The 275,908-nt window shown below is 44.2% G+C and overlaps 27 protein-coding genes and 1 long non-coding RNA gene across 51 annotated transcripts in view; 10 read left to right on the top strand and 18 right to left on the bottom strand.

Annotated features, from left to right (window-relative positions):
* Window positions 1-10,235, bottom strand: part of pld2 (phospholipase D2) — a 15,567-nt gene extending 5,332 nt beyond the window's left edge. For both annotated transcript variants that reach the window (XR_012926190.1, XM_076020466.1), the window contains exons 1-21: window positions 9,917-10,235; window positions 7,573-7,738; window positions 7,335-7,462; window positions 6,673-6,815; window positions 6,442-6,535; window positions 6,062-6,127; window positions 5,899-5,957; window positions 5,566-5,811; window positions 5,333-5,476; window positions 5,152-5,235; window positions 4,993-5,071; window positions 4,771-4,881; window positions 4,484-4,693; window positions 4,251-4,407; window positions 3,239-3,357; window positions 2,868-2,981; window positions 1,727-1,831; window positions 935-1,023; window positions 552-665; window positions 315-361; window positions 12-146 (exon numbers count right to left, since the gene is read on the bottom strand). Coding sequence is in view for 1 of the 2 variants with exons in the window: in XM_076020466.1 (XP_075876581.1) it covers window positions 12-146; window positions 315-361; window positions 552-665; window positions 935-1,023; window positions 1,727-1,831; window positions 2,868-2,981; window positions 3,239-3,357; window positions 4,251-4,407; window positions 4,484-4,693; window positions 4,771-4,881; window positions 4,993-5,071; window positions 5,152-5,235; window positions 5,333-5,476; window positions 5,566-5,811; window positions 5,899-5,957; window positions 6,062-6,127; window positions 6,442-6,535; window positions 6,673-6,815; window positions 7,335-7,462; window positions 7,573-7,705 (2,377 nt within the window). In the remaining variant the exon portion in view is untranslated. The remainder of the gene's footprint in view (window positions 1-11; window positions 147-314; window positions 362-551; window positions 666-934; window positions 1,024-1,726; window positions 1,832-2,867; window positions 2,982-3,238; window positions 3,358-4,250; window positions 4,408-4,483; window positions 4,694-4,770; window positions 4,882-4,992; window positions 5,072-5,151; window positions 5,236-5,332; window positions 5,477-5,565; window positions 5,812-5,898; window positions 5,958-6,061; window positions 6,128-6,441; window positions 6,536-6,672; window positions 6,816-7,334; window positions 7,463-7,572; window positions 7,739-9,916) is intronic.
* A 4,259-nt stretch (window positions 10,236-14,494) lies between these two features.
* On the bottom strand, window positions 14,495-21,670 carry chrne (cholinergic receptor, nicotinic, epsilon). The gene is made up of 12 exons (XM_076020464.1): window positions 21,514-21,670; window positions 18,371-18,504; window positions 18,180-18,224; window positions 17,964-18,073; window positions 17,730-17,885; window positions 17,498-17,598; window positions 17,227-17,427; window positions 16,791-16,905; window positions 16,164-16,278; window positions 15,853-16,060; window positions 15,476-15,609; window positions 14,495-15,391 (listed from the first exon to the last, which is right to left on the bottom strand). The coding sequence occupies exons 1-12, from the start codon at window positions 21,578-21,580 to the stop codon at window positions 15,224-15,226; spliced, it is 1,554 nt and encodes a 517-aa protein (XP_075876579.1). The 5' UTR covers window positions 21,581-21,670; the 3' UTR covers window positions 14,495-15,223.
* A 2,650-nt stretch (window positions 21,671-24,320) lies between these two features.
* On the top strand, window positions 24,321-30,886 carry gltpd2b (glycolipid transfer protein domain containing 2b). Its single transcript, XM_076020462.1, has 4 exons — window positions 24,321-24,914; window positions 27,490-27,548; window positions 27,738-27,916; window positions 28,722-30,886. Exons 1-4 carry the CDS (start codon window positions 24,845-24,847, stop codon window positions 29,323-29,325), a joined length of 912 nt encoding a protein of 303 aa, XP_075876577.1. The 5' UTR covers window positions 24,321-24,844; the 3' UTR covers window positions 29,326-30,886.
* Window positions 30,887-31,172: 286 nt separating this feature from the next.
* Window positions 31,173-41,802, bottom strand: atp1b2b (ATPase Na+/K+ transporting subunit beta 2b). The gene is made up of 7 exons (XM_076020463.1): window positions 41,435-41,802; window positions 37,168-37,296; window positions 36,967-37,074; window positions 36,529-36,734; window positions 35,603-35,662; window positions 35,046-35,141; window positions 31,173-34,948 (listed from the first exon to the last, which is right to left on the bottom strand). The coding sequence occupies exons 1-7, from the start codon at window positions 41,523-41,525 to the stop codon at window positions 34,781-34,783; spliced, it is 858 nt and encodes a 285-aa protein (XP_075876578.1). The 5' UTR covers window positions 41,526-41,802; the 3' UTR covers window positions 31,173-34,780.
* A 3,053-nt stretch (window positions 41,803-44,855) lies between these two features.
* On the bottom strand, window positions 44,856-56,039 carry nyap1 (neuronal tyrosine phosphorylated phosphoinositide-3-kinase adaptor 1). 2 transcript variants are annotated; one of them, XM_076020454.1, is made up of 6 exons: window positions 55,623-56,039; window positions 49,442-49,806; window positions 47,463-49,352; window positions 47,131-47,367; window positions 45,924-46,060; window positions 44,856-45,315 (listed from the first exon to the last, which is right to left on the bottom strand). In XM_076020454.1, exons 1-6 carry the CDS (start codon window positions 55,808-55,810, stop codon window positions 44,893-44,895), a joined length of 3,240 nt encoding a protein of 1,079 aa, XP_075876569.1. In that variant the 5' UTR covers window positions 55,811-56,039; the 3' UTR covers window positions 44,856-44,892. The 2 variants fall into 2 exon arrangements, with proteins under 2 accessions (XP_075876569.1, XP_075876570.1); XM_076020455.1 differs by having other exon boundaries at window positions 45,924-46,030; window positions 55,623-56,026.
* Window positions 56,040-73,147: 17,108 nt separating this feature from the next.
* On the top strand, window positions 73,148-78,904 carry mogat3b (monoacylglycerol O-acyltransferase 3b). 3 transcript variants are annotated; one of them, XM_076020461.1, is made up of 10 exons: window positions 73,484-73,502; window positions 73,656-73,689; window positions 74,079-74,169; window positions 74,324-74,431; window positions 74,650-74,720; window positions 75,033-75,237; window positions 75,336-75,510; window positions 75,616-75,800; window positions 75,909-76,018; window positions 78,839-78,904. In XM_076020461.1, the coding sequence occupies exons 3-10, from the start codon at window positions 74,088-74,090 to the stop codon at window positions 78,887-78,889; spliced, it is 987 nt and encodes a 328-aa protein (XP_075876576.1). In that variant the 5' UTR covers window positions 73,484-73,502; window positions 73,656-73,689; window positions 74,079-74,087; the 3' UTR covers window positions 78,890-78,904. The 3 variants fall into 3 exon arrangements, with proteins under 3 accessions (XP_075876575.1, XP_075876576.1, XP_075876574.1); XM_076020459.1 differs by lacking the exon at window positions 73,484-73,502 and having other exon boundaries at window positions 73,525-73,689; XM_076020460.1 differs by lacking the exon at window positions 78,839-78,904 and having other exon boundaries at window positions 73,148-73,689; window positions 75,909-76,671.
* srrt (serrate RNA effector molecule homolog (Arabidopsis)) lies at window positions 76,885-84,216 on the bottom strand. 2 transcript variants are annotated; one of them, XM_076020457.1, is made up of 20 exons: window positions 84,083-84,216; window positions 83,340-83,458; window positions 83,091-83,222; window positions 82,862-83,008; window positions 82,589-82,777; window positions 80,966-81,135; window positions 80,685-80,869; window positions 80,503-80,610; window positions 80,263-80,422; window positions 80,018-80,169; window positions 79,878-79,939; window positions 79,676-79,754; window positions 79,179-79,370; window positions 78,927-79,097; window positions 78,635-78,788; window positions 78,239-78,432; window positions 77,769-77,925; window positions 77,536-77,628; window positions 77,320-77,449; window positions 76,885-77,128 (listed from the first exon to the last, which is right to left on the bottom strand). In XM_076020457.1, exons 1-20 carry the CDS (start codon window positions 84,191-84,193, stop codon window positions 77,053-77,055), a joined length of 2,781 nt encoding a protein of 926 aa, XP_075876572.1. In that variant the 5' UTR covers window positions 84,194-84,216; the 3' UTR covers window positions 76,885-77,052. The 2 variants fall into 2 exon arrangements, with proteins under 2 accessions (XP_075876572.1, XP_075876573.1); XM_076020458.1 differs by having other exon boundaries at window positions 80,018-80,166.
* A 1,444-nt stretch (window positions 84,217-85,660) lies between these two features.
* On the bottom strand, window positions 85,661-92,265 carry rnf167 (ring finger protein 167). 2 transcript variants are annotated; one of them, XM_076020452.1, is made up of 10 exons: window positions 92,116-92,265; window positions 90,510-90,640; window positions 90,325-90,402; window positions 90,105-90,242; window positions 89,931-90,018; window positions 89,729-89,819; window positions 89,499-89,604; window positions 88,130-88,223; window positions 87,592-87,672; window positions 85,661-87,477 (listed from the first exon to the last, which is right to left on the bottom strand). In XM_076020452.1, exons 2-10 carry the CDS (start codon window positions 90,612-90,614, stop codon window positions 87,044-87,046), a joined length of 1,215 nt encoding a protein of 404 aa, XP_075876567.1. In that variant the 5' UTR covers window positions 90,615-90,640; window positions 92,116-92,265; the 3' UTR covers window positions 85,661-87,043. The 2 variants fall into 2 exon arrangements, with proteins under 2 accessions (XP_075876567.1, XP_075876568.1); XM_076020453.1 differs by lacking the exon at window positions 92,116-92,265 and adding an exon at window positions 91,440-91,964.
* A 5,685-nt stretch (window positions 92,266-97,950) lies between these two features.
* On the top strand, window positions 97,951-99,127 carry LOC142884198 (olfactory receptor 52K1-like). The gene has a single exon (XM_076019717.1). The coding sequence runs from the start codon at window positions 98,048-98,050 to the stop codon at window positions 99,086-99,088; it is 1,041 nt and encodes a 346-aa protein (XP_075875832.1). The 5' UTR covers window positions 97,951-98,047; the 3' UTR covers window positions 99,089-99,127.
* Window positions 99,128-100,696: 1,569 nt separating this feature from the next.
* On the bottom strand, window positions 100,697-131,198 carry LOC142884650 (connector enhancer of kinase suppressor of ras 2-like). Of its 3 annotated transcripts, none has more exons than XM_076020450.1 (22): window positions 130,621-131,198; window positions 126,120-126,283; window positions 123,066-123,268; window positions 120,764-120,869; window positions 119,753-119,794; window positions 119,543-119,662; window positions 117,453-117,512; window positions 117,302-117,370; window positions 113,533-113,679; window positions 111,816-111,934; window positions 110,944-111,158; window positions 110,758-110,847; window positions 109,710-109,894; window positions 109,542-109,590; window positions 108,818-108,996; window positions 108,656-108,729; window positions 107,391-107,462; window positions 107,012-107,079; window positions 104,641-104,741; window positions 104,072-104,558; window positions 101,927-102,126; window positions 100,697-101,824 (listed from the first exon to the last, which is right to left on the bottom strand). In XM_076020450.1, the coding sequence occupies exons 1-22, from the start codon at window positions 130,682-130,684 to the stop codon at window positions 101,777-101,779; spliced, it is 2,862 nt and encodes a 953-aa protein (XP_075876565.1). In that variant the 5' UTR covers window positions 130,685-131,198; the 3' UTR covers window positions 100,697-101,776. The 3 variants fall into 3 exon arrangements, with proteins under 3 accessions (XP_075876565.1, XP_075876564.1, XP_075876566.1); XM_076020449.1 differs by having other exon boundaries at window positions 111,816-111,949; window positions 130,621-131,197; XM_076020451.1 differs by having other exon boundaries at window positions 111,816-111,949; window positions 120,764-120,851; window positions 130,621-131,197.
* On the top strand, window positions 108,899-109,980 carry LOC142884651 (uncharacterized). The gene is made up of 2 exons (XR_012926189.1): window positions 108,899-109,024; window positions 109,696-109,980. It is a non-coding gene; the product is annotated as an uncharacterized LOC142884651 (long non-coding RNA).
* A 4,358-nt stretch (window positions 131,199-135,556) lies between the features above and the next one.
* nlrc3l1 (NLR family, CARD domain containing 3-like 1) lies at window positions 135,557-139,330 on the top strand. 2 transcript variants are annotated; one of them, XM_076020445.1, is made up of 6 exons: window positions 135,557-136,047; window positions 136,261-136,374; window positions 136,506-136,583; window positions 136,675-136,786; window positions 136,890-137,124; window positions 137,231-139,330. In XM_076020445.1, exons 1-6 carry the CDS (start codon window positions 135,902-135,904, stop codon window positions 138,814-138,816), a joined length of 2,271 nt encoding a protein of 756 aa, XP_075876560.1. In that variant the 5' UTR covers window positions 135,557-135,901; the 3' UTR covers window positions 138,817-139,330. The 2 variants fall into 2 exon arrangements, with proteins under 2 accessions (XP_075876560.1, XP_075876559.1); XM_076020444.1 differs by having other exon boundaries at window positions 135,558-136,047; window positions 136,672-136,786.
* Window positions 139,331-142,122: 2,792 nt separating this feature from the next.
* On the bottom strand, window positions 142,123-147,808 carry rnf121 (ring finger protein 121). The gene is made up of 9 exons (XM_076020447.1): window positions 147,655-147,808; window positions 146,935-146,972; window positions 146,461-146,602; window positions 146,008-146,162; window positions 145,791-145,898; window positions 145,232-145,352; window positions 145,016-145,149; window positions 144,289-144,390; window positions 142,123-142,508 (listed from the first exon to the last, which is right to left on the bottom strand). Exons 1-9 carry the CDS (start codon window positions 147,730-147,732, stop codon window positions 142,388-142,390), a joined length of 999 nt encoding a protein of 332 aa, XP_075876562.1. The 5' UTR covers window positions 147,733-147,808; the 3' UTR covers window positions 142,123-142,387.
* An 817-nt stretch (window positions 147,809-148,625) lies between these two features.
* On the top strand, window positions 148,626-154,048 carry LOC142884648 (ribonucleoside-diphosphate reductase large subunit). The gene is made up of 19 exons (XM_076020446.1): window positions 148,626-148,797; window positions 149,555-149,643; window positions 149,742-149,919; window positions 150,095-150,195; window positions 150,291-150,350; window positions 150,434-150,473; window positions 150,577-150,739; window positions 150,828-150,969; window positions 151,077-151,160; window positions 151,252-151,413; window positions 151,553-151,632; window positions 151,750-151,951; window positions 152,041-152,190; window positions 152,283-152,504; window positions 152,586-152,662; window positions 152,743-152,878; window positions 152,958-153,053; window positions 153,239-153,427; window positions 153,535-154,048. Exons 1-19 carry the CDS (start codon window positions 148,779-148,781, stop codon window positions 153,724-153,726), a joined length of 2,382 nt encoding a protein of 793 aa, XP_075876561.1. The 5' UTR covers window positions 148,626-148,778; the 3' UTR covers window positions 153,727-154,048.
* Window positions 154,049-154,553: 505 nt separating this feature from the next.
* LOC142884646 (short transient receptor potential channel 2-like) lies at window positions 154,554-161,506 on the bottom strand. Its single transcript, XM_076020443.1, has 13 exons — window positions 161,034-161,506; window positions 160,094-160,786; window positions 159,813-160,004; window positions 159,541-159,705; window positions 159,267-159,441; window positions 158,980-159,177; window positions 158,721-158,883; window positions 158,533-158,625; window positions 157,290-157,482; window positions 157,043-157,170; window positions 156,890-156,962; window positions 156,686-156,803; window positions 154,554-156,048 (listed from the first exon to the last, which is right to left on the bottom strand). Exons 1-13 carry the CDS (start codon window positions 161,052-161,054, stop codon window positions 155,195-155,197), a joined length of 3,066 nt encoding a protein of 1,021 aa, XP_075876558.1. The 5' UTR covers window positions 161,055-161,506; the 3' UTR covers window positions 154,554-155,194.
* A 1,222-nt stretch (window positions 161,507-162,728) lies between these two features.
* Window positions 162,729-180,492, bottom strand: rb1 (retinoblastoma 1). Of its 2 annotated transcripts, none has more exons than XM_076020438.1 (27): window positions 180,200-180,492; window positions 179,377-179,497; window positions 178,828-178,931; window positions 178,062-178,196; window positions 177,929-177,967; window positions 177,726-177,775; window positions 177,425-177,535; window positions 176,773-176,918; window positions 176,555-176,632; window positions 175,866-175,975; window positions 175,681-175,758; window positions 175,307-175,394; window positions 175,101-175,217; window positions 174,949-175,005; window positions 174,739-174,770; window positions 174,501-174,577; window positions 174,165-174,382; window positions 166,458-166,573; window positions 165,337-165,545; window positions 165,101-165,246; window positions 164,902-165,006; window positions 164,693-164,806; window positions 164,436-164,584; window positions 164,290-164,320; window positions 163,921-164,063; window positions 163,777-163,823; window positions 162,729-163,647 (listed from the first exon to the last, which is right to left on the bottom strand). In XM_076020438.1, exons 2-27 carry the CDS (start codon window positions 179,389-179,391, stop codon window positions 163,592-163,594), a joined length of 2,571 nt encoding a protein of 856 aa, XP_075876553.1. In that variant the 5' UTR covers window positions 179,392-179,497; window positions 180,200-180,492; the 3' UTR covers window positions 162,729-163,591. The 2 variants fall into 2 exon arrangements, with proteins under 2 accessions (XP_075876553.1, XP_075876552.1); XM_076020437.1 differs by lacking the exon at window positions 180,200-180,492 and adding an exon at window positions 179,911-180,193.
* On the top strand, window positions 167,289-174,074 carry LOC142884645 (lysophosphatidic acid receptor 6). Of its 2 annotated transcripts, none has more exons than XM_076020442.1 (2): window positions 167,289-167,854; window positions 172,200-174,074. In XM_076020442.1, the coding sequence occupies exon 2, from the start codon at window positions 172,246-172,248 to the stop codon at window positions 173,227-173,229; it is 984 nt and encodes a 327-aa protein (XP_075876557.1). In that variant the 5' UTR covers window positions 167,289-167,854; window positions 172,200-172,245; the 3' UTR covers window positions 173,230-174,074. The 2 variants fall into 2 exon arrangements, with proteins under 2 accessions (XP_075876557.1, XP_075876555.1); XM_076020440.1 differs by lacking the exon at window positions 167,289-167,854 and adding an exon at window positions 171,068-171,288.
* Window positions 167,849-169,573, top strand: lpar6b (lysophosphatidic acid receptor 6b). Its single transcript, XM_076020439.1, has one exon. The coding sequence runs from the start codon at window positions 167,932-167,934 to the stop codon at window positions 169,027-169,029; it is 1,098 nt and encodes a 365-aa protein (XP_075876554.1). The 5' UTR covers window positions 167,849-167,931; the 3' UTR covers window positions 169,030-169,573.
* A 1,215-nt stretch (window positions 180,493-181,707) lies between the features above and the next one.
* Window positions 181,708-191,459, bottom strand: slc6a7 (solute carrier family 6 member 7). Its single transcript, XM_076020427.1, has 14 exons — window positions 191,160-191,459; window positions 189,839-190,064; window positions 189,252-189,383; window positions 187,469-187,676; window positions 185,969-186,107; window positions 185,728-185,862; window positions 185,512-185,615; window positions 185,303-185,427; window positions 184,450-184,562; window positions 184,225-184,362; window positions 184,039-184,138; window positions 183,708-183,826; window positions 182,518-182,691; window positions 181,708-182,414 (listed from the first exon to the last, which is right to left on the bottom strand). The coding sequence occupies exons 1-14, from the start codon at window positions 191,223-191,225 to the stop codon at window positions 182,244-182,246; spliced, it is 1,950 nt and encodes a 649-aa protein (XP_075876542.1). The 5' UTR covers window positions 191,226-191,459; the 3' UTR covers window positions 181,708-182,243.
* Window positions 191,460-191,529: 70 nt separating this feature from the next.
* LOC142884638 (SLAIN motif-containing protein-like) lies at window positions 191,530-195,857 on the top strand. Its single transcript, XM_076020431.1, has 7 exons — window positions 191,530-193,396; window positions 193,465-193,601; window positions 193,713-193,826; window positions 194,046-194,144; window positions 194,225-194,494; window positions 194,705-194,836; window positions 195,007-195,857. Exons 1-7 carry the CDS (start codon window positions 193,032-193,034, stop codon window positions 195,219-195,221), a joined length of 1,332 nt encoding a protein of 443 aa, XP_075876546.1. The 5' UTR covers window positions 191,530-193,031; the 3' UTR covers window positions 195,222-195,857.
* Window positions 195,858-196,070: 213 nt separating this feature from the next.
* taf1 (TAF1 RNA polymerase II, TATA box binding protein (TBP)-associated factor) lies at window positions 196,071-209,142 on the bottom strand. 8 transcript variants are annotated; one of them, XM_076020420.1, is made up of 42 exons: window positions 208,805-209,142; window positions 208,349-208,463; window positions 207,955-208,078; window positions 207,720-207,836; window positions 207,406-207,528; window positions 207,038-207,279; window positions 206,658-206,873; window positions 206,315-206,557; window positions 205,987-206,236; window positions 205,710-205,817; window positions 205,451-205,618; window positions 205,142-205,269; window positions 204,849-204,956; window positions 204,510-204,683; window positions 204,256-204,429; window positions 204,020-204,124; window positions 203,729-203,929; window positions 203,500-203,641; window positions 203,221-203,277; window positions 202,915-203,045; window positions 202,750-202,830; window positions 202,495-202,644; window positions 202,280-202,399; window positions 202,009-202,184; window positions 201,681-201,913; window positions 201,257-201,464; window positions 200,948-201,119; window positions 200,591-200,802; window positions 200,411-200,519; window positions 200,225-200,323; window positions 199,940-200,117; window positions 199,786-199,853; window positions 199,540-199,662; window positions 199,356-199,448; window positions 199,170-199,254; window positions 198,978-199,045; window positions 198,660-198,776; window positions 198,274-198,381; window positions 198,008-198,103; window positions 197,568-197,787; window positions 197,303-197,474; window positions 196,071-196,685 (listed from the first exon to the last, which is right to left on the bottom strand). In XM_076020420.1, exons 2-42 carry the CDS (start codon window positions 208,460-208,462, stop codon window positions 196,463-196,465), a joined length of 6,036 nt encoding a protein of 2,011 aa, XP_075876535.1. In that variant the 5' UTR covers window position 208,463; window positions 208,805-209,142; the 3' UTR covers window positions 196,071-196,462. The 8 variants fall into 8 exon arrangements, with proteins under 8 accessions (XP_075876535.1, XP_075876534.1, XP_075876533.1 ...); XM_076020419.1 differs by lacking the exon at window positions 208,805-209,142 and adding an exon at window positions 208,652-208,734 and having other exon boundaries at window positions 200,954-201,119; XM_076020418.1 differs by lacking the exon at window positions 208,805-209,142 and adding an exon at window positions 208,652-208,733.
* Window positions 209,143-209,668: 526 nt separating this feature from the next.
* Window positions 209,669-213,673, bottom strand: fam76b (family with sequence similarity 76 member B). 2 transcript variants are annotated; one of them, XM_076020435.1, is made up of 10 exons: window positions 213,139-213,673; window positions 212,462-212,526; window positions 212,322-212,376; window positions 212,074-212,229; window positions 211,817-212,001; window positions 211,625-211,675; window positions 211,450-211,527; window positions 211,235-211,367; window positions 211,035-211,136; window positions 209,669-210,733 (listed from the first exon to the last, which is right to left on the bottom strand). In XM_076020435.1, the coding sequence occupies exons 1-10, from the start codon at window positions 213,223-213,225 to the stop codon at window positions 210,644-210,646; spliced, it is 1,002 nt and encodes a 333-aa protein (XP_075876550.1). In that variant the 5' UTR covers window positions 213,226-213,673; the 3' UTR covers window positions 209,669-210,643. The 2 variants fall into 2 exon arrangements, with proteins under 2 accessions (XP_075876550.1, XP_075876549.1); XM_076020434.1 differs by having other exon boundaries at window positions 211,235-211,370; window positions 213,139-213,670.
* A 1,197-nt stretch (window positions 213,674-214,870) lies between these two features.
* mtmr2 (myotubularin related protein 2) lies at window positions 214,871-221,075 on the bottom strand. 3 transcript variants are annotated; one of them, XM_076020429.1, is made up of 16 exons: window positions 220,843-221,075; window positions 219,953-220,055; window positions 219,805-219,828; window positions 219,628-219,691; window positions 219,445-219,539; window positions 219,244-219,348; window positions 218,722-218,826; window positions 218,548-218,631; window positions 218,311-218,460; window positions 218,040-218,228; window positions 217,762-217,947; window positions 217,120-217,326; window positions 216,938-217,030; window positions 216,738-216,851; window positions 216,450-216,626; window positions 214,871-216,361 (listed from the first exon to the last, which is right to left on the bottom strand). In XM_076020429.1, the coding sequence occupies exons 1-16, from the start codon at window positions 220,920-220,922 to the stop codon at window positions 216,197-216,199; spliced, it is 1,941 nt and encodes a 646-aa protein (XP_075876544.1). In that variant the 5' UTR covers window positions 220,923-221,075; the 3' UTR covers window positions 214,871-216,196. The 3 variants fall into 3 exon arrangements, with proteins under 3 accessions (XP_075876544.1, XP_075876543.1, XP_075876545.1); XM_076020428.1 differs by having other exon boundaries at window positions 219,628-219,694; window positions 220,843-221,074; XM_076020430.1 differs by lacking the exon at window positions 218,548-218,631 and having other exon boundaries at window positions 219,628-219,694.
* Window positions 221,076-221,550: 475 nt separating this feature from the next.
* On the bottom strand, window positions 221,551-223,776 carry cwc15 (CWC15 spliceosome associated protein). Its single transcript, XM_076020436.1, has 7 exons — window positions 223,672-223,776; window positions 223,009-223,145; window positions 222,692-222,804; window positions 222,456-222,550; window positions 222,258-222,371; window positions 222,006-222,139; window positions 221,551-221,905 (listed from the first exon to the last, which is right to left on the bottom strand). The coding sequence occupies exons 2-7, from the start codon at window positions 223,137-223,139 to the stop codon at window positions 221,776-221,778; spliced, it is 717 nt and encodes a 238-aa protein (XP_075876551.1). The 5' UTR covers window positions 223,140-223,145; window positions 223,672-223,776; the 3' UTR covers window positions 221,551-221,775.
* Window positions 223,777-224,353: 577 nt separating this feature from the next.
* Window positions 224,354-228,387, bottom strand: LOC142884639 (uncharacterized). The gene is made up of 2 exons (XM_076020432.1): window positions 228,092-228,387; window positions 224,354-226,964 (listed from the first exon to the last, which is right to left on the bottom strand). Exon 2 carries the CDS (start codon window positions 226,959-226,961, stop codon window positions 225,666-225,668), a length of 1,296 nt encoding a protein of 431 aa, XP_075876547.1. The 5' UTR covers window positions 226,962-226,964; window positions 228,092-228,387; the 3' UTR covers window positions 224,354-225,665.
* Window positions 228,388-230,013: 1,626 nt separating this feature from the next.
* On the bottom strand, window positions 230,014-235,134 carry plp1b (proteolipid protein 1b). 2 transcript variants are annotated; one of them, XM_076020417.1, is made up of 7 exons: window positions 234,978-235,134; window positions 232,788-232,974; window positions 232,549-232,705; window positions 232,078-232,255; window positions 231,776-231,849; window positions 231,494-231,559; window positions 230,014-230,938 (listed from the first exon to the last, which is right to left on the bottom strand). In XM_076020417.1, the coding sequence occupies exons 1-7, from the start codon at window positions 234,979-234,981 to the stop codon at window positions 230,867-230,869; spliced, it is 738 nt and encodes a 245-aa protein (XP_075876532.1). In that variant the 5' UTR covers window positions 234,982-235,134; the 3' UTR covers window positions 230,014-230,866. The 2 variants fall into 2 exon arrangements, with proteins under 2 accessions (XP_075876532.1, XP_075876531.1); XM_076020416.1 differs by lacking the exon at window positions 234,978-235,134 and adding an exon at window positions 233,368-233,631.
* A 2,929-nt stretch (window positions 235,135-238,063) lies between these two features.
* On the bottom strand, window positions 238,064-252,382 carry nlgn3b (neuroligin 3b). Of its 2 annotated transcripts, XM_076020413.1 has the most exons (7): window positions 252,166-252,382; window positions 248,072-248,743; window positions 246,252-246,311; window positions 245,251-245,400; window positions 244,306-244,491; window positions 241,449-242,238; window positions 238,064-240,585 (listed from the first exon to the last, which is right to left on the bottom strand). In XM_076020413.1, exons 2-7 carry the CDS (start codon window positions 248,550-248,552, stop codon window positions 239,790-239,792), a joined length of 2,463 nt encoding a protein of 820 aa, XP_075876528.1. In that variant the 5' UTR covers window positions 248,553-248,743; window positions 252,166-252,382; the 3' UTR covers window positions 238,064-239,789. The 2 variants fall into 2 exon arrangements, with proteins under 2 accessions (XP_075876528.1, XP_075876530.1); XM_076020415.1 differs by lacking the exon at window positions 246,252-246,311.
* A 3,851-nt stretch (window positions 252,383-256,233) lies between these two features.
* Window positions 256,234-264,609, top strand: cchcr1 (coiled-coil alpha-helical rod protein 1). The gene is made up of 19 exons (XM_076020412.1): window positions 256,234-256,601; window positions 256,802-257,075; window positions 257,162-257,332; window positions 257,427-257,520; window positions 258,237-258,434; window positions 258,595-258,758; window positions 258,863-258,977; window positions 259,172-259,282; window positions 259,765-259,908; window positions 260,012-260,122; window positions 260,428-260,534; window positions 260,627-260,739; window positions 260,831-260,903; window positions 261,922-262,040; window positions 262,139-262,327; window positions 263,619-263,720; window positions 263,888-264,015; window positions 264,109-264,250; window positions 264,356-264,609. The coding sequence occupies exons 1-19, from the start codon at window positions 256,532-256,534 to the stop codon at window positions 264,484-264,486; spliced, it is 2,556 nt and encodes an 851-aa protein (XP_075876527.1). The 5' UTR covers window positions 256,234-256,531; the 3' UTR covers window positions 264,487-264,609.
* The last annotated feature ends 11,299 nt before the right edge of the window (window positions 264,610-275,908 follow it).

Here is a 275,908-nt window from a genome sequence, read left to right as displayed (position 1 = left end):
TGAAGACTCACCGATGATGTAGCGGCGGTCGTCAGCGATCAAGGTCTTGCTGTGAACGTAGATGAGCTCTGTGACCAGCGACTGGGAGAGCCGGGAGTGTGTCCTCAGGCCGCAGAACGAGATGTACTCGCTCCACTTGTCCTCCACTGGGGAACAAGCCAAAAGTCACCATATTGACTAGAGGTTATTACATAATTCAACAATACAGGATATTCCACGAGAGAGTCATACTGAATGTATAGTGAATATGTAAGAACTGGTGTGTGTCATCAGGAAGTCAAGTGTTGGGAACAAATGCTGCCGTGCAAACTCACCTTCCTTCAGTCTGGACAAAATGGAGTGCTCCCCTCTGCACATGGTCCTGGAAATTAACAACATATTGAGATATCAGCATCAACATTGATTTGAGAAGGAACAGACACCAGATACTGGGGGTCTTTCTGTTTCCTGCATCTCAATTTTTGATTTGCATTTGGTGTAGTCACTTTAGAGAAGAACACAGTAATTCATTCACATAAAGTTTCTCTGATTTCCCATTTGATGGATCTCACCTGTACGTGAAGTGCAGAATAGCCTGGATGGCGTTTCCACCTCCTGCACTGATATCTCCTTCAAATCCAGGGAGCAGTGGAATCACCACAAACACCCTGTATTTCTTCTGCTCTCTGCAATGAGACACTGTGTCAGCAACTTCACACTCCCCAGTTTAAACATTTACAGAGTCAAACATTCCTTTCACACGCGCTTCTCTTTGATTTCACTTGATTCACCACGAGGCAAACAGCTTCAATGCTTTTTTTTGGTAAACAGGATCTGTTTGAAGCAAAGATTTTTTTTGTTTTTACGAGAGGCTGCTTTGTCACGCCAAGGCTCAGGAGCGTGTGTAAACAAGATTAATGAAAAAAATAAAGGGGCGCGCTCGCTCAAACCAGACCTGTGTGCACGCAGGATCCGGGACACTATTGCATCTCCGATCCCATTATAGACAGTTTTCCCGTCGGCGCAGCTGATGAAGAACTGGTTCTGAGGGCAGATGAGAGGAAGCAGATGGCGGCTCAGCATGCGGCGTTGGCGAGGTGCAGGTACACAGGTAGGCCGGCCAGGAAGGGAGGGAGCTAAAAGTGCATCTACTTTGGTATGTCTTCATGGTACCGCACAAGCTGGCAGTGAAAATAGCTTTGAAAAACGCATATATAATATAGCAACAAAGTTCCTTTGTCTATATCAAACCGTGTGAAACTAAAAAAAGTGCAAGACAAATAGAGGAGGTAGGTGGTAAACTTTACCTAAAACAAAAGCATATTCTTACAGCTGAATGAGCGGCAGCGTCCATGTCAAGGATAGAACGTGAACTCTAACAACTGTGACGGCGGCGCAGATCAACAACATGGTTGTTTTAATAGCTGCGCACAAACAGTCAAACTGCGTCAGTGTGCAAACAGATTTTGATGATTTATGTGTAAAATGCATATTGATGAGCTGCACAGGAACAGAAGAAGAGGTCATGAGAGAAAATCAGAATTCATTCAATGTGAGAAACTGGATTACTGAGGTGCTAAAATATAAAAATGTATCTTTTATGTAAATAATCAGCAGAGAATGAGTCATGAGATATACATAGTTTGAGTGGCCACGTCTTTTTCATGTATGTGTATGTATATATATATATATATATATAAATATATATATATATATATATAAATATATATATATATTCTTAGTTTACCTCAATGTAGATATAGTGTTCACTGTTCTCAATAGTGTGGACGTAAGCGTTGAGGATCGAGTTCTCACAGGTGCCAGTCGACCAACGATCAGCAGAGCGCAGCACCTAAACACATACACCGTGAACACCATGGTGAATATAACACTTTGCATCAAGCCATTTTGTAAAGCAGCAAAAAAACCTGCAGATGACGAGCCGGAAAAGAGGGACGGCACCGCCTTTTAAAGAAATACTGTAATTTTCATTGTGAGTCCATGTGGCAGAAAGCTGAAACTCTGCACCTTTTTAAAGGCTGGACAGCTCAAACAGAGCATGTGGCAACTGAAGTCCTGAAACCTAAATACAGGATCAACAGGGCCTGCTAGAAAAACTAAGGCAATAGGAGGGTAAACAGATCAAGCGCCCTCTAGGGAAAAAAATTAACAAAAGGACAATTGCTTGTTTCATTTTAACCTGCTGCGTCATTTAATGATGGTGTTGAATGAGAATGGACGGCATTTTCCCATCAAGCCTGTTGCAAACGAGATACTCTCACTCTGTTTCTGGCAGCCTGTTTGTTTTCTCTGGCTTGAGTTAAACAGGACAAACATGCTGGAAGTGATTTTGTCTCCGTGGGCTTTATTCTTGTTGCGCCATCTGCCATTAGCAGAATTGGGGGGGGGGACGTGGTGAAGAAAAGAGCTCAGATTATTCTGAAGAACAGTGCCTCTTTACTCCATGTCTTCAGAAATGACCTTAGGTCTCTGCTAAATTTCTGGATTTTGGATTTCATGAAAGGGCTGAGTGTTGATCAGCAGCATGATCTCTTCCAACATTTCTGCAGATCCCTAAAAACAATTGTGCAATTGTCTTTGCAGCCCAGGTTGATTTTTTTGCTGGCTGTTCCTGGTGCAACGTAATTTCTGCTTTTCTCTTCAGTGCTGCTTGCAGCGCCAGTTTCACAACTGGTCACTGTTCTCCAGGCAGCGCTGCCGCCCACAGAACAACAGGAAGAAAAGTCCGGATTATGCAGAGCCAGAACTTATAGTGGGCACAGAACAGACTTTTCTTGAGCAAATGCGAAACATATAAGCACTCAACGCTCCAAAAACCCCTCCATCTGCCTGTACTGTGAGTTGAAGTGTGTTCTGCGCAGAAATACCTGCACTTTGGCCTTGGCCGAGCCAGGCACAGTGAATGAGAGCTGATCCGCAGAGCACTGAGACTTGGGCAGGAGGTAAGGATAGAACTCATCCTTGTATTTGTTCTTGAAGATCTGGCAGAGAAGTGGACGAAAGGCAGGTTATCGACGTGGACACTGGTTCCTGGAGAAACAACGTCTGAACATTGCGTTCGTTGCACATCTCACAATATATGAGTCACACAGTTGAAAGTTGAGGCCTAAAATAACAGCATTATATAATGAACAGGAAACAACAGTCTGAAAAGGTGCTACTGTAGCGCAGATCTTATGTCACTGTTGTTTAGCACACGACCCCCCCAGTAGTTACAATATCCACATGGCTAGCAGACCTTGGTGAAGTTCCAGCGCTGGATGAAGTGGCGGGCAACATCCCTGGCAGCTTTGCCGTGAACGCTCGCAGACAGATCACGCCACGGCATGCGGGGTACTTGAGTACGGTCAATGTTGTCTGGGAAAGGAAAAAAAAAAAAAGATGCAAAAAGTCAGACGTGCAGATCCTCACTGCTGAGACGATGACATGAAAACCCTTTGTTTAAAATGTTGCTTGGGAAAAGTATTGGTCTCATAATAAACTGTAAGGCCCCATTTCAGCCATATGTGACTCTAGCATGTATCCAGGCATTAGAAAAATCCATCCGGTACTTCTGTTGCTTGTTCCACTTTTCAGGAAGTGTGTGCTAAAACATGCAATTCAGAAAATCAGTACCCTGGACACTGAAACCTCAGCTTAGGAGAAAACATCCCAGCCAGATGTTCATTCCACCCTTTGAGACTGCTATATCTCTAAGTGTCTGGGTCCAGTCCCCTTCCGTCCAACAAGCCCAAAACCAACAGAGTATCAGTTCAGCAGGAAGCTGAAAGTCAGCATTTGGGGAAGGCTGCAAATAATGTTCTCAAGATGCTGCTTTCTGGCGATTTGTTCTTGTTTTTGGAACACTGCACACTGCCTGGCTTAGGAAAAAAGATCTGAAATTGGGCATAATGTGGGACTTTCAAATCTTCTCGTTGATAGAAAAATAAATTTAATTGCTAAATTATAATTAACACCACAGGTGGCAATACATGCAGTCACTGTCCACTGTGTGGCTTATTGTAATTAAGAATTATACTTAAAAGGCATTGGAATAAATTAGATTAGTCATTAGTTCTATTATTAGCTAATTTTTGAAAACTACCAACACCCCATCATGGTGACATAAGCATTCAAAACAGATGATGAAAAGCAACCATGTGTATTTCCAATGATAGTTTATAGTTTGACGGATGTGTAAAACTGTATTAAATGCATGAGCCCGATGCGTTAATGCATCCCTGTGTGTGGTGCTGACGATGAAGACGTGCCTTCGAAGGGTTTGTCCAGCTGCACCCAGTCTTTCCTGATGAAGTTGCTGTAGTCTTTGCCGAGCCACAGCTTGGTGTTATCCGCCAGGTCGTTCGGGTTCTGCTCTGACTGGACATCTGCGCTGGTAGGTATCAGACCATCGGCCACACCGTTGCTCTGCGTTGCAAAGGAATCTGTCGGCTCATGCAGGCAGCACTACGTGACGTGTGATCTGATTTTGGGTTTTTCATACCCCCGTGTCGCCATTCGGCTGCAGGTTTGTCACATCGTTGGCCTTCTCTGCTGAACCCAGATCGGTGAGCCGGTACTGACTGTCGTCCCACCTGCCGAAGGCCAAGTCGATCCCGCCGACAAAGGCCACTGTCTGGTCGATGGCCACCATCTTCTCATGGTGGGCCCACAGCAGGACCACAGACGAGACGTGGTCAGGGTGCCGCATCACCTGGCAGATGAGCGGTTCAAGAGTTCAAACAAGGAGTTCAAATAGCGAGCGTACCGTCTACACTGAGTCTCGCCAACCTTGATGTTGGGGTGCATATTCATAAGGGTCCTCTTGCTGTGCTCGCTGTTGATGCCGAGGGCCAGCTCCACCTCCTTGTAGAGCAGCACACACACCTTGACTCCTTGTTCCTGCAGGGGAAGGTTCAGAGAGGCACAGTTCCATCTGATCGGCACAAACTTTGTGTGGTTGTTATCTGCTTAATTCTTAAAAAATAAGGACGAGGCAGCGAGAATCACTACCGCTTTGCGTTTCAGTATCTCATCAAGGCGCCAGTAGTTGTCAGTGGCCGGCCTCTTTAGGAAGACTTCGGGACTGAGCCTGCAGAGGAAGATGAGTTCACGCACTCTGCGGACTTCACTCTCTGAAAAATCCAGCGCAGCAACTCAAAGGCCACTTACCACCAATCGGTGATGAAGATTTCCTCCTTGGCTTGTTCCAGAGCGTCAGCCAGGTCTGCAAAGCAGCCGCTTCCGTTCACGTACCTTCCAATCACAAAAGCAGGGCAAGGTGAATTCAGACTGTTGCAAGAAAGGCGGCGAATGTCAGGTGTTTTTTTGTTTTGTTTTTTCCAAAACAAACCATTTGGTGAGCGTGTTTTCTCGCGGCGGAGCGAAGCCCTCGAAGCGCTGCACTTTGAGGAAATCACAGGTGTCTGCCAGATGGTTGATTTCATGACTCCACCAGTGGGCCTGTCTGTAGCTGCTGCACTTAATGATCAGACTCCTGCACAAAAAAAACACTGATCACTGTACACCCCCAGGCATAAATACACAACCCACAGGAGGCTGTGGGGCCAAACACAGCTGACCTACCGGGTGAAGTTCTCGATGCACACTCCATACTTGGTGTCAGTGAAGGCGCGGCCCACCTTCACTTTGAACTCCGGATCGAACAGCAGCACAAAGTTGATCCTGCCGTTGTCTCGGTTCATGTACATCAGGAAGGAGTCTTTTACCACCAGCCAGCGCCGCGACCAACGGAAGCACAGCTGGTGGTGGCCGATGCAGTTCAGGCCTTGGATCCGGTGGCCACCCGACCTCTTGAAAATGGGCCCTTCCCTGATGCACGTGGACACATATTGAAGAATCTGGTAAGGGCGTCACTCATGCTCCTGTTCTCAAAACCTTTTGGAAATGACTGCTTACAGTCCCTTGGGTCCAAGGTCAGTGACAAAGGACAGAGCTCCGACAGAAAGGAACTCCAGCTGAAGTGAAGACAAGCAGGGAAAGAAAATGAACGCTCTGCTCCAAGTTAGAGCCTAAGTTTTCATTAAAGTGAATACCATGCTGTGCATAGTAAAGTCATTACCATGCTGTGGTCATTCCGGCAGAAGACGTTGTCCAGCAGACCATTCAGGTACTCCTCCAGATATTTCTGCAATTTCAGGACCAGGCAAACACTGATTTTTGTTGTTGTTGTTGTTGTTGTTGTTTTTTACAATGCAATGTCCTACTGTAAGGACCAACTGTTCTTATGCAGCCATTGTGTTTTCAATGTTTCAATATGCACAACTACTTTGTTCATAACCAATGATAACATTAGTATCTGCCAGGAGTAGTATCAACAAATCACTGTGCAGTTTGCTGATGAACAAATACATTGATTAATGTCAATAATGACTAAACAAATAGCTAAAATAAGGTTAAAAAACATTTATTACATGCGTGTCTGATCTGTTTGTTTATTACCATTTTGCTGGAGGTTCTCCTTGTTCGTTCGGTCCCATGCAGGCTGGGCATTTCCTCTGACATGGCTCTCAGCTGCTGTCTGTCTTTTGCAAACCTTTTGGGCGAAAATTTGAATATTCAAAAAAATAAATAAATAAAAAAAAACAGGCTCCTGCCAATGAATACTTGGATTTGATTTTACGGCTCTCAGATGGGATGGATTTATTTGCACACAGAGACTGGCGCACGGACCTTGCCAGTGGAAGCAACTGAAGCATCATCCTGTGCTTGTAAAGATCTCGATGGAGCTCCTGGAAGTGTTTGTACTTCCTCTTGACGGTCCAGTGGAAGTGGCCGTGAGTCAGCCGCACCGTGTACAAGGTGCCGACGTGGACCTTCAGGACAGTGTTGAAACCATGCACAACTGTGTCAGCCATGCTAAAAATCTTGGATTAAATGCATGAGAAAAAATCATGACAAACATTCCATAAATATGTTACACTGAGAGCGAACAGACTGTGACTGTGCCAAAGTTATGATGCTGCCGACTTATTTCTGAGGAACCAGGGACTAATCCAGACGTCTCTGAAACACCCACTTCCGAAAAGCCTCTGAACAATACGCTGGCCCGTTTACACTGGAAACATGCCATGAAACCCTAACCCCTTATCTTGGACTTTCCCATCAGTCTCTGTATGGCAGTAAACTAACATAATGCAACCTGACTGAGCAACACAGAGTCCTAAGATGTGAGTCCTAAGTTTCATGTTTTACTGCCTTTTTGATCCAACATAACCAGGACTAGGATGTATGAGGTCGTCAGCTACTTTAACAAAACTTTTCTTTGAATTGATTTTCTTAAATAATCGGCACAATCAAACTGCAGTATGTGTGTAAATATGTAAGAAATGTACCTTTGAGCGAGTGGTGTATTTCTCTGTGTTGTCCACTCTGCAAGTGATGGGCGTACCGGGCATTAAGTAAGGGATACCTTGCTCTTTGAGCTCAGGAAGATGATGCACCACAAGAAAAGGACGACCATCTGTCAGTAGGAGGATATTTTAATATCACGTTTAGAGTTCACCTGATGGGATAGCTGATAAAATAAACTCAGCATACACATATATTCACAACAGGGACTGTTTCTCTTACCGCTGCTGGACATGAGGCCGTCTAACTCGTCTGGACTCAAATTGTGCAGGTCATTTGAAAAGCGCCTTCGGCTGACGGTTTGAGCAGCTGAGCTCTGAATCGCTGGCTCGATCACGTCTTCTGGACTGGCCATCCTGACGCTGATCAACAGCAAACTGGCCTGATGCTGAGGACAGAAATCAAGACTCTGTGCACGCTTTCTTACCACTGAGCAGAAGCAAACTGCACATGACAAAAAAAAAAGATTGACCAAAAACGGAAGTCTTTTGCATAATGTTAAGATTTGGAGCCACGTGCAAACAAAGGTCGCAACGTGAGCTTTGTGTGTTGCAGCGACAGTTGCATCAGTTTTAGAGGCGACAAAAGCTGAGGCCTTGGGAAATGAATGGCATCTGCCGCAGAAAAAAATAACTGAGGAAGCCGAAGAGTACATTAAAAGTAATGAGCAGACAGGCCAGTTTTTGAGGTGTTCAGAATTCTTAAGGAGGGCATCACATTATGAGCACAGAGGAAGAAGCTTTAACCATTAGGCACATTTTCGTATCACATTGAACAACCACAGAATGAGAAATGCTAGGCGCAGGTGAAATCCCCCAAAAAATCTGACAACAAGGCAGTCTTGTGGCGTCATGTTGTTGACTAGAATGTTGCGACACTGCCACAGATTAGGTGGCGCCCGTTGAAAGAAAAGGGTGTGTTTGAACCCTTCTGAATAGTGTGTGAGGCTGAATGGCTGTATTTCTCCCCGGAACAAAGGCGAAGGAGAGGGACATGGAGGCAGAGAGTTAGAGCAAGCAAGAGGAAAAACCAGCATGAGGACGAGTCCAGAAACCACATCGAAACCGCATTAAAGGAGAAAAGTTTCAGGCACAAGACAGAAGTTGGTCAGTGCAGTACCTGTATCTGTATGAGTCAAAGGGCATCATTTTCATGTTCGATGAGCGAAAAGTCAAAGACTTCAGAGGTAAAAAAAAAAAGATTTTTTTTTTTTGCTTCATTCATTTAGCATGTTTACATTTTACAGGAACAGCCTGGTTTTTGTTTCAACACCTTTTGATCCTTAAGAAGACACAGGCAACACAAGGAACAGCAGATGGAGACATTTACAAACGCAATTAGATCTAAAATATAGGAATCAGAACTTGTGTTTTTCCTACCAACACTCGTGTTGTAGCACCAGTATAATTAAGGTGTGTTGTAATCACACATTACTATATCTATACGGGCTGAAAAGGGCAACAGCTCAGGCACCCAAAATGTCTCACCTTGTGATTATATGGAGGTGCACTTGGTCTACATCTCTGACATTGTTCAGCTACACTGATGATGCAACTGTCAATATGCATCACTCAAACAGCCATATTTGAATTCTACTGATAGATGTCGTCTTAACACACCTCAGAGATGATTTGTGATCATGTTGTTGATGATCTGTTTTCAACAAGTAAATATTTTTCCAGCCAAACCATTAATGAAGCACATTTGAAATACCTTACAGCATATTAATAAACATTGGGTCATTTTGCTGAAATTATTATATTCACGTTTAAAAACAAAAAAAACAAAAACAAAACAATTACATAATGGTCCTCAAACAATATCCACGCCAGCAGACTGCACAGCAGGAATTTATCTTAAATTCCGGTTGGACTAAAGCAACATTGCTGAGTCAAGTCCTGCCGGGTGTTGGTGGCCCCCGTCGCATTTCCCTTTAACTTGACAACTGCTGCCCAAAATAGAGATGGTTCCTTGGTGAGTCAACGCTGCACTCAATTAAAGTCACAATCACGAGCTTGCAGGTTAAACTTTTTTTTTTTTTCTTTTAGGTCGACAAAGGAACATTGATGGTTGAGTTGAGGAGTTGCTGTAGCACCAACAACTTGTCGTCTTATTCCGATTACAAGATGCTCCACCTTCCCATAATCGCCTCCCCGTTACTAAAGCCGCTTTTTCTTCGGTTTTGTGTTTTAAAATCGTCCGGACATGAAACTCTGGCAGCGGAGGCTGGAAATACTGAAGGCTACAACGGCGCCTCGTCTCCACCCTTCATTCCGCTGTTGACGTCTTCGGCTTCGCGACAACCAACCAAACTACACCCGAATCTCCAAACTACGCCACAGAAGCGACGCGACGCGGTCGATGACACTTTTGACTTTGTTCCATCCAGGTATCTCCCCTCCCCCTCCCCCCCCCTCCCCCCATCGGCCGTGGAAATCCACAGCTGGACCATCTGCAAAGCTACGAAAGAAGGTCTTGCTCGCTCTCACGCACGCAGCTGAGGGGGGCAGAAAACAACCCGGTTGAGGGGGAAAAAAGAGTGAACCTCTGGCAGGAGGAGACTTACCCTTCAGTCACACAAACACAATCCGCACACACGACCGTGATCCACAAACAGGACGATAAAATCGCACACAAAGTTATGGGCGGCTCTCTGTGTTGGATCGTATCTCGGCGTCTGTAGTGTTTCTCCCCGAGGACAGTTGATTGGCGCTCTGCCGCAAGTGATGCACTCTGTAGTCCCTCCCATCGCGTGTCCAGCGGGACACCATGGAGGAGAAAAGACGAGGAAATGTAGTGAGGCTCAACAACCCGTCACGTGACGCGTTCCGAATAATGACACTTTCACCGAGGACTACAATTCTCTGTGTTTGTCATGCTAGCTTGTGCTTTTTCTCCCATGTTTATGCAGCTGTTTGGAAAGGGGGACTGGAGCCCCGAAGGATTAGGATCACCCCCCACCCCCCCCCCGTCGAAGCGTCCGAAGTGTCCTAGTTGGATGAGAAACAGAGAGTAAGTGGAGGACATGTCCCGACTGGGTCCCTTTGGGCAAAATGTACGCAGGAATGTTTGGCAAATCGCTGGGTTGCCACGTCTAACAGTCAGTCACTCAAAACCAGTCCAGAACGAGCACGCATGTGAATTAAAGAGCAAATCCCAAAATATGTGCATTACAAAAGTACGTTACCGTTCAATTCTATCTGCGTTTCTGTCATTATATGTGCTATGGTATCTGAAAAATTGTAAAATACATGTTAAATGTGCACTGGAAGTACATGGTATACACAGTTAACAAAATGCACCATGTGTTTTATGCAGTTAATGTGCAAAACCTTATTTAAATTTTAACTCTCTCAAAGGGGGTCCATTTATATACTTACAGTAAATCCCGTGTAAATAATAAGCTATCATCTACTGTTTGAATAATTGTGTGAATTGTGAATTAGTTGTCTTTTGACTTCATAAAAGCCCGTTATCGGATCAGGGCCCGGCTGGTGCTGCTGAGCTGGGACCATGGTTGTATTGGCTGGGAGTGTGCGTTGATCTCACACAGCCCTGCCCGCGTTGGTACTTCCTGACACTGGTATTTGTGTGGCATAAATTTAATACGATTTTGTCTATGAACAAATAATCTCGTTCAAAGATATTGTAGGAAAAGTGTGGTCTTTTCAAAGCCAAACCCAAGGACATAACTTTTAGAGCCGCACTTAAAAAAATAAATAAATAAATAAATATATATATATATGCGGGAAAACAGCTGACCTGGCAACCAGCAGGAAAAACGAGCAGACGGCGTGAAGCCGAAGGTTATTTTTACGAAACTTCCGCCAAATACTTTCATAATAAAATGAGTTTTGTTTCTTTTACGGAAGTGTGAGAAGACGGGGCGGGGATTGGTTCGTTTTTAGGTCAACATTAATAACAGAAGAGTGTAATTGATGATGCAGTCATTGGTGCAAACAAAGTTCCTCACTCGTTTGCCGTGTAATGACTAATGACAATGAAATCTGAAAAGAGATTTATATTTTAATCTCCCTGCACTGATTATGCATATCATCACTTTTATCATGACCTTTTCAGCAGTTTTAAGCCTGCATTTAAAGCCTGCAGCCAGATAAGTTTACTTGCAAACAATTTTATCTTCTGCTAAACATTTTGCACTGTGTTCCAAGATGGGAGAATATGAATAAAACAAGAGTAAAACTCACCAGAAGGTAAGCTGTAATGTGCTAAGTGTGGTGGCACGAATCTATAAAAACAGTGAAATGGTGGTCTGTAGCAGCGATGGACAACATGTCATTGTTTTCCTGGGACCCTGTTAATCACCTATTTGTGGCTTTTTGTCTTTTCATCTTAAAGGACTCGCATGTCTTCCCGGCCACCGGCATCAGTGATGCTCTTTGACATCAGCACCAGAGACGTGTGTGACACTAAGAAAGAAAAAATGTATGTGAAGTGGAGGAAAACTTTGTCTAAGGTGCATTTTGAACTTCATTGTAAACCGAGATGGATTATTTGAGTCCAGTGATCTTTTTCACTGTCTCCTGTCAAGGCTATGGAGGAGCGTGTCTGAGGAGAAGTGTGTGAATGTTATGTCTTTAACGGCTTTACATATAAGTGTTGTGATATCCGGCAATCACTCCCTCTGTGTTCAGTGTGCTGTGTGCATGGCTCAGCTCCAAATCTTGAGGAGACAACTCACAACATTTGTCATGGCCCATCACGACTCTTACAGCAGGCACAACGATACTCAGTGTGTTTTTTCTGTCTGTGTTGTCCCCATTTTCCATAAACAAATCGTGCCGGACCAGACCTTGAGTGAACTTTGTGGCTTTACCTTCCCACACTGCTATGATTGGTGGGCACATATTTAAGCTCTGGTGAATGATGTGGCTGCTCAAGTGGCCTGACCCTAAACAGTCCACATATTGCAGTGTCTAGTGTTTCCAAGGCACCGCTATCTTTTGAGTCCCAAAGACAGCACTCCCTACCATGCATTTGTTTTCCAGTAACTACCTAAAGACTTGAATATGCACCAAAACACACACACAACACTTCTACATAAACCTACCTGCTTATAGTTCTACATTATACTGACTTTTCCTTTGATATAAACACTTTAATAGCACCATCCGGCTTTAGCCACCTTCATGGTGTGCCAGATGTTGAGGCTGTAGTCATCGTAGACTGCCAGCATCAGATGGCTGGAGCATGAGAACGCCACTGAGGTCACTGCAAAGTCAAAGTTGTAGCAGTAGCAGTCCAGTTGCTGGACCGCCCGCAGGTCAAACAGCCTGCACGTGGCATTGACAAAGCCTGTGGTGAAGGCATTGCTGAGGAGATAGATACAGTGAATAACATGGAACACAGTCACCATAGATCCGGGCTGATCATTCAGAAAGATCAGGGGCTAAACTTGTCCGGTGATATTTTTTATTTTTATTTTTTTAAATAAATGTACTGTAAGTTTAATCCCTTTTAATTCAAAATCCGCAATGATCATGCTCACACAGATGGAATTGATGTCCGACTTGTTGTCTGTGAAGGTCTGCCAGCACCTGCCGTTCTTGATGTGCCACACTTTCGACCTTACCTGTCTCGACGTCCCACAATTTACTGGTGCAGAGATGCCGGGCGTCTGTAGAGAGATCAGTGTGGTAAACCTTCTGATCAAATCTGAGACAATAAAGATATAATAAAAAAACTTCTTGAGTATGAACTGAAACTTTGAAAGTACTGCACAAAGATTCATTGGAAACTTGCTGTTATTAGTGTGAATATAAATATTAATATAAAATAACATGAATGTATTATTAATAATTATTTATCTTGGACATTCAGTAGTAGCTGACCTGTTTCAAAGGAGCATCCTCACTCCTGCTTTCCTGGCCTCCTGAAGGACAACAGAATGAGCCAAAGTATGTAAATCAGTCAGTAAAAGAAAAAAAGTAATTTACTCTTATCTGGTTCTCATGTTGCACTGTAAAGGCAGCTGTGTGTTTGTTTTTATAATTTTTCCCACTCTTTACTTTCACTTTAATTTTTGTAGCTGTAATTAGCAAATTTACCCCAACATGGGATTTATAAAGGTGTTCTATTTTAATCTATTTCTTGTTCCTGAGAGTAGCATGGTCACACGCATGCAGCCATAGCCAGTGCACTTCTGAGCCAATTCCGTGGCAAACATGTATGTTGCAAGAAATTGCAATTAATTACAGTAGGTTACAGGTTCCTCCAGGGACCGAATGGTTCACACGCAGCACTGATGAGAGGAAAAATTGATCCAGATCCGTCTTTTGGATCTGCAGCTCATTTATTCAGTTGAGATACCTGTTGGATTTTTCATGTCACACTGGAACAGAAGTAAGGCTGTTTGGAGGACGGCCCATTTAAAGCGCTGCACAGGTGTGTCACATTGTTTATCCAGAGTCCACTGCAGGTATAAGCCCTCAAATAGCCTGTAATCAAAAGGGTTTTTGTTACTCCTAATCAATTTTGAATAAATAATTGTCATTAAAAAAAAATCACCCAGGCTTAATTAAGTTGTTTAAGAGATTTAATTTTGCATTTGAAACAATGATGGAACACCTGTGTATTTGACTCAGTTACGTCATAATATTCAACGAGAAAGGAAAAAAACTCCTTGAAAATGGAGGGGGGCGTTGAGATATTGAAGCGTTCAAGCTTCATTTGCTCTAGTAAGACATCTACTGGACAAAAAGTATATAACAGGCAAAACTATTATCAATTATCAATTTTTGAGTTTGTTTGTTTCTACCGTGTCAGCCAAAAACATACATACATACGCGCGCGCGCGCGCGCGCGCGCGCGTGTGTGTACATTGTTTTACACACAAAGTAATTTATAAAGTTACCTGTGGTAAATGTCCACGTATAAAAACAACATTGAAAAAAATCCTCGATTATGAAAAATAAAAATACAGCTGAGCATCATAAATATGAATGACAAAAACAGACAGACAGAAAAAGTGTATTCAGTGCAGTACTACTTCCAATTGGCTGCTAATGTCTCTCTTGGATTATTTATGTCATGAAAACATTTTTAAAATATCATATGGATTTACAACTGTCCTCATGACATGAGATGGTTTTATTTCACTCTCTGAAATGAACAAAACATGATGCACAAAATAAAATATTTATTTAAAAAACAAAACAAAACATACAATACACTCAATAAATCAAGACAAAATCCTTCTGAATCCTCAAGACATTCTAATAAATAAGTTCTAGTAAGAACAACAAGGCGTTGCTTCAGACTAGGCAGGATTGACTTACATGCGCAAGAGCTTCACATAAGACATAGAACATAAATGGAACTCGACGTACTCAGACTTGTCTGCAGATATGTCTTGCTGTCAGATTAAATACTCTACTACTGCACATGAGTACTTAGTCATTCTCTCAGTTAATGTTCTTCCTTTCTTCTGTTGAGTGCTATTGGCACTCTGCTATATTTGATATGCTAACATCATTTGGATTCAAAAAGTTCTCTCCTTAAATTATGTTGGCATCGAATTGCCTTTAACTGAAGTCAGGCCCTTTATTAGGCACACTGTTAAGACTTTGGAACCACAAAATAAACTAATATTAATTGCTTGGTATTGGGCTTTGTGATTGTTGTAATGTAGATAACTGTGGATGACTTCAAAACCACATTTTAAAACTAATTCCACACATTTAATGCATGAATGACAGTCTTCAAGCTGCAGTCCAATGACTGTTGACACACACACATAGTCTTGTTTGTGTCATTATCACTGCAGAAACAGAGCTGGGGACACAACAAGCGAACCTGCTCAGCTGTGTAGACTGGTTAATCCTCACTAATGTTCCATCATCTCTAATTCAATTTAAACTGGGACGTATTTTTTGGTCTGTCCCGGAAACGGAAATTCAGGTGCACGGTTGAAGTGTCCTGTTAAGAAGATGCCCACTGTGCCAAAGATGAAGAGGAGCATGGCAGCCCAGAAGCACACCTTGTCAATCATCTTCCCGATCAGGACCCAGCTTTCAGTTTCCTTCATTTGGAAAAGAGAATGAACCATCAAAATGACGCAATGCACAATTTAAAGTGTGCACAAGCTGTGAAAGTTTACACTTACGGATCCAGTGTTATTTTGTTGTCTTGTGCTCTCAGCGATGAAGTTGCACGCATCCACACACTGTTTGATCTCCGGTGCAGTCTGAGCCAAACTCTTATACAGGTTGGCTGTGCTGCTGACATCTATGTTATCCACTGGTGAAAAGGATGCAGACAAGAAAATGCCTTTGTACTGTATCATTAAAGGTGGATATATAAAAAAAAGACATCATGCATAAATATGTAAATCTAAACTGTTAAGATACAGAAGATACAAAAGAAAAATCAATGGTACACTAATAAATAAGCTTGATAGCAAACAGGTTAAGGGAAACTCGGGAAACATTTACATAAATATCAGAAAATGACAGAAGGACGAGTCAGACGTTTTCCCCTTACCGATGGATCGTGTGAGGCCATGCCTCTCCCTCTGCTTGTCAAACATCATCTCACTGCGAGGTTGCTTCAACACATATTCCTCCGCTCTCTGCATGAGGCCGAAGGAGCTGCGCCGACGCTCTCTCACCCCGTTAACCTCTGTTGTCATGTCACTGTCATCCACCAGGGGCGCCATGCCCAGAAAACGAGGTACCATGACCAGGAAAATCTTTATGATGGGTGTTGAGGGATGCGGGGGGATATAAGAGTGATGAAGCTTTCGACACAATTGGGCTCATGTAGACACACTCGACTCATCTAAATGTACTTACGTGTTTGACAGCACTGGACATTGTGTGAGTACTGGGGCTGCGTAGTGAGAAGTTGAGCACCACGATCTGGTTTGTAGCGATGAGTGTTGTTACACACATGACAAAGATCAGGTACCTTTAAAGAAGAAGAAAAGAAGAAGAAAGAAAGGAAAACAAGGTGCTTATTATATATATATATATATATATATATATATATATATATATATATATATATATATATATATATATATATATATACACACACACACACACACACACACACACACACACACACAAACAAGCATTGATCAAAATCATGGAACCACACAGAGAGAAACGTACACTCATACATACATACATACATACATAGTAAATCAATCAATCAATCAATCAATCAATCAATCAATCAATCAATCAATCAATCAATGTTTCATCTAACTATATCTGTAAAAAAAAAAAAAAAAAAATCCCACAGAATATTTTTGTTACACCATATTTTGGAGAAACTTCAGTATATAGAAGAAGAAGAAGAAGAAGAAGAAGAAGAAGAAGAAGAAGAAGAAGAAGAAGAATGAATGAATTGGATGTTTAGAATGAGGAAAGTGGAACATCCAGCAGATGTCAGCAGAGAGACAACACTTGACTCACTTGCCAATGAGAGGGACAGAGAGCGACGTCTCGGGAATCTTCTGGGCAATGAGGAAGAGGAAGACGGTCTGAGCCAGCAAGACGGAAATGGACACGGTTAACTTTTGTCCTCCAGCTGAAAAGAGGTCAATAGAAGTGAAGACACAGGTGGTTACACTGTGTTGGAGCGGCAAAATATATGCAGCGAAATTGATCCTCGCAGTATTTGAAAGGTTTCTTGCAGAATAGAATTTAAAATGGAATAGAATTGTGGTTCACACTAACCACAACAAGCAAAACTGCTAAGGAAGACCAGCACTTTAATGTAGATCGTTTTAATGTAGATCAAGTAAGGAGAGTAAAATAGAGCAATTAGACTTGTTTTCATGTTATCTTCCCTTGGAATAATAATCTGTTAGTTGCATCAAAAGTAGTGACAATGGCGTTCCAGACCGACCTTGTGCTGGCAGGAAGTAGGCCAGGACGACCAGGGAGGAGATGAGTGAGCAGGGTAGGATGATGTTGATGATGTAGAAGAGGGGCTTCCTTTGGATGACCATGTTGAATGTAATCTCTTGGTACTCCAGGTCTTCGGGGGAGTACCGGGGATTGATCATCTTCCTGGCCGGCCGATGGACGATGGCCCACTCGCCATTTTCTGTGTGGTTAAGGATGCAATAAGCTGGAGGAATTCTCTGCTGTGAAAATGTCGCTTGTATGAGCTGTACCTGTGAAAGCCTCGGGGTCTATGTCCACCCACTCTATAGTCTCGCCTTTCTCTCCTATAGCCAAGATTAGTTCAACCTCATTGGCACTGTAAGTCTGGGACCTGAAGGTGAAAGCAAAGCAGAGATATTCCAGCATAGGCACGTTAATAATAGATTGCTGAGCATGTGCAACTATATGAATTTGTCAGCCCCAAATTCATATCATTTTGAACAACATAAATGTGAGACGCACCTGAACGCTAGTGTGCAGTTTTGATAATCAAAAGGGAAATAGGTGATCTCAATGGCACAGGTGCTGCGATAGATGGCAGGAGGCAGCCAGTACATCCAGCCATCATTTGTGATCAACACATTGGCGTAGTAGGCCACGTCAAACTTGCCATCAATGCTGCAGAAAATATGTTGTTGTTGTTTAAAAGAGACAAATAGTACAAAACCTTTGTACCAATAAAGCAAACCCTCTTACTTGTTCTCGAGGACAATGTCGGGAAGCCAAACAGTCTTGCACGGGACGCGAATTATACTTATGTCATAGTAGTCTGATTTGTTCCAGGAGAGACGATAGTCAGTCCATTGCTGTCGTGGCAATTTGTGAAAGAGAGAGGTCAGCTTTGTGTCGTCGGTACCCTAACACTTGAAAACATTAGACATAGAAAATGAAATGTAACAAGAGCAAACTCACAATCTCAATCCACACGTTGGTCGTCAGGGTCTCCTCTTTTTCATTCTGTCATAAAAAATAAAGAGGTGATGTGAGCGTTCGAGCTGTTGGAGGGAAAAATGTGGACAGCTTTTTTGATACAAGCTAACATTTTGGAGCTGTGGTAGAGCCGTTAGGCCTTTTGGCAGGAAGTGAGGAAAGTGTACACTCACCAGGGAGATGAGGTTAGTGAGGGTCAGCTTGATCTGAACCTGCACCTTGTCCTCTGGATGGACCACGGGTCGAATATTCTTGTTGTAGGATTTGAACAGATCCCTGATCAGCTCTGACTCCTCATTACAGTGAACTATATGAAGAGTGAAGTAAACAGTGTGAGTCTAGGTTCAAATATGTTAAAGATTACAGTCAATGCAGGTCCTATACTCATGGCCGGTGGGGGTGCTGGACTGTATCTCAGCTCAACTTGGAGCTGTGTCTGATTATTACATCTAAACATATTAAACCATCAATCTTTGTTTCAGTTTGGCAAGTTGGGGATCACATTACACCCCAGTACTTCATTGGATTCTGTTATATGTACAAATGCATTTTTATAGTTATATTGATTAGTAGTGGAAAAAAAATAGATTTTATTTTCGTCTCAATATCTTTCTGAATTACCCTGATTATTTGGTTTTTTTTTATCCACTCTGTAGTCAGTAAACCTTTTGTAAACTTGCAGTAAGTAAACTTGTAGTTGTAGTAAACTATTAGTAAATTTGGTCTGATGGTCTAAAGGTGCTTATATGATACAGTCAGACTTGATGAGCAAATAGCACGGTCATGCTGAAATATTTATCTTGGCTGATTTAATGATTCCACCCATTTCCCGGTACACAGCGCCACTCAACTTGGTTTTCTGTTATAGTTGGCGGGGGAGTGCTCATAAAGTTCTTTATGGTCCATGTCTGAGTCAAGGCGATCTGGCTGTGCACGTAGCGGGGAAGGTGCGGTGTACTCATGGCACTTCACGGACAATAAATAACAATAAATTTGACCTCATCAAAGAAATTGTGTTTAGTAAGAGAAAATTGATTAGCAAAATATGACTTGCAAAACATGGTGATTTGTTTCTCAACTCACGGATCCAGAGCCTGTGTAGCCGTGCCCAGAACCACACTTAATTGCAATAGTGCCCACCATGCCACGGCCCTCAGCTACACTTTGTTTCAGTATCAATTTCAAGAGAAGGCTGAGAGTGAGAGGTTATTTCCGAGCCGCAGCCTTTTCTTACCCAGCTGTCGCTACCGCGCGCTCAAATTACACAACAGCTGGGGGACTCAAAACTGGGACTTTAAGTCACTTTCAGGTCATTTACAATAACCCTCTATGTCACCATCGTGCAAAAAAGCACATGAAATAAAGCAGGAGATTTGTCATCAGCTTCAATCTATGCAGCTCCAGATCTCTCAGGTAAAAACAAGCACAAACATGTCGCCAGATAATGTGAATTTTCCTGCGGTGCAATCAGTGTGATAGACCGCGTAATGACAGCACGGCAAGATGCCCCACCTTCCTACTGCGCGAGTCACCGGTTGTTATTTACTATGAATCCCTAAATATAAATATGACGTTGGCAGATTTTTTTTTTTTGCTTTTGTAGTGAAGCTAACCATAAAACTGCCCTGCAATTTAAAGGGAGAAAAGCTATTATAGTTACATTTTATTATTATTTATGTATTATTATTTTAGTGTACTACAGCTATATTAGATTGTAGTGTTTAGCATAAAAGAAGATTGGCATATTTTTTGCAAAATTAACAGAAGACCTAAAGACTAAAACTACTGAAACAATGATATACAGACATACAGGCCATATTACTACTGTATATCTTTTCATATATTATTCTTTGTACACGTTTTAGTAGAATAGTGCAGAATGAATTAAGTACTGGGCATTTGTTTGATAACATGCTTATTAATAGTCACAGTGTTCGACAATGTTCTACATTATTGTGTTTTGCACAGCGATACAGTGGTTGCTGATGCGGTTAACCCGCCTCCCTGCTATGGATTGGTTGATGCTATTGTTAGTTATTTCTGGTAAGAAGAAAATGCAGTTTAGTCAGCCAGCCCATTTGGTTCAGTTATTTTTCCAAGTGGATATAAATCACAGTTAATATTGAGCGTCCATATGTTGACATGGTCACTTCCTGCAGCTGACATGTAAACCCTCTTGACGAGAGGTGATGACAGAGACACATGTGGCCCTGGGGTAGCTCTGATGATTTCAAAGAAATAAATACAAGAATTAAAAAAAAAAGTGCACATCTGATAGGATGTTTTGAAACTGTAGCGTCTAATCACGTTGTTTTGTACTGTTGGCAAACTGAACTTTGATGTGGCAGGACACTGTGGCTGGTCAGTAAACATCACATCCATGTCCAGCCAAAAATCATATTTGAATGATAAAGTTGACATTGGTTCTCATTTTCCTTCTCATTTTCCTTCTCCGATAGTGAGATAGCTGAGTGCTGTTAAAAAATGGTTCACCAGCTATGTTCTTAAACCGCCATGTGATCTTCAAGTAACATGGTCACCATGTCACACCAGTAACAACAAAGGATCTTAATTCCTGGATAAATCCTGCTGACACCATGTCCCTGTGGAATTCTGAACCAACCCAGTGACCTCTGCCAAGGACTCAGGGAGCTCTCACTCTTGGATTTGAAGAACTATGCACGTGTACACCTATATTATGTTGTTGTTTCCTTATGTTGAAACATGCACGATTTTCTCCTCTTCTTTTGCTGTTGCCTCGTGTGTGCGAGGCCAAACTGTCCCAACACCATATCCCAACCCTCCAGAATCACTCCCCTCATGACAGTCACAGTCATCATCACAGTCAACCTTCTGTCTCGCTTAATGCTCACTTAATTTTCATGCTTTTCTGATGAATTGTATCAACCGTCCACGAACATTCAACTGGCTGCTGAACTGAAGACCTTTCTCGACATGCATGTCAATTATAGCGTGCTTGTCCAAACAAAGCCAAACAGTAAAACAGGCTTTGGTGTGTCGCCAGCCTTGTATGCAACATTGGAAAAATATTAAAAGACGTGCCAGGTTATTTTGTTTATTATATTGTTTGCAAATGCAGCTGATAAATTGTTTTTGTTACCATAATAGTTCAATTTTATGGACGGAATAAAATAACATACACAACTAAGTGTATACTCTTTATTTTTATTTTATGTCTTTCAACAATTACTGAAATTCGCAACAGTTTCGGAGTTGGAGTCACACTGATTTATGCACATGCAACGTGTAGAAGATCTTTTTAATATTAGCGAAGTTCAGCCAAAATGCCACTTACCCCGAGCCATTAAAGTCCCAAGAATCAATACAGCGGCAAAACATATCCCCAAACTGTGAGCCGCCATCCCGCTCCTCTCCACGGCACTGGACAAATAATATGTTCGGGACAGAGGGACGGGGAGAGCAAAGACGGAGAGGAAGAGCCCTAAATCCCACTGCCAAACACCCTGACTGTCACCAAGCCCGGCTGTCGCTATCCGTGGCTCATGTTACACAGCAGCTGGGAAGCAATAAAAAAAACAGGCTTTAAGTCACACTCCGGTCACCCACAATAACCATCAGCATGATCATTAGGCAACATCTATCCACCATTTATGTCTTTATCATTCTGCCGAAGGTGTCAGTTTGTTTTTACACCTGGATTATTCCTAAAATACCTTATCAGTATTTGCAACACTTATGGATTCTGACATTCCATGCATCCTATTCACATGTGCACTTTTTCACACTTCTCCTTGGCTGTTAGAAGCAAAAACGAACTGGAAGGAAAGAAGAAGTAGAACTCGGCTCCCACGCTCCCCCCCCACTATGCATCTGAAGAATGGGCCCGTGTCTCATTTGAGACCAAGGCAGTGTCTGTGCGGTGGAGGTTAAAGGGCTGGAGGCAGACACTGCTCATAAAGCCCATGGACGTGGAGTCTTGTAAGTGCATCAGATCAACGCGGATATAACTTCCTCTGACAAAAGTGGATCACGCCCCTTCCGGTGGCGACTCCACGAAACGACTCGTTTCAAATCCGCAGACTTAATTTTCCATCACAATTAGCGCCCGTGAGTAACGTAAGTCGAGTCACTGTGCAGCAACAAGGGCAACACACTGATTTTTGGAATGTGCCATGTGAGTTGCACAGTATGTGATGGACTTCTAAATATACAGTTAGTGAAACGGAGATGAGCTTCTTTAAGGTAACTGGAGCCTCCAGAGGGCAGATTATGTGTCTCGCACTGGGTTAGCACTCCAAGGGGGAAGAAGGGTAAAAGTGAAGGAAGATTTGTCCGGCATCAAAGACGGAGATGCATTGTATGGAAAAGCAAAACATCTCAGATTTTGATGAACATGGGAAACTCGAGAGGTCAAGCAGGGAAAATATTTTCCTTCACATTCTGAATCACCGCAACCATCCAGCCGTGTCAGATCTGGGTTGGGCCTTTCTTCCTAACAACCGATGCCTCAAATGTTTGCTATCTATGCCAAAAACAATATTATTGTACTCTTTTCACCTCCAACTAAAAGGGAGCAGAGTCACCCTTTAAATGAACGGACAAGGGAGCCTGTGGCTGCAAAATGCTGGCATGTCACTGTTTTTATTGCAAGCGCTATAAATATAAGCCCAACCAGTGAAGGGCTTTAAACCATATAGACACACGTGCCAAAGACGGAGTTAAAATAGGAAGATCGTACCAGTAAATGTTGAAAACTGAATGTATTTGCAAACACTGGCTTTTATCTCCCCTTGCTGAGGGACTTCATCCATATAGCAAACCATATTTTGCTGGCTCTGAGGTCAAGTCGTTATTACTCAAAACCAAAAAAAAGTGTGATCATATCAGACGGCGACAGCAGCCTATGCTGCCCTGCTCTGCCACACTTCCATATTTTAACATATCCACATCGGTACTACTAGTCTGAAGCTCCTTGCACACCAAGGCCAGAAACCAGCCGCATTCACCCAGAAGATGTCACTTTTCATTTGCAAGATCACGAGAACAGGAAGGAGGCAGCAGTTGGGTGAATTCAATCAGTGCAAGCCCACCCAGCAGGGTCATGTGTTTTCTCTGGGATTCACTCTCTCCATGTCAGCTGCTGCCTGCCTCAAATGTGATCAGCCATTGGTTGCGCTGAGCGAAAAGCCCCATGACTGGCCCCTCCCTGCAGAGTCATCGGTGCCTCTGCTTTCACCGTCTTCCCGCCCCTTCGCTGCAAAGAAAAAAGAAAAAAAAAATCCCCCCAAAAACCCATTGTATTGTTCAAACCACACGCATGCACATGAGGTTCAGCCCGAGTGCAGAGTTCACTGCTTGCTGATCTCCAACCCAGAGCAGGAGCACTGATAAGCTCCAATCACCACCGGGGGTTTTCTTGATAATGACAGAAGCACCTCACATGCATAACATCCCGTTTCTCAGATGCATCTCAAGTCATTTGGCTGAGCTGATTTTATTGAAATGAACCACACTGTTGCCAATGCTGCTGTACTAATATGAAATGAAACTAGGAAAGGACTCTTGTGATTACCCCCAAAATGTATAGGTGTTTGAAAACAGAACAGTGAAGGTCCTATCTAAAATTAGATTAGCACAGTTTTGTGCCGCCTCAGCTCGGATAAGCTCTCTCACACCCTGTTATTCATTGATGCGGGTTTGGTATCAGTCACAAATGAGCAGAGATTGCACTGTCCGGAATCAGACTAATCAATCAATAACGGGGTTTGGCTTTTGTGACTCAAACACACACACACACACACACACACACACACACACACACACACACACACACACACACACACACACACAGGTTGATGTGAACCATTCGAGGTCGAGGTGATAGGGCGAGCTGCTTATTTGCTTACGTCGCAGGAGAGAGAGAGAGAGAGAGAGAGAGAGAGAGAGAGAGAGAGAGAGAGAGAGATTGCCGTAAAATGTCACGCTAAACCGTAATTTCAACCCGAGCTTCACAGTAGTGGCGTGAGCTCGTGCTGTTTTAACGGTGCGCGTGTGTGAACGGAAAGAAAGGGGGAGGGTCGGGGGCGGGGTGGGTGATGGGAGGAGAAGAGAGAGAGAGAGAGAGAGAGAGAGAGAGAGACTCAATATAATACATTTCTGGGAAATGAATCAGGAGGAAGAGGGTCACTCGCGAGCAAAGCCACGCGGGCTCTGCTTTATCTGCCGGCTGCCGCGAGAGCGAGGCTGATCTCTGGACCCTCCGATTGAGCAACAAGAGGCGGGCGGCGGCGGCGGCAGACTCAATAGAGGCAGCGTGGATCAAGATAGACACAAAAGAAGTAGCCACAACAGAGAGCGGTTCACGGCGAGGCAGCTGCAGCTGCAGGGGAGACGAGGCAGGACAAGGTTGCGATACCGCGACTCAACTTTCCCGCTGCCTTCCTCTTCCTCTTCCTCTTCTTCCTGGAGAGAGTATGAGAGATTTAAGAGGTGGAGTCGGGGTCAGAGGCAGGGGTCTGTTTGGGGAGTGATTGCGGTGACAGGCAGTGCAAGGGGGACGGGACTCATGTGAGGCACGAAGGACTTGAAAACATTTTATCTTGCGGCTGCTAAGAGGAAAGGAGACGAGAGCGAAACTGGCTGAGCCAGAGGCTGGTCGTTGTGAAATGGGCATCAAGAGCAAAGCTGCTGCTGCCATCGTGGTGCTGCTGCTGTTCCTTGGCTCCCTGTGGCTCCGTAAGTAATGACTGTGTGTGTGTGTGTGTGTGTGTGTGTGTGTGTGTGTGTGTGTGTGTGTGTGTGTGTGTGCCATGTTGCGCTATTAATCTGTTCGAGCCGTCCCTTGTTAGAAATACACATGTTCCTGGAATGTGTCACATGGTGTGGGAGGCAAGAGAAGAAGAAGTAGGGAAGTGGTGGTCTCACTGCTCCCTGTTTACAAATACTGTCTGTGAGTGTGAGATTTTCCCAGTGAGAAAAAAGTGAAAAAATAAATAAAAAAAATGTATATATATATATATATATATATATATATATATATATATATATATATATATATATATATATGGCTCAGTTTGAGTTGGGAAGAATGGACAGAGGCAAGTCAGTTACTCAGTAATTCTGCTGCGGGAGAAAGATCGCGTTTCCCTCACATGGCGAGGCAAGGGTCGAACAAATACTGAATGGAAATGTGTAATGAGCGTATCAAAGTTCACCAGTGACCATGTGATCTTTCCTGAGCTTGGATTAAATTTTAGGATTTGAGAGAATTAAGTCTTGCGAGCTGGAGGGTTTTCAGATGAAAGCAGCAACCATCAGCTCTTCCAGCAGGAATATTAGTAATGCCTCGTATTATTTGTCATGTACTCAATCACACATCTACAGCTAAACGCTGTGTTACTTCAACCTGTGCTTCCTGTTATACCCAGCAGGTAGCTGAGAAGCCTGGTGGGGCTACATGTGATTCTCATGGAACCTACAGTATAAGATCTTGGGGTGGGGGGATGGTTCAAAGATGGCCCTGTCTGATGGCGAATCTGCAGGGCTCATTGAAAATGTGAGGAAGTCCACAATATAACGCAACACTGTTTAAATTCAGTAGGCTGGCAGCCAGATGCATCCTGGGTAATTTAATAGATGCTCCTACTTTGCATTAAAAATATATATCTTGTGAGCCACTGCATGCGGCCGGCTGAAGAATTCGATTTAATATAATCAACAATACCACACACATGATGTGTGCTGAGGACCACAGCGTTTCACCCAGGGTCCTGCTTTGTCACTGGATGGAATGAGGTTATAAATGATTAAATACTCAACTTTCCATTGAGCTCTTAGAGGGCTGTTCCAGGATGCTGTAAAGGTTGAGCTGCCTGGCATAAATCAGGGCGGTAAGGATGATGGGTTGCCACAAGTGGTGGACGATGCCACTAATTTTCTTTCCGAGTCAAAACCAAGTGATGCCAGAGGTGGTGAGGCCAATGCTGACAGTGCTGTCTGCAACAGCTTCCTGTGTTAAAGGAAACTAACCTAGAAACCAACACTAAAACTCTACTAAAATTGAATTGTTTTATGTTCTTATTTTTTTTTATCGTTATATGTTTTATAGTTCTGCATTTGCAGCTTTGCACTAATGTTAACTTTGATTTAAAAATAATCCTCTGTAGTAGCAAATTCAAATGACCAAAATTAAACTAAGCTACTAACAGTGCTGAGTCCACATAATGAAAAAAAATCACTTTAAAAAATGAGAATTCAGAAACCTGTCCTTTGGAAAAACGTGGTAAATGATTCATCACCATCAATCATTGCTTTCGAGCTTCAGCTCAACCAACACTTATTGAAAAGCCTCAGTGTATTTCCATTATGGTCAGGAAACATCACCGGCCATGCTGCCTAAATGGAATTGCATGCAGTCATGAGGGAGGGGCACATTGTAGGCCGGAGTTAAGCACATCCTCATTAAAAGATGGGCATGCCGCAGACCGCTACTTTCAATATGTGTGCAGAGCTGGTGCTCTTTCTACTGCAATAAGGAGCTTGTAATTCAGGATATTCCTGCAGCTGTCCTGTGCTGTTGATCATTATGTTTGGAGACAACGTTTGCTCAGTGGAGAGCAGGCTGGCTCAGTAATCAGTCATCATGTTTGCTTGCTCACCTTTTATTGGGCCACACAACATGTTGAAACGGCACCCATAGGAAAAATCCCCATGAGATTGTGGTTCAAGCAATGAAACTGTCATTGTCAATATGTACGTTATTAAATGTAAGAAACAAAGGAGCGATTAATGAGTTACGTAAGTATAATGTTCATAATATTGCTTCATATGTGTCTGAATAATCTCCATGTCCATGTCCATTTTTTTTTCCATTTGAATTGGAACCTCAAGACCACCATGTGGTCAGAGGCCTCTCCCATACAATCAATCTGTAATGTTGAACCATGTTGCCATGGTAACCATGAATGGTCAAAGCCGTCACATTTTCTGCATATCTCACATTTTTGTGAATAGAGACACGTGAAATGTCAACGGCAGTTATTTTTTATGCTATAGATTTAATTGTAAAAACAAAGCAAAACTGAATAGCTCCATTGGAGGAGTAGGGTTTACCATAATCATTCTCCCATGTCACTGGGATGACCCATGATGGTCACATGGTTGTGATGAATTCTTCAGGGTCCATTCAAGCAGAGCGGAAACGCTGATCTTTAATAATGAATGAAGGAAAACACGGTTCTGTTTGGGAAACGGGTGAACCTGCAGGGCTGCTCAGTGCCGACGTGCCTCATCTCAAATGTGCTCTTTGCAGAGGGAGGTCTGGGCTACCGCTGGGACGCCTGTTTAAAAGGCTACAATCAAGACAACAAGGTATGGACATAAGCAAATTCCACAGCACTTACTCACTTCCTGCTTTTCCTCCATACAATTGATTTTGCAAAGCAGATGGACAATTTGAACGCGGTGAATCACTTCTCTCCCCCACCTCTTGCTCTCTTTGTCTGCCTGTCATGGGGCCCTCCTCATCCACTCGTGCACCTCCCATCCCCCCACCGTCAGCTCCACCAGCTGTACAACAGCAGTGTGACCGAAGTGGCAGAGGGTCTCCAGAATCTGGAGCAGTGTCCCGGCCAGACCTTCCAGGTGGTGCTGCTGCACACCCACCTGCTGGCTGCGCCGGCCTCCACCTCCGACGTGCTGCTGCAGCCTTATCTGTCCAGCTGGGATGAGCTCGTCAAGTAAGGACTCTGCAGCACAACGGTCTTACAGTCTTACAGGTCCATGAGAGTGTTTACCTCAAATGTCAGTGAACTCTCCGCAAAGAAGAAATGTTCATCATCAACTGGCCTTCCTAGAATGTATGCACAGTTCTGGAGGTCAACCCTTTATGATGTCACAAAGAGCACTGATTCCCTTTCCTTTAGCAAGAGGCCACAAACAAAGGGCCAAATACGCCATTATCTCTATTTCTAGATTTTATTTTATTTTTTAAATAATTGATAAAACTGATGTTAGGGTTATAGTTTCTACAAATGCTTATAGTAAGAATCCTTTCTGTAAGAGAAGATAGGATGATATTGTCCCATAACATGGAAATTTGTAGCATATACAGCAGCCAAGCAGTATCAATAAGTAGAAAAAATAGACATCTTGTGCAAGCAAAATAATCAATTCTATATACCGTATAATCCATAAATATAAAGAACATGAACAATGTGTACTAGACTTAAAGGTTCGGTGTGTAATATTTGGCTTGATTTAGGATTTTTATATTGGTAAAAACTTAGTATGTTGGCCGTAAATATGTTAATAAAAGTTTATGTAAGAACCGTTCTGTGGTAGGAAAACCAAATTACTTTCATTGTACTGCGATTAAACACTTCCACTTGATGTCACTGTTTCTTCTCCAAAATCTCCAAATATTACACACTTAACCTTCAAGGCGCCTATTGCATGCATTACAACTTGGATGATAATTTATGAACTTGGATAAGAATCTCAGTTTTCTAAGATAATTAATTCCATTTCATATCACTTCTCCAGGTTTATGGACGCCCTGGGCCCAATGGTTGGACTCATATCCAAGGAGATACAAAGCAAGACTTCTCTGATCCGCCAACTGGCTTTGTTAGCGGAGAAGAACCCTGAGGAGGAGCTAAAGCTAGGCGATCTCTCCACGCGCACCGGGACGGACAACAGTCTGTCGGTCTCGAAACACACCAATGCTTACCGCTCTGTGCGCTCCATGATCCAGGCGGAGCTCCAGCTGGAGGTGGTGGACTTCCACCAGCAGACGAACTCTGGCTGCCGGACACTTTTACGTCTGCATCGTGCACTCCTCTGGTTGAAGCTCTTTCTGCACAAGGTAGCAGAGATTCCCGAGACGGGCCGACTCAGGAGCCCCTCAGACCTGTGCCGGGAGGCCTACCAGAGCACCCTGTCCAAACACCACACCTGGTTCGTCCGCAGGGCGGCCGAGCTGGCCTTCATTGCCTTACCGGAGAGGAGCTTCTTCTTCCGGCTGGTGTGCGTGCACAACCAGGAGGAACTCAGCAGAGTGCTGAGCAGAGTGGTTCGAGCCATCGGAGAAGTTTATGACAGGACGCAGAAAGCCCTGGAGGAAAACAGCATGCTGGACTTGCCGTAAAAGGGGCGATTATTACACCGGACACTGTGTGTTTTTTTTTGCAAATGTCCAACTACTAATGATGTGTGACCTCCATAAGGACACTGCATCCATGCAGGTGTGTGTTCTCCTGTGCCATAGTTTTCCTCCAACCAAAGAGCTGCTGCGTTGACAGACAGCAGCAGGGGCCAGTTTACGTTCATTTCCCAGGCATTTCTGATCAAACCTAATGAGATTACATTTCAACTTGTCACCTTAAGAGGCGGTTACAGGGCAGCTGATGGTGCACTTACATCGACCAAACAGACTGTGAGCTACTCAGCAGGACTTAAAAACACACACATACACAGCACAAACACAGCAGATCTACAGCAATTCAAGGCAAATACTGCAAATGAATACAGAATGAAGGAAACGGATGAGCTCCCGGTGGCTCCGGGAGGGTGATTCTGTAACAGAGTTTACGATTATGTGCCAAACCTTGCTACTAATGTGTGACTGGTACTTTTTTTTTTTTTTTAATATATGTATATATACTTATGATCATATTGAGGTTGTGAAATGATTCAATTTATTGTTAACAGACTTTGTGAAGTTTTCAAATTACTGGCTGAATGTGGTCGTCATGAAGCGCTGAAACTGAGGCTGAACTAATCCATCCGGCAGAGTAAGAAGCATCTCACAGAAAAAAGGGAGGGTTGAAAAAGTTTTGGCAAACAAAGAACAATGTGGTCTGTCTCAGAAACTGGTGAGAGAGAGAAAAGGTTTTTGTATTCACATTAGAATGGAAAAAAATTGCTGAAAAGAAAGAGAGTCTTTCTGATAAGCTGCTCCGCTGCTCTGAGATCGTTCTGTGAGAACAGTTAAATGCCAACAAACTTCCAGTAGACATTCCTGGAGTCACATTCACTCTCAGATTTGACAAAGCCAAACTTAAATTTTACTTCTCATTTCATATTTGCACACTAGGAAATATAAAATGCAGCATTTTAAATATCAGAAAGAAACTACTCAGATGGTTATCTACGCCAATAATTCCCTGAATGTTTACATACATACATACAGACAGACAGACAGACAGACAGACAGACAGACAGACAAGCCTATGCAAGTATGGAGACAAAGACACTACCCTTTATCAGGCTATTTTAAAACCACAAACACCTCTAATGCTGCGTAATCCCGGCTTTCTCTCCTTTCCTGCACGGCGCCGTCTCTTTAAAGTGAGAGGGCGGTGACGGAAGGAGAGACAGAGGCCTGAAGCCGCGGAGAGAGCAGGAGCCATTTGAAGGTCGGCGGAAGTACAATCCTGCTGTAATCCTGTCAGCGGTTGGCAGTGGACTACCTATAAAGAATTGCAAGAAGGAACAAAACAAGTGAATGTGACCAAATCCACACATCTCTGAACTCTGAGCCCCGGGTTGTATTTCCCTTTTATTGTGTGCACGCAGTCAAACTGAGGGCTGGATCTGTGACCTCTGACCTGTGAAGTGCTGAGGAGGATGATGTGTGACCCATTTGATTTCCATGTTGTGCGTACTACCTCATGCACACTCATGGCAATAAACGCTAATCATGGAAAGATGGATTTTATTGTGTTTCCACACCTACAGCTGCCGCCGGCTTGCCGGCGTCCACTGACGCTGGAGGCTGCGAGGATTACAGAGAATGAGATTACATTAGCTTATACCCGCCTGGTGCTACTTTTGACCCTGGCTGGCTGCTTTTTCAGTCTGCCACGAAAGCCGCACAACACTGATCTCCATTCATAATGAGACACAATTAAAGGATTGAAACGATAGCCGAGCATGAGAACCTTCTTGCTCCGTCTTCACGTTGAATGATGCAAAAGGAGGCAATAATGAGTCCCAAGTTCCCTTAAATGACATTTATTTAGTTCTCTATCTTGGTTTGCAGTAAACATGAGCAAAATTATACATACAGAAAGAGCATGAAATAAAAATTCAGAATGGAATCAGAATCCCTTTTAGGAGAGAACGTCTCAACGAAGCCAGTGGATTTCCTTCTTCATCTAACCTCGCACCATGGTCTGAGGCAATACGACGATTTAAGACAGGGATGCCACGTGGGGGAATGAGGTTTGAGTTGAAATTGTTCTCTACCTACAAAAAAATGTAAGACTTTGTCTGACACTTGTAGGTTTCGGGCCCGACTGGATTTTGTTGTTTTGTTTTGTTTTTTTGGTTGTTGTTTTTTTTCTTTTTGCCTTTAAAGGTTTCCGAAGGCTTTGTGAGACAAAAGTTCTCCCAAAAACTGCCGCTGAGTCAGATGAACTCACAATCAGTTCCGTCTGAATGGCTGAGCGCTGATACAACAGACAGTGGCAGGGAGGTCGAGAGAACTTTAGCCACACGTTCTACTGAAGAGGAAATGAACAACGACAAAGAAAACGCAAAAAGAAAAGTCTCCTCCAACCAAGCAGTTAACATTTCGCCACCTGTTGAATTAGATGATATATATTAGATGAAGTCTACCAGATAACTCCCATGACATACAATCCAAGCTTATACATTCTCTCCTCTTTACAACAAAATAGCAATAAAAATACTCTTTTATAAAGAAACACAATTTTTTTGTTTTGTATTTTTTTCTTACACGTCGTGCCAAAGCACCCTCTGGCAACACTGCCTGAATACATCCGTACGTTCTTTCCGTTTTTCTATCCTTGCTCTCGGTGACACACTGATTCCACTAGATCCATCACACAGCCTCATAAATAAATATATTGCTTTCAGAGGACATCTCCAAATTATCAGATGGGGAGGAGCAACAGATAAATGGAGATATGAGGGAAAACATTCTGACACTGGGGAGCAACATTGTCTGTCCACCAGGAGGCACTGTTAAGTTATGCTGAAGCTGTTCCTTTGTGCGTATTACTATTATGTAAGTACAGGCCTTCTGATTACACAGGATGTTGAGCGTGAGCTCTGCCTCCGAGGGGGACGCAGCGGCAGAAGCACACAGAATTCAAGCCGTCATGAGGATCTTTGGTTGAAGAACTCGTCTTCATATGCACGCGGGAGGAGAACAATGTTGAAGTAATGGGATGGAGTGAGTTTCAGCATGACACATTTGATTGTATCAGGGCTTGGAAAGGCTTTAAAATTGCTTCAATTCTGAAAAGGGGTGGGGCGGGGTTTCTGCTTTTACAAGAATGCAAGTACAAGTTGCTGTACTCAAATTCAACAGGGTCGATAGTGAATCATGCGTTTGACACAAAGAGGAGGAGCCACAAAGTAGGGTAAAGAAGTTCAGCGTGCCTGCCTTGGATTAGCCCCAGATTAAGGGATTACAGTGAAATTAAGTAACAGTTGTAGGAAAGCCAGAGGAGAAATGCGTGTGAACTGGTCAGTGGAAAAAAGAAGAAGAAGAGGAGACTCAGTTTTGGAGCTCGCCACTTTTTGGATTCAAATTTAAAAGTAAATTTTCTGTTTCAGTATTTTTTTTGTCAAGGGATTTAAAACATGATATATAAATATTTGGGAGCATGTGGTGAAATGCACAGCTCTGAGAGAAATCAAAGAGTGGAATCAGGCCAGACATGAATGTGAAGAAGCAGAAGCTCCTGTTCTAAACTTGCCGCAATGACATGCAAGATCACAGTCGCACTGATTTGGCAGTTGCAGCAAACACAGCGCGGTCAAGTTTAAATAGTGTGACTCCACAGACAGTATTTTTTCCTGCACAAGAAAGACCTACAGCACCAAATTTGGGTCATTATAGAAAAAGGTTTTTAGCCTTGGGCTTGTCTTTAATCAAATGGGGATACTGTTAAGAAAATTCTAATTTGAAAAAGAAAAAAAAGAAGTTTGACGAGGAAAATCTCCAGCTGGTTCTTGTAATGCAAACCCAATACACCAAACCCTGTTTCACTAAAAAGTCACATGTCAAAGACTCTATAGTCACCTTGAACAGAAGACAAACTATACATTCTAGTATCTGCAAGTTGATAAAAAGGGATGAGGGGAAAAAAAAACTTCTACAACCCTTTTCCCTTTTAAAAATTATACAGTAATTGAATGAACTCAACTTCACACAAAAAAGCACACTTTCAGTGCAAATCAATACAAAAAAAGACAATGGCATCTATTTCTATATGAAATAGATGCAACCTCCCCCCAAAAATAAACAAACAAACAAAAAAAAAAAGTCCTCTAAATATTCATGTTTAAATTATTTACAAGTTGTAACGCAAGGAAACGTCTGTGAGTGAAACATCAGGGACAAAATGACAAGATGCCAAGAGTGCAATGTCACGGCAGGGCAGGGGTTTGTTTCGGCTCATATTCATACAGTTGTTTGAAAGCCTGCGAGCTGCGTTCCTGTTCAGCCTCTATCTCTGCCAGCTCTCTTGCAATTTATGTTTTAAATTTTGTTTTTAAATTGTACGGTCCCCCATCGCATTTCACGTTGCATCCAATCATAAAAAAAAAATAATAATAAATGATGCCATGCTAAATGAGCTGAATGAAATGAGCTCATGACAGTGATGGAACCTCAGAGATCTTAACGAACGCCCCGTCCCCCTGCTGATTATTGCACATTGAATGCAATTTCCCGACCTACAGTGTGAAATGGCTGTGTGTGTGCTGTGAAATGTGGCCTGTGAATGGGAAACACACACACGCGCACACACACACCCACATATTAAAGGTTTTGATCTCTACGATGTGTGTGAGACCCATTTCCCGCTGGGTTTTCAGTAGAATAGATTGTGGTCCCTCCTGGTGGTCAGTGGTTTAGCGCACGCAGCCGTATTAGCGGAGAGGTGGGACCCGGGGCGGCCTTCTGCCCACACAGCACACGAAAGACGACACACACATGCAAAATGGCTTCATCTCTGCGTCCAGCCGGCGAGATGAACCCGGGTCGGTCAGGTAACTCTTCTTCTTATTTATTTTTTTTTAAATGCAACAAAATAGACGCACCGATATTAGATTAGGATGCTGTATAAATACTGTAGATATACACATTTTTGTATTGTAACTCGTGTATATTCATATATAGAGGGATACCCTTTGAGGAGGCGGCAGGAGGAGGAGGAGCAGCAGTGATGGGGTAACGTTGCTGACCCTTGCAGACTTTGAAAACACAGGTTCACATCCTTCACATCCCCTCGTTTTGTCATGCAGTATAAATAGACGTCGCCTCAGACTAATTTACAGGAAGGGATTTTTTTTGTCCCGAAGCTCACAGACAGAAAATAATGACAGAATTAGCACCCTTTGTGTTCTCGCCTCGCCTCGACCCACCGAGCAGTTTTCCCCAAGAAAAATCCGGAGGTTGTAAACAAATCCGACAGAAGGGTGTGAATGCTGAGATTTGTTTTTCTGTGTATGCGCAGTGTCGCAGAGAAAGGTGGAGAGTAGATTTTGGGAGAGAGGGAGAGGGAGAGAGGGAGAGAGAGAGAGAGAGAGAGAGAGAGAGGAGACAGAGAGGGAAAAGGGTCAACCTAGTTAGCAGAGTTGATCCTCAGCTTGAAGGACACTCTCCCCGCGAACTTGTCCCTTTCACTGCCGGCGGGAATGTTGTTGGCGTTGATCTTGCACTCGATGTTCACATCCTCATTGGTTGTAATGTTCAGGAACTTGACAGCCACCAGAGGCTGTGAGTAGTTGACCTTCAGCAGAAAAGAGGGAAACCCATCACTTTTTTTTTTTCCTTATTCAGGTGCCTTTTCATTGAAGCCATCGCTTGAATTTAAGACGTGGTCTTACCTGAGCTTTCTTGCCATAGTACGGGTAATACATGAGGTTGAAAGTTCCATTTGGAGGGAAGTACTGCAACTGCCCTATTTTTTCAGAATCTTCTTTCTGAGGGGATGAAATGACAACACCATCAGGCACGGCTGGGAAAACTTTTTCAATCTGGGAAGGGAGGACGTGAGCCTCATTAATCTTCATCTTCTCGGCAAATCCTATTTTTGGGAGCGTACCCATTCTACACTACCTCTAAGTCTAGTCAATCATCAAAGATCACCTCATCTTTTTACGACCGCACTACATTCTGCAGCACAACTACTGTGTACTCTTTGGGTTCACCATTCGGCGCCGTCCTTACCCATTCATTTTTGCCAACTTTGTACCTCTGGCAGGGGGCAGATTAATGGATGAGGGTGAGGGTAAGAGAGGAGACAAGCGACACGGACAAATGATTCAGAGGCATGCAAGGCAGATATGATTGAAACAGGGAGGATGGAGACAGGTAGAGGAGGGGTGTGTTGCAGACGGGTGAGGCCAAGGGTGTTCCGTGACAGGGGCAGGAGGAGGATTACCTTTGCTCCACAGGTGACAAACGGAGGCTGGCCATTCTTTCCTGGCTTCAGGCCAATCACCTAAGAGGAAGGAGAGAGTGCACGTCTCAGTTACTATCCCCGTTTCACTTTCATTGTGCCTGTTCCAAATAAGCCTCTTAGAAACAGGCCGACTACCTGCGTCAGTAAGTTTCCCCAAAAATTGTGCATCAAAAAATGAATTTGAGGTAACCCGCACGGTGGTTTATTGTGAAAAGTCCATGTTTTCAGGAAACATGGAATCTTGAGCACATTTTTGATCAGTGACATGCTTCAAATTGGTCAATTATCATTGACAACCTGCTACATTTTGTGACCATCTTGCATCTCTGGGTTTGGACTTGTTGCATCTGGAAGGTCAAAACTGAATGTCTTTTCTTTTTCTTTTTTCATAGACGCAGTTTGAACTGCTAATTCACAACTGTGACCAAAGTACTGTACATTTGCTTTTTTGTTCAATCAAATCTAAGAGCTTACACTGTCCTTTGCAGGTATTGTTCTCCTGCACTGAAGAGCAGCATGTTCCTGGCATGCCATTTGTTCAATTACTGGAGGTACACATAAACAGGTTGCACTTCTGGCAACTGTAGTGCACTACTAATTATAAAAGTGCAACAACAGCAGATCTCACGGGCTCCCACTTGCAACTCAACATCTTTGGGGCTGCAGAAGCAGCAACAGCAGCAGTAGCACTCGCCTTGTGTGCAGTCGATGGAGTTTGTCGTGAAAACAAATAGACAGTCCAAAAATATAACTTCTTTTCTTAAAGGCCAAACAGCATTCTGGAGATCAACCATCAGCAAATTCTACAATTTTGACACGGACAGAAATAGGCTTTCCCTCGCTCCTGACTCCAGGTCTCCTAGCAACACCATCCCTTTCCCTATTGCCTTTTCCCTTTTCCGTACCCGATTCAGCTTGATGATGATACACGGCTTGCCCTCCTGGTATCCATAGTAACGGTCGTCGATGCCAGAGCACTGCCCCAGGATGGTGCGGTTGAACTGACAGGAGCGCTTGGGGTTGTTCTTCACGTCGCCGCTGTCTTCCTGCAGGAAGTATTGGTCTGGGGTGCACTCGTCGTTCTTCTGGGCCTGCACCGAGTCGTTGTAGGCTGCAGGGGGAAAAGGACATCGTGGGCTTTATTTAGTTTCCAAGGGCTTATGACTCAACCTAAACCCTGCCGCAGGGCAATCTCCTCGTCGCCGACTCTAAAAGGATGAGCTCTTTTTAGGTAAAAAATAAAAAAACAACAAAAACAAAACAATTTCTTTCAGCACGCAGGATGATGCATAGCAGTGGGATTCTTTTTTTTTCACTCACTGCAACGAGGGAGTCAGACTTACGTGCCAGGAACTTGTCAAGGGCCTGAGCGTACATGTCCCAGCTCTCGGTCTTCTGGATGTCGTAGACAATCTCGAAGGTGTCGTCTGCTTTAGGCCTAATCACCATGCCTGTGAATGACAGGGAGACGGCAGGGAGTTCAGGGCCACGTTGGCACGGAGGCTTGTGTGTTGCCACGCACGCTGTCTCTGAGGTTACTGCACCTGGTGTGGTGAGTCTGTCCTGCCAAGTGGGCTTGTGTTCCTCCAGGGTCTGCAGCATGACGTACATGGTGAGAGCAAACAGGCCGGCCAAGAACACGTAGAAGACTAGATAGAAGAGAAAAATAAGACCTGCGGACAAAGGCGGAGGGAGAGGTTAGTCGGCCGAATCCACAGCGGCTGGCGACTAATTCATCAATTCAGTCACTCAATTTCATTTCTGCTCAAATAATGTGGATCATGAATTTGCAAACTACAACACAATTTTTAATGAATCTGTTTGATTAAATGTGGTTTGTATCCATCACCACAAAACAAATTCTCAGTTTAAAGATACTGAGCGAATATTTGGAAAATTATATTACAAGCATCAGCCAGACTGTTGTGTTTGGGAGCTTCTCCACTAAACCCGATTACTCGGCTTCATTGAAATATTATGTTATACTCTGTAGAGACACAGGATATTTCCCCATGCGGTTCATATAGTACGCAGGCTTCAAAGTGCGGCCTATTTTATATATACGGCTGTGAACAGACACATTTCTAACAGTGGAAAATCTTGCATCAGAGAGGGTGAATGCAGCGCACTCCGTCATTTCACGCCTGCTTGGTCACTTTGAGATCGGACATCTAATCCGCATTCGCTCCAGCATCTCCGTCTCTTTTTACAGGCTGGAGATCGTATCCATCTCGCGGCATGTGGATGGGTTTACTCATTAATAATTGAAACACAAACTGGGTGATTACATCTGTGCGTTGCGCAGGCCATTATATTAAAAGCTGTGATATGCTGTCAAAGACGTACAGAGTGGCTCTTGACTCATCAAGGCATTATAAAAAAATGTGTTTTGTACACAGAAAGAGGGAGGAGGGGAAGGATAATGGAAGTGTGTGGGGACTGAGGACCACTGGGTATCATAGGCGCACCATCAATTCATTAACAATGTATAACCAAGGAGATAATGCTACCTACTCATTAAACTGCATTTAAAAATGTAGATATGTAGATACTGTTCTGCATTTGTATTCATGGTTTTTCAGAAAATGCTGCCAGGCTTTTATCCCCAATGCTGATTCTATGCACCGTGTAAAAAACTGCTGAAAGGCTTGAGCCAATAAACCAAAAATTCCCAAATTATGAAACACTTTGTTGCATTTTTGCACAGATGTTGCATGCAAGCTGTTTCTCGGAGCCGTCAGCCAGTAATCCAGTGGCAGAGCCGAGTCCTACGTGTCAAATAAAGTGAGATTCAGCTGCTTGTTCACGTCCCAGACAACGTGAGCTACATGGAGAGCAGGAGTGCACGGGGAATAGTTCCTCTGATGTCTTCCTCCTCCTCCTCTTCTTCAGCATCAACACCTGAGGCCGGCCCCAGGGGAGCGAACGGGCCCACTGACCCTTGGTGCCTCTGCTGCGAGGCCCCCGAGCCCCCGAGGTGTCAGCGGTGCTCATCTGCCACATCTGGCACCACACACACACAGCTCATGCTCATGGAAATCCATAACAAAATGTCAAGGGGAAGCTTCCCCGCTGGGAGCGAATCTACAGAGGGCTATTTCGCTGGTTTGGAGCTTACACGTGTGTATGTGTGTGTGTGTGTGTGTGTGTGTGTGTGTGTGTGTGTGTGTGTGTGTGTGTGTTTCAAAATTCCTCGAATCACGATAAGTATAAAAACAAAATGCATGGTGCCCTATCTGTTGCATGAGTCCCAAGCTGAGTCATTAACTATAGAGAGTCAGGTCTGGAGGGCCCGGATCAGGCCTGAGGCGCTGCAGGGAGGGAGGAATCAGAAATGAGATGTGACAAAACAAAGTGTTTAAGTCCTTTTCGGTGTCATGCAGACGGAATGCCGTGCTGAACCGCAAACATGACACCACCCCGGGGGGCAGAGTGATCATGCACACGTGCAGGAACACAGGCCAGGTGGCACCGCCCGCCCCGCTACCCCCCACACCTTGGGCTGAGATGGTGTTGGGTTTACGGCGTGCCCTCCTGGAGCTGACGGACAGGCCGCCGTCTCCGTTTCATGTCTGTTTTTTTTTTGTCTGCAGACAGTGGCTGAAAGCAAAGAACAAAAACGCCCGGGGAGGGATGATGCGGCGTCCCATTCTGTCTCCAGCGATGACTGCACGAGGCGTCTGTCTTCTTTCAGAACTAATTAGCAAGATGTGCCACTCAATGGCTTTGTAGCGTGGTGATCAAACGCACCTCAGAACTCCTGGCAGAGACGCTTCGGAGGAAACAATCGACGGCCTTTAATCGCAAAACGTTATCTTACATACAGAAACCTGAATCCTCTCCCTGCTTTCACTCCCTTAGTGGCTCACTTCTTTGTAGAGAACTGTTTTTAATAGGATGGGAATTGCAGAGCCTCTAATTAGCTCCATTTTCAGAGAAGACGGTGGTTTAACAGAGCTTTCTGATGTCGGCTAGCAGCACTATGTAGCAAATTTTGCAAAACTCTTTTACTTTATCAGGGTTATTTCCATACTGTACGTCCTTATATATAGTTTATTATAGTTTTTTTTTGTTTTTTTTAACAAAAGGGAGTCTACAAAGTGATGCTGCTGTTTTTCATCCTCAAAGAGGCCTTTGATCCAAACTCTGAACCTGCCGCATGATCAGAAACATGAGCGGCAAATTAGCCTCCCCGAGAGGTCGGACGTCTGATGAAGGCGCCCCGTCGGTGAACGCCGGGTTAAAGCCGGCACAGGCGATATTTAGCAAGCAGGTGGAAGTACAGAGAGAGTGTCACACATGCGTCACCGGTTGAGTGAGAAAGTGTTCAGGTAAAATGCCAAGTTTAGCAGGCCTACATGTGGTGTGGAACTACCGAAATAGCCTAATTAACGGGCCTTAGAGAGCACAGCTTAAAAAGGCCAGCAGACCCCAGAGCACCTGGGACGCACTGAGCTGGATTAAGCCTTCGGCTGCTGGGGGAGGGTGGTGGCGGTGGTGGTGGTGGTAGAGGAAGCAGCAGTCACTGACCCCCAACTCTGCTGCTGTACAATTTCCATTCACGAAACAAACGCTTTCAGTGTGCAGCGCTCGCCGCCGGCGTCAGTCCGGCCTCACGCACACACGCACAGCCCCACTTGTGTTGCAGTCACAGACGGAAAAGATGAGCAAAAGTTCCTGGAAGTGATGAACCATGTGCCTGTGTGCCTGAACTGATACCTTCCCATTCAGCTAATGAAGTCATTAGATTAGGATTAAATCACTCACCGAGTTACACTGGCGTGGGAGGGGCCAGGTTGGATGGGGGAGTGGGGAGGAGTGGAGGAGGGGTGGGGGGGGTGATACAAATAGCATTTGGCCCTCGGCTTTACCCAGATTAAAGCGCTCCAATGTCATTAGAACAGAGCCATATGCACCCTATCGTTTCATCAATCTTTCAGCTCGCTCGCAAGACGGCCTGGTGAGGGGCGGACTAGAGATAGAGGGCAACGCCGCCGCCATACAGAGAAGCCACGATTGGATCAATTTCTATTTTTTTGCTTTTTAATTCATATTTTCAAAGGAAGAAGCCAAGGGTGGTGGTGGATGACATCATGTTGAACGTTCATGTGATAAACCTATTTCTACCTCGCTCACTCTATAATACAGGGCCAGGCTCCCTGCAAGGAGAGAGAGAGAGAGAGAGAGAGAGAGAGAGAGAGAGAGAGAGAGAGAGAGAGAGAGAGAGAGAGAGAGAGAGAGAGAGAGGTCCCTCTCTGCAGCAGAATCTATACGAAAGCTGAGCAGTTCCTCCACAGAGAGGAGCTCTGCTGATTGGCACTTTGCATCAGTTGAGCGCTGCTGCAGTCATCTGCCTAATTCAAAAATGATGAAAACAAAAACCCAAACAGAAAGAAAGAGAGAGGGGGCGGGGGGGAGCGAGCCGTAAAATGTCGTACATGACATAATATGGTCCATATGCCTCCACCCCTTATGCTCTTATGCTGAGCGCACTGCGCACGGAACCATAAATATATTAATAAATGAATGAACCCGGCGAGAGGAATCCTGCCTGCTCACTGCGAGGAGCGCTGGCGCAGCCTTATGCGTAAAACTAGGCTGGAGCGAAGAATCTGTGCTGCACCTCAATAATGCGGCTGTCAACATGATCAGTCACATGGAATCAAGTAAATAAACAACAACGACAACAATCATAATGATGACGAACAATAAAAGCCAAACCCCTCCGGGCTGAGGCAGGTCGGGGCTCTGACAGGGACCTGTTACAGAGCCGGTGTTTGCTGCAGTGCTGTGTGACTGGACTCTACTCACCCCAGCTGCTCGCCGTCCTGCCCATGAACTCCCTCGTCCTGGGGTTCCATATAAATTCCTTCCAGTCGCCTTTTTCTCCATCCTTGGCCATTTTGTCATACAACTTCGGCTGCGCCTCCCAGGTGATGAATTAATATAGAAATAAATAAATGTGAGGGTTTTTTCTTTTTCTAAGAGGAGCCTCTGGATGGAGCTGGAGCAGCTCAGTCAATCTGTCAGGAACAGCTACTGTGTCGCCGCCGCAGCTGATGAAGGCCAATTAGAAAGGGCGAGCGCAGAGACTCGCCGGTTGAGACGCCGCCGCAGCCTTGTGTGAGCGAGGAAGTGGAAGTGGAAGTGGAAGTGACCCCCCCTGGACTCCTCTCAGACCTCCCCCCGCGCTGCTGTCTGCATGCCGCAGAGTTTTGATGAGTGGTGCAGAAATCTAGTGATACTGCGGTAAAGCAAGCGCGCACCCCACACCTCCCCCTCGTCCCCCGCCTCGGCCAATCAGCCGCGCGGCACTCTCCCTCCTCGCGAGAGAAAGACATGAGCCGCGAGCCAATGGCATGCTGGCTGAGGGCATCCTTTTATTGGCTGCGAGGATCCGTATCGTCACGTCGTCTACAACCAGGAGTGGAAACCGGAGATCTTCCTTCTGGTTTACATTTGGGGGAGGAAAACCAAATGAGAGCAGGATTATCCAACTGTGGATTCCCTAATTTTCAAAAAAATAAATAAAGGGAATTAGAGACTTTCAAAGTGTTGATCATTTTTGTACATTTGGAAAATGTACATTGATGTCATTGATTCAAATTTTCACCAGTTATGATTTAGATCCAAAACACATTTTATCTTGCCTTTTTAATGTTGTTTTATTTATTTTAAAAATCGCAAAGTTAACTTCAACCATGAAGGCTATGACAGATGGAGGTGTTCCGACAGGGAGATGAGGGTGGTGTGAAGTAGCGCCCTCACATGGACACTGATGGCGCTGCAGATACTTTTAACAAAAAGAAAAAAAAGAAGACATAAATAAATAAATAAATAAATAAATAACTACAAGCGCAGAGGGAACACGATGTCCACTCCCTCGTCAGCAACCGCTGGAATATTAGGAAAATATACAACAGCTCTGTTTTTCTGAGTAAATTTCGTTATATAAAATTTATTTGTAATGACAATATCAATGCAAATATAGCACTACAGTGATTTCCAAGGTACACCGTATGTTACCATATCAATATAGTATGGCACTCGTATAATGGCCACTGTTTTAGAAGACACACAAAACAGCTTCTGTAAACTAGTTCTGGAAATCATACCTAGGGTCCCATGTCAGGCTGTGAAAAAGAATCATAGTAAAGGTGACTACTGGGTATCTGAAGTTGACTCGGGCACAATAGTCGGTATCACTGGAACAATTTCAGTATAAGGAAACTTTGCATGCATTGCACTTGCCCATTTCCTCCGCCCTGACCTGTGTTCTATTTGAAAATGGACTCCAACGGCTTGAAAAGAGCTGGACCGTCAAACACAAGCAGGTGGAACTGAAACAAAAGGCCAAGCAGTGACTCTCAACACATTTAGATAGGTCTTCTTCTCACGGGGTGTACTGCACTGTACAGCTCGATGCTAACTATCATAGAAAAACAACAACAACCAAGAGACATTCAAGTGCCTTAATACCGGTACAGAGGGGCTCAATCTTCAAGGTACAAACTCCATTTCACGTGTCTTGTGGAAAATAAAAACAAATGTGTAACAATAAACCACTAAATGTATAATGTCTCTCATGTTTACATCATGTGGTTGAGTGAACAACACCAGTAGTTCAAGATAGCAGCAAAGTATTCAAAAATGTCAAGACAATGAGCTGTTGAGAATCTGTACACAAATAAAAATGTAACTATAGAATAAAAGGTCCTGGACAAAAAAATAAGGAAACTGCTTAAAGGGAGTTTTGCATAAATTTAAATAAACAACTGTTGGACTGTGCCTTTCTTTAGAGGACTTACCATTTATTAGGAGAGCGAGAAGTAATGCATGGACTGGCTGCAGCAGATAAAGTACTTAATTGATTTTTAGAAAAAACAAGTGAACAAAGTTATGTTTTATACATTATATGCTACATAATATGTATTGATTACAAATATGAAAATGGAAATAATTGCTACATTTCCAATACAGTTGTACATATCTATTTACAGTACATTAAGGTTTAATTTCTCCATAGCCTACCATGTTTTGTGCAGATTGTTCCAGCATTCTGTTTGAGGTGATCAATACTCACAGTCTCATCAGTTGCACCATGTTGTACAGTCTGAGTTGATGGGTGTCAGTGCTTTTTTTTTTCTTTTTTTTTTTGTTTTCCTCGGTGGAACAATCACTGATGTGCAACTGTGGATAAGCGTGAGTGATGACGTTTTTCTACCATCTGTATTGATATTTGGCTGGACTGCACAGTTTGTGCGATCGGTCACAACACACCTTCTACTGATACCCCAAAGAATATATTTATCCTTTTATACAACCACGTGTAATCAGGGTGAGGATCCGCCGTATGTAAAAGTCAGACATGATCATCTCTACACATATTCTTTTACAATTACTGTATGTCTATTGTGACATGCAGAGAATGACACAGTAAATATGACTTACTCAAGTCTTAGATATGTATGTTAGGCTAGTTGACACAAGTTTTTAGTTATGTCGCTCCAGAACGGGGAGCGTATTGCTATAAAATTGCAGAAAGGTTGAGAAAGTAAATAGATTTACATTACAAATATGCAAACAGATACAGTAGGTAGCTTTTACTCCTCGATGATTATTTGCATCCACAATGACAATCTGTTGATACCAAGACATTTCGTATGCATTCACGATTTCAAGAAACGCTTCAGTAACTTATCAAAGAGTATTACCCTTTCCCATCCACGGGGGTGGGGGAACGCACGCTGGACAACTTTGTGTCGAAGAAAATACATTTACTCTATGTCTCAAGTAGTCAGGAGGCAATTTGGCCACATCAATCGCAGAAAACACATCACCTATTATTGATCAGGCGGCGTCTTCCTTTTGTCACAATAATACTGTTGTTTTGTGGCGAAGAAACCATTGGCAATTAGAACATGTCTTAAAGAACACAGAACAGAGCAAGTACAAATTCACCCGGGTAAGAGATTTATTTAGTCTGATTGTAACACTTTTTCTTTACTCTTTTTTTCCCATTTGCAAACTGTTTCATTGCAACAGCTGTACTGCTCTCAGGAAACTTTTGTCACACAACTAGAGGAACTTTCTCTCTGCACAGCTCATTATTACTCCTGTCTCTTTGAATTGTGAGACCCTCAATAAATCCTCCTCGTGCCCACCCTCCATTTTCAGTGCCATCGGTGCCGGCCTGTCTTTTTTTTTTTTTTTTTTTTCTTTTCATTTTATTTATTTATTTATTTTTTTATTTTTTTATTTTTTTTACCTCAGATTGCCGTGTCCCACACGACGGCCTGTGGCCTCTGGCAGGGTGGCGTGCCAGTCTTACGGGGCTCAGGTGTCCGTCTCCAGCTAGGGAGGATGGGCATGCTGTCCTGCTTGCACAGGCTTTTGTCGGGGCGCCTGTGGGCCTTAATCTCTTTGCACAGGCAGCGTTTACGCTCGATGACTTCCAGCAGCTTGCCATCTCTCTGGGTCTGCGTCGAGGACGGGGTGGTGCCTCCGCCGACGGGAGGCTGTCCCTGCGCCAGCTGGGCGAGCTGTTGGAACTGCAACTGCAGGTGGTGCTGTTGCTGGAGCTGTTGGAGCTGCTGCTTCAACTGGAGCTGCTGCTGGTGGAGCTGAAGCTGCTGCTGCTGCCGGGAAACGCTGGGACTGCAGGGCACTTGCGGCTGGGCCAAACCGTGCAGCTGGAGAAAAAAAAAAATGAAATCTCAATAAATCATGCTTTATTTTGCAATGTCAGTCTCTTTGTAGCCTGCACATAAAAGGCATTGCTGCTGTAAAGCAGCAAAATGTTGGCACATGCCGGGGCTGAAAAATAAATCTGCAGTTCCCCTGGGCTGCCACCAGGATGCAGCGCTGCTTCGTCTATCGCAGGTTGAGGGAGGGTCAAGCAGCCGCATGAAAGCCTCTCTGCAGCACACCAGAACTGCGTCAGCACTTGCTATGCAGCCAGAATCTGGGCAAAATGTGCAGCTCGAGGACTGCAGCTCATCACTCCAAAACACAGCACAGCGTGTTCTCTCCCTGTCTGCTACCCCCCCCCCCTTTTTTTTTCACAGATTACATATCAACCTACGTCATACACCTTTGCAGCACTTCTTCTTTTGAGGAAGGCCAAAACCTTATTGTGCTCATTGGGCATATCTCGCTGCTATAAATAGACCTACCGGGGCCACTGTCTCTAGCAGAAGGGGAAGTAATAATGAGAACAATATTAATATCTCTCTCCCCGTTTCTTGAATGAAGACGGCAAAGTTTCCGGCTGGGCCGAGGCTGCGTGTGGTGTATTCACCTGATTCAGGGCTTCTCGTGCTGGTAGACTGCTCTGTCTCTGGACATCTCCTCCACCCACCTGTCTCACTCCGGCAGCAGAGGAGGAGCGGCCCAGCCGCCCCACTTCTGCAAGGAGACAAACATTACACTGTGTCCCTGCAAATGAGAACGCTGCATATAACTTTTCGTTTTTAACACACAGAGCCGTGAGTGTCTCGCCACGCTGATGCGTCTTGACACGCTGCTTCTGTACATGGTGTGCCCGTTGTATTTTTAGCTGTGAGTCAATTAAACAGCCTGCATGTAATGATAGACAATGGATGTTGAAGCAACGTATTTCATTTCGTACGAATGATACTTATGTGTGTAGCTTTTTTCTTTGGTTAGACTCTTGCCAGCTGATTTTCTTCTGCTGTTAAAAAAAAAACCCTCATGTGATGTATTAAGTGTCAAACAAGTGATCATCCTTATCGCTAACAATCTGCTGTTCAATAATTATTGAGATAACCACAATAATATCTTGATTTGATTTTCCCCAGAAATATTTTCAATCATACGCGAGGTTTGACACAGAAGTGACAGAAGTGATGCAAGTAAGAGAAAGTCAACAGTAACTCTTTGCCATCTGCGCTATATGCACTCCCCTTATGCCGCAATTTTAACTGCAACCCCAGCAATGAGTCTGCAACATGTCTGTGGAGAAACTGAGCTGAAGTAAATTCACTGAGAAAAAAAAACATTTAACCAAAATGTTTGTTTCAGTTTTTCTAAAGGCCATGAAATGAAACCAAGGACTCATGAAAGAATCTGTGCACGGGTGTTCTCTTTCTGTTACTGGCTCTGATTCATTTCAAGGAAAAGTGCTTTCCAGGTAAACAGCGGCGCTCTGATTTATCCTTGAGTGCAGATGCAAAGAGACTGATAGAGACTTCAAAGCCAAAATCAGTGCAGAAGAAGTCAAAGAAGAGATCAGTCTTTGCTCGTCTGTCTTTGTGAGGAAATACAGAAGTTCTTGTTACTTTGTCTAGTTTAGCCGGCGAGCGACGTTTGATTTGCCAGGAGCAAAGAGCAAATAACCAGCATGATTAAGCCCCCCAAAAAACAAAGAAGAGAAAAACAAGTGGATAAAATCTGATTGTAAATCTGATGCGTTTTACTCGCTTAATCAGAACGTTGGGGTTTCGAGGTCGTGACTGAGACATGACGAGTGCTGAGCGTTTGCCTACCTCCATTGCGACAGGCAGGGAATGTTTGGCAGGGGAGAGGCAGGCCAACTCTGGGGAGGGCTCTGAAACCCGGGCTGCTGTCCACCCCAGCCAAAGACTCACTGTGAGCCCTGCTGGTGGCGCTGCTAAAGTGGACCGGGATGCCCGAATGGCCGCCCCGCGACCCCATGCCGTGGTCCTCCTTATCCATCCTCAGCAGGGCGTCCACACTGCCGTTCCACGCTCGCCCTTCGTCCTCTGAGAAAAGAAAGAAAAAAGAAAACAGGATCTGAAAACTGCCAGTTCTTGAAACATTTTTTACACTCATACTTAAAACTGCCCCTGTGACTTACTCTCCGTCTCTCTGCTTCCGTGGCTAAAGGACAATTTCCTCTGCATAGGCCAGTAAGATCCCTCATCTGCGGCTAAGCTCCCGCTGCTGTCCCAGGGCATGAAGCCAGACTTGGACTGGAGCGACGCTGATCCTCCGTTGCTCTTCGATGTCCCCTCGCCCACACCGGTGAGACTGGAGGGCTGCTGCAGGGACGGCGTCTGAGAGCTCGCCCTCAGGCTCTCGTACGCAGGCGGCCGTCGGAAGCCTCCGGAGGGGTAGGTCCACAGCAGGGGGCTGTCCGACGACGGGGGCTTGTATGCTGGCAGCCCGTGAGGGGTGTGAGAGCGAAGGTGGGGCCGGGAATGAGGACGCTGGGACGAGGATAAAGGCGTTGGGGTTGAGCTGGTACTGCTTTGGGACATTTGGCTGCTCGAGGAGTGACCCTGATCAATAGGCAGCGAGTGCGGCCCACTGTCCCTGTCGCGATCTCTGTCCCTGTCCCGGTCCCTGTCGCGATCCCTGTCCCGGTCCCTGTCGCGATCCCGGTCCCTGTCCCTGTCGCGATCCCTGTCCCTGTCCCTGTCGCGATCCCTGTCCCTGTCCCGATCTCTGTCTCTGTCCCTGTCCCGATCTCTGTCCTTATCCCGGTGTCTGTCGCTTTCCTTCTCTTTCTCCTTGTCTCTGTCTCGGTCTCTGCCCCTCTCCCGGTCCCGATCCTTGTCCCTGTCCTTGTCTCTGTCCCTGTCTTTGTCACGCTCTCCTTTGTCCGACTTCAACAGGAAGCTGACGGACTTGCCTTCCTTGCCTGTGCCTGTGGTTTGGGTCTGGACCGTGGACGTTTGAGAGCTGCTCTTGTTCGGGACGGGGGAGTCTCCCCTGTCAGGCTTACGGTAGTGGTGGTAGTGCGAGGGCCGATGGTGTGGATGGTGGTGGTGGTGGGAGAACGGCGAGGTGGATTTGGAGGACGGCGGCAGCGGCGTGGAGTGGCTCCTGGCTCGGAGGCCCGGCGCCGGGCACAGCTGGGACTCTCGGCTGTGTTTGTCCTGCTGAGACGAGCCGCCGCCCGACGACTCCTTGGAGCCCGACAGAGACATGGAGGCGCTGGAGGAAGTGGCCGAGGAGCTGCTGGCTTGAGTCGTCACGCCAGACGTTTGCGTGCCCATTTTGGCGGACGAAGAAGCCTTGCTCTGTACGCCGACCCCGCTGGAAGCCGCCGCTGGCTGAGGGAAGGCCAGCAGAGGTGGGCGGTGCTGCAGGAGGTTGGGGAAAGGGGCGGGGATCTTTGTGTTGGACTCCACCTCCGACTTACCGCCCTGCGGGAGGTAAGGTGTGGGGGCGCGCGGCGTGTGCGGACTTGTGGAGAGGACCTGGGGGACGGGGGTGGAGGACGCGGAGGAGGGCAGAGGGGACGAGTGCGAGATGGAGACGGACGCCTTTGGCTTGGAGTAGGAGGGCGAGGAGGAGGAGGGGCGCGGCAGGGAGGAGGAGCTGCTGGAGGAGGAGGGCGTGGCGTGGTAGTGTTTAGAGTTTCTGGGTTTGTCGTGTTTTGGGGGTGGATGCCGGTGGGACTCCCGGTCCTCGTGCATCGGGTACTTCATCTCCTCGTAGATGGCCTCGCTCTGGTCCGAGTCGGAGTCAGGCGTGGTGGCCACGGGCGTGACCGGGTGGGGCGTGGCTGTCTGGCTGTCTCTGGTGAACACCTGGCCCACCATCTCGATGTAGACCGGCTCGTCTTCGCCGTGTCCCGTTTGGATCTGAGAGTCTGCTGCCTGGAAAGGCAAGGATGAGGCAGAGGGAGGCACACGTGGAGGGAGAGGGTCGAAAGAGAGCTGCGTGCTGGGACTCCTCTTGGGCTTGAGAGGAGGCACCTTCTTTGCTCCAATCTCTCCGGAGTCCGACTTCTTCATGGCTGTTGGAGGGATTAAAGCAGAGATGGAGAAAGAACAAAGAGAGATATCCAAAATATGCACGTGCAACAAAAATGAAGACTATTCTTACCGTTTTTCTTTTCTGAGTGTTTGGACTGCGAGTGAGAGGACGCAGGGGGCGGCGTCTCGGCGACCCCTCGGCCGTCAGCCGACGAGGAGCTGAGGCGGGTGCTGGGGTGGCGCTTGGGTTTGGCCGGCGGGCAGCGGCCGCCGTGTTGGGATTGGGTGTCAGAGTAATCTCCGTTCTCCAGACCTGCGTCCCCGGCACCGACGGCGTGGCAGGACTGTGAGCGTGGCGCCATGGCGGAGGCACAAGAGTGAGGGGAGAGGTCCTGGGAGGCTGGCATGGTCATGAAACCCATCCGGAAATGTCGGCGGAAGGAAGCCAAGTCCCTCACTTTGCCCACGGTGGCCGAGGGGTCGTTCTGGCCGGCACTGCGGTTGGAAAGGTGAAGGCGTTGAAGCAGGGTGTTAGTCACGGTGGAGCGCAAAACCTTCTCGTTGTGTTCCCTCCTTCCGCCTGCCTTGCAACTTAAAGGAAAGCCTGCGTGGCTTTCACTGCAAGAAGAAAAATGCCCCAGAGGCTCCTCCATCTCTGACGTTCAACATATCTTTCCATCCAAAACCCGCATTTAATTTAAAAAATGAAATGAAAAAAACGACACAAGCAAAAATCAATTCCTTGCTCACAAAAACACCACTCATGTGCGCCGTGCCCGCTGGAATTCCCTTATTTCTTTATACCTTTATATCCTCAGCCCACATCTGTGGTCCTCTCTCATGATCACCAGAAGCCTTTAATCCGTTTCCATGGGAACAGTAGTGCTTTTCATGTGTTTGATAGTTTGTCTTTGAAATCATCAATGATGCGGCCTGCCGCAACAATAAATAAAACTGACAAGGGAAATCTGACAAAACACTGCAGTGTTTAGAGAGAAGAAAAAACAGGAAAAGGTCGGAGCCGCAGGCCTTGTATTAAGCTCACGATGCAGTGTTATGGAAAATGTGTTTTTTATAACTAAGCGAATGTAAATTTTGGACAGTAAAGCAGAGTGAAAAAGGATGGAAAAGTGTTTTGCTGTAGACCAGCTGCTCAGACGTCACTGTTCAAGCTGTTGACGTAAACCACAAGGTGACCAGAGGGCTTTTTTTCTCTCTAACTCCTCATCTTGCCTCCGTTTGTTTCACAGACGGCCGCTGCGATAGAACGGCATTCTCCCCAGGGTGGACGCTGCTCTTCCCCCAGAGGCGTCGCAAATTCCTGGCCTTTAAGCTTCAATTGGTCGACTTGCTTTGCAAAGGGCTCTTTTTTTTCATTATTATTAACAAGTCCTGTGTAGAAAGTTACTGGGCCTTCACAAAATGTCATTGTGTGTAAAAATAAATAAAAAAGCACTGCATCTGAGGGCAAAAACGTCACAGAAGAGGAGCAAAAAGGAGGGGGAGGGGATGTGGATTTTCTTTGGGTGTTTGTTTGTTTTTTTTTGTTTTTTTAATAAGCGTTGACCGTACCTCAGCCGCACAGACGCAGGGAGCACATCTGGATACCCACATCTGGGTCTGCACATCCCAGGCCGCGGGAAACTGTGTCTCCGAGTGTGCAATTAGAGCGCTCGGATGCGCGATTAGTTGTTGTGCAAGAGGCCTCGTCATGCCGCAGCAAAGCCAACGACATATGACTACGGGTCACGGGTTACTCGCACTCTTTTTTAGATCAGTTGCCACCCCCCTCCCTTTTTCTTTTTGAGGTAGAGCAGAGCGCCGGCGGAGGCCACTGGGAGATGATCGCCACTGGCAGGCACCGCGGTGAGTGGCATAAGCAGGGGATGTGGGGCGGAGCGGTTCCTGTTTGCTACCTCCGGCTGGCGTCTGGCTGTGGGGCAGTCTGATGTAGCCTCAGAGAGATCCAGCATCCAGCGCGTACATACATACTCGTGCCCATCGACGCCTGCGGACGCCAACTTGTGACTCCTCGCAGTTGACGGTGACTAAAGAGCCAATTTTTAGCACAGAACAGAGGCCGGTTCTGCTGCCCTTTCAAAGGCGCGTTGGTCTCCCAACTATGGGCAGAGGAGAAGCTTCAAACCGCCGAACCTTTGTTGGTTTGTTTCTCGCTAATACACAGTGCCACCTATATCAATATCAGCTATTTAGTAGCAGCAAAAACGGTGTCATTACAAGCCTGAAAAGCTAAAGTTCTTTTTCTTCTCTCAGGACCCACATTTTTCCTTATCATATATATATGTATATATATATATATATATATATATATATATATATATATATACATATATATATATATATATATGTATATATATATATATATATATATATATATATATAAATATATATATATATATATATATACATATATATATATATATATAAATATATATACATATATATATATATATATATATATATATATATACATATATACATATATATATATATATATGTATATATATATATATGTATGTATGTATGTATGTATGTATGTATGTATATATATATATGTATATACACATATACATATCTGAAGGGAAACTGCCCAAGAAGCCGCGACCCAATCAAAACAACTCCACGACCCACTTTTGGGTCATGACCCACCATTTGAGAAACGCTGGTCTACAACTTACAAAAAAAAAAGACACACACAAAAAGATGTTTTTGTGTTTTTTTTCATTTGTATCACACACTTTACGAATGAAACAATCCAATGGCGTGCGTGCCCAGCGCTCGATTGGTTGTCACGTTGAACACGATTGCTCAAACTGTTGTTCGGTTCTTGTCGTCCTTTGTCTTCCTCTATCTCGGGTGAGCGTGTGCGTCTGTCTCCATCACGCTGACGTCTTCAGGGCCTCTGATGGCGCGCTGTGACCTTCACATCTCCACAATGTCCCAGACCTGTTGCTCTCTGTGGTGTTTGTTGGCATCTGTGTCTATTCTGTTTCTCTCCTTGTCTTGTCTTCAACACGATACAGAAATTAGGCGGCTTCCAGCTTTTAATACGGATTCAAAGAATGTTCTTCCAACTCTGCTTAAAATCTCACCTCAAAATTCTGTTGATTACCTGCACATTACGTGACTGCTGTGCAAATCTCCATCTTTTCCTAAAGGGCTGTTTATTCACAACCAGGAAGACTTCATCAGAATAATCAGAACTGGCTCAAGCGTTCCTCTCCATTTGTCCAAAGATCATTTCTGCAATTCTTTGTAGCCACTCAAGACAAATCTGCTGCTAGAAAATCAATTTTTTCTTCTCTTTGTTACCTGCTGAGGGTTTTGTATTGATCCCATCGAGCAACAAACAGAAGCGAGGAGACTCGTACATCATTGTCCTTGCCAGTCAAACTACATGAGGTCGTCTGCTGGTCCTCTGCCCCTTGAAGACACCTTCAGTGGATTAATCCAGAGACCCCGAAATGCCACGTCTTCCTCAGAGTCCCGGCCCCAAAAGCTTTCAAGGCAGTCAAGCTGACAAAGGCTTCTTCCGGAGAAATCAGGGCTCAGATTGCTTCGCCGCTCGCGGCGACTCTGCCGCTACTTATTTAGACCTTTTTGGGGCAAGGATTAAGATTTGTTTACGTTCAAGAAGGAAAAAAAAGTATTTGAGTATTTTATATGAGAGCACATTTGAGCAGTCGGGGCATTGACATGGTAAAACTGCGCTGCCGACTCAAGGTGTGTGTCGTGTGGCCATCACTGACACATCTGACACGAGACACAACACTTTAATTGACTGCCTTGAGTTATGGCTGGTCTCGGGGTGACGTAAGGGAGACTGAGGGGGGAAATCATTCCGCCAGTGAAACTGCCTGCTGCTCATTTATCTGTTTGACTCTTTTATTGCAGCATTGTTAGCCTACATTAATTTCCCTCACCAGTTTCACATTTCTGACAGTGTGTCGACAACAAATAATCAAAACAAACCTCTTGTTTGTGGAAATGTATGATGATTTTAAATGTGTCCTGAACATTAAAAAGTCATCATCAAAATGAATGATTCATTTGTTACTAACCCACATAACCAGGCTATTATTAATGTTATTATTACAGTAAAAAGGTACTATTTACTATTATTACCTCAATTTTACAGCCAATCCGTGATGGTGGATGTTGCAGCAGAGAAGACAGCCGGCTAAGCAGGTTGCTGCAGACGTCCCTCTGCCGCTCTCTTTCTAATGATCTAATTGCATATTAATTACTGAATTGCTTTACGGTGGCTTTGCAGGCCCCTTTTTAAACCCTCAGTGTTTGTGCTCGCTGAAGGTGCCAGGCTGCGGCCCTGTGAGCCTATTATCGGAGCCGACCGCTCACATAATTCTGCGCTGAAATTAATAAAACCTCGTCTGGCAATAAGGGCTTTTTCACCCCCACCACTCGCCACCAGTGGGAATAACTCTGTCTGCCTGTATTAGTACATTAGGAAACTGTCTCTAATTTAAAACACCTATTTAGTGTTGTGTACCGCCACAGCTGCCTTTGCTTCCTGGATGTGATTTCTCCCTCGAGGGCTCCCTGAAGCGTCGACTGTCTGCTCATGTCGCCTCTTCGCTCCCAGCAGCTCGCCGGTCGTTGCGACGGTCCGTCGTGCGGTGTCCATTCTGTGTCCATCCCTGCGTCCTTGTGCCCCTCCCCGACTCCACCATTCTACCCTGTTTGAGATCACCGCCGGCCTTGTCGCGCCTCTCACCTCCTCTGCTCTGGCTTTGTTCTCGTCACTCGACGTGTCCCGCTGTCCCACTCGGTGCCCTGCACCTCGGCCGGTCCGATTCTGGCAGGATGTTGATCTCTGCTGCCAACACGAAGCGCCTCCAATTACTGCTGTGACATGAGGAGGGTGAGAGGGCCGCCTGGACGGAAGGAAGGCCCTCCCAAACACCCAGGGTGGATGTCTTGGGTGTTGTGCCTCTGCTGCGCAGTTTGAGTTGCAGGACAGACGTGGAATTTTCCCAGAGTTCTGCCTGACCTGCAGTCCTGTAGTTTGCCTCCTCTGTGACCTAAACACGTGTTTGGCGACACAATTCCAACTCTGATGGGCCGCGGCCATGGATGCATTAGAAGAGCTGGATACCTGACTGGCAATAAGGCAGCGCTGCAATGTTTTCCAGTGGCCTCTTGAGGTACTGCAGCCAAAAACCCTATGCGGCCCAAAAAGCATTTCCCCCATAGACCGCAATACAAAAATAAACGCTAGTCAAACCACTGACAGAACACCTCGGACCTGAAACACGGTTCATAACAAATCTTTCTATTGCAGATTTTTAAGTCATGATCTTGTAATCTTTCTAAAAATTATAAAATATATAAATTCCCCAGAAAAGATTTATTGCCAGCGTAACATCACAGTTTTGTCTCAGCTCATTCTGATTGGCTGATGCATGCTGGTGCATCACATGAGTTACAGAGGCATGGCCCATATAATGAGGAAGTAACCTGGAACTCAAAAACTTAATCGATGTATGCACTGGGTGACCAACTCCATTGAAATGAATGGGCCACCATGTTTACTGCGGCTAGTTGTGCCAACCTGGTAAGCAGTAGAATAGAGTGAGTGCGACACCTACTGAGCAGGAGGTCTACATCTTGTCCATATCCTCAAAGACATTGGCAGCAACTGACCCTGCACACATCTTAATGCAAATTACATCCCTGAATGATGGTCGCAGCAGATTCAGAAGTATGTTTTTGAAACACTCTTACCTCATTTCACAGTTGGCAGTGAGGTTTGCACCTCCCATTTAATTATATATTCTACAATCGCTATAATCACAACCGCCGCTCTGCTTCTGCCTCCATGAACGCAACATTTGCTTTTTATGTTTGCGATCTTTTTGCTTCGTCAAGTCAGTAACGACCCACATTCACTAGACACAAAGTCCGCGAACGGGCCGACCGGACCTGTCAGCCTTCGAGCCCCGGTGAACGTGTGCAGTTTTGAGGACAAAACAACAACTTTATTTAATTTTCTTATTCGCCAGTTTTAGCCTCTCCTTGCCCTCTGGCATTCTTGCTGACATTTTAATAGTTTATCTCATCTACAGAATACATTAACTTCATTAAGAGGCTCCGCTATGCAAATTTATCCGAGGCTGTTCTGGCCAACTCTCGTGGCTTCATGAACTGTGCTCGGAATTAAGAATCTGAAATGAAACTCATTCATGCCGCCTAAGAGGTTTATATTCCCACTGAACCGAACCCTAATGTAATCCCATATATGCGGCGCTCCTGTGCGCTGATCCTCTCACCTCTTTTTGCTTCCCTCCTGGTCCCGCTGCCTCCAGTCCAAGCGGCTCTTGCGATACAGCAGGTTCATGTCGCTGCGGGGTCGCTCCTCCTCGCAGCCTATCACAGCGCAGTGCAGCCGCTTGCTTCGCCTCTCTATGTCACGCAGGAAATGCTCGACTGCCACATCCTGGGCAGAGCCAGAGCTCATGGTAGAGAAGAAGACTCGGGCGCGTGTGTCACAGGAAGCCTCCTCCAACTAACCTGAGAGAGGAGAAGGAGGAGATGAAGAAGCTGGTGCAACAATGAGCTCTTTTTATCATTCACAAACACGTTTGACAGCTTTGCCTCAGTCCAAGATTGACAGTGACGAGTCTGAGGCTCAGTCGACGCACCGTGCAAACACAAACAATCGAGCCCACGTTGCTGACAGAACTTCAGGGGAGTCATTGCTTATCATGCCCGCTGTGTCGTGCTCAACGCTGCCGTCCGTTACTCCGACTGGCAGCCTTCAAAGCAGAGACGCGGTGATGCGCCGATGATGGAGTTTGCAGCTTTGTTTCCCCAAACCTCTTGCATATCGCATGAAAACTATTTATATTTTTCATTATCCACTTATGAATATTTGAGTAAGCATGGCAACTCAGCTGCAGAGCGTCTCTGGCTGCAGGCCCCGGGATGGCCTAGCTAAGCCTGTCTGCTAGCCAGACAGTAATGCGGTTTGTCATATGTAGCGCATGCACAGCTTCCTACTCACGCTCACCCCATGAGAAAGTCATGCTTGTTGTGGGGCAGATATCCCAGGGCCCAACAGTGTTTTCATGAGGGAGGATGACAGTGCGCGACGCAATTGGCCAGGAAAAGGCCCAGCTGTCAGCTGATGCGTGTTTCCAAGCCTCTTCCAACATACGTAAATAGAAACAGAGGGTTAAAGTTTTCTCATTGGTGGTCATTGGAGCATTATCATTGGGGCACAGCTAGTCAACTGAACTGAATCATCGGGTCATGACAGATGCGTAAGATGAACTTCATACAGCATAACAGTATGAGAGGAAGCATTGACGGCCGGGTGGTGCTGCTTTAGAAAATACAGTGACATACTTTTATTCAGAACCAATTTCAAGAAATTTTTCTCAATTATAATGTAACTAGGCAGAAATGTTTGATCAAGACTGTTACACAACAAAGCTAAGTCACTGCAAATTGGCGAATACAGGTCAAACCTTTGCATAAACGCATAACAAATTCTCAGTCAACCAAACAGTTATGTATATTAAAACCACTTGCGTTTTCTTCTCGTACTCTGCTAAAATCGCAGCATTTCAACGTAAAACTGAAGGACAATCTGCCATAATGAGGTCAGGATTGTGCTTTTGTACACTTTGATTAGGATGCAAGCGGCATAACAAGGCCATGAAAAATAGATGATATTTCCATATTGTAGCAGCGTTAATGCCGTCCTTAATCTGCACATATTCGCCGCTGTGTAAACAACATCCCAAGCAACAGCAGCCGCGCTGAATTTTCAGACTCAGCCTCAGTCTGAAAGACAGAGTGAAAGCGCAGGGCACCGTCACCTGGGCCGGGCAGCGTGTTGAGCTTTGTGGCTGAGTGGGATTCTTTTGTCTCTGCCCAGTGTGTCATCCTGTGTGTCAGCGCCGCTCCTGCTATTCCTGTATCCCACACCCCTGACCACAGCCTCGACCGCCGCTGCTGCCGCGCTTGCTGACTCAATGTTAATTAGGTTAGGGAGCTGCGACGGTAGGCTGGAAGCTGTGACGGTAGCCTGGGCTTTTTGTTAACTGGAGCTTTGATTTGGGTTTCTAGGATCTGGCAGCTGGTCCGCTTTCTGCCGCACTTTCTTGACGAGGGCCGTTTGTCTTAAAATCTGCATGCAGGCTCGCCCTACCAAACCAGCGTCATTTCTGCAAGCTAACACAAAGTGGACACCGCGGTCAACTGCTGGCTTTGATCAATGGTTAGGCCTCAAATCACAGATAGGCTCAGGAGCCGCTGGAATTGGCCTTCATTGGAAGCGGAAGGCAGATGGATCCATGATTCATGGAGCAGCGTTCTTCATGCGAGGTTATAGAGCACTCACCCGTGTACATAAGCAAACAGATCACACACACACACTCAGAGTCGTCGTGCATGCTAAACACACGTGTGCACAGCGGGCCGTAAGGCAGCAAGTGCAAAAGCGCAGCAGCTGATTCCACCGTGTGACCCAAACACTGGCTCAACGTTTCAAGCATCTTTTCTTTTTTAAATTTGCGTTGGAAATGCCGTGCAGTCGGAGCACTTGCTTTCCCTCCGACTAAAAGCCTCTCACTGCCACTTATTTAACACTCCTGGAACGCTCTGTGATGCAACCCGCTGCCATTCAGCGGCCACCTCAGCGAGTGTTCCTGTGGTGCCGCTGCTCCCCGCCGCCAGTCACGGCCGCCCGCTGCGGAGCGGAGGGACACTTCACAGCGCCATCCGGCCGCCAACATAGGGTCAGCGCTTCCACAAAGATATTCAAAGTATGCATTTAATAATAACTTCTGTTTGGCAGACATGTGCAGGACAGGATTCCATTCTGTTTTCATTTTTTTTGTTTGTTTTCGATCTGTTGACGTTGAAGAAGTTAGAGTTCAAGAAGGCGGCTAGAACATCTTGTTAACTGTATGCATCATCCATTCGTCAAAGTGCTCCGTGACAATGTACTCTGTTTTGCAACCCTTCAAGGATGATTGGAGCACAAATAAAGTGATTAACTTAAAACTGGACGTCTTGCAAGAACAGTTTGGATCTTTATAATGGATCTTTAAGATTTCATCTCTCATTTTGTACATTGTTTATTCCGCCTCTCCCTGATCCGAACGACTGCACGGCGACTGTGAGCCGACAGACACGTGCTGAAGTATGTAGAAGTTGATCGTGGAACAGTGCAGAAATGCTATTTTTCTCTGGCTTGCAAAACATGGAGCGAAAGAGCAGAAGAGGGGCAGCAGCAGTGCAGTGGCAAAGTGTTCAGGGGAGAGAAGGAGCAGCTCAAGACGATCACGTAGCCGGCGAGGAGGAGGAGAGATAGAGAGATGGAGGCCGCGGGAACAGCGCAGGGAATCAAGAAGAGGGAGGAGGGAGGGGGTGGGGGGGGTCAGCTTGGTGAAAAATAGGTGGAGGGAGGAGGGGCAATAAATAGGGAGTCAACTGGGAGGGATCAACTGGGTTGAAGATGAATACGATTCGGCAGGAAAACTTGAGACAGGCTGGTGGGCTGTGGTACCGGAGTGGAGGGTGCAAGCAAATGGAGGCAAGAGCGAGAAAGAGGAGGAGGTGGAGGGGGAGGAGGAGGAGGAGGAGGAGGAGGAGGAGGAGGAGGAGGAGAGGACAGAACGGTGAGAGGCAGCCAGTCCACCAGGATGGGGGAGGGAGGTGAAATCAAGCCTCTCGCACCAGTCGCTGTGTGAGGTCTCCTAGCAACACTGTCAGCCGCGCATCTCTTCCTTAGCTACTGAATATGCACAGAGCGGGACGTCATACCTGAATTACGGCATGGCGGCATCTGTTTGCGGCTGATGCAGCTGATCGCCGCGCACAAAACAAGAAATGTGGCGCTGCTCTGCTCGAGGAATTCACAGGTTTGAAGGTAACTGCTGGCAACCAAGCAACATTAGCCGGGAAGAAAGACTGATGCTGGTTTGTTGGCCAGTTTTTTCTTTTCTAATCTGCAATCTTTTTTGCCCCAGTTCCCATCATGCCATGCTGAACCAGATTTCTCTTGTTTGTTTACTGTGGTTACATTTCTTGAAAATCTTGACAATTCAGACTGATGTAATGCAAGCAACACTCCACCGGATGGAAAAGTAATGGCACAGACAGGAAGACTAACCTCTCATATGTCACGGCACAGCAAAGCACATATCGTGTTTTTAAAAATCAAGTCCATGGCAACGACACATACAGATACCAATCTACACAATATGTGCTGCAAACGTTAGTGTCCAAACCATTACTTGTTATGGCCTCAAATGAATGCACTGTGACATTTCATCACCTGCCGCAGTCAAAACAAACACAGAATTGAAAGCAGCTGCAACAACAAACTGAAGAACCTGCACAAGCCAACAAGAGACTTGCCCTGTATCATGGCTGGAAAGAAGAAATAAATAAAAACACATTCTCCAGAAGATTCGTGAGGTCAACTCAAACAATATGCCACAGCGTTAATGTCCAGCTACTGTATGTCTTTTGGTCACTACAGCAAGCACAACTGAATAAGGGCGGCGTGTACTTCAGCAACAGCGGCGACAGGGATGAAGCCCAATGAGGCAGAATGCACCATTCCAGCGCTGCTAAACTGTTGGCAGCACAAAGGAAGAAGCCTGAAGGAGATAAATACTGGCCATGGCCCTCGGAGGATTCATTTAATCCCTTCCTATAACCTTCTTCTGAGCATCTGGTCAGAATCTACTCTTCCCGGCATCCAAGTGCGCAACTAAAATGTTGTCAAAGTCTCGGTGCTGGAGCAAGGGGCGGGGCTTTGAGGTGGTCGTGCCAATCACATCATCCGCTGGGATCATAATAGCTCATTCATAACGATTACATTTATGAGCTGCAAAAGACGAGCAGAGGGTGACTGGGAGGTAATGTGAACATTCATAATTTATGTGAGTGAAATACGTCTTTATAGCAACATTTAAACCTTTTGAGAAACGCAGTTTATGGGGGGAAAGGAGCGGGAGTTTGAGTTTTCCTCAAAATCAAAAGTTAAAGCGAGCAGGCAATTAGCTTTGCTAATTTGGCTTCGCTGGAGGACAAGGAACAAACATAGAAGATCTGTGTGTGTTCAGCAGTATTACGGAGTGACTAAAAATATGGCGCGTTGCGTCTGGGAGATAAAGCATATAAATGAAACATAAAGTTCAGAATCATATCAACAAGATGCATTAAGAAAGACTAAACTTGCACACAGGGATAAAATATTTATGCCATTCATGCATCTAGAAGATCACACCATGCTAGACACAAAATTAGTTTTGGTCATGTTTTCGCTCTTGCTTATTAAGGTTTTGATTTATCTTTTTGTAAGATTCTTTGTTTAAGAAGAAAAACTTTATGACTTCAATGAATATCAATTTTTTTCAGTTTGCGGGGAGGGATTCCCCTCTCAAACATTTAGTCTGTCACACAATTTCTGCAGCCGGACCACATGAAGCATTAACATATCTGTAGAACCACAGCGGACCAAAATCCCTCCTCATGTCTGAACAAAGGAAAGGTCACTCAGTCACAGGTTTCAGTATAAAGGGAGCGGCTTTAAATTCCTTTCAATCTCCGCCTCTGCTGCACTTGTCATCCTTCCAGTTGTGAAAATTACTTTTTCATGAAATTTTATCGCTAGTGTTTTGCAATGTTCCTTTATGCATGCAAATTTGACCATCTGGTACTGTGAAGATTTTTTCAACCAGTGCTTTCATGAACATGAACCAGATTTTAAAAACTAAAACAAAGCAGAAACAACAATATAACTAACTCAAACAATGAGCCTAAACACAACAGCATAAAAACATGTGCATGCACTTGTGACGTAAATGCCTGTTGCAGATATTGTGACCGTTTGCTGTTACCAATAAAGTGTCCTTCCTCTGTCTTATTTCCATGAAAAAATCTCTTGCTGCTGCTTTAAAACTGTAGAAACACTGGATATTTTGATCCGCACGCCCAGTTCAAAGGCAGCGAATAAATTTTAAATATGGAGTGGGGTGGCGGTGGGGGAGGTTTGAGGGGACTGGGAAAATATTTTTTTTCCTCACACTGAGCTGAAATGATATATTTTGGAGTGGAAAAGGAGATTATTCAAATAATTCCCTCATTGTGCATCACTAAAGCGGGAGCCACCGCTTTCACCCCCGGGTGAGACGGTGCACGGCTGCTCCGGTCTGGCCCAACTACTGCTGTTGTACTGCTGTTGCGCGCTGAATGCGCCACAATATTGCATTGTGCAGTGAAATGCCTGTGGCTGATGAGAATGGACAGGAGGAGGAGGAGGAGGAGGAAGAGCAGTAGGAGGAGGAGGAGGAAGATGTATCACTGCAGGCCAGGGATGCAAGGCACATGAGAGGCGTGCAGGATTTTTTTTTGCAGAATTTTTCTCTCTTGACCTCTTTCTGATGTTTTTGGAAATGACAGCAAAACAAACAGCAACCTGTGTTACTCCACAAGCCCGCTCGCGTTGAACACACCGCACGTCAAGATAACGGAAAACGTCCGAGACAATTTGTTCTCTGTGCGTTTGGATTCTCCCCCTCCGAGTTGTACAAACTGAGTAACGATTAAATTTTTATGCACAGCAACCAAAAATAACCTAAAAAAATAAATAAATAAAAGAACGCTTCACCTTGCACTGCTGGGGAACGGCCTTGAGTCGCGGCTAACTTGCAATTGGCGAAAAATGTTTTTTTTTTTTCATCCCTACGTCCTTTTACGCCAACAAATGCGTCATTTTCTCTCTTTTTTTTAGCAGGCGTCAACGCCCGCGCCGGTTGGAAACATTAAGAGCTGCGGTAACACAGCAGGTGAGAAGCCAAAAGTCCAGATTTAAAGTGGCGCTGATTATCTCTCTGGTCAAACAAAAAAGAAAACATTGAGAGAGACCGAGAGAGAGAGAGAGAGAGAGAGAGAGAGAGAGAGAGAGACCGAGAGAGAGAGAGTGACCTCCCTCCTCTAATATCCCACCTCAGCCCTGCCCGCCCTTGCTTTTACCATCATCTTCTGCTGGAATGTGCAGGAACCAAGGTGACCCGCAGCACTTAGCACGGCCAAACGCTTAGCGGCGGCTCGCGGAACCACAAGGCCTCGCTCAAACCCACACTGGGTCGCGTTCCCGTTCAGGAGCCGCTGTTTACCTTCTCCACACACAGCCGGGCTCACAGGGGACACCAGCGTACACCAGCGCACCAGGCTGGAGGGGGGTGGAGGAGGGCTGTGGGGAGGGGGGGGCGTGCCCTGAGAACGACACAGAGGAGAGACGAAGCCACGTGTGGAGTCGGCCCGAGTCGGCGTTGTATGATGAGCGGATGCTGATGGCGGCGGTGGAAGAGAAACAGCAAGTGATGGCGTTTCCTCGGCAGGATTCCCTCCAGAAGACTTCACAGCCTCATCCCCTCACATCACAGCTGAGAGAGGGAGAGCCAGCGCGCAGAGAGAGAGAGAGAGAGAGAAAGTCTCCGTCTTGTTTGCGCTTTATATTTGGATGCTCAAGACCCCTCTTACCCCCCCCCATCTCACCCGACTGAGGAGAAGGTGGAGTTGTGCTCAGGCTCGTGGACGACGGGAAGAGCTTCACTCTGCAGCTGCACACGCTCCACTGAGCCGGCGTCCCGCTCCAAACCAGGATCGGACTTATTTTCATGCCCGCTTCCTTCCCCGAAAACGTTTATTTCAAAGGAAAGAAAAAAAAGAGCCCGTTTGGCACCGAGTCGTCACACGGAACACGATGTTCTGACCTCTCGTGAAGTGACAAAAAATGACTGCTCTGACAAAGCCTCATGCACGGCCTCCCAGGGGACCCCATCGGTGCCCTGCACACAAACTACAACTATACCATGGTGCCATTTGAAATGAATTTGATTGATTTGATAGGAAAATAGCTGGACAGGCCGCTGCCGACGTGACAGGCCTGATGAACTCTTCAGCCGAGATCAAGAACCCCGGAGAACGGACGTGAAGCAGACACATGATCTGCCTCGCAGCAGCTGGCGGCTCCACTCTTATCTTTACGGAGCTGGTTAATTTCCAGTCACCTCTGAGACCCCAATCTGCAGAGGTTAAAAGGACAGTTCACCTCCAAATCCAAAACACGCAGCTCCCCCACACCCCCGTTCTTTCCTTAAGTGCTATCTGGGTTGTTTTGGGAGCAGTTGCTCGGTTCCAGGGCCGTCAGCTGCAGAGACGTCTGGCCGCTCTCACAAATATTGGATCAGGACAGAGGAGCCGTTTAATGCAGCGGGTTTATTTTCAACCGTATCAGCATGAACACGGAGGGGGATTTAAAATGCTTGGACCATCATCCCACATTCACTTGGAACATTAACACTTATTGGTCTCGCTCCTCTGGCCCTATAAACAGTAAATCAAAGCTCTAAACAATCTCCGCTACTCCAAAGGAAAGAAAAAACCTTTGGAGTTTTCAGGATTCCTTTGAAGAAAGTAAAGAAAATAAGGGTTTTATCAAGTTTTATGTTGAATTTGTGCTCAAAATCTGCATTGGCATTATCAAATGTCCTAAATTAAATCATTAATGATTGTCCTAAATTCAATTTTACCATTGTTTTCAAACAATAACGTGTCAAGAATATCTGTTCAGGCTGTCTTCCACTCAGAAACGCTTCTGTTGCTTACTGTTAGACACACACACACACTCTCTCGGTTCAAGCAGAAAGCAAAATGTGAGTGTTTCCGCCAGTGGCTTTAAACAGAGGGCTAAAGACACTGTTTTGGAGAGATCTATAAAGTTAATGGAGCAAGGCTGCTCCACTGGAGTCTGGGCTGAAAACTAAAGGCCCCAAAGATAGTTATTACAATACAGTTTAGGACCTTTAAAGAGAGTCCGCTCGCTACTTTGCCTTCCTGCTGGCTGACGGCCGAAGCCGCAGCAACAGTCCTGTGTGCGATCAGCGCAAAGCCAGGTAGGCCGCAAACGCTCTTCCACAACATCTGAATCATCCTACATCCTTGTGCTCAAACTCCCCCGATGAGCGAGTCATAGCGTAGGCTGCTCAGGATAAGCACATGCCCCCACACACACACATACGCACACGCGCACGCACACACACACACACACACAGCTCTCCCACTTATTCATCTCATTTCATACAAATCATGTCTCCCAAGGCCCGGCTATCTGCGCCCGCCGGGCCACTCCACTCCATGCTGCCACGGCGTGTCGGTAAAATGACATTTTGCTGGTGTCAAAAAAAATGTGGCAGATTGAGATAACGAGGAGTTGATGCGCTGAAGCTAATTGACAGTAAAGCGCACGCAGACACTTCTTTGGGGAGAGTTGTGGAAAATCAGAGGCCGGGGGCCCAGGCGGGGGCCTGACACCGGAGGCGAGCGCTGGAATTTACGGCCGCTGGACTCACAGGTGTGATGGGCAGGTGTGACGCTCAGGGTCTCGGCCCAGCTGCTCCTGCCCCTCTCACTCCTGCTGTTAGCGGCACTGACGGTTATGAAATGGAATGGAAAGGGGACAAATGGCAGGCGACGGCAGATAACAAGCTGCGGGGGGAAGAAGGAACAGCCGCTTTCAGGCTGTAGTCTGTTGGACTGTAGTGCTGTGGTTGGGTGGGGCACTTGGCCAAAGCCTTGAAAGTGATACCGTGTGTGTGTGTGTGTTTGTGTGTGTGTGTGTGTGGAAAGGTTTCTTTGCAAAGCGGCTCCACCAAGAAGTTAATTCCAGTGACTCTCGCCTTGTTCCATGCATCCAATTTGACATTAATTAGCCCACAATGTTTACATTTGGGCTTACATCAGATATTTGAAATATGTTACCCACAACATCTTTGAATCATTTTTTTTCAAGGATAAAAAATCTTTTTGAATTTTAAATCAGGGCTGATCACGATTTTGATTGCCATTAAAGCGCAGTTGCAGTTGCACAAGTGCAGCCCCCACCCTCCCCCAACACCGCACTAATGTGTTACCTCTTTTTCAATGATTTAGTTGTCATCATTCAAGGTCCTTTTGAATGCCTTTCGCACAAATGCTGCAAATTAATGAGAAACTGGGACATTAAGCCTTAATTCTTTGGTCCATTTGCGCGTGCCTAAACATGTATAATTCAACACTCAGCCACAATGTGTTCCTCAAATGAGTCAAGGTCTTGCCAACTTTGTTCTCACATATTGATGCTGGAGTGACTTTGCTGCAGGCTCCTACAGACAACCCCCCCCCCACCCCCCTGGAAACACACACACACACACGCACACACACATGGCGCACTAACATATGTAAACAGATTTTTTTGCTCTCTGTCCCAAATTTCATGTCTGATGTCTGTCCATGCGGAAGAGTCGACGTAGACATAGACGGATGAGCACTGGTGAGTAACATGGCTTGAGATGGGAGATCCCCTCCCGGTTCCCCAGTGGCCAATAGGAAGGGGCGACTGCTGGCTACTAAGTTTACTTGCTTTGCGTGTCACCATACGAGCGCCTTCTTCTCAATGTGTATTGAGAAGAAAACGAAGGCGGAGAGGGAGCGAAGACGAGCTGCCTCAAGGAAACCATTAGCACACATCATTACTCTTGACTACACGCTGCAATGAGGAGCCAACGCTGCGAGATCCTTACAGCCCAGGAAGACGGGATTGGGGGGCATATGAATTGAATTTTGAGTGGTTAAATTGGACGTGCCCGACTCCGTGTTCCTGTTGCCAGACTCGAGATGTCATGAACACGTATGACCTTTTTTTAAAAGAAAAAAAAAACATGGGTTACCTGGGCGAAGCAAGACATCATCCACATACAGTATATGTCTGCAGCAGTCACTCCCGAAGGAAGAACCAAGAACTCAGTGCTCATTAGCGGAACAAAATACAGTACTTCCTTCCTTTTTTTTTCTTATTTTGCACAACGTTTTTCTATCTGAGAACATATGGGGGGGGGGGAGAAACACAGCCATTTTTAAACACGAGTGGGCACTGCAGTTTTTTCACAAATTTTATACAAGAACAATAACTTAAAAAAAAAAAAAAAAACTCAGTGTGATTTAAAAATTAAGTATGTTTCTTCACAAAAGAAACAAGAAGATGGGGGGGGGCATGCATTTGTACCCTGGACACTGCTGCTAAATGCCATGCCCTTTAATCAACGCGCCACCAGAGAGAACCTCCACTCCTTCACGTCTATTTATAACTCCACACTCTGACAAGTCTTGAGCATGAAAAAGTTGATTTGATTGGTGAGAAACCCTGGGTTTCTTACCAATGGCCGACCGGGTTATTGATCTAAAGTCGAACTCAGATAATAGCGGATCGCTGCATACAGCACACTGCAATGAATAATCCCTGCTAATATTACAGAACACAACGCACACTGGACACAGAAGGTATTTGAGGAATAATGTATAATTTGACCTACATTAGTAACGGGGGCTTGGCAATTAAAAGGCAATTCCAGCTATCCTCACAGCATCTCAGTTGGCGAAAACATGAAGACGCTGAGAGGCAGGAAAAAAAGCAGGCGCTGAAAAAAATTCGTCCATATGCATTTTTTTCCAACTGCTCTATTTCTTTTTTATTCTCACCAAATATTTAAAAAAAAAAAATAACATTTCAGTTTTGAAAGCAATATTCTTTCATTTCAATTCTTCAAAACATAGAGATACTAAACTCATGTGATCCCTTTGTGAAAGTTATAAGCATTCTCTATTTTATTAAAGGAAAATTTAATTTGACTAAATTTAACTTAACTCCTGAAACTTTGGCAATGTATAATAATGCAAAGTCAGATAATTATTTAACTTCATAATTAACTTTATTTTCTCTGATAATTTAATGCTTGGACGACACGGTGGTGCAGTGGTTAGCGCTGCCACCTCACAGCAAGAAGGTCGTGGGTTCCATTCCGGGGCCCGGACCTGGGACCTTTCTGTTTGCATGTTCTCCCTGTGTCTGCGTGGGTTCTCTCCGGGTTCTCCGGCTTCCTCCCACACTCCAAAAACATGCATGTGAGGTCAATTGAACACTCTAAATTGTCTGTAGGTGTGCATGTGAGTGTGAATGGTTGTTTGTCTCTATGTGGCCGTGCAATGAACTGGCGACTTGTCCAGGGTGTCACCCTGCCTTCACCCTATGACAGCTGGGATAGGCCCCAGCAGACCCCCCTGACCCTGAGCTCAGGGAGAAGCAGGTATGGAAAATGAATGAATTTAATGCTTCAATGCTGCCGTCAAGTTGCATCATATTTCCACATGCGTAGGTTGTCCGTGGTGACAAAGAAGTATTTGAATGCAAAAATAGGGAGGTTCTTGGAAACATTGGAGAAAGGTTTAATTGCAGTGATAATCTGTCTCTGGTTATTTATACTTTAAGACAAGAAGCACAGAGAACTGATACAGAGCTCGGTCACATGGTAGACAAGAAATATTTCCGAATACCAGCAAAACCTCTGAGCCTGCGGTGGAATACTGCTGTACTCCCATTAGTGTGTAACGTCATTGAGGGGAACAAATTGAGTTGTGGCTGCTTGTCCACATGCCTGGCCAATAACAGCTGCTTCCCAAAGAACACCAATCGTTAAGGTGGCCGCTTGACACACAAACACACGCATGTCAACCAGGCTGCACAGAGAATCTATACAATCCAGCTCCCTTCTTGTTGGGAAGAGTTTTGGAGCATTGCAATGTAGCGCCGCAAAAGATCCTATCGATGTTAACACATTATTTTCAAAATTCTTTTTCACTGTAATATTTTAAACAATAATGATTGGAATAAAAACCATTTGGAATTCTCAGCAGTCTTCTTAGCGAAATAAGATAATAAATAATAAATAAATGCCAAATCATTGCAGCTTTTAGTCAAAGAAGAAGTTTGAAGGCATTGACTCACTTTCCCATTTTATCAGATTTCCAAGAATAAGATATACAGACTAGAGCCCTTGGCAACATTCTACACAGAGGCAGAGAGTTATACAGCACAAAATTGAAGAGGTGGTCTCTTGCAGTGTGTGACCCAAGGCCCATACACAATGGAGTGTGTTGTATGTTGATTAACATTAGAAAATACAAAGAACAATCATCATCATCAATCATTTTTAAAATCACAATATTTGCCGATTTCATTTTTCAAATTTTGAATTATTGACTCAATTAATCATCAGCATTTCTGAGTGGGGCACACAGCAGAGTGAGGTGAGAGGAAGCTGAACTCAACATTGATTAAAAACTACAAGGAACAAACTTCTGAACGCCTCTCAGTTCATCTGATCTGCTCCGAGTAAACACAGCAAACCCCTCTGCAGAGGAACACATGACCAGTAGGGACAATCAGGAGACGAGGCGAAGCTAGCATGAAAACTAGCATGTCTTTCAGCCGCAGCACTCACACACTGCTGGAGAGACAGTGGCCCTCCAATCATGTCAGCCTCCTCGTCTCTGTGACAGCACTGAGAGAATCAAGATGGTGAGGGCACAGATTGGAAGTAGCACATGCTGTCCCTTAAAGAAGAGAGACGGAAGAGGAGGGCGGGGGTAGAGACAATACACACCAATGCCAGGTTGACATCTCTACAGTTGGTTTTGATTTAAAAAATACCAACACGGCTGCCTGGAGTAGCCATTTATATTACATCTCCCAACCTATTGACCCGCCGCTGCCTCAAACACCAGGGAAACCACCTGTTTAGATTATCCAGGAAATCCACAGAACCAAAAAAAAAATCCATTACGGCTCACCCGCACCACGGTATCCACTCGAGGAGAGAGAGAGAAACAGGCTTATAATGTCAGCATCTGCCACGTCTGCTGAGCATCCATCAGCCACATCATCTGCATGTTCAATTTCCCAAACCCGGTTTCCTGGTCACCGTACGTGATGCACGCTGCCGGCCGGCCGGCCAGGAAGGCTGATTCAGCCGCTTCCCGAGCGACGAGCTCACGTACAGACATATTAATTCACTTTTTGTTCCTTTTTGCCAGTACGTCACACTCTCAGCTTAGTAACCGTTCCAATCGGTGCGTCTGCTTTTAAAAGGCCCACAGTACAATTCAGGAGGCTGAGCCCTGGAAGGAGAGTAGTCTTTATTTTCCACGTTGGAACACGTTTCTGGGCTCGCCAGGTGAGCGCCAGCGCCAGCGCCGGCTACAGCATGTGCTAGCCCCGCTAGACTTCTTCTGCAGTCAAGACACGGTGCGCAGTGTGTGTGTGCGCGCGTGTGTGTGTTGTGGAGCACCGCCTGCACTCAATGACCCCAAAGTCACAGCTGCTCTCGCCCATCCCTGCCCTGCTATATCAGTAGCAACGTAAAGCAAACAGCGCAGGGGACACGGTCACACGCCGTATCTTTTATATCTGAGTCTGTTTAAACACTAGCAAGATGCAGAGGCGACGCTAGAGAGGGGGAGATAGTCTTCTGCTCCAAGGTCAGGGGGAGACTATGCTTGTGGGGGGTTTATTTTAAATGTTTTATCATTTCCCACCTCTAAAGAATACTTCAAGCTATATATATTCCTACATGATGCTTTAAATATTTTTTTGTGTGGTATTGACAGGCAAACCTAAAAAAACAACAACAACCTTAGAATCTCTTTTACAGTAAAACCAAAGGTGGTGACACGACTGCCTCCAAAAATTGCCAACTCAACCAACGATAGCGGTTGATATATTGAAGCATTTAAAGAGACGCTGTATATTCACGCTGCACTTCAGCATGTGGCACGAGAGGAGGAGGAGGACGTCTCTCAGTGGTGAGGGATGCTCGTTTTGAGTGGCAGTCACGCCCGGCGGAAGAGAGAAAAAAAAGAAAAAGAAAGAAAAAAAGGCGGGCCGGCTCGGTGAATTTAACGATGAATTCCCAGCCAGCCAGCTCGAACCTCCAGCACCGTCTTGCTCTGAGGATGAGAGGCGGCGGCGGGAGACTGCGACACTTGATGGGGTGCCATCTGATGGGTTTCCCGCACGCACACGAACCGGTTCCCCTCAGCATCCAGACGCCCGCCTCTCCCGCGCCAACACATCCTCCCTCACCTGGCTGCGCACAAAAACACGCCGCGCGCGCGCGCGCGCGCGCGCGCACACACACACACACTCGCGCGCGCCGGTGTGTTCACAATCTTGAGCACCACGCCGCCCATTCACACGCGCGCGCGCGCACGATACAACCCTTATATTATCCGTAAACATGCAGATGCGTCTCCATCGTCATGACGGTCGCTGCTTGCGCCGCCGGAGCTCCGGTCAGCGGTCAGCAGTCAGCTGGCGCACCGGGGTAGGGGGGGTTGTTTTGCGGTTGAAATCATTCAGAATGTCTCGTCACGGCTCGAGTCGAACGCAAGCTGCTGTTGTCACACGGCCCTTGCGTGCGTTCTCACCACCCCAGCAATTTGGGCTTGCGAGTTGGAGGGGGCAACAACACGGGCCTCAGACACACGCACACACGCACACACCAGGTTGCCGCGAGGCTTCAAGGTTGAACAATTTGGCACACAGGTTCCCTGACAACCCTGCGATTGGTGGGGGAAATGTGCGTAAAAGAAATGACAGCGATAATAATATTGACAAGAGAAGAGGGAGCCCATCGGGCCCGACGGCTGCACCCGTAACACACAAACACACACGCGCGCGCACACAATCGTATTTTCTGTCGCTAATTAGGCGGCGCGGTTCAAGCTTCCCCCCCGTGACAGCTGGCCGCATGATGAAAACAAGTGATGCTGCGGTTGACGGAGCGATGCTGACCGAGGTGTGAGACCTACCTTTGGGGGGGGGGGAAACACACACACACACACACACACACCGACCGAGGGGAGCCCGAGCCGAGAGAGTCGCTGAGAGGCAGAGCTCGCCGATATCCAGTCAGCCCGCGCTCGTAAAAAATCAGACAACAACAACACCACCACGCCGGTTGTTGATGACACAGCTGTCTTGGTGGAGGCAGGAGGAGGAGAAGCTGGCGGGTGGGGGGGGGGGATGCCGCCCTCCCAGACGTGTCAATTGACGTGGAGATGAAAAATCAGTTATTCAGACGCATATCGCCGGGATGACGCCTCGTCTTGACGCGGGAGCTCTTCCATTCTCAGGATAGACAGCGCTGCCTGCCACACTAGCGCCGCTCCGCGCTGCCTGGCCGGCGGGAGAGCCGCTGGAGGAGCTCGACGCTGTTGGCTGCTGCTGCTGCTGCTGCTGCTGCTGCGGTGGCGACGACGACGACGTGCCCGGACGCTCCTCCAGCGGCGGCGGCGGTGGCCAGGTGGAACGCCATCCTCGTGGTTTGTTTAAAAACAGGCGCCCCCCCCTCCCGGGATGACCTCCGCAAGAGAAGCAGCCTCTCGGTTCAGACGTGGACCGAGAGAGGAGGGGGAAGAGAGGAGAGCGGGGGAGAGAGGATGGGCGGGGGAGGCGAGGGGGGGTGGAAAACAAACGTCAACAGAAAAAATGCGCAGATCTCCGCGCGCCGCGCTGGTTCACGCGCTGGGCATCCTCAGCGTGCGTTTGCGTCCATATTAATATTCATCCGGAGCGCCTCCCGAGAGCGGAGCAGTGGGTTGTTTTTAGAAGGGAAGGGGAGTGAGGCGGTTAAAGCGGGGGAGCATCCGATGTGTCTTCACGTCCAACTGCGAAAGCGGGCTGCTGCTGCTGCTGCTGCTGCTGTTGCTGCTGCTGCTGCTGCTATCTCGCTTTGGCGTTATCGCTGAGACAAAATGAAATTTCAGCCCCCACGGCTCATTTTTGTTTTGGGGAGCATTTAGCAGGGCAGACTCATGGAATATCCGGATAGATTAGATAACAGTAGCAGTTATTATTATTATTATTATTATTATTATTATTATTATTATTATTATTATTATTATCATTATTATTATTATTATTGTTGTTGTTGTTGTTGTTGTTGTTGTTGTTGTTGTTGTTGTTGTTGTAAATCACCAATGCTGCATTTGTATTACAGGAGCCCCCAAAATTCAGCAAAATTCAGCAAACAAAAAAGAAAAAAAGAATGTCTGCAGCTATATGAGGATATTATGAAAGCGTTACGTGCCCAGTGATTGAAAAGAGGATAAAATAACTTACTGTTGTTAAGCATAAAATGCGCTCGGAATAAACCCATGTGCATGACGGACATAAAGTAGGCTAAGCTGTCATAGGAATTTTGGATGGAATTTTTTTTTTTTTTTTTTTATGATGGAGCGTCAGCCAAGGCGATGAAAACAGATTGGATGTGAACAAAACTAACGTCTGACATATTTAGTGGTGCGTGCGCCGATGCAGCATTAGTGTACATATTTGCAAAGTGTGTGTGCATAAGAGGAGAGATTTGGCTTCTCCCGCTCGGGTGTGTGGGGGGTGGGTCTGTAACCAAAGAGATAAACCTTGGCCTGTGCGGCTGACACGCCCCCTACAGCCCGTGGTAGGTTGTGCAGGTGAGGAGACGTGGAGGAAATCAACAGCTTTTTTCGCAACAGGCCTCTAATTGCGCGGCCTATTATCAGAGGAATCTTTGGACTGTCACGGATACAGGCAGAGTTGCTCAAAGCAACAGTGTCAAATCCAAAGTCCTCGTCTGAGCACTCGACTGATGCAGCTTTCTGCAAGGTGCATATATAATCCAATGGTGAAGGCATTGGGCACAGCTGCTTTCACTTCATTTGCTTGATTAGGCTGCTTATGTGGGTGTGAACCAACCACACTTGACCAGCATTCATTCATTCATTTCCCCGTGTTGTTAGCTCTTTGCCCTTGCTTGGGCACGGCAACTTGCTGTACAGCGTTCGCCTTCCCCCCATTGGTTGGTGACAACTTTCAGAACGCTACTTATGGGGAAAATCCCACCAAAAGGCTGTAATTGGTCAACTTGCCTGTTTGGAACAGCTAGTGTTTGTATGTCATCACCCTGTTGTACATCTTTCTAGTTTCAACCCTGTCACTTTAAGAAAAAAAAAGTCTGTGTTGTGAAATATAAAGAACACCATAGAACCGCCACAAAGCCAGCAGCAGACCAGAAGATACATGTTTCCTGTGAAACAGCAACACCATCCCACTGGAAGCAAGGTGTCACATATGCACTTTATGAACAAAAATAGTGCTGAGAAGACTATGATGGCTGTGTTCTTTCCGATGGCGGAAGCAAGTTCCCAGATCCCTTGCTGGCTGCTGCAGTGACCAGGAAACCCTGAACATTCTGTGATCCCATTAAATGAATGTGAGTCTTACAGACGAAGAATCTCCTTTCTTTTTACATGTATCTGTTGACTTCCTTTGCGTCAAAGTATCGGGGGAGTGGATTTGTTATCAGGAGTCTAGATAATCTGGTCAAAGTGCATGTTAGGCTTTGTGCTTTCTCCCAATGTATCAGCGTACATCAAAACTTTGAAAGAAACCCGTTTAAGGTAAAGTATCCCGTTTTATCCTTTGCAATACAGCTAGAAAGAACGTTTTTTTAACGATTTTTAGCTCTTCTTTTTTTTAAAGAAAATGTCAGCAATTTTCTTTTTTGAATAGCACTGTCTCTGCTCTCAGCATGTTCACAAGTGAGCTACTCCATCGGGAAACTGTGTGTCTTTTAATTCTCGAGGTTCCCCCGAAGGAAGATTAAGATCACAAGTTGTAGTGCTGATTGCTGATTGCATCTGAGCCAAACATAATAGCATTACACATTTCTGTTTTTCCTATTACAGTCCTGTTTTTGATTTCTGCTAGGGTTCTCTGTGTACCCTCCATATAAAGGTTGTCTATAACTGAACAAAGCTGTACTAAGAGTTGATGGTATGGCCTCTAGGTTGCAGGAATGGCTAAAGAAAAAACTCAGAGGAAGCGGTTTATAGAGGCAATAAGTGTTCTGCAATGGGTGCTAAGCTTTCTTTTCCTAGGTAAGATCCCAACTTGATCTATAAATGCACTTTCAGCATCACTGACAATGATTGTTGCATTGCTGCATGAAAGTGTGTGATATTTGCACTGTTGTAGCACAATAAATGGGTCAGTGTACTTTCTGACATGGCTCCATATGCTTTGCATCTCCAGGACTGGCATGTATATTCTTGATGGTGTATCTTATGTTTACCTCACTGTGGCCTCTCTCCGCTTTGAGCTTCATGTGGTTGGTGGTGGACTGGAACACCCCTGAGAAAGGTAGAGGACGTTACATCTTGAATTGCAAACGGCGCCACTGACATTGAAAGATCAAATAACAGGAACCAAATAACAGGAACCAAACAATGACCACCTTGTCACTTTTTGATAATGTGGATTTTTCTGTGTAAATATTTCCTGCAAACATTAAAAAACTAAAAATGCAGTACCTGTATTTTAAAAGGTCAAAATGTTTGAAATATCTAAATCTCTATCAGGCGGCAGGAGGAGCAAGTTTGTAAGGAACTGGAAAGTATGGGGCCACTTCAGAGATTTCTTTCCTATCAAAGTAAGTTTCTCTTTGTCGTTCTGACTTGTGCAAATTGATTCATAATTCGTCATCTAAGGTGCCAACGTGATGTGACAGTGGTTTGACGAGGTTGAAAGCTGGTCAACCTGATAAGATCTCGGTTATCTGTTTTGTAGACAAAGCGATACGTTATCTGAGGCAGCTTTGTGTACAAGTAATTAGAAACAACCTCTGAGACTTTTACGATCTACTTCACTCTGCTGTTGTATATTATCATGATTTTCAATCAATGACACAATTTGTCTTTTATGGTTTTTTAGTTTTGCCAATAACTCCCCTCATTCTGCTCAGTTGGTGAAGACAGCAGAGCTGAGTCCAAAGAAGAACTACATTCTGGGTTGTCACCCGCACGGCATCATGAGTGCTGGAGCCTTTGCCTGCTTCAGCACAGAGAGCTGCGGCTTCGCTGAAAGCTTTCCTGGAGTCAAATCCCACCTGGCAATTCTAGCCGGACTATTCAGGATACCATTATTCAGGGAATACGTAATGGGAGGAGGTATTTATATTTGTTTCAACTTTTAACTCCTGGGATTTTCTTTTACGTGCCCGTCTCAGCAGCTGTAAGTGAATCTCTATTGCAATCTGCCTGATCAGGTTGTTACCCGGTTAGTAGGGCGAGTCTCACGCACCTCCTCTCCAAGAGTGGCAAGGGCAACGCGGTCGTGATTGTGATAGGGGGCGCTGCCGAGTCTCTGTCGTCCTCTCCCGGAGCCAACACGGTGTTGGTGAAGCAGAGGAAGGGATTCGTCAGGATGGCTCTTGAGTTTGGGTGAGAATGCACATTGTGTCACACATTTTCACACCTTGCACATCAGCTCTGAAGTCCTGCTCGCAGAACACACCAGTGTAACCTGCTGACGATGATGTGCCACAGGGCTGATCTGGTGCCTGTTTACTCATTCGGGGAGAATGAGCTGTTCAAGCAGGTGATTTTCTCAGAGGGCAGCTTCGGTCGGAGGTTGCAGGACCTTTTCAAAAGATTCATGGGTTTCGCCCCATGTTTGTTTGTTGGCGATCGCCTGCCGGTGATGCCCTACAGGATTCCAATCACAACAGTTGGTGAGTGTGTCATTATTCTGCAGCCTGTAGCTCTGTGCAAGCGCCAACTTTCTCTTTTTATTTATTTATTTATTTATTTATTTTATGTCGCCCTCTGTCTTTTTTCAGTGGGAGGTCCAATCGCCGTGCCACAGCGTACAAATCCCACCGAGGAGGAGGTGGACCACTATCACAGACTTTACATGGATGGCCTGTCAAAGCTATTCCATGAACATAAGGTCAGCTGTGGGCTTCCTGAAAGACACAAGCTTCGAATCATCTAGTTTGTTTTTGCTTTATAAAATCAACCATGTGTTTGCATTGTATAATGCTCTTAACTGGTGCTGGAGCACTGTTGGTGTTCTCTGTACTACTGGATGTCCTCACTGACTGAGAATGTGTGTTTGTTGAAGGCATGTCCAAAATAATTATTACGCTGTCGTGCCAATCGCATGATGAAATGTTGTGAAAAATATTTATGGCTTCCCGTTTTACGATCAACAGAAAATTTAAGTTAACAATGTTTATGTTATTATTTTCACTGTGGAAACTGAAGTACCAATGGAGTGGACCAACTTTACAGAGAACTCCACAATGACATCTAAGTACTTTAGTTTTGATTTTTACATACTCCATGTTGTGTGTATACACAAGTGAGTGATTCATAAAACCAATGCAATGTATCAACAAAATGTATACAAACCTCATGTACCGTTTCTATTGGTGCATCACTCCTTAAATCTTGCTGTGGGCGACAGTGGCAAGAGAACTGGCGGATACACGCAAAGTGCAATAAAGCATGTCTCCAGCATTATGCCTTCACTGTCACATGGAAGTGTTTTGTCAGCAAAGAGCCACAGAAATAAATGTTTCGCGATAATGTTCACAAGGATACATTAATATGAAGTGATGCTTAATTTATCTTAATATGTGATCCTCTAATATCTCAATGAATCCTACGTTTCATTCTGATCATGGAGACAAATTCAAGCACAAAATGAAAACAAGGGGTTTCTTCTGTGTCAACATCTTGTCTTTAAAACAGACAGCAACATTAAGCTAGGTAAAGTAAAAAAAAAATTCAATAAATGAAATACATACAAACTTACTTAGATCACAACTTTATTCAGGAGCCAGTTTACAACGGACATATCTCCTAACTAGCACAATAGTTGCAAAAAACTAGAAAGAGGAAAGTGGGAGGGAGAAACTTGATTACTGCAAAGGGGAAGCAGAACAAAACATGGTACAGTGTGTAGAGACTGAAAAAGACTTAAAAGAAGTCCATGTCATCAGGTGCATCCAGGTCTCTATACTCAATGATGTTGCGTGGGTCTCCCCGAGACATTCTGGAAGGGTTTGAGAAGGACAGATATCACTCTGTGTTGAGGCGCACACACACACACACACACACACACACACACACACACACACACACACACACACACACACACACACACACACACACACACACACACACACACACACACACACACACACACACACACACACACACACACACACACACACACACACACACCTGATGTTGCGCGGCTTGCCCAGGTAGCCTCCTTGTCCTCGGAAGTTGTCATAATTTCCCCGGCCGCTTCCTCCTCCTCCTCCTCCTCCGCCTCCACCACCGTACTGGTTGGGAGGGTAAGGCGGGGCACCTGTTGACAAGGAATTGGACTGCTTTGACCTTGGCACACTTCTAGTTGAGTCCAAAGACAAAAAGAAGCAAAGTCGTAAGTCATACCAACATAGCCCATCAGCGGTGGGCGTGGCTGTGCGAAGCCCATTGGACCCGGAGGAGCTTGAGGAGGAAACGGCATGGTGGGAGTAAGCAGACCTGGAAGACAAACAAGGGAGAAGGACATCAAGACTTTCCAAATCACTAATTACATAATTCTGCTAGTCCTGTTTGTGTTCGAGCAACAACTAAAATGGTTCATCTGTGTGTGTTTGACTAGACAGAGATGTTGTGTTGACCTTGTCCCGGTGTTGGGAGAGGAGGAAGCTTCAACTCAGGCAGCGCCGGTCTCTTGGCATCCATCAGGAAGTTGTTAAAGAACGCCACCTCTTTTTTCACCTCCTCAATTTTATCCCCGTGTTTGTTCAGGATGTGCTTTCGTACAAATTCCGGGCCCTGAGAATGAAATAGTACACAAAGTCTATGCATTAAACTAACAACGTACAACAGAACATGCAATTATGATTTATGATGTGATCTTCATGTTTCTGTCTGGTTAATGAAACTAAAATGTGTCATGGTTTTCTAACCAACTCTAGCGGTGGTAAGCTGGCTGATAAACTGACTCTTGGCAAGTTGAAATGACCAAACTCGCACGAATAGAATTTCATTGTCGTTCCAGCTGGTTGAGAAGGGCCACACAACTTGTGAAATGAATACATTTAATCACACGTCACTAAACGAGCCAACAAGAGAAACGAGAGAGTACCTTAAACTTCTTGCCGCTCAGCGGACACAGCCACTTGTCCTTTCCCAGCTCCTGAGTGTTGGCCGAAACAAACTTCTCCACCTCCTCCTCGGGGTCCTTGCGACCCATCTTTGCTGCATCCTCCTCGGACAAGACTTCTTTCAAACTAAACAAAGGGCTCAGCTTCTCCTCCATCACTTTCTGCCATTGTTGCACTGCAGAAACACCAGTTAAAAATGCAACATGCAAAATAGACAATATTTGTGAAAAGGTAAAACAAAACAACCTTTTCTCGTGCAACACACACACACACACACACACACACACACACACACACACACACACACACACACACACACACACACACACACACACACACACACACACACACACACACACACACACACACACACACACCTTCACTGTGTGCGATGCGGTTTGGAGGGATGGGTCCGCGCACGTGGATCATGCCACAACGATTGGGCATTTCATCCTCGCTCGGGTACTCGCAGGCGTTGTAGTAGTCGATGGAATGCACGACGCGCAGATACAAGATGAGACGATCCAGCACCTAGGAGAAGAACGCGGAGGAGATTTGGTCTAATGTGAGCGTCATTTCAGCTTGTCAGATGTAACCTGAGAAACACATGGACCGGGAGACCCGCTGGTTGACCAGGTGACAGTGGCGAGTGAGTGGAGACGCCCAAACCTTGGCCAGTTTCTCCTCCCTCTCCACGGTGGTCTCTACGGGGTGGCCCTCCTTGGCGCTCTCCTCCGGATCCATCCCGCTCCCAGAGCCAAGGAGCTCCTCCTCCTCGGCGCTCACCTCCTCGATCAGGTAATCGGTGATGTTCTTCAAGATGGGGTTCTGGGCATGCGACTGCCAAACATCAGAAACCATGACAATTCATTCCGGGTGCTTTTGAACGACGAGCGGTGCGAATGGTGACGGCTGCTGCACCTCCACGCTTGGCCCCTCCTCCTGGAACTTCCTGCTCCACAGCGCGCCCTTCTCGTCCAGGGCGTGAATGAGCTTGGCGGCCAGCTTGATGTCGTTGCGGAGCACCTGCTTGTGCTGAGTGATGCCGTTGACGTTGCGTACCCTCCGCGCCAGGTCCCTGTTGACGCCAGGTGCCAGCTCGCAGTCGCGAAGCTGTGAGCCAGTGCATTTTTAAAGAAGACTTTATTTTTTTTAGCATGATGACACCGAGTTTCTAACAACATTGAAAAAAATCTAGAATGAAAACACTCCGGAGCAAAAGCAGTCAGTGGCATTCATTCCTAAAATACAGCCTGAATTGATGCAATAGCAAACATTTATATTTGGACTCAACAGCTGTGAATTATTCATTTGAAATAAATGTTATTTGTGTGTGTGTGTGTGTGTGTGTGTGTGTGTGTGTGTGTGTGTGTGTGTGTATACACACATGTTGAATAATGTAAAAATATGGCACTTACGCGGATATTCTGAAGGTTCCAGCAAACTTCCTTAATGTTGATGCTGCGATCAAATGTTACCCAACAACGTCTGAAGAACCTGTTGCAGAACAAGGTTCAAACTGATAAATGTGTAGTTTCAAGTATCATGCCAAGACAAAAAATTGGAAAGAGATTAAAAAAAATAATAAAAAAAAAGAGTGTTTCTTCTTTTTAAACCGACCTGCGCTCAGGATGAGGGTCGGACAAGCAAACGCGCAGGAAGCCAGGGTACCGCCGGCAGAGCTGAGAGAGGAAAACAACCATGAGTCAAGGGAGACGGTCTTTTGGAGTCACTCACGTTGCTGCCACTGTACAACTTACAGCAATGATCTCAGCTTTGGAAATGGTGGGGGCGATGCTCCTCATGAACAGAGAGCAGGTCCTGTGGAGGGGCCGCGGCCGGGGAGAGTCGTCTTTGGCCTTCTTCTCCTCTTTCTTCTCCTCCTTGGCGCTCTCCTTTGGCTTCTCCTCTTCTTCATTAGGAGAGCAGAGTGCAGAGGCATGTGCTATTAACGCCTGAGAAAGGACACCATAAAAGTATAGGCAACATCCGTGTCGCTCCCCACCTTCGCCCTCCTCTTCCTCATCATCCTTGTCTTCCGCCTCTTCCTTCTTCTTGGGTTTATCAGAGCAGTTGGAATTTGAGTCTGAATCAGAATCCGAGTCGCTCTCCGAGGCGCTGGCTTCGTCGTCGCTGTCGCCGCTGCGCTTCCTCTTCCTCCTCAGCTGATGTCAGGCAGATTTACAATTGGATCAGAATCAGATCAGATTGATCTGTAACAAAAACAACCTGAAGTAAGGCTTACTTTCTTGGGCTCAGGTGCTTCTTCCTTGCTGTTCTCTTTCTTTGCCTCCTCCTTCCCATCCTCTCCGGCAGCTGCGGAGTCTCTCTCTGCGACAGAGTTGCTCTCCTCCTGTGAAAAGGTTTACTGTGAGTGTACAGTTGGCTTTGTACAGTGCATGAACACAGACCGAGTTCAAACTTTACCTTCTCATTTTTGTCCTTCTCCGCAGACGGTTTGCGTTCAGCCTCCTGGGTTTTGTGCTCCTCTCTTTTGGAAGCGTCGCCTGCCGCAGACATGGCTGCAGCCTTCTCCCTTTCCTCCTCCTCTTCAGTGGGCAGGTCTAGGATGCGCAAGTCGTGATCCGTCCCTCCCTCCATCTTAATCACGGCTGCAGGTCGGCCAGAGCCACACACGATTCAGCAAAAAGACCAACGGCGAACGGACCAAGAAACCGACGTCCATGTGTTAACGGCTCAGGTCTCACCTGCATCCAGAACCTTGATGATAGCCGGGGTCTGCTCAATGTCAAGGGAGACACTGTCAAACCAACTGTTCTCCATCAGGAACATGTAGACGTTGAGGCGGTTACGCAGGGCCCCCTGGGCCTCGGCCTTGAGTCGGCTGGCCTCGTCCGGGTGATATTTGGACCTGAACCTGTGTCCAAAGTTGTGATTCCAAAAAAAAACAGCGGGGAGGGTGTGGCGGGAGGGTGGGATGAATGGGAAGCAGTAGTTAGAATTCAAATATAGATGTGTGGCACCTCTGGCTACAGAATAATCATGTGTTTGAAAAATTAAAATCCTCTAGATAACAAATCTTTTTGGTCTAAATTGTGAGAAGAATCAAGTGAGTAGAATGAGGAAGCTTATCATTATTAAGACTGTGATTTGTGTAGCAGTGTGTGCTTGGTTTGACTTTGTGATTAACTGTTGCACAACTGTAGAAAGGTTGAGGTTAACTCAACAAAAATGTGAGGGTGAAAAACACCCACAAAGTTCTAAAAATTAAGCATTCACATATTCAGATTTTCACATTTGAAATGTTGATCGTTGAGTGGACTACAGTTACCTTTCGCTCTGCCAGTTTATTAACAAATAAATACAGAGAGGGGGGGGGGTCTCTTCAGTGAAAATGCGCTCCACTTCACCACAGTGGTGTCTGTATACACGCAAATTCAGTTTTGGAATTCGATTTGCTCCAACCATAAAAAGAAAGTAGTGTAAAAAAAAAAAAAGCATAAAATAATAAAAAAAAAAAAAAGGTCTCTCCGTGCGCAGAAGACTGTGTTTCTGTCTATCTAAGATCCCTGATACTGTTTGTCTAAGAGCAACTGCATTGTGCGCAGTGCAAGCCCTTGCTGTCTACGAGTGATTCCTGCTGATGAGCTCCGCTCTCATCTTCAAAAGACACGCTGTCAGCGCAGTTGTGGAAATGAAGGGGGGACAAACTGGTTAAGTCAAAACAGAACAATTTTGCATTATACCTGTGAAATAAGTGTCACAAGGATTAACAGGCATTACAAAGCTGTGCAAAAGTTTCATACAGAATAAGAAAATCAACCCAAGCATTAAAAGAAGATGTTGGTCACAACTAAATATTGAAATTCTGTTCCTATGACTCATTCGCACTGTGACATTTAAATTATTAAATCTTTTTTTTTAATTAAAATTAGTAAGCAAAAAAAGATATATGGGTGGATTTTCTTAAGATATAAATCATATACAATAAATGAACAAAAACAAAGTTAAAAAAAAAAAAACTATAGACCTGGACACCCTCTGGGTTATTTTGCAAACACATGATACATGTTGATGCATGTTGAAAGCCATAATTAGAAATTCTATGCTACAAGGTCTTTTGTTTAATAATAGGATGAATTAGTAGGAAAAAAAATGATGGTTAAAGCAAAAATGTTTTCAATCACCCAGTGTAGGACCAGGCCTAAAGTCATAGATTGATAATACCTGTACGATAACATTAGAAATAAGTGAAAATTGAAACAAAAACAAAGCTGCAAATGAATGACTAACAACTACCAATATCTATCTATAGTTCAAGCAAAATTTTAAAAGAAAGATGGTAAAGATAAAGATAAGCAAGATCGTACCACTCCTCGTCTTTATGAGCCAGAAAGAAGTCCTGCATCTGCTGCCGACGAAAGTCGATCTTGTACTCATTGTACCGTTTGACCGCCTCGGTCTCATCGACAGAATCATCCAGGGACAGCAGGAACTCTTTAAAGCTCTTCATTATGGGAGGAGGTGGACCTAAATCCATGTCATGGATGTTGCCAAGCCTGCAGGGAAGGATATTTTAGTATGTATGAAAGGAAAAACAGAGCTGAAAGATGTCGGTCTAGGCTAACAACACCACCTCTCACCTTGCTTGTATGGGGATGCCATGATGAGGCTGCATGAGATGCAGGTCAGGGTGGCCCCAGTGCTGCGGGGGGCCGTAACTGGGGCCCCCTCCGCCGCTGTAACCCAAGTCATATCCTCCTCGGTAGGGATCGCCACCATGATCATCCCTGGCAGGGACGCATCAAAGATCGTCAGCGACAACGAGCAGCTGCTGGGAAGACTGAACAGAGTCACTGCCGCTCATCTCACCAGTCTCTTCTCATGCGTTTCTGCTGGGGGCTCATGTCGTGTCGTGGCGGGGTGAACCTCTCCCTCCGGCCTCTGTCATAATCCCGGTACTCCCCACGACTGCGACGCTCCCTGCCTCCTCTGTCCCACTCTCTGGTCACGATAATGCGGAAAGCATAAGTCAGGAATACAAGCACAAGCACATCGCAGCATACACATAAATGGTGAAATGAGAGTGTCTGGAGACGGGGCTTCCATTTGCTCACTGACCTGTCGTTCCAGTCGTCTCTGCGTCTGTCCTCTCGCTCTCTGGAGCGGTCATAGTCACTTCGCTCCCGTCTGAACTTGTCTCTTCTCCGGCGATCGTACTCATCATCGCTGTCTCCCATCTAAGCGAAAGTAATATTAATCATCGTTATTATTAATGTTAATGCACACGTACACACTGAACGTTGGCATCACGCTACGCCAGTCCTAAAGATTGTCCTCGGTGCTCGTGCTCACGTAAATAGAAGCCGGAACACGCATTGTCAAAGTTACACAATTTAGATGAATGCATTCTTTTGAACAGAGGTTTTGTTGGCGGTAATGAACCGCTGAATGGGGGGGGAGACAAGTTGGGACGATGTTAGGGTGCAACTACTGAGGACTGTATTCATGAAACAACGCTGGCTGACGACGTAGAATCTTGTGCCTTTGTCTGACACAACGGTTGCAAGTAAGAATGGATCAGCCATCAACTATCGTGTATTTGTAGGGAAGAAGAATAACAGCAAAATATATGTTATCTCGATACTAAATTAAAGGTGATAAACAGCACTGTAATTGTGGTCTAGCCGTTAGCAAGGAGGCTAATGTTAGCTAAACGGCCAAGTTACTTAGCTAAAGGTACATGCTAACGCTCCAGTTCACCTGGTGCAAAACAAACGTTAATTTTCAACATTTTAAAACGATTGGCTCCGACAATTAATGATCACCCTAACGGCGTGCGTTTGAAGTATAGACATTAGAACCTTGGTAATAAAGTCCTTGGTTAATTCAGGCACGCTTCCCCTTCTTCCGATGCAGCGTCTTCTTCCTCTTCTTTCCAGCCGTGGGTACGCTAAACAAGACGCAAGACACATTGCTGCCCCCAGCTGGTCTAAAGTGTGGTTCAGAATTTTACTTAACCTTTATCCTCCATCCATTTTTGTCTTCCTCGTGATACTTTATTTCAACGTCAACTTGAAATCATGCATTATTTTTGCTGGATAACACTTTTTTGTCTTTTTATTTACCAGTTTCTTAAAAAAAAAAAATGTTTATATTAAAATCTCTTGTAAAAAAAAAAAGAAAAAGAAAAAAAAAGACACCCAAGTCAAAGAGCTATGATCAGTTCACACTGGCAATGGAAATACATTCTGAAAAGCTAAACTAATACGTCTGCTACTCAGGGTAAAATCTTGCACGTCATATGTTCATCTTTGTGAAGGTCCATTACAAAGTGTGAGGCCCCAGCAATTCATTACAGATATTTTCCAACCAAATACTGTGTTGATTGAAAATTTGAATGTGAATGCTTCATATCTGACCTGAAGCTATGATAGAAGACTATCATGGCTTTGGAGAGCGAGGCTGTCTGAGACAATCTGTGTTCCATCAAATTTAATGATTCTGTTGTGAATCAGAGTCCAATTATTTTACTGTTTAGTGTTGTTGCAGTGAATGTTGTAAATTGACATGTAAATGATAGTGAGCAAGAAAGTGAGACTATAGACCGAGTTCCATATCATTTATTATTTAACAAATCACACATTAAAATCAGCTCTCTACACATCCTACAGGTTGCCCCACCTGCTATTTACATGAACTGACTCTGTACACTCATTGTTTAAGTGTGATGAACTCGGCACATTCTTAGAGAGGGAAAAATAACAACAGAGGATTCTATTTTACAATATTTTTCAGAAATCAATGTCAAAAATCAACATTTGCAAAAAAGCAAAAAGGTACAATAAAAAAACAATTGAAGCATAGTTTGAGGAAAAGGAGATGTTTTACTTCACAAAACTATTGCCAACATGTTCAAATCAAAGTGTGACAGTTCAGCTTTTCACTTGATTATTAGTTAACCGTCAAGGTGCAATGCAATTACTTCACGGCCTGTCAAACTCGAACATGCAAAAGCCTTAATGACCAAATCCTCAGAAAAGGATAGTAGTTGCATCATGTAGTATTTCTTAAGCCATTATATGCAGTGGTGGTATATGGTGGTGTGTGTGTGTGTATGTGTATATATATATATATATATATATATATATATATATATATATATATATATATATATATATATATATATATATATATATATATATATATATATATATATATATGTATATATGTATATGTATATATATATATATATGTATATATGTGTATATGTGTATATATATATATATATACACATATATATATATATACATATATATATATATATACATATATATATATATATATATATATATATATATATATATATATATATATATATATATATATATATATATATATATAAAAAATACTACCTAAAATAATCAAAATGTTTTTTAGGTGGAGGAGCTTTTCTCTTTTCTTGCAGAGTACAGTAATGTCAGTCTTTGACACCATCGTGGAGAACTAGACATGAAAAAAAAATACAGTTGCAATTTAATGGTAATTTATCAAGTTAAACACTGTGCATATATTTAACAGTGTGGCTTAAACAAATGTTCTATGCCATTTTGACTTGGAACAAAAGCAGAGATAGAAATTCTCGTTTCTTTTCTTAAGCCAAAGGTGCAAATCAAGCAGTCATGAGCTGGCTATGTGTCATCATCACTAGCAGGACGTGTGAAAACAGGAATCTTTTTCTTCTTCTTTTTGTGTATTAAACTAAATTCACGTGCAAACCAGGGAGCATGATGAGGGAGCAGCCTTTCAGACTAAGTATTGATTACAGTTAAATGAGTGGAAAATAAATCTTTCCCTTTACTTTCCAGACAATTCATTAAGAAAAGAAACATGTAGAAGGTCAAAATAAGGCATTGCTTTTTCATCCTAAAAACACCACCAGGGTTCTAGGAATCAACACGTCATCATTCTGTTGTGTTAAAACTAGACATATCAAATAATCTGATTTCATAGACAAATATAAAGTTAAAACATTGTTCATTGTGTCATTTATCCAAAAAAAAAGCCTACTGACCTTGCTGCTACAAAAACAGTCATCGTGACAAACAAAAAGGATGCATTCTTCCTTGATTTGACCTCTAAATATTACCATTAAAAATGCCAAAGGAGCACAAATGGCAAACATTGTATAGCGCTAATTAAAGTAAAATAAAAACATGTGAAAGCTGGTTCTAAAGTATGAAACAAAAGCCGAAAGGATTAAATCATAGCATGACAGACATTTCCTTCCTCTTATATGTTCTTTAAAGATAGACACGAAACTGGGTGAAAAAAGGAACTGCGAAATAAAAAAATAATTAAGATGGCAGTGAGTCATCAGAACACACTGATTTTACATCTAAAAGTGTTTATAGTGTGTACAGAACGTTCGTTTGGTAAAACAGGCTTCCTTCACCAGAGCCACACATCAACATGGACAGGACATCAGATGGGTTCGGGTGGTGGTCTGTTCACTGTGTACAACATTGGTGCTTGGCTGTGGTCAAATTGTTAATCACGGGAAGAAATATTAAATGGAAAAACAAGAAGAAAAAAAAGTCGATGTGGGAGTGCTGAATTGATGTGAATGGATTTTGGATTTGTTTTTTTTAAAAGTGATGGATGTGCTTTAACACTGACGCTTTCTGCCATTCTTGAGTAAAATGTGTGGCGGAGCACACATCCGAAACTATCTTAAGGTACAGTGTGATAACAGTACGCCTGAAAACATAAAAGGATCCTTTGTTAGGGTAAAACAAAAGCGCCGCGGTCCAGTTTCCCCGTCTTCAGATCACTCCGCCGCGACTGATGAGCTGTGCCGTGTCGTCTTCAGAGTGGTGCCTGTCGTCGTCTTCGTCTGTGGTGTCTGAGTCCGAGTCCTCCTCTGGGGAGTGGTAGTCTTCGTAGCCCAGGATGGGGGACTCGAAATGTGCAGGGGAAGCCAGGCACTGGGCAGTGGTGGTGGTGGTGGTGGTGGTGGTGGTGGATGAATAGGCTCCTGGGCTGGTGGACGGGGAGCCCGGGTTGGAGGGTCGCAGCAGAGGGGTGCGCTCAGAGTCCCCCTCGCCGTCCGAACCCTCCTCCTCGCCGCGTCCTCCGGTCTCATCCTCCGACTCGGACTCGGACTGCTCCGGGTTTTTACGAGTGACGCGTTGCTTGCAGACGGGGCACGTCTTCTTGTTCTGTGTTAGCCAGGGGTCCACGCATTTGCAGTGGTAGGCTGAAAGATGGAGAAAAAAAAACATTGTCAGACATTTCTGTCTGATTCTTGTTTTTTTTTTTGCCTCTAACTAAAATGTCATCTTCAATGTTGAATATGAAATGAGATACATACCGTGTGAACAAGGCAAAACTCGCAGCTTGTCCCCCTCTTCGTACTCATCCAGACAGATTGCGCACACATCATAGTCGTCCCCTGTGACAGCGTAACACATTAAGTTAAATAAGTCTGAATCAAACAAAGAACTTTAGATTGAAAGATTTTTATTTATTTATTTTCCAGTTAACACAGAATGCAGCCATACTTAGAGGAAGATGATAGCGTATTGGTCAAATATATATGATGATGTGCAGACAAATATGTTCTCTGTATTTGAGCTGTCCATAGCCCCCGACTAGAGGGCAGCAAACTGGTCCAGATTTACTCCAATACCAAAACTCCAATAATTTAGTGAGGAGCACTGACTGAATATTAACCAAGAACACGCGTGATGGTGAGGAAACTGGAGCATCCGAAGGTAAATAACGTATTATCAACAGATAAAAAAGAAGCAGAATTCCATTACTAGAAAAATTATTCACTTCTGTCGTCCTTATATTTCTAAAAGTGCAGAACAGCTAATAGTAGAAAAACAAAGAACCCAATTTCTCACCCTTTCGGAACTTGTGCGTTGGGATCCTCTTCAGTTGCTCCTTAGACAAACGATTCTTCCTCAACCTCTTTCGGTATTGAACGCACCGTATGATCTGAACACAAACAAACACTGTATCAGCATTTGGAAACTACTTTGAAACTTCTGAAAAAAAGATGATTAGCCTTTGTGTTATGTGAAAAGTCACTCTGACACTATGGCTGACAGGCCGATACTGGTAATGAGTCTATGGAAGGTTAAAACATGGGAAAATGTGTTTGTTACCACTGTAAAAAGTTAAGCTATTCAAAGGAAAATGATCTTCTCTATACTTCAAAACACAACAAGGTCATTATTTTCCTGCATCCCCAAAGATTACCACTGTATGCTGTGGTTTGAAGAGGAACAAGAACAAGCAGGCATAATGTTGTTGCGTACAACGTTACTTAGGGCGTGTTTTCATTGCCTCGCCTCGCCTTGCCACGGTGTTAGGGTGTTTGTACTGGCCGCTACACGGTTGTAGGGGGTGCCGTTTTGGTACCTCTATCGTTGAGGGGCCAAGCGAGTCGAAGCGAGTTTAGTGGTGACGTAGCGACGAGCAGGGCACTGATTGGCTCAGTGTCCTCGTCGATGCCCCGTCGGAGCGGACATCCACGCCAACTCCTTCTTCGCAGCGCTCCGTGTCAGGTACATTTTACCGTGAATATAAGTAGGGGCAGGCAAACCAGGAATGCCCTCGACGTCGCGAGTGTGTTCAACCATATTCGCGAAAACGACCAGCGGCAAATGGCGAAGCGCTCGGAACAAATCGAGTTGCTCCTGCGTGAGGCGCGTTAAGTTAGGGAATCCGAGGAGTCTTGAGGCGAGAGGAAATACTGATTCATCGAGAGGACGTGGCTCTTCGCCGCGAGGAAGCCTCGAACACCACGGCATTTAACAACGCCTTCCTTGGCTTGCTAGCTCAATGCAGGCTATTTCAAATAAGTAGCAGGTGTGTTTACATTCTGTTTTTCTATTGTTCTTTAATAAATGCTATTTTCCCATTATATCTGTCTCGTCTTTACTTTTGGTGAAAATATAAAGGTTGCAGCAGGTATGAAACAATTTCTATTTTGTCCATTGCTACGATGTTGTGTGTCGTACAGAAATGATACTGACAAAAACATTGTCCCGCTTTACTGCGTCGACTCCGCCCACGGTCTCGTGATCACAGAGCCAATGAAAACACAATCGTACCGTGGCGAGGCGTGGCGAGGCAATGAAAACACGCCCTTATACGCTACACTTGTTTTGAGGTTTATCTTTGGTTTTAATAATGACTTTTCTGTAGGGTGACCATAGGTGACTTAAAAAACACTGCCAAATAGGATGTGTTATTATTATTACTTACCAGGACAACACACATGACAATTATGATCATGCCGACCACTCCGGTGAATGGAATTAGATAATAGGAGAGAGGAAAAGCAAACTCAGGTTTGAGGATCACATAGGCGCTGTAGAGTGAGAGAAGGAGCAAATTACTATTAGAACTTCAAACCGTGATCTGAGCAACCCACACAAACCAAATACTTTGGTTTGTTGTGGGTTTTTTTTCTGGATCTCAAGATATGAACTCACCCTGGTTCTGGAATGAAACGGTTCCTGAGATTCTGAGAGGCGTAGTAGCTGGTGAACACTGAGGGGATCTCAATCTCCTCAGCAATGGTTTCTGAAGGTTAAAGAAAACAATATGATACGAACGCTCAGAGCACCACATTTTAGCATGATATCATGTTAATCATGAGTTAAATATCATGCAGATTCAGGAGTAGAGAATTACCATTGCTGTAGTTCATATTTAGCAGGATTTCCGAATACATGTTGTGAATGATTGCAGCACTGTATCCCGCTTGTTGTGCATGCAGCACCTGAAACATGCACAACGTGAGACACCATGGGACACGTCTGCTTCATTAACAGTCCTCTGTACATGACGTCAGATCATAAGACTCACCTTTATATCAAAATTGCAATCGTAGCGTCTGATAAGAACAATGAACTTGGTGACGTTGGCATCATAGATGGGTGGCAACTGAGGAGGGGGGTCTATCGGGGTGCAGCCGTTGAGTGGACGGGACAGCACTAAAACTCCCTGTGGTGCACACATGATCTATCATCAAGCACTCAGGTTGAAAGATTTCAATGACTTTATTCCTCAAACATGTTGCTCTTACCATTAGTCCATCTTTTGGAAGGGAAGAACCAAACAAAGCCGGGAGGTCCTCAAACAACATGGAGGTTGTATTGCTGTACTGTTGTCAAGACAAATACATGAAAGAATTCACCTCATTTCCTCAAACACGAACTGGAGAAATACAATGAATTTAGTAAAAACTGACGATAGCTTAAAAGAACTCACAGCAAAGATATAGGCATACGTAGGGGAGGAAACCAGGGCCCAGCAGAAAAACACCCCAAAGACACTCCATTGAGCCCCCACGTTGCGCTCACCAAGGAGAAACATCCTTGGTTTCTTACACTGGCAATAAACTGTGAATGAGAGATGAAAGTTGTACATGATAATCAGATGATGATGAGGATTCACGCTGGCCGCCAATTGATTAGTCAGAAATTGAATGCAGAAAGGTGCATGAACATGCAAATCATGCACTTTTCACTAAGTCGCTGGGGTGCATTGGTTTGTAGTATGTCACTATAAGAACTGAGTAATCACTGTACTTACACTATTTAGCAAGAACAATAATTCCTTCAATGCAAGGTCTTGCAAACAAGTTCTTGCGATGTGCAGATTGATAAATGCATTGCATTAACTTAAGTATCAAAGGTGAAAAATACAACAATCAAATTTCAATAAAGAAAGAGATTCCATGACACGCAGTCATTGTAATAACTAAATATCAAGACACACGACAGTAGGACGGACTTATTAAGTCCAACTCAATCCTGAATCTGCAGCCTTAACCAGTTGTTAGCCAGCTTTCAATACAGAGGTCAGGCCAAGTTAATGTTTACGCAGGAAAAACTTAAAAGGTGTGGCAACATTGAAAGGGTTTGAAACAAACTCTGAACCATTAGTATAGTTTTACAAACCAACGACACGTGACAACAATCACAACGTGGTTGTTGTTATATTACATGTGTCTCAAGGTACGTGTTACCCAATTAGATGTGCAAATGCGTTTAGTACCACAGCACTGCTTTGCCACGTACACAGAAATCTAAAAACAAAAAAAACCCTCAGATGAGTAAAGCAGTAGCAGTAGTAAATGGGACAAAAGCGAAAACCACGTTCCTCCTCTGGTCATAACAATAAGCTTTCGCTACATACGAAGATGAAATACGGCCCTGTATGGCGCTAATGTTGAGCCATTCTGAATCCAATTGTCGAGTTTTTAAATTACGCTAACTCTCTTTGTTAAATCGACCTAAACCGCAGAGAACAAAGAATCTGCGACCGTCGTGTTTGACGCAATAGTCAACCTGTTCAATCGGCTAGCCAAACTCTCCACATGAGCGCCATTGGCAGCGTAAACGTTCTTACGGATCCAGTCAAGAAATACATTTGTTGGCAACTGGTGGTGGGTCAGCACCCATTAACCGGAAGACAGAGTTCGATGTTATAAGAGATTCGAACTAATATGACACATCTCTGATCTCATCGGGCCAACTCTGCGAAAAGAAAGCTACACCCAAGCTAGTATCCAGCTGATAAAGACGATCTGATCTGATCTGTGGTTTTGTAGCGTCACTTAAATTTGAAATATATCTTTTAAACACCCAACCTAAATCAGTAATCCGTTGGGTTTTCTAAACCACATGTCGTTACGACGTTAAGCCCAAACCTACTAATTCCAGTAGAAAACAAATATGGATGTGGACTGTTAGCTTTGTTTAGCATTCCTTAACCTCACGCTCAAGGGACGTAGAATTGCCATCGTTAAAAATAGCCAGTACTCTTTTGGTGTGGCATATGCTTCTTAAAACTCGTTTCCTCGAGTACAAACCAATAATATATTTGCCCGGCGAAGATGAGACACTTTTCCAGTGTTTTCGTTGGCGTCCACCCGCTGTGGAGGTTGTTTGTTATTGCTCCTTGCTCCCTGGTTCTTCCTGGTGTAATGGAGGCTCCACTCACCAGGATTGTGCACCACAGCGCCCCCAGGGGCTGGAATGACAATAAACTAGCTGGAAAGATGCACACCGGTTTTCGCTGCATTCAAATCAATAGATTGAGATCGGACCGGCTGCCACAGGTCACTTGCACCTTCAGGTCACTTTAATGCATGCGCTGGGATTTTTGACACGAAAGTGAAGGCCTCGGCTTCAAACAGTTTGTCATTAATCTGAGCGTGACTGAGAAGGGACACTGGTAGAACACATTCGCCCCTGTTATTCTGTAACACTGCCTTCAAGTGGTGACATTGCTGTACTGTCACATTTACATTTTAAAGGCAAATATTAGAGCCTAATATTCGTCTAATAAAATAGATAATAAAAAAAAATGAGTTTTTTTTTTTTTAATGAAAGTAGTGGTGTCCACTACGTTAAGAGAAGATCAAACACTTATCGTAGGTCGTAAGTATATTTTCTGTTCATAAATATTTCAAGCTTTGAGCAAAAAAAAGACAGATCAGATCTGTGAGTAAAAAATATAAAAAAATATTCTGATGTTTTTCTTATCAAAATACCACAGCACTCATGTTGCAGTCTAGCAACTGTCACTGCAAGGTTTCTGTCTTTGTCATGGCTGGAACCACGCCTTTAGTCAGGAATCATTTTAACTTGAATAAAGCAAAGTGTTTGTGGTTCCCTATCCAGATGGCTTACACTCTGGTCTTCTACAAAAATATTCCCCACATGACTTTTTCTAACATTGTGTTTGGCGCAGCAAAGTAAAATCAGCCTGTCCCACAGCACCATAGCGTAATCATTATCCAATTTATGCTGAATGATTATGTTAGCATAATGAAAAACAAGTGAAATGAAATGGATTTGATGTCATGCTTTTGAATCATTATCATTTCCCAGCATGGTGATTGTTTTACAAAACGATGTAAGGATTACAGGCTTTTGAATCCAAGATATCCTCATTGTACAGGGTGTTTTAAGAGCTCCCTCATAAATATTAATTTATTTAAATTAGATACACGCACCATATGTATAAAAAATAAATGAAAGCAGTTATGCCAATGTGTACAGCTCACTCACTGTAATCTACACAATATGCAAATTTAAGATGCATCAAAGTTTTTGCTGCATCTGTAAATAATAAAATGATTATTGACAAAGCTGATGAAACAAATCAAAACTTGGCTGCTGGGCTAAAACAGGATTTTGTTTAAAATGGAAGTAAATGGATAAAAATGTCTATTCTTCACTGAAACTGTCAGCCCGTGCCTGTTTGTTAATTACAAGGGAAAATAAAATCTATTTTTTATATATTATTATATAAAAAATTATATTATATATTATATTTGTTTTGGATCTCTGAATTCAATCTGTAGACATTAATTGCATAGAGATTGTTAAGGGTCCTGTGTGTAAAAATTTTAAGGAAGTCCCTTATTTAAAGGTCCAGTGTTTAAAACTTGGCTTGATTTATGATTTTTATATCAATAAAAGCTTAACATACTGCCCATAAATGCATTCATAAAAGAAATATACTTTTCATAGAAGAATTGACATAGAGCGAGGATTTTGCTCTTAGTTAGTTGCTAATCTGCGCCACCATTTTTTAAGGAAGCCCGCCTGATGGTGCCCTAAAGACAAATGCGGGCGTGCTTCTTTAAATACCAGGCATCCTTAAAAATTTCACACACTGGACATTTTAGATGACTCGCCTGACAGCGAGTTTTGTAGCAAGACCCTTGCTCTATGTATAGTCTTATATATATGAGAACTGTTCTGAGGATAGGAAAACTTGACTTTGTACTGCAATTATACATTTTTATTAATGTATTAATGGCTAGTATGTTAAGCTTTTACAAATATAAAAATCACAAATCAAGCTAAATTTTACACACTGGACCTTTACGTAGTAACTTCAAATGAATCTCTTAAATCCGTCATAATCACCATTATCATTGAGAAAGTGTATTTTAAGTGCTCATTAATGCTTGCAGATCTAGATAGGCAAAGAAACAACGTTTTTTTGCAAAATCTCTTTGCCTGTTAAAACAGGAATTTTAATTTAAATCATGGAAATGAAAATCAACAGCAAGCATTGTAGCTTAACGGCTGTCTACATCTGAAGCTTCTCTATTAAAGTGCTGGGCAGTCTTTATCCAGATGACCCAGGCACGCCTTCTCTGCAAAGTGAATGTTTAAAGTGAGAGAGCCGTGTGGCCCAAAAAATAAATATCTTTTGATAGTAACTAAAACGATCCAAGGATACATGTAAGAAACAGAAGAGACAGTTTAATGTCAGATTTTACTCCATGCCAACACAACTACAAAAACGTCCAAAAAACTGTAAGCAGTTAATTTAACATTACAAAGTGAGCAACAGAGAATTAAAAATTCTGGTTCTCTACATCAGGCCACTCGGTGCGCTTCGTCAAGTCTGTTGGAGTGGCCGGGCCAGGATTCTTGTCTTTTGGCCTCGAGCTCTCATAGAAAATGAGACACACAGCACCTGGAAATAAACAGCAGGACCTGTGTGTTAAATTAAAAGCACGCAATGTATTACCATCCTGAATCTGAGCGTCCGGAACTTACAAAAATCCCTTTCCGCAGCCCAGAGGTCCGAAGAACAGCTCGGTCGGCAGGCAAACCTTCCTACACACTCCGCTCAAGGAGGGGCAAGACCACGGGAACGATGCGGCCTCATTCTCCACCACTGTGGTTTCAAATCAGTGCACGTTTACACAGCTGAAAACATTTTCTTATGGGCAAAACGCATCGTGTTAAGACTTACCATTGAGCAGCAAGACAACCAAGAGCGTCAACACAACCAAGCGATAGCAAGCCATACTTGAGACTGATTGTGGTGTCAGCTAGGCAGTGTGGATTTGGTCAGGGAGGAGGACTGGTAGTAATCTGGAGCCACATACTGCTCACTAGGGGTTTATATTATGGAATTATAAGCATCCTTTGGGAAAATTACTTGTCTTAATCTAATTTTGAGAAAACCCATTCCAATCCCTGAGCCGCACTTGTGACTAAATGGTCATGAGACACTGAGGCAGGCAACCTCAAGACAGAGCTTGTTTATCAGCTGATCAGGAACACATGAACATCCTTAAACCTATCTTAGAATGGGGACAAGAGAACACAACCAGGCTTGGTTTTTTTTCCTCAGGAAGAGCATGATGGAACTCATTTATGTGTTACTGACAAATTTTTCGAGCATGGGAGTGTCAAGAATGGTGAGAATTTGCCCCTAAAACATGGAAAGAGAACATCAAAACGAAGACAATCCATGCATTTCACAAGGTATGTGAAATGCGTTAAAAAAAAATCAAACACACAAAGAGCAGCCAAGAGGAAATGCATCATTGTTGACGCACAAAAGAATCCAGTGCAGAGGTGAATTTCCCAGAGTTGGGTTAGAATGTGCGTCTTTTCTTCGGAGGAGGTAACCAGTGGCACTTACATAACATGCAGCATCCTGACTTACATGTGACTCACTCGAGTGGTTGGGTTCTGTCACCTTCACGGCATCCTGAATTTTAAACCCGGAGTGCAAAAGCTGCTACTATTATTAGTCAGGACTATTCTGGTGAAGGGCCACGGGCAGTGGACAGCATTTCTGTGGCTCCAAGCGCTGTGTCTTGTTAATTGCAGAGAGTTACAAGTCTGAATTTTAGTTGGTGCACTTTGATTGAGTTTGGAATTTTTGGGATTACCAAGATCTTGTACTTGACATCTGAGTGCCATGCAAGCTTATTTGACATCTGCAGTCAGATCCAGTGAAACACAACAACACAACTGAAATTAAAATACTGCCGCTAAGCAGTGTGCAGTCTCTCAGTGGAGAGAAAACGTGCAGCAGTGTCCGGGTGGAAAGGAGTGACTTCTTGTTGACATTTGTTCCAGCTCAAAGGTCACTACCCCTCACGCTGTTTCATCAGACTTTCATCAGGTTTCTCCAAAGGGAAGTTGCAACTGTTTATCTCTGAGATCTAGTCTCAAGGTGCTGCCTAAAGAGGCCTTGGCTAGCACAATCATTAATGTCTAATTGCTTTCCAGAGGAATAGAACCTACGAGGTGGACTAATGACCTCTCACAAGTGTTAATTGCAGAGAGTTACAAGTCTGAATTTTAGTTGGTGCACTTTGATTGAGTTTGGAATTTTTGGGATTACCAAGATCTTGTACTTGACATCTGAGTGCCATGCAAGCTTATTTGACATCTGCAGTCAGATCCAGTGAAACACAACAACACAACTGAAATTAAAATACTGCTGCTAAGCAGTGTGCAGTCTCTCAGTGGAGAGAAAACTTGCAGCAGTGTCCGGGTGGAAAGGAGTGACTTCTTGTTGACATTTGTTCCAGCTCAAAGGTCACTACCCCTCACGCTGTTTCATCAGACTTTCATCAGGTTTCTCCAAAGGGAAGTTGCAACTGTTTATTTCTGAGATCTAGTCTCAAGGTGCTGCCTAAAGAGGCCTTGGCTACCACAATCATTAATGTCTAATTGCTTTCCAGAGGAATAGAACCTACGAGGTGGACTAATGACCTCTCACAAGTGTGTTTATCCTTCTGAGACTTGCATCACCGCAGCTTTTAGCATTTGTCTCTGCTTTTGCTTTTTTCAATCAGTGAAAAATCGATCCTCAGCATGTTGTGCAGAAATTTATCTGAAAGATTGTGTGACATGTTTGTAAAGATTGGCACTCATTGATTTGTTTTAATATTTTAAAATATGTTATGAGCAAAATTTAGAAAGAAAAAGCAACCTTATACCACTGTTTCGTCACGTGTCTTTACGAGCAAGCAGCAAGAAGTCATTGAGAATCCAGACAAAGCATCATGCAAAAAGCTGCTCATTCTAACTGAATCAGTGAGTCCAAAGTTTATCACAATAGTTTTCTCTGCAACAACGAAACATTGTTTTTTGCTCGGACTGGATACATGGGGATTTATCTATTCATTTACTAGTGATGCTTTAACAAAAGCAAAAATGCTTTGGATGCTACTCTATGTCTTCCGCACAGGACACATTCTCGTTATTCACCTATAAACCAAATGAATCCACTCGGAATGTCCAAGAAAAGCCAGAAAGGAGAACATGTGGTTGAATAAAAATAATAATTTGTGGTTCTGAGGAGGGCATCCGAGATGTCAAGATCAGCCACCTCAGTGTGAGACAAGTTCAAAGAGAATTAAAAGCCTTCTTGTTTCTTTATAAGAAAAAAAACACACAAATTGCTTTCTTTTTGTTTCTTCAGTATGCAAAGTCTGGCTAAAGCTGAGCTTCAGCTGCATTGTTTTCATTTAGATATTAGCTGATTGGAACACGTGTTCAAACTACACTAAGGCTGCTGTGATAGGAACAAAATGTCCTGAGTTGACAGCAGAGGAAAGTTTGTGGTGGAGTAATGTAAATGTACAGAAACTCAATGGTCCCTGCAGTCATGTGGCTGTTGTTTTTATGCTTCCAATTCGTTTAACTTTTTCCCCTGATGCAGCTGATGTAAAGGTGCATGTTGTGTATTATTCTGATTCATAGAAATAAGAATGAGGAGCGTGTGCGCAGGCATACACACACACACACACACACACACACACACACACACACACACTCCAGTTCCCATGGAAACAGTGCGAGCCTCCCTTGGAGCAGTGTTAAAAGGCCAGTCAGGCTTGTGTGGCACACCGAGAGGACTTCAGCCATTCAGGTGACTGTCGCTGCCGCCAGGCTTCCTGATCGTCTCTTCTGATTGCACTTTATGTTTCATGACTTTACCCAAGCGCTTTCTCAAGTCGTTTTTAAATGTACAATATACTTTCTCTTTTCAGACCTGCTGTACCCAACATGAGCAACGAGACGACTCTCACTTTCATAATGACCGCATACGCCACCTTCGGAAACTACAAATACGGGCTCTTTGTCATCTTCCTTCTGCTTTATCTTCTCATTATGGCAGTGAACTCACTGCTCATCTCTGTCATACACCAAAACAAGGACTTGCACCAACCGATGAATATTTTCACGTGTTTGCTCTCTTTCAATGAAATGTACGGCAGCACGGCACTACTGCCTTCAATCATGTACTTCCTCATGGCCAGGATGCATGAAAGCTCTGTGAGGTGGTGCTTGGCTCAGGTGTATTTCCTGCACACCTACGCGGCTTCCGAGTTTTCCATCTTAGCACTCATGGGATACGACAGGTACCTGGCCATCTGCGACCCTCTGCACTACCACAGCATCATGTCTCAGTCGAGGATGGGCAAGCTTGTCGCTTTCACTGTCCTCTACCCCTTCTTTCTGTTTTCTGGTTTTTACTCACTGACCCTGCAGCTGAGCTTCTGTGGCAGAGTCATCCCAAAACTGTACTGTGTGAACATGGAGTTGGTCAAAAATTCATGTTCCAGTGTGTCGTACATAAGCATCCTAGGACTGTCTCTCATCATGGCCTTTGTTGTGCCCCAGCTGCTGCTAATTCTTTTCTCGTACGTGAAGATATCTCGTGTGTGTTGGAAATTAAAAAAAGAGTCCCGGCGTAAAGCCCTCAGGACTTGTGTCCCACATTTATTGTCTTTGTTAAACTACACAATCGGTTCCCTTTTTGAAATTGCCCAAACCCGGTTAGATATGAGTCACGTCATTGCAGAATTGCAAATCTTGCTGTCTTTATATTTTGTTGTCATTACCCCGGTTGCCAACCCTGTGGTGTACGGACTGGGCACTCAAATAACAAGAGTTCATTTAATGAAACTGTTTTTAAGACACAGGATTCTGCCAGCAAAGCCCGCTAAGCAGAGATTTCAACTTGAACACAGGCAGTCTCATGTTACCTGTCAAAAGCATTGAAAGCATCGTGCTTTAGTCTTGAAAGCATGTAGCCAAAAGACTCACTGTGTCATGTCTAGATATGAGAAATTCACTAGAAATTACTATTTCTAATAAGTTGATTCTTTTAATTAAAGACACATGGCGCTGAAGTAGTACTTAGTATTTTTGATTTATATATGCTTTCTATAGCTTGCTAAAAATTGTATTGAAAATATTATAACTATTTAAAATTGCCAGATGTAAAACAGCAGTAGCATATTTTTAATTTTCTATTCCTTATTTACATATGCGTTGTTGTGCTTGCCATAAAATAAAGGATAATCTAGCGTAATGAATTGTGTTTTGTTATCATTTGGCAGGTCAATGAAAGTTCTGTTTCCTTAACAAATGCATGATCTAAAGCAGCCAGTGTGTCTATTCTGCCACCAATTTGGTTTGATTTGATTAGTTCTTTTTTTTTTTCTTCTAAATGTGTGTCATGTTTTCCTTGACACAACCTTTGAACTTCTCAGTCTTTTTCATAATGTGCCTTATGCCCTGAAACAAAAGCTGAAAAAGATCACCTTGAGTTTCAGTTTTAAGATATTTTTTGAGTACCTTTGGCAACTATATTCCTTTGGAAGCAACCTACAATACTTGATATAGTGTCAGACATGTAAATTGTAGCTGGAACACAGAAAAACTTGGCACCAAAGATGAAAAGAGTGGAAAAAAAGTTACTGAATAAAGAACTGACTACAATGTGATTATTTTAAAAAATACAACAGTGTCTCAAATACAGACAATTTTCCTTATTGTCTTAAGGAGAGATGTTTATCTTCATGTTTTTTATGTGACATGGCAACCTTCTGTTTGTTTACTTTATAAGAAGAATTTAGTGATTTTTCTATTGCTGAGAGAGTGTGGGAGCTTTCCAATGGTGGTTGAACAGAGTCTGCAGGTAAGGGCGGAGCCAGGCCAGTAAAGTTGACCAATTGCAGAGCAGCCACACCAAAGTCAAACCCACACCAGTGTTTCCGCTCAATTACACATTAAGACAAAGGGGAACCACTGGGGCTGTAACTGTTTTCTGCTTTTTGAATGTTTGTTAATGCCATGCATATATTGCTATGAAATTTGGACACAATTCTGTTTTCTGAGAATTCAACCAATAGGAGAAAATCTGCTCAGATATTCCTGCTTTGTCAGGGGCCTTGCAGCCATGTTTTTTATTTTGATGCTTCATAAAGAAATGGCATGCCTATACAGACACATGACATCCAGAGCATCTTGTCCCAGCATGGTGCCTAATCCAATTTGTGGTCTCATTTAATCAAACATTTATTCCTGATTCACACCCACACATCTTATCCCTCTGCAAAATACGATCTTTCTCTTCATTCTCTGCATACTTTCAATCTGTGAATAATTCCTGTGCAAATCCTCTCTCAGTGGTTTTTCTGTTAGTTGCAGAGAAAACTAAAAACGCCTGAGGTGCACATACACCAAGTGCGTGTGTGTGTGTGTGTGTGTGTGTGTGCTATAATTGCATACAGCAGCCATCATGTGAGTCAGACTCTGTCGTGCCTAAAAATAGCGGTCAGGGAGGAGGTCATTCGAGAGAAAGAAATGCATGGAAAGACAGCGTTTGTGTGTGCCTCTGCCATCATTTGTTTAATAAAAAAGTAACGTAGCTACGATGTGGCACACTTGTGCAATGTCAGCCAATTTCTGATGGCATGGTAATGTGTTATACAAAGCATGCTTGTACATTAAACACTTAATAAATACAGTTATTTCTCTTTGTGAGGTGAAAATCAACTAAAATCTTCTTGGGTGGATCATAAACTGGTTAAAAAAACAATCAACCAAATAACGAAAAAATGGTCAAAAGGGAGAAGGAGGAACACCAGTATTCTCCAGCCTAAATGCACTTGGAAATACAAAACATTTTACAAACATCTAAGGAGACGGCATGCATACAAAAATATTCTCATCATTCCTTTGTATTTTACAATACTAGTTCATTATTGCCAGCATCATGTTTTCGCGACCCTGTTTTTGAGGAACTCCTTGCTTTCCAAATCCTCCCTTGTCTCTCGTGGAAAAAGCACGTTGTACATTCACAATCACTGAGGCACAGCACTTGAGTTACAATTTGTATAAGTACCCCAAAACATTGTATAGCGGCTGTTGTAGTAATAACGTGATATTAAATAGATGTATGTTTAAAACTCTGTACACTCAAACGTACCCTTTGTATTCAGACACACATGCATAACAAAATCGTTGTGAACATCCAAAATAGCTTTGTTGCTTTTTATTTAGCGTACTGTATGGCGCGGCTGCACACCAGTCCAGCATCTTGGAGGAGGGGTGGGAGGTGATTCAGATGGAGCAAGGGGAGGCGGCCATGCATGCGAGCAATGAACTACAAAGCTCTCCGACGAGTCCCGCACACAGATACTAAGTGCTTAAACCCTGCAGTTACATCAAGCCGGACGTCACAATATGCCTTTTTGGAGCAGCTCCCGCAGGGAAAGGAGAGGGGACACTGAGTCTCTGCAGTCCTGCATGGCAAGCGAGGTCGAAGGAGCGTTAAACTGTGCCTAGCACTGAGCAGGTAAAATGTTGGAGGTGCCCTTTGATGATCAGCAGAAAGATGCCGGCTGTGTGAGGCACAGGCAGGAAGGAAGGAGATGTTTGGAGGTTTTTGCGTCCACAGGCTCAACCGAGGAAACCCAAAGATCGGTTTGTGTCTTGAAAAGGGACATTCTGTGAAGAAGGGAGAGAGAGAGAGAAGGCACTGAATTTGGTGAATCAACTGGAGAGACACGAGGGCGAAGGCAGAGAGACGCTCAGACCGTGACGCCACACCTTGAGAGAGCTGTGGAGGATCCGAAGGCGATGAAGTTTGTCGTTGAGCAGAGGGTCGTTGACTCGACGGACGAACGAGCGCTTGTACTCCAGGCGGCTGGCTGACCTGTGGTCAGCCGAGGAAGCCAGACTGGTCTGCTCCAGCGCCCGGTACAAATCTCCCAGAGAGTCGGCCTGCATCCTGCAGTCTCTGGAGGGGCCTGTAAACAAGCAGCAAGCACTCACACTGTTAGTTACACACTAGTTTAGTCAACTAAACTCACAGTCCAGTCCAATAAAAAAAAATCACTGTAGAATTTTCTCCTGGTGGAATGCATGATGCTCCCTGTGATTTCTTTCTTTGTTTTTAATTTTCTTAATTCGAATATACAAATTTACAGCCTAATGTAAACAAAAACTCATTTTCAATTGTTGTTAAAACATTATTGTTTGTCATATATTTACATTTTGTTTATCAAATGTATCAAATGTGAATGAAAACCTGTTAATATTCATTGCAAAAATGTAGTATGTAAAATGTATTTCTTCCACTGTACATAAGGCTTTTTTTTTATGAACAGCACACTTAATTTCTTATTTATCCATGTACATCTCAGGAACACTGCAAAATTATACTCTGACATGCAAATGTCAGATATTCTGTTTCACAGTACTTTTAGCCTACTTGTGTACAGTACTTAAAATGTCTGTATCTGTTTTTAGTCTTAGCTCTTCTCATCTTCTTTACACACTGCAACTTACCCTCTGCACTGTTGCGTAACATTTCTCCCAAGGGGAATCAATGAAAACTGATGTTTCTCTTATCTTCACTAATTTGTATACTTGAGGGAAAATTCACCAAACACCAAAGCGATCGCCCCCATGCTCTACTGTTTGCCTACACTGCCCCCTTGTGGCATAATTCAAACCCTACAGCAGATCAGTGAATCTGTTATTAGTCATCGCCCTGCCCCGTGTTTTTGGGATGCTGTGTCCTCGAGGATTGGGGGAGGGGGGTATACTTTGAAATGAACCGCGCGTTATTCGCCGCCTGTTTAGTGCTTCTTTCAGCTCTTTACACGCAGTGGTCGGAGGGGCTGAATGGCGGAGGGATGGATAAACCAGGACAAAGCGGGAGCGCCCTTGGGCGTGCTGCTTTATTCAGCACTAACGCAGGCTGAAAGGTTTCCTCCGCGCTTCGCCATTCAAACGCTGCCAAGAGGCACAGTGACATCTCGGGTTGGCAAGAGAGAGAGATGGAGGGAGAGAAGAAATGAGAAGGGAGGAGTGAGCAAGGGAAAGAGAGAAAAGAAGGAAGAGTGAGTGAGAGGGAGAGAGAGAGAGAGAGAGTGAAAGAGGGAGAGAGAGAGAAGCAGCATTGCCAAGACAAATCAGCATCAAATAAGACACTTAATTTCATCTTGCTCAGACAACTGGCCCGAAGCTTCCTGAGAGGCCTGGGTGGGGGTGGGGTGGTCCTCAAATCCAATCCAGTAAAACAAAGCAAGTATTCAACCTCTGACATTTGCATCTCAGAATAACCGCACACACGTACACGCACTTGACACTGATGAAAAGGTCGACCTGCAGGCAACATGAGGCCAGGGTGGCCCCGCGTTTGGGGATTAGTGGCTGAATTCAGTGATTCTGCCTCCGCGGCTCTGTCAGATTAATACCCGGCTTCGGCACTGAGGAAGGAAAAAAAATCCTACCTGAAACGTACTGAAAGGGTGAAAATAAACGGGCTGTCTGTCGAATTCAAAGCTGTGACTGACAGCACACAGCTCTGCGGCCAATTTTCTATCAGCGGTCTGACGGGGTGAGTTAAATTTGCATTTAAACTTCCTGCACTTGGTCAGTTGCTGCGAGTGAATCATTTGATCCCTTTAGCTTTTGAAACTTAGGAAGACTTGTTTTAAATGGTGATGACGCCGCAGCGGGTCGTTAAGGTGACAGGTGGGTGGGGAATTTTTTTTTTTTTTTGTGAAAATCTCGAGATTTCTTTTACTTGCGTCATGATGATGATGGATAAGGACACTTAATGATAATAAGAAAAGATTCAGCAGCTGTGAGCTCAGATTTGCAGTCAAAGTTTCCTTTTTTGCAGGGAATTTACTCCTTTCCTGTGTGTGTGTGTGTGTGTGTGTGTGTGTGTGTGTGTCTAACCGGTGTCTCTGGCCCGGTCCAGGTGATAGTGCTGGGGCTCTCTCTGCTCAGATGAAGCAGCAGAAGCAGCCAGGATGGCGTGCAGCCCGCTGTCTCTGGGCAGCGTGAAGCTGCGGGGCTTCCCTCCTGACTCGGACTCGAAGCTGGCCCTGAGGGGCAGCGGCAGGGCCCGGTACTGTTCCTGCAGCAGACTGCGCTGCGCTGGCAGGGTGGACTGCCGTCGGTACTCCATTGCCAGTTGGTCCCTGTCCTCTGCGAGCAGCGTCTCCTCCACGGGGAAGGTTTGGAGGTAGTGCATCCTCGCGTTGTTCTCCATCTGGTCCTGCCACGAGTTCCTGTGGCCGCCGCCCGCGTTCTGGCCGGGAGAGATGCCGTTGTTGCTGCCGCCGTCCGCAGGCTCAGAGTGGAAGTCGTCGTGGGAGGAGCGGGACTGGAACGTGTCGGAGGAGGAGAGGTGGCCGCGCTTTGGCTCCAGGTAAGGACTCACCTGAACACGCCACATCGTTCATCAGGCCAAAAAGCTCTGTGTGACGAGATGATGCGGACGTGCAGCAGGCTGAGTGACTCACCGAGGCAGCTCTGGGGTAGGTGTCGTAGGGTGGCGGCGGGCTGTCCTGTTTGGACATGGAAGGCATCTCCATGTCCTCGTGGTCGCTCTCACTCCAGTAATCTGTTAAGACACGGGTTGTCACACAAAATCATTTATTTTCCTTCATGCATTACTTGTCTTTTCTTGTGTTGCCATGACTTGCCTTGATTCTTTGCTAATTCTTGAATGATCCAATATTATGAATGACATAATTTTTTATCTTTATACGAGCGATTCTCTGTAGATCTACAGCTTTTGGGCATAATTAGTTGCATGTGGCAGCTTCACAGAGAATGTTTGGGTAAACAACTATAATATGTGCCATTTAAAGCAATTGAACTCCACTTTGCTTTTTTCCCACTGCGAATCTCAAGTATCAGGATTCATAAACTATAAAAGTGTTTTTTTTAGATAGTCCAATTTTAATGTGGGAACCTTTTTAACAATTCACTCGGATGAAGGAAAAAAATCAATAACAAAATAATGCACTGCCAACTTATGAGGGAACGTTCCATTCTTACTCTATTAGTACTGACTGTACTGACTACTATTTATGTAACTTGCATGATGACAACAGGGGACAGGTGGATTATTACATAATAGGAAATTTCATTTTTGAATGGAGAACATGAATTCAATTAGTGAAACACAAATCTGACAAGATTTACCTGGTAAAAAACATATATTAAGTTATTACTATTGAGAGCGTTTCATTTTAAAATGTAACTAAAGACCAGAATAAAGTGTCATATTTCATTTGAGCAACTTCATCGGGCTTAAAAGATCATCCCAGTAACAGGATATGTATTTGAAAAGGTACAACTGCAGCGTTGGTGAAGATGTGATGTAACTCCGGCTCTGATGACAGTTCTAAGTTTGAGTGTGAAGAGGGAAGAACGAATGGATCCAAGACGCAAGCATTTCCTGTAAAATCTTCTGGAGGCGTTCAGGGGCTGATTTATCAACTCGTCTGCGCGCGATGAAGCCCCCACTTTATAAAACCAGTGACAAACCTCATTTCACCCGCCCACCATTAGAGGGGTTTTTACGTAAGCGCCTCAAAATAGCACGAGGGCTAGCTACATTATTTCCTGTCTATTTGTAAGGAGCAAATGAAAAAAGAAAAAAAGACAAGTACGAATTCAGCCCCTAAATTATCATAAATTTTTAGTGCAAAGTAAAGACGCTTGACTCAGATGTGATGCGGAGCTGGAAGTGGGAAAAGGTGTTAAAAAAAAGATGTGTGACACTGATGTAGAAATAGGACACATTTCTGTAGCTCTCTCCTTCTGCTCTGCCTTCCTGGAAACTACATCATTTCACACAAGCAGATACATAGGATTTTTTAAAATTACATTACTCAGTACATGAAGCAATTTTCTGTTAGTCAACCAGCTATTCATCCCTGGACCAAGTTACAGAGCAAAAACGAGCACAGAAAAATCTGTGAACTGGGCTGGATTTCAACTGAAACCTCAATCTCACCACCTTCACAACAACGCAATCTAACACACAGCTTTATTTCAGTAGTGACAAAACCAGGAAGCAGCTCTTACAAGAGAGCTCACGCACTTACAGCCTGCAGCTGAACTGACCAGGTGGCACATCTGTGACTGACTGATCTACCCAGACTTGCTACAAGGTCTGTCCTGTCAGAGTCCAAGCTTAAGGTCCACTTCCCTAATGCTATCAACGAGCTCTTCACAAAAGGGCTAGCTGAGAAAATTCAAAAGATTTGGGAGCATGCTCAGATCTTTTATGAAGTAACTTAGTTTGCATTGCTTTTGTTTTATTGTGAAGTCTGTGAAGGAATCCAAACAGGGGTTGCGTAGGGCACCAAATCCGTTATTTTTTTTTATTCTCTTTTATTACAACATATATGTTGCCGATGTTACTTTGGGAAGGGGTATGTGCAATTCAGTCTATTTCTAAATATATAATTATAATAGTGAAGCAACGCATGTCTTATCATTATTATTATTTGTATTGAGTCAGTCAGTCAAATGATGATGTGAGACATAGGGGTGTGGCCAAAATAACAGGTGTGTGCAAGAGCACACACTGGCAATGCACTGGTAATACAATGAACTGTAATACTCGTGTGGGGTGCCAGGATGGCTGGAAACGCCATTGATTCTGAACACATAGGACGGAGCAAAGAGCAGACAAAGTAGGTGGGAAAACAGCCTTTTCAACAAAGTGGCCGAGACAAAAATCCTCCTCGCTGCCCAAATCAAATCAAATCAAATCAGCCGTGCGATGTTCCGACGCCTAGTAGCAGCCGCTCTCATGTAACCTCCTGGCTGGAGCGGAGAGAGAAACTCCTCTGCAGCGGCAGTGACTAATCTCACCTTGGTCCTGGCGAATTTTCTCCTGCTCGGAAAAGGCTGCCACCGCCATGCTGAGACGACTCAGCCACCTGTGGGAGAGAGGAAGGAGTCGTGACGCACAGCAGCACAATAAAGTCTTTTGGCTTGTGCGTGTGCGTCTGTTTGTGTTTGTGTGTGTGCATGTGTGTGTGTGTGTGTGTGTGCCTCTGTCCGTGTGAGGCCCCTGCCAGAACTGCTCCGTTTGAAGGAGCGTGGGCGGTCCGATAAAGAGGGGAGAGAAGGGAGGGAAAGGAAGGGGGGGAGTTCAATTCCCGGCCAGCAGCAGGAGTTTGAATGTTGACCGTGGACGTGGGATTGTGGGAGTTTCACCGCGTGACATATCAAGGCCTCGTTCACTCACCGCGACATGTCGTCTACATTTTCTGCCGCAAAGTAGAAGGTCTTTATCTTGGGGTGGCAAGCCTTGAAAGCGCTGGAAGGGAACCGAAGGCACGTTGAGTCACACGTCAGCACGGAAATGAGGACATATAGCAGACATTAGCATATGAATGTAAAGAGAGTGCATAAGAGATGTATAAACGGGCACGGACCAGACATCAGCATCAATGAGACTGACTTAACAGCGCCACGGCGTTTGCGTCATAGCATAAAGCGCTGGGTTTAATACTGGGAACTGTATGCACATCAGTGCTTTGTGTATAACGTGCAACCTAGAGTGGCGTGGATGAGATCAAAATATAAACAGTAGAATCTTCATTTTACCGCCAGTGGATTTTGCCAGGATTTTATTCATTTTCTAACTTCAGAATAAAGTATCACGTACAGTTTTATGCAAGAAAATCTATTCAAAGAAATAAGACAAGGTGCTTTATTAGATTTGGAACACTTTACTCTTAAATTTACAGCGTTATAACTTATGCTCTGTTAAAATTAAGAATTCTCCATGGGGCCTTGAAGTGTTTGCAGGACAAAGACGCTACAGGATTAAAGTGACACTTTGTATATCTATGGCTAAGTATGAAAGCTCAGCCTCAAATAATATCACAACCAACAAATGCAATCGGTAAGTGTTCATAGTTTCTGTGTATTTCATCAAGCAGAGTATTCTGCCAGCAAACATCCTTGTCGAGGAGGCTCTGAGAAAATTCATCTACATACTTGTGCTGTTTTTATTTATGTATTGCTTTTTTTTCTCGTTTAATTTTTCAAGCCAACATTTATTCCAGTCACTGCCTGAGGCTGTCAATTAAGACTCCAGTTATTGTATGCTTCAGCTCGTCCATCTACCATCATATATTTTCTCCTCATCAAAAAATTAATACTTTCTCAGTTGTCCTCTGTTACATCGCGCCACTGCTTGGCGCCCCTCGTCTTACTGAGCAGTGTCATTACTTCCTCATCTTTGCCAGCCACGCTGTTTCCTCCATCTCAAACCCTGATACAGCGTGGGCGCCAAACGCTTTCTGTCAAGACTTAATTATCACATGTCACCGCTCCTTCTCAGTTCAGCTCTCTCTGACACATATACATTTCTGGGTTTGAGGGTTGCGTTTTTTTCTGCTCTGGGACACTCAGTCAAAATGACTTTCAGAAGTTTGTTGACACCAAAAGGGACATAAATACTCTTGATTCTGGATGAAAAGAAAAGGAAAAAATGGAACTCACAACTTCCTTCTGCACTCGGAGGCGCGATCAATCTTGAACTCTGGGAGACTGACGAAGCCCTCTGCTTTTTCATCCTGCAGTTAGAAGAATTGGGGGTTCAGTCCGAGAGCAAGAATTAACACATGGGTTTCATGCCTACATGCCGAAAAGCTCCCTATTCACCTCCTCATTCATGTACCAGTACAGACACGTGTCCTTCAGGATGAACCAATACTTCTTCCACTTCTGTGAGAAATAGGTCTTGGCGTCCTTCTTCTTCCACAGCCAGCCCTCGCAGTCGCCCTGACCCAAGTCCCTGCAGGAGATCCGCCTCTTGCTGATGGACGCCATGGGACTTCCAGCTGTGGGTGGACAGAGATGGCCAAGCAGGTGAAAACACACTTGAACGTAGGTCAAAAGTATTAATAAAACAATACATTAGTTGATGATTTTTCTAAAATGAACACAGCATAATCTGGACAAAACTGACCAGAGGTCAGGAGTCTTAATGGGCGCCTGGTTCATTTTGAACAGCTTTACTACTCTCAGTACTATAGTAATAGCTCTGACCAGTGAGCCATTATTGGATGTTGACACTTTTCGTAACAATAACATGCATTTTTCTCTATACTGAAAACATACTGAACCGTGACCCATAGTAGAGGTATTCTGAAATAATCTCCCTCGATAGTAAATTGTATCTTTTAACGACTGTCAAACATAAAAGTAACCAGCATGTTTTTCCAATGCCAAGAGTACAAAGTACAGATATTTGTGTACAAATGTCATGAGTAAAAATAAAAAACCATCAGAATAAGAAATACTCAAGTAACGCACAGATACCTGAAAAATCTACAGTACAGTAACAAAGTGTTTGCACTTTGTTACTTCCCACCTCTAAAGATACCTTTGCTCTTCTTCTTGGACCTGGACAGCAGCGACGATCGCTCAAACACCTGCAAGCACAACGTAGAATTGTGTGAGAGATGTTTCTGCCTGTGCACAAATCAAAACTGTGATGCTTCATTATTATCATCATGATTACTATCATTTTTTTAAAGGGGCGGAGCCTTACATGGTAAAGGGATGCCGAATCTGAGCTGGATGTGGACACTTCCATTTGCAGCGCCGGGACCAGTGTGTAATGAGTGGGACTGGCTCCTCGCTCAGCTTTCCTCCTGTTCTGACTCAGGCTGCGGCCCAACAGGAAGTCTTCCCCAGGGGTTTTATCTTCGCTCGCAAACCGCAGGAGGGAGTTTTCTGCAGGGAACACGACAGTGAGATGTGCTTAATGAAATGAATCATATTTGGAAAAAAAAAAAATAAAGACTGTCATCTACACACGAGACACTCAGCCCATTTCCACACGGTGTGTGTTCACGATCCTGGCTGCCTCAACTGTCGGCAAACTTATTCAAGTCACTTTCGGTGTAAAACCTCCGTAATGCAGCAGCCGGGAGCTGTAATTTACCCTCCCGCTACTATTGAGATCAATAAACGCTGATGATTTTGTAGTTTGACGGGCGTGGAAAATCTACAGAGAGAGACGATCGTCAAGCAGGAGGGCCTCCAAACTCACGCACACACCGTCTGGAGGAGATAAATATAGTAGCGTCGCTTATTTCTCAACAGCCCAAAAGAGCGACGTGCCTCCCCCAGGGGAGGGGGGCAACAAACGCATCAGTCGAGTCGCTCTTTGAGACTGAAATAAAAAGTGAGCCGGTTCCCCTCCCACACCGTTTACCACCTAGCTCAACAGTCGGCGGCGGGTAAAAAAAAAAAGGTGGAAAAAAATCTTGGGATGCATCTCCGCCGTTGCCTGAGCAACAACATACTTTTTATATCGAGCGGAGAGAGAGAAACGGGAGAGCGGGGCGAGAAGAAAGGAGAGAGGGAGAGGGGGCACAAAGGGGGAGGAGGGTGATAGATTAACGAACATGCGGCAGCGGGAGAGGCGGCAGCTGATATCCGGCACGTTATCAGTTTTGACAGGGTGGCTTATCTGCCGACTTTTTGGCTCAGACATCTGAGAGGGTGAGGATTTTATGAGAGATCCGCCCACTCACCTCCGCTTCCCCCTGCCTCCCTTCTCTTTCTCTCCTCCCTCCCTCCCTCCCACTCACCTCTCCTGCTCTCCCTCTTCAGCTTGGCCAGGTCGTCGCCGTCGGCCGCCCAGTTGTACTCCACCGGCATCGAAATGGGCCTGAGCCGGCCTGGAGCCAGGAGAGAGGGTGGGGGGGGTTGTCAGCGTCTTATCGATGGATGCTCCCCACACACACACACAGAGTCCAAGGAGGTGGAGGTCTCACCGTAGGTGGGAGTGCTCCCCCTGCGCGACGATGACGACGACGCCGCCTCCTGGTTCTGGTCGTACTCGTAGCAGTACAGTATGGTGTCGTCCTCCACCAGAGGGAACCGTCCCCGACACTCCTGGTCCAGGTAGGAGTTGGGCGACTCCGACCTCTCGCCGTGGACATGGATGTCTGACTGAGGGTCGTCGTCCGGCAGAGTCCCCTTGTCGTCTCTGTGTAGAGGGACGACGAAAATGTTGCAGAATGTTTTAATTGAGACCGGAACACAAAGCGTTTTAGAGTTTCCCCCTCGGACTTTTGCAGAAATCAATGGCTCTGTCACCCTGTAGAGGATATGCCGTTCTGTGTCAGAATCCTGAGTAAGCATCGCTATTTACCACATAGTCCACTCAGTGTATCCCACAATGCATCGTTAAAAATAGTGGACAACCGATCACTAACCCGGCAATATATCCCATCATGTATTGCGCTCACTCTGATTCAAAGGTAAGAAAAAGGCCAGAGGAGCAGCAGCGCAAGAGTGGAAGGAATCCAGGTCCAGAGATGAGTGACGCGGAGACAATTTGAAAAACAAGGACGCACTGGATGTTGCAGTGTTGCTGCCTACAGAGCTTATTCCCTTTTTCCCTTTTTACCAATTAGACATAAAAGTGAAGAAGCACGCAGGACTTGGTTTATAGTCTTTTCAAAGTTAGCAGTACCAGCAGAATCCACATCAAACACGCACGCTTGTGCACAGCTTGACAAAACTCCGCTTTTAAAGTCCGCAGATGACGGAAATAAAAAACTTCAACAGCTTGCCTTAATACCTACTAATATCTATTTTTAGAGCGCCGCTTGTTATCCTTCTCTGCTGCATCCGCGTTTACCTTGGTGTGTAGGGCTCTGCTGGAGGAGGAGGGATGTACAGGTCCTGCAGCGCACAGCTGCTCCTCCTGGATGGAGTGCTGAGGGTGCTGGTGGGTGTGGCCACGCTGCTGCTGGGGCTCTGTGGGAAGATTGGCTGTGTGTGAGCACCCGTGTGTGTGTGTGTGTGTGTGTGTGTGTGTGTGGGTGTGTGTGTGTGTGTGTGTGTGTGAAAGCATGAAGGACAGCCAGACAGGAAAGAAAAGAGAAAGAAGGAGGGACAGTTACAGAGACTGACACACACTGAAAAATTTGGACTGGAGTCAGTCGAGTCATGGAGACGAGTCATTTGTTAGAGTCGGGCTGCGCCGCCGAGCTGCTCATCCGTGAAATGAGCAGTGTACAGTACGTTTGGCGAGGCGCACGGTTCATGCCGGTGCTCGGCCCTCTTGTTCAGGTCGAGGGAAATGTGGTTGAAGCCTACACGGTCAGTGTAACACGGTGGGAGGGGACGGATTGCTCGTCGATGATGTGTTTCTTAGCGCCGAAACGCCGCCTGGGAGGATAATTTTCATTCAGCGTCAGTTGCCTTTAGAAAGTGAAAAGAAGAAGAAAAAAACTCATCCGCCCTAACTGCAATTGTCGGGGCCAGAGCTGCCTGCTTGGCGAGTATGAAACTCCAGAAAAGTGAGCTCATTAAATGAGCGAGAGCTGAACTTCTGTCAGCAACTGAATGCTAATTTGCCGCGGCTCACCCTGCGCTAATATGTCGCAGGGCTCGCAGCTGACGGATATCAGTGGCGTGTTATCGAGAGTCGCACTCCATCACAGGATTGGGCTTGTGTGTGGGAGGTGGGGAAAGTGTGGGGGGGTGGGGGGGAGGTGCTCTTCTCATTGACGTTAAAGTCTCACTTTAAACCCTCATTTTCAGTCTCTATAGTCACAGCGTTAAACATTACAGTTTCCGTTTCCCCCTTATTCCCCAAACAGCAGGAGGGGAAGAAGAATGGCTGTGATGTGAAGTGCTAAGTGGGACTGTAGGGCTGAGTGCAGGAGAAGAGAACATTCTCTATCTGGCATGCGACTCAAATGGAAAGGCTGAACTGGTCAGTACACATCCCTCCTCTCAGAGGTTGTTTTTTTTTTTTGTTTCTTTGTTGTTTTGTGTTCCATCGTTCTGGCTCAAGCACACATTCCAAGTAGTGAAACTAATTTGTCCTATTTTGGCTAAAATAGGACGACAGATGCCACGGAGGTCTGAAATGTTGACTGTGAGTAAACGACGCTACAACTATTTAGTGGCGAGTTGCAAAAATGAGGAGGACTCTACAAATATTCACAATGCAGTGTGGAACCAAGTCAGGATGATCTGTCATAGCCTCAAACAACCAAAAGAAAAGTTTAGTAAAATAGTGAGTTTCAGGGCCTATTCTTTCCTTTGCATCTCCCTCTTGACTTGAACTTTACACTTCTTATCATCTTTCTTCTTGTCGACTACCTACCTACCTACTGTGAGTACAGTGTCCAGTGTCGACACAGTCTGTGTGTTTTACACAAGGGAGGACAGAGCCACATTGAAAAAAAATGACAGGTAAAACGTGTGCGTGTGTATACATAAATACATTCATATATAAACATGTATACACAGTGTATAAATACACATATGTACACTTCCTGACACACAAACTGATGCACATAAAAAGGATGAGTGGAGGATGAGAGTGAGTTTGGTCCTCATACTTGCAGAGCCAACGGCTTCCATCTCATGTTCTTGAGCAGCGCTGGGGTCGAGGTGAGTGTGCTCTGCGGGCGTTTCTTCAGAGTCAGGGTGACGCCTGCCGGGTCCCCACGCAGCAAATTCACCAAATTTTTCAGCTGCCAGCCCACCTTGTAGATAAGAATAGCAGTGATGAGAGGGTTTGGAGTTTTTTTTCCCTTCTCCTTTTTCTTTTTCTCTGCAGTGCGCAGGCATCCCCGTGACTCAGACAGCGCAGACAATAGGATGATATTCAAACACACAGACATCCACTCAGTGACTTAATCCTGGGATTTGAGGAAGGTTTTTTTTTTTTACTCCTTTCAAGTGTGATTTGGCTCATTTATATTTGCGCCATTAAAATGGGCACATCGTCGGAAGGTGCGACCCTGGTTGTTATTTCAATTAGGGGCGTGCATCCTGATGCTTGCGTCGCATCGGTGGCTGCCTTTTTGTTGTGGCGAGGGGGGAGGGGTGGGGTGTAAAGGCGAGTGCCAGAGGGCATCTCGTGCACGTCCCCGCGTTATCAATCTGCTGGCATTCTCCTCGTGTTGCACACTGGGAAACAGCTGCATGCCTCGCAAATAGTCGTTAACCCACTTCTGATGACATTTGGCACGCCCCGGAAAAAAAAAACACAAATCCAGCCCAGAGAGAAAGATTCCGCTGAACCAAATGTGCCACTTCCAGTTTGGTCGGGGGGGAAACCTTCTCTCTCGCTCGGGTTGCAGCGGTTGAATTTCAGGCGCGTCTTCCTCGTTCCAGTTCAGCCCCTGAGAAACAAGTCGATTCTCAGGGGCTGACCCAGCCATCACTTCCTCTTTTCCTCCCTTCTTGGCTCCCTTCCTTCCTTCCTTCCTTCCTTCCTTCCCTTCCCCCCTTCCCTCCCAAGTCATTTTTCACTTTGACAGCTGCTACACAGAAAATCCTCCCCACAGAAAGTCCATTAAAAAAAGGAGGCGGGCTGAACAGACTTTCATAAACCCGAGGCTGCTTCGTGCCTCGATGGAAAAGGCCAAGTCCTCATGTCACGAAAACCATCAAACTGTTTGTTCCAACAACCCTGTCCCTCATTTGCAGCCGCTTTAGCATGTCACGCAGCCGGTTCACATCGTTTCTGCGGTGAAGTTACGGTCCTGCCAGGACCTTTTGTTTGATGCGTTGGTCGCCACACGTTTTTATTGACCCTTTCTCCAGCAGAGATTCCATCAGTCCCATTTACTTCTAACATTAGTCATTTTTATTTCATTTTTTTACTTATCGTGACCTCTCACCCTTTGGCTCAAAAGCACTTCATCATTTTATTTTCCTGACGTGTCACTGCCTGCTCACGTGGCATTCGCTCTCTCAAGATTTCAAAGTCAGCACTCAGCCCTCCTGATTGCTTCCTTTGTACTCGCACACACGTCAGCCGCCTCTCTCAGACACTTCGCCCCATTCACTCCATCTTTCCAGGTTCCATCCTCTCTAATGAACCCTCTAATGGGGTGTTTACAGCCACCCACTATAATGAATTGGTCTCAATTATTTTTAACCCCCCGTCCCTCTCCTTTTCACACCAACTAAACAGAGTATTGAAACGGCCGAGGCATCGTCATCCTGACTGACAGCGACGTGTCGGAACGGCGGACGTCCAAGCGCAGCACCAACTTTAAATGCTGTCATCATCCACTTAAGCTGTCAAACTGGCCGCGCTGCCGCTCATCTGTCATGCGAGACGTGCAGCGGGACGTCTTTCCCCCAAACTCGCTGTGTCATTGTTTGCAGGGCTTTCGCACAGAAAATGAACTTTGCTGTTTTGAGCTGATATGAAACTGTAAGAGAAAACCTTTATGTGGCATGCTGGGGTGGTAAAAACACACATCATGGTGGCGCAGATTCAGATTCAGGCGCTGATGCATTTTGGGCCCTCTGACTCACTTTCACTGGCTCTGCTTCTCCTGCCATAATAGATTAAAATGTCTGCCTTGAGAATGTCTCATTAAGAACCAGCGCCGTTCCCCAACAGAAGGCTGCACTTTCACCTCCACGTCTTGGCAGCCATTAAACCACACGCCGAGGTCAGACGAATGGGTCTTGACACTAAACCGTTTCCACTGCGTCCTGCCGCGGGTGAGTCGACTGATTAAAAAAAAAATCTAACGCAAGCCGAACAATTGTCAGACATTTTGCTGTTGCTCACTCTTTGAGAAATTGTTCAACAACAAAGGGTGCTGTATTTCAATTGTGCACCACCGGAAGATGTTTGCCTTCGTTTGCCAGTAAATTTAGCCCGTTGCGCACCCTTAGCAACAGGCGATTTGGGATGTTTTGTCTGATGCTTCCAGCTAGAAGGTGGGAAAAATTAAAAATAATGAGGTCTGAAAATCTTTCATCAGAATAAAAAGTCTAACCTTGTGGGAACCTGGCAGCCTTTAGTTTTCAAGCACCGCCAAGCCGTTCAAATCTCGACTTGCCCCTTTGTATCTGTTGAATTCCTTTAGTTTAAGTCTTTGAGAAAAAAAAACAAAAAAAACAAAATGGAGCAGATACATATAGGCTCGCTGAATACACGGCGAAAAGCAGTTCATTAAATAACTGGCAAATGTCAACTAACACTAACAAAGAGCAGGTATCTCTGCGTGTGAGAGATATCACAAAAGAAAATCTGGGCTTTCATTCACAACCTGAGCCCTGAACCGTTCATCCGGATCAGCTGAAGCACTCTTGTGAGCGCGAGCTCCGTTTGCCGAGTTGATCTGCCTTAGCCTTTGACGAGAGCGGAACATCCTGTCGGACGGCTTTAGCACCTAACGCTACCAATGAGAGACACTTGCAGCAGGCACTTGTGCAACAACAGGTTCTCTGTGCGGTGGCGGGGGGGGGGAAGAGTCACATTCGCAACAGCTATATCTGACAAAGCTACTACTGAGGGCATTGAGCAAAAAAACAAACAAAAAACAAAACCAACATTGTAGATAAAATGTGGGAATAAGGGCGTGTTTACAGTGCCTCGCCTCGCCACGATACGGTACGCCTCGGCACAATTGTGTTTTCATTGGCTCTGTGATCACGAGACCGAGGGCAGAGTGAACGCGGTAAATGTTTTCGTCAGCTTAACTTCTGTGCGACACACAACAGCACAGCAATGGACAACGTAGAGGTTGTTTTATACCTGCTGCTCGGTCTGTGGTTGCTTTTTAATAAGAAAAAAATGGACGAAAGTCGGAGAATTTTGGAAAGACAGGAAAGACTCCGGGCGGCCAGGCTGAACACACAAGAAAAATACCGTCGACCGTCGACTGGCAATTCCATTTGCCGGGAGATTTCCGTGTATACTTTCACATTACGGACTGCCCCGTCCAGTTCCCGCTGAATTCTATCTTCCGCCACCACTGACACAAAAAGTGTTGACCTCAGAGTTTGTACATGGCAAAAATCGCTCAGCCATCTTCACAAACACACCTGGAACCGTTGCAAAAGGAAATGGAGGTTGGGTTTTTGCGCTGTTTTCACGGAGAGTTGCGCTCACCTTTCGTCAGAAAATCTGAGCCAATCAGTGCCCTGCTTGTCGCTACGTCACCACTAAACTCGCTTCAGATCGCTTGGCCCCTCAATGATAGAGGTACCAAAATGGCACCCCCTACAACTGTGTAGCGGCCAGTGCAAACACCCCAACACTGTACCGTGGCGAGGCAAGGCACTGTAAACACGCCCTTAGTCAACGTTGAGATGAGGTTCTGTAAAGAAAGAATGTCAAGAAAAAAGTCTTACCACGGTCTGATGATTGACCTGAATGACTTCGTCTCCAGCGTGGATTTTCTTACAGCGGTCAGCCAGAGACTGGGGGATGTTGAAAGAGGCACAGCCATTAGCCATTAGCTGCTGCTTCATTGTACCGTCGTGATCAGTAACTGGAACTCACCCCTTCGGTCGTCCCTGTGATGACGTGCAGGCCGTCGTACGTTGACTTGATGTACATGCCCTGCAACAGCATAAAAGGGGGAAATCACATCGCAAGGCAGATTCAACAAACCAAGGCACCAATCTCGTGGAATTGGTGAATTTTTCAACAGCCCGAGTTTGCGTGGCTGTCTCTTCAAGTGGACTGACGACGGGGGGTGAGTCTCAATCAAACGCTCCTCGCAGCAGCAGGCTGAGAGGGTTGCTCTCTCTGCAGCAGGCTGCTGACGAGACCCAGCACATCTCCATATCTATTCATCAAAAAGGTCTCTAAAGGGCACCACAGAGACACAAACACTCTTCCGGATAAGCGTCTTACCAACGAAACATGTGGATTCACCGACGAGTGCACTGTTTCAAGTGCGATGGGGTTATTTATAGGCCACTCGGCCTCGCAATTGTGTTCAGGTTTCAGTGAACGCATGAGGGAACTTTCATGACCCCTGCTAGCGTTTGAGTCGGTGGTGGGTGGGGGTAGAGGCGTCATGGTGAGCTTCGACTGTTGCCCCGAGCAGAGCTCGTGTGCCGTGCGTGTAGGTCAGTGCAAAGACGGAGACCAGCGAAGAGGTTGATGGCTGCACGGCAGCGGAACACAACCACATACTGCTGCAATATGTTGCCATACATGTTTTTTTTCTCACTTCAACCTGGTCGACTGGCTAACTCTAATCCTGGTTCAGCTGCTGACTCACAGGTCCAGAAGCCCAGCTAGACCTACTTCTGTAAGAGCCGCAGCGAGCTCTGCTACTTCCTGGTCTCTGTTAGAGCACAGCGTAAATATCTGAGGTCAACTTCAAAATATTAATATAACGTCATGGTTGGAGGTCAAAGTGGCACTTAAAATTTCACTCGACAACAGCTTGCAGTTCCCCCCAATAAATAAATAAAATCCAAACTCCATTAGCACCAAATTAACCTCAGAACAGAGAACGCTGTGTGAAAAAAATAAACAAAAAGACGGCTCTGCATTTTTAATGCAACGGTTCATTATCGGTGGTCCCGCCGTTGAAAATCACCTCATTTAGACGTTGTGTGTTGTTGAAATCTCAGAATAATAAGTGAGAGAATAACAAGAAACAAGCCAAGTCCAGGCAGTATTACACTGAGAAACCACTGCTGAATCATTTGCTTAGGCCATTTTTGACTCGGGAGTCGAATTCCATCACTAGGTGATGGTTCCTCTGCTTTAGACTCTAGTAACTCTGTACTCAGTGCGTCATAAGCAACAAAAAAAATCTAGTCTGTCATGAACAGCTAAAAATGCCAAATGAAATCCTCTGTGCAGGTGCACCATGTTTAGTCGATGTGGAGCCTGCACACAGCTTTGTTTTTGTTCTGTGTGCACTGACATGAAAATTAGTAAGTGCAGTGAGAAGCTGTGAACAAAAGACAGATAGAGAGCAATATCTTTGGAGTTTGGTCCACAACAACAACATCAACATCAGCATGAGGCTGAAAGTCTGATGGAAATGTCTGTCATCATCATTAGAAGAATCACATAAGCAGCAAATATGTTTTTCATTTTTGGCAGCTGAAAACTCAACATCTATAACATGTAATATGCTATTGTTGCACAGTGTTAAATGTTATGTAGAGGCAGCAGTACATGTCAGGGATGAAGAGACCATCTGCACTGTGCATGCAGCATAAAGCTCAGTTGCAGTGAAACAGCTCACACAGCCTGCAGCAGAATCACTGAGCACTGGTGGAAGTCCAGGCAGTGAAGAAGGAGGCGTTTTAACGTGACTCTTATGAATACAAATGACTTTTCTAACAGCGGTGACTGAATCTTGTAATCCAATTATTATTCATTATTTAACCATGTTTTCCACTTCAGTTTGAGACAAATAATTGTTTTACGTTTCAAGGGCTTTAAGTTCTGGTTTTAGAAGTGCATTTTGCTGGCGCTGTAATGGCCTTTCAAAGCCACAAGTTAAAAAAAAAACAACAAAAAGAAAATGATTGTTGTTGTTGCCACCGCTGCATTAAGCCTCTGAAAAGAAACCTGATAAAAAAAATTTAAAAAAGATTATGCGTCGCTGCGATCCTTACCAGCCCTTCTGTGGACTTAATGTTGGCGAGCTGCACCACCTCCAAGTGTGCCGCCTGGGACACCATGGGATCCGACGACAGCGAGATGATGTGGTCACAGACTCCAGACAAGGTCTTACACTGAGTGGTGGGAGGGAGGTGGGAAATAATGCTGTCACGTGAGTGAAACGTGCCATGGTGGCTCCGGTGTCATGAGGTGAGCACACTTACCACATGCAGGATTTTGTTCTCGGTTTCATACACGGAGCAGTCCTTGGGGGAATATTCAGAAAAGCACAGTTACCTCTGGAGAACGCGTCCAAAACGGAGTTATTATTGGCATTTCAGCTGTAGGTGGATATAAGCAGAAATCGAGCAGCTTGGCACCTATAACCCTCCACACTCCCACACAGACATGCACAAACACAAAACAAATGAATCACCAGTGCGGAGGCACGTCTCCCTCTCTTTCTCTGTCCCTGCCAGTCTTTTGCTACAGTTTTTTTTCTGTCCTAACTCTCTCTCACTCTCTCGCTCTCGCCCGCAGCTTTTTTTTTCTCGCTCCCACCGCTCATTTTTTTTCCCACTTATGAGTTTTGTCTTTGCTCAATATAAAAAAAAAACATTACCGTCCACGGAGACCATTTTAAAAAACCATTAAGAAGCGCTCGTCTCCCCGGTTCCCGATAGTTCAGGGTCAAACAGGGACACCGAAATTGTCAGCAAGCAGAGATTCAATTCCAATGGACAGGATTTATTTTTTTTCCAATGCCAGTATATTTAAATCTGCATGCAAAAAAAAGATCAACTTAAAGAGCCAGTCTAAGACATATCTATATAACATCTAATTGTAGAGAAGCAGGGGGCTGCACACTGAATGTTGCAATGGTGCTTTGGTTTGCCTTAAATATAAAAGCTCTCAATAACACAGCGGCAACAATTGGTTGCTGCTAACGCTTTGTTTTTGCCGACCCAGGAGAGAGTTCACAGCACAGACACTGAGGGGGAAGGAATCGTTTTTTTCACCCTGGCTACATGGTTTCATTAAATAACTCAACCTCGCTGCAGCTGATGCATTTAAGATGAAGCAGCTTTGCTGCATGGCAGATAGGTTTCCTCATCACTTGGACCGAAACGTTCGCTTCCCCTCCAATCAAGTTGGAAATCTTGTCCCTGGGACATTTCTCATTCTGAAATGTTCCCGTTGCCTCGTTTCATGCACTCGCTGCAGTGCTCGTGTACCTGTTGCACAATAGTGGTGAGCTCCAGGCACAGCTGGATCACGTTGTTCCTGGTCACGGAGTAATCAGCCACAGCGGCAAACGGGGACCTGAAAAAGAAGGAGCACCTGGAATGAACCATTAGATCAGTCGTCCTTTGAGACTGAATCACTGGTAAATCAGCAAAAACACACAAATACACACAAATCCCTTTACCCCAGAATGGGTTTGGGTTTTTTTTTAATGGCATTTATAATTGGATTTGACTGTTTTTATCTCACTTGTTGCGCATAAACTAGGCAGCATGAGTTGGTGTTTATAACTTCTGGTGGTCAGCAGGACCTGCTAACACTGTGGTAAACAGATAACTATTCTCCTCCATCACAGCCTCACCGCTACCTAGAGCTGCCGAGCGGCAATTCATGTTACTGTCCAGACTTTCTTTTCTCTGCAATCGAGGACACGTGATTGCAGAGTTGCGTTTTAAACCAGCAAAAGGTGATTCCCCCCCACCCAATGATAATGCATTCAAGCATTAAAACCAAACACTGGATATGGAATTTTAATAGGAAGAGGTGCAGTGCATTATGTAGATGATGTTTATACCGACTGGAGGAAAAAAAAGCTCTTCACTTTGTTATTTCAACTGAACCGTGTCTTCTTTGAACTTCCAAATTTATCTCCACCGCACACAGCCACACGTGCACTGACACAGGGGCGCACAGAAGGCTGTCGCACAGATGAAGGGATAAAGCAACATATAAATAGACTTGCTCAGTGCCTCTTGGCCACCCTGTCAAAACTGACTTATTGAAGGCCGTCCCTCGTCCTTTTTCTATGACTGGTGACTGGTCAAAGACAACGGAAAACCCAAACTAATCTGTACACTGTTAAAGATGCGGTGGTGAGGGGAAGGGTCACAGCAATCCCTTGAAAACAAAGAACATGGTTTTGTTTTTAGGTTTTTTTGTGATTTTGAGCTTTAAAGCACTTGATCTGCTCTGGGATACTTCTACACTGAAGAAAATGGGAAGGAAAACATAAAAATAAGATTTTAAACAGCCAGACAGACGTCAAGACCAACCATGCAGATTCAACACATCCAGGGCTGAAGAAGCTCTGGTGTCTTGTGGCATCTGTGCTTTCCTTTTAACCTCAACAACACAGACGTCAAACTTCCAATAAAACGTTTTCCTGCTACAACAACAGCCCAGGTGCTGCAGAGTCATGTGACTTGTTAGACAGGAGACCGGGTCGCTCTTGCACATAACCGCAGATTGGAGCGGTGGCTGCTTGTGATGAAGAACGAGCGCAGCAGTGTTTGAGAGATCATTTGCTCAGTCGATCAGCAACATGAACTTGGGCAAGCTTTGAACAGTAAATAAACTTTGGTACACAATGGTCCTCCGTTGCAAGTACATCAGCAGCAACTTCAGCACTGAGCATTTTTTGTCAAACAGAAACGATGCAAAAACATGCAGGAAGAATCTTAAAGACAAAACATGTCCATGTGCTCATGGTCAGTTGGCCTCGTATGCCTGCTGCTCTGTTTTCTCAGATGAGGTGCGACAGCACCCATAAAAATCCTCCAACCATCACGCCTGGATCTTAAAATAAATCCAGAACCAGCTGTGCAACAGTTTTGGCTCAGTGAAACTTCGTCTCTCTACTGTTGCCAAAGTGGATGTGGCCAAAACCGTGTGAGTTTAATATGCTGCCTTGTTTCTGTCGGGAAAATCGTATCAAGTTTTGGTCAGATCACATTTTTTATATATATCTGAAGATTTCACATGTTCCTTTTTTCCATATTCATTACACATGCAGCATACCAAGGCCTTAAGGATGGATTTTAGGGGACGAGCTGAGCCCATTCGAAACATCGATCCAGCTTTTACTTATTTACTTAACATAATGCACAACTGCACCACTGGTGAATGTTAAACCCTGAAGGAAAGAAAAATATCATTGTGTCATTGGGTGTGTGTGTGTGTGTGTGTGTGTGTGTGTGTGTGTGCGCGCGAATGTGTGTGTGTGTGTGTGTGTGTGTGTGTGCAAACGTGACTAAACGTGGCCTGAGAAGTTGTGCGGCTACTAGAGATGGATGGATGGATGGATGAACGGACGATGGATGGACGGATGGATGGTTAAATGGACGGACGGACGGATGGATGGATGGATGGAAGGATGGATGGTTAAATGGACGGACGGACGGATGGATGGATGGATGGATGGATGGATGGATGGATGAATGTCCAGACTGGTTCCCTGTGGCAGCGTGGTGCTTCACCGTGTTGGCAGGCGGTGCACCTCTTTGTGAAGCTCACCTGTCGAGCCAGGCCAGGAGGCTTTTGGCAGCGGCGATCAGGTCCACCACCGAGGTGAGGAAGTCGTTGGGCAGCTTGCGTGTGGCTCTGCCGTCGTAGTGGCCGCTGCGCCGCCTGCCCGTGATGAAGTTCTGCAGGTTCTTGGCGGAGGCGTTGAGCTTGTGCGAGAGCGTCTTCAGATTCTCAGTCTCCAGCCCGTAATTCTGGGAGAGAGCAGAGCAAACTCGCTCGTGTTTGGCCACTTCTTGCCAGTGTTTGCTTTATCTGCACCGTGAGCGCCGCCCGACGTGGCGCCGCCGCTCCATGAATGGGAAGAGCTGCGAGCGGGAGGGGAGAACGCCACCTTCGAAAGTGTAAGAAAGGAACGAAGCCGCTGCTCGGGCTGAGTGCGGCTCAACCTCCTACTGTCACTTTGCGTGTCTGGGGACGACCCTGACGTGGCACCGTGCACGTGCGCCCCTGCGGGCGTCTGTCACGTCAGAGTTTCTTCCGAGGGGAGAGTGCGGCAGGAGGCCACTAATCATATTTAATACAGCGGTGCCTGAGAGACTTAAAACTAAATCCTAGTTACGTAAAGAGCTTTGAGGCTGAAGCAAGGTCCCCCCACCCCTCTCACCCCCCACGCCCCCGTGCAGCCATGCAGGATGAGAGGACTTTAGATTCAGATTGCATCGGTGACCTCGGTCCACTAAATCTCCATCCAGCCCCTGTCTCTGGGGGCTAATGCATCTTTATCTCTCGTCCACTCTCTCTCTCTCTCTCTCTCTCTCTCTCTCTCTCTCTCTCTCTCCTCTCTCTCTCTCTCGCCTTCCTTTAAACTTTTTTTTTACTCATCCCCTTCTCTTTCTGTAATTGTTTCAGTTCATCAGTAGTTCTCGTCTGAATATGCATAGACTTATTTTGCAAAAACTGCGTGGGAATGTTTGCCGGGGTCAGAACAGCCTTAAAATAAATAGATGCAGGCAGAATAGTTCACACATTTGATTCGAGATTCAAACATGTGGAGGGGTCGCTTGCTTCAAAAACGTTTTTAAATTTACACAAAAAGCAGTCAACAGCGAATAAAAAGCTTGTTGATGCAGACTCAAACGTTCCTCTGAATGAATCAGCTGAAAATGTGTGTATCAAAATGCATTTCATCAAAAACACATTCATCTGTCATTAGAGAATAAACTATCTGTTGTTTGTGAACACCAAACACTAAATATAAATTTTTCTTATTTTCAATCAATTACATTAAAACATAGCCATTTTTGTTTTGTTTTGGGTTTTTTTACATTTATTTGTTGAATTTATTTTATTGACTTCTAAGAACAAGTAATATTTGCAAACACATATGTTAGCCTTCATTTTATGTGTGAATTGTTTTGACATTTGGATATAATAAGAAATGTTTTATCCGTGCACTGAAAACCAGTCCTTCATATACACTTCACTGAATACATCTGGGAATTCCTCTCTGAGCATCTATCCAGTCTGAGACTCTTCTGACCCCGAAAATGTTTGGTATTCACAGACAGCAGCGTTTTATTCCTCACTGTATGATTCTACTCCAAGATAACAGCGGGCTACCACACCGTGATAATCCGACAGAAAATATAACTCAACAGGATGGAGAGATTTCCATTAATATCAACACTTAATTTAAACAACACTCGGTCAGAACTTACATTTCTTTTTACAGCTTACTTAAAGCAATACATTTGCATCAATGTATGATTGTGAAGTCACTCATTTATGGGACTCTGCAGTGAAATGGCTATAGAGTAAACCAGTCGGAAGCACCATCTGTGCTTTCCACTGGTTCCCTTCAAGCTTCGATTCCACTGCAGTTTTGTCTGCCACCGGGCATGGAGTCTCCCGGGAAAAACAGAGGCTGACTGGCGATCCAGTCAGGCTGGCAGCCTGGCAACACTCTGCGCTCACTGCTTTCATGTCTCCATTATGAACCAAATGAATGACTAAACTCACACTTTTGCCCTGTGTTGTTGTTTTGTTGCTATTCTGAGAACAGAGAGAACGGTTTTCTGGGAGGTGTTCAGCGCACAAGCAATGGAACGAGGCTGTTTGTTTCCTGACTTCTATCGAGGTTATCAAGGGACGCTGGTGCTGCTGTAGCTACTGTAGGCACAGTCAACTGGATGGAGAGCAGCTGAAGCCAGTAGTAGAGTGAATTAACATGCTTTAGCAGTGTTTTAGGTCTTTTAATCTTTTCTAGCCCCAGAAAGCCCTATTACCAACTCCTAGTCTTTAGATATTTTGTGAAGGAAACAAAATGCTAATATATTTTTCAGTTTGTGGTGCGATTATGTTTTTTCAATAATCTGATGTGTACATAAGTAATATTGCCAAATACACCTCGTGAAAATAAAAGCTTTAAGGATTTTCAATGGAAAACTGCACATTTTTCAGGTAGCACATTTATTTAGTAAGGAAAACATTTGAATTAAATGACATGTTTTGGCTACAGGAAGATTTCTTTTCTTAAATTACAGTTTAATTATTTTCACCAGCTTCATTTTTTCACAGGAGTCTTATCTTTATTATGTGCCAGCGTCAGTGGCACACGTTGTCTCACAGGCCATCTGAACATCAGAGCGGCCGGGCGCACGCACTGCCATGCGCAAAACTTTGGGGCAATGAGAGCCCAAATCTCTCGGGGAGGAGGCCGTAATCCATGTCGGCACTAATGACGGCTTTAAGATTTGCCTGCGGAGGATATTTTGGCAAGATTATCTTGTAGATGTGATGTTTGAAAGCGGAGGCGCATTAAGCGTTTTCCCCCGTTGGGACGGGGGGGTAGAGGGGGGGCATCGTTAATGAGAAAGACTTTCTTTCGACAACGCGGTTCACTGGTTCCTCAAATGACTTGCTTGATTAAGGACGTCACAGCTAAAAACTTTCGGCGCGAGCAGTGCGAAACAACATTAGAGGTTTGTTATTGTGGGGTTGATGATGTGCTTTTGATCACTTGAGGAGGAAACTAGCGTGCCACTAATATTCCTGATTGGCAGTGCAACAGTGGGGAAGACGGAGTGGGGTGCTGGGACTCACCAGAGCACACAGCAGGTCCACGGCCTCCAGGATGAGCTCCTGGTGTCCGATCCTGGACACCCCCAAATCCTCCAGCTCCTGGTGGGTGATCCGCAGCAGCTGGTCTCCCCCGACTTTCTCCCTCTCAAAAGTCTTGATGTACTGCTGGAGACAGTCATCCAGGCCTGGAGAGAAGGCACACACACACACACACACACACACACACACACACACACACACACACACACATTCAATACAACTTGACAAGGTGAACTGTTTTTTTTTCTTTTGGCTGAGAATCTCTGCTTTGCTGTGAAAACGACATTAGCATAATGTCTTGTGATGAGCCGTCCTTGTCAGAGCGTGTGTGTGCTGCAAGAAGTGCGAGTGGCGCAGGTTGTGTTCCGTTTGGTTCCACGGTGTGAAGCGGCTCGTGTCAGGCGGGAAATCTGACAGATTCGCCCTCGTCAACGGTCCGGAAGTGCATTTTCAGCTTTTAAAGTAGAACAAGTGTTCGGCTTGTTCGTCTGTGCTCGGCTTATTTCACGTCTTAGTCTGCTGCTGCAGGTGTGAAGGCTTAAATGAAGCAGCGAATGAAGTGCAGGAATTAAAAAAAACATCATCGTCAAACAACATTTGAACCTGGAAAGTAAACTGAAGATTGCATTTAGCCAATGACAACCAATCCAACACAAGAGTATGAAGTACTACAACCTTGTGACACAGTAATAGTCAAGATGTAGCCTGCGCCATTTATTTCAATAAATTGTATTTTGGCCACCCGCCATTTTTGTCACACGCTTGAATAAGTGCAGACACAATGCATTAGAGAGCCACACACACCATCACACAGTGTTCACTGTCTTTAATTTACTTTATGAGCTAAGAATATTTAAACTAAAAAGGCTCTTTAACATTCTGTGCTATTTCTGGTATTTTCTGCTAATAGTAACTTTATTAATTAAGTCTGAACACATATCAGGGACAGTTATTCTGAATAAATAATGAGCCTTATTCATGATGGTTAACATTTGTTGTAAAACTATTTTGTGTGGTTAAAATAGCTTTGTTTTGTGTTATATGTTATCTTTGTGTTTTTATTTTTAGCTGTGGTTTATACCTTTTTAATGTCAACTACACAGAATTTATAGTTTTTTTTTTAACAAAATGAAATTGATAGTGTGTGTGTGGGTGTGTGTGTGTGTGTGTGTGTGTGTTTGTGTGTGTGAATACAAAAATGAGTTTTTATTTTTAACGCCAAATGATTCATTAATCATGCAAATATCTGCTGCAGCTTTATCAAGCACTCATTGAAGTGCGTTTAATCATTACAGCGCTTTCTCATGTGTATGAACGCCTACAATATAAATGAATGTCAAAGTGCCGTGCATGCTAACTGGCGAGGCTTGAACCATGAGAGCGAGCGAGAGAGGCCTTTTGTCGAGCCTTTCTATACACACGCTCTGTTTTTCTATCCCATCCTCTTGGTAAGAAAGTGCAAACACACACGTTTGCACACTCACACACAGACACACAAACACACAGACACACACACACACACACAAAGACAACTCTTTGCTCATCTCCCTCTTTCATCACTATGGGCCATTCATGTACGTGGGATTCACTGCTGCGCCGAAAAACCTGATCAGGCATTCAGACGGGGTTTAGCTGGCAGCTACACGATGGAGGGGAAACATAGGGACTTTCATGGCTCGGCATACAATTTAAAGGCTTAACTAATCGGCCTCTTTAGCAAGTTAATTGAGACTCATTATGTCAATAAACTATTTCTCTCGTTGCCGTGGTAACGATGACACTAGGTTTGAGAAGGGATTCTCCCTGACCGCAGCGACAAATGAAGAAATGAGTTGTGCCGCTTCCGAAAAGGTTACAGCCACAACTCAGAACCTTGAGGAGGATTCGGCATTTGAAATAGTATTTTTCTAAATATTATGCAGTGTGATTTGCCAAGTGCTGTACAGTCACAGGCCATAACTGTCCAACAAAGAAAGAAAATCCGACAGTAATAGAATGTTTAAGAAGTCTAAAGCTCCTGTTTTTTAAGTAGAAACGCAGATCCTATTTCATACTTCTTACTGCTGTCTCACTTCTTAGACTGTCTCTAGCCAAGCTTCACATCATTGTTTGTGCTGAGTGATCTGTACCACATCCGTTTTTTTCTTTTTTCCAGACGAGCTGAGGGCAAATTAAAATGACTGCATTGACGGGTCCTAATCTCCACTCCAGATAATCCTGAACAATAGTTTGTTAGTTAGCGCTCTTTCCGCGGGTTTATAATAATCTGCCGTTATTGATTGTTGAGTCGGTGAAGTTTGACAGCGTCTGAGGAGGAGGAAAAAAACGCAGGGCTGAGAGGCCGACGTGCAAAGATGTCAAAAAGGGAAATCCTTTTAAACGATGAATTATGATAATGCATCCTGAACAACAGATTACACTAAGCCTTCATCAGGTCTTCCTAAAAATTAAAAAAAAACTATGTGTGTTTGCACGGCTACCGTGCCGCACACTGACAGGAGCAAATTTTTCAGCCGGAGCTGGAATTCTACCCTCCTTTGTGGCGAGGGTCCCTCCTTTGAAGCAGCTTTGTCACACGTGAGAATGGAGCGTCTTGACCACACAAAACATTTACGCGGGGGTGGAGAAAGGGATTGTGGGAAGGTCACAGGCTACCCCTTATTTGGCCTCCAGTGACATCACGGAGCGGCGCACTCATAATGGAACCTGTGAATGCTAACAACACAAGGCTGCCGGAACCTCAGGAACTGAGTCACAGCTCCCCTCCTCCTCCTCCTCCTCCTCCTCCACCTCCTCTGTCCGTTTCCTCTCCCTCACTGTCCCTCACTTTAAATTACCATTACTGGGCTCTGGGCACACAATCGTCCCTGCTCCACTTGTCAGATGTGGAACACTGACGAGCACTCTCACATCCAATCTCCACATCTCGCTGCTCCCTATATCTCCAGCCGCCGCGTATTGATGGATCATCTTAGATCTCATGTGAATTGTTGTGGCCGTTCTGTCTTTGCCTCACTTCCCATCCTGACATTCCCTGTGCACCCAGGCAGCATTCAGCAGCAAAGCACCCTGTTTGCAGTGTAAAGGGCAGCGGTGGATTTAGGTACAATTTGTCGAACACACCATAAATCAGAAGGAGGTCTGATCTTTGCGGGCATAATATGTCTGAGCCAGCAGAAATGGCCCTTCAGGCTCAGGGATATGACTAAGGCGGCGTATGCTCGTGCGTGTGCGTGCGTGCGTGCGTGCATGCGTGCGTTGAAGCAGTAAAGATGTATGGAGCTGGAGGGGGCTGCGGTCCGACACGTGAGCATGTGGCTCTGAAAAACAACACAGCCAGAAACAATCACAGACCGATACGCAGATACGAGCATCATCACTCTGTCCGGGTCAGCATCTCCACGTGTGTTTTTCACACATTTGATTGGGGGTGATCGCCATGGTAGTAATCATTTTAAACAGCAAAACACACAAAAACAAAAACTAATAATGAGTTCTCCGTACCCTGGCGCTCGCCTGCTGGGGTTCTTTCAGCCCTGGATGGGTCAGACTAAACTCTCCAAAGGGAACCTCCTCCAAACACAGTCTTGCAAATGATTAAGTCGTTGCCCACGAGTGAATATTAACCCCTCACCTCCTATTTGTATTTATGGTGAAGGCCTTCAACAGTGACAGTTCTGAGTGTGGGCTGGTAACATGCAGGAGAGATATTGCTGTGATCCAAACACCTTTATGTCCAACCAGAAGTCTGAGCTGGAAGCACCTCTGCTTTACTGTGCAATGCAAAACTATTCGAGACGGCTTTCCGTGACGCTTATCCAAGTCAGCTGCGACTTTTTTTTTTTTTTTTTTTTTTTTAATGACACAACATCTGTGTATCAACATTGGGCACAGATGGCTGCACAAGATCCCATATTGTAAAGCCGGCGCAGTTCGTTTGTTTTTTTTCACATTGCACACACAACAAACAGTGGTGGGTAAAACCGTAATGCCCCCCTCTTTTTTTTTTTTTTTTTTTTTTTTTTTTTTTTACCCCTCCTGGAAGGCGGAATCTAATCACAGATCCGGCGAGAGGGCTAATTATTTGGCGTGTAATTGCTGGATCGCGGCTGCGTTTCCCAGCGCCGCGTTCACAATAAGCACCGCGGGACACAATGGTGCTTTTAAGAGCCGCTCGTCTTATTTGAATACGTCGCTCTCCGGAGAGCGTCTGGGTGTGCAAGGACAAGTCGTGTCCACGATAACACTCACCACTGAGGTGGCGTAAGTGAAAGGGGAAGAGATTAAGAAAGAAGAGAAAAATCGATGAATGATTTGCGGCTGCTGCTGAGAGCCGCGCAGTGTTGAGGCGGAGAGCCGAGGAGGCTCAGCAGGTGTTTTTGTTCCCTCTCGGCATCCACAGTCACTGCGTGTGTGCGTGCGTATGTGGTAAAATGCATCCCAAAAGCTGGACGGGAACCGCGGTAAGGCCCGCTGGTCCTACCTTTCATCCAGTCGACCACTTGACCGGAGCTCCACTTGCTCACGGGCTCCATCACCAGTGCCATGCCCGAAGTTTGTCTTGGACGCGCGTAACAAAAGGAAGGAAGGGGGGGCACTCCCGAGAAACCCACCCAGCCCTGGCAAATCCCGAGCAGAATGGGGGGGAGAGAGATTCAAAATAATTAGAAATTTAAAAAGGAATCAGCGATCGAACAGCTGCTCGCTTGTTTACAAATAAATGGATGCGGGTCCGAGGGGTCCAAAAAAAACGTCGCTTTGAAGAGCCGAGCGCAGCCCCGCGGACTTGAGCACATTCCTGTGCTGTTGGCTCGTTCGCTCGCTCGCTCGCTTGGAGGTTGTCATTCACGCCAGGCTCAGGAGGGGAGATGCTGGAGGGTCGCTGCGGGCCGGACCCCCCCACTGGCCAAAACACATCCCAGGAGCGGAGAAGACTGGAGCGCGCGCGCCGAGGCTGTCACTTCATCCCGCTGTCTGGGAAGGTTGGGCTCGTGCTCACGATCCTCCCTCATACACAGACATGGAGTCACAGCTCTCCTCTCGCCGCGAGGAGCGTAGCTGTGTGTGTGTGTGTGTGTGTGTGTGTGTGTGTGTGTGTGTGTGTGTGTGTGTGTGTGTGTGTGTGTGTGTATGTGAGAGAGAGAGCGAGAGAGAGAGAGAGAGAGAGGGAGAGAGAGAGAGAGAGAGAGAGAGAGAGAGAGCGAGAGAGCGAGAGAGAGAGAGAGGGAGGGAGGGAGGGAGAGAGAGTAAGTATGAGAGGCGATTCGTGCCTCGAAGAGGCGACACAGCAAGAGATGGGTCTTAATGTGGATTAATGGTGCCAGATTAGACTGTAGCCTCATAGAAAATAAGAGCTGAGTCAACAGAGGAATGAGAAGATCCTGACAAAAAAAAAGTATTATCACGCAGTAATAATAATCTTTTTTTATTAAGACTAAAATATAATTGATAGGCCCTGTAGGTCATCATTCAGTGCTGTATCAGTCAGTGTGTCTCTATACCTCACCCTTGTTTTGAAATAATCTACTTTTTCTCACTCACTCCTTCTCCTGCTAATCAGAATCAGAATATACTACATGGTCGGTCTTCACATTTAAGACAAATGTAATCCTCTTTTCAATCAATGTGAATTTAAAGATATAAAACCCACAATAACTTCAGAATTTGCTTTGATTGTCTAAAGTTTTTATTCAAGCCTGTTGTTAATACCAATACAGCTCCCCTCCCATTCATTTATATTTATCGCAAAGGAGAGTCCCCTACAATCACAGCCAACTGTGCTTGAAACAAACATGATAACTATGAAGAAAAGGAACATTGACACACTTGGATCTATGTTGGTAGGTGTTCCTTTAACCTGATTGTCATTTCACAAATTTGCTGAATTTATTTTACATGAGTGAAGAGTCAATAGAACACTCTTTGGGAAAAGGAGGCTGTGATTTGATGATTGGACAAAACTTCTGTCAGATTCGAAGCGGAGCAATCATTTTATTAATTGCCTCTTCAATCTGCTAGCAACGCTTTGAGGCTTCCAATTGGTGAGGCGGCAACATTAGAATGAGTCACCACTCAGTAACAGGCTACGGTTTTGATTTTTCAAAGCAATTTGAGAGTGAATGAAAAACCTATTGTTTTTGTTAAGAAAAGCCTTTTGTGCTGTTCTTTTCAAATAATAACCCAATCCAGCGCTGATGAAGCAGCAACGGGAGTCTGGCTGGCCTGGTATAGGACTGTGTAATGTGGTTGCCTGCCCAGCACCCTCTCATGAGAACATGCCCTTTGCTTTTTTTCCCTGTCTTCTCCGTCAACATCATCCTTGGTCTCATAGCGCCTCTGTCAAGCAGAACATACTGAGACTGAGTGAGCTAGCGCCTTACAGCCTGGCCAGAGGTGTTGATGTTGATGTGTGAAATGCAGTTAACCAGTTACATCGTCGTACATGAGGCCAGCTGGACATGCTGATGAAGGGAAAAAAAAACATTTTACTGGAATCCTATTTCAATGTAAAAAAAAAAAAGAGTATTTGCTCTGAAACCAAAGCAACTATTGGGACAACAGGAGCGCGGACAATGAGAGAGCAATGACTGTTTATCCAAACCATCACATCACATTTCAAACGTGAAGAGCCAGTGTTACGCAGAAAGTTTATTTAGCTGGCTTTCCATTGCAGTTTTTTGCAAAATAAAAGTGATATTTCGGAAATCTTAACAGTGCTTTATCCATGTCTGTTGTCTATTGAGCACGAGCTTTCCTAATTCTTGTGAAATCTCTTCTTTTTAAACTCCGCTGGAAGAAAGATGGACGCTCCTATTCTGTGCACCTATGGCACTGCATGCTGTCCCGAAGATAACTAGTCACGTGACTGCATACATCAGGTGCTTTGTAATTAGTATACGTCCTCATGAGAGAGCAAAAAGAGAGGTTGCAATATTATTTTAATTCAGCTGTTTCCATGCCTATTTTTTTCACTGTGCTATGTAGGTTTTTCACATTCCTAGGGTATTGGAAACCAAGCTACTGGCAGGAAATCATAGAAATATGATCATGGAAATCATAGAAAGTGTTCCAGTGAAGTGCTGCTTTAAATTCTGGATATGTTAATAGACCATCACACACCTTTTAAATGAATTCTACAATTCCACCTACACCGCATCAACCATTGACTGTGCATTTGTGATGAGCTCTGACGACAAACACAGCTGCCACAAGAACGACCGTTAGTGACAAAATGGACCACAGACAATTGAATTCCTCTGACAGTCTTATGATAATCCACCAGTCTTCCCAGGAGCATTGCGGCACTGACCGATCCCCATACAGGCCACCGTCTACCACTGCCGTCTTTGTCGCTGCTCACGCCTCCATCACACAAAGCGCAGTGTAGCGGTCACTAACAAGGCAAGGATGCCGACATGCGCCCAGCTTCCTTCACGTGTTAGTAAACAGCTCCAGGGTGTGAGCCTCTATTCCCATTAACTGCTCGGATTCAAATTATGTTAATGACATCATACCATGTGTAGGATATGTATATGCGCATGACTGTATGTTAGGTACCTCTCAAACTATTAATATTTACCCTTGCAAAAGAACCCCCATAATTCATGAAATGAAATATTTCTTAACTGTATTTAAATGAAAAACAACAGTGATAAGATGCCGAGGAAAGGAGCCAGTATGGTATACTTTAATGGAAACTGATAGCAAACATCAAAAATGTAACTCAACTGAACAAGTACCAGCATGCTGTCAGAAAAACAAGACACAGTCGGACCAAAACAATCCCAAAACACAATAGTGATAGTTTTACCAAATGAATGCCACATTTTTTAACAAACAGGTGAAACCAGACCAGAACAGCGACACTGACTTTCAAGATAACAATAATAAGACGCTACAACAGGGACCTAAACTAAAATGTATAATGCTTGGCCATGTAACAATATAAAATCTACAAATGCTACTTTGATTAAAGAACACAAAGTGTGAAATAATGCAAAATTCGTGAACCACAGACGTATATTTATAGATTAACTATTATTTAACAGACTATGGATAGTAAATGCACATATGTTACGTTTTTGTGTGTTTTAGATCTTTTTTTAAGATCTTGAAGAATTAAAACACATTGTCCAAGTATAAATCTTAAAGAGATGTTCGTTGAGTGTATGTAGTTTTATCTGTTGATGATTGCGCTTTTATTGTTTTGTTTGAAGGTTAAACACAGCACAGTTTTAATAAAAAAAAACAACGAGCTAAACACGAGCTAAACGCACTGCTTTTTTTTACTTTAAAGATGTCAGGGTAGACATTGATTAAGTCTAACGGCAATGCATTTTAAAAATGTGGGTGTTTGGAGATAGAACGCTTTCCACATATTTGCTGCTTGCACCTTATCTCAGCAGGCAAGCCAAGTAATGGAGGTCAGAGGTCGAGAGAATTTGTTGAAGGAAAATGTTCGTTTTTTGTGCTTTTCATTTTGTCCATAATGAGTTATACCAAGATAATAAAAAAAATAAAAAATAAAAAAAGTACAAATCCACCCTGTGGAGAAGCACATGTGAAGCAGTTTGGCCTGATCAGCTGTCCTTCTTCTTCTTCTTCTTCTTCTTCTTCTTCTTCTTCTTCTTCTTCTTCTTCTTCTTCTTCTTCTTCTTCTTCTTCTTCTTCTGTATGTACTACAGTGTGAAGAATAAACATGTATTCCCTTAAAAGAAAACACAGTGCTTTATTTGCTCAGCAGTTATTTCCACCATCTGCAGCATCATCGTCATTAAACAGAACCAATTATCAGTAGGCGATGATAACATACAAACCCTTGTAGGCACATTATATTTGTCTTCATTATTATTATTTAAAAAAAAAAATCCATCCATCCACACTTTTGGAATATCAATATTTCGCAAATAACTGTGTTGTATTTGTTTACCAGCAAGTACGGCTTGAGGACCTAAACTTAATTCAAAAAAATTCAATGAGCTCCATCTAGACTGTCAGTGGAAGACCAGTTAATATGAAACATTGAATTGCTAAATATGGATTGTCATTTTAAACACAGACCGAGTGCACACGGTTTGAAAATCTAATGACATATGAGGCGTGGCATTTTCTTTCAGCGTGTAATTGTTATACTTGGCCAATGGGTGTCGCTGTCTATAGGGAAACGCTTGATACGACATGAATTGACGTGGCTGGAGAAGAAGACCAAATGCGGTCGAAAATGGAGGTGCGTATAAGTTACTTTTGTGTATGTCTGCCAAAGTCGTTTATTTATTGTTTATTATTTGTAACCACAGCGTTTGATTTTGTCTTTACAATATTTCTCCTCGATAGCTCACACATAATTAACTGACTTCCAAACACGTTATCAATTCAACATAAGTTTTTGCTACTGCTAAGTAGTTTTTGCTACTGCTAAGCTTGGCTAGTGTGTCCTTCACAGCGCGGTCTCAACCGCCTACGAAATTAAAAATCAACTAAACCCAACTCCTTTACACTGTTGAAACTCTGCCCCTAATATATTGGCGTTTGTCTGTATCATTACACCGACACTGTTAAGTGCTTGTCAAACAGCAACAAGGAATAATGTCGTGCAATGACGTCACTGACAATCTGATTGAAAGTGACTTAATACAGCCGAAACTTAATCGTTGAATTTTGTCTCTATGTTGTTGTGTAGCACGCCCGCAAAGGTGACGTCCACCTGTGTGTTTGATGGCTGATCCTGCCAAGACGACATAGAAGACGTTGAGGAGACTGGGGCAATGGACGAGGCTTCGGGAGGCTCCTCCGTTGGGGAGGCCGTTTCTGGGAGAGGAGACGGTGTTGTGAATGAAGAAGACGTCTACTATATTCCCGAAAGGAGACCTTCTCTAGACCTGGGCCCGTATCCAATGGAATTTAACCTCTGGTACTGGTGCCATTCCACTCTCATGTTTGTCTCACTGGGTCTTTTCACAAAATGCTCAGCTCGCAGATTCATTCGCTTTCTAGAATATCAACTTTATTTGAGACGTAGGTTACTGACATATATGTGTTTCTTTGGCTGCCATCACTTGCTTGGAACCAGTAGTGATCAATGTAAAGCCCTTCTGCGACTGCTATTATTGTGTTTTTTCTTTAGGGTTGGTGAGGGCCGCGTGGTGGGACCTGCCCTGCTACCGGCACCAAGTTACGGGTCATTGAGGAGCGAGCAGAGGTCTTACAGCATGGATCACAATGATGAGGCAGACACGAGGTACAGACACTTTCAGCAGCAAGTACATAGGTTTGAAGCCGTTCCAGGAAATACTGCAGTGTCGCACCACAAAATGGCACTGAAAATATGAGGTTTTATCCATAAATCCTGATGTTCCCTTGCGACTGTAGGGTCCAGCTAGATAGAACAGGTTCATTCTCAAGTTTCTACTCCTGGGACAGTGATGGCTGTGAAAGAATAACCTCCAAGTAAGAAGTAACAGCAACGCAGTGCCTTACCGCTTCGTGATGTGTGTTGAGTTACCTGGATGCTAACGTTTTTGAATCTCTTTTGAAGCAGGGTGAGAGACAAAGACGACGACGACAACCCTGAGCTGTCTGACACAGAGGAGTTGATCCTTAACCCGACAGTGGAGGAGAATCCCTCCCTGACGGTGGAATTCACTTCAACGGTCTGCCTGACTTTCACCTTCGTTTCTGCCATTATTATTAATTCAGTGTCATTTTCTGGTTGAAAACAAATGGCTGTGATTTCTATCCTTTTTTTGGAATCAGGCTATTTGTGACACTCTTCGGAGGCTGTCCAGTGGTGACCTGGAGACGTTCAAGAGGAAGCTGCAGAAGTATTACCCAAAGTCATTGAGCGCTGCAGAAAGCCAGGACTTGCTGGACCTGGTGGACTGGCTGCTGGATGTAGGCCTGGCGTCGTCTTTGCAGATCACTGTGGCACTTCTCGAGAAAATGGAACTCACCGGCTTGGTTAATCATCTGCGGACGTTGTGGATCAAATGTAAGCGACGTCATGGCTTGTTTTGACTGAGTCTCAATGTTAAAGTTCAGAGACGTCACGAGGAATGTTTCCCTTTTCGTTTTTCAAACGCTTCTTTCTTTTTCAGACGAAGTGCGCTATGAATTATGCAAGACCCTGAGGACGCAATATGGCACCGCCTGTGAGGACTCAGCCTCGGGCAGGGAGACAAAGCCCTTGGAGGATGTCTTCACCAATCTTTGCATAACCACGATGTGTAATAACGGCCCAAACATTGAACACGAGGTCATGACAATCGAAAAGCTGGACAGCAATCAAGGAACGGGGAAGCTGCTCTCAACAGAGGACATCTTGAGTGCAGAAAGGCTGAAGGAATCCTACGCCAAGCTTGCAGTGGTGATCGGGGTGGCGGGGTCAGGGAAGTCCACGCTGGTCCGCAAACTCATCCTTGACTGGCTGGAGAGGCGCTCCCATCAGCACGTGACCTTCCTGTTCCCTTTGCCGTTTAGAGAGCTCAAGCAGTTCCAGGGCTCCGAGGTCTCCCTGTTAGAAATCGTACAGACCCTTTACCCGGCGGCTCGGAAACTGAGGGACGAGGATTTCAGGAGCCCCGACTGCACTATGATGTTCGTCTGCGACGGCCTGGATGAGTACGACGGCGCGCTGGACTTTCAAAACACCAAGCTGCTGGCCGACCACATGGAAGCGGCCAGCCTGGACGCCATCGTGGTCAACCTGCTCCGGGACCGGCTGCTCTACCGCGGCCTGTTCGTGGTCACGTCGCGGCCGCAGGTGCGCCGCTACGTCCCCTGGGACCTGGTCTACGACGAGGTGGAGCTGTGCGGCTTCGGTGAGTCGGACAAGGACGAGTACTTCAGGAGAAGGTTCCCGGACACGGAGCAGGCGGAGCGGGTGCTAGAGAACGTTGGCTCGGTGCCGACGCTCCGCATCATGAGCCACCTGCCTCTGTTCTGCTCGCTCGTGGCCGACGAGTACGAGCGCGTGTTCAGCAGAGACGGGCCGCGCGCGCCGATGCCCCGCGGCCTCACCGGCCTCTACACCAAGCTGCTGCTGGCCCTCATGCGTCGGCGGCACCACGGCCGGGGCGCGGACGCAGACTTCCTGCTGAGTCTGGGCAAGCTGGCCTTCACCATGCTGGAGCAAAAGACCTTTAAAATCAGCAGGAACGACTGGAAAAATGTCGGGGTGGACGAGGCGGAGGCGGTGATCGTCAGCGGCCTGTGCACGGAGTTCACCACCAAGCCCTTCATCCTGTACCAGGAGAAGGTCCTCAGCTTCATCCACCCCAGCGTGCAGGAGTACCTGGCCGCCCTCTACGCCTTCCTCTCCTTCAGGAACAAGGGGAAGGACGTTTTCGAGCCGCAACACATCACCAGGCTCCGGGGGTTCATCAGGGGCCACAGGATCCTGGAGTTGTACCGGCACGCCACGGACACGAGTCTGCAGCACGACGACGGGAAGTTGGACCTCCTCTTGAGGTTCCTGTGCGGAATGGCGGCGAGGAGTAACCAGGAGCTCCTTCAGCCGCTCTGCTCCTCCTCTTTTGACAAGTGGCCCACGCTCAGCGAGGAGGTGGCGGCGCTCATTAAGAGGAGGATCAGTGAGAATCGCAATCCCTCCAGAAGCAGCAACTTGCAGCGCTGCCTGGAGGAGCTGGGCTACGACCGTGCCTCAGAGGCCACGTCCAACTGATTTATTTATTATTCATTCAATTTGCAAAAAACATCCTGCAAGTCCTCTGGTTGTCAGGAGGAGGTCAGTTTTACCTGTGTGGCTTTCCTTCAGCACTAAAGATGTCTACACAGAGTCCATTGTAGAAGTATGCTGCCATGTAATTGTTTACATGTGTTCAGAGACATTTCAGATCTGTGTCCACTGCAATTTATGTTTAGTTTTTCTTCCTGTCTTGATGTTGATTTAAATTTATATTCAACACTCCTATCACTCATATGATATGACAAGTACTAATGTAATGCTTGTATTACTATAAGAAATAAATTATTTTTTCTAATATTGTTTTGCGAGTTTTATCGCAACTGTTTGCTGTGCATTCAGTTACAGTATCTGATTGTAAATGTGTATTTCGATTATTGGTGTTCTGAAAGTACATCAGTACATTCATCCCTGTGGTTCTGCCACTAAAACACTTAAAACTCAGCAGTTTAAAGTCAGGGGCTAAAATAAAGCCATCTTGGAGAAACACTTACAGATGAGTAAATGTTTAACTGTGTTTAAAAACACCAACAGAGAGACTAAATCATACAAGATAAACCTGTGCAGGAAAACTGTCAATCGTGATCACAGTTTCCCTTTACAATCAGTCAGTACTATAAATATGCAGTAGTCGGCTTTTAAACACAAGTTCTCAGCTTTTCATTACGTTTTCCTCTTCGTGATTCCCATCAGATGTGAGGAAAAATTCCTTTCCACAAGGTTCTGTTTTCATTTCCCCCCTTCATTTTCATATCATCATCAGTGGCGGGAACTTTACACGCTGAGTTTTGATGCATCTTTGTAAAAGAAATGAGGTTCCATATACGTACAGTAACATGATTTTACTTAGCAGTGCAAAACATTGAAAACTCTTAAACAGGGGTTATTCCTCCATGAATGCATTTGTCAGTGAACATCCATCCAGGAACAAAACATTTAGTGTCTTTTTCTGGTTTTCACCGCCTGACTTAAGGTGGTGACCTTCCGCGCGCTTCCGGCAGCGTTTGTCACGACGCAGGTGAAGGTGGACTTGAGGTCGTCCCTTTTGACCCTCCTCAACAGCAAACTCCTCTGCAGGACTGTGCCGTTCTTCAGAGTGGCCCTGAAACAAAAAAATCCAGCTCAGCCGCAGCTCGTTTGCCCTCAACTACATTTTGAAAGAAATGGCGCTCGGCAGTGTGACTCTGCAGACACTCACTCCTCCAGCTCCACGATCCTGCCGTGACTGGGAGCGTCTTCAGGGAACTGCTCGTTGACCAACCAGTAGATGAGCATCTGGTCGGCCTCGCCATTCGCTTCCGCTTCGCAGTGAAGAGACAGATGGCATCCTGCAGGGCAAAGTCACCAAGGCCAAGTGTTTGACACGTTTCACAGCACCTCTCACATTGTGTCGGTCACAAACGTCAGGTGTTGAGGACAGTGTAGTTGGGATTACTCCATTAAAGTAATCCAGCTACTGATTACTCCTTAGTAATCTAATTACTTCTTAAACTACTTTTTCCATAAGGAATCAACTACTACTTACTTTAGTGTTTAGGAATCGTTACTTGAGGAAGTAATTATGATATAATTGCCATTTTTGCCAGAGTAATCCCGTTACATTACTCTTACTACAAAAGGTAGTTTAATTACAGTAGTGGATTACTTAGTAATAGATTACTCGCCAACACTGGTTGAGGAAACATTTACCTGGCTGTGCTTCCATTTTGACAAGCTGAGGCCCAATGATCTGTGGGGAGCCGTTGTCTAGCACTGTGACACAAACAGAGGTAAGCACACAAAGACACACACAAAAAAAATGAAAGGTCAAGCGTGACAGTCAAGAGAGTCTCTACCTGGACATCCGTTTGCAAGCAGCAGATAGTGGGACAGAAAAGTTGCTGCAGAAGCACAACATGGTTACAAGCTGCTCGATACCGAGATAAAATATAAATTGGATCTCTTTACCTTGTTTGTGCGAATTAGTTGTTTTTGTATAATGGAAAACTTTAGAATAAAGCATTTCTTAAAAAAGGCTCTCCGCCAGAGGTGTTTACCTTGGATGAGATGCGACGGCTTCATTTTGTCTCCTCCTGTGTGACGACTCTGTGACTCTGTGGCTGCTGCCGAACTTTATATACGCAACAGCACATCATCACTTCCTTACGCCCACTCAATTATAGTGCCGGCCATGCGCACGCAGTGGGATTCCCCGACCGTGAATGAGACATTTTTAGGGGGTGACTCTGACGCGCCCCTTCCCATTACCTAATGACACGCTGACTAATTGACAAATGTCACATGCTAGCTTGTAAGATGCATGGACATGATACAATTAAACTCGAGGATTTTTGTAGTGACAAGCTGTGTGAACCAGGTGTTGTTGCTGTTGCTGATGGCTCCCTTTGATGTGTGAGCAGGTAGAGAGCGCAGAACAAACCGCAACCGTCTGATCGTACCGAACAATCTATAATCTACTCTGAACAGGTGACATTTAAATAACACCAGCATCGTGAACAATAGGTGGGGGATCATTATGGGATGTCTGCCGCCTCCTCATTTGAATTGTCACTTGTTTTCGCTCGAGTGGAGATAAACCGGCTCATTTGCACGTCCTCGGTTGTCACACTTGTTTTTCACCGAAATGTAACTAAATTCTGGTCATTTTTATTGAATTACAACATAATTGTGTTCCGTCACAATAGAAATGCTGACAAGTATACAGCACGTTAGGTCCAGAGAGACCATTTGAGAGAAATTAGAGGGTTGAAAGAGTAGATTATATGGAGGAGTAAAATAACTGTAACACCAAATAGCTTTGGTTTTCCAAATAGCTTTTTGTACGAACAACATTTCCCTCAGGATTAATAAAGTATTCTGATCCTCATTCTCGATTTACACAAACTGTCCCTTAAAAACAAATACACCCGGGGACAGAAGCAGATTGCTTTCAGAGGAATCATTTCACTGGAAGCCATGTGAACCTTTAGTCTAGTCACAGCCGGCAAGGTAAAGGTCACAGCCAGTATGACCGAGCAACTCGGAAAAAATGAGTTTCTATGACAACAACAGGGGCATTTTAAAATCAGGAAATAGTTCTAGTTCCATCTTTTGAAGCATTGCAGTCTCAGTTTCAGGAAAACTAAACAGCTCAGAAGGGGGAAATCATTGGACTCTGGCCTTAGAGAATTTCTGTGCTGGTTTTCACTTTGTGTTTTGTTATTAATTTGTGGACAATACGAACGATCGACTTCAGCAGCAAAACTAAGTGTAAACACTCAAGACATAAGAATGCCATTTAAAAACACCTTTCTAATGACTTTATTTAGTGCGTTAACTAGGCCAGGAGATGCACAAATCAATTCATTTAAGAAGAAAATTCACATGGACATCCAAATTCTGAGTATCAATAAATCCAAATAAAACAAAAGTACGGAGAATGTGTGCCTATAAATATGTACAAAAAGGTATATAGACACTGGTGTTAAGTTCAGTGTTAGGCCCTCAGTCTCTTGAGCCAGTGCATATCTTTGCCGTACAGTATGTTATGTCCTTTGCACAGGGTGACGCGTCACTCCAGACCTAACACGTAGTTGATGCCCTGCACTAGTCCGATGATGACTGGCTGCCAGGCCACCAGGTAACGCAGCCAGTCTAATAGTTGTCCGTACATGACGTGCGGCCGCTCCCAGCTGAAAAGTATGCATGTCAAGGAGGAAAAGTGCAATATGATCTAAAGTGAGTGTGTAGTAGACACTGGTTTTAGTTTCTTTGGAGACGATGCATTATGTATCGTCAACAAAAAGGGAACAGGAAGCATATAGTTCTGCAATGAGCTGCTAAAGAGTTTGTGTATAGTTTCAAAAATTCATTTTCTTTGAAATTTTCATTTCGGTACAAGCTAAAAAAAAATAACCCTCGATTGACTTGTTTGATTCCAGGAGAAACAAAGACGAATGAAAAAGAAGCTTCTTGGCCTCCTGAATGTCAGACACAGGACAAAATCAAGGGTTATGATGAACAACCGCAGGTTACTGCAGCTTCAACGGAGGCAGTGTGAAGGGGCGGAGTCAGCTGGTGGTAAAACAGAACTGAGTGCTGACGCTCTGAGTGACACGCTTCCCTTTGGTGTCAAATTCTTTGTTTGTTTTGAAGCCAAGCGCAACCATGACTCAAAGCTAACGTGAGCATTATTCCCTCTTCTCTTTTGAAAGTGGGCTGGACAGAGTCCCATCTATCAGGAATGCAGTGGGTTCGCTGGGAAACTTTAGACATAAGATGGCGCCAAATCCCCATGCCTGATCACATTTACACTCAGCCAGCAGTCTTGGATATAAAGTTGCTTCCTTCCTCTTAAGGAAACTCACGTGACTTTTTACAGAGAAAAACTTTTCTGCAATAAAGACTTCAGAGAAGTCAATGGAAATAGTGCCTGGTCAAGTTTTAACCTCCTGTAACTTTCAGCCTTTCTCTACAGCTTCCAGTACATTCTGTCCACACCTGCCCTGTGCTGCCGCTGACTGGCAATCTTTAAGGTTAAGTGTGTCATGTTTGGAGATTTGGAGAAGAAACAGCGAATGCAGCACTCTTTCACTCACCCTCCCTTTCCTGAGCTTGCCAGTGAACTATGGTGGCCAGTGCACACAAACCTGGATACCTCTCCCACCTTCTTCTTTTGAAGATGTGAACATTCACCCTAAATACACACTGTCAGACAGGCTGGATTGTTCACACCAGACTTCCTTAGAAATGTGGTGGTGCAAAATGGCAGCTAACTGGAAGCAAGACCCTTTATCCATGGACATTCTATATGAACAAGAATCTTTCTATGGCGAGGAAACCAAATTACTTTTATGGTACTGTGAGTATATATACACTTATATAATTGCATTTATGGACAGTATATTAAGCTTCTACAAATATGAGGATCGTAAATCAGCCCAAATATTATACACTGGCCATTCAAGAGAAGCAGATATTAAAATAGTTGTAATCAAGAGTTTCTAAACTGTGGCGGCTTCACCAGCCACAAAACCTGAAAACTTCCTTAGGAGGCCCCAAAGTATCACCATTTTCAAATATGTTTACAGCCTCCTGCAAAAGTTCTGTTCCATCTTCTGGCTGAAAGTGATGTTTCAATGTCTCTTGCACATGTTTTAAAGCAAACAACCTGCCACTTGCTGAGTTGGAGGTATCAGTAAGAAACCCTGACCCTCTGTGACATCACAAATTAGATTTCCAGAGCTATCCTTGGGCACACTGTTGTACACGCACAGCAAGCAGCAGGGACCAAAGGAGAGAACTCGGTCATAGCTTACTGACAGGCTCGTGGACAACAATTCCGCTATATGCGGGCATGTAATTGGCCTCACAACATAGGTTTGCTAATTTAACAACCACAAAACGTGGTAGCTGCATCCACGCTAACGCAAACAACATGTATGGACAAACACATGCTAAGGAAAAGGATACGGGTTACTGAACATTCTTTTCAGGTCCACCTTCTCTTTGCAGTATGGGCACATCTGCTTCTTTCCCACAATGCACCATCCTCTTATGCAGAACTCATGGAACCTGGGTTTGAAGTCAAGGCCTGGTACAGCAGTGAGTGAGCAACAGTATAAAGAACAACCTCTTTTTTAATACATAATAACACACTGGCATGTGAGACCAAATGTTAAAAAGAAGCTAAGTCAAGATAAAATACAAATACAGGGAAACTATTTAATCACAGGTCAGATATTAACCCTGTCAATATTGAACAAAGGGAAAATGGTGAAGAATAAATATTAAGTCTGTGTGTGTGTGTGTGTGTGTGTGTGTGTGTGTGTGTGTGTGTGTGTGTGTGTGTGTGTGTGTGTGTGTGTGTTGAAAGCAGCAGTTTCCTAGTAATGTAATAGACCAACTGAGACGCGATTACAGACCAAATATTTTGAACAATGCAGCAGCCTCGGAAGGTCAAAGTTTTCCTGACAGCATTAGGAGATAACCTGTGAAACATCTAGCAGCAGTGTCAGCGCCACAGACTCCCCTTTGGACTCGAAGACAAATCACTAACGTGACAGGACTGCTGCAAAGGGAAGGGCCGTTCACAAACCGTTGGGTGAACCTTTAAGAGTGCAGAAATTCTTCCTGTGTGCTTTGTGCCCTTTCACCAGCGAGAAAATGTTTTGAGGTCTTATCCCGACAGGAAGGATACACATGGTTGCAGGTGAGCCTGTATGTGTTTTCTATGATCCCCTCCTCACTGACATCCACCAGGATGGGCTGACCGCACACGGCGCAGATGTCGTCAGAGAGGTGCTTGGTCGGCATGCCAGATGCGCTGTAGTACTGGGGAAAGGGGAAAAAAAGAGCTGCTGGAGACACAGAGGGGGCGCCAGAGAGGAGGAACTGACGGGGTTCTTCGACCTACCCCCACAGTCGAAGCCATGAAGTCTGCACACATTTCAGCAAAGTCTCTTCCCAGGACCCCGTAGTAGAGCCCGTAGAAGAGCAAAGACACTCCAAAGTCCATCGCATCCTCGGGTTTTATCCTGAAAAGACGAGACGACCGTATGGAATCCCGACTCATTCAAATACTTTTATGTGTTAAACCTCAGCGTTGGTTAAAAGGAATATTGCATAATAAAAAAACAACAGCAGAAGAAACTTCTGACAAAATGGCCCATAAAAAGGATGGACTTTATATTTCTACGTTAGCGTGCAGGTGAATCACACAAAGTCACTGGTAACTATAAAACCATGACCACAACAGTAGAGACATGCAATATTCTAATAACTGGAAATTATCAAAGTAACTCAATTAGGCACTCTGTTTTTCCAGTGATGTCTGAAGATCACTTTTCCGTCTATTTTTCTTTCTGCAACAACGGTGCATTTTTCCACTTGTCACATGTTCACTGATCACAGCTAGCTGTGAAATGCCAAAACCCAAAACGCTTCAAACTCTCGCTGCAGCCCACAATACATACCTGAATATCAGGTTTATGCCAAAGAGTGTAAACATGACAACGCTGTAGCCAACTATCCCAGTGGCATAACTGATCTTGTAGAGGAGGAGGAACCATTTATACACCAATCTACAGGAGTCAAAGGGAGGACGTTTTAGGAAGCATGGCAGAGTTTTGTTTTCTTTTTTCATGCGTCAGAGCAGAACTCTGATGTCTCCAGGCACAACTGGAGATATACCTCGGTGTGGTGCACGCCAGCGGCTTGCGGGTGGCGCGGTAGGAGACGTAGGCTGTGATGACAGAGAAGATAAACCAGGTGGTCAGGAACCTCCACCAGTGAAGTTTGGTAGTAAAGTAGAGAGGAACTACCCACATCTGGAACAGGGTCACCAGCTACAGGATAAACAAGGAGAGGATTTAGGAGGTGCATGTAAACAGGATGTCAAACGGCGACTAGATTTTTAAATGTAAAATACTTCATCTTTTCCCCCCTCAGGCAACTTAAACTCAAACACAGAACAGCCCTAAAATATCATCCCCTTACTAAATAAATGTGCAGTGTGTGCGCACAATATGAATATGTTGAAAAGAAACTTCCAGGCCCCATATGTTGTCCCAATTTTAAGAATACATGACTTTGTCAAGAATAGAAAGAACTTTCAAATAACTTCAAGTCACTTGGCTGTCTTACATTGTATGACTTTGAATGTCTCTGTTTCCACTGCACAAGGACGAGTTGTGCGACGACCAGGGTGACTATGAGGATGAGCACCATCTCGGCGTGCATGGCCTCGTGGCCTTTGTGCTTGGCGTGCATCTGTGCATGCTCCATCCTGCGGAAAGACGGGAACATTCAGTGGAAGAATGTTTAATTCACAGGAGCTCAGCAAGGACATGTGTGCCATCTCAACGGGTGAACCATCAACACTAAGGCACAATTCAATATTAATGTTAATGTCAACGAGCCAATCAGATTGTTCTCTGATATTTAACAACAAAGAACATCATTTTATCACCAAAAAAATAAGATTACACACTTTATTACATGTATGACTTTAGGAGGCTTGAATGCAAAACCCGATGAATGCATTTCGCAAGTAAACAAATGAAAGTATTGTAAGATAACATTTTCAAATCAGTTAGAGAGTACAACTTGGATACTGACCTCCACCTCTCTTCTGGCGAAAGCTTGGACATATCCAACTGAAGGAACAAACAAACAAAATATATATTTTTTAAAAAAATACAACAAACACGAACAACTTCCAAATCGAAATTGCACCCTGACATTACCAAAACTAATATTGTCTACATATTAGTTAGTTTAGAGCTGCTCCGTGTTAGGGTCGGAGCTCCACACAAGTGGAGAGTACTAGTGTGCTCATCTCGATGTGCCGCAAAACGATGCGTGTAAAATGGCCAATGCTTGACCTTTGACCTATTCACCCAAATCATCTACGTGGATATTTAGTCCAAACAATAGACAGTTCTGAACGTGGAAGCGCGTGCGATGCATTTATTCATTTCGCTCGGGAATACGGGCCACGGAACGTTTTATGGAAAGAGGATGACGGCAAACGCGGTGTGAACCGTCACCTACAACAATTCCCACTGGCGACAGTAAATGCCAGCTGGTTTTCACCAATATTTTGTATTAAAAAGCACGGTTTTAAAATCCGAAGGCGCAATGCATTTGAGGCAGATCTAAGGCTGCCTTGTAACAGATGGTTGGAGTCGGTCGGCTAGCTGCTTATGTCAGGCGGCTAAACCCTTGCGGAACTTGGTAGGCACAGCGAGGTTCGGAGTGGCAGCCGTCACCTGGGTGAATTCTCTGCTTAATCTATTCCAGACGACATCATGCAACGCAGCGGCTTGTTAGACTCACCTGGGCTGGTCTGCCTTGATGTTCCAGCCCATGGTCGTGCTCTACACCATCAACCTCCACCTCAAACACCCCGGCCATCTTCGGAGTGTTCCCTTACCGTTCCGGGTCCATTAGCAGTATCAAGCAGGTCATATCCTGTCTAAAAGTCTGTTTCCTGCTCTTCAAATTAAAAGCACCGCGTTTAAAAAAAAAAAAATGTAGGTCAAATAAATTTCCCGGTCTTAAATAGAATTGCTTGCAGCCATTTAATATACTCTGGTCACTTTCTTTAATCCGCAGATTTTCTAAAGATAATGCGTGTTTTGTTTTAAGTCTAAAATGATTTGAACTTGGATTTTGATTAGATTTGAAGTATGTGTTTATTATATCTAGCTTCAGAAAAACCCTTAATTTAAAAAAAAAAAAAAAAGTCTACAATGTTTGTCTACAATAACAAACCTCTCAAATTACTGTAATCTCTTGCTACATATCTCATAAACGCTGATATTTTAGGCACGATAGTTCTTCAATGTGTTGTTGTGGCTATTACATTTTTGTCATGAGATTACCTTCGCTTGACTGCTTTACTTACTAGCTGCGTTACAATTAGATAATTTCGAGTAAGGCATCTTAAAAAATCAATGTATTCCACGGTCTGTGTCGAAATAATATGTAGCAGTGTAATTCACGCGTCAAATTAATAGAGTGACACCGTATTTCTCAACGTATTTTATCTAAGGCTCTTCGTACTTAGCTGTTTGTCTGTTTGTTTTCCACCCATAAAGCGGGACTACCGCCCGCGAAACGAAACAAATAATTACATTTGTAAATAGCCCGCCACATTTCAGCCGGAAACTACAAGCGGGTGTTGTAAAAGCCGGGGGAGGATGGCCGCTTGTGATTGGTCCATGCTTCCGTTGAGGTCTCCTGTTATTGGTCGAGCTCTCTGACACTTTGTAACGTAACTGTCTGGTGGCTTGTTGGCGCTCAGTTTAAGATTCAACTCTGTCCACCGATTGTCCTCACAGCCTGAAAGCCAGCTGGGACAGCTTCGCATCGCGGTTATTTTTGCTCTTTTATCGACCAATTTGCGAAGGCAACATCAGCATCTTCTGACCGAGGACACCAGCTGCTTTGTTGCCATCATGCACGTGATTAAGAGAGGTAAAGCCAAGACCTTCTTATCTTTTCTGTTAAATACTGGCAGATAATGCAGCATCACCTTTCGGAGGGATGTTAAGGTCCCGGAAATACCTGTAAATATTTACTGCGAATTATCAGCTGCGACCCTGCACAACAACGTCGCATTCACGTCTGTCGCGATTTTTTTTTTTTTTTTTTTTTAAATCTCGTGAAAGTAATTTTGTTTTGTTTTGTGTGCTTGTGCTCCAAACAAAGACCCGTGCCATGAAAGCAACAAACATTCTTAAAAATGATTTTATTTATTTATTTATTTATTCGTTCATTTGTTGTTGTTGTCGTTGTCTCTTTTCAAAATACGATCTCACACCAGTGCACACAGTTTGTGCGTGTATTTCGTTTGCCCGACTGTCCGCGCGAGACTTTTAAATGACTCCCTGCCTCGCTTTGCACTCCAGTCTTTTATGTTTAATCCTATTTGTTTCGCGAAGTGCAATGTGCTGTTGTCGCCAAAAGTTTTTTTTTAAATAATTATTATAATAAAAAATGTGTTGAAAATGGACGTCAAGTTAATGTGTCAGTGGCGCGAAGTCGCAAGGCATCCTCCCTTTGTTGTAACTGGAACCGGTTGGACAGGTGCGACCTTCTCTGACTTGGCCGCTTAAACAAATGGAAAACCGACATTGCTTTAGAATTTCTCTACAGCAGTTATAAAATACAATATTAAGTCGCAAATCGTGAATTTTGAAAATGTGGAAAGCATTGTTTGCATGTGTTTCAGATGGGCGACAGGAGGCAGTTAGTTTTGATAAGATCACATCTCGCATCCAGAAGCTCTGCTATGGACTCAATTCTGACTTTGTGGACCCTGTAAGTTTAAGAGGGCAGGGGGAGCTGTTGCACATAATCTGAAAGCTGGCAGACCCAATGTAGACCAATGTATAATGTGTTGTTTGCTTTCTTTGCAGACTCAGATCACAATGAAGGTGATCCAGGGCCTGTACAGCGGGGTCACTACCGTGGAGCTGGACACTCTGGCAGCAGAGACTGCGGCCACGCTCACCACCAAACACCCTGATTATACCCTGCTGGCTGCAAGAATTGCTGTGTCCAACCTCCACAAAGAGACCAAGAAAGTTTTTAGCGGTGAGCAAAAGTTTTAGGTTCATGCAAAAGGAGAAAAAAAAAAATTATTGCAAGTTTAGTGTAAAGAAGTGTAAGTACACTGACATTATCTATCTAACGATAGAAAGCTAACAGGAATGATGTTATACTTGTAAAATTTTACCATTAATGAGCATTATCTATTGTTTTTTTGAAGATGTGATGGAAGACCTGTACAACTATGTCAACCCACTGAACAAGCGTCACTCGCCCATGATCGCCAAGGAGACACTCGACATCGTCATTGAAAACAAGGCTGTGAGTGATGATTCTTTTCATGTGTTCAAACTTCATACTCCAAGCTATAAAAAAATTGTAATAATAGCAAAAATATGTTTGTTTGTTTTCTGCAGCGCCTCAACTCTGCCATCATATACGACAGAGACTTCTCTTATAACTTCTTTGGATTTAAGGTTATGCCAAAGTTTTACATCTAATATCTTAATCAGACATTAGGTTTAAATCTGACTTTTGCTTCTTTTTTTCTTCTGAACAGACTCTTGAGCGGTCATATTTGTTGAAGATTAATGGCAAAGGTGAGGAAGTTTTTTTTTTTTTTTTTTTTTAACATTTTATCAAACAAGTTGTGTTAATTTAAGCTCTCTTTTTGTTTAAATTGTTCACAAACCTATTTTTCAGTTGCTGAGCGGCCCCAGCACATGCTGATGAGAGTGGCGGTTGGGATTCACAAACGTGACATTGACGCAGCCATCGAGACTTACAACTTGCTGTCTGAGAAGTGGTTCACCCATGCCTCCCCTACTCTGTTCAATGCTGGCACCAACATCCCGCAGCTCTCCAGGTGAAGCCTCAAAACAACGTTGCAATGCTATTTTTTAACAATAATTTTTTCTTCCTCTAATCTATTTCGTGCGGGGAATTTCTTTCAGTTGTTTCTTGCTATCAATGAAGGACGACAGCATCGAAGGCATTTATGACACTCTGAAGCAGTGTGCCCTCATTTCTAAATCCGCTGGCGGCATTGGAATAGCAGTCAGCTGCATCAGAGGGACAGGAAGCTACATTGCTGGGGTTAGTCTAATGCACATGCAGCAGATTTCAAAAAAATCAAAAGATAGAGAAGCTCAATTTTGGAGATTTTGTTTTGTTTTATTCCTTAAAGTGCTCTTGTTTTCCAGACAAACGGCAGCTCCAACGGGATGGTCCCAATGCTTCGAGTCTACAACAACACTGCTCGGTATGTCGACCAGGGTGGCAACAAGGTGAGGGCTTACAAAACCAGAGTGTGACAGAGCAGGACACTGTCCAACCTCTGGATGTTTAATCAATTTTCTTTCCGTTTGTCTCGTTCAGCGACCCGGGGCCTTTGCTGTGTACCTGGAGCCATGGCATGCAGACGTGTTTGACTTCTTGGAGTTGAAGAAGAACACGGGCAAAGAGGAGCAGAGGGCAAGAGACCTCTTCTTTGCCTTGTGGATCCCAGATCTCTTCATGAAACGAGTGGAAAGCAATCAGGTGAATGCAGGAGGAAATGCCGGAAGGCGTACTTCGCATTTCATAATAAACGCCAGTGAGGCTAATGAATTGAGTTTTCTTCCAGATATTTTTAATTGCAAAGTTTAAAGCAACATCGTATTTCTCTGCCTCATTGCAGGATTGGTCTCTAATGTGCCCCAACGAGTGTCCTGGGTTAGAGGACTGTTGGGGAGAGAAGTTTGAGGAGCTTTACACCCGGTGAGACAAGCCATCTAAAGCCTGCTGCTTGTACCTTCCATCCTTAATTTAATTGAAGTCTCATTTACTTGTATGTGACAAATCAGTAAATGTCAGCGGCTCTTTATTTGTCCTCAGGTATGAGAAGGAGGGCAGGGCCAAGCGCGTGATCAAGGCTCAGCAGCTGTGGCACGCCATCATTGAATCTCAGACAGAAACCGGCACACCATACATGCTCTACAAGGACGCCTGCAACAGGAAGAGCAACCAGCAGAACCTGGGAACCATCAAATCCAGCAACCTGTGCACAGAGATTGTAGAATACACAAACAAGGACGAGGTAAGAAGGACGACTCAAGATGAGGCCCATTTTTAAGGTCTTGTGCCTCTTTTTTTTTTTTCCAAAAATGTTTTCCTCTCCCACTCCAGGTGGCTGTGTGTAACCTGGCATCCATCGCCCTCAACATGTACGTGAGCCCAGGAAGGACATTTGACTTCAACAAGCTCACATCCGTCACCAAAGTCATCGTCAAGAACCTGAACAAGATCATTGACATCAACTACTACCCAGTGCCTGAGGTCTGCTGTGATACCTGTGTTGCACCTTTATCACAAACTCATCCATCAGTACTTTATAGCAGCAGATAAACCTGAAATGTCTCCACCCACAGGCCAAAAGGTCAAACATGCGCCACCGGCCCATCGGAATCGGGGTGCAGGGTCTCGCTGATGCCTTCATCCTCATGCGTTATCCGTTTGAAAGCCCGGAGGCCCAGCTGCTCAACATCCAGATCTTTGAGACCATCTACTACGCTGCCCTGGAGGCCAGCTGCGAGCTGGCAGAAAAGTTTGGACCTTATGAAACCTACAGTGGTTCTCCCGTGAGCAAGGGGGTGAGTAGATGAGAAACTCCCAAATCTGACCTATGTTAGTTTCAGCCGTTTGGTTCAAGGAATGACTTTTGTCTTTTTCAGATCCTCCAGTATGACATGTGGGAAAAAACTCCAACGGACCTGTGGGACTGGCAGGCACTGAAGGAGAAAATCGCCAAGTAAGTCATGCTGGGGGTCTTTACATGTTTTAAAGGAGCGAGGACTCACCTCTCACTCATACCTCACTGTTTTGCTGTAGACACGGCGTGAGGAACAGTCTTCTCCTGGCCCCCATGCCCACAGCCTCCACTGCCCAGATCCTGGGCAACAATGAGTCCTTCGAAGCCTACACCAGCAACATTTACACCCGCAGGGTGCTCTCAGGAGAGTTTCAGGTCAGTGGTGACGCAATTCTGAAAACTGCTGCACATACATGGAAAGAAACAGCTGCTGAGTTGTTCTTTCTCTATGCAGATTGTGAATCCTCACCTGCTGAAAGACCTCACGGACAGGGGGCTGTGGAATGATGAAATGAAGAACCAGCTGATTGCCCAAAATGGCTCCATCCAGGTACATGCACCATCAAACCTAAACTTTTAAACATATTTAGTCATTTTAGTTTCTTTCGTGCACAACAGAAGAAATGAGTCCCACCTAAAAAAAAAGGAAAAAGAGTTGGGCATTAGAAGAATATATTTGCTAATGAGCGCCTTTCGAGTGACGGTGCATTTGAACACGCCCTCACTTGTTAACAGGATATTGCCGAGATCCCGGAGGACGTGAAGAATCTCTACAAAACCGTGTGGGAAATCTCCCAGAAGACCGTCCTCAAGATGGCAGCAGACCGCGGCGCTTACATTGATCAGAGCCAGTCCCTCAACATCCACATCGCCGAGCCAAACTACGGCAAACTGACCAGCATGCATTTCTACGGATGGAAGTTGGTGAGTTCGCAAGGAAACGCAGCCTCGGTGAATCTGTACAGGTGACAAAAAACCAAAAGACACTCCTTCCTTTGCCTGGAGCGCTCACGTCTTGTTCTGCTCTGCAGGGCTTGAAAACGGGGATGTACTACCTGCGGACGAAGCCTGCAGCCAATCCCATCCAGTTCACCCTCAACAAGGAGAAGTTGAAGGAGACCAAGTCGAGCACAAGCGAAGAGGTGGAGGCCAAAGAGCGCAACACGGCCGCGATGGTCTGCTCGCTAGCGAACAGAGAGGACTGCATGATGTGCGGCTCCTAGTTCCAGAGCAGTTGCTTCAAACTGAACCCTTCCTCACAGTTCTTTACCCACCAAACACCTCTGTAAAGTCTTGGGAACAGTCGGCCCAGCACGTTTCAACTTTTGTGAAATGTTCTGACGCGGCTGTCATCAAGTCACAGATCTTTGCAGTATTTAATATTTCCTGCATTCTTTCTTAATCACTACGAGCACTTGATTTGTGCATTATATGTATATTTTTTTTAGAAATAATAATGTATGTGGTAATAATTGTTGCATTAATGAACGGCATTTTTAATGTTATGTTATTTGGATGAGTGGAAAATTAAAATTGTTGTAATTATTTATGTTGAAGGGTTTTCTTTCGTCAGTTTTTCCTGTATGTACACATAGGATTTGCATTTATTCAGATGAGAATAAAATATGTTTTTCATCCAGGAGAAAAAGTGAATGCAAGAGTGCTTAATTTCCTTAAACCGAGTATCAGGTAATAACGTCTATTTGTAAAAGACAAGTCATTTTTTTAACGATAACTTTCGCTGTTCAACGCATCAAAACAGGCTCCTGACGCACTCAAACAGAAATGTTGTCAACACTGCCTCCCGTTTTCTTTTCCAGTAAATTCCCCGTCAAAGTGCGTCTTGGGACGGCTGATGGAACAGGTGATGATTTAATGATTTGCCGTGTTCACAAAGCCTCATGGGAGCAGTATGTGTGAAACAAGCCGAGACCTGCACCATCGCACACAGCAGCTCTCCCACCCTGAAGGCAATAACAACGTGCGGCCGCAGTCAACACGCAGGTGACGTGCTCCTTCATACAACAGATAGGACAGGCGGTGAACTTCATTTTGAAAAACCTTTATTGCTCCACGGTACACATTGGTTATTAGAGAAAAACTACGGATGAGTTCACCAGGAAGATGCACCATTTATCCCAGCGAGAGAGAAGGTAGAAAGTTCCTAATTTGTTTAGGAAGAAAAAAAACATGTTTTATGAATCTACGTCTTGCAGCTTCTCATCTGATCGTGGAAGAGGTCGAAACTGCAATTTGCGTTCCTCTGCAGGTAATCCCTTGTGTTACTTGTAAAGCCAGCATTTCCTTTCATTCTTTCTTTAATCAGATGGTGGCTTTTCACGCACTGTCAGCTGTCAGAAAACTGTTGCCCTGAAAACCCAAACATGATCCCGAGCTGCTGGCTGAGCCAAGGCGTCTTCCATTCCACTCTAGATACAACTACTTTGTAAACAGTAAATTTCCTTTGCTTGTTTGCTGTTAGGACTCTAACTCTCTTGCTGCGCTGTGTGCTGAGCTTGGCCGTCTCTAAATACCAATTACTGAGCTGAGAAGGCAGGGTGAGGCTGCGGGCCATGGAAAAAGCCAAACCTCCAGACTGACAGTGGGATTGATTTCCGGGGCCCTTGTGCAATGCCTCTTATCAAAAGCTTGACGACCAATCAGACAGCTGTGAATGCGGCCACGCTCCGGTTATGGCATGACTAGAATCCCGTCGATGGAGCCCTCCCCTTCCTGGGAACCGAAGCCTGTATCCTGGGAGCTGTTGCTGCCTGTGGGAGAGGGGATGGTTTTCTTGGTTTCCATTTTTTCCTCCCTGTCGTCCGTCTTCTCCGTGACGTGATGCTCCAGCTTCCTGCCTTTCCTCCATTTCGCCTCCACTCTCTTGTCGTGCAGCTCAATGTCTTTGAACTTGTTCAAGACAGTCCTCATGTCTGCGTTTGCTCCGCCGCTCCCGGCCTCTTCAGAGTCCCCCTCCGTGTGTTTATCGCCGCCCCTCGCCCCAGTGAATACGTCCTCACCTCGTCTCTGCTCCGCCTCGTCCCACTCAACCTCGGCCTTCGCCTCGTCCTCGACATGATCGAAACCTGCCGCCACCGCCTTCTCTCTCAACGTGAAGCTGTCTGCCTCCTCTGGCTCCCTGCCGTCTGCTTCTCTGGCAGCCGGCAACTTGGCTTTAGCTCGGCCTTCCTCCATTTTCACAGCAACGCAGTCACTAAACTCCTCTTCTCCACTTTCTTCCCCCTGATCCAACTGCAGGTCCGACTTTTCTGCTGAGCCGACTTTCACCTTTTCCTTTTCCGCCTCTTCCTCTCCGTGGTGCACGGTCACCTGAAGAGATGCGCTTTTGTCCTCTTGCCTGCTGCTGAAACCCCTGAAATTGTTCTTGGCACCGATGATGTATTTCCCCAGCACAGAGGAGCCGTCCCTCGTCAACGCGTCGTTCGTGCTGTGGACGTCCTCCACCAGGAGCTGATGTGCCACCTTCATGTCGCTGTGCATCCACACGATCGCTTTGCTCAGCTCTGTGATCCGATTGCCAATATCTGCAGGAAGCAGAAACACTGATCACAACACAGCACAACAAGACTTTGATTTTAAACAAATACTAATAGATAAGATAAAAAAAATCAAGCTTTTAATTCATATAGTTTTAATTTCTAGAATTAGAAAAAAACCATGTGTACAGGTGTACATTAACTAGTTGTCCCTGCCCATATCTGTCAGCCAGTCCTCCCCTGATTGTGCAAGTAATAAATAACACTATAAATTTCACAACCAAATAATCCAAATAAACCATCAGAATAAACATGTTTACATATTTATCAATTTATATCTATTGATCATATCAAATGAACCATTCACTCTAAAAACCAAATCAATCAAGAAAGTGCTTCCCTTTGATATGAATTTATAATCATGGTGATCGTAATAATAATAATAATAATAATAATTGAATAGTTACATAACAGTTTTAAAAGGGCAGGTTTGTATCTGTGATGGTCTGGATTTTTGTTTGATCTTTGCTTGTGCAAAAACTATTTCATTTCTTCTTGTTGATGACACTGATCTTGGAAGTTAAAAACAAGTAATTTGGCATCCCTGATGTGCATGTTCGTCTTCCGAGCTACTTGTTATGAAAGTGTGCGAGTGGTTAAAGCAAGACTTTGGTATCCAGGTTACCTTTTCTCTTTGTCTCCTCGAACTCCCTGCGCGCCGACTCAATGTAGCGCTGCACCAGAGCCCTGACCACCTGCTGCCGGTAGGGCAACTTGCTTTCTTCATGTCGCTCCCCATTGGTCTAAAATGCAGGTTTTACCTCTGTCAGTTCAGCTTCCTAACGCCAACCACAATAACAAGGTTTGTGGACTATTAAAACACACTTACCATCGTGGCTATGGGAGGATATTTGTCCCCAGGATAACAAGTGCAGCAGCAGCAGAATTGTCTGAATATAGCTCTGGAACAGAATTGAAAATAATGAATAACGATCGGGGGGTAAAGCTCAGGTGTCTGTGGTGGTTTATTTCCAGACCTCACCTTAAGATGTAAAAGACAGCTTTGGGTGAGGGGATGATGTTGAAGGGCACAGGCATGGTGAGTCCTTCCCTGAAGTAGCTGAGATACAGTTTGGATCTGGCAAACTTCCACTCGACATCCGCATCGTCCTGACGGTGGGTGGAGCAGAAAGGACTCGGCACTCAGCGAGTTTCCCGCTTGATTGGATGCATTGCGTCATCCAATGCGGATGACGCATTGCGAATGACCGTAAGGAACGGTGCCTTACCTCGATTTTCTGGAAGGAGTTGGTGATCATGGCGATGAGCATGTTGAGCAGGACGATGACGATGACCAGGGTGAAGATGCCGTAAAGAATCCTCCCCACGAACTCGGCCAACACAAACTCCGGCATGTCCACATAGTCCTGGTTGGCCACTCCAAACATGGTCCAGAACAGGAAGTGAAATGTCTCGTTGAACCTGCAGCAGCAGTGGAAAAGGTCATGAGGTTATGGTGATGTTGCGTGTGACCAGTGGTCATACTGCGGCCTCCGAAACGCACGCAAGTCATCGAGCAGTGCAATTCTTATCTTCACGCAAGAATACATGAGAAAAGAGAAGTTGTTGATGATTCCACTTCCGCATACGACTTGAATAATGTCACCGTGCAATTGATTTACTTGCTGCAGAAGATCCTGTTTTAGAATCCTCAAAACAAAAAGCCTAAACATAAGAATAGTTAAAAAGTTCCTTCAAAAGTTTGGCTAAATATTTATCACATTTGTTCAAAGTTTGAGCTTCATACATCATCTACATACATGATTGATTAACACTTAAATAAAGGGCATATCATATGGAGTTAACTGGATGATGATCTAGCTGTTGAGGATTTGTACATTTTAATTTTTGCAGTTTTTTTTCCAATCGTGACAATTGCAGGAAAATGAATAGATTTAAAATGTACATACTGGAACCAATAAGCATTAAGTTTAAGTATTCATCACTCTAGAAGCACCGATGTGCTCTCCACTTTACACAGCAATAAAAAATAAAAAAAAATGGTTACGCAACAAATTTGGACTTGGTAAACACAAGCCCTTACTTGTCGTCTCAGGAAGAAAAGCAGACAAGTCTTAGTTTAACACAGGATCCACTGAACACCGAACTTAGGATTCAGAACTGCCACACCTTGATACTGTACATATCCCCCGTAATTAGGATTGTTTTCACACAAACCTTTATCAAATAAGTTTCTCTTCATCTTGAGATTCTAATTCTTATGTAGAATCTCAACATGATCTTCACAGTTTTTAGAATTCAAACAAGTGTTTATTGTAATGACACAAACTGACTTTCATTTACCACATGGGTGGAAAATTCCTTCTTAGAGATTTTTCATTCCAAGTTCAGAAATAGACACATTTCCTGCTGTAACTTTATCTTTAAAATGATTTTGCCTTTGATTGAATGAAATCTGGCATAACATGTTATTTAGAATGCAACAACCACTCAAGCATCCAATATACATACCTGCCGAGATGTGGAGAGATTACATAAGAAACATAAATGTTGTTGATGCCACACAGGAAGGCCGTCCCAATGATCATCAATATAAACATGAATCTATTGAAAAAAAGAGAGAAAAAAACATACTTAGTTGCTCTCTCAAGACAATAGTGTAACAAAAGTTGTCCTCAGTAGATAGAAGCTGTACTTACCTCATCATGTCATCAATCATCTTTCCAATGGAGATCTGTAGCGTCCCCAAAGACTCGTGGGCTGGTAGAATGTACGCCAGGCGGGTGAAGCTCAGCATGCTAGTCACTGCAAACAGCACCTCGGCAATCAGCTGAGGGTCTTCTTGATGCCAGTCGTCCCGCACTGCGAACCAGTTGCACACGTCCAGCGTTCAGCAGGAGGAAAGTTTAGGAGCTCGAGCACACAACAGCAGTGAGCGACTTGATGTGAATTCCCCACCTGTCTCAGTGAAGTAGACACACTCGTCTGATTTAATCTGCTCCTGACAGAAGTAACCTTTGAGCAGGATGAGCACTCGCAAGGAAAAGGACGCCAGGTACATGCTGAGCACCATCACGTCCAAGCAGTTCCACCAATCTAGGAAGTAGCACCGCAGCCCCTCGATCCACACTTCCTTGCACTCGTACCAGAAGAACCCTAACGGAGACACGGCGCAGGCGTGAACGCAAAGTCCCGACAGCGTTCAGATTCCACTTTCACAAAAAGGGAGCCAGAATGAAACCCACCGACAACCCAGACCATGTGGAAGGAGCTGTGCAGCATGCTCTGCTTCCTGGAGGCAAACTGGTCTCGGTACATCTCCATCGTTATCGACTCCCCCAGCAACGTGATGAGGAACCACAGGTAGGAGGCCGAGTGCAGGAGGAACTTGATGACGGGAATTTTCAGGATCTTTCCCACCTGCAGAAAACGTGCAACTCGAGATGAATTTGGTTGGCCCGGAGAAGAAATGCGAGTATCCCCTGAATCCACGACTGGTGCGCATTGTTGAGACATCACCTTTGACTTTGGTGCGATCCAGTAGACCAGGCAGAGGAAGGGCATACTGAGGAAGATCCCCACGGAGACCAATAGCTTCCAGGCTGTCCTGCTGCCTCTCCATCCCGCCAAGTTCCCGCACCAGATGGACGACAGCACCTGCTGGCAGATCGGGTGGGCCACAAACTGCGAAAAACAAAAACCCAAACCCAACGAGATAAAAAACCCACTTACAGACACGCATGAGTCGTGAACTCACGTCAAGTAGAGAGGCATTCGGTGTTGGCCAGTACCAGCTTCTGGTTGTAGTTCACGGCGAGCCGAAGGCGCGAAAGGTTGGGTATGCCCTCCTCGAAGACCTTGTCCTCATGGCCTTCGTCCAAACAGCTGTTCAGGATGGTGGTCACCTCGCTCTGGTTGCGACACATGCCCAACAACTCCACAGCGAAATCCTGACACAGCTGCTCCAAGCCCAGGTACTGAGGCTGCAGGGTGGAAGAGACAGAGGAAAATCAGGCCAACGAGCGCAGGCAGACAGAGGCACAGCGAGGAAATCAGCCGAGAGCCACCCGACCTTGAACTCTGGCTCCTTCTGCGAGAGCTTGCGGAGCTCTCTGCTGAGGCTGAAGGCCTGCAGCATGGGGTCCTCAGAGGTGATGGACAGGTAGGCGCGGCTGGCGATGCCCCGGTAGGTGTTGATGCGGGACAAGGAGAACTTGAGCAGGTCGTACTGCCGGCCGTTGCGGCACTCCAGACAGGCGCAGGAGATCTTGTGAGGCCACGGGATGCCGTGGCCTTTTTGCGTGAGCATGGTGACAATGTCGTACAGGTCCTTCTGGCAGGCCAAGGTCAGGGGAGTAACGCCTGGGGCGAACTGGGAGTTGTCAATGGAGTGGTCGAAGATGGCCTGAGAGAAGGAGCGCACGTCCATCTTGTTGCCCTTTTCCTGGTCCAGCCGGTCCAGCAGCCGTTTCACCACCCGGGGCTGGTTGGTGTCAACGGCCACCAGCAGAGCCTCATGAATCTGCCTGAAGTCAAACTTAACCCCCTGCAGCAGGGCGTCCATGGCGTCCTCTCTGCCCAGGCGGATGGACAGGTTGAGAGCTTCCCTCCACTGGCGGTCTTCGGACTCATCCAGCTGCCGGATGATGCCGTCGCCAGTTTTCAGGAGCCCACACAGCAGCTCGATTTTGCCATCCTGAATGGCGCCGATGAGCTCCGGAGGAAACCGCATCTTCTTGTTCATGATCTCGCGCCATTGTTCAGGCTGAGGAGCAGGACCGCATTCAGTGTGATGGTTAGACTTACTCTTTAAAAAAACAAAAAGAGTCTGATGTCTAATGATGTTGAAGAAAAGTAAAATAATGTAATGAACAAATACAATCTACAAATATCTTAAGGAATGGCAGTGAAAATGTAGCCTTAGTTTTGAGTCATGACAACTTTTCAATGAAAGAAAATGCAGAGAAAATGATAAATAAATAAAAAAAATCTAGAAACCAGAGACTTCTTACTGTTAGGTTCTCCATCGCCATTAAAACTCGAACTCAATCCTCAGCGATCCAAAAGTTAAAGCCGATTCACATTCTCCGGAATCTCGCAATGAGACGTTGGCTTCAGAGACGAAGGGAAGCAGCAGCTCCAACAAGACAACTGAGCACTCTGGTGTCCTGCAATCATGTGCTACCGGCTGACTGCATGGAATCAGCATCCACAAACTCAATAACACACTTCATCCCCCATAGGGCAGGGCCAATTAAAATGTAACCGGATCAAAGTGTTTTACGCATGGTTGGTCCCAAACCAAACTGTTTCTGCCCTCAGACTGGAATTAACTGTGGCCTCCCCATTGGAAACAGTGCCTCTGCACAATTAACGTAACTGTTGGTGAACAGGCAGCAGCTGTCATCAGATCCCCGGCGGGGATGGAGCCTGTTTGTGGCGCTGAAAAACAAGGTGTTGCCAAAGAGGGGGGTAGAGGGAGAGAAAAAGAGAGGATGAGAGAGTGCGATAAAGAGAGAGAGAGGGGAAGAAAGAGGGGGAGCAAATTATCTCCACTATGTGTTAAATTAAGTACCAAACCAAGGTCAATTCATGTCGATCTAAAATTATTTGCCTCCATTTTGGTAATTTTCAAAGAACCGGATGCTTTAAGGCGGCTCTCTGTCGTTACTGGCTTTTCACTGTTGTAGAATATGTTCCACATTTGCAGAAGTTAGTAGGAGTTGAAAACAACAGCTGGTTTCAGCGTTAGAGATCTTATAAATTTTTACGCTTGTCTTTCTATGCAAAACCATTAAAACATTTATAATTACTCTTGACTACCCCTTAGCGGCACATTTAGCCCTCTGTTTATGACTTGCTGCAGAAATATTTGGTTTCAACTTCTAGCAAAACTGAATGCTTTGTTTGGGACCTTCCACGTTTGCCAGCCACAAGGTGGAAATGACATATTGCTGGGGACGTGGTACTGACCTTACAGAGGTGGCCGTGTAAGTGGTGCATCCACTGTGCCATCAATAGGTGCTGATTTTAGAAACTTTATCACAAAGTAAGTAAAAAATGTGTGTAAAGCAAAAGAAGTCCCAGAATCTAGAGATGCAGAGTGAGGAATAATCAGAAAAATAATCAGCTATTTTTCTGACTCTCTGCATTTTTTTTTTTGCTGGTTGGCTGCTTTTACTTCAGGATTTACGTACTTCCCCCATCATGGCTGGCTATTTGTTAACGCTAACCCGGCAGGATGCTATCATCAGAAGTCGATGTTACCCAAGAATTGATCCAATTATCATGACAGTGGCATGTCTATCATTTTTATACTAATGTAATCTGGTTTGAAACTGAAGTCAAGTTAATGACTGGTTATGCAATGTTGTAAATAGCAGAAGGAGGAAAATGACTGTAATAGACCTAAAAAAAAAAAAAAAGTCACAAATTCACACGTCACAGTAGGTTAAGGTTTGCGTTCACATTTAAAGAAATACCCTGTAAATACAGCTCTGATATAGAACAGATGTATTTCCTGTGACAGTAGAACTCCATTTTGTTAAGTTGCAAAGATACAAAAAAAAAAGGCTACAAAAAATTCTCTCAACAAAAAGAATAATAGAGCAATGGCAAGGAAGTCCATTTGTCAGTAAAATACTGAATACCAGCACTAAGTCAATGCATACCGTAAAATCGAAAAAAAAGAGAGAGACACGGACGCATTTTCAAGAGAAAGATTTACTACATTGTCAAACAAACACTTCTATAAAGAACAATTTAATTTAAAAGCTCTTGTACTGAAAATATCTCCAAATTTAGCGCTCTGGTGTCAACCCATTTATTGCTTTGTTATGTTATTCACTTCATTAATTTGCCCCTCATTTTAACCATCAATTACCACTCTTCCCATGATCAAAATGAATATGAGCAAATATGTGAGGAAAAAAACATGAGAAAATGTGGGCTCCCCACAGAATAAAACAGAATCCAAAATCAGCAAACAAAACAGTAACAACAGCAACAACAACAAAAGTTTCTAAAAAACCTAACAAATCATGCCAGAGAGACTTAAACAATCTTCTCCGAGGTTGCTGATTGTTTTGAAGCTCTCCCTTCGTGGTAGTGTGTAAACTCTTATCAGATTTTTTGCAAGAAACTGAGAAAAACTAGTAAATGTGGCCTCCTAAAATGTCAAAATAAAAAAAAATAAAAAGGTTATCACAAGACCATTCAGATGGGGGGGGGGGGGGGGGGGACTCAACCAATTACTGAACAAATCCAACAACTCTTCAAACATAGATTGGGGGGAAAAAAAAATCAAATGGCACATGCACACACAAGCACTCTTAAAACAGTCAATGCTTCTGAAATGCAATGGATACATTTAACTTTTCTTTAGTTAAAACACAAATACAGAGGGAAAACTCCTCTATATTCACACATTATTTTGCCACACAAAGTTAAATACAAACTAAAAATCTGGTGCCAAAATTTACAAAGAAAGCTACGTGCCACTTTGAGTGTGAACAAAAAGTAGCATCGTGTTGTGATAAATAGTGCAGGCCTGTTCAGTAGGTTCCAGCTACTACTTCTTGGATTCAGTGTCCTCCTTCATCTTCTGCTGCCGACTGTAGTTGCATCCTGCAAGGAGAAAATTAATAAATGAATGAATGAATAAATACTTTAGAAAATAATGACACCCACCATGAAGAATAAACTGGACTGAATTTTTAAAAAGTGGAATTTATTGTGTGCAGCAGTTCTACTCACTTATTTCTGCAAGCTTCTGTATCAATGCAGACCCTCCTTCGGATTTACTGTAAATTTAAATAGAATTTAATGAGAAATCTGTGCACCCTGCAGTCCAAGCATTTGTCAAAAGACTTGCAGCAGCGAAGAAAACTTGTGACCAACCTTCCATCTGCCTCATCTTGTCCATCCATGTCGAATCGTAGCCTCTTCAGGGGTTTCGGAGTGGTGCCCAGATCCAGAGACCTCTTGAAGGAGCGCTCGCTGCTGTTCACCATCTGGTTGATCTTCTGAAAGCGGTTGGAAAGCTGCGGATGGAAAGTAAAACAAGAAATTTACTTCTCTGGCAAAAAAGAGAATGAAAAGAAAATAATAGAAAAAGGATAAAATTTTAAAAAAATTAACAAGAAAAAGAAGAAGAAAAAATAATTGAAAAAGTAATGTCCCCACTAGGGGGTAGTAGGGGGTAATTAGAAAAAAAAAAGAAAAAATATTTCATGAAATCCAGAGAAGAAAATTAAATATATCACATACCCCGAAAGATTCACCGATGGACACCAGCATCCTGCAGAGGAGGCACAAAAACAAAAGCATCAATCTACTCTCCCAGTTCCCCATCAGCGACTCTAAAGCTCCCTGGAAGTGGCGGCGGGGGAGGGGGAGAGGCGACTTGAACCCACCTGGATCGCGGAGTCATGAGACCAGGCGACATGCGCGGGCTCTTCATGGGCGAGATGTAGACGTTGTTGCTCCCCGGGACGCGCAGTGGCGAGCTGGGGAACTTGTAGGGGCTGCGCGGCGTTTGCGGGATGGGAGAGAGAGTGGGCGGCTGTGGGAAGTGCAGAGCAGCGAAGCGCCAGCGGGTCAGACAGGGGTCACTGGCGAGACGTTCACAGTCAAGTATGACTTCCTCGTACGGGGGAAGTTTTCCACATACCCTGTTTGAGGCGTACTGCAGAATGTTGGTTTTCAGCTTCTGCATGAACACTTGGTTATAGAAGCAGATGATGGAGTCGTAGTGGCCCTCGGTGATCAGCACATGCTTGAAAGTCTGGAGAACACAGCAGGACACCATTAAGATCTTCTGAACCAGATTCCAACACTACCACTTTTTTTAAAGGGCTCATTAAAAATGAAACAAATCACCTCCTGGTTGGTGTTGGGCATGTTCTTGTATTCCGTGACAATCGTCTTGAAGCGCAAGTCGACGCTCTTCACTTTACATATGGCGTACATGGCTGACATCATCAGCTGGTAAAAAGAAAGACACGCAGTTGCAGATGCTGTGTTTGTGGGCGGGACATCGTAAAAAGACGAACGCTGACAAAAGAAGCAGGTTGCCTACCTGGTCCAGGTGTCGGTCCTTCATCAGCTCGTATTCGTGCTGCAGCGTGTGCTGGAACAGGGTCCATATGATGGGCTCCAGCTCTGGGTGGGAGTGCAGCAGGTAGGAGCACAGCATCTTCAGTCTGGTGTAGGCCAGGCGGTACACTACAGAGGGGAGACACAAGTTGGTATTTTTGAGAGCCCGGGATTGAAAGAAACTTTTTTTTTTTGTTAGGAGCCTGAATGACATTTTACATTTTTTATAGAAGAGACTGAGAGAGTTGGACTTGGGCAGCCGCGGAGTCTGGCTGGCGGGCTGAGGGGGAGGCTGCGAGGGGGCCTGAGAGCTGGGCGGAGCCTGAGAGCTGGGTGGGGCCTGTGAGCTGGGCGGACCCTGAGAGCTGGGCGGGGTGGAGGACTCCGCAGGAAGGACACGAAGACCAGGGCGCAAGGGTGACAGATATCTGGTGTGACAGGGGAAAAAAAAACATTTAACCTGTATACATAAATCATAATGAAAGTAAAAAAATATAAACTTGGGCTTAATTCAATTTCAATTTGATTTCAATTCATTTATTATCAAGAGGACAGAGTGCAGTGTACAGCACCCCATTTTGCAAGGTTGCGATTGTACCCAATTTCAGCCAGGGGCTGGTTTACTTTGGGAGTCCCCCTGCCAGTTGTTATAGGCACAGTACCTTTAAAAGGATGTCGACCACAGCCATAAAAAGCAACAGTAAAAAACAGAGCAAACTACAACACAGCACAATGGCAATACACAATCATCAATATAACGAAAAAGAAAAAATAAACAAAAATAAAGTTAAAAAAATAAAGTAAAAAAAAAAACGGTGAAACCCAGAGAATAAATACAATAATTGAGGCAGGTAAACCGTTCCAAATGCGAGTGCCTGCAACTGACAGCACTGTCTGCCCACACAGAGTCTGTCTGACTGGGACTATACTATCTCTTCTAATTTCTGAGTTTGGTTTCTTTTTAATTTTTAATAATTTTATTATTATTATTTTCAATTTACTACTACTATATATGGCCCAGGTCGTATGGCTGAGATTTTCCTTTTGCTGAACATAGGCAGACAGTGGGGGCTGTGCTGGCCCCGTCAGGATCTTGTTTGTTGCGCAGGCATATTTAAATGTTATGAATGTATCAAAACTAAACAGCCCATATTTTTGAAGTATATGACAGTGATGGTATGATACCGGTTTCTTGTCTAATATTTTTACGGCTCTTTTGTAAAGTGACTCCACCTGGTTGAGTGTGGTTTTGGTAGTGAAATCGTTGTATTATGATATCCCTATAAGTGATCAGAGCACCTTAAAACATAGTTGCTTTCACCAAGAAACTGGGGACTCACAAGTCAGCGGCCGTGTGGTTGTGCTGCAGCGGTTGGCTGAAAGTGGCCGGGGCCTCGGCTTGCTCCGCCGCTCCACCCTCATGCTCCTGCCTGAGCAGCTCAAACAGAGGAGAGCCCTGCAAACACACAAAAACTCCATTTACATGTGTTTACACTTCTCATCAGCGCGTCTACACAGGATTAGGACATTACTGCCTTGAGTTAAGTTTAAAATCAAGCAATTAATCAAAATGTTCATTGTAAAAAAAAAGCAGTACAAATGCCAAAGGTTTAAAGCTTGTTGTTAGCAGCTCTTTCAGTATGGAGGCATTTTTTAAGTATCCTGATCTCATATCTAGAGGTTATCTTGTCTGTGATGTTACTGAACAAGAAGAAACCTGAGGTGAAAAATTCAGGCCACTTTGTGTTTCCACTACAACCATTACTTGGCCTGACAATAAACACAAAAACAGGCTGATATGAGATTAAAAAAAGAGAAACAGCGGCAAGTGACTCAGCCGGCACTTTTGCATGTTTTGCTGTATGATAAGGTTGAGGTTATTCACCCGGCGCAGGGTGCTTCACGACACCCTGCGCTCACACTGGGAAGTGGGTGTGGCTTACCACACACACACACACACACACACACACACACACACACACACACACACACACACACACACACACACACACACACACACACACACACACACACACACACACACACACACACACACACACACACACACACACACAGGTACAGACTTGTTGGTTAGCGCATTCTTATTGGACGCACGTCACGACTGTCAGACTCGGCGACGGGAGAGCTGCTGCCGCCGTGTGGTTTTTACAGCGTCGAAATTTATGACTTCCCAGAAGGAGGCAGACTATATTTTCAAGAGTGAAAAAGTAATTTCCCACACCCATAATGTCGGACGTTCGGCGTGATGAATCTTTTCCGTGTTTAATTTAAGATCCCAAGAAAACTTGAAACTTGTGAGCCGCTCTGTTTGGAAGCAGAGAAATTGTCATGATCTTCTACGGCAGCGAGAGGAAGACTCCCACCCCCCAGGCAGAAGCTCCTCCCTCTTGAGTTTCAACACTCCCGGCCAATGCATTGTGTTAAAGCCTGTGACTTTCAGTCTGCTACTACAGTCTCTGTTTTGTGGCAGGCAGACGGTGAACAAGCAACGGGTGCTGAGGGGTAAAGATCACAAGGGAGGAGCTGAGACAACAGACCAGCGAAATAAGGAACTGACCGGTGACTCGGAGCTCTGACTGACCACCAGCATGTGAACGTGCTTAAAAAAACAAAACCGGATTCAACCTTTAAGCTGAGCGAGACGACGGGAAACTTGCAGAAAGGATTACTGAAGAATTCCCACACAGGAGTTGAGGACTTTGGATCACTGAAACAGGTATTTTTTCTATTAGTGGCTAGTTATACAAGGAGAAGAACTTTTTTTCTTCTTCTAAATGCTAGCTCTGTTTGAAAATGAATAGCACCACTCAACCAGGTGTCAACCTTGGCTCACCAACGACAGCACCGGCTGCCAACCAGAGCTGCGACAAGAGCGATGACTTCAAGTACCCACTGTACAGCACCATTTTCAGCATTGTGTTTGTTGTCGGACTCATCTTCAACCTGTTGGCCATGTACATTTTTGCCTGCAAGCTGAAGCTGCGGAACGAGACCACCACGTACATGATCAACCTTGTGGTGTCCGACTCGCTCTTTGTCGTCAGCCTGCCCTTTCGGATCGTCTACTTCATCAAGGGCGAGTGGATGTTCGGCAGCGTGCTGTGCAAGATCTCCGTGGCCCTGTTCTACACCAACATGTACGGCAGCATCCTCTTCCTCACCTGCATCAGCGTGGACCGCTTCCTGGCCATTGTGCACCCGCTGCGCTCGATGACCATTCGCACCAAGAGGAACGCCAAGCTGGCCTGCTGCGCCGTGTGGGTCATGGTCCTCTCGGGGAGCATCCCCACCGGCTTCCTGCTGGACACCACCTCGCCCAAAAACGTCAACAACACCTACTGCTTCGAGAACTACTCCAAAAAACAGTGGAAGGCGGAGCTGTCCAGGGTGGTGGTGTTCATCGAGACGGTGGGCTTCATCATCCCGCTTATGGTCAACGTCTTCTGCTCCACCATGGTGCTGCGCAAGCTGAGGGACCCTCAGACCCTCAGCCGCGGCGGGAGCCTCAACAAAGCCAAGATCCTGAGGATGATTGTCGTGCACCTCCTCATCTTCTGCTTCTGCTTCATCCCCTACAACGTCAATCTCATATTCTACTCCCTGGTGCGCTCCAACGTGCTCAAGGGCTGCCTGGCCGAGGACGTGGTCCGGACCATCTATCCCATCGCGCTGTGCATTGCGGTAACCAACTGCTGCTTCGACCCCGTCGTGTACTACTTCACATCGGAGGCCATTCAGAGCTCCATCAGGCGCAAGACCACCTTATGGCAGAACGGCACCAGGCTGTTCGACAGGCTGCAGTCGTACAGCACAAAGAGCAGTCCGGTTTCGACTCCCAAGGCTGTGTTGCTGAAGCCACAGAGGTCGAAAATGTACGAGTCTGAAATCTAATATATACATAACATACTGGCACCGGATAAGGTGGAGTAAACTTTGATTCAACTGTGCCGTCTTTGCAACGTCTCAGTGCAAAACTGTCAAAGCGAGACACCTGCTCATCAACAGGAAACCAAAGAGACTTGAGACGGGCACTGGTTCCTCTCCCGTTAACGCACACATTCAAATTTTTGTTTTGAGCGAAAGTGTGCATCTACTGAGGTGACGGCTTAACGTGGGCAAAAGTGGACTTTTACCTGAAAGGAAATTGCTGCATATCTGTGACAATGACCCGGCCAGAACTCAACATCGTGCCCACAGTGCTGTGGGGGAAAAAGTTGAGCTTTTGCACGTGAGACATTTTATTAAAATGGTCTTATCCCCGAGAGCAGACTTTGACTTTGGACCAGCTGAAACCAGTATTACAACTCCTCATGTACTGTATTTTACAATTATAAAATGTTGTGGCCTCATGAAGGCTTTCAGGCACTTTAGTAGCAAGATGTAAACCATCCTTATTGTTTTCATTGAAAGCAAATAAAATAGTTTACTGACGCGACTGTGGCACTGAAATGGTTTCAGGAAGTGAGACATAAGCTGAGGGGGTTCTGAACGTGCTACCCTCTTCGAGTACAGCCAAATCATTTGCTTCCATGATGATTGTAATGATTAGTCATAAAGTCACCAACAGCACGGTGACAAATACTGTGATTGGCTCATGTCACGTAGGTGAAGTGAGTCAGCGATCTTGTTAACGTAGACAGCAGGTGTGGTCAAAGTATCAGGACGGAGGTGTGGTTGACGTACAATAACAGCTGAGCCAACCTCAACCTGAAAAACCCCCGCACAGTCTGATGGTCTGGGTGGAATAAACTGCTATCACCATTGTCGGTGGAACAAAGTGACATGGAATTAATTACGTCCCTGTGTTACTGCTGAGACGCTTGGACGAGGTGTGAGCAGGGCCGACTGCACGTCTGCTTTCTCACAAGTGAAAACGCAGAGGATGTCGTGAGCAGAATATGGGGTAGCTGAAATATTTGTCTCTTCTTGTAAAAGCTTGTGCTGCAAGACCGAGCGTTACTGCATTCCACGACGAGAGGCTTCGCCTCGGGGTCCGCGCCAGCACAGGAAGATTCATCATGGCCACTGCGCTGATGAGATGTGGATTGTGAAACCCGAGCAGGCGAGCGACAACTTGCTTTCCTGGAAATTAAGTAGGTCCGTTAAGTATAGCAATGTTGTGGCTGTTGCAATCCTGACACTGAGAGACAGGGGTTCGTCAGGGAAGTCAGGCGACATCCATGAGCTAAAAGATCCTCGCACATTTTGATAACTACAACAATGACAGGTTACTGATTAGTGTTACTGTTACAAATCAAAACAGTCATTCATTAGCCAACATATTTTGATTGGGGAAATTGTTTTTATGTTGATCTTTACAACATCAGCAGAAAAGTAGCTTGGTTCAATTTCCATTTGTTTTGACAGGCACAGTGGCTAGATTAACATCTTATGTTTTCAGGCAAAACAGCCACACCCTGGAAGATGATAGGCAAATTATTTTCCTTATTTTTGATTTCGATTCCATGTCATCTGAATTCTTACATTTTAATCGTTTTAGGTCGCATTTGGGCAAATTATTTAATTTTATATTATTAGCAGTCTCACTTAAAGCAATACAAACATGAGCTGATCTAGATGCCTTGTTATCCACCGCTGCATTTTGAAATGCTCCAGAGTCATAACTGTAAGCTGAAATTTTGCTACTTTTTTCCTGACTTATTGCGACACGTTGCGACATGTCTAACTATTGTCTTTACCACAAACAGCCAGGAGCTGAGCTCAACCTTGATCTAATCCAATCGGGAGACACTTTTTCCTTTCACTTGCACGCTACTGTTAATGAATAACTACCAACACCCGTGTAGGTTACTCAACATGCAGCCATAAAACATGTCTCTCAATGAAACAGTTATTTTTCTGACGTGAATGTGAGGAAAAATGCAATTCACAAGAAACTAACTGGATCATACCAGAAGATCAATTGGGCTGGGGCAGTAAATGATTACTTAATCGACTAGTTCCATATTTTGTCCAAATGAGCTGAGAGAATGGTGTTAAGATTTGAGTGTGTGTGCGTGTGTGCATGTGCGAGTGAGGAGACAGAGAGGCTTGTGCACCAGTGTGGGCGTAAACCACTCCAATAAGCTTCATCTACACTGCCACAGCCTCCAACATCCTGCCACTGCATCAACGAGATCCTCATACTGGGTGAGTTCACACAATCTATTTCACTTCTCTACCAGGCTGAGCCAACTGTTATGAAATCAGAGATATTGTATGCAAGTTCCTTTTTTGCCAAATTTGAATATCTTATTTTGAAAAAGGCAGGGGAGATTAGCTGCATGTGATCTGCATTTTAGGAATGATTTGTTGACAGATAGGAACTGGTAGTAAAATTGACTGACTGACTGACTTCATGTGTAAATCAGCTGCATCTTATGAGACACGTGCACTGCTGATGATTTGAAGGAATAAAAAGATTGTGTTCTGTTGTAAACATAGGTGATGCTGGACAAAACTATGATGATGGTTAAACAGCTGTTGGTTGCTTCTGCATTGATTTTAAAGAAACAAAGAATCTTGATTGTATGCATTTGAATCACTGTGAGGCAAATGGGTCTTTTGTTTGGGGTAAATATAGCAAATTGATCTGATTTAGTGACACAGCTACACATGCAGGGCAGAAAAGTCACGTAGTGAAATAGACAAAATAAAGGAAATGTTACTTACTTTACAGGGTAAAACTTATAAAACCAGGATCCTAATCTACATATTTGCTCACGTTAATAAATTCGCATCCAAAATAAAATCAACACCTCCGACAATCTCATCTCCAGTTAACGAGCCACAGTAAATGTGAATTTACTGCTGCCAGGTTGTGTCTCCCATCTTCACTCTGCATGTAATGATCCCAACTGTTTGCTTGCTTTACGAGAGCGGGAGAGCAGTTAAACTCTGTTGACAGAATTTGTCAGGGGCCGTCGGCAGACATATCAAACATTAATCCAGCTGTGTTAATATCAGCTCTATTCATCTCGCTTCGGCAAATATGCATCCTATTACAAAACAAAGCAGCGGAGGCTTTTTAAATGTCCCCTCTGTCCACCTGCTCCGACCAGACCCAGCTGGAGGTGCGGACATGACGCCGGCGCTTCCTTCGGAGTCATGGATCCGTGGAATGCGACCGAGCGGCCGCTGGCGTTCAACTGCACCGTGGACACGAGCTACCGCTTCACCCTCTACCAGGTGTCCTACAGCGTGATCTTCCTGGTGGGCCTGGTCACCAACAGCCTGGCTCTGTGCAGGCTCTGCTCGTCGCCCTGCAACCGGAGCAGCACCGCCGTCTACATGGTCAGCCTGGCGGCGGCCGACCTTTTCTTCGTCATCTCGCTGCCCCTGAGGATCTACTACTACAACCAGAGGGCCGAGGCTCTGCGGCCGGCCGGCTCCGGCTGGACCCCCGGCGCCGCCTACTGCCACCTCACCTTCATGCTCAAATACGTCAGCCTGTACGGGGGGATCTTCTTCCTGCTGTGCATCGCCGTGGACCGCTACTTTGCCGTGGTGCACCCCCTCAGATCCTCGCTGCGCAGGCTGCGGGTGGCTCGGCTGGTGAGCAGGGGGATCTGGTGCCTGGTGCTGGGGCTCAGCGTGGGCCTGCCCATGCTGTGGCTGGCGGCGGCCAGGCAGGACCAGCCGTGCCTGCCCGACCCGTCGTCCCGTCAGCACCGCACCCTCATCCTGCTGGCTCTGGGCTTCGTCCTGGGCTGCTTCCTGCTGCCCGCCGCCCTCCTCCTCTACTGCTACTGCAGGGTGCTGCGCGTGCTCCGCCAGCAGAGGCAGCGCGGGCGCAGCCAGCTCCGCAACCGCCGCCACACCCTTACGCTTATCTACTGGGTGCTGGCCGTCTTCCTGCTGTGCTTTGTGCCCTATCACGTCAACCTGCTGGGGTACACGCTCACGCACGTGGGACTGCTGCCGCACTGCGGCCTGGCCAGACTGACCAAGGCCGTGCACCCCGTTGCCCTGTCGCTGGCCAGCGCCAACTGCTGCCTCAACCCGCTCATCTACTATTTCTCCAGCAGCCTGGTGCACAAGGAGGCGGCGGCAGCGGGCAGCGGCGGCGGTGGAGGGAAGGGCAGCCAATGACCATCGCGCAAACCTGCATGCAGCTCCTCAGTTCTATTCCTAGATATCATATCAATTCATTGCACTCGCAATAACTGCATTAGTGGAGGACGAAAACTCAACAGAGCCAGACGAGACACCGGACCGCAGGTCAGGACTGTGTCGTAAAGCCGTTTCTCAGCCAGCTCCCGGGTCTTGCGTGTTCACACGGTGCCTTTTACTTCACTGGGTGAACCCACTTCCTGCTGAGGGGGTTCAGCGAGCAAATCAACTCACAATTTCAAAGAACGTCTGGCGAAAAGAGAAGTGCCATCGATGAATCAGGAAGCAACAGGACACGAGAGGGGAAACGAACACGTGTGTATGTTGATGCAACTTGAAAACCTCATTGAGACCCAAGGTCTCATTTACAAGAGGGATCTTTTTTAGGTTGTTTTTTTTGCAGCACCAACAGTTGTGCTGAAAAGAATGAAACATTAAGAGGAAAAAAAAAAAATCACAATCGCGTGTGTGTGTCCATGTAACCCTACGGTTGCCAATACAGGTACCATTCTTTGGTAGATACAGGTACCATTCTCTGGTAGATGACTTGAGAAATCCCCACTGCCCACACAGCCGCTGTGCAACCTGTCCGTCTGCTGTTTTGCTGTGAGTGCAGCCTTAGTCTGCTGGCATCGTTTTGATTTTCTTCAGTGCGTGTTGTCCATATGACGTGACCGTGTTTGCTTTATACTGACAGAGAATGTTAATGGAATGTGTGGCCTACCTCATTTACAAAACGTGATCAAAACTGATCCCATATTTTGTTTCTGTCCACATACTTGGCTCATTTCAATTGTGAATTGTTCAAGTGTCTCTGCCTTATAAATGGATACATTCATATGGTCTCTGTGTCTTATTGTGGTTCTGTGACATGACTGAAAGCACTGCAGTGAGCTAGTAAAAATAAAACTGACCGTCCTCCACGCGATGCTCTCCATGATGAGGTTCTCACAGGTCTCCAAGTGTTTGACGGTGTCTTTGCTCAGCGTGGGGTCGGCCTTGATGAAGCTCTCGATGACTTTGTAGAAGTCGAAGGCGGCGAGCTTGACCACATTCAGTATCCAGGGGAAGCAGACGTTGGTTTCCACTGCGTCCCCGCCGAGGTTGTAGCCCCCAGTCTTAAAACTGCTCTCTGATATTGACAGAAATACAGCTGCATCACTTGTAAACACGACATGTAAAGTTTGATGACTGCTGATAAGAAATTTGAGCTGCAACCAAGTCATTTGGGACTGAGCTGAGGGATTTACCTCCATATGTTGCCATGACGACCTCCAACGCGCAGGCCAGAAGTGACGTGTGAAACTTGGAGTCATTGAGCAGTTTGCTGCAATAGGGGGAGTAGAAATTAAAAAAAAACAGCTCAAGGCAAATTATGCTTATGCTTCATAAAAGTAGCCAGAGGCACAACTGAGTACAAACACAAGCAAACCTTTTAATTGTTAAATTAAGACATTATGACATATCCAGAAAAAAAATATAACATACCTGAAATTCTGGACAGACAGACGCTTCTCTTCCTGCAAAATGAAAAATATCAGTCAGGTCAAGTTGCTTGCAGCTGGCGTCAAGACTTTCAGTTGCTTGTGTTTAGACCAGCATGAACAGTAAAAGGTGATTAATTACAATCAGGAGATGAGTTAGTTGAGATTTCTTGCCAATATCTGTGCAAATGCTTGTGAAAGACAGAGCACGTACCGATTTCAACATTGCCTCCATGACTTTGTAATAAAGCTTGACACCAAGGTTGAACCTCTGAAAGACAAGTGACAAGCATATGAGTCAAATTCAAATTTATGATATGACAGTGGACCGTTGTTGTCCTTCATCCAAAAAGCACAAGTGAATACCTGTCTACCGAGTCCCACAAAGAGAGGGCCGACCGCCTGGCCAAACCTGACGCTGAACGCCTCTCCCAAGACTTCCAGACGCTTACGTACGTCCTGGGTCGGGTCCACAGTGCAGTTCTGATCACAGAACACAGCAACGTTGGTCAAAATCACTCGAGAGGAAATCATACAGGGTATGTTGATCAATATGAAAACACCAAACGGACTTTGAAATAAGTTTCCAGGTTCGTAGACGGTTGGTCCCCACTGGTTGTGAGATCACCTCGAAGCTGCTTGATGGAGGCCATCGCAGCTCTGACGAAGCAAAAAAAGGACAGAAAAGCGTATGGTGTAAAACTACATCGCAATACACATCGACACAAAGACTACAATTTTCACAACACTTTCGCAGTGAGAAGGGCAAAACCGACTAGCAGGTAAGACACCTGCTGCGTCACGCCCTGACAAAAATAAATGAAAGGACAGCTGAGCAAACAGCATCACACAATGTGAGTTTAAAAGGGGAAGAGGAGCAATGATGCTCCTCTGGAAACACTGACAACGACAACGAAGGCGACAACGGCTGCCACCAGATGCCCACCTGATTGGAGTTTGAGGAGGGATGATCGTATTATCTTCTTCCGACACGTTCTTCTTTGGTGTTCTTTCCAGCTGCGATCTGAGGGCGGGAGGAGACAGCAAACATTTATTTTTCAACATTTAATTTATTCATGTTTATCAGATCACTGCACGTTATAAAGGAGAGGGAAAAAAACGAGAAATTACATTTTGACAGCAGGCGCCAGCACCGTCTCATCTCCATCATAGAACAGCCGTCCGTCAAAGTCTCGGCTCTTGAGGTAGAGCTCCTCGTACTGCTGCGTGAGGACGCTGCCCTGTGGGGAGAAGTTGGTGAGCAATGAGAGAAAAGAAACATCACTTTCAGTTCCCAAGTCATTCACCATTTCACCAATTACACAAACGTCACAAAGGAATTTCTTCACAGCCAAACAGTCATTCAGCCAGTATTTAAATTCTCTCAAGAACTTGAGAGTGAAAGTTGGAGCTGCTATATTTTGGCTTCAAATAATGTCAGCCACAAAATACCTCTTTACAAACTAAATAAATAAACAGCTGGGATGTTTAACAGTTTCTACAATCTACAAGGAAATAATTTTGTTTTCGAATTTGCCCATCAATAAGGTGACACCTAGACAATGTTGACACTGGAGCCTTATCTCAACGACGTGCTTGCGCAAATAGTTCACACCACCTGTCCTTTTCCACAGCAATCTCAGAGTAAAAACAAATCTTTCCAGCAATGTATTAACGTCAGCAAACAGTAGCAACGTGTCGCCATCTTTTTCATAGCCACTACGGTAATGACTCTCACACACACGCATACAGACAGTTTCCAGGGTGAGTGGGTGGGCGTGGCCTGTAGTAGAGCAGGTGCTGTGAGGGTCGTCTCGTACCTGAGGAAAATCGGTGGTTCGAGAAAGACCCAGCGAGTCCAGGAAAGCAGAGAAACTGGTCTGATACACATTCTTTACCTGCGAGGGCAATAAGGAGAGGTGAGAGAAGTAGGGAGACAGGGACTAGAGACACTCTGCTGCAGACACAAGAGAAATGTCTTTGTATGAACAGAGAGATCCACACAAGAGAGATTTGTGGGAGGAGGGTTGGGTCTGACCTCTTCTGCATTACAGTCGTTCTCGTTGCACAAGGTTCTGAGGAGCTCCAAGTCCACCTCCGGCTCTGGAGGTCGCGCCTTGGATTTGTTCTGGTTGCGGCGGGACGTCCGTGTCGGGGGACTCAGAACTTTGCTGATGGCTGATTCTGGGGGACAGAGTTTTGACAGGGGTTTAGACGGGGCGAGGAATGTGGCACACTTTAATTCTGAAGTCTGTGTAGCAGAGTGTCTGTTTCATGATCTGATGCACTGTATAACATAATGCTACTGCACTTGCTTATTCACATTAAAGATCATTACATTACAGATTTATATTATTCATGATTAAACTGGGCATTAAATGCTATCACAGATGAAGGAAACATGACTGACTACTGACTACTCTCAGAGGGGAAGGGTGGGGGACCACCATCTACAATTCATTATGACAATGTATTATAATTTACGCGGCACTAATCATTTTAAAGACTTGTGTGCCAGTGTCTTAGTGTGTATTTCTCCAATTTGTAAAAGCTGGAAAAAAATCAGGAATATGAGGCAATATCACTCATCTTATTTCCTCCATTCCCCCGAAATAAACACCGGATAATCAATAGAAGACGCAAAAGGCTTAGTGACAAAAGAATACAGCACAACACTGCAGCTTGCTTACTGTAGAGCGGCTGCAGAAGGTCGCGAGGGCAGCGCTTGATACAGAACTCCAGCGTGCAAAGCAGCAGCTGGAATGATATGACCAAGTCATCCTCCATCTGAAACGCCCTTCCTGCAAAAAGCAGACAGGCGGCAAGCAGTGAGCGTCGCGACACCCAAGCCACGGGGCCGCACATTTTTTTCCATCTCGTTTGAGATGTTAAAAGGAAGGATGTTAAAATGTGGGGCAGCATGAAAACTATTCCGTCAACTGTGTAAACAACTGGAGCCTCGTACATGTGGCGCTTAAACATGTGACCTACCCTTGGCCAAAAGAAACAGCGTCCAGCAGCTCCGTATTGTCTCTCTCTCCCTGGGGAAAGAGACACCAAACCATTAATAAGAAACTCGCACAGTAATTTTCTTCATGACAAGAAAAAAAAAATGTACAGCCAATGAAATTAAAATATGAAACAATGAGTGAGAACAAAAATATGGTTGTCTTGAGGAAAACTTTTGAACTTACGGGCCATCAGAACCCAAAACAAATATATTTTGGCATGTTCTGAAAGAAAAGAGAGAGAAAGAAGAGTCAAAGGTCCGCTCCAAACATTTCTGAGTGACTCAAAGATCTGTTCAGCGTTCACATCTGGACTCACTTCTCAAACCGCTGGTAAAGAGCCAGCGTCACGTCGTACTTCTTCTCCAAACGTGCCAGCACCGAATTCACCTTGGTGCTGATGGCATCTATATTAACATCCAGCTTACTCACCACAGCGAAGAACTGCTTCACACTGCAGAAAATACAAAAACATGTGGTTCTATATACATGTAGTGTCAGTGTGGGACAGCAATGCTTGAAGGTGGATAGAATTTTAACTCAAGAAATGAAAATTCAATAAATACTGATTGTTGGCAAGAGTAATCAATGCAATATTGTCCAACAGGGTTTTTTTTCACTTGCATGTGACGCTGAAGAAGTAACACACTCTGATGGTGCTGATATTTTGTGCTACTTATGATTGCTCCAATCAGTCATACCAAGAAACCCACAGGACTGACTCCGAATGTTGTTTATAAAAGAAGAAATGTAAGAGGCGTATCACAAAATGCTGAGAAAAGGGCCATTGATTATTTATAATTAGTCTAGAGGAGCAGAGTCGCATAAAGCCTGCGTGTGTATTGTCCCCATGTCTTTCTTTATGTATCGTACGGATGTCTATTTGCTTTGGTGGAATTTGCCCCTTTAAAAAAAGTTACAGAATAATTAAAAAACAAAAACTGTACAATGTCCGATAAAATACCAACTCGCAAAATCATCACAGAATTTAGATGAAAACAACAGCATATTGTTGCTGTTGTTTTGGCCAGAGTCACATGAGCGCATACAAACCAGTATGTGCATTGTGCACAAGTCCAACTTACTTGAGACGGACAGCTTTCAGGACCTGAGTTAGTGTGAAACAGGCACCATCCAACTCTGTCAGTGACACAAACAGACAAGCTCCCCACAGTTTTGTTTGATTGTCCTGATGTGAGGGAGAAAAGGATGAGACTTTACTGATTCAACAACACAAACATCTAATACAAAATGAAGATTTTTTTTTTTTTTTTAATTGTGAAATGCTACATGTTATGTATTTCTCTCAGATCTTCTATAAAATACCCAGAGGATGCCTGCATCCGTCAATACCGTGGAAGGCAAAAAACTACCCACTGTTTGTTTTCCTGTTGCTGAACTATTGTGGTTTTGTGGTCAGTTCCACATTAATTACTGCTTTGTATGTAAACAAATGTCAGGAGGCTTTTGAGAGAAGCAACACACACAGAGAATGGTTGTTGCAGGGATGTGTCCTATAAGGATTGTGAACAGGTTGTGATTAGGGCCGTTACAATGGCACCAAATATTACAAAGTGATAAATAAATAAAAAAGTTCAGACAATGATGGATATTCTGATGATATATAAACATACAGTCACATTGTCCATGGAGTCTTGAACATTGGTCCACAGCTTCCAGGCATCATCGCAAACCAAATCTGTCACGTGAAGGCTTTTGCACAGGGCCACAAACTCAGCGTCCTTGTCTCTGTGCCTGGTGTGTGAGGACAGCACAGTTTGCGTTACAGCGTCACAGTTTTGTAGCATCAAATCACCGGGGCACAAATGACAACTCACTCCCAGACTAGAACTTTAAAGAGTAGCGGACAAAGAGGTCCGTTTCAGCGTTAACATCGCACGACTGGGGTAATTTCACTGATTACACTGATTATCAAACATGCTCCCGCAGTTTTCACCTTCAAAATGAATTGATAAAAGCTCTTAACACGAAATAGCCTCCGCGAGAAGGAGCTAGCTAGTAGCTAGCAAAAGCAGAACGCCAACAAACTCAAAAACATGAACGTGAAGCGTATGCAGCAGTGAGAATCGAATCGCCTGCGAACAACTAACTCGTTAAACAACAATCTAGGTATGTACAGAGAAATAAAAGAAAATTACTTTTCTTACTTTTTAAAAGACAACTCTGGACTCTCCTTTTTGTCCGGAGAGACACTTTCCACGGTTGGCTTCGGCTGCTTGTTCTGTGCCGGTGTCGAGCTGCGCTTCTTGGGTGGCATCGCTGTACCGACTTATTTCACGAAAAAGTGATGTGAAACGATTCAAAAAATGCTGTCTTCTTTTCGGCGACAGGTTCGGCGAAGGAAGTTTAAAGCCCTCTACACGAGTTCCGTAGCAACAATACAACAACTGCGACTTCCTGATACCCCGCTCAGCTTGTGCGTTCGATGTGTCTCACCGTTTCACACCGCCGAGTGCTTCTGTTGCGGGTGAGGAAACTACTACATACCCCGGACATCCGGCACCCCACAGCCTCGTGTACTCCCAGCGCTTCACCAACTTCAATCAAAATACTGCCGACACCGGCATCACACAGCAAATCGACGTGTTTGTGTTTTGCTTCAAGCGATCCGCCGAATGCGGTGCATTTGCAAGGATGCAACGCACTCGCGACACAAAAAACGTCTGTTTTTGCGTCGCATGATGACACAAAAACAAACGCACCCAAACTCCCGACTCGAAAACGCGGGAAAAATTATACGCAACGTCCGCTCACTAGCATTTATCCCGCCATTTGAAGCTCTGACAATGGGCCTGGTATATGTACTGTTCATGACCGGAGAAAGAAGAGAAAGAAAGAAAATAGGAAAAGAGAAAGAAAGCACGGACTGTCAAATCAGTGTTACTATTAGGTTATTAAATCAAAGTCATTTTTTTGTCCCGATGACTGCATTAGTAATCCGGGATCACCTCATCAGCTGCATTTTTATTTATTCGGACATTCGAGGATAAATAAATTAATAATACAATCAAATAAAATGTATTCTAACGAGACTGAGCATGTCTGGATTAGTATCGGCGTTTGTATTGTTTAGGAATTCCGAGTTGTCGCTTTATCATTTCTTACACAATAAAACACATAGCAAAAATGCCAACCATTTTCGCGGAACATTGCCCTCTGGTGGTCATTTTGTATGGAGGCGTTTCAGTCATCATCTCGTATGCCTCATGACAAATGTCACTGGTGCTTAATTGTTTTAAAGAAAATGATAACATTGTATTATTTTGAGCATGTGCAGAACCACAAAATATTGTTGTTGCTGTACACATGTTGTGGAGGTTAATAAAAGCAAGCAACTTTTGCATGGGAATTATCATCTGAAACTACACTTTGCAACACTTCTCAGTCTGCTCCTGTGCTCTCAGAGTGCTAAGGTAGCACATCCCTGTTGACAAACTATAGTGGCCAAAATCAGCTAGGTGTACTTTGCCATGAAGAGACTTACTGGATCTGAAAGTTGCTTTGCTAGATGATTCTTGTCAACTAGCACTCAGAAACTCATTCATTCATTTTCCATACCCGCTTAGTCCCGAGCTCAGGGTCATGGGGGTCTGCTGGAGTCTATCCCAGCTGTCTTAGGGCGAAGGCAGGGCGACACCCTGGACAAGTCGCCAGTTCATCGCAGGGCCACATAGAAACAAACAACCATTCACACTCACATGCACACCTACGGACAATTTAGAATGCTCAATTGACCTCACATGCATGTTTTTGGAGTGTATCTGTAGTGTAGATGATATGAGTGATGCAACATCTCATACATATGGTCTACTAAGGGTCTTGCAGGACTCTGGACTTTGGCTGAAAGCCGCAGCAGCTGGACTTTGACACTCCAGACAGGAGGGATGTGAACCAATCACAACCAGGATCTAGTTGCTGTTTCACAAACAATAAATAATACTTAATCTGGCAAACTGTTTTAAACAGCATATTTATTCCAATGATCATTTCAGTAAATGTTCTTAAAAAAAAAAAAAAAAAAAGGTTAAAATTTATTCTCAGTGTTGCTGATTCATCCGAACCAGACGGTCAAGTCAGCTGATGATGATGCTGCAGTAGCGGCAGAGGTTGTTGAGGGTCAGAGACAAGTGTCCATTTCACATTAAAAAATAAAAATAAAAAATCAAGTCCCCTGACTTGTTACTGTCCGCTTTTAGAGAACGTTATCATGAGCCAAGTGAAGAGCCACTGTCCTGGTCCAACCAGGCCACCTCAAAAGCCACATTTTCTACTGTTGAGGATAAAAAATGTGAAAAAAAACAACAAAACAAAATACAAATGAAAGGTAGACAACTGTATAAATAATAAAATAAATCTACACTGCCCTGCAGGACACAAAGCCTGGCCACCAGAGCCAAGCTGTTATTGTTAACATTCTAAAGTCCTTCTCCTCTTGACGCCCATTCTTAACTGAGCTGTGATCCATACTCCGTCTGCACCATCACGCTTGGCTCCCAATCTCCCATGTCATCGCAGTGAAGTCCATGTCTGTGAGAGTAACAGTGTACGGAGTGTCAACCCCCTCGGGCACCAGGCCTTCCTGCGCTCTCGCACTGATGTTGGGGTTGTTAACCCTCCAGGAATTGAGAGGTCGAATTGTTTTCAGAAAACGCTACAAAAAAGGAGAAACACATTCAGAAATTCTACAGGAAGAAACTGGAGCAAATCGGACTGTGCATGATGACAACTTTTTACGCTAAAGTGCCGAGACTCACTTCTTTCAGTGTTCCAGTTTCCTTGCTGATGGCCACAATGGCCCAGATGAGGATCTGGAGACAACAGGTGGCACCAATGCACACGCCGATCGCTTTCCCCCAACGTGGATACACGTATGACCCATAGTGGAGCGATGTGTTGTACATCTCCATGAAGATGTAGGTCAGGATGAACTAGAGCGTGAGGGGAGAGTTACAGAGTGAGCAGGGGAAAGGGCCAATCGAACAGAGAGCGGCTACAGAAGAACGAGAGAGGCAGAGACTCGCACAGAAAAGGTATAGAATTCAGAGTAAATGTCAGATTTTCCTTTGAATTCTTTCAAGTCATGCCCAACCAAAGCTGCAGACGCTTCAGCAAAGTGGGCTATGTCTCAACGTACTAACGTACGTTTTGTTTATCTTTTTTTTTACGTTCTGTGTCATCTTGTAAAATAGTTTCAAATGTTTATCTCTACGTTCTGTGACTGACTTGATAAGATGAGGATGATGGTATGTTCATCACACAACGAGGAAATCTCAGTTTAAAGCAGAAAAGACATCAGTGCAGCAGAAGATATAGCTAGTGTAAGTGCAAGTTGGGGATTTTTAGGCAAGTAAAGCAAGGCGTAAAAAGTGGGTGTATTTGTATAGCTGTATACGTAAAAGAGCTGACTGATTCACGCTGTTACAAAAGGGACAAAAACGTTAGATACAGTGGGTAACAATGATGTAACACTTATGCAACTGAACCATATCAACAGTGTTGCAGAGCTGTGATTTGAGCCTCATCTCAACGACAATATAATTTTCACTACTCTAATAATACTTTAATCCACAAATAGAACTGATGATTTAAAAGCCCCATTTAAAAACATCTAAATGGAAAATGTTTCCTTTTAAAAAGATTTAAAAAAAAAAACTAGTGACACATAAATATATTTAGAATTATACATGTGCCGTTATTACCATTTGAATAATGGTATTGTATAAAATTATTTTATATAGTATGCATAATTGGTGTGTGTGTGTGTGTGTGTGTGTGTGTGTGTGTGTGTGTGTGTGTGTGTGTGTCTGTCTGTGTGTGTTTGTGTGTCTAAAAGTAGCAAACAGTCCAATTTCAAATCATTCAGTTTTTTTAGAAGCAGATGAAGTCATATGGCAGCAGCATCAACAGACAGAAGATACTGGTAATTCTGATGCTTTATACTCACCAGCAGAAGGAACGGAGTGCAGAAAACCCAGCATGCCTTAAAGTAAAGCAGCACTTTGCTGCACCAGGGAGGGCAGTGACAAATCATGTCAATGATGTCTTGACAAAACTGGTTGACGCCTGGTGGAGAAGGAAATAGACCCATGCATGAGATCAAGGATTTAAAAAAAAACCTATCAAGAAAATCTGCACAACTTTATAGCAGATGAGGTTGAAAATGGAAACAGGAACAGGGTAGATTCATCTTGTTCAACAATTCCAGAAACATGAGATAGTGGAGGATGGTATGGTAGAGGGGTCCACATGAGGGTCAAGGGTGTGAGATGGACTACCATAGCAGAAGGAGATGCCAATGCACATGAAGAGAGTGATGATGATGAGGCCAAAACTAGTGCTGAAGGAGTCAATGAGAGTGAACCAGTAAATGCCGCCCTACGAAGAAACAGCACAGCACAGTGAGCAGTCATGTGGTCACACACAGAGGGCTTGTGGATTTTGCAGGGACCAGCCACACTCACGTCAGTCACCAATAGGAGACCCATCAGGTAGAAGGCAAAGCACAGGGTGCCCAGGAACAAGGACTTGTGCAGGGTGTTGGATCTGAGCTGTGGGAACTCATCCAGCACAGCTGTGGTGATGCCCTCCATGTTGCCAAACTGTGGAAGAGCAGAAGGATTCAAACACATGGAAGCAGGGTTGCGTATCTTGATTGCTGCTAATGTGTGCTTTTCCCCCCCGCTTACTAGTGTATCAATCCCCAACATGAAGAGCATGAGGAAGAACAAAATGGACCAGAACACCGAGCCAGGCAGCAGGGCAAGAGCCTCTGGGTAAGCAACAAAGGCCAAGCCAGGACCTGAGGCAGAAACAGGAAGGACACGACAGTTTTGAAGTTAGTTTTGAAATAAATACATGACGATAAGTTTGAGCGTAAGAACCAATGTGTATGCTCAACAAAATAAACTACAAATTATGTCATGGATGAACCTTAGAGAAGTGTTTCTCAAACTTTTTGGCCCACGGGCACCCCAGAAACATTTTTTCACCCTTTAATTGCATTCTTACATTTCTTCTTCTTTTCACTCTCCTCAGCTCAAATTTACAACATCTTTTACCATTACATTTCGCTGTGTATCTCTTCCTCCTTTAACTATTCTAACTTTATTGCATGCGAACACTGACTGGGCGCTCGTTATGCTCCAGCAGTTAGTCCAAGGGGGAGACGCATGAGCCACAAGGCACCACTAGGACTGCGCCTGCTTTATGAATTAACACCAACAAGTGCTTCTCCAAGTTGCTTCAACCGTACACATAGATGCACATTTGCCAGGTCCATTTGTTTTTCCTGGTACATGTAGCAAGAAAAACTTAAGATGATCCGTCTTGGCCTTTAATGATACATAAATAATATCACTTTATAAGTGGCAAAGTAAAATTACAATTATTATCAAACTATTTGGCAGCATTCAGAAATACACTTTGCATACATACACAGACAGTCGTCAACATTATTTAGGTTGAGCGTTAGGCATTTACAAATAAGAGAATGTTTTCAAATCATAGTTCTAGATAACAACAAGCAGCTGAGAAAAGTACCTGAGTCTGCCACTTCTCCCACAGGAACTCCCTTCCTCCAGGCCATGTGACCCAGAATGGAGAATATGGCAAATCCTGAAAAGAAGCTGGTGATGCAGTTCCCCGTGGTGATAATCAAAGTGTCCCTGAAATGAAAAGAACCCTAATCAATTAAAAAAAACAGCCCCAAGGATGTAAACAACAGGGCAAAAGCAATAACGCAAACACACCTGATGACGTTGTTGTCAAACTTGTTGTACGAGGCCATGGACAGAAGCCCTCCCACTCCGATGCCTAAGGAGTAGAAGATCTGTGAAGCGGCGTCGTTCCACACCTGAAATGGATCAGATAGTGGAAAACAATGAGAATGCCGTTGACAAGGTTTGGAGAAACAACAGGAGACACTGTTTACAGACTCCTAGGTCGCCCCAGCTCATTATCAGTACCTGCGCATTGGATAGCCGGCCCCAGTCCGGAGTGAGGTAAAAGGCGACACCCTGAAGGGAGCCCTCAAGAGTCGCTCCTCTGATGATGAGGACGATGAGCACAAAGTACGGGAACGTAGCCGTGACATAAACCACCTGAAACAACACAACAGCCGCGGTTCAGCGGGTCTTGTGAGTGTGAGAGGTGCAAGTGAGGGTGCATATTGTGGGAGCAGGCGATGGTCATTCACTGTCAGCTCACCTTGCCAGAGCTGTGGATGCCCTTGAGCATGCACAGGAAGATTAGGACCCAAGCAGCAAGGAGGCACAGGGCCAGGGGCCACCTCACAGGGCCCGGGTCATGGAGGCCCTTACTGTTCACTACACCCAGCACACGCTCACTACAACATACAAAACAACAACAACAAAAAAACTGTTTTCATCAAACCAGCTAAAACTTTTAACGCATTTTCTACTTCTGCCCATTATTTCACAACTGATTGTTAACATTGATCCTAATACTGCATTAGGGCAGAAATCTACACTACAGATACAAGGATTACTGTTATGGTCAAAATTATTCTAACAAAATCAGTGTGACAAACACTTCCCTTCAACAAGCCAATTAAAAAACAACAACAAAACATATAAACACAAACAAACTACTGTGTGGACATCACAGTAGTGCATTTTCTTTCATCTTAAGGTTCAGTGCACCACTTCTTGCATCATTTACTTACTTACTACTTTGTTTAAGGAAATACTAATGTTGTGGTTAACCTGACTCAGTATAATACACCCACCACTGGCCAATGGAAAACCCCATTTGGGCAACAGTTACTCAAAATGCCTGAGAGTGCAACATGCCAAGGCATTAAATAGCAATTCATAAAGAGAAGTGCATGTTGCATTGTTATAAGCGTGCCGCCTGTGGTCACAACAATGGGAAGTTGAAGGTTCCATGAGAGAAGCAGAGGTGTGGTGTAGTTGCACAGGGAAATGGCCTCTCAATACCTCACCTCAGCCTTTCTGTGAGAGGCGAGAGAGTCAACATCAGCGAGCCAACCGAGGTGCTGCACCCAGCCCTCAGTACCAGTGGAGCAATCTTCCATGCAAAGTCTATTCAAAGAACTGAGGATTCACGACACTGAACCTATAGTTAGATGTGTTCAGTATTAGAACACAACATAATAAATCAGGGTTTATACTGCATATACTGCACTACATTTTCAATGACCATGCTCTTCCTCCTACTGCTGCACCTATGTTTCTTTTTTATTTTCTTGTTACAGTATATATATATATGTAGATTTGTATATATTTTTTATATTTAGGTATATGTTGTATATTGTAATGTGTACTTGTATATATATATATTATAATTTTTCTGTATAATTTATACTTGTAGATATATTTTTTATTTCATCACCGAGTTGTACATTTGTTTACTTTGAGTTGCACATTTGTTTACTTTTGTTTACTGTCTTTTTGTTTTGTTTTGTTTTTTAACCTAAGCAGAAAGAACAAGACAAACCGGAGTCAAATTCCATTTGGCATGCACAAACTTGGCCAATAAAGCTTATTCTGATTCTGATTTCAAATCAGCATAACATGGCATCTATCAAAGTTCATATCCATTCAAGATATTTAGTAAAACTGTCATGAATAACGTAGTACTAAACACGGTATGGACTTGGCAACACAAGCACCATTTTTTTCTCTGCCAACACTCAAGTGAATGATTGAGCGAAGAAGCACTCACTTCCAGAAGATCTCCGAGGGGCTCAGCAGTTCCGTGGAGCCGTTTGCTGTCGTGTTGTTGCCACAGAGATGCGCATTAGCCACGGCTTCGCAGGACCACGGCAGGGGGCTCTGGAAGGAGCTGCCCAGGTAGTAGAACGTCCACGCGATTATCACATTGTAGTAGAGACACACCAGCGTGGACACACACAGCATCCCTATACCGATGCCTGGCAGAAGAGACAAAGAGTTGTTTTATTGGCAGCAGGGATGCCGTGTGTGGCATCACCTGGATTAGAAGAATCAGTCAGAGCACAAATAGAGCTGATGGCTGAGACACTTTGGGTTGGCTCAAGAATGACTGTTAAGCTACTAGACCAGGGGTGGGCAAACTTTTGGACCGGTGAACCACAATGAGTTCAAAAATTTCATGGGGGGTTGGGGAACCAGGAGCAGATGAATGGAGTGTTTTGGTGACCCACCACATAGGAGGAAAAATATATCATGGGATATGTACGAAACGTGCTTTGATGTCAATCATAAATGAACAAAAGCGTTACAACAAAATATCTATCGAATCTTGAAATGACTCTTAAAACACTGAAAAAAATTGATGAAATAAAGTACATTTTATTAATTGCATACTATTAAAATAATTTCTTCAAATTCAGTGGCCGCATATGGCCTCCGGGCCGAAGTTTGCCCATGCCTAGACTAAACTGACTCGTCTTCGCAGAATCAGTAGTATGAAATCAAGCAAATCTGTTGTGAAAAAAAAAAAAAAAAATATTGAACGTATGTACTTGAAGAGCAACGACTTGAACTGAGGTGCATGAACACCTCACAGTGATTTTAGCCCGGTTCACACTTTATTTCTGTGACATGAGTCAATACTCTGTCTCAAAGCTTTGTTGAGTCATCGTGCAGCCTGCTGAAGGACTCCTCCACTGTAAGACAAAGCACCGCACGACAGAACCTGTTTTTCCGGCTATGTTTTAGGTTCCTCATAATGTTTTTATGGAATATTCGTCCACAGCGAAGAGCTGTGGATGAATTGTTAAGCCGACGTGTACTGACGTCTAAAGGTGTCATGAGGTATTTTCCTCATCTATGCCGAGACTGACAGCTCATTACGTATTTTTCTAGCTGTACAGTCTCCTTTTCTTTGAAATTTTCATTGGTAAGGTTGGCAAGTGGCACCACACCCAAGCGGAATTTCTCTCACAAAAGACGGAAAGATTTTCTGACAATGACAATAACGACACAAACATTACACTGTCAATAAATCAAAGGGATTATAACAAACAAATATGAGTAATACGTGATGTAAAACTGATCGTTATTGTACGTGCTCATCGGCTAAGGTGGCTTGTCAACACTTTAGACTAATTACGCTTCAGCCCAGACATGAGAGATACAGGCTGAAGTGGCTGGTCTGCACAATGTGACAAACTGAACAACTAAAGTAAAGACTAAAACAGCACAAATCAGCACTTCAAAGCATTATGTCAGGGTTACTTTAAGCAGCCATAACTGAACACATTTTGTATAATCCTGTTATTAGCAAGTTACATTTATTATTGTTAGGTAGCAGTTGATTTTTAAAGAGACTCAGTTTGTCAGAAAAATAATACAAAAAAACACAATGAAAAAGAAATTTCTCATTTCGAAGAAAACCCATTTTTTCAACAGAATACATGTTTGGAGGGCAGTAAAAATTGGGTAAATCCATCAGACAAAATGTGAAATAATTCCAAAGGTGTCTCATTGTATTAGTGTGTATTGTGAACTGTGGCGTGCATCACCTCTGAGAAGTGGGCAACACTTCCACACCATGATGGGTCCGGCTGCACCGTACTGGCCCAGACTCAGCTCCATTAGAAAGAGGGGAACGCCCGTGAAGAAGAGCATGATGAAATAGGGGATGAGAAACACACCTGTGAGAGAAATAGAAACACAACATCATCCGCTGTGATGGCTCTGTCTTTTTTTATTTTCTTTTTTTTCTCCGTTGGGGCTAGACGGCCTGTAGAGGCAAGTCAACTTATAGTGCAGCCTCAGCCTGCATGAGCGCGCTGCATTCACAGACTGATGTTTATTCCCCTTTACAGTCTCTCAAGCATCGACACGTTGGCACGTTTTGATTTCGCCATGCGCGTAACACATGCTCACTCGGCCTTTGTAGAAGGATTAGCGGCTGCTTCTAGCTGCAGCTTATGAGGGCTCGTGGCTGCTGCGGTGCAACACACACCCAGAGGCAGGGCCGAGAGGGCCTCTTGCCCAAATAGGTGTAAGAAATCACCCCAGACACACACATACAGTCACTCACACACAAGTGCTTTGTAAGCTCTTTGGAACTTCAGAGAGCAGGAAACATTTTGCACGAGCTCACCTCCTCCGTTCCGGTAACAGAGGTAGGGGAAACGCCACACGTTCCCCAGTCCCACGCAGTATCCAATACAGGAGAGCAGGAACTCATACTTCCCCCCCCACTGCTCCCTCTGGACGGCCGGGGTCGGAGTGGGTGCAGGACCGGCAAACTGAGGCTGAGGCACAGGTGTTGCCATAGAGTTGTGGCCATTTTGAGTCACAGCGTGTCCGTTTAGATGTGCTGCATTCTGAGGGGAAGAAAAGAAATCAGAAATACATACAAATCAGTATTTCAATCAATCTTTTTAGCAAACAGGACCAAAGCAAAAACAGCAGGTAAGTAGGTCATGTGGAACTAACTAATGCTGCTATTTTAGCAGGTTCTTTATTACTGCAACCAAAGTGTGCTGAGTTTATATGTCAGTGGTGTGAAAACCACTTGGTGAACTTCCTCTTCTCCTCTGCAAACTGCTTATCTCTAAACAGGGAAGAACAATGTCTTTTACTGAACGATCTTGTGGAGGAAGTCAGACGTGGTTACGGCAGGGTCCCAATAAAAACCATGACAAACAGTTATCACCACACATTAGGTAAGTAGTAGTAAGGTGAGGTGGGTGAGGTTGCACCACAGAGAGAAACCTTTATTTTTCTATCAGTTATTATTTGACATCCAGTGCGTCACTGCATTTAATTGCAAGACTTTATTGATCTAAGGTTGAAGTCTGTGGCATCTTTTTTTTTTTTTTTTAAATAGTTTGCATGAGAACCAAACACTGGTGGATACTTGCAAAACAAAACAACAAGAACATGTAAATTCTTACATTTGAGCAGCTAAAACCACTCACAATCTAGAAGTTAATGTAATTGAAATACACTTAATTGATTATTTATTTTCTGTCAATTAGCAAATCTTCTCACTTTGTGATAATTTAGCTTATAAGACTGATACATCTTGCCATGATAAACAGAGTGAATGTTCACCGTTATGCCTGCAGACAGACAGTAAGTCCCGGGAAAAGTTTAAAACAAACAACAAGTGTCGGACTAACCCAGTGACGATTCAGGCTCGACCTGCACTGGGCGCAGACAGTATTTCTTTCCGTATTGCTGTCGCCGAGGACTAACAGAGGTCGAGAGAGAGAGAGAGAGAGAGAGAGAGAGAGAGAGAGAGAGAGAGAGAATGTGGACGGACAGGTTGGACCGCCGACTGGATCCGGAGAAATCTTACCGTAACAATGACGGTGTGTGACCTGAAAGGGGAAACTTAATCCCTTGTTTAATATAAGTGACCTCCGGTCTCTCAACCTCCCCTAACGCGAGTAGCCTCGAACAACGACTCGTACCTGCTCCGAGGTGCCGGGTACTCCACCGGGGCTTCCCGGTGCCGCTTTACCGCTGTCGCCCTGCATTGTCTTCCTCCTGGCGCCGGGCGGCCGGCCGGGCGGCGCTGTGATGGTTCTCCGGTTCGTTATACGTGTCGCTCGTTGTTCCACATCTTCGGCTACGGGGTGATGCTACTCCCAAGTGCGCGCCTCTGTTCTTTGAGGGTTTGTTTGGTTGTTGTTGGGTTGTTGTTTTTTCACCAGCGGCTGGAGCGAACAAGTGAGCGGCGCTTTAGTGCAGCGTGGACGGGAGACATCAGCGATGACGACGAGGAAACGGGCCGGGGTGGGCGGCGAGGTGAGCGGCAGAGAGTCAATAGAGACACCTCCTCCTCCTCTTCACCTGTTGTATAGTCAGAGCTCAGTGCAGGGCGGGGCGTAGTTTCTGCTCACACCTTGCAAAGAAAACCTTCCGATACACTGGTGCCGGAATATCACTGTGACCGAGAAGGGTACAGTGAAATGTGCTCGTTCCACAGAGCCAATTAATGACCCTAATCCTAAAGGCCCAGTTTGGTGTCGATTGACATGCAAAGGGTTAGAGAGTGTTTGGTTTCGAGTTCAATAAAGTCTGTAAAAACGAAATAAATAAATAAATAAAAAATAAAAAAATCTGTTTTTTTTCACTCTGTAATTACTACTATTTGCACTGTGAATTATTTCGTTTCATTTCTGTAAAAGTAGAGGTGTTTATGTCTTTTATATTCTGCGTCTTAATTTTTTACTTTTTGTGTGTGCTCTATTTCTATTGCATGTATAGTCTATTTTTTTTTTTATATATATATATTTTCTTTTTGTGTGTGAAGGCAGGGAGCTTCCTGAAAATGTGGTGCTTGCATAATGACAATAAAGATCTTGAATCATAAATCTTTGTATTGTTAATTCCTGCTGCTAGCAAAGAGGGCCATGTGGCACCTCCGTGTTTCCACTGGCCACAGGCCAGAACATGGGGGCCACTACTGCAGTTTCACCCTGACATCACCGCCGATGTCAAAAAGATGTGGAGATCACGCAGGACATGAGGGGACAAAGATTAACACTGAGGTGGATTTTCACAGATGCACCTTACCAGTGAGGAAGAAACGTTGGCAAAGTGACGGAGATGCAGCCTGTTTCCTGCAGTTTGATTGCAATGTGTCATTTGAATAATTCTATATTTGATAAATATATAATCTACACACAGCAAATATAACGTATACATTCAAGAGATCACATTTAAAGCAGTCAGATAGAGTCTCTTTAATGTGTAATGTATGTATAATTCGAAGGCTGAAATACACATTTACTGATATTTAAACTTTGTGAAAATATGATTACCCTTAAAGTTCAACGTGTTAGAAAAGAAGAATAAAACGAGGAGAGAAACAGGACTTGGCCACATCTTTCCACATTACCTGCATGAGATCAGAAGTCTTTTTCAAGCAAATTATCAAAGATATTGACCATTTTACACTCTTAGCAAACGATGCTTCCCTGTAGAGCAAACCTAACACTGTGCTGTGCTCTAAAAATGTTTCAATAGATCAATTTTCTTTTTCTTTCTTGGTTGCAACTCTCGGACTCTTTAATCCACCTAAGCTCCTGATGCCTCTCTAAATCCATCCAATCTGCTGCGTGTCTACTTAACAGCACTCCTCAACAAATCTGGGTCAATAGATGGTGCAGTGTGACACAGTTGCCTGCCGTGCAGCACAAAAATGACCTAATGCTCAACACAACTGGCTTCCATTCTGATCTTCCCAGCAATTTTCTGCTGGACTGGTGAGGCAGGACAAGGCCCATACTGGAGAGGAGCTTACAGAACTGTAAACATTCAGGGACTTGGGCAAGAAAATGGAGCTTGAAGACCAATCAAAGAGCGACTTGGGTCTGTACTTTTGCTATCAGCCACTGGTTGCCTTTGAAAAAGACACTGTGAGCCTGGAGGGCAACTGCGACCCATACTACAACATCTGGATGGACACTGAGCGAGCCGTGGTTAAAAGCTGCAACAATCGGTCGTTTGCCGCTGATGCAAGGTTGAGACTGGAGAGTCTGAAATCAGGTTATAACTCGGCCCTGACTCGATGGACCATGGACAGCATGTTGGACAGTTGCAGAGACCACTGGGACGGTGAACAGACACAGGAGGAGGAATCTGCCCTGGACTCTGTGGAGCTCCTGGAGGTCGGTGAGGACACACAGGATGAAGAAAACTGGTAGGTGGCACCAGCAGTCAGATGTTTGGTCTGTAGAGACCAAGTGAGTAAAAACACGTTTTCCACAGGTTGTATCAGCCTCCGAAGAGACAGCTGTCGGAGGACAGAGGCGATTCTGCTCTCAGATGGTGCCGACATGTCCTGGATAACCCCAGCCCTGAGACGGCAACAGCATGTCGATCTCTGATAAACAGGCTGGATCAAGGTAAGCACAATCTGTGGAAGTCACACTGTCTTTTTTTAAATATCCAGAGTGAACTGTCCTTTAAATATGACCCCTTCGGTTTTCATGATGCCAGCTGTCTGTGTTTGTCAGGCAAGAACTTTTACAGACATCCTGTGGCTCTCCCTCACTCTGGCAACGGCTCAGTGGGCTCATTTAGTGATCAAATTGGTGGAAGCTGGTCATTCAACAAGCCTGAGAGCACAGGTGACAATTTCAGACAAGTTCTTTATTATATTCCTATTTGAAATATCAAAGCTAAAAAGAAGAATCTTCTGTCTCTCAAATACAGACACTCAAACTGAAATGTCTATTTTATGACAAAGCTTTTAAATAATTGCCATAATTTATTTTATTGCTAAAAATAAATATTATTTACTTTGCCATGTAATTGAAAAACAGGTTTTCCATTTATGAACTGTACAGACGACAATCAGCTGAGTGTCACCAGTGGTGCCACAATCTCTGGCTACAAACTCCAGGACATAACAGATGTGCACATCATGGCTCGTCTGCAAGAAGCCAGTAAGTTTGATTCGCCGCCGCTTAGAATCACATCCAGACTAACGGAGGCTGTGTTGTAATGGTTGTTCATATCTTACCAGGTCTGAGACAAGACTATTTTTCTGCACCTCCAACCGCCTCAACCAGGGGCACCGTGCCACCAACTTTGGTTCCATCCATCCCTATTAAAGACAGCGATGAGTTCACCACTGGGGGTTTGTCTTGGAAGTCTGCTCCATCTGCCCTAAACTCTCACGCAGGCCAGTCACTACCAACAGCAGTGTCAAAGCAGGGCTGTCAGAGTCCCAGACTGTCCCGACTTCACCAGCAAGTTACACAGTTTAAGCTGCTCAAACTGGCTCAGAAACAAGGTACGTAGTGGGTTTTATGCGTTATAAAATCAAATACTGTTATAAAAGGGATATTATTTGTCCTAGTGATTGTGTAAAGGGGAGAATAATGTGTCCCATGGCAGAATGTGTTTAATGGACGGGGAAGTTTTATGATGATGGTTCAGTTTGACATGGGAGAGGGTCTTTAAAAACATGTTTGAGAATGTGGCCTCTAATGTGTCTTTAAAGCAACATCACCTGGAACAAGCAGGTCTCCCCTGGGGACCAGCTTGCGCTCTCTTCAAGCGGTTAGAAACAGCCGGAGCTTAGAGACCGACGACTACCAACCTGCCGATTCGCAGACCACCTACCCTGCATCAGGTCTGGACTCATTCACAAGAACTTACAATTACTTTCAAAACAGGTGTTAATCTAACTTTACAGGAGTGTTCTTTCCATTGAGATAGGCAAAGCACTGTAAGATTAATGCACATTAACTGGTTCCTCAGAAAGGTTGTCAGTCATTTACTGATCACCATCACTTTTTGCAGCACCCAGAGGCTCCCATGGCTTTCTCCGCTCACTGAGAGACTCCTTGGATCGGGCCAGTGCTGTGAAAAGAGTGCAGAGGTCTCAGTCTGCCAGCCCCTGCAGGATTCCCAACCCAGCTAAGGTGCACCTGTCTATGCACGGACGTGTCTACGCTTCACCCGAGAGGTCGACAGCTGTAGCCTGGACCAGAGGGGTTGCAGCTACTCGGAGGTGAAAGATGGCTTGAGGCTAAAAATCAGTATGATTTCATTCAATTCATCTTTTGGCTTCTCGCGTACACGTGCACAGCTTCAGTCTTGTGGTAGAATTGTTTGCAGGTGGTCACAGTACTTGCGTGTTTGCGCGTCTCCACCTTGTAGACTGGGAATTGGTGATAAAGAGCAATAGAACTATGTATCTTTTTAAAAAATATATATAATTATATCACACAATATTTATTGAACAATGTCACTCACATCAAAAAATTACTACTGTATGAACTAAAACTTGTATGGAAATAAATTGACTATTTAAAACACTGGTAAAATGTGTACAGTCTTATCTGTGTATTTCAATGCTGATTTTAAATCATCTGACTTTGGTGCAGCAACTGTCTGCAGAAAGCTGCAGCACACAGGAAGTGCCAAGGTGACACGATCAAAATAAGCAGCGTGCCTGCTAAGAGGAGCGAGAGGTCGAAGGCTGATGCGGTCTCCTGCTGAACAAGCAAACAAATGGCATACAATATGTTGGGGGGGGAGGGAGTTCTGCTTTGTGCGTATCACTGCACTGCATCACTATTCAACTGTTTCTGAAAGGATTCTGCTCTGCTGTTTGTCAAATGCTTGGAATCACATGCAGGATAAATGCACTTGGGTTTTGCTTGTTCTGACATATTTACAGGCTACACAACTGTGTTGATTTCTTGTTATTTTGTTTTTGTTTGGAGCTACATGATACCGTCATTTGTTTTGTTTTTGCTAACCATGCAGTTATGTCACACACCAGTGTTCAAAAGCACTGTAACCTCACAAGTATGTGTAATTTCTGAAAAGAAGCATGTGTAAATAAATGGGGACTCAACACTGGTGTGTCCTTTTATTTAGTAGTATGGAGACACTGCAGTTTCATGTGGAGAAAACCGAAAAACTCTTTGAAATAAAAACAAAATCAATTAAACGTTGAATCTGCTTTTTTTAATTAGTCAGAAACAAGCTACTCAGTCGCTGCATTATTTGGGACATTAAACAACGCTTACCACTTTCATGTCATACAAAAATAATGTTGCACATTAATCGTAAACATCTTAAAAAAGTGAAGTAAAATGTACATGTACTGTGTCGGTAGTGAAGAGAGCTATAAACATGAATCGTTTTATATACAAAAACAAGAAAACTGGACTAATGATGTTTCTCAGTTTTTCCTTGAGTGGAATTACTAACACTGCTTCCACAGGGCTGAGGAAAGACAGCTGAACTAGTTGTCCGAGTCCATGTCGCTGTCTCCCCCGATAGAGCGGAACTCTTCGCTCTCCTCGTCCTCGCTGAGCTGGACCTGCGAGAGCACGGCCGGGCCTCTCCTGCGTGCTTCGTCCTCTTCGTCCTCCTCTTCCTCCTCACTGATGCCATATTCTTCTCCGTTCCCCATGCTGGAGGGCGGCATCTGGCTCCGGCTCTCCGTCTCCTCGTAGCTTCCGTAACTGGGCGAGATAAGAAAGCAGGCCGCGGTGACTTTCACCTATTTACATTGAAAGTTTACAATACTTCATCGTAAACTAAACATGTAATGAGCAAGAACTAAAATGTGGACCCACTTTGTTTTGTGTAGTGTGCATAAAACAAAAGCGCTTTCTGATCAAGAACCTCACAATAGAAGTACAGTGCATTTTGCAAAACCATCCAGCATTCAATTAATTTTGGGGTAAATATGAAGTCACTGGAAGATATACACACAAAACAAATACATTTTATTTAAAAAAGCCAGCTTCCTTTAAATGATGCTGCTGCTTGCTGATTTTACTTTGGATGAAAAACACACATGAATTTAAAAACAGTTTATATGACAGAGCTTGTTTTCTTTTTAAAAATACACACCAAGTACTTGTACTCTAATAAAAAGAGAGATGCTCCATGACAGAGACACGCCTACAGTGTGCAGGTAAGTTTTGCAGTGCAATCAAGCAGGGCTGCCACCATCAACAGACCAAAACTCCAGGTGGTGACACCCCCAGCCCGATGTTACACTCTTTCCACTAAACCACTAAACCAAATCCATTTAGGGCCGATTCTCTGCACTAGTTTTCTCTGGATCAGCTACCTGACGTTGCTGTCCTCCATGTGAGCTCCGTCCGGCCCGTCGCCTTCGTACGACATCATGCTCTCGTCCTGCTCCATGCCCATACGAGCCGTCTCCTGAGCCCTCCGTGGGGGGGCGGGTCGCACATCCACCTCTCTGTCGGAGTCACTGCCGCTCTCCGACAGGTGTATGGCTTGACAAACACGACAGAGAAAAACACTTTCAGCGCCAAACAGTAGTTTCACTCGTTTAAATTTGTACCGCATTCTTTTTCAGTGGTGCCTACAGGAGAAAGGATTGTCGCCCTCTTCTTCGCTGGCGTCATCCTCTCCATCCGACATGAGAAGGTCCTGGTACAGCACGCTGGACTGGGTCTGGCGGTTGGAACCTCGGTCCTCCTCGTCCTCCTCCTCTTCATCCTCCTGCTCGTGCACCCGCCTGCGAATAGGCAGCAGCATGTCCTCCTCGTCATCGTCGTCTTCCAGATCTCCGTCTGCATCCTCGGCCTCGGAGGGAAAAGTATCAGTGAATAGAAATGCACTACTGTAATAATAATGACATAATTGAGGAACAACCAGTTCCTTGGCAACTTTCTGAGCAACTGGATCATTAAACAAGGTTGTGCATAATTGTTATTGAAGATTAAAATAACGTGAACAGGGATTTTGTGGCCAGTTCTGTTTTTACTTTATATCAACTCAACAAGCCACTCTATGTCATTCTTACAGGAGCAGGAGTCTTGGGTTTGCCATCGTCATCCTCCTCAAAGCCTTCGATGTCCACATCTGAGTCTTCCTCCCCGGGTCTCCTGAGGTGGCGGCCCTGATACACAAGACAACACATGTCAAAGAGAAGGAAAACAAACATAAAACCAAAAAAAGCTCCAAGTTCACAATATTCTATCTGTCAGTAAGCAGTCGGGCAATGGAGGCGGCTAAGCTTAGGTTCATTTGAAGAGAGGTGGCATGATGTGGTTCTGTCTCTCTCCGTACCTGCCCCCCTCTCTTCTCGGGAGCGACCACTAGAGGTCCCTCAGAGAAAAGGCTGCTGGTCTCTCTAGGCAGGCTCCCTGACGGCCCGCTGTCAAACAGATCAGCAGGCTGGGCCAACGCGGCACAGAGCGGCGCGACATGAGAGACAGGGCGAGATCAAGGGAGTGACGGATGACAGACAGGGCGAGAAAGAAAGGAGACACTACAGTAAGGAAAAGTGGACTGGAAGGGACGAACTGTGACAGTCTGGAAAAGGAGAGTTAGTGCAGCTGAGAAGCAGAGAAACACCAAGGGACATGGGGGGCATCTACAAGAAGGGGAAGGAGAATAGTAGGAAAGATCTAACTACCTGTTTTAACAGCATCTATAAACCATGTGGTTGTTACCTGTGGTGTGTAGGGTCCAGGTGTCATTGGGTCCAGACACTCCAGGTCTGCAGCATCCAGAGCTGCTTCTTTAGCAGTGGAGATGTCCTTCTCCAACTGGGTCAGGTGCTCATCATACTGATGACGGGCAAAAAAAAAAGATGAATAGACTGATGATGTTTTTTTTGCTCTTTAAAATACTATTAACAGAATTTGGCTGAAAGGAGTCTTGGAGAAGAAGAAGAGTCTGATGTGAATGTAAATATGAGGTCATTTTATTTTGTTGAATTTTGCTGTACCATTAGTAAACACTTTAGCAAAGACAACAATGCAACATACCTCGGACAAGGTTTGATTGCACACGTTGACAATATCCAGTGCTGTGCTGGTGTAAGGACTGTCCGAGCCTTTGGGAGACAAGGAACATTTCAGCTTTTAAAATCTCTACTTAACCGGCGATCGTGAGCACATCTCTCAGTTATAAGGAGGGCCAACCAAAAAGGTCATTAGAGCACTAAGAAGTGTAGCTACCGTTGTACTTGATACTGTTGGCATGGATGAGTCTGACATCTGAGAGGAAGACCTCGCGGTTCTGGTATTTGTGTTTGGAGATGTTCTGTTGAACAGCAAAAATACACACAGAGGACATCTCCTGTTAGCGTCATTGCGTTCCAGACGGACGCATGTTTCAAAGCTGATGCCACGTCTGGTTCCCACCTTGCGGACGTTCTCCAGATCCATGGGGTTTACGATCACTTTGTAGTAATCTGGCACAAACTTCTTGTTGACGGGATGGTGAAACGGCCATGACTGGAATGTTTATGGGAGCAAGAAGGTCATCAATAAACTCTTTAAGCACATGAAAGTCAGTGAGAAGAAGGTTTTAGGTGGGGTGACTCACATCAGGGACTACCATCATTTTCTGTGTGACGATGTTGTCCAAGATGAAGGAGAAGGCCACCTGGTCGTCGTCATCCAGCAGGGGGTTGATGGCCTTCTCCAGCCGCACCAGCCTGTCCTCCTTCTGCACACACACACACACAAACATTAAATTAAAGTGGACTGTGACCGACGGCAGGATCAATCAATCAATCAATCAATCAATCAATCAATCAATCGCGTGTGAAATGTCCACAATCCCACCGACCTCTTTCAGTTTGGTATCACACAGGTCCAGCATGGACTGGGCCACCTGGGTTATTGGATGTTTGGCACCTGGTGGAACAGATGTAAGACAGTGAGTCGCTTGCCGTGTGCTGTGACGTGAAGAAGAAAAAAAACAAAAAAAAACAGGGTTTTACCGTTGTAGGTGGCACTGTTTTTAACGATGACTTCCACAGCCTCACGGAACTCCTCCCGCGACGGGTACATTCGCTTGCGTACGTTTTCCCGCAGCGTCTGCAGATCCATGGGACGCGTGATGATCTTATAATAGTCCTTCACAACTTTGGCATTGACGGGCGTGTGGAAGGGATACGTCTGCACAGGAGAAAGGGGGCATGATGAGGCAGCCGCTCGGGGTGGGAGGGATGGTGGAAATGCCGAGTCGGGCGGCTGAGTGCGTGAGCCTCGCAGCGAGAACCTACGTTGGGGTGGTCTCGCATGTCGTTGATGATGCTCTCCAGCACAGAGGACAGCGTCACCATGGGGTCAGTGCGTCTGCGGTGGATGGCCTTGTGTGGTTTCTGAAAAAAAGGTGGGAAAAGTTGTAGATCAACACACACGGGGAAAATATATTTAAATAAAATGCGTTAAAAAAGGGATATGCTTACATTCAAGTAGTCACAGTGCACAGCATTGCCCACACGTCTCTTCTTCTTGGGTGGGAGCTGCTGCTTGGGAAACTTGAGCACCAAAGACTTTCTGCGAACCTCGTCAGCACTGCAAGATTGAAACTGTGTTGAAACCGACTCACTGCTCAGTGTCAATGTTGATGGTCAGCGTTGTGGTACCTCTCAATCAGCTGCTTGCCCAGCACGATCTTGGTGCCCTCCACTTTGATCAGCTCCTCATTGTCATTGTGGATGACGGTCTTCTCCAGCTCCTCCTCCTGCTCCTCAGTCATGGCGACTGGGTTGGAGGGCGGGGCGTTGGTTTGATAGTACAGCGGGCAGAACTTGTTGGTCCTCATGTGTCCAATGGCGCCACATGCACCACACTTTAGCTGGCGGAAAGAGGAAAGCGTTGAGGAACATGGCAAGAATTCATCGCAGACCGAATGTTAACGTTACTGTCAGAAAACAAGACTTTATGGTTTATGAAAAATAAACGGTAAAAACTGGAGTGTAGTAGTGAGTCGGCAGGCTTACTTTTACCTTGAGGTCGGGTCTCTCTTTCACCTTCTTGGCCTTCTTCTCAGGTGGTCCCTTGATTTTGTCTTTCTCTTGATTTCTCTTCAGCCTCCTCAGCTGCTCCTGAATGCGCCGCCGCTCCTTCCTCATCTCCTCTCTGTGCTGCTCATCGAAGAGGGCAAACTTCCGTCTGCAGCCGCAAAAACACACGTTTCACATTGACTGGGCCAGAAGTGACAGTGGCCAGGTTCTAACAACAACAACAACATAGTAAAATGCAGCCTGATGTTTAATCCCACGCGGACACAAGTCAATGAAGTGACTGACATGAACTCATCGTCCTTGGTGGTTCTGATCCTGGTGTAGGCGTCGATGACCGAGGCCTTGCGCACAGTCTCACAGCGGACGTATTCCTTGCCGTCTTCGTCCCTGAAGGTCCGGTAGATCTTGAGACGCCTCCCGGTGGCCGAAGAATTCAGGCTGGTGACGGAGGATGTGTCGTCGTCCTTGTGGGAGCTGGTGGACAAGGAGCTGGCTGTAGGGTGGAGGAAGGTAGAGTTAAAGACGTAAATAACATTATTACTGCAACTGTATTAGGGACCAAATGGTTTTGTTCTATTTGAAAGTGATGCTTGATTAATGACTAGTTATACAAAACATCAGTGTGATTTGCTGAGTATCATCTGTCAGGTGTTGAGATCACTTGGCCAACCAATGGTTAAAACCACGACCTTGGACACTCGACACTCACACAAGCCTTTCCGCCGCTCCTTGCGGCCCTTGGCGTCGCGGTCGCTCTCCTCCCCCATCAGCATCCTCTGCAGCTCCTTCCTCTCCTGCTCCTCCCTCTCGCGGGACAGCTGCGAGCTGGTCTTCTTGTTCTGCAGCATGTTTTCAATGTTCTTCCCCATCTCCTCAAAGTCGCTGTCCTCTGCCGAGCTGCTGTCCGTGTCTGTGGAGAGCACCTCAGTAGACTCCAACACCCTGTGGTCGGGGAGCAAGAGAGGAAGTGTCAGGGGAGAAACCTCTTTTATGAACCCAGTAAAGTAATTACTTTAAAAAAAGAAAAGGGGCCTCACTTATTCTGCAAGTCAAAGATCCTCTGGCATTCTTCCTTGTAGCGCTCCTGGTGTTCAGCAACAGAGAAACGAGAGCCTCTGGCGAACTTGCTCATAGGCCCCTCCCCTGAACGCGCCTGCTCCGTGGACATGGTTCTCACCACGTCGATCACCTCCCATCGCGAGAGCTTCTTGATCTACACGGGATCACCAGTGTTTGTGAATTTCACCATCACAGCAAGTCAATGTGCGAAATCGGTCTGACTGAGTGCTATTAAAACTGCCATCCTACCTCTTCCTCAGGGACGCCGAACTTGCGCAGCAGCTGTTTAGCGTTCTTAAGTGAGAGCCTCCTCAGGTCAGCGTCCGTCCCCGTCACCGTCTTCTTAGCAGGCTGCGGCTCTTTGTCATCCTGGAAATGGAAAGAGGGTCAAAAAAGTGTCATAGAGTTTGTTTGAACGGAAAAAGAAACAGGGTTTGTCGGATTTTGGTTTCAGTTCATCCGACCTTCTGCTGAGTCGGCTTGTTGGGCACTTTGACGTAGGAGAAGCCTTCTCCACAGCCCGTAGGGTCGGCCACGCCCGTAACCTCCAACAGGCATTTCCCCTTCATGGCAGAAATGAAGGCTCTCGTCGTGTTCCAAGGAGCGGTGCGCACCTAGTGATCAAAACGCCGGTGAGGAGTACATTTAAAAAGCGTTACTTAAAAGGATGAAAACCTGAAATAATTTTCTGCATCATGAAGTAAATCTGTGACAACCACCTCGTCATCAATTTTCATTTGAAAGTCCTCTTCATTCTCCTCCTCTGGTGCAAAGAAGGACTTCTCACCATATCCAGCATCCTAGAAAACAATCATTTGTATCAAGACATCGACTTTGTACCCCACCTGACTGCCTTGTTTGCTGGCAGTGAAAAACGCCATTACCTTCAGCCTCTGCTCTGCCACCAGCATGCTGTAGTAGGAACAGCACTGCTCTGGGGAGACCATGGCCCTGATCTCCTCCTCCGTGGGCAACCTGAAGTCGGGCTTCAGCACCCACCAGTTTGAGTCCATCCCTGACATGAACGCACCGTTAGTTTGCCTGCACCTCTACTTCTAACTATTAAGAAAAAAAAGACCAGCCCAACGGGCAAAAATCCTGTCCCCTTCCCCTCATAGGCACATTTACATCAGACTTGCAGATGTCAAAACAAACATTTGTATCCTTGCTGTCCTTAGACTAGATCTTACCTTCACGGATAAATCCACTGTGGACTTTAATAGCTCTTTCCCTGCTCAGATTTATGTCTGTAAATTCAGGTTGCCGGCACACACACACACACACACATACACATAAACATAAACACACACACACAGCTGATCTCCTGTAGCCTTCCCTTCACTCAATGCCTAAAACTTGACCTGACACGAACAACTGGGTAGAGGTTAGTTAGTGCAGCCCATGCAGTATTGATGACTGAATGGTGCTGGTGCAGCAGCGCAGGGGAGAGTTACATGCGCCTGGTCTACCTGTACGTTTGAAGTCTGCACAGAGTTTGAGACGTTTCCTGATGCTGCTCTCTGAGTGAGAGGGGAATGCTTTCTTGATGTCCTCCATGCGGATTCTCCGCGGCCGGTCCTTGCTCTTCCAGAACAGGCGGTAGATGAAAACCTGCATAGCACGTATGAGACAGCTGAGTCTTTTGCAGCAAGGAGGTGATGGGGGGGGCAGGTTTGTAGGAAAAGTGAGTGATCGTACCTGCAGGAAGTCTCTGATGTGAGTGTTGGCTCTTTTGGAGTTAGGCCCTGGAACTTCAAACAGGGGACACTCCTGACCAACGACAAACATGTCGACGATCTCTCGGACGTAGTAGCCGTGACGCGTCCTTAAAACTAAAAAGTCTGTCTCCAGCATCTTGTGCAGGTAGATTGGTGCCCGGAAAAGGTTGTTTTCAAACGCCTAGGAGAAAAGGTCAAATGATGGACTCGTCTTTCATTTTCCATGTTCATTTAATTTGCATGGTTGATCATGGACTGTGACGGCACTCACCTGGAGCAGCTGACCTGGGTGCAGAGAACCGAGGAACGGCGACGTGTGGCAATAAACTGTTTCTCCATATTTACAATCTGGGGCTCCTGGGTCCTTTCCCGGTTTCTAAAAAAAGGGCCCAATGTTTCAGCAAAAGGCTCTTCATTATCATTTAAATTTCAAAATGATTCAACTCAAATCTCATTTTTTCACAACAGCATCAAAACGGTATCATGGTAATGAAGCCCAAAACTAACCCTTTTGTAGTAGTTTTTGATCTTGGTGGCCATGCCGACTTGCATGATGAGCGGTGCGTATTCCTCACTGTACTCAGCCAGGATCACATCTCCGTCTTTGCCTGTTAAGTCTTGCGGGGTTCGCATGAAGAACATGTCTCCTCCTCCCGAGGCCTGGCGCTCCTGCTCTCGCATCTGCAGCAGAAGAATTGTCAGCGCTGCCGGAGAAAACAACAAGGTTTACCGAACGTGGGCCATTTTGAGAGGGCTTCTACCTTGGCCTTCTTCTTGATGTGCTTGAGCAGTGGCTGCACAGCATGGGGGCCTGGCTGAGCCAAAGCACCAAAAGAGTACTTCTTCAGAGTCGGCCGATGAAACTGCCGCAGCTTCATAGGTCCCATGTGAGTGGGGAAGAAGGGCTGCCGCAGCTCCAAAGCAGGAATGGAGTGCTATTGAGAGGACAAACACAACGGTTACACAACATTCTGCAAATAAAGACTTCTGTTTCACAGCTTACAGCACTGTGTTTACTTCACAGGATCTTTAAGAGAGCTGTTGTTACATAAACAGAATAATAGACCCCTGCTGGTGTTATGTTTCAAGCATTTATTTACCTGAATGATGTTGCCACCAAACGTTCCCCTCAGACCCTGTTGTTTTGGATAGTAGAACTCATCATTGGAAAGGTTCCACGGATCCTTCACCTCAGGCTGAGACATATTCTGTTGGAAAAAAAAATAAAAATCTAAGTTACAAATCTGCAAAAAAAAATAAATAATATGATGGTCCTGTCTATATTTATTCAATTAAATGTAATCATAGTGTTTACATAGTGAGTTAACTGAATAATAAATGTGCTGCTTGTCATTATCATTTGTTACACTCCAGCTCTGATGAGGCGCCGTACCTGCTGCGGTTCATCTTTTATCACGCCAGTCTTGCCCAGCAGGATGCGACTCTTCTTGATCGCTGATTCTTTCTTATTCTCCTTTGATGGGGAGTTTGATGTCATTTCCTCTTTTTCATCAGGAATTTCTACAATAGATGGCGGTAAAATAACTTAAAACAAATATCAGGAAGTCATATTTTGCAATTCACATTTTCCAACCTTGTAATATCTAGTATAAACATTAATCCCACATACAAAATACATACAATTTTCAGAAAATCACAAATACTGTGAAAAAAGTGCAAGATATTAGAATTTTGAATGTACCCAGGATGATATTTTCATCATTCGGGTCGAGCGTCATGACAGGTGGGACAAGCATACGGTCCATCTCCTGGTCATCCCAGATGATGTTGTCTTCCCAGCGTCCGTACACCAGATCCTCATTGTCGATGGGAAAAATTGAGAACCAGGGACAGTCTTCTTCATGAGAGGCTGGAAATAAACAAGTAAAGGTATAATGCAAAGTAGATTAGATAATCAAGTAAATATGTGTTGCACACAAAAAAACAAAATGTAGGCTCACTTTGATTATCATGGCCGCTTTTATCCCGCTTAGAGCCTGTGATGGAAGAGGTTTTGGGCATGGGTGGAGGAGTTGGTGGAACCAATTGGGAATTGCTCCTAGTCAGACCTGAAAAATGTGCCAAAACATGAATATCTATCAAGGCACAATATTTGTTTTACTTATAACGAGAAGAAATAATCTGGCAGTTATTTTCTGCCCCACAGTTGGACCCTGATCACATCACAAAACTACAAAAAGACTCTTACAACTGGGCTATTACTTCCTGCTGTCTTACCCTGCTGAACGTTATAAGCGTTGGCATTTCGGGTCATGCTAGTAGGAAGCCACCCTGCCAGGCTGGCTCTCTGGGTCTTGGTGCCCTTGTGTTTCACTTCCTCTCCATTCCAGATTATATCGTCTTCCCATTGTAACTGAGTGACCATCAGGAAGACCTCATTCTCAAGAGATGTCTTGCTGCCTCTGCCTTCTTCATCGTTGTCTTCCTCGTCATTAATAGGGCCATCGGCGATGTCCTGCATTGGAGACTAGAGTGCACACATCATTAGCTACAGAAACAGAAAAAAATATCATTGTTTATCTATTAACCCAGATACCCTGCATACCTGGTGTGGTGCCTCCGTTATTTCATTGACTTTCTCCGGCTGCTCAGGCTCACTGGGTTGCTTCTCCTTGAGTTTAAAGCCATAATTGAAGTTGCTGCCGTCCTCTGGGACACAGAGCATGTCGTACCAGAGCTGAGCTGGACCATATCTCCATTCTGCTACTTTAGGCCGAGTCTCCGTCTCCTTGTCCCCCTCGCCGCATGTTTGTGAGAACTTTGATTCTATCGGCGCCATCATGGTAATCTGGACAAATGACAGCAGGCAAAGCAGATTAAGCAAAAAAAATATATATATTGCATGAGATACATGAGATTATTCCACCCCATGACAATACAGCACTTACCTCATCATCAGAGAGGCACTGCTCTGGAGGTGGAGGTGGTGCATACTCATAAATCCACCCTGACTTCTTGTCTGGCGATTGCTCTGATGATTCCCCTTCTGGTGGGGGTGTCCCAGGATGAGGTTCTCTGTGTTTGCGCTTCTTTTTCCTGCGGGCACTCCTCCAAACCGACGGCATGTTCTTTCCAGGACCAAAGAGCCGCAAGAACCTAAGAACCTGTAACAACATGACTGGATGTCAGGTAACATGTATATTCTAAGGCGGCTGGTCAAAACCAAACCAACATAATTGATAAATAAAATAAAACAACATTTAGCACTTTTTTAATGTTATAATGATGTCTTTTTAAGATCAGGAAAATGCCAGCAAATAAGATTTACCCTTCCAGGTCTGAACTCCGGGAAGAGCTCCGTGACGTCTGGCAGTGCCTTGGCAGCATCTTTCTGCATGATGCCAGCGAGAGGAAGGTTCAGCTGATCTGGGGTTCCTCCAGATTCTAAGTCCTGGCAAGGACGGTCAGTTTCTGACTCAGAGTCAGAGGAGCTGCTGAAGTCGACCTTGTCAGCCGTAGAGGATGGTGCAATTATAGAGGGTAGAATGATGCCATCACCCTCTTCGGAGGCTACGGAGAGAAACGGGGGCAAATCACGGTAATAAATAAATATCAAAGCTCTACTTGTCTGTGTGATATAGTATGTCTTTATTCTGAGTGTCTGTCAATGATGATCTGATGCAAGCTTATCCTTACCATTTGTACTTGGAGGGGTTGGTTCCTCTTTCTTACCAGATGTAGAAACAGTTGGTGGAGGCGGTGGAGGCATAAGCTTTGAATCAATATCCTCACAGTCTGCGTCATAGTCATCCTCATCATCTGAGATGCAAAGAATAGTAAAGAGGCAGAATAAAGAAACACAATTCAGAAATATGTATATATATATATATATATATATATATATATATATATATATATATATATATATAACTGCATTCAACAGAAGATGTGTGTAATATAAACATAAATATTTGATTTTTAATGTGTTCTGATAAGTAGCAGAATATTACCTGTTTTCCTGCTGGGCTGCAAAGAACCCATGGCCTGACGGTACTTCTTTGTCTCATCCTCAGCAACCTCACTGATGTCAGAATAATCAACTGCATCTTCAGTGCTCTTCACCCAACCTAGATAAGATATTATAAATGGCACACCAATCCACATACTGGCAAAACAGGCAAGCATAGTTTTTTTGTTGTTGTTTTTAAATATGTAGTGTTGGACAAGAGGTTTAATGAACCAAACCTTCTGCATCCACTCTGGTGGAATCTTTGATATCTTCTGAGCTATCCTCCTCATTGGCTGTAATCTCTGTAATGAGGGACCCAAGACCCAAAGTTCCAAGGCCAGCCAAGTGCTTTTTGGACTCCTGGTGAGAATATCAACAAATCAAACGGTATGTATATATATATATATATATATATATATATATATATATATATATATATATATATATATATATATATATATATATATATATATATATATATACATACATATATATATATATATATATATATATATAATTCCATAGAACAGGTATTTGTGCATACTTTCTCCTATTAAGAGTGTACATATTTCTAACTGTACAAAATGGGATAGTAAGTGATTGCTAAAAAAGGTCTTTTTGATCACCCACATTGTCCAGAACACTGTCATCCTCCAGCTGCCCATCTTCGTTTATGTTTCCAAAGAGGAAACCAGCTATAGAGAAAGGGCGATCTTGGTCTTCGTCACTGTCAGAGTCAGACATCCTAAAAGAGACACAATTTCAGGTTTAAACTACGATATTTCAGGATTTTCCTCGACAGTAAATAAGACATCCCGCACAATTTCTGAGCCACGCAGTTCAGAATAAACTGTTAAACCGACAGTACGGTGTGCTGCGTAATTAACGAACACAGAGCTGTTCTTTTCACTTTTCCATCAATAAAAGAGTTACCATATTTGAAACTGCATGACTTCCTCGTTAGAAGCGAAGCTCTTATAGAACAATCTATCGTACAAGCCTTAGCTCGTTGCTTCCACTTAGCTAGCATACATAGTTCACAATATAAACAAAACAGCAGGACGGCTTTAGAGGAAAACATCTTACCTTTCTGGACTAGAGATTTTGGAGGCTTCAGATTAAAGCCAGTCGATTGAAGCCACAAAAAATAAAGCTGGTTTTATAAGCAGTTCATTCCCAGTTTGGTCAAAAAAGTTAGCCAACATATACATAAACAAGACATCCAAACTGAGATTTATTTTAGCATCTCTTTTAAGTATGAATGTAGTAGCGTTGTGGGGGTTAAAGAAAATTTACAATACAAATTCAATGCGATATTAAAATATATCAGGTTCAATGCAGATGTTTTTATTTACGTACGTCGGAGTGCAAATCACCGAATGCTAAAGCTAGTCGGCGAGCCTGACTCGTCATGACCCGGATGAACATACAAAGAGGCGTTCGGGGACTTCCTGTAAAGTAGTGATCTTTAGCCATTTACGCTTATGTACGCTGAAGATACAACATCCATCCATCCATTTTCTATACCCGCTTCCTGCAGCACTCAGGGTTGACTTTTCAGTTCCATATCCTTCAATTTGCTTTCCCCCCATTGTTTCTAATTGCTGGAAATATATTCCACAGTTTTTATTTCTAACCAAAAAAAATTTACATAACAAAATTAAGCATGATCAACTGATTTGTAACTGCATTGACGGGAGAAAAAAAACAACAGCTTTTCAACATCTTAAAACTGAAATTGAATTTTATTTTACTTCATTCTTCGATCCATGTGTTTATTGATATTAACACTAACACAAAGGGTCTTAAAATTTGGCAATCACTCATAGCAGCTCTATTTGGATCTATTTATTATCTCAATGTAAACTCGGCAGTATCAACTGTAAAGGTACCAAACACCTATGTTTCGAAGGGCGAATCTAGATGTTGAAAAAACAGAGAAACTCACAATTACATTTTAGCGCCAGTTTTAATAGTTTTAAAACACTTGATTTGGAAAAAGTACAAAAGTCATCCTGGATGCCACAGTATGAAACCAGCCCAGTTATGCAAGGTGAAAGGTGTGTTCGTTTAAAAAGCATCTTCTACAGGCATGTTGATAATAACTGGCCTCACCATACACATACTGCACTCACTAAAACAGATACAAGCAATAGTTTAAATACAATGGCTGACCCCAGTAACACATTTACAAGTAATTCTTAAAAACAAAAAAAAAAACAGAAAAAAAGTCAGAAGAGGGGAGGGTTAAACGTTTGACCACAATGTCAAATGATGTCTGGCAGTAATTCATGCAGTAATACAATCGTTCCACTAAAGGGAAACAGCAAATATCAGACAGACTTGTAAAGTGTTCATTGGTTGTTTCTTGAAGTGTTACTGAGAGTCCTCTATTATAGAGCAGCGTCTCAGTGGTCGCCCCTCCCAGTTTTGCATACATTAAGTTGCACAGGGTCTCCAAGAGGGAGACCTTATCTTTCACAATCAATTTAGAAAAATAGAAGTAATTGTTGTCAAAGGAAAACCCCAAAAATATGGGATTGCCTCCCAAGGTTTGCTGTAAGGAAATAAAAAATGTTAAGAAAAACATCTGCATAAAATAAATAAATTGCATGACATCTGTAAAAATGAAGTGGAAACACTGAGTAAACAGAATGTTATCCACACACTCATGCCATGTTTTTTTTGTTTTGGCCCGGCAGTGTAAAAAAAAAAAGAGGAGTCCTCTTACCACAGTCCCATCAAAGGAGCCTGTGAAAAAAGTTGCTGTAAAATATCTAAAATATGTCGACATTTACAACCCGTCTCCATGTACAACATGGTGTCTGGCTTGACAGGTTGGAAGTGAGTAAACACAGGAGGGAGACTTTCACAGTGTTGAAACGATGAAGCCATTCTGTGTCATCACTACTGGGTGACCCGTTGTTAGGGCAGCAGCAGTGAACTACCTGTCCGGTCAAACTTTTTGCCTTTGGAGAGGGCAGCCACTTGTTTCATCAGCTCTCTGTTCTTGGTCTGTGGATGGAGACGTTGGACTGTTAGATACTACATCACTTTGGTTACACCAGTGTTCTTAAGCATATCGTTTTCCAACATCTTGTTTCCCCATTTGAAAATGCTCTTTCTATATTGAAATAGCCCATAGCTTCACCAATGGACCAATCTAATCTCAACGGGATGCATTAAGTGACTCCTCCATGAATAATGCTGGCACATGTCTTACCGTCTACTCTTTTCTATTACACAAAAGCATGACAGAGATTCTTTTTATTTAAACACATATTTAACAGGAACCACACATCCTATTGAAACATACTTGCTGTTGCTCCATTGAATCTTTGTGTGATTTCTCCATTTGGTTCATCTTCACTCTCATATTGGATTCTTGGTACTGAAAGTCAGCTTTGAGCTCTGTTAACTGGGGAGGGGATTCATAGCAACAACGTTGAATTTAAAAAAAAAAACAAAAAAACAACCAACTGTGCAACTCTGCCTAATTGACGTCTGAGATTTTACCTTTCGGTCCTTCTCTAGAATTGTTTGATCCCTTTGCTGCAGAAGCCGTTTCAATGACATCACTTCCTCTTTCAGCTGGCTGATGAGAATGAAGTTGTCTGTTCCTCCAGAATCCATCGACTGGGTGATGGAACTACTGATGTGTGAGAGTAAAGAGCTTGAAGATGGACAAGTAGGAGACTTCATTCTTACCTACGAAACAATCCTTATTGTACCTGTCCCCATTTGATGGCTTCATCTCCAGTTTTGGTTTCTTCTTTGGAGTCTCCTTCTGGATTGAAGACGATTTATGGCTGCAAGGACAATCAAATGGTATAGAAACTCAAAGTGAATATGTATTAATGATGCTTAGTAGTAAATTGACACTTGGGAGGTTGGCCGACATCTAACCTCTGCTTCCACAGTCCCTGCTCCTGCTCCGGACTCAAGCTCCCACTTAGCCTGAAAAGGACAAATAAGTTGTAAATTGGCTGGACTAATGAAAACATGATGACACAGAACAGAGCAAAAACGATTTCTCTATAGCCACAGTGGTTTAACAAAAAAGTGTGACATGAATGATCGTAGCTACATGTGACATACTTGTGGTGAGAGCTGCTGTGTCTGTGTTGGTGATGGTGGTGATGATGGTGAGGTCTGGAGTGGTGGTCTTTCTCATTCAACGATGAGGAGTTGGAGGAGCCGAAGCCCTTTCTCTGCTCCTTGGTCTTCTGCAGAACACGGCGGTAGGACAGAGTGCAGAGCCAGCACAGCAGCTTCCCATCAACCTGCGCAGCAGACAGGAGACACTGTTACTAGACTGTCGACGAAATAAGGCTGTTGTTGAGCAGGATTCTTACCTTTCTCCTGCCCTCCTCCTTACGGTCAAAGGCGCACTGCTGTTTGCACTGCTCACATGTCTGTGGGGGTCCATACTTCTTCTCTGAGTTGGTGCAGCGCTGGCACTTTGTACCAATAAACGCTGCGATGATATTACAGTATTGGCAGGGTTTGGGCTGTAAGATGGACAAAAGAACGACACACAGTTTAACTACATTTCATATAAATGAAAACAGTCAGTTGAACATTTTTAAGCGCTTTTACTCACTGTTCCAAACTGTTTGACATTCTGAGCACACTTCTTGCAGATAGTATTAGTTTTACTGTGAACAACAGAAAGGGGGGTTTGTTTTTGAAAGAAATTATGAGAATAAATGCCACATGAGATAATCACTGCAAACAACTTACCTTTCCTGTTGAAACTCAGATCTGCAATATGTGCATTTCACTATTGGATGAGCAATGCGACACTCCTGTGCAGACAAAGCAAAGGAATGTCAGTGGACAATAGCTGCAGGAAAAAAATGTGCATTAGGCATTAAAAAAAAAGAAAAGAAAAAGAAAGAAAGAAAAACACACACGCAACGCTTTTCTGTATTTAGAGGTTTTATTTTTCAACCAGACAGCTGAAAAATAGCAGCCTATGTTGCTCAAACGTAATGGAAAACTACAGCAAAAATGTAACAGTTTGAAAAAAGTTGTCGCCAATGGGCTCTAATTCTGCACTTTGCACACAAAAGTATGTCCCGCGCAACAAGTTGGCAAGTTTGTACAACTGCCAAAACTTCGTCGTTGGCCTAGAATGTGAACCAAATCTGAGGAAAAATTGATGTAACGTGTAACAGCTGACGACTTAAAAGGGGAAATGCATGCAGAGCAGTTATAACGTTAGCATAACATGACTAGCCTCCCCAGACTGGAGCGCGAAAGGCATGTTACATAACATGAACCTGCCTAACTTGCTTAACCAAAGGAACCAAAACACAACGCCTTGTTTTCGGATGTGTGGTGGGGACTATTGTTGGGCATCTTCACTTGTGGCAACATACACGAGCCCACATGCACTCTTATCTCCCCCAACATACCTTGCAGAGCTGCTGCCCCTGCGACAGCTCCTCGAAGGGGTACCGCTGGTTACACTTGGTACAGGCGTACAGCGCCGACGTAGCCATTCTCCGCTCCGCCAACTAATGTCACCGAACTTAGCGAGGTTAGCAGAGCCCAGCTGCAACACCCAGCGGATTAGTGGCGCTTTCGTTTCTATCTGCTCTGCTGATTGGCAACTGAGAACAAACTATGCTGGCATCCACCGCTAGCTAAAAGCTAGCTAGCTGGGCTAGGTAGGGCAACCACAGGAATAGCTTAGCTTCAGGGGAGAAGGCGAGGAACAATAAACTCCAAATATCCGAGATGTTTCACTGGCCGGGCATTTTCCAGGGAAACCGCCTCGCAACCGATCATCCACGACGCGGCCACATAGGAAATATTTCCGAACAATCAGGCTATTTATTAAGTTTGCACTGTTCTCGCCAAGAAATGTATTTTCCTGTTTTCCTTCTCTCTTTTTGTATCGTCGCCGTCGCGTCGTCGTCATGTAACCGGAAGTGGCCGCAGCATCCTGAAGAAGAAAGAAAACCTATCGCGACACAACATCCGACCGCGGCATTCACAGTTTGAAATGCACAGAACCAATCACATGGCCGAATCCTTACGGTGTAACCCTATACAGCGATAGCCGTGTTTAGTACTCGTTATTAACTGTTGATGATCCATTTGTAACACCCACCCTAGCAGTGTAGACTCGGTAAAGCTTCAGTCCTGACTGACACGCTACACAATCTAAATGTTACCATTTTCACCATTATCTTCATGTAAAACACTTGGGAAAAGTCCTCTACTCTAAAAAGCTTTTTTTTTCTCCAATGTAATAACAGGAAAAATCACAATACAAACATTGGACAATTGTAGAGTTCATCGCTCAGATTGCAAGCTTGTCTGCCCCTGAACACAATCTCCCACCGGTCAGTGTGTGTGAGCACATGGTCGGACAACATATAGGAGGTGGACATTAACACAATATTTTTTGCTTGAACAACAGAGAGAGGGTCCCAGCTGTCTGTAAATTAACAGAATCTGTTTTTCATTTTAGATTCTGTGTGCATCACCAGAGCACGTCTAAGGGCCATCTCACCATCTGGCACGGGCCTTCGTGCCTTTTCCAAGACATCAGGGATATCAAGCGGTACCTTCCACTTTTCAACACTCCTCCACATCTCCCTTCCCCTTTTCTTTTAATTATAAAATCTTCACCCACATCCGTGGACACCTCTGGAACAGCTGACCAGGTGGGGAGGGAGCACAGCATTGGCATTGGCAAAACAAACTAAGTGATTGTGCAGACCAGCTCATTTGAGGAAATGTGCACACTTTTCAATCTCAGCCTCAGTCTGGATAGATTTACCATCTTGTAAAAGGCCTTTCTTTGTGGTTCTAGTGCCAGAGATAGTCTGTGCAGCCCATGGGGCCAAACCTCTTCAGAGCAGTAGTCCTAACGTGATGACCCATGAAAGCCATGGAGAGGATTGTACCTCCAGCCCCTGGTAATTCACTACTGGACCCACTCCAGCTAGCTCACCAGCCAGGTATTGGTGCGGATGACACATCTGGAATCTGCTCCACTTGAGCACCGTTTTAGCTGGCAGCTCAGGAAAAAGTCATGTTCTTTGACTTCTGTCGCACTTTTCACATGTGACTTGACACATACAAATTTCACTGGGTGGAATCAATAACATTTATCTTAAAACTTGAGGGTTGCTGTGATTTTCAACACATTTATTCTTTTTTTTTGACCATTAAACAGTGCATTTTGACTTGACTGTTACCTGCAGTATATCAATTGCCAACAGGAAGAAACAATGAAGTGCATAGATCAACGTAGTATTATTTAGCCATTATAGAAAATTGATTTAATTATATTATGCATTCATCCAAAACAAAAATACTATATATTACAGCCGCTAAATCATATTCTTCTTTAATCAAAATCATCACCAGATATTAACATTTATCTATAAGAACAGCTTGAACAAGGTAATGCAAATCTTGCCAAGGTTACTCCTAATCAATGGCAAACTTAACACTGACTTATAAGCTTCATAACCATTAAGAGTTTTAAAAAAGGCACTCTTTTTCTTGTGCATGAAGATTTATGATCCGAGGTGATGCTTCCTTTTGCTACAGTTTGACCACCATGGGTTTTGCTTGAAGCTAGACAGGTTGGGTTTTTATGATCAACACAGATATTCAGCCTAGCAATCACTTGCAGGAAGGCACAGATTACGAAAACAATGTGTTGTCCACAAACAGAAAATTGGCTGTTATTCAAGTAAACAAAAGCATTCGGAACACATCCACTCGCACACCTTTTTGAAACTACAACAAATGAAGTATTTCATGATATTAAATGGGGATATACTTCTAATAAAGCTATGACACAGCATTAGAGTGTATTCATCCAAAATAGCTTCTGGACTGAAGGCACAAATAAATAAGAGTAACTTGTTGGAAAACAAAAAACCTAAAAAAAAAAAGCTTAATTATCTCAATGACAGGAATGCTAGTGATGAAAAAATGTATTAATAAAAAGCATTTGCTGACAACAATTAAGTGCCCTGAAACTAATTTAATGCACTTACTATGTTAGCAAATATCAAATATCATAGCTCCTTAGTTATATTTTTGAATGTCAGACAACCCCAACGATATTTAATCATTTTAGTGCTATCGGTATGTGATCTAAGTTAATCTGAATCAACAATGTTCATGAGTGTTGTTGTTTTCTAAGGCATTTAAATCTGACCTGTGAAGCATTTTAGTGTGCTGTGAAACCAACACTGACAGAGAGAGGGCCATCTAGCAAAAAAAGTTCTTACTATATTGGTTATGGATAATATGGCTTTAGTGAAGCAGTCTGCAATGTTGCTGTACCCTAGAAGCCTCAACATGATCAGTCAAGGATGCAAATAGGGTTACCAGAATTTTTACGATAGTGTTGGAATGTGTTGTATCACCAAAGGGCACAATGTTTTGGGCACAATTCTCCTAAGATTCTGCTTGTGCAAAAACTATTATATTTCCCTAATGTCAAACAAAGGTCTGCACTGGGGTGATGGAGCGAGTGGGGGAGCCGGCACGCTCAGAGGAAGATGATGCCGAGCGGTTGGTCACGTCCCGCTGCAGCTCGTCCACCCTCTTCTGCAGCTCGGCACGCTTCGCCAACAGCTCCTTATAGCGCTGATGAACAGGTTCCTAATCAGCGGAATAAAAAAGGCAAATGCAGACTAGTGGGTATAGCCTGTACAACAGCCAAAAAGTATGGTAAACAACTTCAACACACCTGAGGTCTCATGCGAGGGTTCCAGCGGATGTAGTAACCAACCCAAAGCTCCAGGTGTCGTAAGCTGACTGCAGGGAAGAGCACATGGTTGGAGTAGTTGACATACAGAGGATTGGTGAACTCCTCCAGCTGGCTGTTTATGTAGGACCACAGTGACACTGTCCTCTTGGGAATCTCCTGCAAAAGTAAAATAAATGAATAAGCAAAAATAAAAATGCCTGTGTCATAACTCTGAAAATGATATGATCTTGACTTTGACTGCGTATTTGGCCAAAAATCACAACTTACTTCCTTCATCCTCTGCTGTTCACTGTTGCACAGGAATGTTCCAAACAGACAGCTGTACAGGTGGTCCAGGATGGTGACCAGGAAGTATTCATTGAACTCAAATGCTGAAGGAAACTGGGGAAAAACAAAATAGCTCAAAATGTCCTTTTAAAGGCTTGCATGAATTTGCAAGTGATTTACTACCGTCATTAAATACCTACCTGCCTGGTTAACTGCCACACACAGTCAACAAACTGGATGAACACAGGCGAGCGGTCGGCATCAGTGTGGTTTTTATCACCATGGCCAATGCGCTTTAAGAAAAGGCGGACGAGAAGAAGGCCATAAGCGATCAAACTGAAAAGACAACATGTCTCACTAAAGAGTGCTGCTGCTCTTTTACCAGCTGGAAACGGTGACCGAAGCTCAGCCACTCCTTCTCGAGCAGCACCTCGAAGCCGCGGATGGTGCGGTAGTAACCGTCCAGCATCAGCATAGCCAAGGAGGTGAGCTGGCCCGTCCGGTCCCAACCGTCGCTGCAGTGCACCACCACTGAAGTTTTCCCAGACTCCAACTTGTCTGCGATCCGCAGCGCTCCAGCCAGGATCAGCTTCAAATGCAACATGACCACAATCAACTCAAGCCACTATATTATAAACCAGCAGTCTAGTTTATAATATAGTAATCCATGATCTGCCCAGTAAAGAACCCAGATGGAAACTCTAATCCAGTGGACCCCAACCACCGGGCCGTGGACCGGTGCCGGTCCGTGGGTCATTTGGTACCGGGCCACGGAACAGTTTTATTTTGAAAAATTACCGGTTTCTCTCCGTTACGTAGTTCTAACGCTCAGCTCTTGACGCGTGTAGGGTGCCGCTGTACTCAAAGTTGAAACTGAACCTAAAAAGTTGGACCACCATCTCTCTGATTGATAACCTTCACTCAACTTTTGATAGAAAAATTCAAATGAATATAATATGGGGAAACTTGTCCAGGACATTGACATGACAGTAAGTTGACAAATTTGCACCCTAGCGTGTCTCACCTTAATGTGCTCGAGCCAGTGAGTGGACTCCAGGTTGGAGAGCCAATGGGAGTCCTCGATATTGGGGTAGACCACATCCTTCAGCTTGCGCAGAGACTCCCTCATCACGTGGATGTTGTGAATGTCCAAGAACACCAGCTCAGCGTTTTGATACGCGTCTTCGCTTTCGTAACCGCCCCCCTTCATCTGAACAGTTTAAAAATCGGAGGCAGAAAAAGACTTGAAGCACAAAGAACGCTGTGTTATTTTTCGATCACGTGTCAAAAAAGCCGTTTAACCTTGTTGGCAGCAGCGTTGACGCTGGGCCTCGCGTCGAAGATGAAGAGTTTATGGGACTGAGCGTTGGCGTCCATGATGGCCTGCAGGTATTTCTCATCCTCTTTGCTGCGCTTCCCGTTGACCCCGACCATGGGCTGACTGCAACGCGTCACCGTGGCCTGGCTCTCCGGATGGATCCATGACAGCACCTACACGCGGTGTATTGAGGGGCGTCAGAGACGGTCAAGTCCTCGAGGCTTTACAGTGGTGGGCGGCAGGGTTCAAACTCACAGGAATCCTCCCTTTTGCGCGGAAGGCCGCCACCCTCCTCAGCTCCTCGTCTGGTATGTTGACAGGCACGGCAAGTGTGGACGGGTAGGTGTCGCAGAGCTCGTAGTGGTCGTTCACCTTGGTCATCCTCCAGCTCTCGTTGGGTATGCCCTTCAACGAGACGCACGTGACACGTGTGAGCGAGCTCTCCGTGTCGTCGAGATCACTGTGAAGCTCGACCTTGACGCTTCAGAATACCTGTCTTTTGTATTCGGAGAGGGCGTCATACACCTTCCATCCATTCTCGGGAAAGACCTGCCCGTATTCGAAGGCAAATATTTGCTGTGTGGGGAGTGTGGAGAGACAGTGATGAGTGCGTGCACAGCGCCGAGCCGCAGCCTCAGGGCACAGTGTGGCGTGACGCTCACTCACCAGCCCGTTGGAAACAGGAAAGGCAAATTTCATCAGCACTTCAAAAATGGACTTCCTGAGTGTGTCCTCCATTTGTTTGTGTGCAAACCGTAGATTACGCATATCCTGCACAGAGGAAGCACGGCTGCATTTTCAGTCAGGGAGTCATACATGCAGCAAAACATGTGCACGCATACGACGAGATTTCAGTGTCCTTCAAGGAGAGTGAACAGGACGCTGCCAGTGCACTGAATAGGAATTAGAATTAGAATGCCTTTTTACCCCACATTGGGGAATTTTACATAATTACAGCAACACGTCATGAAATAGAGAAGAAAAACAATTATGAATTCATATTTATACTTGTATATACTTTACTATTTATAAAGTAAGAAAAAAAATAAAGAATTATTAGGAAAAATTAGGAATAGGCGTCATCAGTTGAGATGTGAAAGATTCTTGTGCCAGTTAGATATAGTACATTAACCAGATTTTTTTTTTTGTTGAACAGGTGTGATTACTTTGGATATTTCCAGTTCTCACCTTGCAGACAAGCCCATAGGAGACGTCGCCGCGAGTCGAAGCGTTTCCAATTCTTTCTACTCGGCTAATAACGCCGAGGGGCAGGTCCAGCACAAATGCTGGCTCCTACAAACCAGAAATAAAGATGAGATTCCGAAAAACAAATAACCAGAGCTCCCCCCCACCATAACAAACAAACAAGGAATAAATCCATTTACATACCCTATCTGTGCATTTAAAGAAAAGTCTGTAGTTTGTAACCGTGACGATTCCCCTCAATGCCCCAATAAAGGGACAGAAGTAAGTGACATCTTTAGCTGTGGAATAAAATGATGAATACAATGAATGTTTGGACTCTGGGGATGAAGCAGCTTCGATTAAAGCTGCAACAGACTGAGAACATACCCATGTCTTGTACTGTTTCATTTGGAAGTAACTGTGGTTCCTCCTTGTCTGATTCTCTAAGCACCTTCTGGAAATATTTCACACAAGCAAGCACACACAAACACAAATTAAGAATAAGGGGTCAGCCTACATAATGCATTATTTTAAGATGAATTAAAAGAAAATATATTGGTATACCTTGGCAAAGGCTTTGGGCTTAACCTAAAATTTCCACAAAAAAGTGAGAGTTCATGCATCAATCATAGTTATAATTTATAAATGATAATAATCATTATAAACGATGCTGATATGAAATAATAAGAGTAATAATAAGGCAAGAACTAACTCTGAGTTCAGGGGAGAGCTCTGCAGAGGTGGACACGGAGTCTGAAGACATGGCTGAGGGAGTCTTGGCTGGGGCAGAGCGGTCTGAGCGCGAGGTGGAAGCACTGGCCAGACAATGTGACAAACAGAAAGAGGAAATAGTTTGTGAAAGTTGTGTACTTGATCACAGGCATGTAAGTAACAGTCCAGGAGCACGTAAAAACACACAGAGTCAACAGTATCAAATCACCCAGGAATAATAGACATCTTTGCAAAGGTAATGCTTTACAATTGACTTTTGAATACTATGACTACTACACTGTAACCTTTTACAGTTCCCATTTACCAGTTCCAGTTTCCGTTTTCGATGATAAAATGAATCTCTAGCCTGCCGATGAAATCTGCAGAAAGTTCATCCTTTATCTTTTTCACCTCTTCCACTTTTAAGCAGGGTGGCCATAAAGGAAACCGTCCCTTTGTGACGTCACAAACCCCACCATTGCCTCTCCCATAATAGAGACAACATCATCAGTCAGGTGTTTGTTGCTCCCCCTGATTACATTTACGGTCAGATTGGCCGTACATGTGCTAACACAAGTGAATAATAGCTAATAACAATGCACCTTAAGTCTTTGCTAAATCCTTACACGTCACTGCTGGTAATTTAAAGGGACCATGGCCGATAACGAAAGCAGCCATTAAATGGTGCCCTAATGTTCTGTCAATTGACATGAGATGGGATAATGACACTTTGTTAATAGGACAGTATTGAAGTTGCATAAGTGCGGCTTTTGATACTCGCGCTTTAATAGGACATGCAAGCCCTTACACGGTGAAAAACAAGAAGGCTACTGTCACTTTGAAAAGTTTTGGCTAGCTTTGTAGCAGTATTTTGTGGTGCCTGTTAGCTACCTGGACAATGAATCAACACTTGGCTGTCGGGAAGAGGAGCGCTTCGAACCCAGACTGTCGACGCTGCCGCTTTTCTCCATATTCTCCGGCTTCGATTGTTTGCGGATTCCACGCCGTTCAAAGGAGATTCGTGAATCCTCCAGAGAATGTATCTAAATCCCCCTTCGGACTACACTAAATCCCCCTACACAAAAGGAAGCTGCCATCTTTTCCCAGCAGCCTCCCAGTCCCTGTCAAAAACAAGGACGTTGTAGTAGATACTGCCCTCTAGCGGTTTCCTCAAAAAATGAACATGATTCCTTTCCTGCTATCAGAAAGCTTTGATTTTAATGTGCTATTTTTTTATTTTATTTTAAAGTATGTCCCAGTTTAAATGAAAATTGTTGCTTTGCATGGAATAATGCAAAGTTATATTTTTTCATGATACTGTTAGCTGAACATGTAGGATCAGAATTGTTAGAGGGAAGATAATGAAAACTTAATATTAAACAGTAATTTAAGAATTGAATTGCTTTTGAATACACTTTCTATGTAGGTCAGACAGTTACTAACACTTGGATAAGCATGTATAATCTCTATGAACAAACACCCTATGAAAAGTAGTGTCATTTTTGAGAGAACATACAATTAAAAAAGTAGCAACAATTTGAAAATGTTTAATCTCCACAGCGACATTTATTTTTGACAATTTACCTCAGACTGCAGTAATTTCACTCCAATTCTCAAAAGCTTTATTTAAATGGTGCAACTTAAGTCATTTATATACAACATTGCAGATGATGTCTGTACAACGTCTACCCATTTGGAAAACAGAACATACTAAAATGCTATACACTACTCTTGGGATAAAGAGTGGTAACCAAAGAAATGGGACTCAAACAATAAGGAGGAAGAAACAATCAGTCAAATTAAAATAAAATGATACTAAGTAATTTATTTCACATATTTCTCCATAAATTTCTTGTGGAACTCAGAGCGCAGTGTGTCATTGACAAAGCGTTTCTCCTTTCGTGCGTCATCCACTCCTTTGGCACAATTCTTGAACACGACGTCGTCATCCCATCTAGAATTACATTGCAAAAACTAAGTTAAAATGGTCACTGAAAAAGGGCAGAACACTTTTTCTCTCACATTGTTTAAGAATAGATGTGTTTTCGAGGTACCTTCTCTTAACCCTGAAAGAAGTTTGAGCCTGGGTCATCTGTGGCTGCGGTTGTCCTGCCAAGTTGATTAATGGATTTCCACTCAAGATGTTTTCTATGCGGATCCTTTCCTCCTCTGCCTTTTGCTCTAGTTCCTAACATGAACAAAGAAAATAATTCAATTAAAGTTGTCAATCTCTTTAAGTGTAACTTGGTCCATGAATGTGATTTGTATTATGTTTAAAGACATGTCAATGTGAAACAATACCTTACCTTGCGCTCTTGCTCTTCAGCCCGCTCCTTCTTGATCTTCTCCAGTTCGGCCATGAGAGCTGCCTGGTCGAAGTCATCATCGTCATCCTCGTCGGAATCCTCATCCTCATCCTCCTATTACCAAACATTGGTTAGAGTCCTTAGCCAACGCCAAACACCACTTAACATCCATTTATCTGTTACAGCGCAAGCCCTTACATCAGTTAAAGGGTCATCAGCATCGAGGTTGGCAGCTGGAATCTGATCTAATCTGGGTCTCTTTGATGATGATGAAGATGATGATGTGGTGTGTTCTGGAAAATAGGAGCCAGTACAGCGTTGCAAGTCAGTTTTTGTGGTGTAAGCTTAGAGTAAAAATATGAAATAACTGAAGAAACACAAGTTGAAATACATTGTATAAATATTAAAATATCCTATATTGAATGAGAACCAACCTCGTGGTCCTCTTTCCCGGGTCTTTTCACGTGCAGCTGCCCGCTCCCTCTCCTCCAACTCTCTGCGGAAGTCACGGGTGCGCAGCTCCTCAGGGGGATCCTGAGTTGGCTGCCTAAATAGAAAAAAAAAGGAAAACAAAACAAATAAACAAAAACTTGATACTGTAACATTTGATCAACAAGTGCAAAAGACAAGGAGAAGGTAGAGTGTAGTGTTCACCACAAGAAATAATGTGATTGTCTCACTTTATAACAACAACAACACCAATAACAACAAATAACCCTCAACCCCAATTTATCTTCTATGGTCTGCTGACCTGTATTTGATCTTGGTGTGGCTGGGGAGATCTCGGCTGGAATACTGTTTGGACAACGCACTCAGATCGCCTTCTCCTTTGCCCCTACCTCCTCTCGCCGGCTCAAACGTAGGTCTGGCAGCTGTAGTCATCTTTTACTTTTTTTGTTGTGTAAAACCAGGAAACAAAATATGAGCTCAACAGCAAAAAAAAAAGAGAAACAGGACAAAATAGACATAGCACACAACACTACGTTAAATACACGGGGTGAACTATTGGCATAATATATAGAAGATAAACATCGTTGCTATTACATGCAGTCAATAAATAATAATAAAAAACAAAACAAAACTAATGAAGCTACCAAATAGAAAGTGGAGAAAATCACAGTTACATAATTTCAGTCTAGAAATATATCAAGATAGAAGTATAGAAATAACGGTAACCGCAGATATTTATTATCTTAATTTTTGCTATTCACTTATCGACTCAAAACACATGCTAGCCAGCTAGCCGCTAAAGCTAATGAGGACCACGCAGACAATCCCGGTAGAACAACGTTGTTTAGGAAAACAAAAATTCGACTTATATCACTAAATTCGATATTCGGTATAGTATTGTGTTACTGGGGTGGATAATTAATTTACTAATCTGAATTTGACCTTAACAAACAATACAACTTACAACAGCTACGCGAGCTTGAAGGAAGATGAAAAGAAAAAAAAGCACAGCTGTGTGACGTAACTTCCGGCATATAGCTAACTGGTGTGCGGCATTCAAGATACTCGGACACGTCCACGTAGAAAGGAGAGAGAGAAAAAGAGAAAACCATAATTTACGTCACGGGAGCTGTTTTCCCTCTAAAGGAATAAGAACATTTATATATTTAAAAAAATATATATTTTAACATAATTCAACTATTCCTCGTAGGACACACATCTGCCAACAACCAGAGGTTTTGAGTAGAGTCTAGCTTAGTTTAAAAGTCTAAAATCTACGCTGTAAAAATCTAGCTTTGTAGTATATCATTTGAAATGTGTCACCACGGTATTAAAAAGGGGAAAAAAGCAGATGCATAAACTCGGCGTTTACCTGTTTTTATGCACGCGTATTTGACAGAATCGATTTTCCTCGTCCACGCAATTGCAGACGTAGCCAACAGATGTCGCCATTTCACAAGCTCGCTTGAGAGTGAGTCACCTCAGTATCTCTTCAACGATAGAAAAGATAACAACGTCCGGTGATGAATGAATGTCCTGCGCATATACATGTACCACATGTGTTTAACATAAAGGTTAATTTATGCAGTAGTTATAGTTGATATGGTTTATCATGTTTTTTTTTAATACCAAAGACTGAAACCATGTGACATGATAGAGCCCAGCAGCATCACCAATATTTATTTTGTATTATTGAGAACAATTTTCATTGATGAACAATATATTTGCCTTTTTGTGGACGAAACAGATATTGAAGCATAAATAAACGAAAATCCTTCAGGCTCAAGTCACCATCCAGGATATTATAATACATAAACATGAGCAAGGCCCCAAGCACCATAATATGCATATGCAAGGACCGACAGAACAGTACAGTACACATTGACCTATAGCATTCATAGCACACCAGTTCTTAGTGGAAAATTGAATCTCTTGAAAACCTACCACAGAATTAATACTACGAACAACAAAAATGCCCCGTTTGAGACAGACAAATATCTTACCAACCATTAGTGCTGAGTTGTATCAACGGAATCTCTTCTCTGTAACAAGTATAAAAACAGTTTCCTTTAATCAAAAATAATTTTGCAAAATAGAGAAAAAAGAAACAATGTTTAATCTACAATTACCTACATTTTACAGTTTGTAAAAAATGTTAAATATTTAAAATGTAATTCTGATGAACATTGATGCCTGTGCATTGTATCCATTGCCTTGGTATTACATCACCTGACAGGAACGTGTGCATGATAAATGCACACACACGTGAGGACACATACATGTCTGTATACAGACCAATAATTCCTTAGACACAATTATATTTAAAAAAATAATCTAAAATCTACTCTTTTACAGCTTCCCACGATGCTTTTCTACATAAGTACACAGTACATTAACCTGCGTTCACTCAATGGCTGAGTACACCAAAAGGTGAAATAGCTATAAAATCTTTTCTGGTCATCAACAATGAACCTTGGTGGTTGAACGGATGAGAACAATTTCATTAACATTTATGCTCTTTGATGTTAGCTATCTGCACTCACTAGAAGATGAGAAGCACAAACAAATCAAAAATGCTTGAAGGCTCCATATTCAATCAATTTTCATTTTTTTTTCATCCAACACTCCAGCTGAGCAGTGTCACGGAATTAATTATCCATCAAACAGTATAGATCTCCAAACGCAGCATATTTAGCCCTCTGTGACTACCTCCTCTGGGCTATGCAAAAACAAAGCAGCCACAGGAACAAGACCCAGAGGAGGGGCAAACATCTGCCAGGGGGAAGAGTAAGGGGCGTTCTCACTAACCATTTGTGACATCACAAACGGTAAGTAAAGATGTCAAGGATGGAGAAGTAGAACCTTTAAGTCTTTAAAATAGGACCAGAAGAGGTGGCACTTAACAATGCTTGAGCATTTAATCAAGCAATTAAATAAAATGTAACAAACAGCTGTAAACTAGGAGGAGGGTCCAGCTACTGTGAGGTCACTGTGCATCATCTGTGCTGGTGTCGTCATCATCGAAGGGCCAGCTGATGCATCCACGCTGTGCAGGGGCACCAGATGACCCTCTCTGATGGCGAGCGGGTTCAGGGGGTACAAGCCACATTTGCCAAATCCTTCCTTCACCGCCCCGACCCCTTCCACCTCCTTTGCTGCGCTGTACGTCTCTTTGAAAACACTGGAGAACTCTTTCTTGCTGACCGCAAAGTGAGCATCCGAGGCGCAGCCATCACCGGCGATGGCGGCGAAGCGCCGCTTGAGGAGCGTGAAGAGCCCTGCGTCAAGCGGCTGCAGGATGTGAGAGCAGTGGGGTGGGAGGCACAAGAGGATGACGGCCTGCTTGCGAGCCGCCTCCACCACCTCCAGGTTTACGGGGGACTTGTGTCCGTCAAAAATGAGCAGCAGCGGACGCTCCTTGGGCGCGCGCGGCAAGAGGTGCTTGAGGAACCACTTCTTGAAGAGGTCGGTGTTGATGCAACCGGAGTCCGACCATCCGTACAGTGCATCCGGAGGCCCTTGTGTCTTGTAGCAAACTCCTCCCGGGTAGGCCTTGGAGTAGACGATGAACGGGGGGATGTCCTCTCCAGCTGCGCTGAAGCACGCCAGGACGGAGATGTGGTCCCTCAGGCCCGGCGCTGGCCTGAAGCCCAGGCTGGCGGCTTTGGCCAGAGTCGCCTTCTTCCTACCCAGCTGAAAGCTCGTCTCGTTGCAGTTGAGGATTTGCCGCGGCTTGTCTCTCAGCCCCTGAGCGTCCACGATGGCGGCAAGCAAACGGAAAAATTGATCCACAGCTTCCTTTCGCACGCACAGCGTCCTCCCGCGCACGACGCTGTCGGCCGGCTGAATGGTGATGTTCTTCTCCTGTCGCTTCCTGAAATTGAGCCACCACGTCTGGCCGAGTTTGGAGAAGGCCACCCTGCGGTGCTGCCGCTTGTAAATAGTCGAGGCGAAAGACACCAGCTGCTGCTTGGTCAGCGGGAAGCCATGCTTGGACATGTATAAAGAGAACTCCACCAGCAGCTCCTCCTCTTCGTTTGTAATGAGCTGAGCCGGTCCGCTGCGGCTCCCAGGAGCCACCCGTCCGCTCACTCTGTCCCCTAGGGAGGATTTGGGGACTCCGAATTCCTTGGCAGCCTGTCTCACTGTGCACCTTCCCGACTTCACTTCCACCAGTGCACGTTCCATGGCCTCCTCTGTCCATTTCTTCTTTTTCTTTCTCCCAATTTTGTCAAGGTGATTTCGCGATGGCATTTCCTACAATTATAGGGGGAAAGAAGGCGGGCATGAACTTAGGAAAAAACACAAGACACATGGAAAACTTTACATTTCTAATTTTCTGTCTTCCCTTATCTACAATTCAAGCTAGACAGCAATGGAAATGTATTACACAGCATTTTCTCAACCCCTTCTCCTAAAATAAGTACAGGAAATTCTGCAACTTTTTTTTTTCAGGTTCGGGGACGTCTGTCCTTGCTGTTATTGGGTACAATTTGAGAACAAATTGGGCAAACCAAACTGTTTTCCATTCACTTGGACAAGACTGGACGGCGCTGGCTGGAACAGTCTGAGCTGCAGCGATGCGTGAAATAGGCGCAGCTGGCTGTGGTGAAAAAAGTTGTAACCAGCTCAACTTTTGGAAAAATGCAGCCTGATGTCTTGCTACATCAGCCAAATACATGAAGAAGGAGCGTCTCTCGGACTGGGAGAGGAACAAACTGCACAACCTGATGTTTCATACATGTGTTCAAATTTATGAGACTTTACTGATGCATCTCTGTTGCAAATTGGTAAATTGATCATATGCACAACTTTATGTTTGAAAACAAGGACCAAAGAATTGCTACTTCTGCTTTAAAAGATCTTTTTTCATCTTCCTGGAGCTGCATTGATGGACTTTGCCTCACTCTGTGGTTACCAAATTCTTACATACCATGGACACAATATTAACTGCAGACCCCGTTACATTAGATTCTGTCCACAAGTGCTCCAATCTGATAAGATGTGGCTTGTTGTGACACTACTTTTTTAAATTCTAAAAAATGAATTGCTTGTTTTGGTGGGCTCCTCCTCACTTTGAAAACTAAATAGCTTTCTGGCCAGAAGAAGAGCACTTTTGTAAAAACTGTATGGGCCATATGATTTGTTTACCTCATATGTTTAATAGCCAGATAAATGACACTCAATTAAGAAATTGTGAATTCATTCGCCGAAAATCACAAGGAAGACATAAGTGTTGCTTGAAAATGAGGCTCAGCAGCAATGCATTGACAGTGAAGTGAAGAGTGGCTTCCTGTGTACTCGACAACGGGAACTTCCAACTTACGATTCTATAGACAGTCACTGGAAACCATACGCGAAGGGAAAGTGGCTAAATGACTTACGTGCACAGACGAATCGATGCACTACAGTTCAGCGGGCGAAGAAGAGAACTCTACTGTTAGTTGTGATCGCGACCAATTCTACAACCATTACCGCTGCATTAATTTCAGGACTTTTTTTTTAAACGTCAAAATCTTCATATTCCGAAACACTATGTCGCTTTTGGCTTTTAGTGCTCACTTCAGGCGCACCCTGCAAGGCATATCGGCTGGAAACCTTTTAAATTACGCGGTGACAAAGAGACTCATTGCTTTAGCATGAGCTTGAAACTGCTAGCGGCACAACACAGACGAGTCAGGGCGGAAGAAAACCGGAAGAACTTCGACGCTTCATAATAATAATAATAAAAAGAAATTCCTTACTTTTTCATTAAATCTGCCTAACAAAGTATTAGCGCGTTTAAGCATTCACATTCGTTTTTATGATTAAATTTTTTTTTATTTTTTATTTACAGTTAGTTTTTTGTCAGTCGAAATGTATGAAGACTGTACATTCATGTTTAGGGGAAATTTAGTAATTTGACAAATATCACCAGCAGCAGCAGCAGCAGCAGCAGCAGCAGCACCACCACCATCATCATCATCATCATCATCATCATATTTTTGTGAAATGTTATTGTTAATGTCATTAAAAATATAATTTAAATGGTGCGGTTTAACCAAAGAGTGTGCATGTAATTAATTTTTATTTTGCTTTGATTATTTTCTCCAAGCAACACTGCAAAACCTTCTTTTATTTTATTTTTTGTAATGTAAAAGCTCACAGTGCAAGACGCACACATAGTGCAGTCTATTATTTCTTTTGCTTTCATCCTTAGGGGTCAAGAGTGGTGACTGCAGATAAAACAAAGTTAGAGCGTCAGTATTTCCTTTCCTATTCAAGAGAACTGCAAGGGCTGCAAGGGTGAAGAATGCTGAGTAATTTTTTGGTGTAATTTCTGCAGAGCTGGGAATAATTACCTCTATTTGTTAGGAGCCCTAAGCAGTCCAAAGGAACTGAGCCAAAGTAGTTGCGCATAACCAGACAAATACACAACAAAACTGCACCTAACTGGTCTGTCTGATGGTCTGGTAAAGACTACACAAATGTCTCTGCAGATATTATTGTGAAAGACAAGGAGAAAGAAAACAATGAAACTGACTTTGATCATTAGTATTCAATGTGAGAAACTCTTGGTTACAAAAAAACAACCCTAGAACCCTAGAAAATGCTATGCAATTGGACAAGGGGGAGCAGAATCAGCCATGGCACCTGCAGCACAGGTTTGCCAAAAACACACTGCTCTAAGATTTGTAAACAATCTGTTTTGTATTTTTCTTATTTTCTTACATTTCTGAGACATTTCAAAGGCTGGCGTACACTTAGTCAGATCAAATAAGTGAGATCAGGCTATTTCAACATACTGACAGAATACTAAAATCAGATGGGTCAACACAAAATCCAACATTTAAATCGTCTTTTGAAATATTTCTTTGTGCTTCTGAGATTTTACGGATCAAATAATCAATGTAAATGTTGAAATCATATCCACTGACCCTCTTGTTATCTGTAAAACTTAGAGGACGTTTTTATGTTCTTCTGTTTGAGTTATGCAAACTCACTGCATATCTGTGCTTTTTAAGTTGAAAAAAATGATCTTGTCATTGTGTCACACATTAACTTTACTTGTCTTGTGTGGGCATATGTTCTAAGCAGCAGAAAGACCGACTAAACCCCATGTTTAATCCAAAGTGTAGACTGCCCTTGACTCTCTGAAAGCCTCAAGCAAATCATATGCACTAATTAGTCTGAGAACCTATTATGCCATTATTGTTTTATCAACTGAGTTCCTTCTTTTTGTGTCTTCAATTAACATAGAACATTTTTCGAACAACATAATAATAAGGATGCACAGGTGTGCCAGAAATTCTCAGGGGAAATACAATTGACGTAGAAGGCTTTTATTGTTCAGTTAAAATAAATATCAATATACTGATGTAAATACAGTTATTGGCCTTGTGTTAAACATTGTACACACAGCACAACGTGTCTTATGTGGTAGGAGACTAAACATCACACTTGAGTAGCCTGGATGCACAGTAATAAGCTGTTGTCACATCAGTAAACATAAAAACTGTTCTGTTAAAACATTAACTTAAGCAGCACTGTGACTGGATAGTGTGTCATCCCCATTTTATAGGGCTCAGCATAAATGCATTACAATTAGAGGAAACGGTGAGCAAGGAGTGTGAGTGGATACAGGAGGATGCACCTAACTAGAGAACTTTGGTACTTGCAGCTCTACTTACTTTAGTTTACACAGAATTGAACATCAAAGTGGTGACAGTCTTGCAGCAGCAACATCATAATCAGTACAGATGTACGCATCAGTACACGCCAAACAGTTATGATTCGTGAGGCGAACTTCCATCAATCTCAATTATTCATGAAATACCATACATCACAATCTGAAAACAGCATCCGTGTCACTGAAGCTTTACAAAGAAGAATCCAATGAGAGACAACTCACAGGAGGGAAAAGGAAGAACAACAAAGCCAAGAGAATCATCTGAGGGCAGAATTTGAAGAGGAAACCAGAACTGGCTGTTGTGGGTGTGAATTATTTTCATCTTCATCTCTCTGTCTGTTGTTCACACACACACGCACACACAAAAAAAAAATGATGAGAAAAATTTCTCTGTTATGCAAGCTGTCCAGGTTTGGAAGTTGCTGTCTCCCAGAGGATGAGTGGAAATCTAGTATTGCGTGTGTTGACTGGGATGATGAACATGTTGAGTTTAGCGGATTCCTTTTCTGCCCAGAAATCGCAGGACTGCATAGTTGTAGGTGGTGGCAATCATGAATAGAAACTAATGAAAGAGAGATATTGAGAAATATTTAAAGAGACAGAGAGACAGGGAGACAGAGGGAGATAGATAGATGGAGAGAGAGAGAGAGTATGAGAGAATTAAGATAATTTAGATCACTTTAAACATGAACAACATGATCAGAACATAACTATCACAGAGTTTTATCTGTCAGGATCTACATTGGTTTGAAATCCATCTGACGACTGTGCTGTCAGAGTGATGCAAATAAAAATACCTAAATTTTGGTTTTGGGTCCCTAAACACAATGACAGTTGACTGTGACAGCGCTCTTGTTACCATATATAATCAAATAATCATGCATACAGCCCCCAATTCTTACAACAATCAGCAGTAATCTAAAGTCAAATATCTGAAACACTAAGCAGCCAGATATATTTCGAACCATCTCCATGGCAAAGTGCAGCTAAATGTGTTTGTAATGTGGCAGATCTGACCCGTGAAATGGGATTCAACCAGTTGTATTTTCGAGAGAATGCTTCAATGAGACATCTAATCTGGCCGCGTATCATGCAAATTTCCAAAGCACTTGCTCACCAGCGCTAAGAGAGTAATCCCAGCACCGGCGAACGCGGCGATGTATAAATCGTAGGTGACGTAGAACTGCAAGACAAGCACAGATTAGTTTCATATCTATTCAGGCACTCAAACCAATCAGTGTGTGTCATGGCATCACATAAAAGGCCTCACTCTCGCGCTTGCACTTTAATCGGGGAAGATAGAATTTTTGCTTTCCCTTCTGCATGCTGATTGCGGCCTGAAGATGCCTATGTAAAACGTCAAATAACATAAAGTGGAACATCGGATTTATCGACTTACCTCGCTGGTTTTGCAAATAGACGCCAAGGTCATTCCACACGCCTTGCCCGGCATTGCGTTCCAAGGGAGCAGACCTGACATGGAGACATGATGTAAGTATCTCTTGCCATTTTTGAATTGTAAAGAGTTTTACTAGCCGCTTCCACACAGCAGGGAAACACACGGGGGCAATTATGCACATGATATCCTCGTACGACGTCCTGTTCGGCATAAACGCCACAGCGACTCATTCATTTCTGTCATGGACGTATTAGCATTCTCATCATGCGGACATGCGGTCAGTCATTACAAGAACAACGCACCATACTGCCTGGCATCCATGCAAATCCAGCCGTGCTGATTAATGCTGGGGGTTGTTTCAGCAAGGATGTTGATGTTGTGGCAGGTCTGCTCCATGTTGAATAAGAATAGGACCGGGACAGTGGTGAAGGCAAACACTGCCAGCCAGATGAAGGCCAAGATGTAAGTCACAATGATAAACTGTTGGGGAATAAAAAAAAAAAAAAAAAAACAAAGCAAAAAAAACGGAGAAACATGTTTGGCCATTAGTCTGTCAGGTCACGGACGTGCAGTACAGGCGCTCAGGTTTTCATTGTGATAAATGTGGTGTCAGCCAATTAGCCGCCATATTTTACAATTCTCTTGAGAAATTCCTAGAATCAAGAGCGTCCTCGCTCAAACCTTGCAGTTGAAGCGAAATCAGCACTGGATCGCTGAACATCAAACTGACGGCATCCCCCCTCAATCCCTGCCCCTTTCCTCCAGGCTCTCACCGTCAGGCTGAGGCAGCGGCCGCACTGGGTGCTCCTGAATTCGCCGAAGGTCTGCTTGACGGCGCTGGTGGCGTAGAATCCCTCCGCCAACAGCAGGATGCCGTAGAGGAAGAAAAAGGACGCCAGGCCATAGATCACGTACTGGAAGTACTTGATGCTGGGAGAGGAGAGGCGAGGTCATCGCAACAGAAACCGAACAGTTGGGGGAGAGGGGTGCAGAAAAACCAAGCGTCACTTACAAGGCGGACAGGATCTCAAAGTCCTGAACGTTGCGGGCGAAGTATGTCTCCACCAGGACTTCGGTTTGGGTCAATGCTTCGTGCCCGCAACCACAAAACAGTGCCATGCCAGCATAGCACAGCAGGGTGGCCACCAAGGAGGGGTAGGGCACTGCCCCAATGCACCGGATACAGCAATCATAACAACCTGAGGGGGCATAATATATCAGCACACAGGCGGCACACACCGCACATACAACCACACAACACATCTATGCCACAGTGGGGGGTTTCTGTCAGCCAGTGGGGGAGCTTGCGAAAAAGGGCCTCGCTCTGCCCACAAACCCATAAGCACACGATAAAAAAAAAACACCACCCCACAAACAGGCAAGAAAGCAACAAAATGAAGAAAAATTAGAGAGCAGCGGCAAGCAAGAGTTCAAGCAGCGATTTCAAACAAAGCGTCCAAACAGAAGCGGTCGTCCCTGACTTCAGGACAACCTCTCGCACTTCCTCCAGCGTGAGGCGCGCTGCTGAAGCAGGTAGCCCACATCCACAATGTTAATAAACGGCGTGGCAGAAATGGGGTAGAGTGAAGCACCTAGGGCTTTGCAAAGCCAAGGTTGCCTGACAGGAAACATTTGCCCCCGCTGGTCCCGTGCTCCACCACAAGAGAGAAACCACTGCTAGGTGCTGCCTCCGCAAAATCAGCCCCTCGGCGCCGATTTCATCCGAATGGGAACCGCTCCCTCCGCTTCGACCGATACCTCGCAGCTCGGTCCCTACTGTCTGCGCTCTGCCTTTCCCCAGCGGACAGGCGTCACCAGGCGATTGAGAGACGGCGATGAAACAGTGGCTTCAGGAGCTCGGAGAAAGGGCTTCTCTTTGTGGCCGCAAGTACAATATCCTTTGTCTGTCTTTTCCCCTTATTGGGGAGGGGGGAACAAAGGGCAGCGATGTCAAACAAACAAAGACCACAGTGCGTCAATGTGCGCACACACGCGGGTGCACAAGGGCATGCACACACACACTGACTGGTGGCTGAGGGGTCACCGCGATCATCTCCACACCACTGGCGGTGTCACTACTTAGGCCATCCTCCAGCCACAGCTGGCTGACTCTAGTACCATGGCACCGAGTGTTGATACTGGTGGGGGCCGGGGTCAAGTGTTCAACGACATGAGTAAGTGGGGTGATTTGAATATCCAAACATCAACGACAACAACAGCAACAACAACATCAACGACAACAACAACAACAACAACAACAACAACAACAACAACAACAACAACGTCTGCTCTGGCCCATGTTAGAAAACTATCTTAAATGCCTGAACTTTATTCATACGATTAAACATTATGATCACTTTTACAAAGTAATGGATTTTAATTGGAAGGAAAAAAGGGGGCCATTGAGTTTAACTAAACCGCCATCAAATATAAATAGTAACAGCAGGTGGACTGCTATGGCGCCACATTAACGGCAGAGCCTACAGATGCCCACAGCAAGGCTGTACCCCCGCTGCAGTGTCGCCTTCGGTGATGGATGGATACGGGCCATCGGAGCCACTGTTTGAAATCAGCACACAAGGCAGTGATGCATTTTCTGTCGTGCCAGAAAATCAATCATGACAATAAAGCTGTCAGGAGACGTGTAAAAGTTTGCACACCAAACATTGGCTCGACCTCAGTCTTCCCGTGCAGACCGTTGCCGTCAAGGCATGTGTCCGAGTATGTTGACCTCCTCTACGTTTCAAGACCTCATGTGACCCCTGTGTGTCGGGCATCAGCGGATCTCCACCAGCCAGGATGACTTCAGGCATGTTCATAGTCCGAGATGTAAAAGGGAAATTGCAAAACTTGTTTGTTTCAGAGAATCTTTCTTTTAAAAATTCTGAGTCCATGCAAGATTTTTTTCCAATTATCATCTGAAGTCAACAGTTTTGCTATTATATGTATACTGTAGATACAGAGTGTCAATTTGCTGTTACAATAACGTTAATTTGATTCATTAGGAGTTTCTGAGCTGTGACTAAAATACATGTGATTAATGATAGTCTATAAATCTGAAGCCCCTGCTGCACAAGAGCAACATGTTGTCTAAGGGCAGAAAAGACATATTAGAGCTGAGATTAGTAAGTTATTGAAATCCACATTTTCAGATCCCATTAATAATAGATGACAAGAGTTATTAAAAATTCTCTCCACTCACCCATGTCCAGAAAGAAGTGTGGGGTTATTGAAGTTTTGCTGGGTGGCGTTGTGACTGTGATATGAGGATATGAGAAGTTAATCCCCACCACTCCTATATGAATCTGCCTCGCGCTTTTGTCTCATCAACAATAGATAGACCACATCTCCCCAAGTCACATCTTAAAGTCACAAAGTCCCATTTCAGCTGCCAGTCATTATTTATGGAGCCAAGGGTGCAGGAGTGGTCGCAGGGAGGAGTGCACAAATTCTCAAATGAGTTTTTTTTTAGAGTTTAAAGTAATATTTATTGTGTTTACAGCTATTTAGGCCAATGCTTTTGGCCCTCTTCAAAGATAATGATATATGTAAATAATGCATTGAGTATGACAATTTTTAGAGGAACTTTTTATGAAATATAAATAAAGAACTTAAATGAGTTTATACTTGTCTATGAAATAACTTGTCTATAAAATAACGGTAAATTTAGAGTGAATGTGGATTTCTTTTTTAAATTTCAAAGTTGATATTATGTTGAAAGTTGAAAAAAATGATTGAATAGATAAAGGCATTACTGCATTCTTTGGAGGGCACTGTAAGTTTTTTTTTTTTCCATCTTTAACTATACATCATTTATCTGTACAAACACATGCTGGTCGACAGTGGAAACCTCTGATTCTTTAGACAAGAGGTGTGTGCAGATAAAAGAGAAAAAAAAGAAGCCCCACTCCGAAATGACGGTGACATCGATGAAGTGGACTAACAAGGGTGACATTGACTGTTGGGTCCAGCTGCTGCCCTCCTTCCCTCCCTCCCTCATGTTTGACCCAGTTGATGTCAAAGCTGGGGACCTCACAAAGGAGCCAGTGTGGCAAGGGAGAAAACACCGTGTTATCTCTCTCTCTCTTTTTTTTTAGAGGAGCCCCTTTCAACACTTTTGTTAGCCAGTATCATGCCACTGCTAAAATGACCGCAGGCTGTAAAATTGTACGAATGATCAGGTTATTGTTGCACTCAACGAGCTGTATGGAAATTCTTTGCACAGTATTCGTGCTTGTGCAGACTGGGCCACTGGAAGGTCAATCAATCAATTGTCCAAAGACAAATATCCCCTCCTTAAGCCAAGAGAAGAACCGTATGAGTTGCGTTAAGCCACCACCATCACCCACCAACGCCCCACCTAATGGGGTGCAAAGGCAATAGATGGAGAAATTAACATGCAGAAGGGATTAACTGTATCAGCTGCTTGAGCTTCGGCAGCTTCATTATGAGGACTGTTGCCTTTGAAATCTCTGAGAAAACCATGCAAAGGGACGTTTGGACACAGAGGCAGCTGAAGGAGCATTAATTAACCCCTGCAATGTGTTGGACTGCATGGAATGGTTGTCAGCTTTACTTGGAGATGTGAATAGGCAATAACAGGGACAATCAAAGGACGGGGTTAGGTAGGAGGACGAGTCTCACTTAAGTGGCTCGTCGGGGGGATGTGAACATTTCAAATGTGTCTGTTTAATGAGTGAGTGATTGTGCAAAAGCTTTTGCCCGGGGTGATCAGGAGCACAAGTGGCTCCAAAGAAGAATTATTGGGTAGCAGAAGCGACAGTTATTGACCTCCATGCGAGCTGTCTCTTGACACCATGATGCAGAGTCACTTATGAAAATGCTCATGTATCACCGGGTGATGTTCATGGACAACAATGTGTTTTGCATGTGCCTGTGCGTGTGCATGCAGTGTGTATGATGCACAATACGATGCAGAATGGTCTGTCTTTGACTTTTTTTTTTTGCAATTGTTTGCTTTATGATTGATACACTTGCCAATATTTATACAGGGAAAGCGGTAATGTGCATGTGTTTGTGCTGGGAACGATGGGGTGGGCAGCCTGTAAAAATATTTGCACCACCTCTCATTCCTGTTATGGTAATGCGTGTTGTGCTATCCTGAGACAGAACAAACAAAGCGGCATCGAACTAACAAAGCGGCACTTAGAGGACAAAATGCATCAGGCTCAGGCAGAAGTGAACGGAATGGCAATGGCCTCAAAGGCTGAGGACCTAAATTATTTGTCTGATGTGGCAAAGAAAGAGGAATTTGGCTGTTTTCCAACAGGTTGTTTAATTACTTGCATATTTGATTGTGTTTCGAGGAGTTCTGAAAATTGGCGGCCTATTTGAAGCTATTGTTGTGCCCCTTTGGGAAGTCAATTTAATAATTTAAAGTCAGACTGCAAGTCAGTCTCTTCTTTGGCCAAAGACAAAAAGAAGAGTTAGACCATTCATCTGTGGTAGGTTTGTCTTTATTATATATTTTACTTTTTCTCAGTTGCAGTTTTATGTATGCCCTGTGGCACATACATACATTTTAGTTGTAATTCAAAAACCCCACTAATGTTTTTTATGCTACATTTGTTGTTTGTGAAATGCATTTATGCCTTGTTGTTTTTTATGGACGTTTTCATGGGTCGACCACTTTGCCTGTCTGATGTTTGTGAGCTAAGCTGTGGGCCTGGCTCAGGGTGGGCTGCCCCTCCGCATAGGCCGAGCCATAAAAATTATCAACACAACCAGCGCTAATGTGATTTGGTCACATATTTGGTCACACACAAAACACTCCAGCAGTGTTAAAAGGAGTGACCCAGAGAGGAGCGGGCTGGTTCCTAAAGCAGAAAAACATGTATTATTTCTGTTGAAAAAGACATTTCCATGAACCAAATTATTACAATTTAACGATAAGTAGATTGTAGTTTAGTTTGAATTTAATGATAATTGTGATTTATATATTATTCAGCCAGAGAGAGGCGCAGAGCACAGCGCAAGTGCTACAAGAAAAGCAGAGGGATCAACAATAAAACTCTACTGCTTGTACAAGCAAAGCTAGTGGTAAAATCACTGAAGTGTGGAAATAAACAATGTTAAATTTTATTGCTCATCATTAATGTTTTATTTGCAGAGAGAATGTACAGTATAAAAGAGGTCACATAGTCCAGCTAACCCAGACTCTCCAACTGAGTCAACTTGGACTTTCTTTCTTTCTTTCTTCTTTTTAAAACTAATATTAACAAAGTACATTAAATCCTTTTCAGTGTCGCAGTCACCTAACGAGCTGAGATTCATGATAGACAATCGGTGTGAAAATTAATGCAGTAAGCCGGGCGATAGCATTTGATGCCGCCACAGGTTTTTTTTGTTTTGTTTTGTTTTCGCAAAACTGCTCGCTGCATTACCCAGTGCCAGCTGCCTGCCAGAGGAATAGGTCAGGCTGGAGGAGCAAATAGAGATGACAAGCACTGTAGGAAGCTTCATCTCTTCTCACTTCACACCCCCAGTTTTTCTTCGGCTGAAAAAGAGACTTTTACTTGTATATTCACACCGTCAGAGGGGCCAATTGTGTGCCGCAGTTTCAGCGTGTTTGTGAAAAACTGAAGCCAAATTGCCCCGTGGGGTTAATCCTAATGCTGCTATAGGCATTGTGAAAATTGTCCCTTTATACAGCTAGACTCGGTCTATGTGGCACATGAACTAAACCTGTGCTGTTTATACACAGTGTGATTATACAGCAATATTTATTGAGACTGTTCATTAATCCCCAAAGCATTTTAGCAGTAGTAAAGCTGGTGGTCCCTGCTTTTCTGCAATGAGTGATCCCTTTCTACAGGCTCCAACACCACTTAGAAAAACGGTCCGTGTGTTTCTTCTTAAGAGAGCCACAATTAAGTTTGTTTACATACAACTCTAATGTAATTACACACATCTTTCAAAAGGCCTTACAATATTCATGAACAAAACCACAAATAAAATGAAAGTCTAAGTTTATTCTGTACAAATAAGCCAAGCCAAAGGAACCATGAGCTGGTTTGAATAGCAAAAACACATTTGTAGCGAGTCTATTTTAGAGCAAAGCCAGAGATATATTCCTACAACGTATTCAGCAAAATTAAAGACACATGAAACGAAAACATGGCAAGGATATTTAAATAGACTGGAATCTAAATCACAGAACACTACATATGCAAAACTGAGTGGTTAATTTAAAACAATGGATCATTTACATATTTGTAGTGCACTTCTCAGTACGCACACCTGCACACTCTCACCGCAACCGCCCACCTAACCACCCCAACCACCCGCCCGCTCCCCCCACCCTCCACACACGCAGACGTGGGTGCTATATTTTGCACTAGCAGATATTTAATCAGATATTTCAATACATATTCACCGCACGCGTGACCACTAAGGTTTCAACCTGTGATGTCATGACTCCTGTGTCATTTTTCCATGTAGGCGACTAACAAGGCATTTTGAAAGTAATTACAGTAAAAAATACATTTTCATAATAAGCAATGTATCATGAGAAATATGTATAAAATTGCTTGATAATAATAATAATAACACTGCTTTATAGCGTTCACCCAAATTTTGTGTCCTTCCATCGTGAATTGAATGAGTCGATCAAAATAGATATCACAGAGTAAGAAAAAGCTTCCCATACAAATCCAACTGTATAAACATTATACTAAGTTCTTGCTAGGTAAAGTCTCATAAAAGCCAAAGTGGAACATGAAATGCACTTCTTATCTTTTGTATTTTTTTTCGATTGTTTTTTTTTTTTACTGCCTTTGAAAATGACTATTATAAAATGACTCTGCAGTTAGATTTCCTATTATGAGAGAGCAAAGGCAGGATGTCGGCGGTTCTACACCGTTGGAAAAGACAGAACAAACATACTCAATCCTATTATACCTACATATTGTAAATACAGCTTTACATTTCCATGTTTTACATACGTTTACACAGTTCCCCGTTCCACATCCGCTCCTCATGCCCCTGTCACAGGCTATACCCGTGTGGTGGAGTGGGTGCTGGGCAGGCCCGCGGAGCTGTAACCGGCAGGGAAGGTGCTGTACGGACTCATGTTGGAGAGGCCCATCAGGGAGTTGGGGATCATTGTGATGTTGTTGGGGGTCATCAGTGGGATGTCGTCAGGTGAACGGCGCTGGCCGAGCGAGTAGTCCATACTGGGCGACAGGTGGAGAGGGTTGTGAAGGGCCTCGCACTGGTTCCTCTGCTGGGACAGGGTCTCGTCGACGGTGCTGGCGTGACTCACATTGTTGCCTTTGCTGTCGCACTGAGGACTCGGCTGCTGTGAGGTGTCTTGCCGGCTGCGCTTGTCCTTGCGGTAGTACAGCGCGGCGAAGGCCAGAACGTTGAGGAAGAGCAGCGAGGCGCCGACGGCGATGGTGACGCTGAGCTCGGTGGAGTAATCTCTCGGGTTGGGCATGATCAGCGGACCCATCTCCCTCCCGCCGTCGCCGTCGTTGTGGCCGGTGGAAACAGGGGGCCGACCGGTGCTGCCGGACCTCTTGCCATTGGACTGGGTGGGCTCCAGCGGGGTGACCTTTGTGGTGGTGGAGGTGTAGTGGAACATGTCGTGGAGGTTGTAGAGATGGGGCACCAGGTGTTTCCAGAAGGCCACCTTGGTGGCACGGTAGTGATCGCGGATACGGGGCTTCAGGCCGATGTGCAGGTACAGCTGGTCGTACGGGTCGTACTTGGACCAGGCCACCTCCTCAAAACGGTTGGCTTTAGTGTGGATGAACTTGGTGTCCTGCGGAACTGGCTTGTTGGGGTCCCTGTGAACACACAAAAATTGCATTGGATGTTTGAACCCTTTCAGCAGTTTATCATACTACGATGTTATTATGAAGATATTATTCTAGAAACATGCTGCCTGAATGCTTACTGGTTCAGAACAAGCTGTTATTAAAAACTAACAACATTTGTGTCTGAATATTTTTTTCTTGCGACAGCAGAGCAAAATTAATTACATCACATTCGCTTGCTAAATGCTCCCATTCATTAAGTGATAATGATACTGACTAGATTATTCAGCCCTGGCAAGCATGATTACAGAGATTTCATTCCAAACACAAATAAAAACACAATCCAGAAACACAGATAAAAAAAAATCCCAAATAATGAAAAAAAAAGTCTCTTAGGAGAACTGCTATTGACACAGAAAACCTACACCATGTTTCATTCGTGGGGTTATAATCACTCAATAGTGACTTCAACTCAATGATCAAACCACCATACCTTTTAAAGACAAGCTGAAATACATCACAGGTGGATTGAATAAACATTGTTTAGCGTTCGTACAGCACTGATAAAAAAATGTGTAAGTACCTGACTGAAAACGGGAGGTATAATAAAATCTATACAGTTAGTACCAATAAAATCAGTCAGTTCATTATTTTTTGTTGACGTAGCAGCAGTAAAGATGGCAGTGGCTGCTGTTATACATTTTAAGTGCCACCTAATCTCCCTGATGCCTACACTCGCTGTGATCCAGTTTGTTTTTCACAGCTATTTGAATTTTATAGGAAATTTAACGTCATAAAGAAGTGACGATGTGGGAGATAATGCAGCCAGCATTCACTGCTAACACAAACGTTCTCGTCAAACACAAAAGTTGCCCGTGTTCGCCGTGACTCACCCGCTCTTGGCGAAGTTAGTCCAGTAGGTCATGACTACAGCGCTGAGCATGATGTCGTTCCGGGAGAAGTTGCAGGGGAAGAGATCGGTTGGGCCCACCATGGGGATGCCGAACACGTACGGCACCTCGTCCCCGTGCGCCGAGTCCGACCACACCGGCTTCATGAGGCTCTGGCAGTGGTGGTAGAACGCGTAGAAGTAGGTGGGCGAGCCGTATCGGGCGTGCAGGTCAGCCGTCACCACCGAAGGCTCCACCCACTGGTGGTCCGTGAAGAGAGCCACCAGCGTCTTCCGCCTGGTCTCCGGGTTGTCCTTGTCGGCCCAGTCTGTGTACATGAACTTAATTGTCTCTCGCAGCGTGTCCTTCCCTTCCGGGTAGCCGTACAAGCTGTCCACAAAGTCTGACACGGCAAAGTCAAAGTCGCTGCCCGACACGCCGTCCTCCAGGTCCATGACGTTCTCCACGAAGCGCAGCCCCTCGCCCTGGTTGACGCCCAGCATGATGTCGTAGTTGAGGAACTCCCCCTGCTCCATCAGGATCTCTGGGTCGTCCGGGATGACGTCGCCGTCGATGACTGGGCCAAAGGCGACTCGGTACCGCGCGGCCTGGATGTCTTGCTCCACCAGCTCCTTGGCACTCTTCTTCTGCAGGCAGGAGACCATGTCCATGGTGTCCAGCACGTTGCAGCCCACCCTCTCAGCCAACGTGCGGGTGTACTTGACGGGCTGATAGTTCACGGCCCAGCTGGACAGCGCCGACCCACTCTGGATGATGGCTCTGTGGAACAAGCCTGAGGAGACCCAGGAGTGACAGCAGAGACACAGAGGGAGAAGGAAGTAGACAGACAACATGGTGAGTCCTTTAGACTGCACTTGGTTCGTAATTATTTTTCAGCGCCAAGCTTAAAACACCTCGCCGTCCCCCGAGGATGTCCAAAATTCATTAAATATAAAACACTAATCACAATTAAATCAGCCATTTGTTGAGACAAAAAAAATTAGAAAAACAAAACACAAATAGGGCATACTCTTTTCAATACTCTCTTTTTAATACTAGGTAGAGAAACAAAACATTTAAAAGGAGATCTGAGAGTTGCAGATAGTTTGACTGCAGCCTTGCTGGTGAGAAGCTGCATTGAGGCAGCTGGTAGAATAAAAAACTAAACTGCACTCAAATTCAAGGCTGATATTAAAATTAGTTAATCCCCCATGTCTTCATTTATCGCAACACACTATAAGCACGCAACACTGAACCAGCACGACACTAAACCCCAGAACAGTATTCTTCACTGTTTATTTAAAGATTTTTATCTTTAGAGTCGTTAAACTGTGTCTCCATAAAGCAGTGCCGCCTCCATATAGACTGCCAACAGTGCAGCTGACGGTCTGTGCAGGAAGCTGAATATGCACTAAACCCGATCCTCCAGTGTTGATAGAGTAAACAAGCTGCTCTGTTGAATTGTTTATATGCAGCACGTCACCTCTGTCTCTGGGGATTTTTCTATCAGGCACCTAAAAATGACAAGTGATATGTATAAAGTCAAAAAAATAGCATGCCGAGGTTGAGGCACAGCAGTCGAATGTGGGGACAGTGTCACTTTCTTCCTTCTTTGCTGTCATTTATTTAATTTTTTTAGGGCAGCAGCTCCAGCTACTCTACTTCAAAGACAGCCAGAGGTCTTTGTGCATTTGCTGCAGCCAAGCAAGGGCATCAAATACAGACCTAAAAAAAAAAGGACAGCTGCCGCAGCCTCTTCGGCATTGATGAAACTACGCGATTTTTGCCCTTCTTGTGATTCGGTCCGGCATCAATGGGAGGACCAGGGCAATAAAATAACAAGGATAAGAGGCACAATCCCCCCTGGGACCACCCAGATTGAACTGAGCACCTCTGATTCTTGCAATGAGCTTTAAGGGAGTGTTGATGAAATGCTTTCTTTTTTTTTCTTTCTTTTGACAGGAGCCAGTTATCAGGTTCCTGTGCACAGTGCACTGTGCAAAAGTACCATAACTGAGTTCCAAGGGATGTCAAAGGATTGTCCTCTCAGCAATTCAATGAGTGCATTTCAAGCACATACTGGAGGAGGTTGCACCTTTTTAAATTGTGACAAAAAATCTGTGATGGTATATGATAAGATAGAGTAATGAGTACAGTAGCGGTTTGCTAGGGATCACACACTTGTATGAAGTACTAATTTCACAATGAAACTGTCTTGAATTCTCAGACAAACTTGAGGTGATGTAATCACCTCTGAAACACAAACATAATCTGAAGTAATTCAGAAAATTACTATTCTGGCATAGAGCTGGACACAAAAGCAGCCAACACAATGTTTTTTTTTTTTTTTACATCTATCACTCTCTTCACTTAAGGCTGGGCAAAGTAAAATGCAAAACTTGCAAAAACAACAACTTGATGCACAGAAGATTGGAACACTGGTCAGCCTCTAGAAGGATTCAGGTGAATGTGATAACACGGTAAAAACTTCCAAATGCCACTTGCCATCTTTAAGAGCTTCACATTTTAAGAGGCAAAGCTCTTAGGCTGATTAAAGTGAGTAGAGGGGAACAAAGGCAATCACTTACTTAACGAATACCCCTGATACCCTACTCCCATATCATAACACTTTATCTCCCACACTGACTATTTAGAGCCACACTTGAAACAAAAGGAGAAAACTCAGACACCATCGAATCTCACTGTTCGGAAAGCAGTGGAGACATCTTCAAGTTCATGGATTCTGACAACGCTTTGAAAATTATTGCATTAATTATTACCTCCGCTTCGCCTGGTAAGCGAGCAAATCTGAATGGATGAAAGTTAGAAGTAGCCTAGATATCAGAATGGATACTCTCACCTTCTGAGTGATGGGAGAGCGTAAGCAGGCTGACGCACGAGGCACCAATTCCTGATCCAAAAACTGTGATGCGACCTGGGTCCCCCCCGAAGTAGCCGATGTTCTTGCTGATCCAACGGAGAGCTTGAATTTGATCCAGGAGCCCGTAGTTTCCTTTGGCTGCCTGGTCTCCGGTACTGAGAAAGCCTGAGGTGCAGAGATACAACAGAAGCGGTGCTGAAGTCCAGCTCGAGAGTACATTTTACAGCTTTGATCTTAAGTTGTAGCACAGTGGGGCACCTGATAGATCTTCCCTCAGGAGCAAATATGCCTTTGCTCTCCCCCACAGTGTCTTGACTACTTTTGCCAACTCCCCAGAAAAGTCTCTATGCAGCAGTGCCCTGATCAGGGCTATGCTCATCAAATGTGAAGGCTCTCCTCGCAGCTGGCTCCATAAAACCCAGAGTGAATGAATAAATGTTTTACTTGTTTCTTTACATAAATCCCATTAAACTACACAGAGGTCACTCCGTGGCTCTTGCAATTCTTCTCATTACTTATTCCGGTGTCAAGCCTCTTTCAGAAACTGTTTAGAATGTTAAAAAATGGGTGGGAAACCTCTTGACCTTGGGTTTTCTGAAACCCCCTCATTTTCCATTTAAATAATCTTTCTTTCCAGAATACAAAAGGCTGGGAGTCTTTTGCAGATTAGATTGATCAATTTAAGAGAAGGCAAGACAGGAAATGATACATACTCCTGTCATTTGCATGCAGATGAAGCTTGGATGAGACATCCTCTGTTGTAAGATTTTACATATAGCCTCCACTTCTCCCCTTTATTTTACGGTTTAACGGTAACAGGAGCACAGGTACATGTTAATGAGCGCTCTGACAGGCCAGTCTCTCAGATTAAACAGTGCAGAAACATGTCATTTGAAGGCCCATAAAAAAAGATATTGTCATCACCTAATATCCCAATCCTGTAGTTGAGTGTAACGACCACAACATTCCCATAGCTGGCGAGCACGCTGCCATCCATCATGTTCCCAGTGCCCTCCATGTAGGAGCCTCCGTGGATGTAGACCATCACGGGCCGAGCTTCAGAGTCCCTTATGTCTGCAACGGTACCATACACAGACACACACACACACACAGACATAAATGCTGACCAAACAGAGGTAGCAGTAATGACACAGATAATTGCCGTGACTAAATTTAAATCAACACTGTGAGTCAGTCTGAATACAGTATGAGGAATATGGGCAAACACTAGTTTGGAAAGGTGCTAAGCAGCAGCAGTGAGTCTGTGGTTTGCAAGCTGCAATGGCATTAATGCATGGTGAAACCACAAAGGGGTGTATGAATATAAGGTCTTTTATCATTAAAAAGAGATGGCTTACGTAGTCGACCATGCAATCTTGCGCTATGACACACATCTGGATTTTCACCCTACTCAAGTTTAAATGATAGAGAATATGACTGATTTGACTTGGATTTTGATTTGAGTTCAACGGTTCAACACAGGACATACAAGCGGGCATAAGAGATATGTTTTACATGCTTAGCCTTTTGAGTTTCAAGCCCTGTGCTGCACTGCACTCTCGTTATCCAAGACGCTAAAATAGAAAAATTCAAGAAGAGCAGCAAATCCTGTGACTGGGAAACAATTTGTTCAGTCGACTGAAAACTATCATTAGCAGAGGCAGCAGGACAGATAAGTAAAGAAACGTAAAGACTAGGCTCGATGTATGAGGCATAAGAGACATAGACACTGCAAAATAGCAACACAACACATCACAAGACATGAGGTGCAGTGGCTGCAAACTTATGTAACAATAAATCCAGTTTTTCCCCTATACCAGGAAACCCAATAGGAAGGTAAAAAGTAAAAATTTGAAAATGCTAATCCACCAAAACTGCTGCTAAAAGAATCCATGCATCAAGAGTTTGAGCTCTTAAAAAAATACCTTCAGATATATGAGTCTCTGCGTGTGAGAAAGCCGCCCCCTTTTTCTTGTGTTGGCTCCCTGGGATTCACATGAGGGAAAAAAGAGGTACAGGATTCAAGATAGCATTGGTCTGACTGTTCCTGTTCATTTGATGGATGCTCCAATGTTGCAGAGCAAAGGAGGAAAAAAGCAGGAACTGTAGATGGTAGAAAGGATGTGATTTCTAATTTTATGTTTTTGTTCCAACTGCTGATTGACATCATTAACAATATTTTAGAATAATATTATCAGTTAGAGTAAGATATTTACCAATACAACACAGACACATTTTTTGTCAACTGATGCACGCTTACCCACAAGGTCACATTTAAGTGGCAATTAATTTATCTGTTTTGCCTTATTGACTGAGCTGACTTAACTACGCGCATCGTTTGGGTAATGCACTGCAGGCTAGTTACTGAGGTATACAGTTGATTAATGAATAAATAAAAATCTTGGAACACACACTCTTTAATTTGTCATGACAAAAAAAGAGAGCAGGAGATGTGCAAAAATGAGAACAGCAAAGGTTTCACAGCAGTCAAACAAATCATCAAGTCGCAGACTGCCTCCGGTGCATTTTAAATAAACAATGATCAAGTCGGCAGAAATACACTTGTGAGGAAGTGATGGGTAATGCTCTTTACCGCCAAAATATGAATCCAAATGTGAAATTGAATTAACCTGATTGCATGCTGGTTTGAAGGAGGCCACTCAGAGAGTAAGCCTTTTAAAAGGTGGGCTGCACCATTTTGTACCACTACTGATTGTGCAGGCTGTTTATCTGTTGTTGCTATGCTACCGTATAAAACTCGGAAAAAGGGTGTTGTGCAACACACAAAAGCCGAACACGGTTCAACTTTGAACGCAGACTTTTGTAGAATCCTTGTGAGGAGGGAGAGTTACTATGAAAAAAGCATGTTGTGGATTGACTTATTCTGCATAAGAGATTGAGCACCGCTGAGTCGCAAGCGTTATTGGGCGAATTTACAGCAGGCGCACAAGATGTTCCGCTGCTGTTTCCGATTACAATGGTATTAGGTGCAAGACTAGGAGAGATTCCTCATGTGATGGGCAGGAGTTGACTGTAGTACCTCACTAACTGGCCCCAAGCAGACACAATATCTAAACCACGCAGGGATTTGGAGAAATAGAAATAAATAATTTTAACAGTCGGTACTGGCGGTCACCCTGCTTTCGCCCTAAGACAGCTGGGATAGGCTCCAGCAGAACCCCGTGACCCTGAATAGGAATAAGCGGGTATGAAAGATGAATGAATGGTACTGGCGGTACTGCTTGCAGGAGCTTTCCCAAAGTTGCCTTGATTACCTTCCATGCTCAGTGATGAATGCAAATATGAGCGTTTTAAAGGCTAAAAACTCATATTTTGGTGTAGATGGGCTGATACTTGGACAACGCCTGAGCTCTGCGACGTCTCAGCGGCGGCACCTGCTGTGGGAAAAACAAGCACACGGTACCCCGGTGCGCTGAACGCCTGTGTCTGCACATGTGGTGGTAAAGCACCCTCAGCAGTCGCAACTTTGCACGGAAAATCAATGTGCCTGTGCTTATCAATTCTGCTTGTTATTTCAAAGGGATTATTATTGAAACAACTGAAGCAATGATGCCGGCGCTCGGGATGGTAAATCAGCCCTGGGCGGCGGCAATGACATGAGCGGTGGTCACGCACATGCTTAATGGCCACGACGGGAGGTGGTGGAAGGCAACACTGAAAAGCCACCCTTAACAATGATCAATGGAAGAGTCGCTGCCGTCCGTCATACCACAGCCGAACTCACCGTCGTCCGTCGGAGCGTAGATGTTTAGGTACAAGCAGTCCTCGCTCTGATCCTGGATGTAAGTGGCCACCGTGTCCAGGTTATAGGTAAACCATATGGGCATCATGATCTCCGGCACGGTGTTGTGGATATTCTGAGGGCACACTGGCATGAAGTGGGTAGCATTCTTCACGCCCGACCAAGAGGAGGGCTGCTCTGGGGGCATGAATCGCTTGTCGCCCACGGGTGGAGCAGCATATGGGACCCCCAGGTACTGGTCGACGGGCCTGAGCACCTCGCTGGGCACAGGGACCCTGAGGCCTCGCAGCTTCCCAAACTGGGTGGTCACGGTCGGGTAGAATTTCTGGCTCGTGGCCTTGGTGAATGACCAGCAGGAACAGAGTATCCACCAGAGAAGAGCACAGTGGGTGATGGTCACAGTCCCTTGCTGGTGGTGCAGGTGTGCGGGCAACAGATGGTCTCTAAACGTAGCCAGCCACATGGTCCGGACAGAGATGGTGCCCTGGCACGGCACAAATGCACGCAGTTGAGTCTGCTCAGTTCCTCCTCACTGGGCCCGTCAGACAGGCATCACCCACTGTGCCTTTGGCTCCTGCGGTTATCAAATCCGAAGACAACTCAGTCGGGTGTGGGCAACCTCCGTTTACGCTTCTCATTGCAGTGCACATATATCTGCGAAAAACAAGAGGGAAACGACACGAAAACATGTGAGAACTTTGAAAAAAATAATCTTACTCGTCTTGAAAATTGACTTATTTTGGATCAAAGTATTATCACCCGTAATGCTTGTTTTAAGATGAGCTTAACATCAGCCACGTCCACGGTATTACCTACTTATACCTTCTGGGTAAATTAATGTCACAAATCTATGCTTTGACGTGAACAAATTGCTAAATGCTGATCTCTCTCTTTCTCTCTGTACTGCTGCTGGGAGCGCTGAGAGAATGTGTCAATCTATGGGCTGCGATGTTCTGAGGCTTAGAATGCATCTAAAGATAAAAAAGGTGCTAAGCGCCGTCACTTTTCTTATGTAAAAGCACCAAAGTGAACAACAATGAAAGGCACATCTTTCACATTCACCCGATATTATAGGGGAGCTCACGGGCGACCGAGCGCCGCGTTTTGCCTGGGATGCCTCTCCGCCATCGTCTCACATCACCGACTCACAAACAGGTGATGCGGCGTCTCCGCTCATCTTCACATCTCAACCTACACTGTCTGACACGCAACAGGAAAGCTCTGAATAAATACGTCTGGTGGGGTCACACCCGCACCACCTCCCCTCATAGTAATTGCGGGTTAATTGAAAGACTCGAGGAGGGCCTCTACTCATCAACACACTGTTTCAGTAAAATATAAGTGGGAAAAAAAAATCCTCTGGTGCTTCTTTTTTTGATTGGTTTGAATCCAGACTGCTCGCCATCTGCTCACCGTTTAATTCAAAATATTCTTTGTCTGCAAGTCCATTTTTGTTTTAATGATGATATGCCTGTCTGTCTGTCTGGTAACCATATTGCATCAATTGTAACATTATCTCATTTACTAACTTTGTCTTTTTTAAATTACCTTTTTTATTATCAATACAAGCGTAGACCTTGGGCATAATGTTAATTATTCAAGTCAAAGAATTTGAAGTATAAAGAAAATACAAATCAACATATTGACTGATGGAAATATGTACACTTGTGAGTTGCATGAACAGATCCTCATCTGGTTTCTGTCTCATCCACAGGCGATAACTAGTCAGCGATAGCCAGGTGTGTGCACGCCGCCTAATCACATTCAGCGTGTCCGCCGCGCACGCTGAACTATTGACAGCAAAACGTGTTGCGCTCGCTCCAATTAGCTGCTCCTTTCCTCATCCAAAATGCATCCTGCAGCGCCTTTATAGTCGAGGATACATGGCAGTTAGCACAATGTGCTCGACATCAGCTTCTCGCCGGCTATTCAATGAACAAGGCAAAAACAAGCTTGTTAACCTAATCAAATTTATTGACGGGAACTGCCTTGAGCTTTGTCGGGGTGAAGGGGGGGGGGGGGGGGGGGGATGGGGATGCTGCAGCGAAAACAGCTTTCTTTCAGCCTGATGAACCTGTCCACGAAGACAGAGGACACTTTCCTCCTTCTAATAGAATAGACTAATTAGCCAGAGATGTGGTGCATTGGCTCTACTCTTTCACCGCAGCATTTTGTTTGCACTGGCAGGACTTTAAGCGGCAATAAAAAGCAAGCTCGTGCTCTGTTTCGCACGTGTGCCTTGGTCGATGCCCCACGTCACGGAGAGAGACGCCCAGTCTCACAGAGGAAGGGGACGAATCAAGGTAATAGCACACGGGTTTGTTTGAGAATTATTGCTGCCATTTGGCCGGATTCGTGTGTATTAATGAATGTGCCCTGTAGCCGCAGAGGGACAAGGCTGTCTTCTTCTATCCTCTGCCTGCTATTTGACAGTGATGTACGGCTCCAGGGACATTAAAATAGAAAAGATAGAGAAGCAGATATGTTTTTTTGGAAGGGGATGAGGCCACATCTTCTGGTTTGAAAGTGACACAGATAATAAATCACCCCCAGGTAAAAGGAAATAAAAAAAGATATCTGTCCACGAAGCAGGCGGTAACATTGTCAACCTTATTATCAAATTAGCAGCTTGGGGCTTTTATATTGAGACTCAATCAGAGATTTCCACAGAGAAGCAAAAGGAGAAAGGGGAGACACGTGAAGATTGGGAGTAAGTAGATCAAAGAGGTAATATGACTTCATAAAACCAGTAGGCTTTTAAATTACGCATGAACCCAGGAAATCAGTCCCCCTCAATCTGCATCTCTTTTTGTATTTAAAAAAAAAAAAATCAAGCTAAAATATTCAATCCACATGACTGCAACAAAGGCACACTGGTGTTTTAGGGCTGCAGTTTGTCTCCTGAGTCAGCAACTAGTTCTCAGCGATGGCACAAATGTGAATAAAACACTTTATAGCTTCCACCAAATGGGCCATGCAATAAATATGAGCCATCCCTCAGTCAGACTTGATATCGCTGTATGATTTTTTTTTTTCAAGAATTTTTTTTTTTTATCACGGATGAAATGCACCTCAGAAGAAGAAAAAACATCCAAAATCAAAGCAATCTAATTCAGAATTAAGACTATTTTTTTGCAACAGGAGTTCATGCATCACAAGCTGCTACTTGATGACCAAAAACGCCCGGATATCCTGGGAAACCCAACACTTTAATTCTCATTTGTCTGGCTTGATCTCAATTACAGACCCATTAGAATGATTGCTGTAATCACGGTTCTTTCGCGCTATCCTCCACGCCTACATCATTGACAGGCACACAATTCAACACCAATTCACCACTAATAAAAATCTCGGGGACAACATTCTATCGATTGGCTTCTAGGTTGCCGGGGGACCCTCGACATGGGAGCGTATGAGAAGGAGCCCGTGTCAGGCAGACGGCAGTGCGGGGCTCCCAATGCCCTTGTAGCGTTAATTTGTGGATCAGAAACCATTCTGGTGGATTCCCCTAACCTCCATAATTCAGCGGTCGCAGTGACAGAGGAGCCGTGATTGAAGCAGAAAACCGTTCAGTGGAGAGGAAAAAAGGGGCGCAGGTTTGCGCTGAGCGTAGAGAACGGAGCAAAGCAGGGGCTGAATTAATGCACACATCCAGAGCCGATGGAGAAAACCACAGCCACAGCCCCGATAGCATCGACAAGAAGACTGTTCGTGTGTGTGTGTGTGTGTGTGTGTGTGTGTGTGTGTGTGTGTGTGTGTGCGCGCGCGCACACCACCTCACGTTGTGACTGAGAGGCTTGTTTAATATGGCTCTAGGACGGCGTTTGCGATGAAGATGAAATGGAGAGAGCGACAGAAAGCCAAAGCGCCAAATGTTCTCCGTCGTCTCCGCAGCATGAATGAAACAATTCGGCCCTGATTTCAATCTGACTAAAAGACAGGGGGGGGAGAAAACACACACACACACACACACACACACACACACACACACACACACACACACACACACACACACACACACACACACACACACACACAGAACACACACATACATCGGCATCATTAGGTTAACTCACCTGCTTTTACGGATGCTGACGGTCTCTCCATGTCCAGAGCTCCTCCATACCATGCCCCCCCGCAGAAATTCTTTCCCCCCTTCGCGAGACCGCGTTTGCAATATCTCACCCACCTCCGTTCCGCTATCGAGCGCGCGGATCTTTACTACTCTTATCTGCTGCTTTGCACAGTCTGTGTGCTTTGCGCATTCACGACGCCAAGGTCAGGAGCGCCAACGGTTTTAACGGAGCGCCCACTGCCAGCGCGTTACCAGGCAACGGCCGGATACGCCGGTGCATTAAATTCACCCTCCAACAACCGACAAAAACCCTAATTTAGACACCATGAAGTAACCACCTTAACCCTATGGGCAACACTCAGCTCGGTCGCTTTTTGCTTGGAGTAAAAAAAAAAAAAAAAAAAGAAAGAAAGAAAAAAAGAAGAAAAACATATTGTACAATACGTTTGAGTAGACAGCAGTGGTTGTGCAAGGGCTGCAAGCAGGCATGATGGGTATCAGCAACACATGAGCTTTAGGAGGCATAAGTCTTTCAGTAAATTGTAACAAGCATGGCAAAAGTGGAGATGATGGGAAGATGACAGAAAAAAAACACAAACAAGTGGAAACCATCCTGCAGTGTCTTTGCAATATGGGCCCTTATTTCAAAATAGATCTCTAATCAATTCAATATCTTGTTGCAAAGCGTAAAACAATGCAGATTCTCTCATCAAACGCCTGTTCTCTTTGCACTCAATTGGGGAGAAAAATTGTGTCCAAAAAAAGCCTTTTTGCGGTGGCAGCTTTGGGAACATCAAGTCCACACTTATTTAACAAGATTAGATGGATGATGCATTGAGTTTGTGAGATTTTCTTTATTTCCTTTTTGCACAGCCAAAAGGATAAACAGCTATAAAACAACAACAGGTGTGGGTGGGTTTCGAAACAGACATAAAAAATTGGCTTCTCCCTTTACGAAACAGTGGTATCTTTAAAGCAAAGGAACCTGAGCGATGCTATTGTTGTTGTTGCTGCTTCTTGTTCTCTGACAGACGTTTGCTGATGGAGCAATGTCCCCCCCACTTTGTTTTTGTAATGCTTAGTGGCCATAACCAGAATGCTGTGGTGTACATATGTAGAAAGCTCAGGGATCATCTTCAAAGCCATTCATGTGTTTAGGCAGAGATGGCTTAACTCGCTGCAATTGGACTAAACACGTCACAATGGCCAATTAATAAAACACTTTTATCGATTCAGACACGATTTATAAGAAAAATAAAAAGACACACCCATACATGATAGAGATTGGAGCCTCTGAATCACCTTTCTAAATGTATTTCACTCCTTTATTTTAATACTGCTGTGCAACACAGGCCTTCCTAGCATTGGTGGCTATGTTGTGCAGGCAGCGTCTGTTATTTTGGACATTGCAAGACTGCCTGTCATTTTATGCTGCTGTCTTGGCTGCCATTTATTAGAGGAGCTGCTCTGTCGGTGTCGTCTGATTCAATGGATAGTTGCCATGCACAAGGTGAGCTCTTCTTAAAATGATCACTTTTATTGTTATGTTCAAGGAGCAGGCTTTTGGAAAGATGCAGTGTAGGTCATGTTGCAGGCCCTACACGAACTATCCTTGCAAAGGAGTTTTTTTTTCTTGCATAAAAAATTTCCCAGAGTAGATATTTGCAGGGATGCAGAGTTTTGGGCCTTAAGCGTAGGCTGAATCAGCTTGATTAGGAGCATAGATAAAGAAACTTCCATGGCCGTGGGTGTGCCAGGATATTCATTGTCCTTCGAGTGACAAAATGAAATATAATTTAAGAAACTTTGCCACAGAAGAGGTTTGCATAGCGTTGAACTGGCCTGCATTTGTGACGTTCTCAGGAATTTCATGACGGTCACTATAGAAAACAGATAGTTCGGGGGAAGACAAAGAACGCTTACCAGAGAGTAAGTCAGGATTCAAAAATACATGGACTCATTGGTCACAGACGCTCAGATGGGAAGCTTTTGAATTTTGAAAGGCGGTGGGAGAAGAGATGCCTCCCCCTCGAGCTAATTGGGAACCAGCGGAGGTGTTTTTTTGGTACAACCGGCAGGAGGAGAACGCCGAGGCAACCTCAGAGCACAATGTTTCTAACTCTCCTTTATTAGTGGGGGATCTCTTCAGAATTCTCAGAAGACCTGGAGGATCCGGCCAAGGGGAGAGGTCAACTGGTCTTTAGCTCTGCGGCAGCTTTGTGTTCCTGTGCCGTGGTCCCTGCTGAATTTCTCAGTCAACATTTGTGGTGCCAGTTTATAACCCCTGTCTCAATGTGTTGTTGATCTTTCTCTTCTTAATTTGTTTCAAGTATTATGTTTAGCGAGGGCCTACCTTTATTAGGAGTTATCCTTTAAAGACATGGAGCTGCATCTTAATGCTGCTCCCTGCCTAAAAGGGGTCAGTCGTCTTTGTTGTCCACATTCCCAGTGGCCCCTCACTATCCTTTTTTTCATCAGCTTTCTTCTCCTGAAATAGTAGTGCAGCGTCTGCTTTAAGTGCTTTGAGGATATCATACAAGCATGCCAGAATAATGCACGGTAGTACCACCGCTTTCAGCAAACAAGCATTTTAGCCCATTAGATATATTCGACGTTGGTCCTAATCCTTGTATGTGGCATCTCGCAATCTGTTTTGGCAGCCTACCTGTAAATTGTACAGGTTTCTTTGCTTTAGAGGAGAAATGTATATTCTGCCATGTCTGTGTCAGTGTACTGTCAGTTTGTACCCAAAGATGTGATCACTTATGTAACTGAATCAACCTAAATGTCACTTTGTAGCTCGAGTGTACCATAAATAGATTAGATTAGATCAAATGAAAAATTAATGAACCCCAGGGGGAAAGTGGGTCAAGGCAGCTGTAGGGAAGGGGATTTACTCTGTGAGCAAACAAAATGTGGCTGCTGTGGAAAACAACACCGCAGGATACACGACGACATGTGAAGAAAATATGATGCTTAAAGTAATGACAGACTGAAGCGATGCTTCATCCCTTGGATTTGAACGATGTGTGATGCACATTATACAGCAAATATATGATCACATTTTATGCATTTACAGCACATGTAATCTGTGTGAAAATGTGCATTGCTACAGCCAGGGTTAAGCACAAACACAAACAGGACAACAACAAAACAAAAACAAAAACATTTTCAATGCAATCCGTTCTAAAGAACAACATTATTGTACAGTCTGGAATGCCATATTTAGTAACTGCCCCGTTTTGCAGTGCTGCAAAAACCTTGCAAGAGCGAGTGTTCTGGTTTGCAGACACCCGAAGGATCTGACTAGAGGGTGTCCCAAGTGCAGAACACTTTTCGAGTTAGACTAAGGTTATAGATGCCTTGACCCTAACGCGGCACAATATCGCCTCTCATTAAATTAGAGATACTATAACAAAAGATGCTTTCACACAGGAGCAGTATTTCAAATTAATTTTGCCTAGAGTTATGACTTGTTTGACTGAACTCAATTTGGCCAAGAAGACATTTTTTCTAGTAAAACACAGGTGCAAATAACTTGCAAGCATGCGTTGTCCTTTTAAGTACACCTAGCCACAGTTTGTTTTAGTTCTAGCTGATTTACTCATTGTATGTTTAAGAAGCCTCCAATGTTGTGGAAGATTAAGTAGCATCTAAAGTAGTTTGTAATACATTTTGGACAACTTGCAGTAATATAGCTACTTACATACAACTGGACTCACCATTTAAATCACTATTTAAATTATGTTAATAATTAATATTCGTTAACAAATACATGGAGTTTTCATTTCACTTCTTGTTAGCACCTTTGAAATATTACACACTGAGCCTTTGGTCCAATTTTGGCTCCTGAATTGCTTTAATGTCTTAAGCAGGAACCTCCACCACTCTGTGATATGACACTCGGAATAAGCAAAGTTTTGCTAACACAAATCAAATAGAGTAAACTGTAACACCCCAAACTAACTAACTAACTAACTAACTAACTAACTAACTAAAAATTGTGCCGGTAGAACCTGTAAGACATTACTCAGGGGAATAATACCCACCAAGATTTTCCCGTAGTGCACTGCGCGCACTATACACTTCGGCTACACATTTGATCAATCTTTTGGGTAACTGTCAGTGCCCATTACATTAAATATCTGCTGCGCTCAGTCATTTCATGGGGAACAGCCAGCATACTAAACCTTTAAAGACAGCAGGAGAGCAGACAGCAGAATCCGTCACTACTTGCAACCAAACCGTCACTACGGCAACGGCGGACCAAGTGTTGTCGCGGGAGAATAAACAGGACTCAAAACGCCGTTCGACTTCTTTGCTGTGACAACATCTAACTGCCTGGGTTTGTTTTGACCAATGCGGCTATGGAGAGGAACAACTTGGGCAACGAAAGACTCATCGCACCTACTGATTTTACAGCGCCGGTGGCTTCGAGTAAGTTTTTTCTTGAAAACGTGTTCTACTGACAGTTAGTTAGTTCTTATATTTTTAAACAAATCTCTCGCTCTAGTCGAAGCTAGCTAACGGAAGCGTTTAACAGTTAAGCTAACAGCGGCATCTCAGAGGGTTAAGGTTCCTATTTTCTTGAGAAATCTTATGCTTCACTGATACAGAGACGATGTTTGTTGTTTCAGATCTTATGCCCCCATCACATTTTGCATCAAGTGCAAAGTTTGCTGGACCAAACAGAATCCCCTCAACTATAGGAACAACACAATCCCTCCGCCGGGTAAATCAAGGCGTAACCTCAGGGGATCCCGCTTCTTCCAAGCCATGGCTCGCTCTCAGTCAACCCCAACAGGAAATCATGAAGGGGAGGAGGGAAAATCAAAGGATCAAGATGTTACATCATGACAGTGTGCGCGGAAGTAGTCCAGTGGATGCCGTATCAGACCTCCTCAGATCGAGGTATGTCACAGTTTTTTGTTTAGCTTACAGAGAGCAGCTTGCTTGTACTGTCTACGATGCAAGTTCTCCCTCTTTCTTGAAAACAGATGGAATGAGGGACGTGAACAGTGGTCCTCTGGGTGTGAGTCAGAGTGGTGTACAGAAGCAGGGAAGTGCAAGACAGAAACTGAAAGGCTGAAGATACAGGTGGAAGCCCCGAAGAACCCGGCACAGGGACACAGGGGAGAGACTAGAGACAGAGACAGCATCATGAACAGGTAGACATCTGTTTCGACTATTAATAAAGTGCCTTGGTGGTTTGTTGATTTCAATCGATGAACGTGTTTGCATTCAATGCTCTTTGTTTTTCAGGCAGAGAAGTGAATTGGAAGCACTGCAGGAAGAGCTACGGGAAGCTAAAGCAGAGCTGAGCCAAGTCAGGGTGCAACTTGCACAGAATGACAAAGTAAGCACACAGGCAATGCCTATTAATGACAAAGTAGTGCTTACCCCTTTTAGTGTTGACATCTTATATTTTCTTCCTTCCTGTAAATCAAATGTGTCAAATTCTGGCCCGTAGTGTAATTATATTTGGCCCGTGAGGCAATACAAAATCACCACTGGAGCTGGCCTGCCGGTGTAATACTGCGTGTGTACCGCTATTTACTTCATATCCCAGATTGCTCTGGCATTCTGGCAATCAGTACAGGACATTCATCGAAGGATATTATTATTGCTTGATTGGTTTATTGTTGTTATTTCATTTTTAAACCTATTATTAGCCTGTGGAAAAAGTTACTGTTGACATTTAAATCAGAGGGCTGCACATAAAAAAGAGGCATACAATTTTTATTTATTTTGAGTTTTATTTATTTATTTATTTATTTATTAGGTTATATATTGTATAGTCAAGTTGAAGCAAAACTTGTTTGGGTCCATATGAAAAGATTCACTGTTATATCTGAGATTTTATCAATAAATATCAGTGTTGACACCCCTTAACTCAACTCAGCTCAACTTTATTTATAAGCATAACCATCCCTAAATCATTTCATAAGTTTGCAGTCTGGTGGTGTTTTTTAGGTTGGGGTCTGAATAATGGCTTAACTTCAACTAACAGTTTAATTTACCAAGTTTTTTTTTTTAAAAGATTGTTCTGCATTCTGCTTTTTGTTCTACCAGCTCGAAAGACTCAGAGGAGAGTCTGCTGCCGAGGACACAGCAAAGCTGAAGAAAGATTTAGAGAAGAGCATGGAGGAGGCGCGGGAGTGGGCTCTGAAGGCTGAAATGTGCAGATTAAAGGCTGAGAAGGAGGCCAAACAACAGAGCCGTAGACTGTCGGAACAACTGGGGGAGATGCAAACGAAGCACGAGACAGAGGTGCGAGGCACAATGCGTGAATTTCCCATGAAGTGATACCTGCTGGCGGTTCTCCTGAAGCAAAGCACTTGGCCTGTAGCCCGATGCTTCTAATGGAGAATCAATAAGATGCATTTTTTACACATTTGATTATGTGTTGTTTTCCTGTCAATACTTTCAGCTACAGCTTCTGAATGCTGCCCACCAAGCAGAGTTGGGTTCCTCGAGGAAAACAAACAGCGAACTACAGGACAGGCTTCAATCGATGACCTCAGAAATACTGCAGCTAAGAAGCACTGTGAAGGAGGTGTCTAGCGAGAGGAATGCACTGGAGGAGCGTTTAAGGTGCCACATTCTGGCTAAAAATAAAGAGCCATACAGCTTGGCTGTAGCACTTTGTGGTCGTATTCACTGATGCATCGGGGGTTTGCTTGTGGATTGTTTTTCAGCCAAATGGGACAAGCTTTTGAGACACAATCAGCAACACTGCACAGTCTCAGAAATTACATCGGCCAGCTTGCCCCAGAGAAAGGAGAGAAGGAGCAATTAAGGGACGCCGTTGAGGTGAAGGCAATATAAACTGTATTGATTGCAATCAGCCCACTGTAACAGAATGGCGTGGGAGAAAACTTTAATGTTGCAGTTTTAACCAGGTGTGGGACATATTTATGTTGCAAATGAAAGATGAATTGATACATTTACATGGACGTGGTAACGGATTTAATCACTGTATGTCTTCTTTGAATGAACAATGGTAGAGATTAAAGAGGGAGAAGATGGCGCTTCAGACGACTGCGGAGCTTTTGACTGTCCGGCTCAACTCGGTGAATGAGATCCTCTCCCTACAGGAAGACAAAATGGTTCATATGGTGCGTGTTCACACAGGACACTTCCTGAAATGCTTTTTCCTCTCTTTTTTTTCTCCACGTTTCTTGGCTGAGTTCACAACAAATGATGATGATGCTGCAGCAAATCACATTGTGGTGTGAACACAGCCTTAGGTCAGGTTAAAAAATGTGAAATAATTTTAATGCCAGTTTACATAAGTGTCGTTATACGTGTAGTAGTTAAAACTCCAGCTATTTGCTGATGTTATCATGTTTAAATTCTTCACCAGTATTAAATTAATTGATTGCTAAATGGAAACCTTATAATTTTAATGGGTTTTAGTCTGCTTTAGAATGATTTTGAGAAACAAGAGTTTGTCAACGTGTGTGTGTGTGTGTGTGTGTGTGTGTGTGTGTGTGTGTGTGTGTGTGTGTGTGTGTGTGTGTGTGTGTGTGTGTGTGTGTGTGTGTGTGTGTGTGTGTGTGTGTGTGTGTGTGTGTGTGTGTGTGTGTGCGTGTTAAAGACCTCAGCAGATCCACTTGTGAAGAACCAACCTGCAGGGCTTCAGGTGCTTCAGCTGTGGAGGGAGAAAGTGTTCAAGTTGTGTGTCCAGCTCCGCACAAAGGACATTGAGCTGAGAAAGGAGAAGGACAAGCTTCTTTCCAAAGTATGCCATGATGTGCTTAGACCACCATAGATTTTGTTCTGTGTGTGTGTGTGTGTGTGCGCGCGCTCTGAAATGTGTCTAAGAGGAAGTGTGGCCACTTTAGGTCGCCTCCATTGATCAGCATCTCCAGCAGGAGCAGCACCGGGTTTGTGTGCTCCAGCACAGTTTAGATGACAAGGTAGCTGAGCTGGACATGGCGAGAGTCGAACAGGAGGTGAGTACTGAAACACACTGTAGCAACTGTAGCAACAACTTGGTTGTGCACGCTAAGTCTGAGTCCACTTAGTGAAACTATAAACCAGCATTTTTTTTTCTTTCTTTCTTTCTTTCTTTCTTTCTTTGTTTTTTTGTTTTTTTTTTTAAATCACCGCACGGAGTGACTGTAATGAAAGCTTGCAGTGGGCCACAGCAATAGCCAAGAGTTTAATAACGGTGGTGAGGAATGCAGACGTTGACAACACTGGGCTTCACTGTAGATTCATATACCTTCATGATGTCAATGTTTGCTTTTCTTTGCAGACACTGAAGCAGGATGTCTTCCAGGCCCACAGGGAGAATTCGCAGCTCAAGTTGCAGAAACAAAAAGTAGAAGCTGAACTTCAAACTGTGTCGGAAGCAGTACACAAGTAAATAAAGTGATCATGTAGATTGAGTGGGTTCAAATTAGATTTGAAGCATTTTTTGTTTTGTTTCGCTCCTTAATTGTGATGTGCCTCAGGTTCAGGCTGGCGTTTGAGAGCAAGGTGGCAGAAGTGGGTTCGGCTCAAGCAAGACTAAACGTTTTGACCCAGAGGCTCGCCTTCGCCAAAGGACGAGTGGAGACGGTCCAAGGTACGACTCTGGCTGGAGCTCTACGTTTCTCAGTTTGCTCTTTGTGTGACTTAATTTAATATATATATATATATTTTTTTTGTTTTTTCAGTTTTGATCTTGAGGAAGGTTGCACTGCAGAAAGTTCAGCAAGCTAGTAAACAGTCACAGCAGGATGCAAACAGGTGAACCATTTAACATTATAACTCACTAATATTCATCCACTTGAAAGATCTTTGTTGGGTCGTAATAAAAAACCCAAAATGTTTTTTTTACTTTGACAACAACAATGGTTTCATATAATATGTGATTGACTGCAATTTGCAGTCCAGAAATCTTGAGACACCCTGTGCATGTTCAGCTTTAAAGTGATTATGCCCACATATTACTCAGCTCAGTTATCTCTCAGCTATAACAAGGCCACTCTAGGCCATGCAGTTCTTTCAAATGGTGTTCATGGGCAAATGACATACAATGAACATTTATAGTCTTGAGGTTTAATTGATATTCACAATGCACTGTAAATGTAGTGAGAGGCTTTGCAACTTATTAGCTTATGGGCGCATCTGCCTGGTAACACAACCCTCCTTATACTCTGGTGCACGCAAGGATGCAAGTGTGCACTGATACATTTGCTTCACCACAAAAAAAGTAACCTAATGAAGCTGATAGTGTGCTCTGAATTATCTCCTTAAGCAGGTTCTAATTCTTAGAAAGAGGCAATGATTGGCCTCAATTAAAAATACTTGACTGTTGTTTTTTCCCCTACCGTCACTGGACAAATGCAGCATAATTTAGTTATATGTGAGGAAGGAAAAAAGAGGGAACTCTCTGTGGAGCTCTGCAGAGGAATTAATAGCACCACAGGCTAGAGGAGGCATACTTGTTTTTGATTTGGGGATTAATGTCCCTTGTGTATTCATTTAATGCCTCAGTAGTAGTCGCCTAATTTGAAGAACCAGAATAGGACTTCATGTTTAAAAGAGTGTAAGGCCTCACAAAACCAGCTTTAAAAACACAAATGCAACCTTTTTCCTTTTGCATATACCGCTGGATAACGTGCTTGTGGTGAACCCCCCCCCCCCCCCCCCCCGCCCCCCCTTTCCTCACAATTTAGACTCAAGTTGATATGCATTGCGCGTTTCCTTTCCTACCTGTCTGCCTCTTTATTTGCTTTGCTGTCATGCCTCTGTCACCCCGCAGCGTCCCAAACCTCCAGGCGGAGCTCAGATCGGCGTGCGAGGAGAGAGACAAGCTCGCGCAGGAGCTCAAAAGAACCCCAGAGCTCATCGATAAGTCTCTGGCTCAGCTGAGAGAGCAGTGTGAGAGTCCTTACAACTCACACCGTCCCTCTTATAAAAACGCCACCTGTTCACCTGCCGGGTTCACGGCAAGTTTACCGCTGCGTCTTCCTCGGCAGATGAGACCAGTCTGAAGCGGCAGCAGCAGGAGCTGGAGCAGAGCTGGGCGGAGGCGCGGGAGGCTGCGGCTGGCAGGGAGGAGGCTGAGCAGAGGCTGCAGCAGATCCAGGCCCAGCTGGAGGAGAGCAGAGTCAACCTGGAGTCGGCCTCCGCAGAGCTGCTCAGCCTGCAGGAGAGCAGCAGGCGAGGTGAGGCAGCAGCTTTGATGTAACTTGTTTTTTGTTGGTTTTTTTTTTCCAATAACCTTGACCTGCCCAGTGACGGCAGACTTCTGCTCTGTCCCAGTGATGCCCTTCAAAGCAATCACCGCAGCTTCACACCCGACCACACCTGCGTGCTCGGTAGCTTCGCTTGGAAAGCTGTACATAAAGTGCCCAAGTGCACCTTGACGTCGTTCAAGGATAGTTACCAAGTTTTCCAGATGTCTTTATCCGTCTCCTGCTGGTTCAGGGATTCACGGTGGGCACTTGAGTTTCAACTCTCCAATAAATGAAAGGATAATAATAATAATGCTATTCCTTTTTGTTACAATAATGAGGTCTGAAAAAAATGGAAGTGTTTGCTTACAGTTCCTGGTCCTGGGGGAAATATCTCACTATTAAGCATCTAAACCCCCCATTATTCCTCTCAGCTACTCTCTAACTGTGTTTGGCTGCTATTTGGCTGTGTAGCACGGAGGCGGTACTTCAGGGAGTTTCTCTTCCTGCTGTGGTCAAAATGAGCTTGTCTTTGAACGCCAGGTCCGCATTTTTCATTTCTTTCTTGCACAGTCCTTTCTTTTACTTAAGTGTCCTCCATTGTACGAATTTGGTGTCAAAATTCACTCTAGCTGCGTTCTTTAACAACAACAATGTATGTTTCCAGCCAGCCAATAAACTCCCTAGAAAAGAAAAGTCCACCTTCTTTTGCTTGCCTTAGTTTTCAAGACATGTTATGAACACAGTTTGAGAAACCACACCTTTGTGATGTCACAAAGGGCCCTGTTACCACTACAAGGTTAGTCGCAAAACACCCGCAGCCAGGTGTTCGTTCCATGCACCAGTACCAGCTTGCATCTATACCTTCTCCATACAGTACCGCAAAGAAGACGTCAGTTATAACAGGAAATAAAAACTAAGTGTGTTTAGGGGCTGGATTTTTCTCTGCGCTTGTTAGGGAATCAGTGGTATAAGAATACCGCACTGAAGTCCCAAGATGAAAAATAATGATCTGAAAAGTGGTACAATACAGACGGTTACATAAAAGATGAACAAATTGCTAAACCCTCCTCATGTTCAATAAACAGTGTTATCTTCTGACCCTCAGGCTACAGCACTTTAATGCATTAGGCGCTGTGATTATTTTTACACACCGTTATTGATAAATCTGAAATGATTAAATCACCCCTTGTTTGTAGCCTTGCTGTCCACAAAAAAGTCTCATACAGATACAATAAAAATTGATTTCTTATTCTTTTCTGCGCCTTTTGTTGCCTTGCAGTCCTGCAGGAGAGAGTGTCTGAGATTGAGGACCGCTGCGCTCAGAAGCTCAGGGAGATGGAGATACAAGTCAATACTGCCAAGAGAGAGCACACCAAAGCAGGTAGCGGGATTGGCGCTGTGCTACCTCAGCCCACAGCAGATTAAAACGTGGGGGCTGCGGCTGTGTCTTTAACACACGGCCTCTTATCTAATATGATTGGGGTTGTTTACTCACTATATGGAGGCAATTCCCTGCAGCTTTCAAGATGTCTGTGTCGTCTCCTGCAGTTATGATTCTGCGACAGTTTGAGAAGGCCAGGAGACAGGACGAGATAAGAGCGCAGCAGCCGTGCAGAGAGAGAGAACTTCAGGATAAAATACTGAAGGAAAAGGAGAGGGACAAAAAGCTCCTTTTTGTAAGACTTTCATTTGAAGGCGAAATACATTTGTGAGAAATACGGCTCACTTTATTTCTCCGAAGACCCTCCAATGACCTCAATCTGTTGCAGGCCACTGTTGTGGAAGGAGGTCCCACAAGTGGGTGCACGAGTGCGCGTGCAGCGCTTCTGCGAAACCCTGCAGCTCCTCAGGAGACGTCCTCCGAGAGAAGGTGCCACGATGGAGCAAAAACCCAACTACCTGCACGCAGCGGTGAGTGCTTTCATGACCTCATCGTGCGTCAAACGCTAATTACTAGGCCCTGCCGTTCAACCGGGCGTGGCACAACTGACCAATGGCACGCCTGCGTTCTGACAGAGCGACTTCGATCTGTTCTGGAGGACCTGCGCTCCCTCAGCACTGCAGTGGTTAACAGCTCTGAGGACTCTGCGGAGGAGGAGGAGGACAGAGTGACGGCGTGGGATCATCCACAGGCGGATCTCACCTGATACCTGATGATGATTCACTAGAGCCCGTGAGCCTTGATGTAATTTGTGCACCAGGTGGGTGGCGCTGGCGCCTCGAGAGCAAAAATTAGAGCATGTAGAAAATTTTGTTTGAGTCAAACATTTCTCAATTAATCTACTTGCTACAAAAATGAATCTTACAAGCTGAAATGAGAATATTGTGTCTTTTTAACTGGAAGCCATGTCTTTGTAAACATATCTATGAAGTCTGCTCACAACCAAAGTTGCATTATAAAGATGTATATCCAGAAAACTTAGTTATGTGATTGCTTACATATTAAATTAATCAATGTCTGTTTAACTGTTTAACAGATGGCCATGGTTTCAATTAAGCCCTCTAAATTTTGTCAATTTTCGTGAGCTTTGTATGTGATGGAATATAAAATGGTGCCACATTTTCAAAATACAGCTGGCAGAGCACCTGTCCAGCTGTTGGGAATCTAATATTCTATTCTTTGACAAAAATTATGAGACCGTTCATTTCTTTGTTGTAGAGATTTTCTTATTATGTCAAAATGTTACTTTCAGTGTGGCCCAATGCGGTTCTGTAATATTACACTCTTTGTGTATTTTTTGGAGGATGTAATGATGTCAGGATTGATTAGATCATAGGAATTTCAACTGAAATCACTGCTTCATAAGGTCACATCAAACCCTCAAAGAATAAAGGAAGTGTTTAGATTAGATTCTTCCTCTCTCTGAACGATGACATTTGGATATCTACATTGTGAGTCTATCAGATACTCTGAATTTTGAATTGCCATTACAGTGCGAGATGGATGGTGGTAAACACTGGAATGAATAAGATAATTGTGCTATTTGTCAAGTTGCCACAAGTGCTAATAATACATTTTGCACCAGTTATAAAAGTCAACTCCACTTGGTTTTAAAACATGAAGCAGGGGAGCTGAGTGAAAATAATAAAAAAAAAACAAGTTTACACTTTGTTATCAGAAGATCATGAATAAATTGTAGGAACGGCTGTAACTGGAAAGCCAATTAATCAGAGGATACAGAACATGTATAAAACTAGTTTAAGGAAATACTATTTTAAAAATAAATTATTTCAATATAATTTTTTAAAATGGAAAGAAATGTTTGGATTGTTTTTAAAGTGTTGCATGGTGTTTGAAGTACTATCTCAAAATAAATTCTTTGAATTTGCTGATCGTGATTTATGGGACTCATCTAAGTGTCTCAATTTAAATTACCTAGAAGGAGCGTCATTTTGATAATGTCATATTTGCATTTGAAAGTGAAAGGAATGTGTGGCAAAAATCTAAGAAGACGTCATCTGTTTTGTCAGGCCGTATTCAAAACCAGCAGAGGGCGACGTTGCCAAAGGTGAGAATAGCTCGTGCAAACACATTTTGAAACTAACCGTTTTATAAACAAAATATTTCACAACGGAAGTTCACGGAAAAACATTTAAAAATTTTATCCACTATATCTTATCACATGTTTTATTGTCTTGCGCCTCCTCCTAATCTATCCATCTTAATTTTTCACCCTGACCTCCTTACTATCCCAAATAAACCAACATATTTAGCCGTGTGTTTACAACCTCCACCCAAAAACTACATTTAAGCTATCTGTTAAAATGTTTTTTTGAACCTCATACATGTTTCGAAGAGGACAGAAGTCAGAACAAACACCCTGTCTACGGGTGTTTTCTCCAACCTGGGAGAAATATCTGAGCCCTTGTTGACGTCACAAAGGACAGATTTTCATAAAACCTTTTTGCATACACTTTCTGAAAATGGGGCAGAAGCAAAAGAACAACAGGGTGAACTTTTGTCATTACTTGAAAAGTGAATTTTGGATAATATTGGACATTTAGGGACAGGACTGAAGTGAAATACAAGATAATATTAAGCTTACAATAAACCGTCAAGGGCTGTAAGTGGGCCGTCAGGGCCAGCAAGGCCTTCCCTGCTGGCCCACACATACTTACAAAAGTACATTTTCGGTAAATATGATATGTGATATATGATATGAAGTTATTCTCCATAGCCTGTTCTTTTCATGTCATACAATATCCACTTGGCTGTGTTGCCTCCGTTGTTGTGTGTTATTGTAAAGTTTTTAGTCATATTTATGGCTGGCTTGTGTTGCAAAATCAGCATAGCAGGCTCCTGTGCACCGTGAGCGAACAGACCACAGCTAGTTGTGATTGCTAGTCAGATCTCGAATATGTGGAGCCAAGGCCAGCTAGCTGGTCTCGCTGAACTTTACATGAACATGACCTGGGATTGGATCAGCCCTGGGAACCTTACGGACTTAACTGAACCCTGAGATGCGGTTGCCACCATGGCAAACCCATGACGGCTGAAGGAGAATATGAAGATTTAGTGGCAGAATCGTCTGGAATTTATAATGTGAATAATGTGGCGCATTGGCCTAGCAGCTGCGCCAAAATGTTCAATTGTTTAATAACTTCATAGTTCAATAGTTTGTTTTGTTTTCATCTCGTTGGTCTCTCATATGAAATGGCGACAAGTTTTGGTGTCCTTTTAAAATTTAGCTTTAGTCTTAATTGTGATTTAAAAGCTCCAGCAATCTTTGAAAGTGTTGCTCGACTAGGTCACCTATATGAAGGTGATGTGGTGAAGGTGAAGTGTGATTCTGTATAGATTCTTGAGCTGTAGTGTCATATTGAGGGTATTATGAGGTGTATTCATTTAGGGTGGACTAAATATGACGTCACTGATGGCCTTGGCATGAAATAAACCGAGGCCACTGCAATAAACCACTTGCATAACTGTATGGATGCATACATATAAATCAGCAGCTTTGGCCATGTGGAGCGAAAGGCAAAGCAGCTAGACAGCACCGCGTTAGACTCATGAATTATACATGATCGCAGCGCCACAATATAGATGAGACTGGAAATAAATTAGGGGATAAAAGCCAATCAATAAGCATGCATATAATTTGTGTTAAAAATTCAGAATTAACGGAATGCAAAAATGGTACTTCCACTTAGAAATGACAGCCGTGCTTTCTCATGTTTTGCATGTGCTTCTGCATGGGCCCTTCTTACTTAGCTTCTTGTACTGTGCCCTCAGATTACGGAGCCTTAAATTACAACACATGCTGTCATCGGTTGTCCACATGGAGAGTTTTTGTCTTGTTCTTTCTCTGCTTTAAACAAAGAAATGGCCAAACCTGCAGTTTTCCCCGCTGTTGGGCTGCAACCAATATCAGCATTTTGCTCAATGGTACTGGCTTGTTTTCAAGACATGATTAATGGCCTTATTATTGGCTAAAATGGGTTGTATCAAATATTTATGACCAAACACGCAGAAACCAATTCCTGCTACAAAAATTGTGCTGTGATATTGGAAGTCGTGAAAATGATGTCTCCAACAAGATCAGTGGGGGATGAGAAGCGGTCTGGTGAAAAGTCCATCTTCTCTACTGGCAAAGCTCATGAAAAGTTTGCTCTCAGCCTCCAAGTTGTTCTGTCACACTTTAACAAATGTCCCTAAAGTCAAGCCCTCCTGGGGCCAGTCCTCATTCAAGTTTGCTGTTGCCAGAGACTGAAATATGCTGGATTAAAAAACCCATCCTGTCTATTTTTTTCTAACTTCATTTCTCACACGGACCTCCTCACTGTTGGGCAATATGATTCAAATTGTTTAATATTTCTGCTTTTTGTTTCTTGATAGAAAAATTTAATCTCAGCAAAATGCATTCCTCGCTTATTGTTGGGACTGTGAAATGAAACAAATGGGTCAACAAGACAAGATGCCGAGGAGCTAACGCGGTCATATCTTTGCAGAGTTCTCGCAGGCCAGAGGTCTGATGTGATCCACTAAGTCAGGGGTGTTGACCAGCGCTATGTGGTGGATGGTGCTTTGCTGCTGTGTCAGGCCATGCCACGGGGCAGAGCAGCAGCCACTGGACAAGAAGTGGAGCCTGCATGCACGCATGCACACACACACATGCAAATATTTAGACTTAAATGTAGTAGTTCGCGATTAAATAAAACTTGGTTTAATTTTAAGTATTATATATTCAAATATGTCTGATCAAGCTAAAATAAAATCATTTTAAAAAGCTACTTAACTACAGTTGCAATTTGCTATAGTATGAAAACACAACAGTAAGATATTTTTGTGACCTCATCTTACTAAAAACCCATATTTGTAATGTATTTGTGTATTTCTCTTAAATCCTTCGCATGTCAATAAATCTCTTCTGAGGTTTAACACTGCGCCATTCATTTTTGGTTGGTCTAGGTTCCCATGGTACACTTTACCCTTCATTTACAGGGAACCTGATATTCTGTGTCCCGTTATTTTACTGAAACGATTCTACATAATGGGTGAGACCTCTTTATCCTATTTAAGACCACATTCTATAAATGACACAATCATTTCACATTGGGTATTACAATAGTGCTCATTACTTTGTTGTGGCTGCAGCTTCTATTATGTCTTTGGATCCTGTTCAGACAGATTGTTCATCCCTCCCTAATAAAACTTTTATCTGCTAATTGAGCTCGTCTGAGGACAAAGGACTCGCCAGCATGTTTTTAGTGTTTCTATTCTTGAAAAGGCACTCACTGCTGTTTGGCCTGAACAGGAGGGGACTGAGCGCTTAGCCCTGGGGGGCTCCAACTGTGGAGCTCAGTGTGAGGGGGTGTGACAGCCAATCTCAACTGTCAGGGCTCTACTTGGGCGTAAGAGTCCAATTGTAGTTGGGTCCTATTTCCCAGCACTCTTCCTCAAACCTCTCTTAGCATCTAATTTGCTCTAATTTATTTTTGGAGGCAAAGGCAGGGCTCAGTTTCTTTTTTTGTTTTGGGACGTAATGAAATGTTGGCAGTGATTTTCAATCCAGAAAGCGCTTCACTGTCGTCTGACGTTGCAAAGAATTTAGCCTGCCGCCAGCCCCCAGTGGGATTGCTCAAACAATATGATCGAGGTTGTCATCTAGAATGTGTGTAAACACATTTGGCATTGAATTCCACCAATGGGTTGTTCTGCATAGGAAACATAAACTTCCTCCACTGTTTTAGAGTTGATGTCACCTACAGCAAGCGCTGCTGCAAAGTCAGCCCAAAGGGCAGTAAGTCTAATGTTAGTTCTGTCCTCTGAAACATCTGTTGTCAAGATCTCACCCGCCACAAACAGAGACAGGGAATGAAAGAAAACAGAACATCAATAATTAAAATTGCAGGGCTAATTTGTTTTGTTCTGTAAGCACTTTGCCTGTGGGACATTCGGTTAAAGACGAGGGAATGTTTAATCAAATTTCCATTAATATTCATCTGTGCTGCCACACCTTAGCTCCCTCTGGTTACCAGCATGCTGTTCAGCCAGGCTTCCTAATTACCGGGTCTGCACAATTCTGTTTCATCGTCATTTTCTCCATTTGTGGCCAATCTGTTCCACAAAATATCATTTTGATACGCTTGCTGCTCTTTCGATTAAGGGCCCTCCTTTTGAGAGGAATGCTGTGTGATAGTTTCATTACATGCTCAGTTTAGTAACGGACGAGTCAACATTCCCCCTGTCGAACAGAGATAATCCCGGGTTTCATCATGTCAAGAAGAGAAGGAAATACTGCCACTCTGGAGCAGTTCTGCCATCCGCTCAACAACAACGCCTCTCAGTGTTTGACCTGAAGAAATAAGCTTAATAATTAAAGTAGGGGTCTGATTCATTTCTCTGCATTAGCTCGTTGCCTTGGGCGCGCCTTTGTTCAGCTAATGCCTGAGCGGGTATTAGAAGATATAAGCTGGATAATAAACATGGCTAAATGAATTTTACAGACACTTCAGCAGGTTTAAAACAGCATTATGAGATTACAGACTCACTGAGCCTCTCGCATGCAGGTCTGTGTAGCAGGTGAGATGCAAGAGGGAATGAGCTGTCACACCAGCGACTTAAAGAGCGATTATTTAGAGAACTCTTGGCTCTTATTTTGCTTTTATCTTAGCACTCAGCTCATTGCCGCCTTGTCATAACAGAAAAGACTTGCTGAACGGTGCTGCAAAGATTCAGCTGATGTGTTTATTTGATTGCAGCGAAAGCTGTGGGTGCCTTTATGGGTGTTTGGTCTATTTAAAGTTCGGGATTATGCCCTGTTTTTTTTCCCCGCAAATCTCCTCAAGATCAGTAAAGATGGATGCGAAGTGACTGAAAGTCTGCGCTGAGTCGCCCTGGGTGTCCTGATGAAGTTGTAACCAGGGTGTTTGTTGGGTTATTTAAAGATTGGATCATTCTGGCTCATGCTTTTGTCACATCCTGTTTGAATTATTGTGATGAACTTTCTCAACAGTCATCCTTAAATCATCCTCAGTTGCTCTGAAATTCTGCCGCCAGGCTTCTAGTAATGCTTCCGTTTACTTGGGATCACATTTGTCCTGTTAAAGCAATTAACATGCGCCTTCCCAGGAGAGTTCAAATTAAATTTAAGTGTTTGCTTAACTGGAGGTCACAAACCACTTCGCCCCTAAAAAGATGTAGTATATTTGTTCATAAATATTTTATATTTCAAATAAATTGATGACACACACGCGCACACACACACACACACACACACACACACACACACACACACACACACACACACACATATATATTGTGCATATATATATATATATACATATATAGATATATAGATATTCTAAATATATAAAATAAATAAATAAAAATAAATTCTGTATTATATCTACATGTACAAAATTCATTTTGCAACATTCCTGCTGTTCCTTAAGTAAAAGGCAGAAGGTTTGTGACTCTCTGGGAGATGCCATAAATTCTGGGCTTTTACAGGGAGCCTTCAGAAGATGGAACATGAAAAGGTTTTATCTGGGAGTTTTACGGTGCCCACTGTGCTCTTTTTATCTTTCAACCTTTGCGGGGAGCTTGGGAGCACTTACTGCAGGCCTGACCTTGGGAACCATAACGCAAAGTACAAGATTATGATTTCTTTACAAGGCTCTTACAAGCATTACGGATATTCTTCAGATACATGTATGGCCTCTCTTGGGAGAGTTTGTGCCTTGCTGAAAAGGGCTCATTGAATGAGTTTTTGGTGTATTCGTCATAAAGTTGACCAAATACTCGCAAGTCCCTCATTTCTTCTCCTTGTGTGGGACATCAGCTAAATACAAGTTGTTTAGGGGCCACAATGTCCTCTGCAGTCAAAATTTGTGGAGCATCCAGTGAAGCAACACGTTTGTTTCCACTGTTGATCCCCAGCCGATAATAAAAAGCTGCTCTGAATACGCATTTCACCGTTCGGTTTGAAGAAACTGTTTACAGCCGAATTTATCATCTTTAATTATCCAGCACTGAACCCTCATTTGTGTTATCTGCCCAAGGAAAATGAGGGCATGCATGCATCAAAGCACTTGTTCTGTGCACTTTTCAATTCTGCAAGCAGGCTTTGGCCCTGGCGTCGTCTTAAATGTTCAATGTTGCCGTGTGCCTCTCTCTCTCTCTTTCTCTCTCTCTCTGTCCGTGTGTGTGCGTATGTGCATGCATGTGTGCGTGCTTCTGCATCCAATTTCACAGATCCCAGCACTGCCGGATGACACCACAAACAAAGACATGGACTAATTAAGCAAGTGCAGTTGTAATAAGTGCAGACATTGTGGTACATGCGAGCTGTAAACAAAGACGGTGAAAAAACATGTCTGACTCTGGTGTTACCTGGAACTTGCCCAAGAACTCTTTATGGTTCATGTTTGCTTACATCAACGTGAGCTGGTATGACAAACCAACGCAGTGTGAGAGTAGATTAGTTTCTCCTTTTTCGTATATAATAAATAATAATAATAATTATATAATAATAATATAACAATGAATTTGAAATAATGATTTTATGTTGGGTAAAAAAAAAAAATCCTTTTGGGTGACTTAATTTGTGCGAAGGTGTGATGTGCAGCTGTATAACAAATCCTACATGATAACCCTGTATTTAGGCCACTCTTCTCCCCCAGGCTTACGACTTGTGTGCATAATTCCAAGTGTCGCAACAAGCCATTGCTTGCTTGCACAAAATAAGGTCAGGTTCACCATATTGACAAGTTATCAAATATGTTTTGCTCTTATACATTGTATTTAGCAACGCAAAGCCGGTCTGCAATCACTTCTGGCGCAGAGGGGATGTTTGTCTATAAGGTATCTAGCCAACCTGCTCATTAACATACTGCTGGAGATTAGAATCTTGGAGCAATGCCAGGTCAACGCAATGCTAATAGTTCCACCCACCATATGGTCCACGCTTCATAAATGCCTTTTTTTTTATTACTTAAACTCCTTGGGAAGTTGTGGAGAGACCTGCTGACGTCAAGGCTCTCAGCGAGTCTTGCTAAGGAGGTTCAGCATCAGACGGAGAGCGAGAGGCTCCCTGAGTGCATCTCATTTGCCACAGCGGGGAGTGGGAAGCATGCCCAAGGTGTGCTGAAGAGGCAGTTTGGCACTCTGCTAAAGAGTTCTAATGCTGAGATGACGGATGTCAGATATTAGCTGCTGCATTATGCTTAGTATCACAGTTTGCTGCTTGAACAAGAACAAACTGTACGGATCTCACCACCATGCAGCTATTTAAAAGCATCATCTATCTCACCAACTGAGACGCAAAGAGTTATTTCCAATGAATTTTCCAACCCACACAATTCCACTTGCATTTTCTAGCAATATTATGCGTCTCTAGCCTGTCAGTGAACTGCCCTTCAACAGTCCACACCACACACCAGAACACCCCTGGAGATTGTTGAACAATCCTTGGCAGAGGTACATTGCCTTGTTGTCTTTTCTGTGGCCGTGTGAGATTCATGTTAATGGTGCCATACAAGGCCTGGGTCTCCAGAATGAAAAAACCACCATTATTCTATGTGTTTGGTTTAGCCCTCTTTTCAGAAAGGGTGCGCAAAAACAATTTCTACAATCATCAATCAAAACAATTTCTACATCATCAGACGGCAGATCTCTGCCGTCTGATGATGTAGAAAAAGGACACTGATATGTTTCACTGTCCCAAAATGTGGAAAATCTAAAACCAAATCCTTTTCCGTTTTTAGCCAGAAGCTAAAACTGAACATTTTTACAGGAAGCTCTAAACAGAAATAAATGTTATTTTCTGGATAGAGATTTTCTTGATGCTCCACTAAAAACTATTAAACCAAAAAAAAAAAAAATATATATATATACATTATTGGTATCTATAATGGGACCATTTTTACTGCATCCTCCAGTTGCCAACACCTTTTCCTTATATGTGAATTTCTTAAACAATTCTTGTTTAATATCAAATAAATTGCTATGAAGGTCCAGTGTTTAAATATTTTAAGGAAGCATGGTATTTAAGGAAGCACGTCTGACAATGCGTTTAGTATTTAATACTTTGTTTAAAAAAATGGTGGTGCAAATGGTGGTATATATATATATATATATATATATATATATATATATATATATATATATATATATATATATATATATATATATATATATATATATATACATATATATATATAAGATCCTTTCTAAGGGTAGGAAAACCCCCTTTTATTGTACAGCGAGAATACACTTTTATTAATGTATTTATGACTTTACAAACTGGACCTTTACGTTTCGTTAGATTAATTTGATGTCTTCTGGGGTGTAACTACCTACTGTAGATGTGTTTTCAAATTTCTTGCCCCCCTTCTCTCTGTCTCTCACTTTCTCTCTCGCTCTCTATCTCTATCTGTATCCATTTACCATGTGCCAGTTTGTCTTTACGTCAATGGTTCTCTGACATGGAAAGTGTGTTTATCAAGTCAAGTTCTGTATTTACTTTAGATATTGTGTCTCTGCTGTGCTCTAGTGTGGATTTGCTAGTGACACTGACATTCCAACTGTATTCTTTTTGTTTTGACACCTTCCTCTTGATGTTCTTAGCCGTACAGTAATTTTATCCTCCCCCTCTGTTAGAGTTATTTTCATTTTGACTGAATTTCTCTAATTAATATGGTTAGACTGCTTCCTCTTTGAGAGTGATTGTTCTTTTTTTTAACCTTGTTTTTAAAGAACTTAAGTCAAACCTGCCTAAATCATGCATTTGTGTTCAGGTCCAAGCTTAGCTGTGACACCTTGTTTAAGTGGACTAAAACTAATTGGATAATTTCTCTGGTGTCACTGAGCTGATGTCTTGTGCATATCTGTTAAAAGGTCAAAGCACCCAGACATTATTTTCCCTCATGAAATTGCACTTAATTATAGTGTCATTGTTTCTCCACTCGGTGTCTGGTGAGAGATTAGAGTTGTGTGCCAGGCATTAAATCACATCCAGATCGATAAGCGCAGACTCCGTAGGCTGTTCTGCTGTGCTGGTTTTTGCAGCAGTGAACTCAGACTCCCCCCACATCAGCACACATGTACAAGTTCTCCATCCCTCAGTCTCGAGCAGGTTTAACTTTAGTATCTTGAAGCAGAAAAAAATAATGGCGAGTGATATTCTTCCTGAAAAGTGGCTGTTTGAAAAAAAAAAAAGAATGTTTTGAGGGAGCTCCATTCCATTTTGTGTTGCAGCACTGACCCCACACTGTGACAAAAAAGCTCTTGGAAGGACTGAAAATCACTTGTAAACATAATGTGGTGCAGTGATTTATGGGAAGCTGAGGTTTTAATTTCCTTCTTCTCTTCATTTAGAACACGCTGTTATGTGAAGCGTTGAGGGAAACCAAATAATAGTGTTTTTTAAAATATACATATATATATATATATATATATATATATTATTTATATGTTTTCAGGTATAATCAGGTATACAAATGAACACAAATGGACTCAAAAGCGAACAAACCCCACCCCCGTCCCTCAATAAAACACAAAACTAGAATACCAAGTTAAATCTGCCCAAAATGAAAAAAAGAACCAAAAAACAAAAAAAAAAAATTATAATCATTTTTTTAAAAATACAGATTGTCTCGACAAATGTAACATAAAAGACTGCCACATTTTATCAAAGGCCACGGAAGTCAGGGAGACACTATGTTGAATCCTCTTTAGGTGCAATAACTTCATGATTTCTGTCAGCCAGGCCTTAAAAAGATATTTCTTTTTGCAATGATCCTGCTATATTGTGCTGTTGTTTTTTTTTTTTTGCTGAAGCCGGGCAGGGAGGCAAATTCTGACTACGACTTCAGATCAGACGAGACAACCCGCTGAATTTAAGCATATTACTAAGCAGACAAAGAAATTGTCTACTACACAATATCTACTCCATGTGCTTTATTGACTCAAGCTGCCAGCAAAAGATTCAAAATGTAATTGCAATGTAATTAGCATTGGTCAGGCCACATGACCCCTCTTGCCTAGAAACACACTTGTCCAGTCTGGACAGGAATTAGATTTATTATGCAACCAGGCTTAACAGACAGTGACTGCAACTGTGTGTC

Source organism: Nelusetta ayraudi, unplaced genomic scaffold, assembly GCF_046127955.1.
Source record: "Nelusetta ayraudi isolate G7.1 ecotype Tasmania unplaced genomic scaffold, CSIRO-AGI_Nayr_v1 ptg000011l, whole genome shotgun sequence".
Lineage (NCBI taxonomy): Eukaryota > Metazoa > Chordata > Actinopteri > Tetraodontiformes > Monacanthidae > Nelusetta > Nelusetta ayraudi.
This window is presented reverse-complemented; position numbering and strand designations above follow the sequence as displayed.

Coding starts and splice junctions, on each gene's coding strand:
- LOC142884198 (XM_076019717.1), top strand. CDS start 98,048: ATGTACAATATACTTTCTCTTTTCAGACCTGCTGTACCCAACATGAGC.
- nyap1 (XM_076020454.1), bottom strand. CDS start 55,810: ATGAGCTCTGGCTCTGCCCAGGATGTGGCAGTCGAGCATTTCCTGCGT. Junction 47,368..47,462: donor CGGAAGCAGAGAGACGGAGA/GTAAGTCACAGG, acceptor TTCTTTTCTCAG/AGGACGAAGGGCGAGCGTGG. Junction 46,061..47,130: donor CCCTGCCTGTCGCAATGGAG/GTAGGCAAACGC, acceptor TCTCATTTGCAG/GGACACAGTGTAATGTTTGT.
- cwc15 (XM_076020436.1), bottom strand. CDS start 223,139: ATGACTACAGCTGCCAGACCTACGTTTGAGCCGGCGAGAGGAGGTAGG. Junction 222,805..223,008: donor CACACCAAGATCAAATACAG/GTCAGCAGACCA, acceptor TTTTCTATTTAG/GCAGCCAACTCAGGATCCCC. Junction 222,140..222,257: donor CTGAAGAGCAAGAGCGCAAG/GTAAGGTATTGT, acceptor TGTTCATGTTAG/GAACTAGAGCAAAAGGCAGA.
- mtmr2 (XM_076020428.1), bottom strand. CDS start 220,922: ATGGAGAAAAGCGGCAGCGTCGACAGTCTGGGTTCGAAGCGCTCCTCT. Junction 217,948..218,039: donor TCAACGCTGCTGCCAACAAG/GTTAAACGGCTT, acceptor TAAACTGTTCAG/ATGAAGGGGGGCGGTTACGA. Junction 217,327..217,761: donor ACTGGCTCGAGCACATTAAG/GTGAGACACGCT, acceptor TTGCATTTGAAG/CTGATCCTGGCTGGAGCGCT.
- LOC142884646 (XM_076020443.1), bottom strand. CDS start 161,054: ATGGCGATGGAGAACCTAACA. Junction 158,884..158,979: donor TGTCTACTTCACTGAGACAG/GTGGGGAATTCA, acceptor ACTGGTTCGCAG/TGCGGGACGACTGGCATCAA. Junction 158,626..158,720: donor ATGATTGATGACATGATGAG/GTAAGTACAGCT, acceptor TTTTTTCAATAG/ATTCATGTTTATATTGATGA.
- LOC142884639 (XM_076020432.1), bottom strand. CDS start 226,961: ATGCCATCGCGAAATCACCTTGACAAAATTGGGAGAAAGAAAAAGAAG.
- lpar6b (XM_076020439.1), top strand. CDS start 167,932: ATGAATAGCACCACTCAACCAGGTGTCAACCTTGGCTCACCAACGACA.
- rnf121 (XM_076020447.1), bottom strand. CDS start 147,732: ATGGCCGGGGTGTTTGAGGTGGAGGTTGATGGTGTAGAGCACGACCAT. Junction 145,899..146,007: donor CTGGCGTGCACCACACCGAG/GTATATCTCCAG, acceptor TGACTCCTGTAG/ATTGGTGTATAAATGGTTCC. Junction 142,509..144,288: donor AAAAGAATGTTCAGTAACCC/GTATCCTTTTCC, acceptor CATACTTTTCAG/CTGGGAGCGGCCGCACGTCA.
- LOC142884645 (XM_076020442.1), top strand. CDS start 172,246: ATGGATCCGTGGAATGCGACCGAGCGGCCGCTGGCGTTCAACTGCACC.
- fam76b (XM_076020434.1), bottom strand. CDS start 213,225: ATGGCTACGTCGGCGCTGTACGCCTGTACCAAGTGTAACCAGCGGTAC. Junction 212,527..213,138: donor AGGGGCAGCAGCTCTGCAAG/GTATGTTGGGGG, acceptor TTGTCTGCACAG/GAGTGTCGCATTGCTCATCC. Junction 212,230..212,321: donor ATGTCAAACAGTTTGGAACA/GTGAGTAAAAGC, acceptor TCCATCTTACAG/CCCAAACCCTGCCAATACTG.
- LOC142884648 (XM_076020446.1), top strand. Junction 150,196..150,290: donor TCGTCATTGAAAACAAGGCT/GTGAGTGATGAT, acceptor TGTTTTCTGCAG/CGCCTCAACTCTGCCATCAT. Junction 151,952..152,040: donor AATACACAAACAAGGACGAG/GTAAGAAGGACG, acceptor CTCCCACTCCAG/GTGGCTGTGTGTAACCTGGC.
- gltpd2b (XM_076020462.1), top strand. CDS start 24,845: ATGGGCATCAAGAGCAAAGCTGCTGCTGCCATCGTGGTGCTGCTGCTG. Junction 24,915..27,489: donor CCTTGGCTCCCTGTGGCTCC/GTAAGTAATGAC, acceptor TGCTCTTTGCAG/AGGGAGGTCTGGGCTACCGC. Junction 27,917..28,721: donor AGCTGGGATGAGCTCGTCAA/GTAAGGACTCTG, acceptor TCACTTCTCCAG/GTTTATGGACGCCCTGGGCC.
- LOC142884650 (XM_076020449.1), bottom strand. CDS start 130,684: ATGGCACTGGTGATGGAGCCCGTGAGCAAGTGGAGCTCCGGTCAAGTG. Junction 109,895..110,757: donor GAAGAGGGAGAGCAGGAGAG/GTGAGTGGGAGG, acceptor TGTTCCCTGCAG/AAAACTCCCTCCTGCGGTTT. Junction 104,742..107,011: donor GAAAATTCGCCAGGACCAAG/GTGAGATTAGTC, acceptor GTGTCTTAACAG/ATTACTGGAGTGAGAGCGAC.
- rnf167 (XM_076020452.1), bottom strand. CDS start 90,614: ATGTTTCTCCTTGGTGAGCGCAACGTGGGGGCTCAATGGAGTGTCTTT. Junction 89,820..89,930: donor AAATATGAACTACAGCAATG/GTAATTCTCTAC, acceptor TTTAACCTTCAG/AAACCATTGCTGAGGAGATT. Junction 87,478..87,591: donor AGTTTTGCCTTGTTCACACG/GTATGTATCTCA, acceptor TCCATCTTTCAG/CCTACCACTGCAAATGCGTG.
- nlgn3b (XM_076020413.1), bottom strand. CDS start 248,552: ATGTGGCTGGCTACGTTTAGAGACCATCTGTTGCCCGCACACCTGCAC. Junction 244,492..245,250: donor CTACAGGATTGGGATATTAG/GTGATGACAATA, acceptor TCTGCACCTCAG/GCTTTCTCAGTACCGGAGAC. Junction 240,586..241,448: donor ACTAACTTCGCCAAGAGCGG/GTGAGTCACGGC, acceptor GTGTGTTCACAG/GGACCCCAACAAGCCAGTTC.
- taf1 (XM_076020418.1), bottom strand. Junction 199,854..199,939: donor AAACAGTGCCACCTACAACG/GTAAAACCCTGT, acceptor CTGTTCCACCAG/GTGCCAAACATCCAATAACC. Junction 199,449..199,539: donor AAATGATGGTAGTCCCTGAT/GTGAGTCACCCC, acceptor TAAACATTCCAG/TCATGGCCGTTTCACCATCC.
- atp1b2b (XM_076020463.1), bottom strand. CDS start 41,525: ATGGCCAAGGATGGAGAAAAAGGCGACTGGAAGGAATTTATATGGAAC. Junction 37,075..37,167: donor GGACAGACTCACCACACCAG/GTGCAGTAACCT, acceptor TGTCATTCACAG/GCATGGTGATTAGGCCTAAA. Junction 34,949..35,045: donor ACTATGGCAAGAAAGCTCAG/GTAAGACCACGT, acceptor TTTCTGCTGAAG/GTCAACTACTCACAGCCTCT.
- nlrc3l1 (XM_076020444.1), top strand. CDS start 135,902: ATGGACGAGGCTTCGGGAGGCTCCTCCGTTGGGGAGGCCGTTTCTGGG. Junction 136,787..136,889: donor CGGTGGAATTCACTTCAACG/GTCTGCCTGACT, acceptor TTTTGGAATCAG/GCTATTTGTGACACTCTTCG. Junction 137,125..137,230: donor GCGGACGTTGTGGATCAAAT/GTAAGCGACGTC, acceptor TTTCTTTTTCAG/ACGAAGTGCGCTATGAATTA.
- srrt (XM_076020457.1), bottom strand. CDS start 84,193: ATGTGTCTTGCGTCTTGTTTAGCGTACCCACGGCTGGAAAGAAGAGGA. Junction 83,009..83,090: donor AAACGCATGAGAAGAGACTG/GTGAGATGAGCG, acceptor CGTCCCTGCCAG/GGATGATCATGGTGGCGATC. Junction 78,789..78,926: donor GGGAGGAGAAACTGGCCAAG/GTTTGGGCGTCT, acceptor TTCTTCTCCTAG/GTGCTGGATCGTCTCATCTT.
- chrne (XM_076020464.1), bottom strand. CDS start 21,580: ATGGCGGCTCACAGTTTGGGGATATGTTTTGCCGCTGTATTGATTCTT. Junction 17,599..17,729: donor AACTGCACACTAGCGTTCAG/GTGCGTCTCACA, acceptor TTTCACCTTCAG/GTCCCAGACTTACAGTGCCA. Junction 16,061..16,163: donor TGTCCAGTGCTGTCAAACAC/GTAAGTACATTT, acceptor CCCATCATAAAG/ATTTTCCTGGTCATGGTACC.
- cchcr1 (XM_076020412.1), top strand. CDS start 256,532: ATGGAGAGGAACAACTTGGGCAACGAAAGACTCATCGCACCTACTGAT. Junction 258,435..258,594: donor AAACGAAGCACGAGACAGAG/GTGCGAGGCACA, acceptor CAATACTTTCAG/CTACAGCTTCTGAATGCTGC. Junction 258,978..259,171: donor AATTAAGGGACGCCGTTGAG/GTGAAGGCAATA, acceptor GAACAATGGTAG/AGATTAAAGAGGGAGAAGAT.
- slc6a7 (XM_076020427.1), bottom strand. CDS start 191,225: ATGCAGGGCGACAGCGGTAAAGCGGCACCGGGAAGCCCCGGTGGAGTA. Junction 184,563..185,302: donor GGGAGAAGTGGCAGACTCAG/GTACTTTTCTCA, acceptor TTTCTGCCTCAG/GTCCTGGCTTGGCCTTTGTT. Junction 184,139..184,224: donor GTCTCCTATTGGTGACTGAC/GTGAGTGTGGCT, acceptor GTTTCTTCGTAG/GGCGGCATTTACTGGTTCAC.
- mogat3b (XM_076020459.1), top strand. CDS start 73,540: ATGTATCTGTTGACTTCCTTTGCGTCAAAGTATCGGGGGAGTGGATTT. Junction 74,432..74,649: donor CTGGAACACCCCTGAGAAAG/GTAGAGGACGTT, acceptor AATCTCTATCAG/GCGGCAGGAGGAGCAAGTTT. Junction 75,801..75,908: donor GATTCCAATCACAACAGTTG/GTGAGTGTGTCA, acceptor GTCTTTTTTCAG/TGGGAGGTCCAATCGCCGTG.
- plp1b (XM_076020416.1), bottom strand. CDS start 233,407: ATGTTTCCTGTCAGGCAACCTTGGCTTTGCAAAGCCCTAG. Junction 231,850..232,077: donor CATGGATGCCAGGCAGTATG/GTGCGTTGTTCT, acceptor TCTCCATGTCAG/GTCTGCTCCCTTGGAACGCA. Junction 231,560..231,775: donor CTATTTGCAAAACCAGCGAG/GTAAGTCGATAA, acceptor CTTGTCTTGCAG/TTCTACGTCACCTACGATTT.
- rb1 (XM_076020437.1), bottom strand. CDS start 180,020: ATGCCACCCAAGAAGCGCAGCTCGACACCGGCACAGAACAAGCAGCCG. Junction 175,218..175,306: donor ACCTGGAAACTTATTTCAAA/GTCCGTTTGGTG, acceptor TTCTGTGATCAG/AACTGCACTGTGGACCCGAC. Junction 164,321..164,435: donor CTCATGACTCCGCGATCCAG/GTGGGTTCAAGT, acceptor CCTCCTCTGCAG/GATGCTGGTGTCCATCGGTG.
- LOC142884638 (XM_076020431.1), top strand. CDS start 193,032: ATGGAGCTTGAAGACCAATCAAAGAGCGACTTGGGTCTGTACTTTTGC. Junction 193,827..194,045: donor CAACAAGCCTGAGAGCACAG/GTGACAATTTCA, acceptor TGAACTGTACAG/ACGACAATCAGCTGAGTGTC. Junction 194,495..194,704: donor CAAACTGGCTCAGAAACAAG/GTACGTAGTGGG, acceptor GTGTCTTTAAAG/CAACATCACCTGGAACAAGC.